This window comes from Podarcis raffonei, chromosome 6 (assembly GCF_027172205.1).
Source record: "Podarcis raffonei isolate rPodRaf1 chromosome 6, rPodRaf1.pri, whole genome shotgun sequence".
In the NCBI taxonomy this organism is placed as follows: domain Eukaryota; kingdom Metazoa; phylum Chordata; class Lepidosauria; order Squamata; family Lacertidae; genus Podarcis; species Podarcis raffonei.
The window spans coordinates 9,303,311-9,591,668 of NC_070607.1; the positions used below are offsets into that span (position 1 = coordinate 9,303,311).

General features: G+C 43.8%; 1 protein-coding gene across 5 annotated transcripts; it reads left to right on the forward strand.

Moving 5' to 3' along the window:
- Positions 1-3,101: 3,101 nt before the first annotated feature.
- Positions 3,102-223,372, forward strand: PBX1 (PBX homeobox 1). 5 transcript variants are annotated; one of them, XM_053391354.1, is made up of 9 exons: positions 3,102-3,757; positions 7,344-7,417; positions 177,353-177,597; positions 187,359-187,549; positions 188,810-188,945; positions 195,216-195,264; positions 203,435-203,547; positions 204,738-204,827; positions 219,175-223,372. In XM_053391354.1, exons 1-9 carry the CDS (start codon positions 3,567-3,569, stop codon positions 219,265-219,267), a joined length of 1,182 nt encoding a protein of 393 aa, XP_053247329.1. In that variant the 5' UTR covers positions 3,102-3,566; the 3' UTR covers positions 219,268-223,372. The 5 variants fall into 5 exon arrangements, with proteins under 5 accessions (XP_053247329.1, XP_053247328.1, XP_053247332.1 ...); XM_053391353.1 differs by having other exon boundaries at positions 3,103-3,757; positions 195,216-195,375; XM_053391357.1 differs by lacking the exon at positions 203,435-203,547 and having other exon boundaries at positions 3,103-3,757; positions 219,175-219,283.
- The last annotated feature ends 64,986 nt before the right edge of the window (positions 223,373-288,358 follow it).

Genomic DNA, 288,358 nt, shown 5'->3' on the forward strand with positions numbered 1-288,358 from the left:
ACCGAGCAACGGGAGCTCACCCCATCACGGGGATTCGAACCGCCAACCTTCTGATCAGCAAGTCGTAGGCTCTGTGGTTTAACCCACAGCACCACCCAGAAGTAGAAGATGGCAAAGCATCACTCAGCTCGTTCTTATATTTGTCTATTACAAAGCAAGTTCCCACCGTGCTGAGAGATACTTCCTGCTCAGTGAACATGCATTGGACGGCAGCTATAAACGTTCCTCTATAAAATATCAAACTCTTATTATAATGGCTAATATTAAGAGAAAATAAAACAATGCTAGTACTGAATCAATCATGCTTAAAATGCTGGAAGGAAGTTTTTTAAAAAAATTCTGGGAGCAGTGGGGAAAGTTGCAGGTGTGCTAAGCTCCCATTCTTATTTATCCATATTTATCCATTTATTCCTATTAGGTAAACAATGCATCCTAGAACCAGTGGCGGAGCTTTGTGCTCTGGCACCGGGGGGCAGAGAGCAGGCGGGGGCGTGGCAGGCATCCTGGGGGTGTGGCGTGCCGCCTGTGGGGTGTGGCACCCAGTGCGGATGGGGAGTAGCCGCGATGGCACCGCCCCTGGCAGTGCGTCCCCCTGCACTCCTCTTCCTCCGCCACTGCCTAGAACTGGAGCACCTATTTTCTACCGCCACCCAGAAACTCTGGCCTGAGGAAAAGTACTGCATGCTATCTCTTTTCCAGCTTTTTAAATACTGCACAGTATTGTTGTATACCCCTATACAACAGCAAAACCTCTCACTTTATTCACAGAGAGCCAGTGTGGTGTAGTGGTTAAGAGCGGTGGACTCGTAATCTGGTGAACCGGGTTCGCTTCCCCGCTCCTCCACATGCAGCTGCTGGGTGACTTTGGGCTAGTCATACTTCTCTGAAGTCTCTCAGCCCCACTCACCCCACAGAGTGTTTGTTATGGAGGAGGAAGGGAAAGGAGAATGTTAGCCGCTTTGAGACTCCTTAGGGTAGTGATAAAGTAGGATATCAAATCCAAACTCTTCTTCTCTTCTTCAGTGAAATTTACTGTCACGTAAATGGACGTAGGATTGTAGCCACAGATGACATGGCAGGACCAGGTCCTAATCTTGCACAATCACTTGGGAATAAACCCTGTTAGTATGTGCAGCACAATCCCCTGAATTTTTGCACAGAAGTATGTTCCACTGAGTTTAGCAGGCGTTATTTCCAACTAAGAATGCACAATATCACCGTCTAATTATTATTTTGAATAATTAACAATAGTTGTTATAGTTATAGCTTTTTTAAGATAAACAACAACACCGGCAGGCGGTAATGGTGTTCTGCTCATTCCCCTCTCTTGCCAGATGCATATGTTTTAGTCCTTTAGTCCTTTACTTACTTAAGTCCTTTAACAAAACTTATATACTGCTGGACTGAAACAAAAAAAAAACCCCAAGCGGTTTCACAAGCAGTAGTCGAATGATAATTCAGAATTCTTCGAAACAAGCAGTTTTAAACACTAAAAAAGCAGCAAAATTCAGGAGTGAAGAAGTAACAAGGGATCAGTTTGCCCAAAGATGCTCATAGCAGATGGCCTGGCACCTGCCCAGAGTCCGTGGGCAGGGATGGAGATGGAGAAGAACCTGGCAGATTTCTCCCACCCTCTCTGTGCCACGTCCAGCCACCCGAAGGTGAGCAGGTGAGCAGGAAGGTGTGGGTAAGGCAGCCCTGTGATGGGCTGCACTGATGGCAGCCAAGAGACCACTCGCAGCTGAGTAAGATTATCTTCCATGAACACGGTTTTAACACTGAGTCTGTAAGTGACTGTGGAGGCCAATTCTGGATCCACACGTCCTTCCACAATGGGGACATTGGTTTCCTGGCGGGAGTTGATCATGGTGGGGGTTTGCCAAGCGTGCCTTCCTCCTAGCAGGTTTCTCCCTTTCGTCCTGAGTTTGAGTGTCTTCAAAGCCCATGACACCTTTGGTAAAGGCTGTTCTCCAATTGGAGCGCTCGCAGGCCAGTGTTTCCCAGCTGTCGGTGTTTATACCACTTTTCTTTAGATTTGCCTCGAGAGAGTCTTTCCATTTTTAAGTTGGGAATAGAGTGGTTGCTTTGGAAGATGATAATCAGGCATCCGAACAACATGACCAATCGAACGAAGTTGATGTTGAAGAATCATTGACACTGGTGATCTTTGCTACACTGGCAGTAGTTCGCCTGTCTTGCCTGGTGATGTTTCAAATTTTCCGGAGACACCGTTGATGGAATCTTTTGAAGAGTTGGAGATGGCGTTTATAAGTGGTCCATGTTTCACAAGCATACAGTACAGTGGTACCTCGGGTTAAATACTTAATTTGTTCCAGAGGTCCGTACTTAATCTGAAACTGTTCTTAACCCGTAGCACAATTTTAGCTAATGGGGCCTCCCACTACCACTGCACGATTTCTGTTTTAATCTTGAAGCAAAGTTCTTAACCCGAGGTAATATTTCTGGGTTAGCGGAGTCTGTAACCTGAAGCGTATGCAACCTGAAGCATCCGTAACCCGAGGTACCACTGTACTGTATTTCACGCCTACTCTGATATTGACCCTTACTTTTGCAGTAACTTTTTCATCATCTTTCGAGGAGTTGGCGTTTATGAGTGGTCTGTATTTCACAAGCATACAGTAAAGTTGGTAGTACAACAGCTTTGCAAACAATAATTTCGGTTTCTCTGCGAATGTCCCGGTCCTCAAACACTCTGCACTTCAATAGTAGCAGCGTCCCCTGGAAAGGGCTGCCCCTGCATCGCCCTCTGCGCTCTGCCCCTGTCCAGGGAAGCCCCGCGCGGCAGCAGCCCAGTCCGGGCGCCCGCCTTGGCCCCGCCCACGCTCCCTCCCTCTCGCGGCGCCTTTCCCCGCTTGCTTCTTTAAGGGCCGGCGCCTCCCGCGCGCGCGCGGGGGCCCACCTCTGAGCTCGCTGAGTGACAAGCAAGCGGGTGGGCGGGGCCTGCGACGCCGAAGCGAGCGGTGGGAGGCGCCGCCGCCTTCGCCCGCCGGCCAATGAGAGCTCAGCGGGCGGGCCTTCCCCCTGTGGCTCCTCCCGTGGCTCCTCCCCCTCCCGGCTCCCTCCCTCCCTCCTTCCCTCGCTCGCCTGGCGGCGCCTTCCCCGTGTCAGTTGGCGGAGTCCGGAGCCGGAGCCTGAAACAAAAGCGGGAGGCGGCGGCGGCGTTGGCGGCGGGGCTCCTGCGAGTTCGCCCGGCTGAGGCGCGCGAGCGGCGTCGTCCGAGAGAGAGGAGCGTCCGTGAGGGAAACTTTCTCCGCGCTTCCTTTCTCCTCACGCGGAGGCTCCGTCGGCGGGAGGCGAGGGAGCCGGACCGGCCTCCGGCTCCAGGGCGCCCGGGAGGAGGGCTCGCCTCAGCCGCCGCTGCTTCCGGAAGGCGGCTCCGCGGGCACCGCCGCCGGAGAACAGCGCTCTTTCTTTCCCCCGCCCGCAAAAGAAGCGGAGAAGCCGAGCGGTTGCTCGGGGGTCCCCTTCGCCGAGAAGGGGGCGAAGGCGGGCGGGCGGGCGGGCAGGCAGGGGCCGCCGGCCGCGCCTCTCGGGAGCGGGGCGCGATGGATGACCAGCCCCGTCTGATGCACTCGCACGCCGGCGTGGGCATGGCCGGCCACCCGGGCCTGTCCCAGCACATGCAGGACGGGGCCGGGGGCGCCGAAGGCGAGGGCGGCCGCAAGCAAGACATCGGGGACATTTTGCAGCAGATCATGACCATCACCGACCAGAGTTTGGACGAGGCGCAGGCCAGGTGAGCCCTCCCTTCCTCCCCCCTCTCGTCGCCACCATTATCACTATAATCGTCATTATTATTATTATTTATGCACCACATTTCTTTTCGCGGCAGGATCCTGGTCCTCTAAAAGCCTGACTCGCAGCCGAGCTCTCTCTCTCTCTGTGCAGCAAACAAAAAGTATAGCTCTCAAGAAAAAACAACATCCCATTATCATTACGATCGTCACTATTATTATTATTATTATCGCACCACATTTCCTTCCACGGCAGGATCCTGGTCCTTTAAAAGCCTGACTCGCAGCCCAGCTCTCTGTGCAGCAAACAAAAAGTATAGCTCTCAAGGAAAAACAACATCCCGACTGGGTGTCTTCTGTGGAGCAACATGCCAGAATGGCATATTTAAGTGTACAGTATATAGGTGTGATTTCTAGTGGCGTGCGGGTACGTGCAAATGTTTAGAGAGAGAAGGCTGCTGCTCTTCTGCTCTTTCTCTCTCTCTTTTTGCTAAGTTAGGTAGGGCTGAATTGGCTCCTTTGGTTGCCTTGTGCATCTGCACCTTCCCATCTGTGTTTTGTGACACCTCAAGAGCTGAAAGGCTGGAGCAGCCACTTTCTTTGGCTAAAAGACCAAAATCTTGTCTTCCTTTTAGCTGAGCTTTGGGATATTTAGGGTCTTACATGCTGGGCTCCTCCATTCCTGTCTCCTGAGTGGGGCACTGAATGGAACATATCGGTGAACGTCACACCAAAAATTATCTGGAAGACCTTTTAAACTTTTTAAACCTTAGTTTTATAGATCCGTTTTGAAGGGATCTGGTGACCTGAACTCTGTTTTTGAATTAGGGAAAAGGAGCAGCCATAAAAGGCCTTGTTTGCTGTACTGCAAACTTGGTTACTCTGAGTTCATTGCCACTACCGTTCTTTAACCGCAATCCAAGGAAGTTAAACTCACTTAATTCCTTTTAAATGGCTGGGCTTATTTATAGTTGATGCTTCTAGGATTGTGGACCTTGTGTACGAAAAGGGCACATTTTCCTGTCCTCTTGTATTGGTGAATGTTGAGCTGCAACTGGAGCCTTGTAACCATTTGTTTGTGTGTAAAGACACAAACAGGTTTTTTGTTGCTAAAATAATGAGTTGAACATATTAGCTGAGTACAGAGGCTCGTAGAGTCTAGCCACTAAATGCCGCTTCACATATGAACATACAGATTTCATTCACAGATCGTGCTTTCCATGTTGGAAATGGCATGAAATCTATGTATGTGTGTGACAATTGCACATGAGTATATATCATTAATAACACATATTGGAACATTTGGCAATCTACACTTACCCATAACAAGTATGTTTCAATTGTTGATTTTATCACAGAAGCCAACACGCCGTTTTGTGCCTCACACAGCTGAATTTTGGGGCAGGGCGTAGTATTTTAAAATAATAATAATTATTATTGTTACACAAATTTTGAAATATATAATATTTTTTATTTGGATGATTAAATGGTCTCATTGGTCAATATTGTGTGCACATATGAAATTTTAAATACAATGATTCTTAAAAAGAAACATGCCAGATAAATAGACTGGAATGCTGCACAACACTCTTAACATAAATCTACAAAATCATTATTGAAGTTGGAAATGAATACATGGATTTCCAGAAGAGAAGAATGGACAAGAAGGAAAAATAGCAAAACAAAAGAAGAATAAGTTGCCCAGTGACCACTAGAATTTTATTACCTGAAGAAAAGCTTCTAGCACTTCACCTGCATTTTGTATCTTGTACTTACCACAGAGATTTTCATTCTCAACTGGAGTAGACAGTGTCCGTGTGTCCCTCAAAAGCTACACACATTACTAAATAGCTTTGCAGCTGCTATCTTGGTACTTAATCCAAAAGGCCTTAAAAAACAAAAAAAACCACCTAGAATGAAAAATGCCAGTTGTATAAAACGCTTTTCGTAAAACACTTGGCCTTGATGAGGAATAGCTTCTGTTGAACGATGCCTCCCAGTATTGCCATTAGACAAAGGGGAAAAAAGCTGCTTCTGAAAGTTCAAGTTTATGTTTGGTGAAATGTTTTTTGTGTGTAAAGATCTATATACTGCACTAATTAAATTGGGAATCAATACAAATGTAAGGATTCTTTTTATAGCCAGTTACTCTTTACACACTCCTTTAGCCGCTCTGCTAGCGGGTCCCTTTAGTAATGCAGCTGTAGAAAGCAGTTTGTGCATTTCAGTTTTCCCTATGATTTTTAATTATATATCTCTTTATAAGGAACTGTAGAGATGTTGCGGTGATGGCAAGGCTGTGAAAATGTGGCTGTGATCTTTTCAATGTCCTTTTACCCATCTTTGTGCTTGGCCAAAAAATATTTTGGAGGCAGAAAGAAGGTTTTGTATACCAGATGCTCATGCAGAGGGAGCCCAACTGTGAGAAGAAGAGAGGCAGGAACCTTAGGCAGTGATATGGGGTGCCATTTAAGGGGCAGGCCCCTTAAAATGACTGGAGCTGTCCAAAGTCTTCACATGCCTTGTGAAGGAGACTTTCCTAGTGAGTTGTGTCCCATATTAATCAGTGGAATGCGGGGGCTTCCTTAGATTTTTCTGCTTGAGGCAGAAAAACACTCACATACTTATGTAAGCTTCATTCAAAAACCCATTTTGCAACAGATGCTGGATGAAATTAGTCCTTTTTACATGACAACAAATCTTTACAAAGTGATTGTTTCTAATATTTAAGAAATTCTATTTCTTAGACATAAACAATCTGAGCACCTGCTAGGACATGAAACTGATCAGCCTTATAAACAACTACTTGCTGGACCTCCAAGAAAAGAGGAGACTCAGAAAGATCCATTTGCATTCTGACCACTTGTGTAAATGCTAAATTAGCAAGGTTTTTTTGTCATTCTGATTCATGTATCGGAGTGTTTATGAGATTTCTTTTGGGAAGCCGACTGATTCTAACACCTTCATATAAGCAAGTAGAGCATAAAGGTAATAAGAGCATGGAAGTAATTATTTTCCCTCCCTCCCCATTGCATGTGTGCTTTCTCCTGGCAGTGCATTACTGCATTTCTGTGCTCTTTTCAACTCAGTGGCTAAAATTTCTGTACATCGGCTTTCCGTGTTGAAGGACCTTGTTTATACTGTGGCATCTGCACAATGAATTGAACCACATGGGTGAATAAAATAACAACGTTCCCTACACTGCCAAAAGAAGGTGGTTCAGAAGGTGATTAATAAATTGAGTGTAATAATAATAACAATACTATCTGAAAAAGATCTTCATTGGACTTATGAATGGCTTATACATACTCCTATCATTCACCTACTCATAGCTTGGCCAGTAAACATGGTTTATGAAAGCTACTGAAATACTGCTATCAGACAGTTCCCTAAGCGGGTGGTATTTGTATTGCCATATGCATTGGACAATCACCAAACTGGTGTCCCGTCAATATAAAACTGTAAGCTGTTTTTCACCCTTGCATAATTTTCAGTGATGACTTAACCTTCAATATTTCTGCCTAAAACATATTTTTTTGAGGCCTCTATGGCACACTCTAAATATAAACTATTTTGATCTTGTTGCAGAAAACATGCTTTAAACTGCCACAGAATGAAGCCAGCACTTTTTAATGTTTTGTGTGAAATCAAAGAAAAAACAGGTAAGGAGAAACGTATCGTCTTGCACCTTTTTCCTCTTTTGCTGCCTTTCACATTTCATGTATTTCTAAAAAAACAAAAACAAGAAAACTTGTTTTGGTTTAAATATTTTATTTAAAGGGGAAAGCAGCTATTGTTTTATTCTTTGGAGAATGCATTCTCCTATCATATAAATCTCTAAATAGCACAATGAAGTCATTTGTGTGCCTACAATTCAGGGAATATTTTTTCCTGGGCATTATATGCCTTATTACTTTTTTAAATATTACATTAGTTGAAAACAACCCATAACTGGATTAATTCAGCTGCAATACTTAAATCTTTTTTTTTAAAGGGAATATTTGTCTTAAGATTTTAAGAGCTACTGTCAAATACATGGCTCTTAATGTGGAAAACACACGGAAAAGCCTTCATTTAGCATACATTGAGTCCAGGTAATGCACACATAGATACTCAAAGAGGGCAGTGTGGGTGTGTACACACACACATCTATAGATATGAGATTGTCGGCTGTTTAAGGATCTTGTTACTTTTATATCAAACAGTGGTTTTTTTGGTTACAAAGGTGCTAATGGCATGAGGTTGTTGATTCGGTCTGTGTTTCCCACTTCGCAGGCCTCCTGCCGTGCACTAATACACTTATAAAATGTCTCAGGGGGGCATTTAAATTTTAAAAGCAACAATTAAAAATAGCTGTCATCAATCAAGGGTGATCTTAAACAGCAGATGCTCAGAGAAGAGTGTTCAGTGACATGCAACACTTATTTATTTCAATTTTCGAATGGTCTTCGGAAGGGGAAATCCTGGCTTACACCTTAGCCCACAGGAAAAGGTAGCTGGGAAGGCCACTGCTGAGTTTCAGCTCTTGAGTCGGGCTGATGTGCATTGCAAACTATCTACTACTCCACACGCCTCCTCCCCCCCCCCCGCTTTTTTCCTAACAAGGATGTAACAGTCAGTAATTCAGATCTCAATCATATAAGTAAGGGGTATGACATGAATGAAAGTGACAACAAATATGATTGCAAACTCACTTGATATACATTGAAAAGTGATGCATAAAAGGGAAAGCAGCTTTCAGAAAATGTCTATGTGCCTTTAAACTATGGGTGACTATGTTTCATCGTGTGAACAGCTGAGTGAAATGGGATTATTTGACTCCAGCAATCTATATAAGATGACTAAGGAGGTCCTTTGTTAAATCTTGTTTGTGCAGCTTGTAACCTAGACAAAGCACCTAGCATTGGCATTCAAGCCTCTAAAGCCCTTAAGGCTGCGAAGCCGAATGCTGACCTTCTTTAGAAGCCATTCATTATGTGGCTCTTATAATATAATGTAAAGGGGTCTCTGAGGTCTTTCTATAATGCGATGTATTGCTGCTTGAATATATAAGTTTAATAACAAGAACATCTGAATCTTCTAATCTTTTTCTGTTACTCTATGTGTGTTTTCTCTCTCTCTTAAAAAAAAATACTTTACATTGTCCCCTGTTTTCATATTCTCTTATTTGGGATTTTTTGTCTCTTGTGTGGCAATCTTCTTAATTGATTTCTGCCCTGATCTGAAATTGAAGTGCTTATGAAGTGGTAGCAGATGGTTAGTGAAAACTGAACCTCTTTAGAACCCCTCTTCCCAGTCTAATATTTGGAGAGGCTGGGATTTGGAGGAAGGTGAGAAAATCCGACTTTCACTACCAGTGGGCTAATTCTGGTTGTATTACTGGCACAACCAGTGAGCAGCAGCTTGTTCAGCACAGAGGGCCACATTAGAAATATTGTCAGCTGGAGGGGTGCAACTAATTTGCATACTATTTGCATGTCATTGTTATAATCTCTGTACCATTTGAACCTTGCATAATCAGCACCTGCAGTTGAAATATCTCTTAGACTTATTCTTGCTAAGACATTTTTGCACGTACAAATGGGGAACATTTGAATGGATCGTTGCCAAATAGGGAGATGCCTGGAGTCTTTGGAATCGTAAATTTTGTGTTAAATTTCTCTCTCTGTTTCTACCTGATACTTTTGCATTTTTGTCATTACATTTTCAAAAATCATCTCTGCATACACGGGAACAGGAAGCGGGGGAGGGGGAGAGATCCTATAATTCTGAGTTTTATAATAATGCTGGCTGTTCAGTAGTGTTTGGGGAGATAGGGACGGACTGCATGTTGATTGTAGATTGTAAATTGTCCACCTGACCTGCCACTCCGATGCACAGGGTGCGAGGTTGCATACAAAAAACAAGTCATATGTAGGTTTTTCTTTTTCTTAATGCTTATTGTTGTGCTGTTAGAAATGTTTGTGTGTTTTAACCAGGCTTACTTCTGCTGGGTATACCCCGACAACCATGCATTCACACACCTATATCCATAGCATTGAGAATCCAGGTGTGAGTGGTTGCGGTTGCGCTCTTTAGCACTTTCAGCATAAAGCAATGCAGCCCAAGGGGTGGGGATTGTGGGTTCTGGCCTCAGGAATATTCCAGGCTGACATTTGCTTGCTGGATACATTCTATGCCGTTGCTTAATTCAAAGTAAACCTTCTCCTGGATTGTTTGACAGGCATCTGGGCACTTTTTAATATTTTAACAATATTTAGCTTATTGAAATTATTTTCTGTGTGAAAGGATAGTTCCCTCCTTGTGCATTCATAATGCCAGTGCCCCATGGCAAAATCTCTGGTTACGGGTTTACCATACGTTTTGTAATTTAAAACCAAACTGTCATGCTAAATAAGTAGATGCAATTATTTTGGGGGAAGAAATTCCATAAGCTGCCGGTCAGAAAGGAAAGAAGCAGTGCAGAGTAATACAACTGATTCTGTCAGAATCTTCTTCCAACAAAGATTGAAAGGGGAAATGTACTGATAGATCAAAATTTCTCTCTGCTGAAATCATTTGCAGCTTCTATTTGGTGTCTCTGTGTTTTTTGTTCACCTCTTTTCACTCCTGGTGTTCCAGTGTTCTGAAATGGGCATTCACTTTTCTACTACTTGATTTAAGTGACTCCAGAGTCTGCTGGAGACTTTACCACCATCCCTCGCAACAGTGCGGCTAATATTTCACAGTGTTAACATTGCCGGAACAAACCTAAAGTGTCTATAAACTTGTTGTAAAAAGAGGTCATCTTTACTGGCCAAAGAGATCCCCCGTGTCTGCTGATGTTTCAATTTATTTTAAAGGAAAGGATTTATGGGTGCTTTTTATGTAAGCTTGAAGTATAATACGTTGAGATGTATGAAATCTGAGCATGTTTATTTAAAAATAAGATAGAAGGCAAGATTTAATTTTGAAGTAATGGGAGGGAAACAAATTTTGTTTACATGTTTCTCTGGATTGAATATGTACTTTTTTGGCAGGAAGAGAGTACTGTTGCGTAATGAAGAATTGAATTGTGAGGCCAGCTTATAGTGATTAATTGACTATTTAATATTTTATTTGCAAAATGTGACAGATTTCAGAGTTACTGTAATTTTAACTTGGGGATTGTTTTGTAGAGCATGGTGAGTGTGAAGTTTAAAAGTCAACTATCTGCATAATCAGAATTTCCGAGAAGGAATGAGAGCTGGTCTTTTAATTGCATAGTAGGTGTTAAAAATTAGACTTCAGTCTGTCATTTAGCATAGGTTTCTTTCTCTGATGTAGAAGGGCAACACAGGATCATTACCCAGTTTTGATGCCTCATTCATTCCTTCTTGTGAACTGTCTTTATTATTTAATTTTGCTTTCCAAGATCAGTTTTGGGATATAATGATCTTCCCTAGTGTTTTTTAAAGGAAAAATCTGTTAAACTTTCCAGAAGGAAAATGGAATTGTTGCACTACAAGACTATATTAATAAAATGGAAACAAATGTACAGTTTTTAAACATGAGGATCTGAGTTCAGAGTTTAGAATTTGAGGAAACCTGAAGATAATCTTGAGTTTTGAAATCCTGATTATGTGTATTTAATTTCATTTAATTGCTTACCCCATCCATGTTTAAGTGGTTAAAATGTGTACACTTTATTCATGTTTTCAGCATTAAGATACTATTTTTTCCTATACAGTAAAACATACTAAAAATATTTATAGGCAGCCTTGACCAGTTCTTTAACTGTTAAGATATAGTTTATTGCTCTCTCACGCTCATCACCAATATACTGGTTCACACTACAAATATCTTCTGCTCTCATCCTGCTGCAAAGTTGATATTTTGAGGAGGAACAGGTTCTTCCTTTCTTTTTCTTTCTTTCTGTATCCCACCACAATACTACATTCTTTATTTTCTTTATAAATTCTTAGGTTGGATTTCACTTCTGACACCTTTGTTGTTGTTTCTCCCTGTCACTTAAAATACGTAGTGATTTTTATTTATTTTTATTTTTTTGGTTACAGATTTAGCTATATACAGAAACCAAATGCTTCCTGGCTGCACTCTTTTTTCCTCTAGTGTCCAACCTTTGTCTTATGTCCAACCTTCTCGAGCTTTGCCGTTGAGCTTTGTGTTGATGTTCTCTTTAAAATGATATGATGATCTAGCTAAAATTAAGCATCTAAGTCTCATTAAACTTTCATGGGAGCCATGGAACTAATTCTGTTAATAGCAGAAGCTTACACTGTGGTAGCCCAAGAAAGAAATGAAGATTTATTTGTGCCGGGAGCTGTACAAATGCATAGAAGGGAGAACCTTGCCTTTTATGCACCTGGTGTTTTGAACTGTACCTCTTACTTTTTTTTGCCTGGTGCCAGAAGATATGTAATGAAGGTGCCTGGGGAGCCTCTCTGGAGAGAGCATTCCACAAGTGGGGAGCCACTGCGGAAAAGGCCTATTTTCATGTTGCCACCCTCTGGACCTCTCGTGGAGGAGGCATACAAAGACGTGCCTCAGATGATGTTTGCAGGCTCCAGATTGGTTCAAATGGGGAGAATTGGTCCTTGAGGTATTGCGGTCATGAGCTGTTTAAGGCTTTATAGGTAAAAACCAGTACTTTGAATGGGGCCTGGAAACTAACTGGCAGCCAGGATCCATGTAATATGCTCAAACCATCTTTACCCAGTGAGCAACCTAGCTGCCAAATTTTGCACAGGCAATGGCAGTGCCTTCCACAGCACATGAAGGCAACTTGCTAGTTTAGTGGGTGTAGGACAGGCTTTGTAGCATAGGTTGCTCTGACGGTTCCCTTTCCCTCAGTGTCTGCTGCCTGAGGCAACCTCCTTACTCAGCCTAATGGTAGAGCCAGTCATGTTGCCAGGTGGAACATGATTAAATTAGTTGGGACTTGGCATTTTTAATGAATTGAAAGAGCCATCTCAGGCAGCAAATCCCAGCTTTCCTGTCTCCATATCTTTGTGCAGCCGTTAGGTGCAGAAAATGTCCGGTACTGAAATTAACACAGAAACAGGGCTGAGGGGAGGGGAGAAGTCAAACAGAGCTCATATACGTTGTTTTTGATGTACATTCATTGATGTGTATGGTGAAATGACTGACACACACCGCCAAATTTGTAGTGTGCAGGTGTAGCTTCAAAATATTCAGTTTGAATTTGGCAGGGGCTTACAACTTTTACCCACACCCACATTGCCACACCACAAAGTAGAACTGAAAGTATGTTAGTAAGTGTGGACCAGGGCTGTGCAATGTCTGATTTTCAACACTGTGATATATCAGCAGTTAAAACATCACAATATTATGATATATTGCCATTGGAAATTGGGTGTTTGGATGAGGGAAGGAGCAGCCACAGAGATCACACGGGTGGGGGGCATGGAGATTGAGCATGTGGGTGGGCGAAGGAGTGTGGAAATCAGGTTGGGGGGCCACACTGGAGCCCACTCCTCTTGTCCTCTGCACCTCTTCCTGGAGACCCCTCGTGTTGGGAAGGCAAAGTCTTTCCACTCCTCCCTAGACAGAAAAAGGGAGAAGGAAGAAGCAGCCCAACCGCAATTCCTGCTTGGGGTGGAGAGTTGGAAAGTGGAGGAGTGATCCGCTGAAGCAGCCCCCTCTGCTTCCCTTCCCACAGGATGGGAAGGGTGGCTGGCTGAGGGTGAGCCACAGTGAATTGGCCGGAGAGGGAAGTCAGGGAGCAGGACATTACAGTTCTGGGGAGGCGCTGAGGCTGGGAGTGGGATGGCTCTGCTATTGGAGGTGCAGTTGCGGGGTTTGAGACATGTGCTTGTGGGGAAAGGGGTGTACAGTTGCTTTATAAACCCAAGCCAAGTTGTCCTACATCCCCAATCCCATCCCTCCTGGTTGGTTGTGTGCAAAAGTGCTAATTTTGAACTGGGTGTCCATGTGCTCTCCCTCCCTCCCTTGTGGAGGGTGCTTAGGGTAAGTAAACCTAATTGTTTCATTTGGAACCGAACTCTTGCGAGGACTAAGCAGGCAGGCTTCCTGCCTCTAGGGTGTCCCAGGGAAGATACTGAACACGCTCTTCACTCTTCTTCCTTGTTCGAATGCGTTTGTTCTGCTTGTGCCATTGATTCTGCAATGACGACGAGAACAGTTTGGGAAGGAAAGAGAGACTCTTTTAAACAAATAATAATAAAAGAAACTGGGACTTTATCTAGTCCTGACGTTAAGTAAACTTGAAAGGAACAACGCTGGTTAAGGAATCCTTACCTTGGCTAACCCTCACGGCCTCCCACTTCTTTGTATCTCAAATGAATTGAATCAATGAGATCCGACTGCTTGTCTGAATAGCAGCCACCTCAGTGTCATAAGAGCTTTCCATTTGAACAGTAGCCCCCCACCCCTCACCGCTTTAGGCTTCGCTGGTTTAATACTTCAGGGGGTATTGGTGAATGAGGGAGAGCTTGGCATGTGTGACAATGTTTCTCAAGAGTGGAGCTGGACCACCAGTGGTCGCTTTCAGGTGGGCCTCAGGGCTATACCCCACCCACCCCGGCTCTGCCTCCTGGCTTGCCAGCCCAACTCACCTACCAAGCTAGAGCCTTTTGGTTAGACCAGCTCCAGAAGGAAAGGAGGGCACCCTCTTCTAAGGGAGAAGGGCCTGGAAAGAGATAAAATGTTAGCATTTCCTGTCTTTATTACAGGGAATAGAAAGGAGAGTGATAAGAAAGGAAAGCTGTTATAGGAAGAAGTAGTCAGTGTAAAAGGACCAGGGAGGAAGGGTGCATTTTTCTTACGGTTGTGTCTGTGTTCAATCGGAGTGTGAAAAAACTGGTGAAGAAATCCATAGTTCTTACATCATTTGGTTAAAAACACTTTGAGATGGTTAAAACATTTTGAGAGGCATGCAGAGCCTTCACGTAGGGCCTCTGGGCTAAACAATTTCTGAATAAAATGAGGGTGATTCATAATACAGGGAACTCTCCATTTGTGCAGGGGTTGCGTTTTGACACAGCATATGCATTGACGGGGTGAGCATTAGCCCGTCCCCTTCCAGGGCCGAAAACTGTGTGTGCATTGGTGATCATGTGCGTGCTGAACACACACAAAAGTTAGTATCCCCATAGCAAATGCCATCTTAAGGAAAGCTCAGCTATGGAACTCCTTGCCACAAGGAAAATGCTGTGGTTCATAATTTAGCAGTTTCAAAAAGTGTATTATGTATCAGTAGAAATTGCTGCCAATAATAAAAATTGCCAGCAGATTGTGCCAAAATTTGCCTGCACCCTTAGCATTTTGTGACTTGATTTGGCCTCCTTAATTTTCAGCTGTCTCAAATGAGCTCTTTTAGTAAAAGGTTTGGTAGACCTTGCTCTGTGATATTTTCTTTTTTCTTTCAATAAAATGGTAGAGTTGGAAGGGATCCCAAGGGTCATCTAGCTCAACCCCCCACATTGCAGGAATCTCAACTAAAGCATCCATGACAGATGGCCATCCAACCTCTGCTTAAAACTGTCCAAGGACAGAGAGTCCCCCACCTCTCTTGGGAGTCCGTTCCACCAGAGGCATAGCGTGGTGTGTGCTGTAGGGGCTGTGTCTCCGGGCGCAGATTTTGGAGGGGGCATGAAATAGGTGCTTCAATGAAGGCGGCCCGGCCCTCCTCCCTGGCATTGGAGGAACCAACACCCATGGAAAGCAGTGCTGGGCTACTCCAGCTGTGTGAGTGATGAAGACTGGAGCGCCATGACCAGTTCCTTCAGCCATGCACTGCCATCCCAGTGTGCATGCCCCTCCCCGTTGTGTGCCTTCCCTCCCACACTGGGCACTGGAATTCCCATTCTGCTGCTGCATACCACTGTCAAACAGCTCTTGCCATCCTAAAGTTCTTCCTGATGTTTAGACTGAATCTCCCTTCTTGTAACTTGAAGCTAGGAGAAAACAAACTTGCTCCCTCTTCTATGTGACAGCCATTTAGATAACTTGGGGGGGTGCTTTTCATTGGTGAGGTTGGAGGCAGATTCATGGAGCTTTTTAAAAATCTTTTCAGGATTGCACTAAGAGTTGACTTTTCTTGCCTGCTCAATGAACATGTGTGGATTTTGGGCAAGGGAGAGGGGTTTCCTGTTAGCCAGTTTGGAAAATAAAAATATATATCCCACCCTTTTTAGTCTTGCATGTCAGGGTTTTGTTACGTGCATTTCCATGTGTAACATGTAGTTCCACTCCTGATCTACCTTCTGTTGGACTAGTGTCTAGATAGCCTGACACTGCTTTCCACAAACTGGCATAGCTTTAGTTATAGACTTTCCGGCTGGGAGTTGGCAGCCTTTATGTCTGGCTTGCCAGAGCTCCTGCTTTCTGCCATTAGATCTATGTTGTCCTGCAACCTTTGCCTATGGATTGCACCCATCTCTGCTTGCGGTCCAGACAGCCCCCCCCCCACCTTCAACAGATGATTATTTTTAGGAAGGGAGGAGGATTTAGAGAGTCAACCAGAGCCAGGGCCAAATTGCACCAGCACCTTGAATTAATTATGATTTTAACTGACTTCACAAATTAATAAATTATCAACAAATAAACTCCAAAAATGCCCATCAGGGGGAAAATGCCTCCATTGTCTCGCTGCTTCCATGGCTCCTAATTCCTCTCCCCACCCATTACTGGCCTCACAACTGAAAGCTTTAATTTATTCAGCATACAATCTCTTTACTCCACTGCTTTCTGTAATTTATACCTTATACTGCCTGCTGTCTCGAATTATTTAACTCCGTAAGGCATTTAGTGAGAGACTGGGTACAAAATCGCTATGCAGAATAAGGCTTGGTTAGACAGTCTGCCTTTCACATTATTAGCAGGATTTTAAAATATGGCCCTAATCAGATACTCCCAAAGGAACAGACGACAAGAAGAATTACACACCAAGGGCCAGTTTGCACAGTTATTTGCTTCTCCACGCGAATAGCCTGTTCCCAGTCACGTGTGTGCAGAGGACCTCATGGAGAAACAGAAGCATAAACTTGGATTTACATGGTTATAAGGCAGATGAGTTTCTGTGACCATGGCAGTTACAAAGAATGCTGCTGTGATCGTGGAAATTGTTGCAGGACCCAAATAGTTTAGTTCACACTTATGTTTCTTCATATAATCATGAGCATGTGTATGTTCAAGCATGTTCCATGTTGTGATGCATCTGCTCACATTGACTAAGAAGTGCTCATATAGACTGAATGTGCTGACCTGGGCATACTGGTCTGTAATCCTTAGCAGTTGCCAGTCACCAATCTGCAACCACTACAAGAAGTGTGCAGGGATGTTGGGGACATTCAAATGTAGCTCCGCTGTGAAGCAAGATTACATGGCCATCTCTAGTTGGTGGTGAGTTTTGGATGCTACGAATAGCGGCAGACATGTAGACCAGGGGTCAGCAAACTTTTTCAGCAGTGGGCCGGTCCACTGTCCCTCAAACCTTGTGGGGGGCCGGACTATATTTTGGAAAATAAAATAAATGAACAAATTCCTATGCCCCGCAAATAACCCAGAGATGCATTTTAAATAAAAGCACACATTCTACTCGTGTAAAAACATGCTGCTTCCCAGACCATCCGCGGGCTGGATTCAAAAGGTGATTGGGCCGGATCTGGCCCCTGGGCCTTAGTTTGCCTACCCATAGTGTAGACTGAAGGTTTGACTCACAGAGCGCAATCCACTTGCACATTCTTGCACATTTCTCATTGAAATGAGTAGTAGCTGCAAGATAATAGGTTGTTGCAAGAAAGTTTTGGAAACAGAGTTTATTTCAGTATGATGGTTTGACCAATTAGCAGAGATAGGTTTGCTGGGAAATCTTAATTATTGGGATGGGGTGGTGCAAATTTGCAGGACCGCAGCATGTTATGAGAAATTGATTGCATGTTGACATCATTTGCACTGGTTTCATTGTGGCTACTATGTTGGCTTGATACATTTAAATGTTTAAGAAAAGAGGATGAAGGTGGGGTGGGTGGGACATGGGGAAGGAGAGACAGAAGGGTGCTTGTGTATTTGTCTTGTGCTTTTCATTCTTGCAGGGTGGTTTGGGGACCCAACCCTGGAGCTGACATTTGGCTTCTGCTAATTTCTTGCCCATACTCTTATTCTATGAATTCTTGATCAAATACCCCGCTTGAGGCATCCGGGGAGGATTAAGAATGGGTGTATCTACCAAAGCTTTCTCCTCTCCCTTCCCCAGCTGCTTCTTGCTATTTGCAGAGCCTGTTTTTCAATGTTGCTCAACATTTCCCGAGGTGTCTGGAATTTGCTTTCTGCCTATTTGGGCCTTCCTCTAACATTTGCACACCTTGAGTGCCATAAGCTTTGCACACAGGACAACATTGTGAAGCCCCACAGCTTTTCCCTACCTCCTCAGCTTAGTGACACGATGCAAGGAGCAAGCTCAGTTCCTTGTGCAAGTAGAGGACCCTCTTCGTTACCTGAAAGATTTCATAGAATAGAATGGTACCACAAGGTTAGAAGGGACCACAAGGTTCATCTAGTCCAGCCCCTTGCAATGCAGGAATCTTTCACCCAATGTGGGCTTGAACCCACAACCCTAAGATTAAGAGTCTCATTCTCTGCCAACTGAGCTATCCCAGAAGGTTTCAAAAATGGCATGAACAGGCATCCACTGGGGATGGAATTGTATGAAGAATATTCTATTTGCAGGCAGGAGGTTGACTTGATAGATTCATGCCATCTTAAGTTTAGTCTCTTATTTCCCCTCTTTAGTTCTGTGGTGCTCATCATAAGGTTTGTGTATGTGTTGTGTGGGGTGCACGTTAGAGTGGAGAACCAAAAGATTTCGTTCTGAACTTAATGTGAGATGACTTTGAACATTCAGTTGCTAACACCGTTTATTGGATTTTAATACTTGATCGTAGAATATCACCTTACCTATTTTGTGTCTTAGTATCCATGGCCACGTGACAGTTTTCTGTGGTCCCTGTTTGGTACTATAGGGTACTGTACAGAGCTGGGAGCATGAATTAGTCCCTGGACTAAGCAGGTATCATTTTCCTGGAATCTTTCTATGCTGATTAGGAAAGAAGGCTGCCAGTCAGACTGTCCAAACCACAAAGGGACTGGTCGGTCAAGCCGAAGCACATTTCCATGTGTGCAGCACAGATTTTGTCTGTTGAAGCCACCCATGAGTGTGATTTCTGCAAAACAGAGACACTTATTTCCTGGGACCAACTAGGCAACAAGAGTTTTTCTTAAGCTGTCCTTGTAGGCAGATCTAAATGTGCTGCTGACTGCCTACTGAGGCTAATTTTTAAAACAGAAAATTTAAGCAAGTGTTAGCTGTAGCTCCCCATTGAGAGTACACATGGAAACACTGAGCCAAACAGCTTTTGAATCTGCCAAGATCTATTTGTAACTTTGTACACCCTTTGCTGTAGCCAAAAGCATTGCTCTATATACAGAATAGGGACCTCCTTCTGGCCCCTGGCCTATTCTATGCTTCAGTAAGAAGATACATAAACATACGACCTGTGGGTCCCAAATTCAGAGCATGCCACAATAATGTAGGTAGTTCTAAGGCACTCAGCTCAATATTTTATTTCTGAATTTGCAGCTTTAGCTACTTTTACATATCACTAGCATCTGAGTTTGGGAGTGGGGATATTTAGAGGTTCTAGCTCTGTACCTCCTTGATCAAGGTTTGTGGTGGTGGTGAGGCATTCCTGTGGAATGTTACCAGAATTCACTGTCAGTTCTAAGAGCCTGCATTTTCCTTCTGGAAAGGAACCTGCTAGCATATTCAGAGCAAAGTTTGCTCTGGTGTATTCTGGGAAGGATATGTCATTTGCCATGTCTTGAACCCAGTGATCCAGACTTGCCAGACCATTCTGGAAGAAAGAACAAAAAAGAGCCATATTAGACAAAGAAAATTTTGACTGTAAGGGACAAATCTGGACTACTTTGTTTTAAAAAGCTAAACAATCTCATTGGAAGAAGATAGTGCATGGTTCTAGCTAATGACCTTAATTGGCCATTATCACAAATTTTGGCCTTCTCTCTTCCCTTCTTCCTTGTATTCCTGCTTCCTTTTCCTTTACTGTTTTCAAAACATCTCTGCATCCAACAGCAACAATCTACCCTCCCAGAAATGCCTGTCCCAAGATTCAGGTTACTACCTCTTCACACTTGTTCACTTTCTAAACCTCTTATTCCGTTTCTTGCTTTCTTGCCATTCCTCTTCTTTCTCCTCACTCACCAAAGCTCTCTCCTTGTTCCTCGGTGTTGGTAGGAAAGCAACAACAACAACATACTAGCTCTCCTCTCCCTGGTGTGTGTGTGTGTGTGTGTGTGTGTGTGTAGCTGAAGCAGGGGTTGTAGGGCAAGGTTAAGGCATGAGTCTGAACTGGCTATGAGTTTTTTAAAAAATGGGGATCAGGCATTGCTTCTTCGTCGCAGAATCCTAGGACTAGGCGAGTCTACTGTCCAAGGCTTCAACATCCAGCCTATGTTTTTTGCTATCCACGCTTATTGCATATCTCATCCCACTGAAAGCTCATTTGCCATTTTGCTGGTTTCTACTGTTTTCATGATTTATCCTGAAACAAGCAAAAAACAAAAACAAAACTTAACCTGCTTGCGTTATGTGGCTGGGGCTAAACAGTGTGTGAAATCTGTGAAACTGAGGAAAAGACCAATCATTTTAGTTAGTCCTAGTAAAGGTCTGGCCAGTCCAACTGTGGATTTTGTCATTTTAAAAATAAAAAGAATTCCTCTTTGGGTTTTGCAAAATGCAGTCCCTTCTGGCTGGCCCCTAGTTCTGCTGCTGGTGGATTTGTTTGAGAAAAGAGCTGTGCTGGCATCCGCCTTTACTGACCGTGCCCCCCTGGGAAGGCAGCTCTTATTGGAGCATGGTACTTCGAGGGGCTGCTGTTGTGCTGAAGGGGATGGAGAAGGACCCCTCCCCTCCTGATCTCTCTCTCTCTCTCTCTCTCTCTCTCTCTGTTTCTGGAAAGCTGCGCCTGGTGTGTTCACCCTGTTCTTTTTCCTTCCCAACAGAGTTCATTGAAAGTTCGTCTCTAACCAACGAACAAAGTGGCTCAGAACTTTTCCTGACTTCTTACCCTTTGTCCCCATCATTCCATTTAAGACAGGAATCCAACACTACCAGGGGGTGGCAGACGGGGCATGGTTTTTGCATGAAATTATACCCCCTAAAAAGACTATAGCAGCATACTTTTAAAAAATTAAAATGCTGATCGGCACACATTACCCAACACCCTCATTCTGAAACTGTAGTGTGAGGGGTCCGATGGTTTTGCACGTTTTCAAAATGTTAAGATGGAAGAGATTTTAAGGTTGGAGCAGGAACTGAATGCTACCTGGGAACTTCAGTTGGCAATGAAGTTTGTTTATATAATGATTTATCTTGAAGCAACCAAAGAAACTTAACTTGTTTATGTGGTTGGGGTTAAATAGAGGGTGAAGTCTGTTGAAACTGAGTAAGATTGCCTGGATAATTGAGAGGCTCGTGATTTTCATCTTCCGGCAAGTAGTTTGAAATTGTGTAAAGAAAACCAATCAAACACTGTATGTAACCACGATGTTGGCAGTTCATAGTAAATGCACACTTGTTAGGAGAATCTGTTGGGGTGGCTTCAGGGGTAATGGGGCAGGGGAGCAGATACTTGTTTTTATCTGTAAGCTCCCTTAATTCCAGTCAGGGAAAAGGTGGGATATAAATAAATATATAATAATATATAACAAACAAACAAACAAATAGCTATCTAGCAGTCAAACTTCTGTTACCACAGTCTGTTCAAAGCACCTGACTGCTGGAAAAAGCAGAGAGTAATCATATGAAAGACAAGCACTACTTTGAATTATTTGTATTCTACTAGAGCCCAGGTGCAGTTTAACTAGCATGGCTGCCACATTCTCCAAATTTCCAAAGTACATCCAAAATACGGATGTAGCAATTAATGTCTGCTTATACTGTATAGCCAAGTAAATACCTGCTCATATACAGCATCTGGTGCAAGGTTTCTATTGCTCACTTTTTGGAGGAAAATGGTGGTGAAATCCTTATTGATACAGAGATCTCTTTCAAGACATCCAAGCAATGACATAGGCCTCCGTTTGTTCATAAGTATGGATATCGTCTGACTCCTAAATATGCCCTTGTGTTGTATTGCTGTAACTATATCTGCAAGCCATTATTCACTTACCTAAATGTCCCTTCTCAGCCACCACTTTGCTCTTCCCCAAAAGTTTAAAAACTTCCATAAATTAGTGTCTGCAATATTGCTTCAACGTGCTTTTAATAATGTGAAAACACACACACTGATACCTTGATCCATAAGGGCTAGGGGCCACTCCTTACTGAAAAAGAGTCCCCATTTCCTTAAGTATCTTCCTACAGTTGCAGTCACCGTGGCCTGATTTACACGTGGTAGAAACCACTGAAGAGCACTTGCCTACATGGTCGGCACACTTTGAAAATCCTACTTTCAATTTGAAATATTAGGATAAAGTGGGGTGGGAAGAACCTCAGACAGTTGAGGTGTCGTGAATAAGTGGGGAGAGCTAGGTTCAGATTTCCATGTTGCTAGGGCTGAGTGTTCTTGGGCCAACCAGCATCTATCAAAAAGCCTTGGCATTGTTGGGCACCTGTCAAAATTTACACCTCTGTCGTTCGTGGTGGTGGTGGGTAGAGACTGATACCAATCCCCTGGCCTTAGTGTTTTTCATCCTTGCTACAGTTACCTGTTCATCTATGGTTTCCAAGAATTGTAGAGTTGGAAGGGATCCCTAGGATCATCTAGTCAGCCTCTTGCAATGCTGAAATCTCAACTAAAGCATCCATGATAGATGGGCATCCAACCATCATGTATGTCCTCTCCCTCACACACTCCAAATGCTGTGATAGGTTGCCTCTTCCTTAGGTGGTATATTTTGCCTTGCTTGTCTGACAGACTTGTCCATTTATATAACCCTTCTCCCTCATTTTAAATGAGGATCAAATAAGTGGCAATGTTTCTTGTTTTCCATCTGTAAATCTGCCCCTGCTTTCTTACTTTCTGCAGATTCCACACCCACCCACCCAGCACACACATGCTGCTTTCAAACGTGAGATGTACTTTCTGCCAACATTTCACCTCTAGCAGATAACTTGCTGACTGGAATACTGAGTGCCTTGGAGCTAAATATCAAACACTTTCCCACCTGCCGCAGTTGTGGGCAAGGGGATTGAGAAGTTTGGGACAGAATGATTTGATGGTTTTAAAATAACTCTCTGGGCATTTATATACAGTGTGGCTCAAGACTTAAACATTGTTTCCTGTCTCTTAATCTGTCTCTTGTACTTCTCTTTGATATTTGAGGGAGTTTTGATGTCCTCACTGTGGAAAGACGTGTGGCTCCAGAATTGGCCTCCACAGTCACTTACGGACTTATTGTTAAAACCATGTTTATGGAAGACAATCTTACTCGGCTACGAGTGATCGCCAAAGAAGAATGTCCTTTCCAATGTCCTTAATAATGGCTGCATTTTTAAAAGCTGATTTTATTCTTGTTACTTTGTTGTTGGCTTTTATTTGTGAATGGCCTTGGTTTTTCTTCTCAAAATGGTGTATATAAATTCTGATGGTGATATGATTTAGCAGAAGTGCTGTGATTCTGCTGCTGCTTCCTTCTCCAGTAACTAATAGCTGGACGCTATTCTAACATATTTAACTTCATGTGGCTTGAAACCCATGTCAGGAATATATGGTTTCCACAAATAGTTTACGGTCCAGTTGGAGCACTGGCCTGTCTTATTGAGCCACATTGTTGCTCTGAAGCAGAGGTTCTCAACCTGTGGGTCCCCAGATGTTGTTGGACTACAACTCCCATCATCCCTGAGCTCTGGCCTTGCTAGCTAGGGATGATGGGAGTTGTAGTCCAACAACCTCTGGGGACCCACAGGTTGAGAACTGCTGCAAGGAACTGGGAACATGCTCTCTTGCAGCTGCACATAGTGAAAGTCTCATAGTAGCGAGGAAGCTTCCGTTCAAGAAAGCATGTCTGCCTTTATTGATCTTCTCATTTAGAAACTCCTGACAAGCTTCCAAGGACGTTTGCTGACAAGTAATGGAACTGAAATTTGTATTTAATGTGGATTGTTGTTGAACTTGTAATGCTTAACTGTATTGTGAATTGAGCAGAATCCCCCCCCCCCCAAAGTTCTTCTCTAGCTCATAATGTTAGCTGAGATTCTGCACATGTGCAGCGAAATTTCACCCTCATTTAAACCCCTCACATACTTCTGGATATAGCGTTTGAGAGGCCATTGGATTTAGCCAAGCTATAATTCTAAGGGAACAATATGATAACATGTGCATGGTGTCAAATTGCAAACAGAAGAGAACTCTGAGAGAACAGATGTGCCCCCCACCCCAATTAATCTACCAAGAAAGCTAGTAAAAATTAAACCAATTGTGCATCAGGCCAATGGGAAGTTGGCCCATTACTATTGCAAACCTTGTGCCAAACACCCCAAATGAGAAAATGCCATATTGCAACTAGAAATATTAACTACTGCTGTTACTGCTGCTGCTATGACAGCAGCTAACAAATTCCTGGTACGGATGTACTAACTATCAGAGCTAAGGAAATTGGAATAGTAATGGTAGAATAGCTGCAGTGTGAACAGGACTGATCAAGCATTGTTCCATCTTTCCTTTAGGGAGGTTGTCAGGTGAGTCTTCTCCATTATCTGTTTTTGTTGCTTCAGAGCTCCTGAATTATTTCTTTGTGCATTGCTCCCCATTCAAGCCAGTTCATCTCCATTTTTCACTGCAACACTAGGTAAACCTTCGCCTGCTGTTTTTACAGCGTTCCCATCTACAGGCTTATGCACAAACTTTTAATTCTGACTCCTTCTTGGGGTGGGGTTAATAGTTCAAACTCATCATTTTTCTTTGGGGTTGAAGTTGTACAAAAGCAGCCCGCTGTGAGATTGTTCTGGCGTCTTGGCCCTTGGCAGTTTGGGGGAGTAGGGCAAACAGAAGAAACAGAATCTGAAACTCTCTAGGGAAACTTGGGAAGGGTCTTATAGGCAGTAGGCTGACCTGAGAAGTCAGAGGAAGCCTGGTTTTTCATCCAAATTGCATTCCAGCGCAACCCAAATAGCTTACCTTTTTGGGACCTTGTGAGTGGGAATTGTCTGTTTCTTTAGAAAGGACAGCTAGAGCCTTTGTAAAAATGTTGGTCATATCAAATGGAAAGAATGGCCAGCTTAAACCACACAATGCTTTTTTATTGTAGAAATTACATAGCAAGGAACATCTTGGATGATTCCTGTAATTAGCCTACTCTTTGCATAAAAACTATCTGTAGTGAAGAGACACTGTAATGAGAAACATCCTTACACTTCCATATTAGTATTAATGGGACATATACTTGAGCACTGATGGAACCAATACAGAACTAGGAGGATTTTATTTTTCAGTTTTGGAGACTTGCTGAATTGCACTGTAAATTTTTAATGTGAATTGTCAGGTTAATTAAAACTTTCTTAACAAGACTGATAAGAGTTGGTTTGAACAAGGAAGAAACACTGTATTAATAGATTACGGCAACTTACGCTGCAGTCCAATGTGCGTTTCTTCAGGGGAAAACAGACACTTTTTAAAAAAGCACAATGGGGACTCTTGGAAGCACCCTTATGGCTTTAAGCCAAAGTATGCCTTTCAGCTCCAGCTCTGGGGGAAATGGTTTTGTAAATGTGAAGCACTAGCTGGATCAGTGCTGATATGCTGGGCCTATATGTTGTCATCCAAAATCAACTCCATCCCCCAATTTCTGTAGCACTTTTTATAAAATTCCCCCCAAATTATTATTAAAATGAATAAATTATTATTTATTATTAAAATGAGAAAGGGATAAACAAATGCATTAACATTATTTTGGAACTTAGCTTAATAAAAGCACAGCCTGAAGCATGGGGGGAGGCTATTGGCTGGGCCAAAATTTGATTTTTTGGTATGCATGTAATTTCATTTGTGAAACTGGGAAGAAGTTGGGCCAATCTTGCAGCCAAGGGACTCGCTGTTAGCTTTCTTTTTATGTTACGCCTATCTTCACTCTTCAGTACTGAGCTGACATAGAGGCTAAGGTTATGCTGATGGGTAAGTTGGTGCATCTTTATTTTTAAGTTTTGCATAGTGTATTTTTAGAAGGGCATCTCCTTTTAAAAAATCAATTCCTTAAGAATACTAGATGACTGCAATCTTCCCAGTTTGTTTCACCATCTTGCTTGTTTGAACTTTTAACAGTGGATTGAAAAACATACTGCCCTGCACATCCTTTGCCCTTCATTGTCAGCTGTTCCTCAGCCTCCACATCTGTCTGCTTCTCCTTCTGCTTTTAGGAGTGCTACCCAAAGGAGAGTGCACTCACTTGGCCCTCAGGCCAGGCCCCAGGCCTCCCACCAGCCTTGATCCTCCTTTGTACTCTCCTCCTTGCTCAGTGCTTGGGTAATTGTCGCCTCTTGTCGGCTAATGATTATAAATTAGTAGCTGAGTGTATAAAAAGTTAATGAAGTTCTTGTGAGTGGAACCGTTATGAGTTCCCAGGACGGCACGTAAAGGTTGGCTGCTCCAGTAAAAGAAGCCAGTTGAAGTTTGGCCTTTCAAGGTATAGAGTTTCAGCTTCGCTTGTTCTGGATTTCCTGGAGGAAGCCAAGCCTGCAGAACTCCAGCGAGTTTGGAGCAATGTGATGCCTGCTAGTTTTGCTGCTGAAAGAGATGCCTGAAACGAGACCTGTGCCTTGCCCCTCCTCAGTGAAATTAAATTAAGTTAACAAAGCAATGAATAATAAGAAAATGGGCTTTGTTTCTAAAGTATTGAAATAACAAAATGAATGACAGTGGAAAACTACACACTTTGTTAAGTCAGTTACTACAGAGAAGGCATGGATATTATAGCATTTTTCTTTTGCTTTTGTGAATTGCTTGTAAGTTTTTACAGGGCTGACTCTGTCTCCTCCTCCCTCTCCCCCCTCCCCTCCCCATGCATGTGTGCACACCGACTGGTTCATCAGGGTAAGGCCTGGAATGTTTCAGTACCAGGGTGCCATGTGAAGGTGCCAATCTGTATAGAGTTTGCATTATCCCATGGACTTGGTACATGTTTCTGTAAAAAATAATACATACACAATATACTTGTACATGGTTTTTGGTCTCTGAATTCATAAAGGTATTAGAAAGAACACAGATTAAAACTATCAAATGGAAGAATGAAAGCTCAGTTTCTTTAATTCCAATTTCCTTCTCCTTGCTGTATCCCAACAAGGAGCCATTTCCTCTCCCTCAAGAAATTTTTGATGCATTACTTTCATAACTTCTTACCTCCCTGCTTTTGGTGCAGTGTTCTTCGTACCTCTCTCTCCTCCTGCAGCACCAGTGAGCATGTGTGAAGTATCTTTCTCTCGCCATTTTGTGGTGGTGACACCCATCCTCATATATGGATTTCTGCATGTTGAAATGGCTCTTCCAGGTGGCGTCAAAAAGCTAAGCACTGCTCTCATCTGTTTCAGCCTCAAGGCTCCACTTTACTCTCTTAGTGATTCTGTAAAATGTGCACAGACACACTGTGGCCTGGTTCACACATCACAATAAAATAAGCTATGGTTTTGATGTGAGCAAGCAAGCATGCTAGTGCAGTTTTGGGAACTTCTCCTCTCCTGCTTCTGCTGGGAAACCAGCTATGGTTTGGTTTAGTGTTTTCTGATCTGCAATTCATGATTTGCTTCTCCAAACAAACAATGAGGGATAACTGAGGTTTGTTCTTGTCTTACTGTTCATGGTTTGTTTGGGGAAAACAAACCATGAGTCTGGCATCGGACACAACACTAAGCCAAACCATGGCGTCTTTGCTGGCAGCATGGCAGTAACTGGAGCAGGATTGGGAGCAAAGTGCCAACTGTTTCAGCAGCACGCACTGACATGTTCACATCAAACTATTCTTTATTTTAACTATGTTTTAATATGATGGGCAAACTATCATAGTTGAGCTTCTTAAACCATTGTGGATTGAAATAAAAGTCTTTTCTTTTACCAATATAGGTTTTCCAGGACCTTACTTGAGAGATGATGCTTGCACCTTTAAATTACATGAGCTGTTGAGCAAAACTGCAGCAGGTCACAGAGCCTTCCTTCACTTCTGCTCATCCTTCTACCTCACTTGCTGTGCTTAACAATATTCTAATTTTGCCCCACAGCAGCCGAGATGATGGGGGAAGCCATAGCAGTCTCCATCCTGCCTCAGTGTTTTGGAGTATTTAAAGCTTAGAGGGAACCGACTGCTAAGTGAAGTGACTGTAAAGGTTGCTTCCTTTTAATCTGTGTGTATTGCATAAACTTATATTTCTTATTTTTAAGCAAGGTACCAGTCCTTATGGATTCTTGTTAACATATGGAAAATGCCATGGAGACTTGGGAAGGGCTTCTCTCATTCAGTGGCCACAGTGTTTTACTTGGTCACTTCCTTGTTTACCTTGATGTAGAAAAATAGCTAAAGAAGCTGAAAACCAAGACCAAATAAACCAAATGAAGACAACCTTACACACACACACACACACACACACACACACACACCTTTTCATCAATTTTGCGTTCAGTCTGCTCTCTTTTTAATTCGCTACTCCCATTATTCCCCTTCTTCAAATCCTTTCTTTCCTTTCTTTCAAATACAACATTTTTCTTTCCTCCCTGCACTGCCCATTACCCTATTTCCTCAATTTACTTGATTTTTGTAATTGTATCCATGTATTCTTTGCAATTGTAACCAAGTGTGTGTTTTTTTTATAATCGTATCCAGGTAATTTTAAATTGTATCCAGTTTTGTTTTTGTTTTTTTCCTCTTGTAATTGTGTCTTTACTCTTTGTAAATGTGAATCCTTACTGTGACCCTCATGCAATTGCTACATTTGGCACTTTTGCAAATGGCATTGACCCCTTTGTATCCTTGTGCCTTAACAGTGTTTGTTCAACTTCTCAATGATTGTAACTACTTTTAGGAAAATAAGAAATGGAACCCATGTATTCAAATTGCATCACTTTATTGGAACGATGAAAGTATAAAAGCAGCCTGGCTGCTTCCTGTGTAGTTTAGGGAGATTTTGCTGAAAGTGGGCTTTCCATTTTTATTAAAACTCATATACCAGGGGTAGGGAACTGCTGGCCTTTAGACTGGAATTGGCCCGCTCCAACCAACTACCAAATTTTCCTGTGGTGGAATTGTTTGTGACACTATCAATGGCAGAGATGACTTTTTGCTAAAGGAAAACACAAGACTGGGGCGGGGGGTTAGTACTGGGGTGGTTTTTTCTATATTGATGCTGGAGAAAAATAAACTAAGTCTAGTTGCACAGAGTACCGGTTTGGTTTTTTTGCAGAAACATGTCCAACAACCCTTACAATTACAAATACTAAATACCATTCAAAATACTACACACACACACACACACAAATACTATACTAAATATTGGTGAGCAATTTCATTTGTGTTGGGGCAGGAATGATGAGAGTGTCTGAGGGCATAGTTATGAATTCATTTGATTTTACATTAGTTTCTTGTCCAGTTAACGTAAGTGTATTTTGATCATCAAAAAAGCAAGCAAAAGCTCAGTTAATGGGTGTGGTGTAAGTTTGTGTGTGGAGTGGATATTGGATCTCCTAATAATGAATATAATATTGAACTTGCTTATGAATGTGATTTTTCAAAATTGCTAGCTGATTAGTTTTTAATGCAACCGCACTGGTTTCTGATAGGCATAGCTTGAAAAATGCAGCTGTTGGCTTTGGCCCCACCTACTTTTGGCATGTAACCACCAGAGGGTCTGCCAGAAAAGGCTTCTCCACCTCTGACATGAATTCCTCCATCAGTTAGCAGTGCCAACATTTTAATCTGGCCATTCCACACTGGGACGGTGTGAGTGTACAGCCTTGCCTCTGAGATATTAACCAGAGCAGTGGCACTTCTGCAAAACCAATACCTTGGCCAAATGCCAACTCCAATCTCCCCAATTTACTCTGTCAGTTTCCCACTGTTGCTTTCAGGTGGTTCTCCTACAGTTGTTCTGGCAGCATTGCACATAGTTACACACAGCTGTCTTGCTTCTTCCCAGAGGTGGCTACAGTTGGACTCATTTTAGGTGGTTGTGTGGCTGAAGAGCCCATGGACTTAATAAGAATATGAGTTCAATCCCACAGTTACAAAGGATGTTCTCACAATGTTTGTTCTTTGCTCTAGTAAATACAATGCAAGGATGATGGATAGAGAATCTGCCTTATATAGTTCCTGGCATCTCCAGGTAGCTTGGAGGAAAACTCCTGCCTGAAACCCTGGAGAGTCACTGCCAGCCAGTGTAGACAGTGCTGAGCTAGGTGGGCCAATAGTCTTACTTCCTTTGTTCCTATGGGGAGGCCTTGCTCCCTGTTTTTCCATAGTTTCTGACAACAGTGGTATGTTTAGTTTGCAGGACTCATTTACTAGGGGAAGTGAAAGGGCAAATTAGAAGCAATATGACATGAACTCACCTGAGTTGTTCTGAACTCTGAAGACACACTCTCAGGGCTAGACCAAGACATTTTGTCACCTGAGGCAAACCACAAAATGGTACCCCCCCTCCCCACCAGGGAAGAAGGGGTGAGTGAAGATCTACATCAGGAACAAGGGAGTGGAGTGAAGATCTACATGAAGAACAAAGGAGGGGGAAATCAAATCAGCCTTATCCAAAGGTTGAAGTGGAACTCAGAGGCCATCACAGTGGGGGTGGGGGGAGAAGGGGCCTGCTCTGAATCATGATTGGTGGATGCAGAGCCCAGGAGTCCACCATATCCTTCTAGGGGTGGGAGGAGACCAGGAGTGCCTCCTGTTCACTGTGAAGCCACTGTGGAGGCAGCCTGGGAGGGCTTCCGAGGAGGCAGCAGATCCGGCCTCCAAAGAGTGCACCACGGCTGTCGCTGCAGCAGGGGAAGCAGCAGCAGGTGCTGCATTCCTTGGAGGCTGGATCTGGTGCCCCTGTGGATCCTGTTGCTGAAGGAGGTTGCTTACCTTGCCTCATGGATGGGCCGGCCCTGAGCACTATTTTACAGTTCAGAAAGAGAGTGCAGGTGAACGCTTCCCCTGCACATTGTTTTCTCCTCAACCCACTCGTTAAAGCTGTTTTTCTCCTAGCAGGAGTTGCTTTTGGTTGCAGAGCCCCATCAAGGGGGGGGGATTAAAAAAGCATTTTCAGGAAGAAAAGAATGGGTAAGCTTGGCAAGGGATGGCTTCAGTTCCTTGCCACCAACTCTGCTTTAAATCTCCACTCTGCCATGTTAGGATTTGGTGGCATCCTGCTCCTCATTCCAGGGTCTTTTATTTTGCATAGGACTTCATTGGAAAGAAGGTGGTTCCTGACCTCAGGCCTGCACCTTTGTAATAGGGGCTGTTCGTTTTATTGCACTGCAAGCCTACCAGTGTGTCTCTCATGTCTGTGGATAATCTTGTTTCATGCTATATGAAAGGATATCTCCAGTTACCCGTGGTAGGAAGTGGGGGAGTGCAGTTTAGGTACCATAGGCCCACTTAGCACAGTCCTGTAGCCACATGGTGTTACTTCCCTGTGATGCAACCCTACACAGCTGTGGTTTACTTGGAAATAATGCAACCAGGTGGGCAGACCTGCTTGCAAAGACCTTCCCCACTCTTTTGTACTTGTCTCTTGCTAGGTAGCAAAAGCTCTTGCAATTGGTTCCACCCAAGAGTTTGCACAATGTCACTCTAGTTGGCTCTAAAAGTGCTAAGTAGTCTTATCAAACTGCTGTAGAAGTAGCAAAAAATGAGAACTTGAAGGGTTACAGTTAGATCCTTGAAACCCACATTCTCTCCACTATCAATTCATTCCTTTTTCCCTGCGCCTAATTTTCTGTTAAGTGCAAGTATTTCAGGAATTTGTAAGGAATTATGATGGGGGTGGGGTGGAGGGAGTGATGTTGATGGAGAATGGGAGGTAGGGAAGACTCATCCAATACAAACCATCTGTTCTCCAGCTTCCAGAGCTGCAGCGTCTGGGATGAAGGCACTGATCTAAACCAGACGTTGTTTCAGACAATAAAACCATATTACATGTTAATGAGAGTGTGCATCTCAGAAGAAAAGGTGTGAGGCTCACTGGGTGTTCTCACCCACTTGGGCCAGGTGTGGCTCCAAAGCCAATGCATTGTCACTTGTTGTCATCAGAGGGCTTTTACGGCCAGTTAATGGGACCGACTGCTTTCTCTCTGGCCCTTATGTAGAAGAGATGTCCACAAGTTTTGTTTTAGTCTTAAAAAAGAAATCACAAATGACCACCGCTCAGCGGCTTTTAGCCTGAGGCTTCCTTTGAACTTTATGTAGGAATCTCTTACTCCCCAATAATTCATGGATTTGAAGACTAGGTGAGGTCGCCTTGACTTTTAGCATGAGAAATATTTTACTCCTGCTCTCCCAACATGTCTTAGGTTTGATCCATGATTTCTAAATGAACACGTTAAAAAAATACAAAAGCTTGAATGTTAGACCCATCGTTTGTAGTCATTCAGGAATAACCTGAGCTGAAAACAGACCACTTGCTCAGCAGTTTTGTGAACTCTCTTCTGCCATGAATTTTCTGTGTAACTTTAGTCAATGCTACGTGTGGCCTGGTCCACGTCATGCTAAGCCAAATCATAGCTAAACATGAACAGCCAGCATGTGGGGACATGGAGCAAAAATCATGATTGCTCCGCTCCTCCCCCAGTCCTGCTGCTGTTTTGTTACCCAGAGCTAAGCCAGGATTTGGCTTAGCATTATTTGACCATGACTTTTGCTCTGTGCTTGCTCATTCATGCTTAGCACTACATGTGAACTGAGTCATTATCACTCAGTCACCATGCCATCTGCAATATGAAATGATACTACTAACTTATATGACAGGGTTCTTGTAAGGATTTCATCAGGACAATGTATGTGAAACACTTTGGACACTGTACAGTGCAATATGAATAATAAGTAGCAGCATTAGATATTAGGTTGGGATTTGCAAGGGCCATGTGTGCTTCCATGTGGGATACAAGAAACAGGTTTAATAGGGACCTCACTGGGCCACTTAGCTATTCTCCCTCCCCTGTACTTTTCCATTTAACATTTTGAACATAACTCTGCCCATTTTAGTACAAAGAAACAAATTGCTTGCCTTTATAGAAGTTTAAACCTCTTTGCTACTCCCAACACCTGCCTTCTCTTTTAATGGCACTCTGGTAATTGCTGCTAAGCAGAGCTATCTATCTCCAAAGCCTTTGGCATGACCTTCCTCCTACTTCTTCCTCTGTGTTCTCCTGAAGAAGAGGGGCTTATGCCCCAGACATGCCACAACTGGCATGAATAAGATACTTTCCTTGGAGGGGAGGCTGCAAGAGATTGAGCTTGCGGATAAATTTGAAGTAGTGAGGCTTTGAGAGATGTGGGCTGAAGGCACAGTTCAGTGAAGGACCCATCTCTGGAGGCAAATGGCGTGCCCCCAGAACCACCTTTCTTTGCAAGAAGGTTTAAAAGGCTACAACAGCAGACACAGGAATAACTCACCAAATGCTCACTTTAGTCTTGTGTGGATGTTTGCGGACTTGAGGTTTTGGCCAGTTCACATAATACGACTCTGTGAGGTCTGGGCTGTACATTACTGGTAGAGCACATGCTTTGTATGCAGTAACCCCCAAGTTCATGTTTTGCATCTGCAGTTAGAAAAGATCTGGGATGCGGATCCTGCCTCTGAGACCTTAGAGAGCTGCTCCCAGTTGGAATGCTGAATACTAGGTAGACCCAGTAGTCTGACTTTGTAGAAGGCAGCTTCATGCATCATTTTCTCCATGGCAAGGGGGTTATGTACACAATTTAGAACTATACAGACGGCTGTTAAGAATTAAGGAGGTTTAAATGAAGAGTCTAAAATTGTGGTTTGTGCTTAAATTAAATGATTCAGATATCCCCCCCCTTTCAAGTATGGTGCAATTCATTGTGCTTCATTTCAATGAGCGGTTTTGTGTGTGTGTGTGTGTGTGTGTGTGTGTGTGTGTGTGAACTTGTGGATTGTGCCCCATGACTCAGATCTGTCTCCCATTCTTCTGTCTATAATTGCACCCATAATCTGCCTCACCTTGATTCATGGTAGGGCCACTTCTGGCTTTTCCTGGGATTCCTGGGTTCATGGTGGGTACCATCCAAGTACTTGGCACATGCCTGAATTGTTCTAGTGCCAGCAGTGCCCTGGCTTTCTTTGTTGTACTGTATTTAACTGGAGTTGCAGCCTGCCTGTCGCTGCTCAGTTGGGCTCTCATTTGTGTTTCATTTCTTCCCTGAATCTTCTCTGGCAATAAATTTGGAACCCTTTCCTCCTCCGCCTTCTTGTCCTGCCAGCATTCTACTTCTTTGGTGATTTTGTGCTTTGTGTATTTCTGGAGCACTGCCTCCAAAATACAGTATTGCCTTTCTCCTATTGCCTTTCAAAACTCAAAAGTCTTAGTTTGTTTGGTTTCTTTTTGTTTGCCTTTCTATTGATTGTTGCCTTTGTTTAGGCTTTTTACCAGTTGCTGCCTTATATTCTCATTTTAATTTTCTTTCCTGCTAAGCCAGTCTCCACCATTCCTGAAGTCTATTTCTGATGCCGATTTTAAAACTGTTGTCCCATTGTGCCACAGAGAGCATCAGAATGTTTTATTCACAAAACATTTTTTCCTCTCAAGATCCTGAACTGATTAATAAACAAATAATTTCAAGACTGATAGATCTATAAGATTATTCTGTGGGGCATCAGAATATAAGTGGCTCTAACATATATCCCAGGAGGCTCTGCCTCTTAAAGTACATAAGACGCTTCCCCCCAAACATCACCAGATCCCTATCAATTGCTTTGACGGTGTCATGTTTTTCTTAGACTGTTTTGGGTTTGCTGGAATTTTGCAGCTGAATAGCAGCAAAGGAGTGGAATTATTTTTCATTTCTTCTGTTTATTATGCATCGAGGGCCCTGAACTGGGTATGGAAAGGAAAGAGGTGTGAATTAGTTTGGGGAAGCTTGAAAAGCCGCACTGGGGGATCAGGCAGCATAGATCCAAGGCAAGTTTCTGTCTCCAGTCTTGCCTCCCCCTCTCTGCCCCGAAACCTCTCTACTTAAAACAAGCAGAGAGAGCTGACAACCCACAACAATGGCTCCCTTTCTTCTCTGTTGCTGGTGTTTTGATAGTTTTATGTTACACCCCCCCACCCACCCTCCGTTGTGGGTTGGAGCTATGGAGGGGGGCATGTAGAGAATCTGACATGAGCGACATGATGTAATGTTTTTTTTCCAGCCTAGAAACGAGGCAATTTTTCACCCAAGGTCAGCAAAATTTATGTCAAGCCCCCAGACTCCTCGCTGGCTGGGCCTTGAGGTGGAGTGGGGGGAGAAGGAAAGAGCATTTGGAAAGGCAGGCACCTAGCCTGCCCTGGCTGCACTTTTGTAGTTGGAGGGGCCAGCCTCACTCCACAGCTTCAACTAAAAAGCATTGCATCTGCAGCCTATGAGTGGGGAAGACCATTTTATACCCCGCGTTTTGTTGATCAGCCATCACATCTGTTTCCTATTGAAAGCCTATTTGGAGGAGACAGACAGAGAGAGCGCCTTTTTATAGTTTAATAATCTTGGAGGCAATACGCCAGTCCCTTGCGGATTGTCCACTAATCGCTCCCCTCCCCCATCCCTTGTGGTTTTCATTTTAACTTCCACTAAAACAAAATAATCATAATAAACCAACTTGAATGTTAAAGTTCCACCGAAATTATCCTTTTCAGCACCACCTCTGCTCTTTCTTGGGGTTCTAGAATATACAACGCACTTCTATTCAATCCCTTCCCTTTACGCTTTCCATTTTGGAGGGTTTTTTTGTGTTGGCAATTAAAAGTTACATATGATAAGCTATGAGTTGTCAGCTCTTTTTGCTTGCTTGGGGTAGAGGAAAAATGAGGAAAAATACTAGAGGGAGAAAGGATCCACCCGCCTGATTTCCCCCTGCCCCTATACAGTGGTACCTCTGGTTACGTACTTAATTCGTTCCGGAGTTCCGTTCTTAACCTGAAACTGTTCTTAACCTGAAGTACCACTTTAGCTAATGGGGCCTCCTGCTGCTGCTGTGCCGCCAGAGCACGATTTCTGTTCTCATCCTGAAGCAAAGTTAGCGGAGTCTGTAACCTGAAGCGTATGTAACCCAAGGTACCACTGTACCAGCTTTTCAAGCCTCTCTCAAACTAACTTACACCTCTCCTTCCTTCCTAGTCGAAGCATCACAACTGGATAAGATCCCCACCACCACTGAGGACAGACTAGCGTTTCTGAAAGATGACCTGGCTTTGCTGACTCTCCACATAAGCGATGCTCAGGGCTGGGCATGTGCTTGGGGAGTGTTAATGCGGCTTGCAAAGGAGAAACCTGGGTGGATCTGAGGGGTGAAAATGGGGTGGAGGAAGTACGTTCACCCCAAACCACTTACGACTTCCTTGAATTGTGCTGGGGAGATTATCTAATTATGTGGGGACCAGAAGAGGCTTGGCCCGCTCTTTTGTGATGGCTTCCTTAGCTTCTGGTTTTAGAAGGCTCCAGAGGAGCTAATGTCAGAGGAGGGCTTCTGGCTGAGTTTCATTACACATGCTGAATTTCCTCTCTCATCAGCACTGCACTGGAACATTTTTCAGGTGTGTAACCTCCCAATTTTTTTTAAAGTGGGTTTCTGGAATGTGGTTGGTTGGGGGAGTGATACAGTTTTTAATAAACATGCATCCAATATGACAGAGTAGCACTACAACAAATGAAACCTCTTGAAAAGCCTCACCTCACTACAGATGGTGCAGGATTTCACAAAAGAGTACCCGGTGATCTTAATAGCCTCGTTCTGGGGGGTAGGCAAACTGACAAGGAGCAGGAGAAGGTAAGTCTCTTCAGATTCCCCTTTCTGTTCTTGTCAGGGTTTCTTGCTTGGGCACAGGACAGATACAGTGGTACCTCGGGTTACATACACTTCAGGTTACATACGCTTCAGGTTACAGACTCCGCTAACCCAGAAATAGTGCTTCAGGTTAAGAACTTTGCTTCAGGATGAGAACAGAAATAGTGCTCCGGCGGCGGGGCTGCAGCAGGAGGCCCCATTAGCTAAAGTGGTGCTTCAGGTTAAGAGCAGTTTCAGGTTAAGTACGGACCTCTGGAACGAATTAAGTCCTTAACCCGAGGTACCACTGTATATCCAAATCTCTGGTTTGGGGAGCCCTTTGCCTCTTTTCTTGGGTCCCAATCAAACTCCCCTGTATTTTTTGCAGGCTGTTTTATTTTACTGATTCAAACATGCCAGCTGCTTCTGTAATGAGGATGCTAATACCTTGACTCCTAGCGCTGCAGACAAATAATTGAAATTCCTAACTATGCAAATTTATTGCAACCTTTTTATAGCCCCATGTAAACTTTGATTCTGTAAATGGCTGCATCAACAACTTCGTTTGTCAGAATATTCTTTCTTTACTGTTCCTGCTCTGCTCAAATCCATGAATGTTGGCATTTAGTGTAGGTCTTGCAATTAAAACTGCAGCCCTAATTTCCCAATTTCCCTAGGAGCATGCATGAGCAAGTCCCACGGAAGAGAATGGGAGCTGCGGAAGAGCTTTTAATGTTCAACTTTTGCTCATTTCAGTAGGACTTCTTCATGAGAAGTTCCTCCTGGTTTGTGCCTTAGACTTACAGGGCTGGAAGGTGGAATTGGTGGGATTCTTCTGGAGCAAATGGCCAGTAAAAGACAACATGATTCTTTGGTCACATATGTCATTTCCCTCTGCTTCCCCAAACTGGATGCACCCCAATCCTGAAGCTGTTCACTGCTGCTTCACTTCTTTTTCCAAGTGTATTCTTTTATCTCTACCCCCCTTTCCATTTTTGTTTAGCTTCATTGCTTTTGATGTTCCGAACCTCCTATCAGCACAGCTCCCATAATGCCAGCCCTGTGCCTTTCATTATCACGTTAACAAACTTGAGTCGTGCCTAACGAGGACGCCTCATACGTTATGCTAATGATCAAGAGACATGTTAATGATATTTTAGAAGCCTAATTAGTGGAATATATAACTATATGCAATTTGGTAATGGACTGTGACAACAAGTTGTTAAGAGGGGGCTTGACAAATCCGGTTGGATGTGGCCTCAGATAAACATTTGCTGAAAATGGATGAACAGGAACTGGTTGTGGGTGAGGGAAGAGAGATTTGTTGTGCATGTGTACATGCATGCATGCATGTTAACTGCATATGAATGCTATTCCAGCAAACCAGTTAGCTTTCCTCTTTCCCTTTTGACACTCAGATGCTGTTTCATAAGGAAGTAAGTCCCCAGTGATTTCAGTGAAATTTGCTTTGCCACAACTGCATTATGATGCAATCTCTGATTGGGTTTTTTGCACACATACAACTAATTTCCAGTCTTTATTCCACAAACTAGTGTAAATCTACATAGAGTTTGGACTTGATATCCCACCCTTCACTCCCCTTAAGGCAAGCATGTCCAAAGTCCGTTTCCGGGGCCTAATCTGGCCCACTGGTTGATTTAATGCAGCCCCTGTGGCAGTATATGTCCTGGGGTAAAATCCTAAAAAGCTCAACAACTTCAATCCTAAAAAAAGCTCAAAAACTTTGGTAGGCCCTCACGCATTTTCACTTCATCAAATCTGGCCCTCTTTGAAAAAAGTTTGGGCACCCCTGCCTTAAGAAGTCTCAAAGTGGCTAACAATTTCCTTTCCCTTCCTCCCCTACAACAAACACTCTGTGAGGTGAGTGAGGCTGAGAGACTTCAGAGAAGTGTGACTAACCCAAGGTCACCCAGCAGCTGCATGTGGAGGAGTGGGGAAGCGAACCCAGTTCACCAGATTATGAGTCCACCGCTCTTAACCACTTCACCTCTCTCTCTCTCTATATATATATTTAAAATAGCATAGAGACAGTGTTAGACAATGCCAGTAATGTACCAGTTTCACCATGTGTAAAATGGGCATCAGATGGACTTGCCTTAAAGGTTGTGTGGTATAACAGAGAAAATTGCTCTTGCTGCATCTCTAGCAAACTTGATCTTAAAGATAGGGTTGAATCAGTCTAAATAAATATTGACCTTCTTGTGAAGCAAGAATTGTTCAGATTGCAGGTACTTCTAAATCCATCAAGTTCCCTGAATATGCTAGTATTGACAGGGTATTCTTTTTGCCACCTTTGCCAGCTGTGGCCTTTCTTGGAGAAGGTATATCTGGCACAAGTTTTCCAGGCCCTGGCTATTAGACTAGACTACTAGACTAGATTACTACAGTGCTTGCTATCTGGACTTGCTTTTTATAAAACAATCTGGAAACTTTGGTGGAAAATGCTTGTTTTCTGGCACTGGAGGGTCAGGTCACATTCTGATCTTATATAAATATGCAGTGGTTGTCCATTTGTATCTGGATTTAAAAAGCTGGTGATTCTCAGAAATTGTCTGTTCCCATATGAACTTGCCCAGCCTCTGCAATTAGTCTCAGAGACCAGCAGTGCTGCCCCCAGCTGCTCCTGAGTGTTTTAATGCTTTAACTTACCCTAGGACCTTAGGGTAAAGGGTGGGTGATAAAGAAATAAACAAGTAAATAAATCATGTCACATTAACTGGTCTTCTCCAATTATGGCTCTGTTTAGATTTAACACACAGGGCTGGTTTAGACATCTGTGTGCATCATTTGACTGGTAGATCAGTTGCTGACATGTAGAAAGAACTTGCCTCACACCTCAAACACAATACTTTTTGTTGGAGTTGAGTTCATGCGTTCAGCAGCTGCCAGTCATCAAGTGTAAAATGAGCAAGTTTAGAGAAATAAAGTGATGGGCATGCATGTATGGGCCAACTCACGCCCTTCCAGAGGCCCTAATGGGATGGATACTCTCATCCTGGGGCTTAAACTTGCCTTGCTTGCCAGGCTTTCACCTCCCCTGGAGAGAGTTCACACTTTGTCTTGTATCACTGTTCTGGGAAGTACTATCACTGCTGTAGAGTGGCCTTGATAATGAATTATTAACTATATTTGGTTCTATTTGGTTAAAAAAAACCCCAAAGTTTTTTGCATTTCTCCAGTGGTGGCATTGACACCAGCTTCTTGGCAAACTACAAAACTGGATGACATCTCTTCATCTCATAGAGTGATTGGTGTTTTGACAGGAGCACACTAGCTATGCCAACTGGAAACTCAGTAAGGATTCTCACTAAGGACTGACTGACCCTGCAGAGGAGTAGAGGTTACTGTGATCCTACATATTTTATTAGGGAAACTGAGGGTGAGGGACAAACTTACTTAGGGACACCTAGTGGATTCATGGTTGAGATGGGATTTGGAATGCCGTTCAAAAATGAAGTGGCACTGAACTTTAGATGTGATGTTGATGTCAAGTGTAGAATTTGGTGCATGCTGGGTTGTGAGCAAGTGGGAGACGATCACTGTAAGAAAGTACATAGAGAAAGAGGTACCTGCATTGGCAGGAGGTTGGATTGGGTGATGCAGGAGGGATCTCAAACTTCAAGATTCCATGAATGTGTGAACACCTCTTTTGTGATCCAAGATGGTATTGTGGCTTATATGTTCTGTAGTTTTGTGGCTATCTTACAAATGGCTATGTTTGCTTTTGTTCAAGTATGAATTCTTTGGTTTCTGCAAAACGTGTACATTGCAAGCTGTTAGTTGCTATAAATTGCAAATGTGTACAAAATGAAAACGGAAATTGGTCCTATTGCTTTGTGTTGCTTGAAGTTACACCATACCCATTTGTTCCCTTTCCCTACGTGTGACATGAGTGAGATGCACAAAATGAGTGGGGCTTGCACTATCATATTTGACATAAACCATGTCACGATGTGGCATGAGTGAAGTTTGAAGGAAAATGGGTCGGAGTTATAACCCGCTTGGTAAAGCACCAAATTAAAGAAATCTTTGGGACCTGACCATCTGTGTGCTTCTGATGCCTGTTGTGAAGGGGCCTCAGAAAAAAAAAAAACATCTGGAAGCATTGCCCAGATGCTGTGTTCTCATTACCTGTAGCTGCTTGCAGCTTTTCAGCAGCAGCAGGTCCTAGGAGAACGGTGACCATGTCCCCCCTTCAACCTCAACATCTCTCCCCCCACTCCACCCCAGCATGTCTGTCCTCCCCATCATTAAACAAGAACAGTAAAGCAGAAGAATCTTTACACACTGTGATTTTATACCATGGATCAAAGATCAAAGCAGAGCACAGTGACCATAAAAATAACTGCTTTTTCAATTTTACAATGCTTTCAGTGGTAAAGAATCAAATAAATTTAATATTAATTAAACACTTAGCTTTTAACCTCCTTCTGCATCCACATTTGGCTGCCTGTTGGAGAAAAATTAATTGGGCATCTTAAATCTTGCGTTACTAAATGCTTTGACAGAGGTTTCAGAAGCACTTATAACTTAAAGCTAAAGGCAATGGGACCATTTGTCCTTGCACTCACTTAATTGAAAAGTCTGAGATTGGAAGGTGGGGGGAGGGAGGGAAGTGCCATTTTATGGTTGAGTTTCATTCTTTCTTTTTTCCTTAAAAAAAAGCATAACTTACAGTTCCAGTATTACAACCTCCGTTTTAATTCCATCTCTGTAAGTGACACCTTGCAGAATGGAAACGATTGATCTTCTGTTACATGCGCCCTATTGATCCTGCACCATGCTGGAATTTGGAAGAAATTTGATATTTGTAGTTTTATGAGATGATAACATTTAATACCTTTTTCTAGTATTCTTCTCTCTGCTTCACAGACTTGGATATGGAAAACAAAATCAGAACAAAAACATAAACAATTAAGTATTAAGAATTTGCATTACTTTGTGAAATATTGAGCATTCATTTGAAAATGTAGCTGTTTTTGGAGCAAGATGCATCATGCCTCTAGTTGCATCAGCACACACTGGATTAAGAATACCAGTTGCTGGGGAGGCCAAGTGCTGAGAGCATTGTTGCGCTCATGTCCAGCTTTCGGACTTCCTGTTGGCATATGTTTAGCCACTGTGAGCACAGGATGCTACACTAGATGGTTCATTGGCCTGATCTAGCATGACTCTCCTTATGTTTAAGGCAGAAAGTAAAGAGGAATGGAGTGTTATACAACAGAATACTAGATAGTAACTTTTTAAAGTAGGAGAAAGCATGGGAAAGCAGAAGGAGCTACAAACCTATTTGGAGAAGTGACAGGAGCTGGAAATCAGTTGGAGTGCTGGCTTGGATTGGCTCCTTCAGTGACCTGCACCAACCTTCCTGTCACCTTGCCTCTTCCTGTCTTCTTCTCAGTAAGTGACAGCGACACACCTACCAGGAACTGAATTTAACATGGGAGAATATGAGAAACTGAGAGAAATGGAACTTGACACTTTTGTCCATCCTTACCATATGTTCACCAGCCTTTGTGAAGGAAATTGTTGGGAGAGTCCTCATACCAGTTGCATCCCATATCCAGGTCATCCAGCATGCTGTGGTTTTGTTTCCGTTTACCTGTATATTGATAGGTAGAAAAGTCACAGTGACAATCTTCTATGATTAACTATATATATATATATATATATATATATATATATATATATATATATATATATTAAATGTTTGTCCATGGTTTTTCTTGCAGCAAAAGCAGAAACGTGTGTGTGTGTGTGTGTGTGTGTGTGTGAGAGAGAGAGAGAGAGAGAGAGAGAGAGAGAGAGAGAGAGAGAGAGAAATCCTTACCGGACATCATAGAACATTGTAGGCACAGCTGACAGTTAAGGGGAGTCAGGGGAAGGGGAGACATCTCCAGAACCAGAGATGCCCCCATCTTCACAGACACGACAGGCTCTGAGGTCTCATGAACAGCGGAAAGTGCACTTGGGGCATGCAAGAGAACACAGTCCAGCTTAGTAGTTGATCAGGTGAAGACTGAGTGGAATAAAAAGAGAAGCAAGGAGTGTCTGTGTCTGTTCAACTTCCACCATTGATGGACCATGGCTTGACTGTTTCAGGAGCTCCACTGGACTGCAGTTTTGGAACTGACCCTATGATTCCAACGGGATCTTCTTCAGAGATGGGAAAGTGGCCTTATGGTTTGACTTTGAAGCTATATTTGATCATTGGACTCTAGCATTGCCCTTGGGACTCTTGTCCCAATAGCACTTTCTTCTTAGACTATGCTGCTCGCTGTGTGCACTATTGGGACTTAACTCAGAGTATGCTGGGGTTCAGAACAGGTATAAGGAGCACCCTAAGCTGCATTGGCCCTGCCTCTTCTCCCATAGTCTGGCCTCAATGGTTCCATTGCATGGACCACCATCTCCTCATCCCGAATCTACCTTCTCCAAGATCACGGGTGTCAAACACAAGGCCCGCGGGCCGAATCCGGCCCGCCAGACCTCGTCATGTGGCGCGTGTAGCCGCCGCCGGCCTTCACCTTTTATTCTCGCTTTTTTTTTTGACACAAGAAAGCCGCCTCTTCAGCGCATGCGCGGCAGCCTACAAGCCAGAGAACGTCTGCCCTCTAGCGGTGCCGGCCATTCTACACAGGAAACCTCCACTTTACATGCATTCAGGAAACCTCCACTTGTTTTTATATTGAGCGCATGCCATCCTGTGATGTGACAGATCCAACGGCTGCCTGAACAACCGGCCCTTTGAGGGTGACCAAACTGCTGATGCGGCCCCCCGATGAATTTGAGTTTGACCCCTCTGTCCAAGATGCTTATTATACGTGATTAAGGGCTTGAGTAGGTGAATATCTTCATCTTACTCCTTCTGTCTCTCTCTGCCCTCTTCCATGTCTTGATACTTTATATATCCTGGAAGCTCACAGGTACTCACATTAAGGTGGTGGTGGGATGTTAAAATATTTTTCTTTTAATTTACAAATGTATGTACTTCTGAGTGGAATCTCCCAAGTATGTAGGAACTACTACTTTATTATTATTATTTGCATGGACACTTTGCTTGAAACTGACAAGCACTCAACCACCTGAGTTTGCTGTTCGAAAGAATGAGGATGATAACGCCTGCGATATCTTTTGTTCTGGCATTGTCAAACCGATCTTCCTCCTCTACCTCTACCCGCCCTCCCCTCCTATGTCTTGTCTTTTCAACTGTAAGCATGAGGGACGGTGTCTCATTTCCATTCATTCATACACTCCCCAGCAGCATTTTTGCACTGAATGTTAATTGCTGTAAGCCACTCTGGAACGTATTTCCACCAAATGTTTGTTCAGACCACTTTCCGCCATGCTTGTTACCTCTGCCTTCACCCCAAACTGGCAATTGTTTTAATTCAGCAGAGCTGCTTTCTTATAGAACTCTAAAGTGAGACCTTAGAGAGACACCTGCTCTGGTTGTAAGCTTGCAGCTTGCCACCTTTTTCCTGACATAGGCTCTTTTAGCCGGTTTCCTTTTAACAGGTGCCTGCTTACAAGACATTAAACATATATGTCCTTTCTGATCATGGGCATGTGCTGTGGTGAGAAGATGGCACCCATGGAATGTTTGGTTTGCAGGCAGCTGTTGTAGAGGGAAGAAGGGCTACTGTAGTTCAGATGGGCGAATCGAAGTGAAGTGAGATAAAATAACCTCTGGCAGGACTCTTTTGACCTGAAGGTTTTGCAGTCTGGATGGTTGTTCTTCAGACAATAGCAGGGCTGTTAGCTCAGGAGAGGAAGTGCTAGAGTTGTTAACCAGCATTGTTTGCTCAGATTATACATTGCCTAGACTTAAAAGAATTTCCCCATTGGTTAACCTACCGTATTTACTTCTGAGTCCAGTTTAAAATGCTGGTGCTTCCCTTTAAAGCCTTAGACAGCTTGAAAGGCAAGTACCTTCTCTCATACCAAGTGGATGCTCTTCTCCAAAGGGGAGTAGTGGAGGTATACCTCCTGATATCAGCATCCTTGCTGGGGTTTTTTTTAGGCATCGTGCAAAAACTTTTCTTTATTCACCCAGGCAATTTAAAACATTTTTACTTTCTTGGGTCTTTATTTGTGCTTTTTTTCTGCTGGTTGTTTTGAGTGAATTTATTATTTTCTATTTTTGTATATCTTCTTGAAATCTTTGATAAAAAGCAGAATACACATGGTTTAAATTATTAAATGGAGCTGCCAGCTTCTTAGACAACTGTCATGACTTGTGACTCTTGAATATAATCTTTCTTATGCGGCATAACACAATTGGATTAATTGTTCATGTATACAAAGGCTGTTATTTTCAACAAACTTTGCCTTAACCAGCAGTGAAAGTGAATTTTGATGTTGCGTATGGAGTACTACATCCTTTAGCAGTGACATAATATACTTCTTAACGTAACCCTTTCTGACAATTTTTATGGACTGTGTTCAAAGAGTGGCCGGGTTTGCACATAATGAGAGGCCAGAGTTAAACCAAACTATGACTTAACAGGGAACAAACAAATGGGTCTGGTGCATGCTGCTCAAATCCTGCTTCTCCCCATCCCTGTCTTCACCATGCTGGGTGGAAACAAGCAAGAATAACCCAAGGATGAACCATGGTTTTTCTCCTGGGGTGGTACTAGGGGTGTAGAGGCATGATTACACCAAGCAGCTTATACCAGCATATTTGTAAATTCCTGGTTAAGCCATTATTTAAGTCTGGCATACGTTTATGTGCGAGCCAGGACAACATGTAAAGGAAGAAAGTTCACTGCTGCATTGCTTATAGGACATGGGCCCGGTCCATCATTGTGTTAGGATATGCTGCAGTTGTTCAGTTTGGGGAGGAGGAGGGGAGAGTCAGAGACTCTCTGTACATGGGCAGAGATGCTTCTCTTTATTATGTGCTATTACTTGGTGGGGGGGGGGTATAGCCAGGGGCAGGCCTTGGTAATATGCCACCCTGTGGAAAAGTGGCAGAAGGACTCCATGGCCACACCAGTGCCCCCAGACCCTCACTTCCCGAAGCAGGGCAAGTGCTTACGGGACTTTGAGAAGGCTCCCTTCTTGGCTGCACACCTGGTACGACTGCACTGCTAACCCTGCCCCCTACAGAGCCAAAGATCAGCACAGTAAGGCTGTTTGCACCACAAGGGCTAAGACCCTGAGATATTCATGAAGCAGACCATTATGTTCAGAAGCAATTGCTTGTTCACCCTCTTGGTTTATCTGCTCATATTTTCAGATTTGTGGTAGTTTCGGTTAAATGTACGGCTCAGATATGTTGTAATGTTTGGATGGAATCCTTTAGGAGGGAAATGCTCCTCCCATCTCAGGTGGGTTTTTTTGGGGTTTTTTGGTAACATGTGAACTTGCAGGGGAATATAGTTTGATACATCCCAGCACATATGCCTCTTGGTACCCAGTCACGGACTTCATCCATCAGGAAATCCTTTGCTCAATGTGATTTTAAGCAGCCCCACCTCCTGCAAGCCCACTCCATCACCCTGGCAGATAAGGCTAACTGCAGTCTTTCTGTGTACCCCTTTTCGCCCCAATCCATTTTTCCCCAACCTTTGCAAGCATGCTTTCTTTTCCTGTTATCCAAGGGAGGGGAAGCAAAAAAGAGAGAAGAACAACTGTATAAAAATGTTAATTTATTAATCATTGCCTATATAGCAGTTCATCTGAAATGCTGTTGCTATGCCAACACCCTGGGAGTTTATTTTCTTAATCCAAGTGAGGAGCTCCGGGTCTCTTGGCCCCCTGCTGTGTCATTTGAATATGGTGCTGCTGCTGCCTCTGCCGCCACCACTGCTTTAAGGGGGGGGGGGAAGGAGGAAGAGAGGGAGAGGGAGGGAAAGAGATGGGGGGGGGAGAGAGGAGGAAAAGGAGGCTAAACCACCAAAGCAGTCAAATGCAAAGCAGTAAGAGGCCTTTCTCAGTACGACTTAGTAAAAATGACACAAATTAATATACTCTACTTAAACCAGACCAAGATTAATGGTTCTCTATCAGAGCTGCTTAGTCCAACTGTCACTCGGCAAGCACGCGTCGGACAAAATCAACACTAATCAACATTTATTCCTCTCTTGCCCTTGGGTCCGAGGAGGGAGAGAGGGCTGCGGCGTTCTCCCGCTTGTCTCGCCACGCTTTTCACCCTCTATCCAGCTTTGCCATATATCACCCTTCCTTGCTGTGCCTCTCCTTGTACAGATCCACACACTCAGCTATCAGACAACATTAGAGGCATGATAGATTTTCTGTTTTAATTTACATCTATTATATTACAACATAACAGTTCTTGATTCAGGGGAGGCTAGTGTCTCCTATAGATGGCCTCAACGGGAGGATTTCTGCATTAACTTATTAGGGCTGGTTAGAATGGGCTTTCAAATAGACTCCCCGCCCCCCACCCCTGCCTCTCTCATGCTCTTCCTTGCATGGTGAGTGAAGACACTTTGCTGCTGCCGCCCGTCCAGGAGTACTTGGACTGGTGTGCATTGCTTTTCTTCACGAAGCTGGATGTTGTGCTTCGGTTGCCTTTTTAAAGGAGCACAGTGCCGAAGTGGAATTTGACACACGCAAAAGCGCATATTAATATCAGGGGAAATAATTTCAGAGGGTTGTGTGCAGGTCCTGGGGAAGTTCCTGGTGCCGTGTGCCCTGAGGCTTACTTTTTACTTCATCGCTGTGTTTATCTAGATTGATAGCCCACCAATTTTAGCGTTTTTAACCCCTCCCCCTGGATCATTCCAGCACCCCCCAGGGGGCGGTATCACCCACTTCGGGAAACACTGATCTAAATCATATCTGTGGTTTTATTGATACTTTCATCCTTTTTACAGTGAATTGTTTTTTGTTTTGACTGTAAGTTACCTGAAATATATATATTGTAGAAACACAGTGTATAAATTTAAAAACTAAATAATAAACCAGCAACTAATAAATCAAACACAGAACGCTCCCCAGCTGAGTAAGCAAGGCCCTGCTAGGAGCAGACTATTTTTCTAAATGCCAAATGGGGTTTTTCTGGCTTTCTGAAATTTCATTGACGGCCTTACTGGTATTTGCCCAAAATGGAATACAAACCTAAAAGTACCTTAAGATAACCAGAATTTTGCACACCGTAATAAGAATTCATGCTGGCAGCAAAGCATAATCAGAAGCAGCAATGGAAAAAAAAACAATTTAGAAGATTTGAGAAAAGATGGATTTTTATTTTGTTTATTTTTACTAGATTGGCATGCAGGAATTTGCCTTTCCCATTTTGCCCCCTCCCCTCTGGTTTGGGTAGGAGATTTTGGCTATTTTGCAGGTTCTGGGTGGAGGGGTGCTGGCTAATCAAACTTGATACCCATTTTGGCCTAGGGCTAGTATATATACAAAAGATGCAGGTTGGGTGCTTCTGTGTGTAGGGTTCTACAAAATGGATACCACAACAGACAAGACCATGCCTTACCTATTAGATGCTCTCAGCTCATGTGTGTTGGTGCCACACGCAGCAGACTTTTCGTGTGAAGGTTAAGTCTGTTGGATTTAGTGGACTCCTGGGAAACAAACCTGTTCAAGAAGTCTCCAGCACGCACCACACTGAAATGAGTTAGACCTGTGGAAGATCCCAACAGTGATCTTGCGCAGCTCCCATTTGTTTCAACAGGACTCCCATTGAATCCTGCCTTTTATCTCTCTCCCCGCCATCCACCCCTGACGGAGTGCAATGATAGAGCCACACTGTATGCCCAAGTGAACATGTTAGGTAATTTATAGCATGTTTGGAGGGAAGCTGGTAACTTGCATGTAAATTTTGAATTCAGCATTAAAGTAAGTGATGCTTACTCAAACTTTGAGCTTAATATGATCACACTTTTAAAAAAGAAGGAAGGAAGGTAATTCCAGTAGTAGGAGGTGCTTGTGTTAACCATGTCTCAAAAGCTGGCCTCAATAATTTTAATGATGGGGAAGAGACTCTCGACTATGGAGGTTGGGGGAGGGAGGGAGACATGGAAAACACGGACATCCCTGCCCCTCTGATGAGCTAGCTGTGTTTATCCCTTTGTTGAAGCCATCGCATCCCACTGGGTGCAGGAGAGATGTTCAGCATTGCTGCATTTGCAAACCACTCTTTTGTACACTAATAAAATGGGAAACACTGCTTTACAAGGTGGTTACTTAGGATAACTTCACTTCCATAAAATCTGGTAACCAGATCCAAAATATTCCTGATTGACTTTCGGATGGCTTCCATTTTTAAAAGAACACTTTTCTAGTGTCTTGAGACACCCGAAATGTTGGAACAATTGGATGATTCATTTGAAACTAAAAAGCCAGTGGTTACTTTTTATAGATATTTATTATCAACAAATAAGTTTGATATGCAGAGTTTAATAAATGATTGGAATGTTCACTATTACCTAGACAGTGGGAAAATGTCTTGGCGTTGGTATCAGACGTATTGATGGATCCTAAACTAAGACTTCTACAACAGAAAATACTACTGGGAATCCATTGGACTCCCTTACGTTTGTATAGGAAAGGACTATGTAATGTAGCTCTTTTTTGGAGATGTAATATGAACAATGCTTCTTTGAAACACATGCTTCTACTGTGTCCCACGCTTTCTAGGTTTGGAGAGAAAGTGCTGGACTATATAAACAAGAAACTACAGAAAAATTTAAGATTTTCAGAGGTGAATATGTTCTTGAACTAGATACCCATTGTATGGAAATTGACAGCAGAACAGTGAAAATGGATTCAATGCACCCTAATGATATTGAAGAATTGGAAGAATGAGAGATAATATTCCCCTTAATCAATAACTTGACAACATTGGCAACATATGAATGGACAACTTATAGACACAGACTTTTTTGGATAAATACAATGATATTTGGAATGAGGTTACACAGAATATATTTGATTCTTGATGATTATGTGTATACTGTATTAGGATAATAAGAATATACATATATGCATGGTAATGTAGGAGTATTTTTTCTTTTTTTATTCTCTCACTTTTTTCTTGCCTTTTTTCTCACTCTATCTTTTCATAAATGAAATTCTTCTAATAATTTTTTTTTTTAAAACCCACTTTTCTAGATCTCATGACTGGCTTTGCTGAATTTCAGTAGATCGGTAGTTTATGCTAGAAAGGGTTAGATAACAGAACCATTGCCTTCACCTGAACAAGGTAGACTTGCAACTGCAAAAGTATTGGGTAGGATTCCACTAATCAGCCTCATCAGCAGAAGCCCTGCAGAAAGACTTCTTTTTGCACAATGGGGCTTTCTGCACTCTCCTCCCCCCATGTGCCCCCATGCCCACCCCTCCAAAAACCCCTCAGAGCAGTGGGGTAGAAAAAGAAAGGGGTAATAATTTCACCTGGTAATGTTCGCACAGACAGAATGTTTGGAAGTTAGCAATGATAGGTTCTACTCTTTGGGATTAGTTAACAAGATGTCTGCCCAGCCACCTCTGCTCAGGTATCAAAAGAAACAACTGGAATAATCATAAAGATTTAGAGCTCTATGAGTTGATCAACTAAACATTGCCTTCTGGTTTATTAATGTGAGGCATTGGCTGCATTTAGACACAGCAGTAAACTATGGTTCTATCTATCTTGTCTGTCTATCCCCCTGACAGGACTCAAGACAGCTTGCTGATCTTTACTTGAATGGCTTATCTTTACTGGAAGGAGCCTAGGCAAATCTTAAGTTTGGGTGCTCCCACTTTCCACTGGCACAGCCACGAGGAGACTGGAAGCATTCATTTCAATTAACTACAGTTTACTGTTAAAGGTAAAGGGACCCCTGACCATTAGGTCCAGTCGTGGGCGACTCTGGGGTTGCGGTGCTCATCTTGCTTTATTGGCCGAGGGAGCCGGCGTACAGCTTCCGGGTCATGTGGCCAGCATGACTAAGCCGCTTCTGGCGAACCAGAGCAGCACACGGAAACGCCATTTACCTTCCCACAGGAGCGGTACCTATTTATCTACTTGCACTTTGACGTGCTTTCGAACTGCTAAGTTGGCGGGAGCAGGAGCTCACCCCGTCTGGGGGATTCGAACCACTGATCTTCTGATCGGCAAGTCCTAGGCTCTGTGGTTTAAACTACAGCGCCACCCGCGTCCCAGATACAGTTTACTGTTATGCAAGGCCAAACCCTTAACTGAATGAATGAATGAATGAATAAATGGAGTTACTTTTAACGATGGCTTACAATAGTTAACTACAGAGAAGGGAGTGTGCAAGCCCAAGGCTTGCTGTGGATCATTTTGTAACAATAAACCATAACTTATTGTTGTCTCCAATTTCAAGCACTGTTTGCAGTTCTCCATATGGAAATACTAAAGGAAATGAGTTTTGATTTAGAAGGGATACCTCTACTGGTAGTACCCCTTGCATGCAGTACATGTCATAGTAGGCCACAAACTGAACCTGAGTTGACAGTGATGCAGCAACAAAAATGGGATAATACTCTTCTGGGCTGCATCAACAGAGTTCTAGTGACCAAATCAAGGGACGTAATAGCACCACTCTTGGTCAGACCACACATAGAGTACTGTGCACCGGTTCTGGGCACCACAATTTAAGAAGGATATTGACAAGCTGGAACATGTGCAGAGGAGGGTGAGCAAGATGATCAAGCATCTGAAAACCAAGCCTTTTGAGGAACGGTTGAGGGAGTTGGGTATGTTTAGCCTGGGAAAGAAGAAACCGAGGAGATAGGATGTTCAAATATCTAAAGGGCTGTCACATGGCAAATGGACAGAAGCATATTAATGTCTCTTCTTAGTTGTGACCCCTGAATTCACCAGCAGAGGTGGGGGTCCGAGAGGCATAATTGGTGGGTTATGTGTGACAAACAGCAGTTATTGGAAAGAAGAGAGGTTGTGCTGAGAGCACCTTTAGGTGTGCAGAGGTGCCTCTTTCTGGAAATCTGTCACTGGGTAGTGAATCTATGCCTTGTAGGAACACATGCTGTTTACTTACAATCTGCCTGTATTTGTAAAGAAGGCAAATATTACAAAGATGTCCTAAGTATCATTTTCTCTCTTCTCCAAAGAAACATAAACCTGGGAAGTGCTTTGCTGGTTTGCCCTTGGGCATATTATAGAGAAAGGTGGAAGGCACTGCTAGGTTCAGCCCAGTTAAGAGAAGATTCAGGGGAGGGTTGGAAAGTGTTTTTCAGATATTTAGAAGAGTCTTGTGAGGATGTTTACCACTAAAGATGGAATAAAAAGAGATGGATTTAAACTACAGGAAATCTGGTTCAGGCAAAATGTCTGAACTTCCAAACTACATGGACAGTCTGGCAATGGGATAAGTTGCCCTGGGAAGCGGAGAAAAGTGTTTTCTTGGAGGTTCTCAAGTGAGGCTGGGCCAGGAGGAGGGGGAGAGAGAATAGTTCTTGGCTGTGGGCCACCTGGAATTTGGCACCATGGCACCAGATTTAAAAACAGTTCCCCCTTCTCTTGGGTTATATGTGACACAGTCTAGAGTAAGGTGCCTACTTTTAAGTGTTAGTCTCATTTTAGTATGCCTGCACAAAAAGCATTTTGGAGCATGCGGTGGCTTCAGTTTGGGAAGAGAAATACTCTCTGGGACATAGGAGCCAACTTCTAGGGGCTGAGGAGTCTTCGCCCCCCACCAATAAAATATTTGAGCATCCCCCCCCCCCCAGTTGATGGGCATTGCCATTCAAATGGTGTGCATGCGCTGCATCATGTGATTGATTATGTGGGGTGGGGCTTACCTGGACCTCTCAATATTTTATTCAAGTTGGCATCCCTGCTCTGGCACAAGCTCCCATATTCACCTGAACGGCAGGGTTTTCCATCCCTCATCTGGAGACAGCTGATGGTGGCAGTTATCAGAGCTAGGCTATTGAACAGGATGTTCCCTTTGCCCCTAGGCTGATGTGGTCTGACAGTTTCTAAATGTTGCTATTAGAAATACAAACCAGAAATCATCAAAGAGGCCCAACAAAGAAGTATAATTCTAACACACTGGTCCCTTCCAATGCTCTTTGCGCCTTACGGTTGCCAGGCTCGAAAAAAGTACTCCTCTCTCTTCTGATTTGGCTTTCTTCCCAGCTGAGGACTGGATGACATCATGAGCAGCACATATCACAACAGGATTCAATAAGCGACCTTCTCCCTGGGTCAATAGTTGCCAGGGTCAGTTGGCTGCTAAGCTGCATATCAGCGATGCTTTTCTGTGCTGGTAAAGAAAAAAAAGAGAGAGCAAAAGGAAGAGACTGCAGGAAGAGTCCAAGAAGGGAGGAGGGGCAAAATTATGTGCAAGTGTTTCTCTGTGCAAGGGCTGCTTTGAATGTCAGGGATGTGGTGCTCCAGAGCGGTGTTTTAACCCTTTTTTCTCCATACTCTGCCTGCTGCAAATCTCCATTGCTCATCACAAAGCTCTGCAGTAGTAGTGGGTGGGGGGTGATGAGTGTAGGCAGTGTTAGAAACTCAAATATATAAGCTAGGCTCCAAATGGCTACTTAAACCAGGGTTACAGATGCCAAAACAGAATGCCTAGTTGCCATTTTTGTGGCCAGACTGCTCAAAGCTCGTATTTTTAATAGGACTTTTGGTTCCTGAAATTCATTCTGCTTGTGCAGATAAAATATAATGGATAGAATTCTACAGGATGTGTTGCTAGTGTTAAACGGTCAAGATCCAAGGATCTCCAGACGTGCACCTCCGGGTGGTGGAGACATCACTGGCGCCTGGGCATCTTCACTTGGTCACAGGTGGCCAATAGCCAGATGCAAAATGTGCCTGGTGCCTAGTGAATTTCAGGCGCTGAGTGTAGGAGAGAAAACAGAAACCCTCACTTTCCCTGTTGTTTTCTCTTGAGGGACTGATAGCAACTTTTTGGAAGGAGGGAGATTTACATTGGGAGAAGGGCATGGAAGGAAAAGATTAAGCACCACCTCCCAGAGCTTCACATTCCTGGTGTTCAGACCAACCCTATGGACAAAATCATGGATGTTTGTTGTTATGTTTGTTGGCTTTCAGTCTAGGAACATATTTTTAAAAGCCACAAAGGACTCTTTGTGCATGTACAGAACACTCTTGTGCATGTACAGAATGCTTTCTATCACCACTTGTGTACATGCACTTTTGCTGCAATTAGACAGTTTACATTGGCTTCAAAGTCTAAGATCAGATGTGCTCTAACCAAAGTTTAGTGTACTTAAAAAGGCAAAGGACCCCTGACAGTTAAGTCCAGTTGCGAACGACTCTCGGGTTGTGGTGCTCACCTCGCTTTACTGGCCGAGGGAGCCAACGTTTGTCTGCAGACAGTTTTTCCGGGTCATATGGCCAGCATGACTAAGCCGCTTCTGGCAAAACCAGAGCAGCGCCGTTTACCTTCCCGCCAGAGTGTTACCTATTTATCTACTTGCACTTTGATGTGCTTTCGAACTGCTAGGTTGGCAGGAGCTGGGACCGAGCAACGGGAGCTCACCCCATCGCGGGGATTCGAACCGCTGACCTTCCGATTGGCAAGCCCTAGGCCCTAGTGTACTTAAGACCTGTTAAATGAACAAGCACATGCTTTAAGCTGTCCTTTTATGATTAACATTGGATGGTCATGCTCCTGATTTCTAAGAAAAGAATACCAAAACATTGCTGATCTTGCTTCTCCTGTATTTTTCATGTCCACATTTTCTTTTCTGAGCTCATTATGTATTAATTAATGAACCTTAGGGAAGTTGTTTGGCTGGGATTTGGATTTTTTTCTTGCGGAGACTGTATGCTGAAGAGCCAAATATGGCAAGAAATCTTACATAGTACATAATCATAATAATAAAAAATTAGAATTTATAAAATATGTAATAAAAAGCTAGTGTGTAATTACAGCATTTATATCTCACTAATCCTTGATGCAGCCTTGTGTGGTTTGCCAGTGTGCTTATTGCAAGCAATAAGAGGAATCCAAACAAATCTTACAAATGTACAGCAAAATGTGCCCCCAAAATATCTGCATAGGAAAAAACTATCCTTCCACCAAATGACAATGTATTTACTTATAATTTAAAATAAGTCGGTTGAATTAACTCGCTTCCATCCTGATGTACAAGAAATATTCCCCATAGATTTGTTTCAGAACTCATTACACTAGAGCTGTTCAAAACCACATCAAACTGATGACAAAAAGATGCCATTTTTTTTTGTCTGAGGCAGAGCTGAGGACCCTCTGACCTTCTACACCTTGATGGACTCACAACTCCCACCAGACCCAGCCAGCATGGCCAATGGTTAGGGATGATGGAAATTATAAATCCAGCAATAGCTGAAGGGCTGCAGGTTTCCCACCCTGGTCGAAGGAGAAATATTAGACACCCCCACAGTTCTGAAATGGTTCTCCAAGTGCATCCCACCACTAGCAAACCACCTGTTTCTTCACCGCCCCTTCAGCCTGGTTTAAGGTCTGGTGTGATGCAGTAGAGTGACTAATAACAGACCAAATCTTGAATTGAGAATTGAGTGATTGGAATCCAGCCTCTCCTTTGACAGCCTTATGGGGTTGTTTTTATGGTGCCCATTCTCCCCCGGACACATGTGCACACCCCGGGCTTCCCCCCATCCCAGGCACCTCCCATGCATGCCGGCACCACTGCTCACTCTTGAAGGTAGTTGCTTGTGCATCCTTTTCTCAGAGTGATGAACTGAATCCAGGCAGAATCTGAAAGCATAATAGAACAATAAAGTTAGAAGGGACCTCAGAGATCATCACCCCTTGCTGATGCACTGGCTTCAGCCTCCTTGAGAAGGGGCCATTTGACCTCGGCTTAAAAACATCTAATGATTTGCATGTGTACATTCTGGCTGCAGCGCTGCTATTTCCTAACGCCTAAATGGGTACCTCCTTCCCGCCTGCACCTTGCCCTACAGCTGATCAGTACTAACAGGGCAAGATAATCAATGGTCAGAGGTGCTACTTGCCACATATGACTCCTCACTTATCCAGCAAATAACTCTTTTTAAGCTGGACAAGCGGCAAATGCGCGCTAAGTCTGTGGCCAGAAATGAACACATACAAGGAGATTGCATCCACGATGATGATTTAACCTTGATAAAACAGTGTTTTCACCAAGGATGATGTTCCCCCATCTATCTTCATCCATCATGTTGCGGTTGAAATATGCTAATAAGGCCCATGGCCAGGAGCGCAATGCAGTTAAATGGGCCGTTGCAGCCATTCTCTGTACCCCATGACAAGGTGATGCTAATTACTGTCCCAGTTTGGTGTGGGAATCAGTGTATGCGTATGTGGGGGGGGGGGGCAGTTTCAGAATAGGTAGTGGGTCAGGGGAGTGGATCATCAGCGAAACAGTTTGTGTTGAAGTTGCTCAGAAAGAGTCTGAAATGTGGATTCAGTGATAATTTTCTGTGGTACTTAGTAGTCCTGACTCCTTGGAGTTTGTGCATGAGAAATTGCAGCATCTATAGAAAGGCATCCATGAATCTTGGACCCTCCTCCTTCCGGAGTCATTTGCTAGAAGTGATATACTAGCGTGATTCCAGTTCATTTCAGTGAACATTGTCCAGGAGAATTTCTCTGTGGATTGGGTCTATTGGCTACCATAATAGATGTTTGTACATTATTCAATCTGTCACGCTTTCAAGTAAGGACAGAATAATCAACTAGGTAAGGGTTTCCATCGATATTTCACCAGATGTGAAACTGACAGTGAGTTCCTCAGGTGAAATTGTGGTGAAATCTGAAAGGAACAAGCAAGTTTCCATATACCTAGTGAAATTTAAGGGGTCAGGTTTCAACATATTTTCTAGTCTACACATAGTTATCTGACTCTTGACAGCAAAGTATTAATGGAAAATTGGGAAGAGGTAGCAGGACAGTTAGGTACTAAATTTTCTACTCCGCTCTGAACTTGCTGGGCACATTGGTAATCAACGAAGACCCACATTTTAATTCTCAGCCCATATTTTCTAGTCACTGGTGACAAAGTATGGCTAGAACTTGATTGGGTCCTCAATATGTTAGTTTCTGCCAGAACTGAACCGTGTGTGTGTGTTGAAATTTGCCTCTTCGTTGCGGAAGAACTGTTAATTAAGCAACTGCTCCAATCACACTGCCCCTCCAACATCAGAAGTGTTTCTCTGCTTTATTGTGGAAGTCTTAAAAACTAATTATAGCTCAATAAAAGTGGTAAAAAGCTTCCATAGCTGGTTTTAAGGCTTCCGGGATCTGTACAGTCTCCTGAGTGCAGGGCTAAGCTGAAATAGTCCTCTTAACTTCACAGCTTTGCTTGCAGACTGTAAGGAAACCTTTGCCCATTGTATATAGCAGGAGCTGCTGAGGTCAGCAAAGCTCAAACTATCCCCAGCCCACTTGAAAATTGCTGGTAGACGACGAAATATTTTTTTACTGCTTTCAAATACTTTAATGACATCTGTCTTGCCTTTCAAATGCAATGGATATGTCAGTTTTTGAGAGAAAAAGTTATGTGTGAAGTCATTAAGGGGGGAAATAATCAGATGCAGAGCCAAGTACAGATATACTAAATACTATTTAAATAGTAATAATTCTTAAAAACCTATGACCCAATTGCTAGTAACATGTAGTTTCAGCTTCAGATCCAGCAGCACTGCATAATATCCTTTTTAACCCATAATGGATGTAGGGCAGCCTCATAGCAGACAGGCAGGATCTCTGTGCTGGGGAGGGGCACTCTGTATCAGCTATGTCACCAGCTGTGCTCAACTAGCTTTTTTATGTGGGGCTGGGAAGCACTGCTTTCCCAAGAACAATATAGTATAGTCTGAGCATTAGTAAAATGGGAAGCTGGGGAACTATGTTCAGATCCTGCACAGCAAATGAGCAACAGCTCTGGGTTTGTTGCTTGATAAGCTTATTGTCTATGCTTGGTCTCTACTGAAATATCACACATATTTTTATTATTAAACTTTGAGCATGATCTTGACAGTCTGGAAGGATTTCAGAGGAAAACCTCAAAGATGAAGTGCTTAGAACATCAGGCCAAAGAGAAAGGTTTTGAGTAAGGAGCTGGGTGTGTGTTCAGTTCTACAGAAGAGAAGAAAGCTGGAACAGAGGAAAGCAGATAGTGATCAGACTGTTTGAACATGTAAAATGCTGCCAGAATAGATGAAAGACGATTGTTCGATGTGCAAGAGAAACTGGATTTGAACTGCAGAAAGGGAAGGATTTGGTTCATATCATAAATGGTTTTCTAGCCCCAAGAATGGAGACTGTAGATATCTTAGGAGGGAAGTTTTCAAACAGGTGAGATAAGCCTTTGTCACATCAGGAAGCACCTGATGGCTAGCTCCCCATTTTAATCTTTATTGCTCTGGCAAGCTCACTTGGTTGTCTTCGTGACTGGTCTGTTCTTGGGAAGAGAGCATGTTGATACCTCCCCCTAGTTTCTCAGTAATTCAATTTCAGCTACATAGCCATCCATCAGCACTTGAGTTTCGGGTCCCCCCCCCCATAGACATACGTACATGGAATCTCCCAACAAAATGTTGCCACGTGGAGTGATCCTGTTTCCAACCACTCATTATACACGTACACACAGTTTTTGTTTTTCTCTATCAACACACCATATGCTTGCTGTGGCCTCTGATTAGTTCTCATTGGACTGTTTTTGTTCCTCCATTTGGATTCCCCCCCCCTTAAGGTTTTATTTATTCTTCTTTTGCAGACTTTTCTCAGACCTGCAGGTGCCTCTTTCTGGTGCATGGGTTGTGCTGGTTTGGCTACATAAGGATCAACTATCATACAATGAGTTTGATCCTCCTATATATAATATCTCCTGTAACAATTTTGCAAAGTTTTTTTTTTTTATTATTTTTTGCTGATAAAATTGCTCAGATTCAGAAAGAGGTAGACTCCACTGTGGTAGCCGGGCCAGGGCAGGAGAGTGCCAGAGCTCTGTCTAGTCAAGTTGTATGGGATCAGTTTAAACCTGTTACAGTGGTACCTCTGTGTTCGTTTGTGTGTGTGCGAGAGAGAGAGTGAGAGAGAGTGTCTGTCTGTGGATAAAGGAGCCATAAAAACTAAACTTTGTTTCACTGACAGAAGCTGCTATGCTGACTTTGGTTTTACTATATGTGCAAACTCCCCTCCCCCCCCATTTTATTTTGTGAACCTTTAAAATTGCACCCAGTCTGCATGCAAGTCAATGGAGCATGAGACTTATGCTAGCAATTGATGGATGGATTTGGCCTGAGAGGAGGTCCAAGGAGGTGATATAAGTAGATTGACCTTTGCGGCAACCTGAGAAGTGTGAGGAATTTTTCACTGAGAATCCAAACCAGCTTCCAAACCCACTTCTAACCTGCCATGTTAGCAGCGGACTGCAGTTTCAGGGCTGCCATGAACTGCTTTCGTAGTGCAGCCCTTCCAGTCTGTAATAGGGGTACAACAATAAGGTTGTTGTATACTACTCTGTCAACTCAACATGTAACATGAAGATTAAAGCAACGGTGAACAGTTCAGGGTTGTTGTATACTTCTTTCTCAGCTTCTGCTCAACCCCAACAAGCAGTTGAGGTTTCATACCTCCAGACAATACCTGCAGGGGTATTGTAAGCCACCTAGAGCCTATCCTATGGGACACGGGTGGTGCTGTGTTCTAAACCACTGAGCCTCTTGGGCTTGCCGATCAGAAGGTTGGCGGTTCGAATTCCTGCAACGGGGTGAGCTCCCGTTGCTCGGTCCCAGCTCCTACCAACCAATCAGTTCGAAAGCACATCAAAGTGCAAGTAGATTAATAGGTACCGCTCCGGCGGGAAGGTAAACGGTGTTTCCATGTGCTGTTCTGGTTTTGCCAGAAGCGGCTTAGTCATGCTGGTCACATGACCCGGAAAAATTGTCTGTGGACAAATGTTGGCTCCCTTGGGAGTAAAGCAAGATGAGCGTCGCAACCCCAGAGTCATTTGTGACTGGACGTAACTGTCAGGGGTCCTTTACCTTTACCTTTTTTTAGAGCCTATCCTGCAGTATTCAGAGTGAATGACACTGTATTTGCTTTGGAATCTGCATTAGCGGTGCTAATTTTCAGTAAATAAGGTATCAGTTAAGAAACAGCAAGATCACTCTGCTGCTATCTCATGGGAGTTTGTTTGTTTGTTTGTTTTTGTTTTAGCAGTAGGATGGACAACACTGGGGATTCCCAATCTTGGCTACATCAACATTTGTTTCATTGATTACTATGGTCATTTCTCCCTTTCATCTCTGGGGATATTTAAAAATAGTTTCTCAATCCAGTCCAGGAAATGATCTGTCCAGGCATTGATAAAGTTCTGTCTCTGTTCTGCTGCTAGTTTCTCTCAGTGAAGGAAAGAGAAAGAGAACAATGGCTTCTCAAAATTCTCCATGATATTTATGGGTTGCAAGAGGGGCGCATTTTGCAGAACATTTTTTGGAGGGTTGGGGGGTGTAATTATTTGAAGAAAATTCTTTCTTGAGAAATCTTGGCTCACTTAATGTTGAATAACACTCTGTTACTAGTTGTAGTTGCTATTATAATTATTTATAGCCTGCCTTTTCCCCAGATCAGGACTCTAGGTGGTTCATATTGGTGGATGAAAGAAGTAGTGGGTTAAGGGAGGACGAATAGAACATGGAAGCCCATGACTTCCGTAAAATATCATTAAACAATATTAAAACTGGAGCTACAGTTGCACCAAAAAAATCATGGATGGTGAAACCAGAGAGGTTATATCACCAAATATTTTCCGGGGGATGGGATTTTCCAACCATTCAGGTGGAGCTCAAAAAAGAAAATGGTACCAAGTTTCCTATCCCTTCTTTAAAAAAAAAAATGGCCAGAAAATTATTCTCTGATAAATTTTTGTTTGTCCCTAGATTCTTGGCCTCATTTTTCCTAGAAAAGTCCCCACACACTTGTGCTGGGGCATAGATCAGAGGGCTTTCTCGGAGGCTGCTCCCAGTCTCTGGAATTCTTTCCCTAGAGCAGGGGTGGCCAACTCTCAAGAGACTGCGATCTACAGTGGTACCTCGGGTTACATATGCTTCAGGTTACAGACTCTGCTAACCCAGAAATAGTACCTCGGGTTAAGAACTTTGCTTCAGGATGAGAACAGAAATCGTGCTCCAGCGGTGCAGCAGCAGGAGGCCCCATTAGCTAAAGTGGTGCTTCAGGTTAAGAAGAGTTTCAGGTTAAGAATGGACCTCCAGAATGAATTAAGTACTTAACCCGAGGTACCACTGTACTTTCAGAATTAAAAACTGGCAGTGATCTACTGTGAAGTCATTCACAAAAAGATCGCTATGGATCAAGACAGCATTACAGAGAAAACTCCATCTTCCCTTCCAGAGATCATGCGACAATGGAGGGCGGGGTGGGGGGGTGGGTCAGGAGTCAGTTTTAGCGACACTAAGGAAAGGGAGCCAGAGATAGACCGCGAACTACCAAAACCTTGCGGGGATCTACCAGTAGATCCCAATCGACCTGTTGGACATCCCTGCCCTAGAGAAGCTAGCCTGGCTCCCTCCCTGTTGTCCTTCTGCCACCAGGCTTTTGGAAACTGACTGCTTTTAATGAAAGGACTAGTGCCTCCCTGTTGTTATAGTGATCATCTGTATGTTTTTTAATATAACTTTTATATTTCTATGCAACTTTAATTTTCTCAATGTTTTGCCTTGTTTTTTAATTATACTTTTCTATATTTTTAGCTGTTCCGATTTTATCTGTAAGCCACCATCAGTCCCTGTCAGGGCAGAAGGCGGGGTTTAAATAAGTGTATGGTATTTAGTCATCATCAGTGGCAGAGCATATGCTTTGTGTTCATAAGATCACAGGTTCAATCCCTAAGATCTGCAGCTGAAAGGAACTACTTGGCAGGGGTGAGGAAGACTATGGAGAGCCACTACCAAGTCAGAGCAACACTCAGTTAGAATGGCAAGCTCAGAAGAAACAGCTTCAGGCATTCGGACTATTCAGCACTGTTAAAGGTCATTGTCCCTGCATGCCGATGTGCCGATGTGTCCATCCCGTGGCTGTTTGCAACACACACAGCCCAGCCAGTGGTCGGTCCACTGTCCCTCAGACCTTGTGGGGGGTTGGACTATATTTTTTGGGGGGGGGGGAATGAACGAATTCCTATGCCCCACAAATAATCCAGAGATGCATTTTAAATAAAAGCACACATTCTCCTCATGTAAAAACACCAGGCAGGCCCCACAAATAACCCAGAGATGCATTTTAAATGAAACGACACATTCTACTCATGTAAAAACACGCTGATTCCTGGACCATCCGCAGGCCGGATTTAGAAGACGATTGGGCTGGATCTGGCCCCCGGGCCTTAGTTTGCCTACCCATGGCCTATGCAATGCCTTCCCCAACAAGGCCCACCCTGGCACCAGGGCCGCCCAATACATTTGGGCACCTGAGTCAAACTACAAAATGCCATCATCGGGGAAGAAGGGGTGAGTGAAGATCTACATCAGGAGCAAATGGGGAATAAAGATCTGCATCGGGAGGAGACAAGCGCACCTCCTATTTGCTCAGAGGCTGATGTAGAGGGGGCATTGAGGGACGCGCGTGCATGGGGGGGGGAGCTGCTGAGGAAATCCAGCCTCCAACATGGCAGCTGTTGCCTCCGCTGTGGCAGCAGTGGCGGGCGATACGTTCCTTGGAGGCTGGATCTGCTGTCTCTGTGGATCCTGCCACCTGAGGTGGTTAGCTTACTTTGCCTCATGGGTGGGCCAGCCGTGCCAGGCACAGACATTATCTTCCGACCAGGTTAAGGCATCCCTCTTCTCCCAGCCAGGGAATATGATTATCATGCTTATCTGTGCAAAGGACCACTCCTTCCTCACCAACGCTTGCTCTGTTGTGAAGGAGAATGGAACAGGGCTTATGGAGTATCCCTTCACCTTTCCTGTCATAACCCTCCTCTCTCTTCTCTTCTCTTCTCTCTCTCTCTCTCTCTCTCTCTCTCTCTCTCTCTCTGCCTCCTGCAGCTCATTCCTTGCTGCTGGCCTGGGTGAGGAAGGAGATGTTTTGTTTGTTTGCTGGCTCCTTCCTGAGATGCCTTTGCCATTCTGTTGGATTTTTAAAGCTAATCCCAAGAGAAGCTACACTGTTATTTGCAAAAGAACTCCTGTTTTCCTCTCAAATAATGTTTCCCTAAGGGAGGAGAATGGGCCTGGTTCCCGCTGACATTTAAACTGATAAATGTAATTTGTATGGTAAGATGCTGCTAATTTAATTGCATTTCCTTTCCTTCATCTCCTCTGCCCCGCACCCCCACCCCTTTCTCCCCAAGAAGAGAGGATCGCAGTGAAAGGCCTTGGCAAGGTGTCGCTTTGCATTGTGCAGAATGGGAAAGGTCTCTACCTGACTTATTTTGTCCCCTTTGCTTCAGCTGTCACTGCTGACAGCCCTCATGTTTATTTCATCTCGCGCGGTGGCTGTCTCGTTTCCCTATCCTCCGATGTCATTAACGCACAGAGAGTGGGGCCTGCAGTGCCGAGCCTAATGAAATCCACTGTGGCTCTTCATGCTCCCCACCTCGTTACCAAGGCTCAAGGTGTCAAATTAAATGCAGCCTGGAAAAGGAGAGAGAAAGTGAGGGGGAGCCTGGGGGTGGGGTGAGGGGAGAGAGAGAGAGAGAGAGAGAGAGAGAGAGAGAGTCATTAGAAGAGAAGAACTCATGAAATGCCTGCCCCTCATCTGGGATAGTGGGGTCTAACCCAATACCTGACCGTCTTTGCTTTGTGCTTCCCTTTCTGACGTTCACATTGGGGACATCTCTGCACTTACACTGAACAAGTGGAGCCTGCCTGCTCCCACACATTTACAGAACGATGGCACGGCTCCCCAGTAGATGCAACCCTCGTGTCATCTCGGTTTAGAAATTAATAGTGAGCTCCATTGCCAGCAGAGCACATTAGTAACTTTACTGCGACTATTTTCTGTTTCCCCCTGACAAGACTCAAGGCAGCTTAAATATAAAATTAAGAAACGCTAAAAGCATAGGGGGGAAAACACGATTAAAAATTGTTAAACTATACATACATACATACATACATACATACATATATACAATTTATTAAAATACATTCTGCTCCATGCAAATTTACAATTCATTTCTCATCTTTCTTTTCCCCTTTCTAACCACTCTTCTCAAAAAGGGCTTCTTTTTCACACACACACACCCTTTCTTCCTGCAGACCAATTTAATTTGTGTTCAGAACCCACTGAGAATATTCCTTTGCATTCAGTTCCTAGGTGGAATCCTGGAATATGGGAATAAAAATGCCTCTGAGCACACGCAAAGTGTATTTTAGCCATCATTTAATAGCTGCCTTCTCATGCTAGAATTCAGGAGCATCATATGCTTACACAGGATTTTCGGTATAAGTGCTGAGTTGACAATCTCCCCCCCCCCACTCTCAAAAAATCACATCTATTTTTCATCCCCCACTCCTGTCTTCCAGTGGTAAGTTCTTAAAAAGACATCCCCAACACTGGAAGAAGGCACTTTACATTTTTAGTAATATTCATGTTGATGTCCGACCAATAAGTTAAACAAGGAGGTAGAAGCCAAAAGTGTTTCCAAAGCTCAAATTCCTGTCCTTGGTCCCCAGCATTGGAAACTTCCATTGGAGCTCCAGCAAATTCAGGGGGCTGATGAAAGCAGAAAGACAGCTCACCAGTAGCAATGGAAGCATCTAATGTTCATTTAACTCTGAAGGCTTGGGGGAGGAAAGTTCAGGGGCAGGAAAGCCAGGAAATGCAATGCAGCAGAGCCAATTTCATGCCCATTTCTTGGCTTGCCTCAGATAATAATAATAATAATAATAATAATAATAATAATAATAATAATTTTATTTATATCCCGCCCTCCCCAGCCGAAGCCGGGCTCAGAGTGGCTAACATCAAATGCATAATACATTAACATAAAATAAGATATTGCAAGTTTAAATCTGGCATCATACATAAAGAGGTATCTATGCAGTTTGTTTGTGATACATATAATGGGCTTCAGTTCCTATTGTCAGAACCATACAAATTGCCCAAAAGTTGTGGGTGGGGAATGGGAATGTACTTGATTCCTGAAATATTAGATGATTTGAGAGGTCTTCAGGATAGAGCTCTGAAAAAACATGGCGGCCTCAGCTGATAAAGGCTAGTTGGAGAATATAATGTAAAGGAGGGGATGTAATGAAGGGGAGACAAATAAGAGCAGGAGTTTATTAAATAGTTTTTTAAAGTCATAATGCAGATTTTGTTCCGTCATACTGTTTTTTTTAACTCTTGTGATAAGTTATCAAATTCTGAGATTTCTATTTTTTTAATTGCAACAATTCCCTAAGCCATGGAATGGGTACTAATACCTTAAGCGGTGGCACAAACCTGTTGCAAGATGTGTTGTTGAAATGTCTGGGAGCAATAGATATGTAAGTGGGTAGTTGTTAAGAAAGCGCAACACAGTCACATATAACTTTTGGAGTGTGTAAACCATTTAAGGTTTTACAATCAAGTGTATATAAATTTTATGAAATACCGTAATAAAAAAGAAAACTAACGAATGAGGGAACTGGTAAAAAGGAAGTTCAAAGGAAAGTAGAGAGGGTCAAATCTCTCCAGATAGGTTTGGCTTTTGTTTGTTTTAATCTCATTAATATAAGCTCCATGATATACTGCAGAACAGGAAAGGAACCATCAGAGCCAATAAGATGCCAGTAGGGTTAATGAATCAAGGAAGCTAATTAGAGGTTAGAAGACATCTAAAAGGGATGCAGGTGACATTGTGGTCTAAACCACTGAGCCTCTTGGGCTTGCCGATCACAAGGTGGGTGGTTCAAATCTGCACAACGGGGTGAGCTCCTGTTGCTCTGTCCTAGCTCCTGCCAACCTAGCAGTTAAAAAGCACACCAGTGCAAGTAGATATAAAGGTACCACTGCAGTGGGAAAGTGAACGGTGTTTCCGTGCACTCTGCCACTCGTCACGGTGTCCCATTGTGCCAGAAGCGGTTTAGTCCTGCTGGCCACATGACTTAGAAAGCTGTCTGTGTACGAACACCAGCTCCCTTGGCTTGAAAAACGAGATGAGCGCCAAAACCCCATAGTCCCCTTTGACTGGACTTAACTATCCAGGGGTCCTTTACCTTTTACATTAGAAGATGTATTTCAGGAAATGAAAGTCTTGTCCAAATGAGGAGTACAAAAAAGTACAAATTTTGGCAAAGAAGTACAAGTAGACAATAAGGAATGCGAAAGGGAAAAAATAATAATTTGCCATTAACATCATTAACAAAAATTCCACACCATGAGATGCAATAATGGGCTCTAACTTGGAGGCTGCCAAAAGCGGTTAGAGAAAACTAACAATGGCTATGTGCTTCCTCCACTGTCAGGGGCAGTATTCCAGATGGTTGTTATATTTAGTCTTCTAGTCAAACTCAGTGCTGAATTGCTGGCTAATAATGATCATTTTTTTTATATATAATATTTTTTATTAAACAATTTTTATATTCATACAAACAAAACATACATAAACAGACAAAAAACAAAAACAAAACAAGAAACAAGTACCATTTCATGTCCTAATTTCTTAAACCTTTCTTCTTCGACTTCCTCATGCCTCCCATTTCTGTATTCCAAATTCTAATCAATTGCTCAGCAAATCTTCCCTTATTTTACTGTAAATTTAAGCTAATCGTCCTTATTCTCCTTGTCTTAACCATTACTAATAGTAACCATTTACTTTAGTCCAACATCATTCTAACTGTCATTAATTTTATAGTATTTCTTTAAATAGTCCTTGAACTTTTTCCATTCTTCTTCCGCCGCTTCTCTTCCCTGGTTTCGGATTCTGCTCGTCATTTCTGCCAAGCCCATGTAGTCCATCACCTTCATCTGCCATTCTTCCAGTGTGGGTAGATCTTGTGTCTTCCAGTACTTCGCAATGAGTATTCTAGCTGCTGTTGTAGCATACATAAAAAAAGTTATATCTGTCTTTAACACCCCTTGGCCGACAATGCCCAAGAGAAAGGCCTCTGGTTTCTTGGGAAAGGTATATTTAAATACCTTTTTCAGTTCATTATAGATCATTTCCCAGAATGCCTTAATCTTCGGGCACGTCCACCAGAGGTGAAAGAATGTGCCTTCCTTTTCCTTACATTTCCAACATTTATTGTCAGGCAAATGGTAAATCTTTGCAAGCTTGACTGGGGTTATGTACCACCTGTAAATCATTTTCATTATATTTTCTCTTAAGGCATTACATGCCGTAAATTTCATCCCGGTGGTCCACAACTTTTCCCAGTCAGCGAACAGAATATTATGACCAATGTCCTGAGCCCATTTAATCATAGTTGATTTAACCGTTTCATCCTGTGTATTCCATTTCAGCAGCAAATTGTACATTTTTGACAAGTTCTTAGTACTGGATTCTAACAGTTCAGTCTCTAATTTTGATTTTTCCACCTGGAAGCCAATTTTACTGTCCAATTTAAACACTTCATTTATTTGATGATAATGCAACCAATCTCTCACCTTCCCTTTTAATTTCTCAAAACTCTGCAATCTCAATTTGTCCCCTTCACTGGCTAATAATGATCAAAAGCAATGCAAGGAGCAGGATTAGGGATAAAAACCTAAAGTAGGTTCTTAAAACTCCCCCCCCCAATTGACAAATGCAGTCAGAAATATTGCCACACAATTTGTTATATTCATTTTATTTTTATATATTAGTAGATCAGCAGATTAAATTTGGATTGTGATTAACTATTATCACAATCCAATTATTAATGATTACCAATGCAGTGTCCTTAGTGCGCATTAGATTATACAACGACAAAAATGGGTTCCCCCCCTGAGGAACTTGAAGAATAATACCCATATGCAACAGAAGAATGAGTGGAAGAATGATTGGCAGCAGGGCAGTGTGATGGAATGGTGAGTGAGTTGAGTGACTGACAGGTGGGGGGAGCTGGTTGAGATGGCGAGTAAGAGGAGTTAGTGAGATTAGAGAGAGATGGGAGGCCAAGGAAATAGAATAGATGGAAAAGTCAGGTATGCTGTTTAGAACAGGGAAACTCCTTTTTTTATTACCGTATTGGCTTGAATATAAGCCTCACTTTCCCCCCAAATTCCAAATGTGAAAAGTTAAAAGTGCGGCTTATATTTGCGACCTTATGGCATGCAGCCAGGAGCGCGGAGCGAACAGCGCCAGGAGCGCGGAGAAGCGGTGCCTGCCTCGTGCGGCTTATATTCAGGCCAATACGGTATTATTAAACAACTATGAGTGCTATTTTCCATAAATATATATAGATACTGATTCTTAGGCTGAAGAATTCACAGTCTGGGTGAATTCTAGGAATAATATGCCTCACTCTACATGCCACCTTTGCTATTCTACATGATTAAGCTTATAAAAGGAGAATCCTGTTGTTCTTCATAATACAGCGGATGATGGAAGCAGGTTCTTTGTGGGGAAGGCTGGACTCGGCTGGGTGACTGAACCTTGTGTCCTCCAGGGGCCACGGCCTTTTGGGGACCCCTGAAACAGCACACCATACACTAGAAATGATTTTGAATTGAATACGTAGCTGTAGGGACAGCTCAAAAGTTCATCTCCTCCTTTGCCGCTGTGTTTTTGAGATTGGTCAGTGTGTCAGTTTTTGATCTTGTGGTTTTAAGAAGTTTATTACACCTGAATTCCATGCAGTGCATGCTGCGAATCAAAAGTGGCAGATGATAAATCCAAGCCAAGGGAACCAGTGTCTTATTTCATTTCATTTCACTTTTAATTTGTATACCACCTTTCCATATTGCTATGCACAAGGCGGCTTACAAGCTGGAGAAACAACAACATGCACAACAAAACTATAACCATCTTATAACAGTCCAGTCCAGTCCAATCCAATCCAATCCAATCCAATCCAATCCAATCCACTTTACCACCTGCCATTTTATCTAACTTGATAGATTACTTGAACAGGGTTTGTTTGTGTGGGTTGTTGTTTTATTAATATTGGCTGCAATAAATGAAATTTTGGGCTCCTAAATCGTAGTTGCTAACATATTTTTTTCCACCATTCTTTTATATTACTGATATATTTCTCTTTGCGATTGCCTGCGATGCCACCTGTTCTGTGTCAAGTCACTCAGGAGTTTCTAGAGTTGCTAAAGATTTACATTTCTGAGAGTTCCTCAACTGAGTTGTCTGGATGTGAAATGTGGGTGAAATGGGTTGAGTTTTTGGTTTTGGTTTTTTCTGCAGGCTCTGCTGTACCATGCCTTAGCTGGGAGAGATGGGAGTGCTCTCTTTCTTTTTTCCTGTTGCTGCATCTCTCCATTAATGTTGTAAAACAGATGTGTTGGAAGGTGCTTTAAAAATGACTTAAGACTAAAGGTGACAGCCCTTCGTTTTCATTCCCTGACAGTTCCCAAGCCCCCCCCCCCAAATAAAAGTGTACTGGAGGGCTGGGGACCCTCTGAAGCAGATTTTGAGGGTGCATGCGGATACTATAGGGAAGAGGCGAGGAAGATGAAGTGCCATCACAAATGTGGAAATGGGTTGTGCAGTCAGGTGGATGGAATTGGATATTGTCCTTAAGGTGAAGCCTTTGTTAGCAGATATTTTGAAATCCAACAGATTTTCCTGTTGCACCATTCCACTTTTGAATACGAATTTGCATTTTGAATATATTTTAACCTCTCCATTTTATTGGCATTTCTTGGTATTGGTATTGATTTGGCAGATTCCATATATGAAACACCGTAATAAACTCTCAGCTGTCAAATACCAACCACCATTGCATGTTATCTCTCAGATGTTGTAAGTTTTTAAAATACCTTTACATTTCAACTGTCAAATATTGTTATTAAAAGCTATCATGCCAATCACCCAATACTATCAAATGTGGTATGCCAGCAGTCTCGAAACTGTTCTCCAGGGAACTCTTGAGTTCTTTGGAAGCTTGTTGTAATTTACTCAATGAGAAGATCAGTGATCGTGGTCAGGTTTCTTTTTTAAAAAAAAGTCCTCTGCAATGTGCAACCTCAGAAAGCTGAATAGCTGTGGAGAAGGAACATGGGAGTGCAGGTCTCAGAGAAGGGGTGATAGTATCAACCACCAGGGAGCAGAGTGTCAGGAGGCATAATTAACAGACCTTCCTCGCCCTGGGGAGTGAATGAGATGATAACAAAGTCTTCAAGTTTTACTGTTGTTTGTGCTGACTTAGCATAGAGGAAGTCAGAGTCGGAAGAAAATAATCAAGCAAAGGATAGATTATACTTCTTTCCTTTATTCATGGTAGCAATTGCAGTTGTATTATTAATTAAAAGCTAAAGGTTGGATTTCAGCTGGCTGAAGATCTTTTCTTAAAAGCTCCATGTGTTTTTATAAGTTAAACTTATGTGGCCCAAAGCAAGCACTGCTGTGTGTTCAATGGAACTTCATTCCAGGGAAGTATACATACAGGATTATTTCCCATGTACCGCTCTTCTGCGGGTGCTTTGTGTGTTTAATAATGGAGCAACACTGTCACCTGTATTTTTGGATTTTTCCATGGCCGTAGGAGCTCTCCTGAAAATATCGTCTGAACTTCAAATTTTAACCACACCACCACGAATGGTGAAGTCTAAAGTTGCTCACATTAGCCTAGAGAAGTGGTTCTCAGCTAAGAACTGTGCACCCCAAGTTTTTCAAAAGTCAAGCCATGAACCCCCAACCTTTGAAAATTTTAATATCTCTATGGCAGTTTTTGTTATGTGAATGGTGTCACGGACCCCCTGGGTGGGTTTTGCAGACCCTCTATAGTTCATGAACCACCGATTGGGAACCATTGCCCTAGAGCATTGTGGGGCTGGAAACAGGCAGAGTCACTCATCCCCTTTGAACAGCTGTCTTTCTTACACACTCCTTTCATCACCTGGAGAAAACTTGGAATGTCTCCAGCATTGCCTGCCTAGTAACAGAAGCAGGAGGATAGCGCGAATAATAGTACTACCAGTCTCCTGTTTCAGACAATATGTTTAAAGAAGAGTAAATGTTAGAGCAGCAAACATTGTTTGATTAATCAGTGTCATTAATGGGGTAGAAAGAGAAAAGGTTTATTCATAGTTTATAATTTTGTTTCTCGTTTAAATAGGTAAGCAAAAAATTCTGGTTTAAGGAGCTATAATAGGTTGCACAGGCGTGCCAGTTGCCTGCTCAAGGATCAAATTGGATGACCACTTCTCCAAACCCCACAGTTAAAAGATATTTTTTCCTTCCTGTTTGTGTCCAAAGCTAGCCGACAGTTTGCCTTTCAGGATAGAACTGCTGTGCCTTTTCCTTCAGCTATATAAGACCCACAGGCAACTGAAGCTGACAGTTCTCAAATGAAATCAGTGTCAATACATCTTTTAGAACTGGATCTTACACAACACTGATGGGCCTTTTACTGGAATGTTTTTTGAAGCCATTTAGGCTCTCCTGTGTTAACTGCTAATAGGAAAAGAAGAGAAGCTGACCACTTTTTTCCAAGACACCTCAAAACGTACATTCATTGTGGTATTGTGATATGTTCATTTTAATAAAAAGTGTAAATTTAAATTAATTCATTAAATTCAAATATTTTAATGTGTGTGTGTGTGTCTCAGTGTGTGTGTGTGTATGTGTGTGTGTGTGTGTGTGGTTGACCAGTAAAGATTGGATAAGGGTTTAGGTCCCCTCACTCTAACAGGCAGGAATATGGGAGAGAAGGACAAGAGAGATGTTTTCAAATTATAAATGGTTGCAATAAGGGAAGACCCACAAGTAAGGACAAGAAACAACAGGGTTAAGTTTGCAGCAAAGAAAAGTAAGAGATTGGAAATGTTTCCTAAATGGGCAGTGGAACAACTTGCCTAGGGAAGATGTAAAATCTTCCTCTCTGGTGGTTGTAAAGAAGAAATTGTTTCAGCACTGAGCATTGATGGGAAATGCTTTGAGCTGTCTAGGAAATCTGGTTGTTTCAGGACTATGTGACACTAACGGGGACTATTCTGATTCTCTCTATTATTGGTAAGTTGTAGGTCATTGATGACACTTCATATCTTTTATTTATTCATCTTTACTTAGTTTATTTTCAGTACAATTAGTGTTTCCTGATTAAATAACGAGTGGCCAGTGAGGAACAATTATGCATGTGGCCTTGCCTTGCTTTTCCATCCTTTGGACTTCCTGCATCATTTGTACTGTCCTTTTTGCTCCTAGACTTGCATTTTGCTCGGTACTTTTCTTCTATAAAAAAAGGTGAAGTTGTTGCACTGACAGTGCCTTGCGAGTATCATCATGACTGAGAGACCATGAGTTGAACAATCCTCCAGTTGGGTTTTCAGTTGACACTTGTTTCTGAATAGAATCCTCAGACTTGTACACTTCCGGTGTTCCTTCTGTCCAGTTTCATGGCTGTTTTTGTCCTTGCTGGACTTCCCTCCATTACCTACTGCCCTTTCATGAGAAGGCGAGGAAAAGAGGTGATGGATGGCTTTGTCCTGTAGGTCATGCTCAGCCCTCGGGCGCCTGCCATTCCATGGCACCACTACCCTGTGATGAGTCCCTGTCTCTGTCCGGTGGCAGAAGGACACAGCTGTGAGGCTCTGTATGAGACGCTTCCCTGTACATTTTCTGCAGCACCGGTGTCTGGGCTGCCAAGGCATAATCCGTCAAAGCGCCCTCCATGAGGAGAAAGCAGAGCAGGGGGCCTCGTGTTAAAGTCAAAGGAAGAGCTGCCTGACTTTAGCCTCCAGCTGCGTATGGGGCTCTGCTCTGGGCTTGGCAGTAAATAAATAAAAGATGGGAATTGGGAGGGGTGAGGAGAGCTGCCATGTGTAACCCACCTTTCTTGCTTGTCAGACCTCTTTGCCCATTGTTTCTGACTGAGAAAATGGTCTTAGGATCAGGCAGAGAGGCAGTGATTTGTCCAAGGCTATCCAGCAAGGCTATGGTGATGGAGCTAGGCTTTGAGTTAAGGTTCTCTCAAAGTCTATATCTTAAGCCAATGCCACTGATTAGTGTTTATAGTTGTTTTTCATTACTCCATAATAGCTAAAATCTGCTTTTATGTCAGCATAACTGATTTTTTTGGTCTGCCATCATAAACCTTTTTTTGAGATGCGTATCTGTATGCAAAAATTCTAATTGATGAAGACTATGCTAATAAAAATATTCATTCATATTTACAACTAGCTGAATCTGCAGTCCTAAGCACTTGCCAGGGAGTAAGTCTCATTGAACTCAGTGAGGCTTACTTCTAAGTAAAGATTTAAAGATTAACACTATAGGGTTCTAAATCCCAAAACAGTCAGATGATTTTTTTTCTTTTTAGACAGCTTTGAGCTGAGTTTATGCATAAGAAAGCTTAGCTTCTACCATAGAATCTTCCTTTCAAGTCTCGTTTTAAAGACCCTTACCAAAACACTAGTATTGCAATGAAAATTTTGCAACTCATGTGCATGGCATCAGTAAATTTGTTTCATCTCTGCTACCAGTTATTTGTTTTAATGCAATTTCCAACAGAGTTGGTTCCATGTTTCACCATTTTGAGGTGAGAAGTTTTGGTAGCTGGACATTGGACCATTTCACACATTCTCTCCCCACACCAAGAGTTCCTCTCAATTGCTTGTAGCTACATTAGCAAAAATCAAACATATTAACCAGATGGTCATAGATATCATTCTCATGATTACAGCTGATAGAAAAATGGTGCTGTGATCCTGGGAATTGTTACTGGCCATATTTGTTTGGAGACACAGCTCCCCTTATCAGAAGATGTAAGATGGGTGTAACTAACTGCTGAACAAATTCCCCTGATGAACATCAGCAAAATGAATCAGGAATTTTTGATTTTTCTATTTATATTTAAGGAAGCAAGAACATATAACTCAATAACATACAAGAATAAAGAATGACTATATGGCTCAATTAAAATTAAATGAACACACACAAACAGAAAATACAAATGAATGAATGAAAAAAAAATCTGGGCCATTTACTTCATGTTGCGGGGGGGGTGTTATTGGTGTTGGGGAGGGGATAACATTTTTAAATAATAATTTTATATATAAACATCAGGATGTTGTCTCCAGGTTTACTTACTTACTTACTTACTTACTAGTGCACCTTATTGTATTTGCATGTTTCATACTTTCATATTTTGCAGTTAGCAATCATTTTGCATTCGTAACCAGGATTGCTAGAAAATGTAGTGTGTGACCTAGCCCAAGGAATCTCACACAGCTGGCACCAGAAAGCATTTTTTCTGCAGGTCAGATTGGTTCTCAAATATGTGTTTTCTCCTTCTCTTCTAGTATGTAGTTTGATTCACTTGCCTGAGCCATCTATTTTGCCTTTCTGTTCCATCACTCATACCTTTATCCCCAGCAATGGAGCATATTGAGAAGGAGTGATCTCTATCATGACTGATGTGTGATGCACTGTAGTGGGGTTTTCCCCACTAATGGGAAAGGCGTCACAGTTACCATTAGTGGAATAATTTGCTTGTTGCTGTTACATTGTTAAAACTGGTCAGGTTTCTGCGTGGTTGGTTCCTGGATAGTCAACTGGCCAGAAGCCCCACAGGAGCTATTCTGCGATTTCCAAAGAGGTGGGGGGGGGTATGATAAATATGACAGATTTATTGTGTGAGAATATTTTTGACAATCCATTGAATGATAAAATAGCATCATCCAGAAATTGCACTGCAATCAGAGATATGCCCAGTTAGAAACGTGATACTATATGTGCGTGGAAATATGCCCACATAGGGTATTTCATGTGCCTGGCCTTACTTGCAAAAAGGACATTCATTCAGTTATTCTGGATGTGGGATTATAAATGCACACTTGTTTCATGAATCTCTGGCATGCTGAACACTATACATGAAGCAAGGTGTTGTTTAAGGCTGCGCATGAATTGCTGCATAGATAAAGGGTGTGAGATGTTGTTGTTTTTGGTCCCATTTAAATCAGACCTGGGAATGGACAAAGCTCAAGACTCCAGAGAGGAGTCTCTGTGGTATTACTTGTTGATAGCAATAAGCTAATTACCTGATTAATTAGATAGTGAAAAATTCAGAAACCCCCATGGAAATCTATATCCCTTTCTTTTTCTTTAACCTCTTTACTCAATGTAGGTCACAAAACATGGAAACCCGCCAAGCTGCAAAGGGTTATTTGGGTTTATAGGCCGTCCTATAACCTTTTATTTTCCTCACATCCCTTTTTAAAATAGCTTCCTCCCTACTCATTCTGTTTTAGAACTGAGACTGAACTAGGGTTGATTCTAGCTGTTTTTATTTCCTGTATAGCACAGTTCTGGTTGGCGCTGATACTTTAAGAGTAGTGGGGCTCTGGTTTTAGAATTCAGCGCCCTGTAATTTCTTTAGCAGGACAAGGGTGGCACTGTTGTCTAAACCACCGAACCTCTTGGGCTTGCCAATTGGAAGGTTGGTGGTTCAAATCCCTGCAACGGTGGTGAGCTCCTGTTGCTCTGTCCCAGATTCTGCCAACCTAGCAGTTCAAAAGCAGGCCAGTGCAAGTAGATAAATAGGTACCACTGCAATGGGAAGGTAAGCGGGATTTCTGTGTTCTCTGTTTCTGTCATGGTGTCCTGTTGCACCAGAAGCGTTTTTGTCCTGCTGGCCACATGACCCAGAAAGCTGTCTGTGGACAAACGCCGGCTCCCTTATCCTGAAGTGAAATGAGCGCTGCACCCCAAGGTTGTCTTTGACTGGACTTAACTATCCAGGCGTCCTTTACCTTTACCTTTACCTATCTTTGGCATTGCTGCTTTTGAATCCTCTGTGGAAGATTGCTGCTCAGCTTTTCTGTTTTGGAAACTGGGGCAGAGAATGAGTGATATGCATAAGACCACACAACGAGGCAATGAGAGAATTAGGCCTTGAACCCTTTGCTTCCAATTTCCAAGCCAGATACCATTAGCCATGTGTATGTGGTCTCTGCTTATGTTTCCAATTCTGGATGTAGCTAGCATTTGCATTTGCCCCTCCTGGTGTGCATGGCATGGATAAGAGCTATCCAGGGGAATTCAGTGCAGTGACTTGTCAGTAATACTTTGCTGCGGGCAGCAGGAGCACATATGGTCCGAAAGAGACGATTAAAGGAAGCTCCAAGCCCTGTGTTGCTGACAAGTGATAACTGGCTTCTTTAGCTCAGATCTGGAGGGTGCTCATGATTAGACTGGACACTATCTAAGGTTCCTAGCTTCCCAAGTCATCCCCTTTGCATTCAGTTGCCCTGCAGGGCTTCACTCTTGGGAATCACATTGGGTTCTTTTGTGTTTCCTCGTTCCCTGCTAGTTTGTATTGGCCTGACCCACTTCTCTGGAAGTGCATCTTTTATTTCCAGTTGGAGGCTGGGCCCCTGGGGCTAAAACTGTAATTGCCTGGATTTCAACCTCCAGATTTTCCATATCCACCTTGATGAATGCCAGGAAGAGTTCTAGCAGTGCACATCTGACAGATCTTTAACTCCAGAACCCACTAGAAAAAATTTGATCATGGAACCCATTTTTCAAGAGGTGAGAATTTTCTTTCAAAGTTGCATTTTCATAGTTTTTCAAAAACCAAGTATTAGAAAATTGCATTTGTCCTTCTAGCATCCAGGTGAGTGACATTACCCCTGCTATACTGGGGAAGGATTTTGGTATATAACAAGCCACAGTATAGGACTAGAAAAATCTGAGGCTCTTGGACATTTTGAGCAAGCATGCTGGAATCTAAAATACTTTTCCATTTATATCCAGAGCTGGCCTTAAAAAGGTCTGTTGCTGCATTTTAGGATCATGAAATATTTTTTTCGATTCCTATTACAGCAAGCCTGCCTGCCAGCAAGGGTCTTTCAACTAAGACTACTTTATCAGCTTGCAGGTTGTAAATGTCAAGCCATATTGCAGGGTACTTTCTGTTTTGCCTAGCTGACTAAGTTCAGTGGAGAAGGGTTGCCTCTGAAAACCAGTTCCTGGGAATTGCAGCTAGACAGAGTGCTGCTGCGTTTATGTCCTGTTTTAGCTTCCAGGCTTCCCACAGACATCTGGTTGGCCATTGATAACAGGATGCTGGACTAGATCGGCCATGAGCCTGATCCAGCAGGCTCATCTTACATTCTTAAGGGTTGTAGTTTCCTGGAAAAGTACATTCTATGTTTGCAGATGGTTCCAGACTGAATCACCAACATCACCAGTAACTGAGAATGAGACAGACCTCAGATCTGATATTTTAGCAAATTTCTCCTGCCGGTCACAATTAACAATATTGGGCTAGATGAACCTATGATCTGATCCAGGATGAGTGTCAGGAGCTGGAGTCTGGGGAAGATCAGCAATAAAACACCTGGTGTCAGTGAAGTTAAACCAAAACATGGCAGGCCTAGCGATCACAGCAGCTCTTCCCAGTAGTTCTTGCCCCAATGAGGAAGTTGCGAGAGCTGAAGGTCTCCACCTTCCAGTGCTCTTTAAGTCTCCTTCCCCGGTCCCTGGTCATCTTGTCTCTCTTTGCTCTGACCTCTTCCTTTCTCTGCATGGAGAGAGAGCAGGGGGGAGGAGAGCTGGTCACAGCAGGAGCGGGAGGTTCCCTGGCTTCTTCAGCAGCCTGCATCATATCTGTCCCTTGACCCACCTCTGCTTCTGCCTATGATTCTTGACTGCTCTCTGCCACAGCCTCTTCCTGCTCACTAAACCCTGTTGCCACTTTAGCTTTCGACACCTCCTGCTCCCTCTTCTCCCTCTGGCCACTTATCGTTGTCCCACCACCAACCCCCTGGCTCTGAGCCTTCTTCCTCTGGGGGTTTCCTGGGGATTTCTCAGCTGGTGCCTCCCACCACTCTGCTGCATCCGGCCAGTCCATGATAATAAGGCAGTTTTGACTGTTCAGTGGGGCAAAATGTTCCCCATCAGGATTTTACCTGGACCTAAGTGTGCAATGTTTTTCCAAGTCTAGATGATGATGGTACAATGTAAGCTGAACCAAGACTCAGCTCCAGAATCCTTGAGCATGTCTCTGAGCATGAGCAGTTAATTTTTCTCACTAATGACCCAACTAATGACAGGGAGCAGCCACCAGTACGTTTCTGAGCAAAATTCAAAGTGTTGGTGCTGACTTTTAATGCCCTAAGCTGAGAGAAGTGAGGCTACAGGGATTCAAGGCAGAGGGCCTTCTTGATAGTTGTGCCTGCCCCATGGAACGCCCTCCCATCAGGTGTCAGGAAATAAACAACTACAGTGGTACCTCGGGTTAAGTACTTAATTCATTCTGGAGGTCCGTTCTTACCCTGAAACTGTTCTTAACCTGAAGCACCACTTTAGCTAATGGGGCCTCCTGCTGCTGCCGCGCCACCGGAGCACGATTTCTGTTCTTATCCTGAAGCAAAGTTCTTAACCTGAAGAATCTGTAACCTGAAGCCTATGTAACCCGAGGTACCACTGTATCTGGTCAGGAAAGTTTTTTAATATTTGATGTCTTACTGTGTTTTAATTTGTTAGAAGCCACACAGATTGGCTGGGGGAATCCAGTCATATGGGTGGCATATTGTTGTTGTTGTTGTTGTTGTTGTTGTTGTTGTTGTTGTTGTTGTTGTTGTTGTTGTTGCTGCTGCTGTTGTTGTTACACAGCTCTTTTTGACAACAGGCCAATGGCGGCCATGCATTTGACATACATGTGGCATTAGTGCAAGGACGGGGAGCTTGTGGCCCTCCAGATGCTGCTGGACTCCATTCTTGTGTCTTAGCTCCCATGTACCACTCAGTGGTTAGGGCCTCTCCCCCACCCATGGAAAGTGGCCGAGTGTAATTATGCAGAAAGCTCCATTGGAGCTATATCAATAAGACAGACGTCTGTTGTATCATTCTCTCTCAGTAAGGCATTTCTTCTCCCCAATTGCTCATATAGAATCATAGCCTAATAGCATCCCATTAACATAATTGCCAACACAACTAGTGTTCCGTGTCTCAGAGCCATTTACTTACTTTACGATAAAAAAAAAAACCCCACGTACCAAAACCAGCCTGGAAATCACACCAAGGAGGTGCACAGGGAGGATACTTTGGCTGCTTGCCCCCCTTTTGGTGCCATTTTGTTGTTTGAGACCCGGGTGTTGAAGGATAAACACGGGAGAGGTGGGCTCAGCTGCAGGACGTGGGATGCCGAGTAGTCGGACCAGACTCGTGAGCAGACGTGTGCTAAGATCTAAACGGATTCTGCCAGGCGAAATGAAATTCCCATTATTTTTAATTAATCCTTAATTAAAATATATTACTCCGCAGATTCCGCAAATCTCTCTTAATATGCAAATGCAGCCCATTCAAGGATATTTACATATCATTAATTAAAACGGCACATTCTTTCAGTCTAACAAGCTGAGGGCCTTGGCTGCTGCCATGCTGGCACACGGCAACTGGCCCTGGCAGTGCCAAGGCCAAACAGCAGAAAGATGTTCAGTGTCAGCCACTCCACAAGGGGTTACAGCACTGCCCGTTCACCTCTAGAACCCTGGTTGCATGCCCTGCCTTGGTTCAAGTGCGGTCTTCCCCCATCATGAGGCCAAGTGTGCCCTTCACAACATGCAGCAACTGCAGGGTGCCCAATTCATTATCTGTGGCAGCCTTCCTGTGACCTTGTACAAACAGCAGTTGCTATGTTTGTCCATGGTCTTTTTGGGGAGGAGATCTCCGCGAGCATAAATTATAGGCTGTTTTATGAAGTTACAGCTAACCCTGAACTGAGCACCCTAAAGTGACCCTCCACATTATAGAAGTGACCCAGATTAAGGAAGTGGCTGACTTGGATTTCAAAAGATTATCGTGCTTCACCTTTCCCTCGAGTAGTTTACCTGGGGCATTTTTTTCTTGAGCCAGAGACTCAGGAGGAACATCATTTCTGAGAGCTGTCCTACAGGTGGAAAGTTGTGGCTGGTGGTTTCATTTCCTAGTTTCACCCACCTGTTGCAGCTTGTCTCAGTGTGGTAATGTCCAAGCAGACTCCAGATAGATTGGGGAGCAGAAGAGCCTGAGGGAGAGAGACATGATGGGGATGGAGGGGCACAGCCTGATGTACATCATTAACTTTGGTGAAGCGGAAAATGAGTGGATTTCCTCCCGTCCCCAAGCACCATATCTGAAAGTGTACAGAGGGGAAGGGAAGAGGCACTTGGTGTCTTCTCAGAAGTGACAAAATATAATCTGCACTTCCGACTTTCATAGTTTTGGGCAGCATGAAAAATGTGAATTTGAAAAATTCCTTACTAGCTTTTCAGCGAGCAGGTTAATTTCAGAGAGCGTTTATTTGAAGTTGATGGAAATTTAAATCTGGATATTAATTCTTGACTCTCATTCTTGCCTTCGGTGATGTGGGTATGAAAAGAGTTGCTTTTTATATTTGCTTGCAGCTTACTATTATTCAGTTTTGCATTTTGTGAATTGCTCAAAAGTGTTGCTATGGAACAGTATAAAACCTAATAACAGAACTGATAAATAACAGCACTCCATAATGCATGACAAGCTGGATGAAGACTAGAGTGCAATAAGTGGCAGAAGCATTGCACCAAAACTGACCAAACGCTGGCCAGCGCTTATCATAGAGCCTTCTAGGTGGCAGTGTGGGCTGCAAAGAAAGCTCATTTTGCACTGCATCCTTGAGTAGCCGGTGGGCAGAACTATTTTGGATGGCCTGGAGGTTACGAACTGTCATTGTAAGGGAAGGATCTCTAGAACAAACTATATTGATTGTCCCATTGATTGGGCTAAGTGGAAACAGGACCCCCTTTTAATGAAAGAGAGAAAAAAATGCTGGCAACACACACACACACACACACACACACACACACACACAGCAGTCTTTGGGTGAGCATGGCAGAAATGCCGACCTTCTTAAAGGTAACTTAATGGGGGAAGTTTGCTCATGGAGAACCTCAGTCTTCTCAGTTTTTGTTCAGCATAGATGCACATACTTTGCTGGAACGGACTGAGAATATGTGTGTGTGTGTGTATGAGAGAAACAGAGAGAGGTTCAACCCCTTGCAATGCAGGAATCTCAACTAAAGCATTCAGCACAGATGGCTACCCAACCTCTGCTTAAAAACCTCAAGGAAGGAGAGTCCACCACCTTCCAAGGCAGTATGTTCCACTGTCAAACAGCTCCTATCATCAGAAAGCTATTCTTGATCTTTAATCAGAATCTCCTTTCTTGTACCTTGAAGCCATTAATTTGAGTCCTACCCTCCAGAGCAGGAGAAAACAATCTTGTTCTATCTTCCATGTGACAGCCCTTTAGCTATTTGAAGATGGCTATCATATCTCCCCTTGGTCTCCTCTTTTCCAGGGTAAACATCCCCAGCTCCCTCAACCATTCCTCATCAGGGTTGGTTTCCAGATCCTTGATCATCTTGGTTGCCCTCCTCTACATACATTCCGGTTTGTCAATATCCTTTTTAAATTGTGGTGCCCAGAACTGGCCACAGTACTCCAGGTGTGGTTATGACCAAGGCAGAATAGAGTGGTACTATTTGAATCAAACAAAATACAATTTATTGTGTACCAGCAGCTTTGCTCCTGGTGTTGCTTCAGAATTCTAGCAAACCAAAAAATCTGTGGTTAAAATGAGTGCAGTTCAGTCTGCCATCTTTATTCTCAGTGGCATCCAAAGATGAAAAACTGCTTCTCCATCTCAGGAACCATAATGCAAAATTTGGTTACGATATCTTAAGAGGTTTCCAAATGCAAAACAAACATACAAACAACTTTCCAAAATACATAGTAAGTTGAATGGATGCAGAGATACGTTCATATTAAACAGTGTCTTTGAGCCAAGGAGTCCCTGGTTGAAATGTTGCCTCAGCCATGAACTCATTTAGATAAGGTTCAAGGGTTTAGTGACATAAGCAAATTGCAAAGGGGAACCTTCGCTCATCACTGGAATGTTTCACTCGCCTGTCTCAGTTATACACTGCAGTTGCCAGACACTCCCACAACTCACATTGCCAGGCTTCCCTGGGCTCTCTCCCACCCCATCTGATCCCCTCCTGATCAATGAGGCACCACTCTTTAGCTCCCGGGCTCTGATGCTGTGCCTCAAGGTCTGAGCCTTAGGGGATCTAGCAAGCTTCCCTCCAGTTCCCCCCTAGAAGTAGGATGGAGAGAGAGAGAGAGGTTGAAGTAAGCAAGCCTACTGGTAAAATATGGCGATGGGACAGTATGAGAGAAGAGAGGATCATGCAAAAGTATGCAGGAAAGGATTTGAATTATTGCACAGGTATGAGGAACTCTATACATCTGATAAGCAAAGGATTCCCAGCTTGCATCTGCCAAAATTCATTTGCTTCTATTTAACATTTAATGTTAAATTGTACTATTCAATGGCCCCTTATCCTGGAAAGAAGTGAGGTGTCACAGGTTTCTGTCCTGGGCCCGTTGTTTGTCAACATGTTTATAATGACTTGAATGAAGGAATTGAGGGGATCCTCGTCAAATTTGCAGATGACACCAAACCAGGAGGTGTACCTAATGCCACAGAAGGCAGAATTGGGATTCAAGATGACCTTAGCAGATTAGAGAACTGGGTCCCAAATGAACAAAATGAATTTTAATAGTGACAAATGTAAGGCTCTACACTTGGGCAGGAAGAACCGGCTACATAAATGTAAGATGGGGGACACATGGCTTGGGTCACAGTAGACCACAAGCTTCAAACGAGTCAACAGTGTGACGCAGCAAAAATAAATAAATAAATAAATAAATAAATAAATAAATAAATAAATAGAAATAATAGAAATAATGCTATTCTAGGCTGCATCAACAGAAGTATAGTATCCAGGTCAAGGGAAATAATAGTGCTGTACTCTTCTGTCGTGGTCAGACCACACCTGGAATACTGTGTCCAGTTGTGGGCACCACATTTCTATTTTAAGAAACAATTCTATTTTATTTTTCATATTAATAAAGTTATAAAATGAAGAAAACACCCCTAGAGCAGTGTTGCACTTTAAGGAAGCATAACCAATCTCACTTTTGGTCTTGCCATCTTTCTTTTTAATGCCATGTCGGTGCTACGATTTAATCCTAGATCAGTGTGCTAATCTGGTTTGCATCCCTGAGATCTGGAAGGATAAAGGGCAGTGGGGAGTGGGTATCTGTTTTCTACAGAATGAAGTAGGTATGCACCTCTAGTGATGATGGAGGAAAACTTGTAATGGACGGGACAAACACAGCTAAGAGATGGTAGTTGTTCCTGGTCTGTGAAGGTGAGGGTGGCCACCATTGCCTCTTCCTGAGTGAAGTTGTTCTAGGTTATGAAGGACCTGTTTCAAGTGCAATGTCAGAAAGAAATGGAGGAATGCTCAGAAGCCCTCTGTGACCAATTTCCTCAGCATTTTTCATATAAAAGTCTCTGGAATCCCCATGGACTTTCTCAGCAGTGATTTTGGAGGACTCTGAGGCTTCCTGTTGCCACGTTTTATGGGATAACTTTCAACTTGTTTGCCCTGAGTTTGTGGGCAGAATCCTTGGAGATGTTCGGCCAACTGCTTGTGTTTTGGATCCTCTTGATAAAGGTATTTTTGGACCCCCTCAGTTTTGAACAATGAACTGACCAATGCCAGATGAGAGTGAAGAGAGTGTGGATCAGTGCAAAAGCTGAAAATAACTGGTGTTGCAAGTGTGGTTGGCTAGAGCCATCTTTTAAAAAATAAACAAATCTATATGTAATCCAGAATGGGATGTTAAAAAATCACAAGAACATAAACACAATGCTGATGGATCAGATCAGAGACCCATCTAGTATAGCATACACCTCTCACAGTGGCCTAACAGATGGCAATAATTCTGGTCATTTGGAAATTTTGGAAATTCTGGTTTTGTATTAGTGTGTTAAATGTTGGAAGTATGGTTGAGTGGATATGTGGAATGCAGAGTCTCCCAAGATGCCAAACTTGGCAGGAAGGGTCAGAGGAGCTACTGAATCAAAGGGTAATAGTGCCAAGGAAGGGTTTGTACGTATTGTGGGGGTGGCATTCAGGGCTGCAGTTATACGAGCCGGACAGAGCTGAATTGCTGGAGTATTTCTGCCATTATGGTTTCACTAGGGCTAAGCAGGCAAGCAGAATAGCTAATGCAAACAGCAAAAATGCTATTTCTGGATGAAGTATCCTCTAATAAATAACCTCAGAGTATTCTCCCCTATCAGTTGGTGACATCCTGCATTCTTCTTCCCCGCTGCACCAGCCCAAGACATTTAATGATGTGGTGCATCTTATGAGATGTGATGTTCATGCTAAGTATTTCCAGCTTCACAAAATAAGAGAGGGGGATGGAAAGGCCTGTTTCATCTGTCCCCCCTCCCCCCCGGTTCTTTTTTCCTCTTCCAAAAAAAGGTAGTGCACATAGCTATATTGCTAACATAATTATTGTCCACCACTGGTTTTCTTCACACCCTTACACAAATGCATCCACCACTAATTTTCTGCTGCCTTAACTGACAGAATAATCCTATTTTTACTCTATGCCAGGGATGCTGTTGTTGTGCCGAGGAAATGGCTGACACATGCAAGGCATGCTCAGCCTGGGGAAAACACACAGGTAGAAAATGCAAGAATGGCACAAAAGTCACAAATACACCCATGGTTTGGGGAAGCAAAGGAACAGATTTTTAAATCCCACCCAGGGGAAATAGGATACAAGCCTACAGTCAGAGACCTCATGGAGCATTTTGCTCCCCCCACTCATACACCCCATACTCCGACCCAGCCTTAAGTGACTCAGTCATGGACACCATGAGCACAGCGGCTGCAGAGGACCCCTATTGTATGTTTTCAGTGCTGGGGGCCCCCAGTTTCAATCCAGAGTACACCCCTAATCCGGGAAAGGGAAAAGGTCCTTCCATCCAAGGAAACCTGAGTCAATCAGGATAACTACTGCATGGATCAATGTTCTGTTTGTTCTGCTCCATAAACCTGGGATGTGATCCCGCAAGGCTAAGTTGCTTAGCGCTGGTTGGAATGAGGGCCCCACCTTTGCCAGCAGAGATCTTGCTTGCATGTGGGGCTAAGTGACTCCCCTTGCGTGTGGGGAAAGCACCACTGTTGTCAGGGCGGGTGGGGAGGGAAGAGTGTTAACACGATAGAGTTCAGACTCAGGCCGGTTGAGTATATTTCCCCTCCTCACTTTCGCGCAGGATCAGTCGTTCTTTACAAAAATGTGTGTGTGTGAATAAGTGAATATTAAGTGAATTTTAAGATGAGATCAGGGTTTCCTCCCCCTCTCCACCCCCTTTTATTTACCTCTTCACTCCCCAAAAGCCTTCCTGTCCCCATTCAAGTAATGGCCTGGCCTTATTATTATTATTATTATTATTATTATTATTATTATTATTATTATTCCTGGGGTCCCCTGGAAGCATGGCTATTGCGCCAGGAGTGTTCTGTCCCTGGAAAAGTGCCTGTGGCTGCTGAGAGCAGATCCAGCCCTTTTGCAGGTGGGCCAGCTCTGCTGGTGGCGTGTCTCACTGGTGCACCCGAGGCCTTCTGCCATGGGGATCTGTCATGGCAGCTGTGCGCCCGGCGATCCTACAGCATTTCAGGCCTTCTGCCAAATCCTATGTAGCCCCTCAGCCAGCAGCTCTTGCAATCTCGTAAGAAAAAGAACAATCAATTTCTGATATTCCCAGAGTTTGTGTTAATGGTCTCTCTAACCACTCTGATTAGCTGAGTGAGATTGAATTTTTCTTTTAAATTGCAGTGTGTGTTGACATTCAATATATGGGGAAACTTTGATGGAAGGGAGGTAGAGGGGGTGGGTGGGTGGGCCCAAGTCTCGCATTTATCCAAATGTCTTATTCATGTCCTCTTCATCATTTGCTTCATCTTTCCTGCCCTCCCTCTCCTGCCCCATCTCGGGGGGGGGGGGGCAGGCTGTATGTGTGCGTCCGTGTGACACTGGTTTCTGTGTTGGTACTGAGCAGTCTTTGCATTCCAAGCCTGCGTGTTTCTTCGTGGAGGACAGTTCTGTGAATTCACTAGGGAGAATCTGATCCTACCAATTGGCAAGTGGTGTGTGTGTATCTGTGTGTGTGCCTGCCTGTCTACATTGTGCTAAGGTTTGTGAGGTCTGAATTCACAGTCGTGTGGGCAATTCAGTCCGTTTGCTTTTTGTCCCATCCCCCCCCCATCCGCGAGTTCCCTTGCATTTCTAAAGGATGAATAAATTAGACTCAAAGGAGTACATGATGGATTTTCCATTATTAATTTCCTTTTTATTTATTTTTAGTCCCTTTCCCTCGCATTCCCTCTCTCTCTCTTTGTCTCTTTCCCACTCTGTGCGACTATATTTAGGTGTGAATTCAGCAATAGCTTTCTGTCCGTTTGTACTTTTCGTTTTGATAAACTGACATCTCCACCCCCCGCCCCCCCCACCCCAGAGCCCTGTGCGGGGATTTGATCTGAGCAATCCCTCGACCCTGTTGGAACACATTAAACACTCGCCCAGACCCCTTACTCTGTCTCCATCTCTGAACCTTTCACTCTCCTTTAATGAGAATTTCTCCTAATTATTTCAGTGGCTGCAGCACAGGGACCGCAGTGTACTTAGATCTCGATTCCGGGGACGTGACTGTTATGCTGATCAAGGCAAGGGATCAATAATTTAGGCTCCAGCTTTAATGGCAGAGCCGAGAGCTTAAGTGTCTGCAGTCAGGCTCGCTTCTGGAGATTCCTGGAGTATTAATGCTTTCCACCAGATTTTTGCTTGCCTGCTGCAACTGCACCCTATATATTTAAACATGTAAGCTCTATGTGTATCATACTTTTCAATTCCTCTTTCTGTTGCACTGGCTAATTTCAGTTTTTCCCGATTTACCCTTAAAACCTATATCTAGTTATTTTCAGGCACATCAAAAAGTGAGAAAAAAATCTCTCTCTCTTTCTCTCTCTTTTTCTGACACACACACACACACACACACACACACACACACACACAGAGGGAGGGAGGGAGGGAGGGAGGGAGGGAGGGAAGAAGGCAGAGTCTGCATATGCCTCAGCTGACCTGCTTTACTTGATAGGTACATATGAAAATGCATCTCTTCTTTACATTTATATGTCATGTAGAATGTGAAATATAAACAGGTGCTCTGCATTAAGGAAACCTGTCTTTGGCACTCAAGATAAATCATGCAGATATAAACCCACATCTATTTACTTTGCATAATTTCATCAGCTTTCAAGACTCCGGGTTTTTTTTTTAAAGAAAAGAAAAGAAACTGATTTATTAATTTATTTGCATTGTCTAGGGACTGAAGATGGGAATAAAAGGAAAGGAATTTGCGGGAGGGAACGCCAGATGGAACTTGGGGGCATAAAAATAATAATGGGCACACATGACCACATATGCTTTGAATGTAATCCAAAGTAATTAGATTATTTTCCTGGCAGGGCAGCTATATGTCCAGGTCCTAATCTGAAGGAGGTGGGGACTGTGCAGCAGCCTTCAGGGTGCAAATTAGGCTCCCCACTCCCCGACCTTGATGCTATTTCTGGAGGCAGTAGGGGCTGGTAGGTTCATTGGCTGAAGGGCATTACAGGTTTTCAGGCCCCAGTGGCTCTCTTATATTCATATGCCCAGTTGGGAAAATTGGAATTGTAGTTCCCATGGTTCACAACTACCCTGGATAGAGCATACTTGCATGCAGGGCAGGGGTCTATGGTCCTGGTAAAGCCTGCAATCTCTAAATCATGCCATAATTTGAAATGAAGGAGTTTTGCATATATATGCAAGCAGAGTTCATTTCTACCACCCCCCTTAATAGTCAGTTACTTTTTGTGATTGCCGGGACTCTACAACTCACGAGTCTTGTCCCTGACATCACCTTGGGCTTCTGAAGTACACTGTGAGAGCAAGGATGATCTTGAAGCTTGCCCATGTTGCATCATTCTTCCAAGGTGCTTGGAGCACTTTCAGAGCATAGTGTAACTGAGGCCATCTCTTTTCTCCAACTCCCAAGTTCAGGAGGTATGCTGGGGTTTGATCATTCTTCCCAAGGAGAAGATTGGTGCTCACTTTGACAAGTCTGGTGAGTGAATAATTTTTGGACCATCACCTAGGTAGTACTTGTGCACTTGAGACTCTGCCATTTAGCAGAGCATTTCTGAAGGCTGATAATTTTTGGGGGGGGGGATAGAAATGCATGTCTGCAGTGGTGGAAAAAGGGAATTGGGATATTGGAGCAATCTTTTATGATCTGGGCCTGAAGCTTGGTAGGATCTTGACACAATGCATAAAAAGGCCAGGGTAGTTCACTTCTAAGTGCATGGTTACAACCTCCTTCCAGTTCCAGAGTTCAGTGCTATCAATCCCCAAGGATTCTTCATTTTAAAATAAAATTGTGTGCTGGATAAAGGACTGCTTCTATTTCCTGTCATTCTTTTGTGGAAGCACTTGAACATGCTTTGGATGTTCTGTGAATACATAATTTGCACATTGTGATCCACTTCTAGATTCTCTTTGCCACTACTAAAACTTAGCTGGGGTATCATCACATCAAAATCTATGGATACCATTATGTCCCCAATCCCAGAGAGTCTATTAAATAGGGTGGTGGAGGTCTAGTTGTGATTCAAGAACAACCTCTCAAATAATTAGTGATGATCTTAATGTGGAATTTATTTTCCAGTGGGCTTTTTGTAGGTATACAGCAAGGCACTTTCAATATTTGCAGGCAAATCCTATTGATTACAGTGGGCCTTGGCTTGCCAGGCTTTCCTACCTACTTATTTGTCCTGGCCTTTGGCTTAGAATTACATATCCCCTCAGTATTTTTTAATATTCTGTTCATACTGTATTAGAATATGGAAAACAACTGGTTCTTTTTTGTCTTCTTCGACTCTTCTTTCTCTTTGACCTAGGGACGACTTATCTCTTGTCCTCTGCTCAGTCTGAATGGCAAAAGCCTTCCCAGGTTGGAATAATGTGACGCTGGCAGGGGGAGGGGGCAGCCCTGGAGTCTCCTGGGGGCTTTGGAGGCTAAGCCAAGAATGAGTGATTGGCCTCGCCAAAGTGTTTAAACACCAGAATTGAAATTAATGTCCCCTCATTGCTGGCTGGGCTGATGATATGTTATAGCAAAGCACCTCACTAAAGTGAAATGAATGTTTGTTTATCCTCATGAAATATATATCAAAACATGTTGGGGTGGAAGCCTTAATGAGAGGAAGCACTGGGTTGTGTTTGTTTCAGACCTGGGGGTGCTGTCCCACAACTTCATTTTGGAACTTTCCCGCACGCTAACCTGTCCGCAGCTGTGTTTCCTGCGCATTAATAGGACTTTAATGGAAATGCCGGCTCATCTGTCCAAAGAAATTGATGAGCATTTCACAATCATATTAATCATCTCATTGCAGAAAGAAATGAAGGGGAGGAGCCACTGGCTTAATGTCAGCTGCCACTCTTAAATGCAGCACTGCCAAGTGGAACTGGCTGGATTGTGTAAGGAAAAGGGTGAAACCTCCACTTCAGGATGACCCTATGGACTGACCGGATGAGGAAAATTCTGGGCTTCTATTTAACATGAAAATCATTAAGATCCTGCCAATAAATCCATTACTGTTAATTATATTGAGAGGGCTAACGATTTGTCAACAATATTCTCCCATTGATTTTCATTCATGCCAGATCAGGTCCTTGGCTTTAATCTCTGCTGGGTGTTTTTAGCTCTTTTCAGTGATGCGATTCTCCCTTTTCTGGTGATACAGTTTCCCCCTTAGTGCTGAATGTTTCTTGATAGGGAACAAGCTACATTTCTTTATGGCTTATGGCAAACTGCCTTGATTACTTCTACTGTTGTACCCATTATGTGAATTAAATATGTATTCAGTTGCACACTGCTTGCGATGTTATTGCAGGGTGACATATGGTACCAACTCAATTAGAATGAAGCTAGCATTAGATAACCCTTCTGACTGCTTGCCTCCCGACCCATTCTTTGGGCTGGCTGCTATGGTGTCGGCTGATTTCGCATTAATGGCAGGTCACAGTTCTTCTTTGATGCTAGCATCTTGGCTGTGTTTGCAAGGGGCTGTGAGTGAGTGTGACAAGGGATCACCCCCCTGCTTGTGCAGCCTTCTTGTTCCATCACTTGCTCCCTATTTTACACATGACATAACTATGACTCCAAGCGTTGCTATTTCCCTGCAAGATGCTCTTTACTAGGAGCAGGGGTGGCAGCACGCGAGGGCAATTTGGGGGCCAATGTTGTGGTGTCACGAGGAGCCGGGGGTGGAGCCAAATGTGGCGGCCGTGCAGCTTCAATGGCCAGCAGCTCCTTCTCTGCCTCCTGGCACTGCCACCAGCAGGAAGCTGCTTTGACCATCCTTCCCCTCTGCGGCTGGAGGAAGAGGAGAAGGAGCTGGCCACTGGAGCCGTGTTGTGCTTGGCTCTGCGCTTCACGGACATAGGAGAGGCCTGGCCCTGACCCCCAAAGTATTGAAGGGGCCCAAAAGGGCCCTGACTGGGAGTAGCATTTCCAGAGGAGAATAGCGGCTGAGATATTTTGGGTGGGAATATGGCATGGGACTGAAAGAGTTAAACCAAATATGCCATGTTCCCAATCTGGTTTGGTACCAGATTGGGAGATGGTATTCATGATACCGAAAGGAAATATTTGGTATCATGAATATCAACCCATGGCAAGACGAGCTTTTATTTCCCAGCACACACACACACACACATACACACACACTCCCCCCCCCACTTTGTGTGTGTGTCAACTATAGAACAAGAGAATGAATGTGTATTTTTACAATTTTTTGCACTGCATCTCCTCTTCCAAACATGAATTATGAAATGAATTACTTGGGGTGCAAATGTTTGAAAATGCACATTAATTCATACTGTGCGCACACACAAATACTCATAGCCATGGAAAATGAAAGCTGATTTTGTTAAATATTCATAATTCTTTTTCATCCTACTTCATCCTTTGAACATGTTGAAAATCAGAGGTTGAGGTGAGTTTAGAAGTTGTTTCTTTCAGATAGCAGACCCTGCAGGACGACTTGCTGCTGCTGCTGCTTCTGAATTAATATTGCCACCTATTGGCGTGTGCTCTTCTGGTGGTTCACAGAAGGAAAAATTAAAATATAATATTTAAAAAGATACAGTTATTAAAATGCAAAAGAGGCAATAACCATACCAATGCATGGCGTTTAAAAAACACCTTTGTGCTAAACCTTGTCTTTGGGCCTATGCAAAGCAGGCACTACACAGGGCAGTATGTAAGGAAGGAAGTCCTGCCTTCCACTGCCTGGGGCCAACTATGGAGCAGAAAGATGCCTCCTTGACAACTCAGTGTCCTCTCACAATCATTTCAACCCTTGGCAGATGGATGATTTAATGGTAGTACTGGTGATGGTCATGATGATGACGATACACTATTAGAATCCACACAACCCAAAAAACAACCACCCTAAGTGCTTTATTAAAAGTGTATCTGAAGGAAGTGTGCATGCACACGAAAGCTCATACCAATAACAAACTTAGTTGGTCTCTAAGGTGCTACTGGAAGGATTTTTTTTTATTTTGATTTATTAAAAGTAAAATGAAGCCCAGGCCCTGCCAGTAGGCACACCTTCTTCCAAAAGATACACGGTACTTAAGGGAGTGTGACCAGTGGCGTAGCGTGGGTTGTCAGCACCCGGGGCAAGGCAAGTAATTTGCGCCCCCTAACCCGTGGATTTGTCCTAACCCCCAGATGTTGCGCCTGGTGCGGCCGGCCCCCCCTGCACCCCCCACGCTACGCCACTGAGTGTGACACATCAAAGGGTAAGGAAATGAACCCAGAATTGCAGAAGCTGCCATTGTTGTTTGACTTGGTTCCTAGGAGGAAACGGGGCACCCTGAGTTGCCTGCGAGTCCACCATACTGGCTGCAAAAGCAAAGAGAGCACAGCAGAGTGGGAAAGGGAGTATGTTGTGCAGGGAAAATGCTCTTCTTTTATCTCCCCTTGAAGTGCTTTCCAAATTCCTTTGCGTCTGTCAGGTGGTTAGGATCCTGCTCCTCCCATGCATGTAGCTTTTCCCCTTTCCTCCTTTGTGAAAAAATAAAATAAAAATATATTGAAAGCCCCAGCAGAAAGCAGGCTGTGGTGCTGTCCTCCACAGCGTTGATGTTATTTATTTTCCTCAGTTGCTGCTCTGGAAGCCCGGAGTTGACAGAGCGGTTTTGTAGAATAGAAACATTATAGACTGTTACTGTCAGAGTGTTAAATGTGATGGATAGAGAAATAGAGAAGAGGGAGGGGACTTTATACTAGCCATGTCTGAGCGCCAGGGTGCTCATGGGAAAATAAACCATCCGCATATAAGAAATGAATGAGGTAATGTGGCGGGAGCTAATGGGCTCTTGCAACGCGCCAGAACAGAAATGCTTATTACAGGATGGGCTTAACCCTTGCCGTGCTCCTCGTTCCCTCGACACATTTTTATATTGCCACTAGCAAAATGCCCGTCGTTGTCATGGGCAGTCCGTGTGTGCGTGTGTTCCTGGATATTTAAGGCAGTGGGGTGGGGACAGGGACAGTGTGCATTTCTCACCCCTTGAATGTATGTTGTCAGCCACCTAATGTGCAACACACAGTTGTCCCAAAGTGCGGCGTTGCATCTCAAGGGAGCAAATGGCAGCTGTCCACTTATAAGGAAGAAAATGAAGGAGAAGCAGTCAGGATTGCCAGTGGGTTCTAAGCATTCCCTTTGCTCCTGGTGACACGTCTTTGGAGCAAGTAATAAATTGATCCTCCTCCCAGTTATGGCCTGGTCAAATCCAGGTCAGCCACCAGGGGGTGCCCTCCATATATTTTGACCTGCAGTTTCCATAACCCCTGACCATGCACCATGTTGGCTGGGTCTGATAGGAGTTGTAGCCCATAGCATCTGGACAACATTGGCTATCCCGGTGTGACTTATGCCTGTGATCACATGAGTGTGATGAAAGATGTGTGCTCCCTCCCAATGGCATGGTTCCAGTCTAGATTCCCGCAAGGCTTCTATTCACACGTGTACTTGTTTACATTATTTGAACAAGTTCACATCTGTCTTGGCCCTCAGATGGATTTTTCTGAGTTTCTTAATAATTGATCCAAAGTTTGAAGATGCTTCCAGGTGTCAATGTGTCTGGAGGTTTTTAATGTTTGATGTTTTATTATGTTGTTGTATGTGTTGGAAGCCACCCAAAGTGGCTGGGGCAACCCAGCCAGATGGGTGGGGTATAAATAAGAAAAATATTCTTATTCTTATTAAGGTGCACATTCCAAAGCTGTGCGTATTTTAAAGCATCTTCCTCTACCTGGTGCCATCTCAATGATTTGGAGCGTGACTCCCTTCTGCTCTAACCAGTAAGATCATAGGACTGTAGAGTTGGAAGAGACCCAAAAAGTAATCAGTCCAACTCACGTCAATGCAGGAATCTCAGCTAAAGCATCCATGACACATGACCATCTCAAAGAAGGTGAGTCCACTGTTGAACAGCTCTTACTGCCAGAAAGTTCTTCCAGATGTTTAGCTGGAATTTATTTCTTCTTCTTTTTTTGTTACTTGAAGCCATTGGCTTGAGTCCTAGCCTCCAGAGCAGGAGAAAACAATCTTGCTCCATCTTCCATGTGAAAGCTGAGAAGCATTGAACTCTCAAATCAGCTATGATCTTACTAGGTAGACTTAGACAAGTGGCCGTATCTTGGATTTTTGTGTTCTCTGCATGATTTACTTGATTCTGAACTATATGCATGGCCTAATGTCCTTGAGTGATCTACTTAAGCATTTTGAATCCTCTCCATGGCTTTACTGATCATCCTGCAAGTGTGTTCACTCATCTTTATTTTAGTTATGGACTTTTAATTCTTGCTTTCTATGCTTCTGTCACAATTGTGTTTGTCGATTTGTATTGTCCTGTTGCTGGAATGGATGTAAAGCTTTTTGACAGGAGATGGGCATTTTTTAAAATAATATCTTATTCAATAATATATATATTTAAAAAAAACAAAAACCCAAACACGCAACAATGTGCAATGGTGTGTTTTGGTTTGGGGTAGATAGGAAGGAGAGCTGGACAGTGATGCGAACCTTGGTTTTGGAACTGGGGAGTTATATACATGTCTCTAAGCATGTCTCTAGGGACGCGGGTGGCGCTGTGGGTAAAAGCCTCAGCGCCTAGGGCTTGCCGATCGAAAGGTCGGCGGTTCGAATCCCTGCGGCGGGGTGCGCTCCCGTTGTTCGGTCCCAGCGCCTGCCAACCTAGCAGTTCGAAAGCACCCTCAGGTGCAAGTAGATAAATAGGGACCGCTTACTAGCGGGAAGGTAAACGGCGTTCCGTGTGCTGCGCTGGCTCGCCAGATGCAGCTTGTCACACTGGCCACGTGACCTGGAAGTGTCTGCGGACAGCGCTGGCCCCCGGCCTCTTGAGTGAGATGGGCGCACAACCCTAGAGTCTGTCAAGACTGGCCCGTATGGGCAGGGGTACCTTTACCTTTACCTTTAAGCATGTCTCTGTGAAATGTTAGGAGAATACAGTTTAGTAATCCGGACAAGCTCAGTAACAATGCTTACTTATTTATTGCATTTCTATCCCACTTCCCCCCCCCCCAAGGAACTCAATGTGCCATATATGGTTCTCCCCCTCCTCATTTCATCCCCCCAACAATCCTGTGATGTAGGTTAGGCTGAGAGGCAGTGACTGGCCCAAGGTCACCCAGTGAGTTTCATGGCTGAGTGGGGATTCGAACCCTTGTCTCCCAGGTCCTAGGCCAACACTCTACTCACTAAACCACACTCATTCAATGTTATCATCACTATCATTTTTCAACACTATTATTATTGCCTTTGAAGTTTTTTGGAGTTTTAACAGCATTACAATCCGCTGTAACAATGTTACATTAACACACTACAGTCAAATTATTTTATTTATCATTCTGAAAAAGGGAAAAGAAAAGTGTGGCTTTTTTTAGTCTCACCTGCAAATTTGTATTTACTTTTCAGTCCCCCTGGTCTCTGCCCTTTTCCTGCAGGGCTCAACTCTGGAACCAGATTTTATTTTTATTTTTTAAAAAATTGTCTTGAAAGGCAAGTTGGTAACCATGTGGCACTGCCAGGCCCCACCAAATTTGGGGTGCTGCTGACATTGCAAATTTGCCAGCATACCAGTGTCAGTTCTCTGGGCAAATTTAAAAGTGTACATATAATCTGAAATCTTTCATAGGCCCAGTGATTAGATGTTCTGAACTCCAGATCAACATTCTCCTGTGCAAACATTTTGTGCCTTTTCTCTATAGTCATAATGGCTAAATGAAAGCTAAGAATTTCAGGCCAACAATAGGTACTTTGGATAGCACACAAGAAGCCCAACTTTATGAGCTACAGCCATGCTGTAAAGGAATGTGTCCAATATAACAAGGTATCCTTGCGTAATCCAGACTGGGACTTGCATTAAGAAGACTTGGGTTCAAGTGCCAGCCCAATCAAGAATTTAATAAGTGGGCCTGTCCTTGTCGCCGCCAATTATCCTCAGTTGCTGTCTGAAAAACGAGAATAACTATGATAAATCTCATAAAGCTGCTATGAGAAATCAGTTTCTTAGTCCTCCTGGCCCTTTGACACAGCCTTAGAAACCTGGGACCAAGGTAGAAAGCTGTTTAGTGTGCATAGCAGGAATTCAAAACTATGGCTTGTTAGCATTTATTTATTTTCTTTTATTGCTTTGAAAGGGTTCTTACACATCTCCAAAGATTCCAGAGTCAGCTCAACTCTGTTGTCTAATCAGATGCAACTTTAACGTTTCCTGTGGCATCTCGCAGTTATGCTTTTGTGTGCTCGAGAGAGGGCTAAGTTTCAGGGGGGTATGAAAGGAAGACCTGCCCCCACATTTGTGGCTGCTGCCCGAAAGAATTAACTTGTCTCCCCACCAACCCACTTGCAGCCTTGGGAAACATTCTTGCAAATTCGTTTTTATGACTGTCCCTGAATCACTTTTGGATCAAATGACGAGTAAATGTAATCATTTATTAATTTTTCCCCCCAAGAAAAGGCAGCTCAGACTTAGCGTTATTTGGTAAAACGTGCAATTGAAGCTTGTCACAAGTAATTTATTCTTGCTTGCTGTAATCTGAAGGAATACAGACACAAGACCTATAGGATAAAAAACAAAACAAAAAGGAGAGTAAAGTATTCTAGCTTTCGCTGACAGTACAAAGGTGTCATATACAAGAAGGATTGACACAGACCAAGGGGTCTTGTGGGAAATATGATAATAACTATAAAGAAGACAGATTATTCCCCAGTTGCCAACATTCAAACCTTTTTACAGTCAGTTCAAACATATAAAACTTTATTGCTCTAGCAGAAAGGGGAACAATTTCTAGTTGCACAGCTTTCCCTGGGCTGGCTTTATACCGTCTGTGTTATTGCTCTATAGTGGCATTTTAAAGTTTATTGAACAAGACTTTTACAATTGAAGGAAGTATATAAAACTGTAAATTTATTAGATTTTTCAGGATAAGTGCCCTTTCTAGTTGTGCTCAAGAATTCGGAGCTACGAGAAACCACTAGTTACAAGACTTATTAATATTAAAGACTGAAGGTGCGCACATTTTATACCTTAACTGATCTCAAAAATAATATTATTACATTACTGAAAGCCAGAGCTGTCACAGCACAGAGGTGTGAGGATAGTGAGTAGAAGAATGCTGTGGATTTCTATGTGGCACTCAGCTTGAGCCACAAATCAGTTGAGCTAGATGACTTAAACCAGGTGGGCTTGCACGCCAGTGTAACCCAGTCTGCAGTCCAGTCAAACTGGCATTCCTGCATTTAAGCTGATAGCAGTCAATGGGTTTAAATTTAGCTCTGATCCATGTTTTAGCTGATTTGTATATGGGAACTAAACATCCCATAAAACTCTTTAAGATGCTAATGTGCGGCAGACTCATCCATAATCTATGCATATGAATGGGGCTAGATAGACATAAATCCAAGCAATTTTGCTAAAGTGGATTGTGGATTGCAACCACAGTGTCTCTTATTGTATTAAAGTTGTATCTGAGCAGAGCACAACACAGTCAAAGTCAAAGGAACTTATCTTGCTCTGATTTCAATGGCAGTGTTTGGCTGCATCATAAATACTCTTTTTGTAAAGGTTTGTAATTTCGATGGGAGGTGGCTGTTAGGGATCTGTATCTGGGAGTAAATCTCATCAAACTACAGTAATCAGGGCTGATTTCCAAGTAGATATGCAGAGGATTGGGCTATTTGATCCCTGACCTCAAGCTGTGCCATTGCAGGAACTCTGAGATGATACCCTGGTTAGTTGGGGGGGTTGGAAGCCCAGCACAACTGTGAGAACAATCCTTTCCCTTTCCATTTCCATTTCCAAACCTGCCAGAGTGGGTGGTGGAGGCACTCTAAAGCAGCTTTCTCATCAGATGCCAAAGGCAAACCCTGGTCTTGGTTGGAAACTTGGGTTGCATAATTGTCACATGACGGAGACAGACAGACAAGCTACAGAACGGGGTGGTTGGGGTTTTTTTTGGGGGGGGGGGTAAGCAGAAGGCGTGGGAACATGGGTGGTGCTGTGGGCTAAACCAAAGAGCCTAGGACTTGCCAATCAGAAGGTTGGCGGTTCGAATCCCCGCAATGGGGTGAGCTCCCGTTGCTCGGTCCCTGCTCCTGCAAACCTAGCAGTTCGAAAGCACATCAAAGTGCAAGTAGATAAATAGGTACCGCTCCGGCAGGAAGGTAAACTGCGTTTCCGTGCGCTGCTCTGGTTCGCCAGAAGCGGCTTAGTCATGCTGGCCACATGACCCGGAAACTGTACGCCGGCTCCCTCGGCCAATAAAGCGAGATGAGCACCGCAACCCCAGAGTCGGTTATGACTGGACCTAATGGTCAAGGGTCCCTTTACCTTTAAGCAGAAGGCAGCTATGAGGTGTTTGTCTCCCTAGGGGTGAAAACCGGGCCAAGTGACAGCCAGTTTCCTACTACTGATGTGACAATCTGCTCATTTCCTTTGAGCAGTGTGTGTATTTTTTGTTATAATCCGGAGTCTCTGTGAATTCTGTGCTGTTAAATGGTCTTTTCTCACTGTTGTATAAAATATATTGGGGTCCCAGGGTATGGTCTGAAAGCGCAAGGGGTCACTATCTTGCTGCAGCTAAACAGGCCTATGGGTACTCAGTGCCTGGGAACCATGTACCTGCATTGGGTTCCCACAACAGAAGAAGAGTAGAATATAAATGTAATGAATATTCATATGAGCTGTGTATAGAATATCAGAGATACATGTGGATGGCGCTGTGATCTAAACCACTGAGCCTCTTGGGCTTGCCGATCGGAAGGTCAGCAGTTCGAATCCTTCTGATGGGGTGAGCTCCCGTTGCTCTGTCCCAGCTTCTGCTAACCTAGCAGTTTGAAAGCACACCTGTCCAAGTAGATAAATAGGTACTGCTGTCGCAGGAAGGTAAATGGTGTTTCCATGCACTCTGGCACTCATCACAATGTCCTGTTGTGCCAGAAGCGGTTTAGTCATGTTGGCCACATGACCCAGAAAGCTGTCTGTGAACAAACACCGGCTCCCTTGGCCTGAAAAGTGAGATGAGAGGCGCACCCCATAGTCACCTTTGACTGAACTTAACCGTCCAGGGGTCCTTTACCTTTAAATTTACCTTTTATCAGATAAAGAAGTGTCATATACTTCGTGAATATCTTCTGGATTTTCTGAGTAGGATGTTTTTCAATGGGATTTATGGAGGAGAACTTCCAGGTGTGCTGTGACCTGGCTCATTCCTCTGTGTCATGGGCTTTTCTGGACACTGGTTCATCATTTGCCCAGATTAAACCACCCCACCCACTGCTTCAATTTCCAGCCAAGTGCTTTTTGCTGTGCCAAGCACAAACTGCCATACAGACATCTATCTACCCATATGACAAGAATGGTGATTGTGCTAGGAGTTATTTATTTATTCAATTTGGGTGTTTATTGGATAGCACCCATAGCACAATTGCAATTCAAGTTTCAAATTCAGAATGGCCAGAGGAGAAGAGTTATTGACCTTACACTCCCTATAATCGCTCAGATTTTGCTTGATGCATCCAGCAGCTCATCCATAAGAATAAAGCCAGCTAGCTATCCTACCTAAATGAAATCCACTCCAGCTGAGAAGAGGGTTAGCTGACCTTGCATCCCTTCGGTCCCAATATGGCAGACGCAGAATGGGAAGGCAGGAATTCCTTCTGGGTAGCTACATTTCCTCAGTGTGAAGCAAGCGTGGGTTCTTTTCTTTGAGGCTTTTGAGCAACATGAAACAGCAGCAAATGCAAGGGAGTCAATAAGGACTGAATTTTTGATGAGACCTTGGTTATTCTGATCACAGCTCTGCCGATGCTGAGATCAGAATACAGATTATGGAAAGAGAGCATTGGTGAATCAAAAACCCAGGCCTAAATCTTCCCAAGGATTTTAACTCTGCTCACTGTATGAATATCGGTTGCTGTTTCATCTAGCACTTTCCCTGCAGGGTGGTGAGCACTCGGGCTGGGTGCTCTCCAGGAGCTGGGTGCATTTGCAGACAGAAGTGGCAGGACCATTACTGCAGCTAATGGAGCTAAGAACATTATCTTGCTGTATTTTTAATAGCAAAACAAGGCAGAGCTGCTGAACACTGTGAGCGAAAGAAAAGGAAAGCTTCCCAATCCCTTGTAATCCTACGTGGCGCAGCGCTGCAGCATTGAAAGAGCAAACTGTTCTTGCTGAATTCATTTTGGGTCTCTTGAAGAAGGGAAAATAGACGAAAGGAGACCCTTGTGCTGAGATGAATTAATGCCAAAGTGCTTGTCTCAGGAATGCAAATGTGGTTAAGAATCTCTCAACTAACCTCCCCTTTTGGGAGGGGGGGGGGAGGAGGAAGCTTGACATAAAAAGGGACACTGAGGGAATGTGAATGAAGGTTTACACCTCAATGAACCATCCTTCATTACAGCTGAACTGGTGCTCCTACAGAGATAACTAGCAGATCTGGGTAGTGCAGAGGGAGGGGGAGCTTCATGGATTGTGAGACAGACGGCAAATACCTTGCCATCAATAGACTTGAAAAGGAGACCCAGAGCCCTAGCCCTAGATTGTTGTGTGTGATATAGCTATTTGTTCAATTTGGGTGTTATTCTTGAGATAACAAGCAGCAGCCTCTCATCAGTTCATACAATTACTGGATTAATCAGGGTGAGCTGAAAGCTAGAGAAAGAGCCCCTTGATAGGTAGGTTCTCTCGCATTGGTTTCATCAGTGGATTGCTGTCAGCACGAGCATGGCCATGCCATACTCGGTTTCACTTTTAAATAGGCTATTAAAATACATAGAGCTTGGTGATCACAACAACGACAACCACAAAAATCCAGATGCATGTTTGCAGAGATGAATCTACATCTCAGAAGGAGGAAGTGGTGATTTGTAGCTGTAAAACTATGAATGGAGAACAGCTAAGTACTTTCTCCTACAGTTATTTGTGTCAGTTCAGAGCCACAGCTTCACACTCTTTTCTTCATAAAAAGTACACCTCTCAAGGTACCTGTTCCATGAGTTTGCATGGAACGTGTAGTTTCTTGCCCATGCCCCAAGAGGCAGAACAAAGGCTTGGGTCTTACAATTTTTTGGGTTCCCACCACTACCTTTTCATATCGCTATCTGCATGAAATAATTAGTTCACAGAACAATGATCTTCTGCTAGTTCATTTGAGAATGTATATCAACATTAAATAAACAATATAGCACTTCACACACATGCAGTGCATTTCAGGAGTTCAAAATGCTTCACGTATATTATTTTAGGGAGTCTTACAATATCTCTTTAAAGCTCTGATGAAATCAACAGTAGACCATCAAACCTTATGCCATAATAGATTTGTTAATGCTTAAAGTACCACAAGACTCTTTTGTCCTTTCCCCCCCTGTAAGAAATTAGCACTGCTACCCCTCTGGAAACAATTTTTCTCATCTTGCAGATGGAAGGCTGAGGAGGATGTCTAAGCCCACCTAGTAGTGAATGATTTTGACTGGGGACTTCCTGACTCATCCTATTAGCCACTACATAATGCGAGCTCTCATACCCCTTCCTACATAAATCCATATTTTTAGAGGCTTACATGTGAAAATCATTCCCAGTAGGGATTTGAAAAAGAGGAGACAGCTTGGATAACAGTAGTGGGGGTGGGGTGGGGAGGTGCTATAAACCTCATTGACTGGAGTTGATGGGTTTTGGTGGGCAGATATGACCCTGATCCATTGAGTCTGGTGTAACTGTATTTTTATTTAAAGATATATTGTATTCTGTCCTTCACCTGAACGCCATAGTGTGGAAATATGCACAGTTCAAACCAAATATTTAACAATGAGATAGGGTTGTCATGCACCCGGGATTTCCCAAACACGTGTGGTTTTGGGGGCCCAGCACCCCCATTCAGGCATATTTTTTTACATTTTGGATTAAATATCTGGGTTTGGGGTTTTATTTTTATTTTTTTGTGGGGCACACGGATGCTCAGAAGGCGCTGTGCCCTGGAACAGGAAACGGGTCATGCTAGGCCTGGTGTTCCCAGCTGCCACCAGGTCTTCTGCAGCCTTCCTGGGGCCCCGCCAGGCCCCGCTGTGGTCCTGATGGCTGCCAGGCCTTGCGTGGCTTTCCCGGGGCTGCCCCGCCTCCCATCGTGAGCAGGAGGCTGAAGACAGCAAAGGTAAAAGAGGGGAGGGAAGAAGGGGGGAGCAGGCAGGCAAGAAGGGAAGCAGGGAGGGGGCGAGCGAGGGAGATGCGGGATGGGGGTGCCCCAATGATGGGGGGGGGGGTCTCTGGGTTTTTGAGCCCTGGAATATGGCAATCCTACAATAAGATCAAAACATCATAAAACAAAAAAAGAATTCAATTATTAAAAGCCCCCAGCAGCAGCAACAAAAAATCAAATCTCCTAAGCTAATGGCTGTCCATTTATTTCTATGGGAGAAACAGAACATAGCACTTAGGAATGACATGACTCTGTGAGCCCCTCCAGATACCTGAAATATTTGATCCCCTGTCTGCTCTAATGATAAACATTTCACTAATAGAACTTAAGCAGTTTTTGTTATTTTTGCACATTATTTCGATATGATGGAACAGATGGTCGTTTTTAAAAGCTCATAATCAAAATGTTCTCTTATTCTGAAATGCTAATCTTCCCATTTTGCTTTTAACTTTAGATACTATAAACAGTTCTGCCGTGACCTCTGACTCTGCCTGGAAAGGCACAAATGTAGCGGAACACATCTTGCGTCTCCTACAGCTACCTTGACTTGGTCCTGAGTTGTTCTAGAACGCACCCAGAACTTACAGAACCAGGAGCAAAATGGGTCCCCTTCAGAACTGTGCCCCCTAACCTTAGGAGCCCACTGTGAAACTGATGAGACATATACTCACCCTGGAATGCAGAAAAAGGCTGCTTCTGATAATACTTGCCATCTTTGCAATGGTGTTGGCCAATACAATTGCCCTGCTGTACATCAAGAGTAGATTGCTATGCATTTCTCACATATGTAAAATGCCACAAGAGAGAAATTTCCCAACCTTCCTTCCAGAAAGACACACTTGTTTCAAGGTATCATTAGTACCTGTGAATGGATTGTTATGGTTTTCTGGACGGTGGCACAGTGACACTTGTTTGTAAAAATAACTGCTGGCTCTAAATACATTTTAATTATGATTACTACAATGTTGAATAATAAAACAAATACAAATTTAAAATTCATAAGCATTTCACAAATGCTTTTATTAGGTGTCTGTTAGTAATAATAACTGTTATTATTATTTCCGAAAGGTCAGCAATCTGGTATATAAACACAATCTGTTTCCATAACATCAAAGCCCCTGTGCAAACCTTACTAAAATGTAGGATGGTGTCTCAGAATAACTTCCTTTAGGATTAGGCCCCTCCAAACAGGTCTGCCTACATTCCCCCCCTCTTGTCCTCATTCTGTCCACTCCCTTTAATAGTGGCTCAGATCCACCACCTGCTTTTTTTTTGGGGGGGGGGTCCTTTCGCTCACCTCCTAGCAGGAGACTAGGTGACAAAGAGACTTTGCTTCACTGATGTTTCGTTGAGCCCCTTTGGCTTATGGCCTTATTATCTGGGTGTACGTATGTGCCTCTTCCTTTGTAGAATGTGGTTTGGCTCATTTGCTTGTGTCATCAGAGGTCATTATATTTGATTCCACATATTTTGGGTCCACCTGCTTTCTCTAAAAGGGTATGAGAATGATGAATGGAGAATGCACTGGATTGTGTTAATTAATAGGGAGTGTACAGGCGGGGGGGGGGTCGGTGCATGAAAGTATTCTGCCTTTTGGGGTGGAAGAGTCCATGTGACCATCGTGATTCCTTTGAAATTTGGGATTGGACTATTCATTGAGTAGGTGAATAAGGAAGAGGAAGAAAGATTAAGAGTACCTGTCTTTTGTCTGTGAATGTTTGGGAGTTGTGATAGATTTCTCAGTCTGCAATGTGGAAATGGGAACTTGCATTTTCCTGTTGGGAGAGAGGTATGTCTTGCTATTAGAGTTGTATTAGGTAGAGCCAATATGTGTATTTTAGCATCCAAAGACAGAAAGAGAGAGAGAGAGAAGGAGAATAGCTGCCAACTGGGCAGTTGTGTCTGTTGTCTGCCGGCTGCTGCTACCCACTCGTTACAATTAAAATGAAGTGTCCGTCAGCGGCTATCTTCGCTGTGTGGCCCATATGTTTCTGAGCTGATACTGTCCGGATTATTCTGTTCGGGAAAACGATAACGGCTGTTTATAACCTTGGCAAAGACTGAGGCCTAATCAGGCTGGAGCACATTTTCGCAGACTGCCTGATAACAGGCTGTTAGCAGCCTTATCACTGGGGAGAGATAGGCCAAAATAAGCAGATCTGTGAGCACAGGAGCCCAACCTAGCCATGCATACTCTGGCCTGGCCTTTCTTTTGAGATGCCTTTTCCCTGGCTGATTTCAGAGAGAATTGAAGGCACACAGGGGAGGATTAATCAACAAAGGGGATGATGTATGTCTGGGTGTTTCATTCACATGTAGCTTAAATAGAAAAGAAGGGAGATGGAACGGTAGAACAGAATCAAAGGAGAGGAAGCCTTAGAGATTTCTGAAGCTGCCATCTTTCCAACATCGCTGCCAGGCTAATTCCAGTACTATGCAGCCTGATGTTCCCTCTAGAAAGTCAGTTCTTGCCCTTCTCTGCTGCTGTCTCTCAGAGACCTACCCCCTTTATGGTCCTTCTTATACAAGTGGATGCTAAAAGTATAACAGTCCATTTTTTAAAAAATGTGCCAGCTACCAAGCTGAAAATTATGTAAAGGTAAAGGTAAATAAACATTATTTCTGATTCACTCCTGTTGCAGATATATATTGTATGGACTTTCCCCCCTTAGCTCACCAAAAAAATGTAATTTATTTTAAACATTAACAAATCTTCCTCTTCTCTTGTTGTCCCTATTGACACCAGACATGCAGGTACCTGGAGAACATAGTATGTGTGACCCACGCTGTCCATAGTTATACCTGTAGCTGCCTGGAAACAATTATTAGGACAATGGTGGCTAAACAATGACAAAAATAGGGGAAATTACCGTATTTTTTGCTCTATAAGACTCACTTTTTCCCTCCTAAAAAGTAAGGGGAAATGTGTGTGCGTCTTATGGAGCGAATGCAGGCTGCGCAGCTATCCCAGAAGCCAGAACAGCAAGAGGGATTGCTGCTTTCACTGCGCAGCGATCCCTCTTGCTGTTCTGGCTTCTGAGATTCAGAATATTTTTTCCCTTGTTTTCCTCCTCCAAAAACTAGGTGCGCCTTGTGGTCTGGTGCGTCTTATAGAGCGAAAAATACGGTATACTGGATAAGCACATATTCTGTTCAGTGGGTGCATCACATGGATAACAGCCTGTAGCCAAACACCATCCCAGTGAATTTACAACTATCAGCCCTCTTGAAAAACAGCAGGACTACATGCCTTGGGCAATTTTTTCTGGATTTAAGCTTCACCAGGAGAACAGTGCTGGCAGTCTAGGAAAATAAACTACTTCTGGGTGGAGGAAGGCAAGCTGGAATCATCTCTTGCCTTCATGGCTGTCTCTTTGCTTCCTTTGCTACATTGGGCAAATTGCAGGAACAAAAGGGCAGGTGCCTCATGTACCGTGCCTGGATTTGCACAATTGAATCCATGGAAAAGGTCCAGATTTCCCTACACAGGCCCTCCATGCTCTGTCTCTGAGTAGCAGGCAGGTGTTCAAATAAATAATGCAGCTAAAAATACCTTCTGGCAGCAACTGGGAGTTGTTCTCAGCAGCACTGGAGTGGCGAAAATGCCTCATCCGGTTTCTATGGGCAGGTGTGTGTATGTATGTGTGAGAGAGAGTGTGTTTAGAAAGGTAGAACAAACACACTGCAGGCACAAGACCGGCACTGCCTTGCAGGCTTCTCTCTGAACAAGGAACAAATCAGTGTTTATTCCATCCGCTCGAGCTGGGAAAAGATGCGTCGCTTCTTTATATGCTCTTTGCTTTACAATCAACCCTGCGCGCGCGCGCGCGCTCTCTCTCTCTCTCTCTCTCTCTCTCTCTCTCTGTGTGTGTGTGTGTGTGTGTTTAAAGGAAGTAACGTGGTGAAGCCTCTCTGCTTACTGGTCATCTGCAGACATCTTTTGATGAGACCTCCCTGTTTGCATCCAGAGTTACTCCAGTGGATGCATTCTTGACAGTGGGACTGTCCCTTGGGCATTTCCATACAGTCTGCACAACAAATGTATGTTTGCAGCAAATTTGGGCTCTAGCACATTGGGGAGTTCTCTTCTGCAAGCTCCATTGAAATTAATGGAATTAGCACAGAAAACTCCCAAATACTTCTACAGTTTCCAATCATTTCGATGAGGCGTGTACTACTTGAGCTGCTTGCCAACTTGTAAACAAGCTTGTTCCAAGTGTTGGAGACCTTTGCCATCGGGGAACTGTTACCGGTGCAGGATTGTTGCATTTTGCCACCACCCAAGCCGGAATCTATCGCTGCTATGAAATTTGGATCGTTTTTCTCCCCTTCCCACCTCACCTCTGCCTCAAAATTAGCAAATTCGTGCTGATCTGAGGTCAGTGTGGAATCTGGCTGCAAGTGATGAGCAATGATTTGATCCTGGGAGCTGTCACCACTTCTCCCTATCCATGCTCCAGGGTGGTTATGAGACCCAACCACCAGCAGGAAAGGTGCCAGGTTCCCTGAGAGAACCCGCCACTGCCACAGCCCCCTATACCTATTCCACTGTAATTTCTGGGCCCTGGCTGAGTGGAAGAAAATGGAGACACCAGATTCTTTGTGAATGCCCTTGGGCCTTGTGGGTCTATGCATCTCAAATTTCTTGAGCTTTTGCAAGCATTCAGTATGAAGGTCCACAGAGGCTTAGCCCCCTTTTGGAGTGAGCAGTGTGGTGCTCATGTATCCATAAGACTAGTGACACACCTACCTACCTACCTACCTACCTACCTACCTACCTGTGTCTGTGCCTTTCTTGTGAGTGCAGCCCCGACAATTAGCTGGGAATTGGCTGCCCAAGTGGGCTGGATGAAGCGACTTGGTTTCAAAGTGCTTCCCCCGGCACTTTGAATCCACGTTTTTTCTCTGGAGAGGGGGCAGGGGACGGGACAACAACCTCAATTTAATAAAAACAGAGAGAAATTCAACCATACCTCACTCAGTTTCCCCCAAGCTAGACTTTTGTGAACTTTTTGTTTGTCTTTCATTCTTATTAAATTTGTATAACCCGCTTCATCCGATCTATCAGATGAAAAAGTTTTCATCTTTTCAATCCAGAGGTCCATTCCTGGACATCTTGACTGGCCTTAAAACATTTTTAGTATATCTGCATTGTTTTAGTAGTGGGTCTTTTATACATAATCTATAATATGTATATATATATTCTGTTTTTTTGTGTTTTGTTGCCTTTGTAAATCACTCCAGAGCTCCCTTTGCTGTGTGGTGTGGTGTATAAATTGTCTGAACTAAAGTGTATTGAACCAGAAGTGGAATGCAGATTTATATTAAATGCACATACTGCATCTAAAATGGGTAAAATTATTGGTGGTTCTGCAGCTTACATGTTTGCTGGCTGGAATCCTACTCTGGGATACATGCATATAGGCGTGCTTGGATACATCCAGTCTGCTTGAGATTCCTGCATTGCAGAGGGTTGGACTAGATAACTGAGAGAGTCCCTTCACAGTCTACAATTCTATGGCTCTGTGATATGATTCTGTTCTGTGTGTTACTTTAATGAACCTTGTGGCCCACTGTTGGCCCCAGAAGTGTGAGAGTAATGTGGGTGCTGCAAGCAGGGGGTAAACTGACTTTTTCTGTCTCGCCCAGCAAGAAGAATGAACATCCCCAAGGTAAGCTTGCAGTCTCTCAATGACCTTTTCGTAAAGCATTATAATCAAATCGAACATTTCCAGTTGCACCATTAATGTATGCCCCCTGGAGAAATGCGCCCTGTTATTTATTATCATTACTACTATTATTATTACATATTTCTGAGACACCCTTTGAGCTGAATACAAAGTGACCACTCCAAGAACTAGCTCCAGGGTCTCTGTTGGCAAGGAGAAGAGAGGCTGGATGCCGTTCAGCTCTGTGCGATCTGTGCTGACCTCTCCCAGGACATGCTAAGTGGGGCATTTGGGTTTATCTTTTCTCCTCAGCTGCTATTCCTGTGGAAGCTTCTAGGCTAACAATGTCTTTTTTTTTTTATCTTCCCACTATAATGACTCCCCCTGTAATTGCTTCCAGATTTGTACCAGATTTGTCCTTCTAGCAGTTTCTCTAGTGAAGTAACTATGGTCTAATTCTCTCTAAGATGGTAAACCTGTGTCTGGGCTGTACCGCTTTCAGATTTGCAAGGCGGAATGGGGGCTCACATGGTTGAATGTGATCATCATGATCATCATCCTCATCATCAACATCTACACAATGAAAACTAGTAGGGCTGCAACATGTAATTGGTTAGATAATAAATTATAAACTTTAAATTGACTAAAAGAACATAGGAAGTGCTCTAGTGCTGATCTAAATGATTCTCTGGGACCTTTGATAGTGAAGTGGGGGTGCTTCCTGGTTGTGTGTGTGTGTGAAAGGACAGGAGAAAGCAGGTGCTGAACGTAATAAGAGCCTGCTTCATCAGGCCAATGGTCCACTTAGTCCAGTATCCTGTTCTCACAGTGGCCACCCAAATGCCTGCAGGAAACCCACAAGCAGGATTTGAGCACAACAACATTCTCCAGCAACTGGTCTTTGGCAGCATTTCTGCCTTGGCTATTGGTGGGTGGTAGCAAGGAGAAAATGGGACGCGGCTGGCACTGTGGGTTAAACCACAGAGCCTAGGACTTGCTGATCAGAAGGTCGGCAGTTCGAATCCCCATGACAGGGTGAGCTCCCGTTGCTTAGTCCCTGCTCCTGCCACCCTAGCAGTTCAAAAGCACATCAAAGTGCAAGCAGATAAATAGGTACCACTCCAGCGGGAAGGAAAACGGCGTTTCCGTGCGCTGCTCTGGTTCGCCAGAAGTGGCTTAGTCATGTTGGCCACATGACCTGGAAGCTGTACGCCAGCTCCCTCGGCCAATAAAGCGAGATGAGCGCCGAAACCCCAGAGTTGGCCACGACTGGACCTAATGGTCAGGGGTCCCTTTACCTTTACCTTTAGCAAGGAGAAAATCGTGGACTTTGGGGTGGGGTGGCTTATCCATGTGCACAATTACTCCTCTCCCTGCCCCCAGGAAATCCCACAATTTAAAGCTCTACGTCCGAGCACCCCCCCTTTTTTGGCTCTGGAGCTTTTGTCTCAAAACCCCTCTCTTTAAAGCTCAAGCCGAGCAAATGGCAATCTGCGGGAAACCCAAATTGACATTTGCTGTGATTCAGCTTTAAAGAGCAAGTTCTCGCAGGGAAAGCTCGGGGCCAAGAAATAAAAACAAGCTTGGACACGGAGCGTTAAAACGGACCTAGGCCTAGAAAGAGTGAGGTGAGAGTTAAGTGCTGATAAGCCATTACTAGTAAAAGCAACAGTGGCTACCTCTCCCCTCCCTCAACTTAAAAATGAAGCTTTTTTCACTGGTTTGTACAGAAAATCCTCCCAGCTGTGGGCAGGGGGCCATCATGCCCCAATCGGAATGACACTATGGCATGACATACTGTTCCAGAAACATTGTGGGGAGACATGGTTGCCTGTCTGGTTCCACTTGATGTGGCAGGAAAGCTTTGTTTTTAAGAAGAAATGCTGTGTGTGGCCAGGGGAAGAGAAAGAAGGTGCTGCTACTTTCATTTTGCCAGCAAGTCTTTTTTTTTACCAGGCCTTAGCTGGATCTGGCAAAAGGTCCATGTGGTCGGCATCCTGTTTCCCACTGCGGTCAACCAGAGGCCTCTGGGGAGTCCAGAACAAGGCATGAGGGATGTTGTTACCCAGCAACTGGTATTTGTGGCATACCAACCCTAGCCCTGGAGGTTTCATCTCCTGTCTTGTTGTGAAGCTGCTAACCATGGTTTCCCAGTTCAGATGAAATGGCAAGGGGCTTATCCTGGTTTCCCAAGGCATCCTTCAAAAGGAGGAGTGTTGGTGCCACAGGCATTAGCAGAAGACTTGTTCATTATCCAACTGGAACAGTAATGAAATATGAAATGGAAACTAAAGACTATTACAGCTCAAATTATGGTGCACACAGAGTAGATCCCTGTACAGAAATATTATAATGTGTGAAGTAGCCCTCAGGCAGATGTGTTAACAACACACATGCTTGTCATTGGTTATGTGAAACTATGTGTCAGAAGAGGACACTTAAAAGGTGGATATTTAGTATTGGCTACAAGTATTTGCTGTTGTTGTTTGTTGATAAGCATTTACACCAGACTTTTAAAGGGTTTTATCTATACCTTGTGTTTCTCAATCTAAAGTTGTGATGTGAGTTTACAATCCTATTTTACAAATGAAAACTAAATCACAATATGTCAGCGATCCTTTGACTGTGTTGTGTTGCAGATAACTTATTTGCTTTTTGTTGCATTATGGCTGAAGGTTGTGCAGGCTAAGCACTTGAAACGCTCAACGTTTTGATTGAGTTGATTACTCATTTTTAGTAGAATGCTGCCATTATTAAAATGAGCCCCTCTTAGCATTACTTATGGATTTATTAATCATATTTGTATCCTATCCTTCCTCCCAAGAACTTGAGATGACATGAATGGGGTCAACCTGACTTATTTGCAACTTCAGCTCTGTTCAGTAGGTTGCGTTGAGTAAAAGAGATTTGCCCACAGCTGCCCTTTAAGCTTTATGCGTGAGCAGGTTTTGTCCCTACATCTCTGCACTGCCAAGTCTCAAATAAGATAGGGAAAGTAAGGCATAGGGAGTTCATAAATCCCATAGACAATTCATGTTGGGGCCCAGTACTGGCTTCAACCTATAAACCCTTAAATGGATCAGGACTGCAATACCTCAAGGACCACCTCTCCTCACATAAACCATCCCGGACCTTGCCATCATCCGAGGCACTTCTTTGTGTGCCTTCTCTATAAGAGGTTCAGAGGGTGGCAGCACGAGAACGGGGCCTTCTCTGCAGTGGCTCCCCATTTGTGAGATGCTCTCCCCAGGGAGGCTTCCTTGGCACCATCATTGCATATCTTTAGGCACCAGGCAAAAACATTCCTCTTTACCCAGACCTTTGGCTGATTAAACAATTGGTGGCCTTTTAAATGTGTCCGAGGGTTATTGTTCTCCTCCTCCTCCTCCTCCTCCTCCTCCTCCTCCTCCTCCTCCTCCTCCTCCTCTTCTTCTTCTTCTTCTGTGTATTTTGTGTTTTTATACTGTAAACCACCTTGTGATCGTCAGAGGAAGGACAGTATATAAATTTAAGAAATAAATATTTAGAAAAATGGGCAGGTGAGTGGTTATTGACTGACCTCAGGAGCCCAGGCTATCCATCCCTTGGTTGTAGGCTACTTCCGGTGGTTCTTCTTTCAAGATCTAGGAGCGCTATATCACAATGAGTCACAAATCATGCAGCGCCTTACAGGTTGGTCCCTGAGGATCTGACTGAGTGGCACATAATCAGCAAAGGTTTTATAACTCTAGCTTCTTGAACTGCCCGACATGGTATCCCTCAGGGGAAGGGGAACAGTTTTTCCATACAGCATTTCTGAGTGGTGGGGAAAGAGAGGATCTGCTTGTGAACAGTGGTTGGTGTGGAGACAGAAACTATGGTGTGGAAAAGCCCTAAGGTGCATGCTTATGTAATTGCTTGCAGTATGGATTGCTAATGGGAAAATAAGGAAAGGGATGGGGTGGGTGAATGGGCAACATGTAGAATTCGCTATCTGCTAGCGCTAAAGTGCCTTTGTCATTTGAAGTGAAGTGAATGTCCACTCAAATCTACGTGGAGACATTATCTCTGGAGTGTGTGTCTGCTTAAAAGCCCTTCTGGCACAGCTGACATTTTGCCTGCAATGACTTGGAACGTTGCATATTTATGAAGAATTGGAGGCTCGCTGGGGATTCACTGGACTCGGACCTGTGACCTCCTGAGACACGGAACAGGGGATGTGGCTGGCTTATGAGGAACAGAGGCTTCCTGCTGAAACACTCTAGCCATTGCAGTTTCATCCTGTCAGCAAGGAGAGGTGAAACAGCATGTTCCCAAGGCATTATGGGAAGGGCTTTTTTTTTTTTTTATTCAGCTAATATAGCTAACTCTGACTTGCAAAAAGCTGGGAGTACACCCACAGAATTGCCTGTGCAATTGATCCCCCGCTTCCCTCAGTTTAGGGGGAGGCTACGTGATCACCCATCCCTCCCCAGTCTTCTTTTATTGCTGCAACGTGTTAAGACTGCTACATTTGACTGCAATTCTTGCAAATCTAGGTGTCAGTTTTAAATTGCCAGTATATTCTGGTAAGCTTTTCTTTCTTCCTTTTTTTGCAAACAACTTGACAAACTACTCATTGTTTACAGAGAGAATAGCAGGAGGCTTTGACCACCTAGCTGGTTCTTAACTGGTATGACCAGGTCTCTTTTTGAATTGGCCTTTTCCTTCGAATATCTTATATTATTTGTTGTTTTTGGTTTTAAAAATGAAACCGAGATGGTTGTCCCCCTAAGCAGCAGCTCATCTGGTGATAGTGCAAAGCTCTGAGGGTTGAGAACAGTGGCCACATGTTTCCAGGTGCAGAAAACTTCACACTTGTTGATTGGTTTGTGCACATGCATTTTTGCTCTGAAGTGGTTAAAACAAGCTGAACAAACCTGAAGGGGACACATTTGTGTGGTCCTGTTTATGTTGAAAATTGCCAGAGGCTTCTTCTTTTGGAACTTTGTCAATTGTCTTACCATAAATAACCCCAAATTTCCCCATCAAGGTACAAAAGGTCCTTATGTGCAACTGTCTACTGGAGCCCGTTCTGTCAAAAGGTTTTCACCTCAACTCCCCATGATCGTAAAATAGAAATCTTTAAAGCTCACCACCGTTTGTTTCAGTAGATCCCAAGGCAGGGTGCAAAATATAGAGTACATAAACCCCATAAAACAAAATGCATCTCTTAAAATATAATTAAACAGTAAGAGCAGCTGAACCTATAGAGTAGGTTGATGATTCCACCATCAAATTAATACACCAACTGACACATTGAAAATGCCTGGGCAAACAAAGAGGCCTATATTTGCCTTTATTTGCCTGTGAAATAACAGAAGTGTCCTCTTCTGAGGAGAGGGCATTCCACAAGCAGAGCACCATGACAGAGAAGACTCTTTGTCGTGCCACTTCATGCAGCAGCACCCCCAATAGTGATAGCTGTCCGGGCTGGAGTCAAACTCAGGTCAGCAAGCAATAAGTAGAGTTTGTCAGAGAAGTTAACTCTCGATTCAAACAAACGTCTTGCAACTCAGCAATGCTTCCCAGTAAGTCTTGCCCCTATGAAGCAGTTGCCAGGAGTGACCATCTCCACCTTCAACCCCCTGTAAGGCTCTTCTTCTGCCGAATGTTTCCCAAGCAGTCTCAAACTGCGCCTGGGCATCTCTAATCTCTGTTCGGCTCTATGCCCCACTCTTTGTTTCCTTGGACAGAAGGGGGAAGGGGAGCCTGTCACAGTAGGAGAGGCAGGCTCCGTGGATTCTTCTGCATTCTCTTGGCCCTCCTCCTCTGCTTTTGGAATTGCCCCCTGTCTAAGGCTCTTCCTTTTCACTAAATACTGTTGCCCCTTCAGCATCCAGCAACTCCTCCCTCTGTTCTCCCACTGACCTTTCCTCAATGTCCCACCACCAGTCCCCGGGCTCTGAGCCTTCTTCCTTTGGGGGTTCCCTTGGAGGTTTCCCAGCAGGTGCCTCCCACCACTCCTCATCACCCAGCCAGTCCCTGACATCATGCAGAGAAGAGCTCCGCCAGAGATACTAAGACACGGAGGTCCACCGTCTCAGTTCAAATAAGCTGCAAGAGTCCCTGTTCAGGGAAGTTTTTAATATGTGACATTTTAGTGTATCTTTCATCTTTGTTGGAAGCCGCTCAGAGTGGCTGGGGAAACCCAGCCAGATGGACGGGGTACAAATAATAAATAATTATTATTATTATTATTATTATTATTATTATTATTATTATTATTTTGGCACAGAACCTAAGAGCCACACACTGAATTAAATTTCCATACCATTGATTAAAGTGCTTGCAATGTAGTTAATATTTTTTAATATACACAATTTACATATTTAATTCAATATATGTAGAATTAAAAAGGTAAAGGTACCCCTGCCCATACGGGCCAGTCTTGACAGACTCTAGGGTTGTGCGCTCATCTCACTCTATAGGCCGGGAGCCAGCGCTGTCCGCAGACACTTCCGGGTCACGTGGCCAGCGTGACAAGCTGCATCTGGCGAGCCAGCACAGCAAAAGGAACGCCGTTTACCTTCCCGCTAGTAAGCGGTCCCTATTTATCTACTTGCACCCGAAGGTGCTTTCGAACTGCTAGGTTGGCAGGCGCTGGGACCGAGTGACGGGAGCGCACCCCGCCGCGGGGATTCGAACTGCCAACCTTTCGATCGGCAAGTCCTAGGCGCTGAGGCTTTTACCCACAGCGCCACCCGCGTCCCTATGTAGAATTAAATAACAATAAATAGATTTAATATACTTATTTATTAAACAAATTCAATACAGTGGTACCTCGGGTTACATACGCTTCAGGTTACATACGTTTCAGTTACAGACTCCGCTAGCCCAGAAATATTACCTCGGGTTAAGAACTTTGCTTCAGGATGAGAACAGAAATCATGCAGTGGCGGCACAGTGGCAGCAGGAGGCCCTATTAGCTAAAGTGGTGCTTCAGGTTAAGAACGGTTTCAGGTTAAGAACGGACCTCTGGAATGAATTAAGTTCTTAACCTGATGTACCACTGTACACAAACAGATGAGTGTGCTTTCATTAACATTGCAGACATCAGTGGAGTGTCTGAGCTAGAAAATTCTTCGCAAGTTGCTCTCAGCCTAACCTGCCTCACAGGGTTGTTGAGGGGATTAAGTGAAGAAGGGAGAGAATCAGATATGCTACCTTGTGCTCCTTGTTTCAATGTGAACTCCCTTTAGGTATGGGAAAGAAAGCCAAGAAAAAGGTAAAAGCTCTTAAAAGCACACATAAAAAGCATGGGGCTTTTGTGACCTGAAAGTTGCTTCAATCCACGTCCATCTTTAACTCTCAGTGGCTATGAAACGGCTGTTTCCTTCTGAAAATGGTGGAGAAGCCTATGCTTTTAAAGCTGTCCCTCCGATTGGCTGAAAAGCGATGACTTCTGTCCAGTACACATCTGGGAGTAGGCTTAATGTTGGAGATATTTGGTTTTCTTGTTGTCCAGAGAGCTAGCAAGTCAATGTGCCATTTTGTGTTACCAAGAGGCGTTACCTCGCAGAGGCTGTTGTGGTGGTGATAATCTGATAGGCTTTCTGGCACATCATTCAGCGCTACCGTTGGTATTGGGCGTTGGAACTCCTACCTACCCTGTGCTCGACCATCCTTTGATTGGCTCACATCCATTTCGGTCATGCAAAGGGGTGGGCACATTGTATTGGGCCCAGCTCTTTGATAGGTGGTAGGAGGAGTCACAGCATGGAGCACCCTTTTGGGATGGGTGGTGGCTGATGGCGGGCAGGATGAAGATGACCGTAGGGCCATTAAACAATGTGTGGCTCAGGTAAATGGACAGGGATGAAGGAGGGGGTAAGCGGAGGGCCACCAAAAAAGGTCTCTTGGGCCACATGTTGGATCACACTGTTTAAGTGGGCAGGGGAATACAGTGGTACCTTGGTTTATGAATTTAATCCATTCCAGAAGTCTGTTCTTAAACCAAAGCATTCTTAAACCAAGGCGTGCTTTCCCATAGCAGCGGGGGACTCAATTTATAAATGGAACACACTCAGGAAGCAGAACATGTTCTGCTTCCAAGGCAAAGTTCACAAACCAAAACACCTGCCTCCTGGTTTGCAGCGTTCCTAATCCAGGTTGTTCATAAACTAAGCTGTTCTTAAACCAAGGTACCACTGTATAGGGAGAAGTACTCTGTCAGGTACTTGAGACCCAAGCCATTGAAGTTTTTATTGGTAAGCACCAGCATCTTGAATTTGTTTTATTAAATTTTATTTAGTTTTTTCAGATTTTGAAATTCACAAACAATTATCAAACAACCAAAATAGAAATAGAATTCTGAAGAATCTTCTGGACTTCCCTCCTCCCCTTTGTGGGTCCATATATTAACCTTTTCCTCCTTCATTGTGTCTATTAATCCAAATCTATCAAATCTCCATTATAACCAAAATTTAACGTTAAACTACAAGTGTTAGTCAAACCTACTAATAATTTTAATTGTTTACAATGGTTTTTAATGTAATTTATATATTTTCCCCATTACTTATAAAAATATTGGTCTTTCTGATTTCTGATTCTTCTGGTCATTTTTGCCATTTTGGCATAGTCCATCAACTTAATCTGTCATTCTTCTCTGGTAGGAACTCTGTCTTCTTTCCATCGCCGGGCTAGTAACATCCAAGCAGCAGTGGTCACATACATAAATAGTCTTTTCTGATCTGTTGGAATTTCGGCACCTAGAATGCCTAAAAGAAAATCTTCAGGGTTTTTTGTTGTTGTTTTTTAAAGAAAAAGTTATTTTAAACACACACACCCAGTTCATTATATTTCATTATATTCACGATACATAATGAAATAATGATCAGCATCTTGAATTTGACCTGGAAGCAAAAATGAAGCCAATTTTACTCCTCCAGTATTAGCATCTATCTGGCCGCACTGGTCACATTCTGAAATAATTGACACGTCTGGATTATCTTCAAGGGCAGCCCCATATGCAACACATTACAGCCGTCCAAATGGGAGGTTACCAGAGCAGGGTCACCATGGCAAATCAGGTGTCTGTTGATGGCCTTCTCTCTCTACTGGAATTTATAATCACTTCTCTTTCACACAAAAAGGAAATTGTTTTTGAGCCATTCTGATTACCGTCCATCAGTTTTTCAGGCATCCCTTCAGCAACTTGATACTAGGCTGTGGATATTTCTATGCCAGCAGCAGGAGCCACTCGTGCGCTGGTTTGAGTAGGCAGGGGAAAGAACTGTGAGCATTTAAGTCTCGGGTTAAATGGGATCAGAAGAAGAAGAAGAAGAAGAAGAAGAAGAAGAAGAAGAAGAAGAAGAAGAAGAAGAAGAAGAAGAAGAAGAAGCAGCAGCAGCAGCAGCAGCGGAGTTTGGATTTGATATCCCGCTTTATCACTACCCGAAGGAGTCTCAAAGCGGCTAGCATTCTCCTTCCTCCCCCACAACAAACACTCTGTGAGGTCAGTGAGGCTGAGAGACTTCAGAGAAGTGTGACTAGCCCAAGGTCACCCAGCAGCTGCATGTGGAGGAGCGGGGAATCAAACCTGGTTCACCATATTACAAGTCCACTGTTCTTAACCACTACACCACACTGGCCAACCTTCTGATCGGCAAGCCCAAGAGTCTCAGTGGTTTAGACCACAGCTCTACCTACGTCCCATGCCTCAGCGGTTGCTGTGTGGAGAGAGTCTTTTCCTTTAAATTCCTAGGAGTTTATCTCAGTGAAGACCTTACTTGGAAAATCAATACATCCCAGGTGAAGAAGGAAGAAGAAGAAGAGTTTGGATTTGATATCCCGCCTTTCACTCCCTTTAAGGAGTCTCAAAGCGGCTAGCATTCTCCTTCCTCCCCCACAACAAACACTCTGTGAGGTGAATGAGGCTGAGAGACTTCAGAGAAATGTGACTAGCCCAAGGTCACCCAGCAGCTGCATGTGGAGGAGCGGGGAAGCGAACCCGGTTCCCCAGATTACGAGTCTATCGCTCTTAACCACTACACCACACAGTGTTATTTGCTTGCTTGCTTGCTTGCTTGAAGTATTTTTGCAACAGGCAGGGTGGTGGTGGTGTGCAAAAGGAAGAGAACAATTGAAATGTAAAACTGATTAAAAACTGGCCAGGCAAACTTGACTGCTAGTTATAGGGGCTGATATCAATCATTCAAGCCAAGTATGGTTAGAGATAACTGGCAAAACCGACCATTTGCAAATCCACTTCAACTCATAATTTCAGGGTAATCCTGGTGGGAATGAATGAATCAACCACAGTGGGGCTGTAGCAATAAACTAAATAAACAATGGTTTGCAGCAAACCATGACTACCTCACAAGAGAGAAACTTCATGGTGAGTACCGGCACCTATTTTTCCAGAGAGAGAAAAAGCACTGGCACAGCATATTAAGAAGCGGGAGGGCATTTGGTTGGGCTGCTGGTGGGTCTGATGCGATGTCTTGCCTTCACAGGGAGGCTCCTTGGAATTCTTCACAAGAGCACAGGCACGGGGAGTTGTTTTGTCAGGATGTCCATGTAGCTTTCTCAAAAGAAGATCTGATGGGTGACACAATCCGACAAAAGATTTCTAGGTGCTTCTAACTGATGGGTGGGAATATTTCTTGTAGCCATTCCATGGAGGTAGAACTTTGTTTGGAGTTGGCTCTTGGCAGTATGGAATACATGCAGATCCCACCCTATGAAAATTCGTTATCCAAATACGAGGAATTAGTACCCAAACCTCGCTACACACCCCGCAGGTTCAGATATCCAAACAGCTAGACCTGTGTACAGTACTATAAACAAATAAGCAGGCATAAACTTTTAGGGAAGCTTTTAATGTTTGATGTATTACAGTATTTTAATATTTTTTTAGAAGCCGCCCAGAGTGGCTGGGGAAGCCCAGCCAGATGGGTGGGGTATAAATAATAAATAATTATTATTATTATTATTATTATTATTATTATTATTATTATTATTATTATTATTATTTTATTAAACAAGCCTGACTTTTTGTGTTTCGCTGGTCTGCGACAGTTGTTTATCCAGAAACCACAGTGGGAAGAAGGGGGAGAGATTGGACAATTAGAAGAACTTTTTTTCTTCTTTGTTTGCATTTTGCAAGATTTCAGAGGGTTTTCCTATTTTATTATTATTATTTTTTGTCATTTTGGGGTCAAAATTCTGTGTTTGGGAACACATTAGAATTTCCCCCATAGAAATCAATGAGAATCATCAACTCATTATTTGAATGCTCACCTAACAAATGATTTCCTGAGAATGTATTGTGTTCGGATAGCAGGACTTGCACGTGTATATAAGAGAATTTAGCTATACAATCTAGCCAGACCATAATGGCCTGTGTGTGTGCAGGCGCGCGCGCGCGCACACACACACACTTTTCTCCAAGGTTCACTAGAGAGCTGTCCTCTGTCTCAGTCGTGCTTGGCTGTCAGAGGTTATATATCTCTGCTGTGCTCATGCTCATCCTCTGTAACCATTTTCTGCTACAGAATCTTCTGACTGCTCGGTGAAGCCTTAATCCCTAATGCAGCGATCAATGGATGTGCGCCTTTACCACTCGGATGCTCATTTTTTAATCCCCACTGCCTCCCTCAATGTCATCTCTTTCCATTTTTCTTTATAGAATTTCAGGTCTGCTGTACCTGCTGATTACTTAGTGGACATCTCCCTTAGTTAATTCCATCGATTTTCAAATCCCGCCAGGTTTGAGGTCCTTAGATTTTTGAAGCAGCTTAAATAGAATGTCTAAATTCCAGCATTTTCATTCCATAAATTATATGGCCAGCGAGATGCTTGGGCGGCAACACTTTGCTGTTCCTTTTTTTTTTGGAGAGTGCATTATGGTGAAAAGGGCTGATTTTGTGTGATTACACAAATACATGCAGGATAAGTCTATCAGCGGTTATAATAATGGCTGTAATGTCTCCAGTATACAGTGGTACCTCGCAAGACGAATGCCTCGCAAGACGGAAAACTCGCAAGACGAAAGGGTTTTTGGTTTTTTGAGTTGCTTCGCAAGACGATTTTCCCTATGGGCTTGCTTCGCAAGACGGAAACGTCTTGCAAGTTTGTTTCCTTTTTCTTAAAACCGTTCAGGGAAGTTTTTAACGTGTGATATTTTACTGTATTTTTGGTTTTTATGGAAGCCGCCCAGAGTGGCTGGGGAGGCCCAGCCAGATGGGCGGGGTATAAATAATAAATTATTATTATTATTATTAATACAGTTGCGACTTGACTTCGAGGAGCAACTCCTAGCACGCGGTGTGGTAGCCTTTTCTGAGGTTTTTGAAGACTTTGGTGATTTTTGAAGCTTTTCCAAAACTTTCCCGAAACCGTGCTTCGCAAGACGAAAAAATCGCAAGACGACAAAACTCGCGGAACGAATTAATTTCGTCTTGCGAGGCACCACTGTAAGTGTGCTATGCTTCTGGATACCGGTTCCTAGAAATCATGACTGGGAGAGTGCTATTGCACCCATTTCATGATTCCTGGCTTCCCATATCCATCTGCTCAGCCACTGTTAGAACAGGAAGCAGGACTAGATGAGGCTTGGGCCTGATCCAGCACTGTCCTAGCCAGGCAAAAGACTGGCTTATCTCTCGGGCAGGGCAAGCAGAAATAGTCTTTTGAATCTGTGTTAACTGAAGAACAGCAAAGAGGTAAAATAAGGCCAGTGTTTATGTGGCCCTTCCCGATTTCCCCTCCCCCTCCATCTTTAGCAAACCCCCATCACTCCCCCTTTGTTGTGCCCACGTGACGTATTCTGCGCTCCTTGGTCTCTGAGGTGGATCTGATCCACATATCTCCTGCATCATCTGCACTGGGCGCAACTACAGTAAGCCTCTGCATATCCCCAGAGCTGCCACACTTAACAATGGTTAGTGTGGTTAGCAGCTTTAGGAGTGTTTAAATTGCACTGCCTCCCTTAATGGCATATAGGCAAATGCCTTCACACAGAGGTCCCTCCCTCGGGGATCAGCTGTTGTGGTTAAGTAGGCAGAAATCCAAATATTGTAAGTAACGCAAGCAAAAGCACACAAAACATAGGCAGGAGACTCTGCTATCTTCATGCTTAAGAATAAAACCTTACTAAGAGTGGAGGGGTTTTCTTTCAATAATGCATGCAGATGATTGCATCTTTTGATTGCAAGGCTACCAAATAGACACCCCGTCACCAGCCCACAGCTTGCAGCAAACGATTAGCATTCAATATACCAATCATCTCCAATCTTTCCACAGTGCGTGGAGCACAATGTCTGGGCTTACCCTTCTGCGTGCTGGATTCTTAGCGCTCCTGAGGCTGTGTATTTTGAGAATATCCCATGCAGGCTTGGAATGGGAGGATCAAGATCTTTGACAAAGTGTGCTGGAATGCTTTATCTGATTGAACAGAGGCCAGGACTCTGGAAAGAGGGCAAACCATCCCTTCCCAAGCAAGGCAACTGCCCTGAGAAAAACAAGGTGTTGGAAATGTGCTAATCTCCATCACCATCATCTGAATGGGCCTGATGAGAGACTGAAGTGCAGCTGAGGAAGACTCTGTTGCTATGCACAGAGAGCTTAATTTTTTTATTACCCTCTCCTATTTAATGTCTGTCTCCCAGGCAGCTGGTGATGTTTTAATGAAGCTGGAATTGTATAGTCTGTAGCCCTGGATAATGCTAAGCTGCCGAGTCAGAATCAAATTAATAATTCATGAAATTAAAGTGTATAATTAATTCGAGCTGTGCAGATGAGGAGAGGGCTCGAGCCTTCAGCTCGAAAGAAGCTTATGTTATGGAGAGAGAGAGAGAGAGAGAGAGAGAGAGAGAATGTGAGTGTGGTTTAATATCAGGTGCCGCCGCAGAGTGGCTAGAAGTTTAAGCTGCCGTAAGCATTTCTTACCTCGCCCCCTAATTTTCAGTTGTGTATCTTTGAGCCTCAAAGGGTCCACATTTATGAGAAATGTTTGCAGGCAGCTGTTTTTAGAAGGCTTCAGGGAAGCCATGATTTCACTCAACCGGGGGGGGGGGCGTTTTTCAGGAGATGGGGCTTCTGGATTTCATCAGCGGGCACACGCACACACAGCATTAATCAGACCCTTGGTCCATCTAGCCCTGCACTATGTGTTCTGACTGGCAGCAGCCTTCTAAGCTCTCAGGCTGCCAGCCCAGCTACCTGAGGTATTTTTTCAGTTATGATGCCAGTCGTTGAAGCTTTAGAATGCAAAGAATCTATGCTGCCACCAGGCCTGCTGCTTTTTCTGTCTGATTCTTTGGCTGACACTTCCCATTCTGATATAGCTTTTAAAATATTAACTACAGTCTGTGTTTTCCTTTGCTGCATTAAAAAAAAAATTGCTTGTTCATACATTTAGATTTCACAAATCTGTTTTTCTAGTTTTTCAATTTATTAGAGCACAGAAGCTGGCATTTTAAAGGGAAAACTGGCTGATTTGGAGGTTATCCTTTACTAGTAAAACAACAACAATTCAGTACATGCCAGGAAGTGGGACACTTAGGGAAAAATTGTGAACTTCCCACACATAGCTGATATTCGGCCCTCGTAAGCATTGTCCGGGCTGAAATTGTTGAAATGTCCTGGAAAATCTCGACATATGGCAGCCCATGTAGGAAGTGTAGATTTTGGCAAATTTCATTTAAAAACTCCTCTCTCTCTCTTTGAGATTTTGCCCCCCCCCCAAAAAAAAACCCCACAACCACTTTTGTGTCTGGATTTTCACTTTTTGAAATATTTTTTAAATATGGCAACCATTTATTAAATATAGGCAATGTTGTGCGGAGGTGCAAGTCAGCTTCTTTCACCTGGCTCCCAATGATGGCTTTTCCTCCATTTCTGTACAAAGGTAGCAGATAGTTTGCCTTTTAGGATGACAACACCAAAGGCAATTCAAAGTGGTGATGCTCAGTGGAAAATCAGTGTAAACTGCACTTATTAAACCTGGGTTGCATTCAGTACTTTGGGCTGTATCATGTTACTATAATACTCTCTATTTCTGGATTTGGTGAGAGGGCAGAGCTATCCATTCCTTCTAGGACCTTCTTTAATAAACTAAAAAATTATTAAAATGAGTTTCAAAATCCTGGGTCCGGAGAGCATCTTCACAAGTTTGCAATATGTAGATTTATTTAATTGTCATTTACATACTTTTATTTAATCTGCTAATCTGTTGAAGGTATGTTTGATCCAGAGTTGACTTTGACTTTGCTTGCATGATATTTTTTTTTTGAGTACATGAGATGCTTGTAATGAGCATCAAGTCTGTGTTGTCTACACTAAACTGATGATCTAAGCATGTGTACAAGTGTATATGAGCAGGATGCCCCTCTGCTTGAATGGTAACATTTTTAACTTCAACTTTTATTTTTATTTAATGTTTCTTTTGACAATTTATATACTGCTTAATTACATTTGTCTCTAAGCAGTGTCCAAGTGACTCGGTACAAGAAAGATAAAACAGTTAAACTGTAATATAAGAATTCAGTTTAAATGACTGCTGAAATAAAAAAAGAAAAGTCTTCAGTAGGCACAGCAAGTTCAACAGACAAGGGTCCAGTCTGGCCTCAACTGGAAGACAATTCCATAAAATAGTAGACAGCATACCCTGCCTTTCTTCCATCAAAGAACTCAAGGCAGCATGCATAAGGTTCTCAAAGTCCACCCCTAAAAACAAACAGTTTGACTGAGGCAGCACATGTTTCTCCCAGTTAATATTGGCAGGAGAAAGCAGGGCACAGGGCACAGGTACGAGCCTGCAGCTGGTAGAGGTTGGCACTTAGTTTGAAAGGGACGCGAGCAGCCTCCCATTTTCTTCCTTTCAGCTCCTGAACCAAATGCAGCAGGGACTGGTCATTGGCCATGGAGGATGAGAGCCTGTCAGTGCATCTCCTTTGGCCCAGTACCCCCAGCAGGATCCTTTAAACTGCAGAGGCTCTGCTCCCTCATGGTTTAAGGTATGGGAAGGTGGGTTGCTGACTGAGCTCCATCTCAGCCCTCAAGTTCCTTAGGGTCCTTTGGCCTACTAGCTCCACAGAGGCAAGAGGAGTTTGTGCCAGCTGCCAGCTAGCCTAGAGGAGAGCCCCCTGCAGCAACTGACCTTTAAAGTTGCAACAGGGGCTACCGTTTTGCAATTTACATACCACTTTTCACCCGAGGATCACAGGCCAGCTTACAGTATAAAAACACAAAAATACAAAATGTAGTAACAAACACAAGTAAAAACCCTCCACACAAAGTTTAAAAGGCGGATTAATTGTTTAATTCTCCTGCCAACCTAGCAGTTTGAAAGCACCTCCAAGTGCAAGTAGATAAATAGGTACCGCTTCGGCGGGAAGGTAAACGGCGTTTCCGTGCGCTGCTCTGGTTCGCCAGAAGAGGCTTAGTCATGCTGGCCACATGACACGGAAGCAGTACGCCGGCTCCCTTGCTCAATAAAGCGAGATGAGCGCCACAACCCCAGAGTCGGCCATGCCTGCACCTAATGGTCAGGGGTCATTTTAATTGTTTAATTAGCCAAACACCTGAAAGAAGAAGAATATTTTTGTGTAACAAAGGCACCAGGCAAGTCTCCTTGCGGAGCGCACCCCACAGAACAGGTCCATTCTTGCATTGCCACCCTCTGGACCTCTTATGGAGGAGGCACTCAAAGAAAGGCCTCAGATGATGATCACGGGGTCTGGGTCAGTTCATATGGGGAGAAATGGTCCTTGAGGTTCTGCAGCTCTGTCTAAGGCTTTATAGGTCAAAACCAGCACTTTGAATGGGGCCCGGAACCTAATTGGCAGCCAGTGTAGTCAGGCCAGGATCGGTGTAATATGCTCAAACCACCTTGCGCCAGTGAGCAACTTGGCTGCCAAATTCTGCACCAGATGAAGTTTCTGGCCTTCTTTGAAGGCAGACCCACATTTAACACATTGCAGAGATTACCAGAGCATAGATAACAGAAGTTAGGCTATCCTTGTCCAGATAGGGGCACAGCTGCGTCACCAAGCTAATTCAAGGCACTAGTGGATTAGGGTGGGGTCGGGCTGAAATGAGCCCCACAGAATGCATGCCCTTAGATCTTCATTTTCTGTGTTCAGCTCTGTTCCCCTACAGCAGGGATGTCCAACAGGTCAATCACGATCTACTGGTAGATCCCCACAAGGTTTTGGTAAATCACAGTCGATTTCTGGCTCCCTCTCCTTAGCGTTGCTAAAACTGACTCCTGCCATGCCCCCTCGCCCCGCTCTCCATTGTTGTTTTATCTCTGGAAGGGAAGATGGAGCTTTCTCTGTGGTGCTGTTTTCATCCATAGCGACCTTTTTGTAAGTGACTTTACCTCTTTGTCCCTTGCCTTTAATCCCCCCCAAAACTGAAGTCCCCCCGAAAGCTTCTTTTAAACCCCTAAAAAGGGGGCTTTTCTCTTCCCTAAAAGAAGAAGAAAAGTTCAACAACTCTGAGCTGAACCCTCCAAATTCTGAAAGTAGATTGCAGTCTCTTGAGAGTTGGCCACCCCTCCCTACAGCATTTAATCCAGTGTAAATGGCATGTGCCTCCAAATGCATGTCGAAGTACAAATGTTCTGTCTGCACTCAGCATTGAGTGCTGAGACAATCTGTACTGAAATTATTATGTGGCTGCCTCTTCAGATATGCAATGCGAAACCTGTCTGCATGCACTACATTCCTTTCAAGATCACAATTAATGGCTTAGCTACTCTTCATCTTGTCCTGCTGCTTTGAACCGCGGAAAACCACTCTTTAGTGCTCAACTGGAGCAAATGGTAATTTGGGTTTCCCTTGGACTGCAATCTGTTCCAATCTATCGTTAAAAAGTGTGCTTTCCCTGGGAAAGCAGTGGGGCAAGGAGGGAACTGCTTGGACCTGGGCCTACATAGCGTGGACCAAGCAGAAAACTGCTTGGTTCCATGGTTCCTAGGCATGGCACAAGCAGAATTGTGGCCAAGCCCTAAGGTCAGCTTTCATGGGATGCCGGTTAAGATTTGCATCCCCACATAAACTGTGAACCATGGCCTCAATACAGGTGCTTTTTTGACACAATATAGAAAAAAGTGCAATATAATGTAAAAACTAAATAAACAAGCACTGCCGCTTCTTGTTAGAAGAAACGACAATCACTATTTTTCTCTCTTTTGGTTCCTATTCAAATAATCCAACAAGGGCAAAATGCTTTCAAAAATGAACAAGGGTGCCCCTCACCATTTAAAATTTGCTCCATCAATTGATAATCAATGTATTGATTACATTTGCATGCTTACTTGGGAATAAGCTGCATTGAAGCCAGAGGGATTTGCGGAGTTTAGGATTGGGTGTGTTGTATAGATTATATTGTAAGCACACATTTTTGGAAGAAGAAGAAGAAGAAGAGTTTGGGTTTGATATCCCGCCTTTCACTCCCTTTAAGGAGTCTCAAAGCGGCTAACATTCTCCTTTCCCTTCCTCCCCCACAACAAACACTCTGTGGGGTGAGTGGGGCTGAGAGAAGTGTGACTGGCCCAAGGTCACCCAGCAGCTGCATGTGGAGGAGCGGAGACACGAACCCGGTTCCCCAGATTACTAGACTACCGCTCTTAACCACTACACCATACTGGCATGGAAACCAATGTGACTTTCTATGTGTGGATAAACATACTTTGGACTTGGATGTGAAGCTTGCAGTCCTAAATAAAAATGTAAGTTACGTATACCTTGAAACATCTATTAAAACTGCAAGCCATGGGCAATAATTTTTTTGCAAGAGTTCCTCGTAATTGAAGTCCGTTTCCATTCACTTTGATAGATCAGAGTTCTCAGTATGTGTGGTGAAGATTCTGATGTGGAGGCGCTTTGACATCTTCCCCATATGTAGTTGGAGAACTCTTACAAGAAAAGAGATTCCAGCTAAACATCAATAAGAACTTTCTGACAGTAAGAGCTGTTTGATAATGGAATGTTCTCCCTTGGGAGGTTGTGGACTCCCCTTCCTTGCAAATTTTTAAGTAGAGGTTGGATGGACATCTGTCATGGATGCTTTAGCTGAGATTCCTGCATTGCAGGGGGTTGGACTAGATGTTCCTTCCAACTCTACAATTCTAGGAATCTATGGTATTTTGAAAGTGCTGCAAAACCCTTTTCCTTCTCAGGAAAACCCAAAAACCCCTTTTCTAGCCCTAATCTCCGCTCCCTTTCCTTATCTAGTGACACTTGTGGCTCCTTTTGCTGGCATCCCAGGGCAATTTCGTTTTCTCTTTAAAGGCAAGGGAGAGGGGTCTGCAGTACAAATGCAGTTAAAAGGGTTACCAAGAAAAGCAAACAAAAACAACATGCAAATGAGGCTGCAGGCAACAGGTAGTCTTAATCAGACGCTGTCAGATGAATTCAGCATCTCCCCGATTGTCGCCTGCGTTAGGCTCCCTTTCGGAAGCCCTCATCTGCTCCAGATGTGGTTTAATTTACTGCGACTTGGCTAATTACTGTAATTAAGGATTAATTACTGTTAATTACTTTCACATAAACTCAACGCCAGTCAAAGAGCGGAGCCTTATGAAGCCTGCCACATAAGTGAACACAAGCGCACCAGGCTGGGTGGGCCTGGCAGGTCGCTCTTTATTTGCCTGGATGGCTGCGGCAACGCAGCATACCACTGCCAGCCTGCCATCACCTTGCTTATCAGGGAGAAGGAGCCCCTCAGTCCTGCGACCTCAGCATTTAAGCACAGCCCCCTCCCCTTCCCCAGCCCCACAAGCCGTGTGGCCGCAGGAGAAGAGCCATGGAAACAGTCCAAACAGCAGAAGAAGTGGCAGGCATTTAGAACCCAGTCCCAGATATACTCCCCCCCCCCCAAACGATGCAAGGCAAATAGAAACATGTCTTGGCCAACACCGCAGACTCTTAAACACGCTGCCAAGGATCTGAGTAAGGGACACTTGGGCCTCGGGCTTTCTTCTTTTGCGTAGCAATGAACTTGGGGCTGTGCCTTTAACAGGGATCCAAAGCCAGCTCTTTGTAATAAGGGTAGCTGTAGGATACATTTGTTTTCAAACATGTTTTTGTTATGTTTGCATATCCACAAATGTATACCTGAAATAGCGTATAGAGCCTTTAAGCAAATTTTTCCCCCCGCAGGAGGGCAGTAGCCCTATTCAGGAATTATGAAAAAACAACACATGGGGTGGGGGTGGGGCTACAGGGATGGGCACACTGGTGCCACCCTAACCCATCACCTCTCCGCAAGTTGGAGAGTGACTGCCATAAGTGGGGAGCCTGCTTCTACTCATGAAGGCTCCTAACTAAGGGATGTAAGGTGGAGAGCTGGTGTGGTCAGATCTTCAGTGCCCTCGCCCCCAGCAATATACAGTGGTACCTCAGGATGCGAACGGGATGCGCATGCATGTGACGTCATTTTGACCGTCTGCACATGCGCGAGCGGCGGAACCCGGAAATAACGCATTTCGTTACTTCCAGGTCGCTGCGGAGTGCAACCCAAAAATACTTATCCTGAAGCATATTTATCCCGAGGTATGACTGTACAGTGGTACCTCTGGTTACAAACTTCATTAGTTCCAGAGGTCCATTCTTAACCCGAAACCGTTCTTATCCTGCTAATGGCACCTCCCACTGCACGAGTGTCTCCTGCACGCAATTTCCGTTCACATCCTGGGGCAAAGTTCGCTACCAGTAGCACCTACTTCTGGGTTAGCAGAGTTCGCTACCCGAAGCGCTTGTAACCAGAAACGTTTGTAACCAGAGCTGCATGTCTTTTGTCTGATTTCCAGACTGCCTGCAAAAGGCAAGTGTCTCTCTGTCATCACAAGGATACATTTTAACATTCTAACAAATGAACCAGTTCCGGCCTCTTGTTTATTTCTCCAGGCCTCTCTCTCTCTTGCTTCCACATTTGTTCTTCATTGCTGTGGATTTTTCTTCTTCTTGCAAATGATTCTCTGTAGCGAAGAGGAAGCAAGCTGCTGAGCAGTGAAATGTGTGAGATCGCCTGCAAATGCATTCTTTCCTTCCAAAGTGACACATCCACAGCCTGCTTTCCTCAGTAAGCAACAACACCAGGAAAAAAACACACACAAAAAACAAGGAGGGCATATAAAGGGACAGTTAAACTGTGCATGCCAGAAAAAGCATGGAACAGTCTCTTGTAGTAATTAATATATCTCATAATGTGCATCATCCCCATAGTTACATTCAGTAAAGGGAGTTCCAAATATGTCACTTGGGATATACCCTTTCAGTGGGGCTAGGCCTATTTTCTACTTCCCTTAGCCATACCCTTCTCACACTCTCACTCCTCCTTTGGCCAGAGGTCAAAACTAATCACTTACAAAGGGCTTTCTTTCAAAATTAGGCCAACGGCCACACATTCCCCACCCCTGCTTTTTTTTGGGGGGGGGGTTGTTTCTCATTTCAAATTGGCATGTTAGGTTTGCACCCTGTATTCTTCCATTCAGAATCAGCTAGACTTAACTCAGCCTAGGGTCATTTACTCCCCCTGAGGAAAACATGCAAATGCAACGCAGATTCCTTTTCTGGTACCTCAGGGTAATTGCCGCTTCAAAATAGACTGGAGAGCACCTGTAATAAATATGCATTAGTCAGAACATGAGCTGTGCTGTTTGAACTGTAGAGGCTACCCTAGGAGTCGGCTTGAGTAAGATCCAGTTGTTTCTGTCTGCGAAAGAGCGAGTCAGGACATGTGGTGGGTGCATCCTCTGTTTCCACTCCTTTCTTCCTTGTAGAATGATGACAATGGGAGGAGGATGACAGCAGAGCAACCCAGGTGCTTTTTAATAACTTAAGAGAGAGAGAGAGAGAAAAGGATCTCTCTAGTTTCTGATGAGGTGCTTGCTCTTGGCAACAGCTTTCTGTTCTGCTGACACAACAACACTGGCATGAAGTTGCCTGTTGTCTGGGCATAATGCGTGAGATGGAATTGCTTCTTCTATAAATGCGTTAAAACAATTTGTATATGCAGTGTTTTCTGTGTAGACATGCATAGCTGTACGAGAGGCACAGATTCAATGTTGTCTCTTCCTGGCGGATGAGGGATATCTGTCTGCCTTAGCTGGGGGAGAATCAGGGTGTACAAAGAGGGTGGGGGAGGAAAAGACATGATTAAATTAGGATTGTTCTATCTGGCCTCTGTTTTCCTTGCAAGTGTTCTCCAGCATTTGAAAATGAAACATATTCATTTAGCTTTCAGAATGAATGGCTTTAATAAGGGCAGTGAGCTGGGGAAGGGAAAGCAGGACGAAGGGGGGAGGGCAAGAAAGATGCTGATGGCTTGAGAGACCCATCAAGTCTTCCCCTAAGGCCATTTCCGCAGTGACATGGACCACACAACCATTAACACACTGAGAGCAGTGCATGTTTGCTACACTGCCTGTCTATCCCTCAGCCAGGTTTGGAACTGGAGAGATGTCTATCAGTAGTAATGAGATTGTTCCCAGGGACCCATGATGTAAGCAAGAAGACAAAGAGTGTTGTGCACTTTTGTGCCTGATTTATTGCACCATAAATTTCCACAAGGAAGCCTTCACAATATACATATGTCCCTTAGATATCAGTACTCGGGTACGCGACTGGACTTAACGGGGTCTTAAGGGACTTAAGGGGTCCCTTTACCTTTAGGACTGTGAGAGCTCTGCATCAGCCTGGGGTTGGGGAGGGGGCACTTTCAGTGGCAGTCAGGAAAACAAGTCAGAAAATGTGATAATCTGCATGAGGAGAGACTGTAGCTCAGAAGAAGATGTTTAGAAATTATTTTATTATTTTTGCTTGAGAGCTTGGAATGCTACTTGCCAGTCAGACAATACTGAAGCTAGATGGACTGACTCATTTCGAGGAAGATTCATATGTGCGGGACTATTTTGAATGCCCAAACCATGTAGGTTCTTTCCTCCCCTTTTTGAATGACAGAGACCGTCCTGTTTGGTTCCACATATGCTCAGCTACCACATTTGAACTACATCAGAACTATATAAATCAGAGAGAGAGAGAGAGAGAGAGAGAGAGAGAGAGAGAGAGAGAGAGAGAGAGAGAGATCTATGGTGTTTTGTTTTTTTAGTATTTGTGCTTATTCTAAATAGCTCTGGACTAACATTTGAAAATAAAAACGAGATTAAAATTCGAAGGCAGATAAGTAGTTAGGGAGATACTGCTTGAGAGAGAGGAGTAGTGGTCTAGTCATCCATGACACTTCTCATATTCAACAGAACAGCAGCAACACCCTGCCATCTCACAGAAGCTGCTTCATGTACCGCTGGACTGATGTTCTGTTGGTTGTACCATAGTGCCCACTGGTGATCCACTTCCTTCAGAACGTAGCCCACTTTCTCAGCTTCGTGGTCTCTTTGCTGGTCCCTTGGTGAGAGGCAAAGCAGGCTGTAGCTTCATGAGACACAACCCCCCCCCCCCCCGTATCCTGACTGCTTCATTACAATCTGCCTCCAGGCTCAATTTGGACTTCTTAAGCCTCAAATCATTATAATTACCATTATTAGACATAGCTGCAGGGGAACCACTGCAACACCAAATGAAACGTGCGAGGGTCCGCTCAAGCCATGGTCGCAGGTTTCCAGCTCAGGGGACCATGAGAGACGAAGGAGCCACCAAAGCTGGCTGATGCAATGGCTGTCAGCTCAGCTCACCCCAACTGTCAGGCGCCGAATGCAGTGGGCTTCATTTTTTTAATTGACACTTTCCTCTTGCGCTCTTGTGCTTATATACGCCTCAGCCCCCTTTGCTTTCAGCTGCTTTCTTTTCTTTGGTAGAAAATCCTTCTTCTAGCCCCTCAAATAAAGAAGCATTGAAGGGTGGGAGACTTAAAAGGAGAATCTGTGCCCCTGAAGGATCAGGAAGGGCACACACATTGTTTGCTGCAAAAATAAAGCACAGCAGCAAAGGCGAGAACCAGGAAATGCACTCCTTCCTTTATAAAAGGGCAGAGGAACCCAAGAAAGACTTTGGCCTATGTATGCTTATGTCAGATCTGGGTCTGCAGTTCTTTCTGGGTTTCCGCTGAGGAGTGAATTGACTCAGATTCTTCAGTTGGTCCATAATGCGGCAGCCAGATTGCTGGCTGGGGTTCTGTTTTGAACCCGCATAGCCCCTATTTTAAAACAGCTGGACTGGTTGGCAGTTCTTTTCTGGGTTCAATTCAAGTGTTAGTGTTTAAAGCCTTAAATGGCATATGCCCCAAATACCCAAAGGACAACCTGTATCCCTACAGGCCTCTTTAAGTGTTAATATCAGCAGAGGGTCCCCTCTTGGTGGTTTTGCCACCCTTGGAAGCAAACACAGTGGGGATGGGGGCTAGGAGAAAGCCTTCTTTGCTGTAGTCCATGGGTAGGCAAACTAAGGCCCGGGGGCCGGATTCGGGCCAATCGCCTTCTAAATCTGGTCCGCGGACGGTCCGGGAATCAGCGTGTTTTTACATGAGTAGAATGTGTGCTTTTATTTAAAATGCATCTCTGGGTTATTTGTGGGGCCTGCCTGGTGTTTTTACATGAGTAGAATGTGTGCTTTTATTTAAAATGCTTCTCTGGGTTATTTTTGGGGCATAGGAATTTGTTCATTTTTCTTTTAAAAATATAGTCCGGCCCCCCACAAGGTCTGAGTGTAGCCCCTAAGTTATGGAATTCCCACAGAGGTATCTGGCACCTTCATTGCACAGCTTTTGACAGATGCTAAAGATGTACCACTTTATCCTGATCCTTGACACCTGAGATATATATTCCAAGAGGCTAGAGGCCATCTTGGTTGTGAGTCTTGGAAACCACCTCCCTGCTTTACGGGCCTTTTCCCAGCTGGCCTAGGAGGGCAGGACCCTGACTGACTCCAGCTACAGAAGCTGAGGCTGCTGAACAGACTCCTCGCCTGGGATATTGTAGGGTTTTGTTTTGTTTTCGCTGTTGCTGACCTTATTTTTTTGTATAATTATTTTAGATCTTACTATGTTTTATGTGGAAATTGTTCAATTTGGTTGTGTGTGTTTTGATGATCCGAACCAATGGCTACAAATTACAACAAAGGAAATTCCGAGTAAGCTTCAGGAAAAGCTTTCTGACGGGAAGAAAGAGTGGAACAGGCTCCCTTGGGAGGTTATGGACTCCCCTTCCTTGGAGATTTTTAAGCAGAAGTTGGTTGGTCATCTGTCATGGATGCTTTAGCTGAGATTCCTGCATTACAGGGGGTTGGACTAGATGATCCTTGAGATATCTTCCAATTCTATGATTCTGTGCTTTTAATTTATTGTTTATGACAATTTTATAATTATGCCCATCTTTTCATGCTGTATTGAGCATGGTTTTAACTATCGAAATACAGTATACAAATAAAATGATGATGATTATATTTATAGACCCCACTACCCTCCTTTGGAATTGAAATTTGTTTTAAACCATTTGTAATGTATTATTTTAAGTGTGTATCCCATCCAACTTTTCAGTTCCACATCTTGCGAGTTCAGGCAGGCCTCTTGTTTGTTAAAAAACAAAATAGTATATGTTAGTCACTATGGAATACCCAGGCACAATAAATAAATAACACACCAAAGTTGGAGTGCTTTTTAAATTGATAGACAATTGTTGATATGTTAGATCCAGAGAACAAAAGATACAGATAAATGAATGATTTATTTCTTGGATCAACTTCTGCCAATGCAGTATATCAGGTTTCACAGAACACTAAATTTGGCAGAATGGAAATATGACTTACCCTCATATTTCTTATCAGTATTAACATCTATTTTTACAACAATTTGTTGACCAGGTGACCAGTTCATTGGATAATAAATGTCTGAACATAATGAAGCTCTAACTGCTTTGTGAATGAGTTGATCATTATCTACCTGGAGTATCTAACCTTTTACTCAGGCTATCTGGAACCCCATACTTGAAAATTGATCCCTGATTTTCAACCAAAATATCAAAATTCTCTGCAATAAAAACATATAAAAGATTACTAATGGATTATTTAATTTGTTTATTTTACACATTGCAGAATTCAGTTGTCTTTTTGTCTGAATTTGTAATATGTGGTTTGATTGTTTTATCCTGACCATGTATAATATCCATAAGGCCTAGAATCTTGCTGATTAAAAATGGTGAAATTCTTGCTCGGGTGGCAGGGTTCCATTTAAAAGGCCATAATACTTCATGGTGCAAATATAATTCTGCTGCTTTCTGGAGCCCTTGATCATGTGTAGTTAACTAGAAGCAGTTATTGGTAGTCTGAGGCCCTAGGTTTTTAAAACCAGAGAGTAAAACAGACAACCCAGTTTGGAGATTTTAAGCTAAGCAAGTGAACATTGCAAATCAAATCAAGCACATTTGTAATCATCTTGTAGTTGGTTTTTATTTCTGCTGTTTTGGTAGCAAACAGGTAAAATGCATGCCTTTTTGTAAATAAGCGTGTGGAATTGCTTGGTTTTTGTCTGGGTTTTTTTTCTACCGAAGCTGAGATGTGTTACCTGGCAGGCCACATAGCTTGGTTCTCTCAGCACAGCTTGGGGTAAGTGCAATTACTCTGAGATTCAATGAATAGCCACTATTCCCTAACCACCAAAACTGGTCTTTTGTTAGTGGTTATTGAGAGAATAGTCACAGCCATTGACCTACTCAATTCTCCCTCAAAAGAAAGTAGTGTTCTCCCTTCCCCTCTCATTTCTATAAGCAGATACAGCAATTTGTTTCAATTGCTGCTGTTAATAGTTTCAATGAGCATTTAAAAAATAGAATGTTCTCTTCTCCCCAAGGTTAGTATGGTATTTGCAAATTGTAGGGAACTGTGGACTCTTAAAGATTTGGATTAAAGAGCTGGCAAGGAGCATTAGATATTATGTATGGTCTCTTCAGGTGTCCTTAGCCCAGTAGCTGAAACCCAAGTCAAGCTGATCTGTGCTATGGCACAACCAGCAGGTGTCAGAGGAAGAAGGAAGGGCTGTTGTATAGATCAGCCCTAACAATTTTCTGTCCCATTCTTTTGGGCACTGCTGAACTTTGCCTTTTTGAACAGAAGGCAACACAATTATAGTACACGAGCCAAGCCTAAAATTGGTACCAAGTGTTCTGAATAAGGTTGAATGCAATTATTATTACTATTTTACAAGATCTATATCTCTGTAGTTGGAAATTGAGTTATCCCTGTCATGTGTGTTTTTTATGAGGCTGAAGTTGCTTCCCAGTTCCTTATTCAACAAAGAAGCTGTGTGAATAGCCTGTACCTCAAAATATGAATTATAATGCCCCATATCACACATCTCCATCACCAAGAAACACTCTCATTCAAGTCTTCTGCAAAATGCCCCACTTCCTTGAACAGTTTATGAATATAAAATTCTCTCATGGAATGGAGAGATGGCCTTTTAAGGGTCTGTGTCATAGGCATTCTATGCCAATTATGATTATTTATTATATTTAATAACTACTCTGTGTGATCTTCCAGAATAAGGGAATGTGGCACATTGTTGTTACCCTGGCTTGGCCATTTTGGTGCCAACTGCCAGATTTGCCTCTCTAAGAGATAAGGCCGTGCTTCCTTCTGACCACGTGGCTGATGCCCTTTGCCTCACGGCATTGTGCAATTTTTAGTCCTTGGTAAACGGAGGCCATCAGTGCTGCTGCTAGCAAGTTTAGGCACCATTTGATGGACATGAAAGATATAAGGGATGTTGGACGCTCCATAGAAAAGGAGAGCAGGGATCACTCCTGGGTCAGCACTAACTTCACATGGATCCTAGTAAATTGGCAAAGGTATGTCTTGTCTATATTCGTAAGTTTAGGAAACTGGAGGGGGGTAGTGGGTGGTGACTGAGATTATGTAATGCTTTGTCAACATGTTACAGATTTCTCCACCAACACCTACCTCTGCTTGCCTGGTGCTGTATTGACAATCCATACCCTGCATTGTCAACCCAAATTGTTTGTGTGTTTTTTTGGTCCATTGTCTTTTTCCTTGTATGGATTAGTTGTTGCCATATATTTTTAACAAAACTGACCCAACTGTTCTCCAGATTAATTTTTTTAATCTCGGCAGTAGTAATTCAGAAACGGGCAGACTTGTCTTCTGAAAAGATCTTTGGTGTTCACCTTTTCCTGGCAGTTTGCAGTGGGTTTGCAGTCACTGTATTGCTCTGCCTGCTTCTGCAGCAGCAGCTCCTCCCCCTCTACCCTTTCAGTCCCTTCTAAATCATCCCAGCCAATGACAATGTCATGCTGCTGGACAGGATGACATAAACCACATCAAATAGCCAATCGGATCTAGCCGTGTGCAGATACCAAATTAACTGCAATTGAAGCCCAATAGAATGAGGGCAGCACTTCCTGTACGCTCCTAAAGGCCAGGTGATTTGAGTCTTTTTTGCCCAAGAATCTATGATCTCATTTTCTAAATGTCAAAAATCTTATCATGAATTTTAAAAGAGCAAATATTCTAAGAAACATGTTGCTTAAAAAAACCCAAAAACTTTAGAGATGACGTTTGCTAAAGGATCAAAGGGCAATTTTGCCTAGGACTTGTCCACACTTCCACTTGTGCTGCACCTAGACTGCATGGGTCCAAGCAGGCCTGCTTCTTGCCAAGGGAAAACCTGCCGTTTAGCAATAGATCAGAACAAATGGCAATCTGGGGAAACCCAAATTGCTGTTTGCTCTGACTGAGCGCTAAAAAACAGTTGTCCCCAGAGAAAAGAAGGAAGATTGTGTATAAGCCCTGAGTTGGGAGATAGGGTTTCTTAAACTCTGTACACTTCTCTGCTCCACTTGATAGACTAATCCCACTTCCTGATGCCTTACTAACAGCCCTTCAATTCCATGTCTTCTTCCTTTCCACTGTCCCAACTTCTTCAACAGCACGACATGATTAGATGTCATAATATTCCATAGTAATCCTGTGAGGGCCACTCATGCCACCAAATAAGACCAATTGCAAGGCAATGCCGTTCAATCCTTTCCTAGCGAATGGCTCAGGGCCAGGTTGGGCAAAGCCAAGTCTCACCTTGAAGGGCTGTTTTCCAGCTCAACATCCCTGCAGGTACTGTTTGAACTGGAAGCTGCTACCTGAATATCAGACAGAAGGCATTGCTCTGTTGGCCAGGCAAAGACAGAAGCTCGGGCTGTAAGCATTTATAGCAGACCGGGCAGTCTAGAGGTTTTTCTCATATTCATTGTCAGTGCCAGGGGCTGGGGTGGATCTGTAGCCTTTTCGGTGCCTGAAGAAAACTCCTTAGGACCGGTCAGGCCCCTGCCTCAGATCCGGAAGTGCCTGGTTTAACTCAATTTATACTGTAACTCAGAGCTTTCCACACTTATGTGTCGCAGCACGTTAGTGTGTCGGCTGCATTGTGTAGGTGGGTCTTGTGAACTCTCCCTGCGCTCTTCCCAGGGCTGGAAAGGAGTTAGTTTAACCCAGGGGTCAGCAATTTTTTTCAGCAGGGGGCCGGTCCACTGTCCCTCAGACCTTGGGGGGGGGGCTGGACTATATTTTTTTGGGGGGGGATGAACGAATTCCTGTCCCACAAATAACCCAGAGATGCATTTTAAATAAAAGGACGCATTCTACGCACTGATTCCCAGAACATCTGCAGGCCGGATTTAGAAGTCAATTGGGCCAGATCCAGCCCCCGGGCCTTAGTTTTGCCTACCCATGGTTTAACCTCCGGTTTGCGAATAAAACTAAATTACCATGTCCCAAAATGATGCATGTCTCAAAAGTGTGTCACCAACATGAAAAGTTTGGAAAGCTCTGCTGTAACTTAAAACATGAGGCTGTTCAAGGACGCATGGTGATGGAAAACAGGAGGACAAATAGTACAGGAAAGGGGGGATGTCACCAGAGAACTTGCCAATAAAAACAACTGTTTCAGGTAGAAGCCTGTGTGGGTTTCCTAGGCCCCTGGAAGTATCACAGATCACCTCAGGGCAGTGCTGCTATCTGGGCTCTTGCTACTTGCTTTGGTTGCTGGTCCTAGACTTCCTGCTTGACAGCACAATAGCATTTGAATAGCTTTTCAAATAGCATTATTCACAGTGATTTTTTTCCCCAGCTCCATTGTGTGAAAGGGCCTGCTTGCCATGCCAGGTTGGTTACAAGAGAATGTTGTTTGCATTTTCTGGATGGTGAGGAAATAAACAGAGGCCTGGATGTGCCAGAGACAGGTCATGGCGCATGGAGGGAAGGGAACCGTCACTCTTTGTATTAGTGTTCCTAAACCAGGCATGGCTTTTCCACGCCGTTGCTCCAGAAGCTCAGTGCTTTGGAGAAGTGGAGGGGCCTGTCTCTCTCTGCTCACAGGGCACTTCCCAAGACTCCCGAGGTTTTCTGAATAAGTAGGTTCTACTCACACAGATCACATGCCTGTTTGCTTCCTTGGCTGCTTTGTGTGCATTTTGCTGTCATTGTTGCCATCTATACTGGAGCAAAACAGAAGTTCAGCCATCCTCGTCATAGTACTCCTCTAAGACATGTAAGCAAGTTGAGAGACATGAACTTTTGGGAGTAAGGAGATGGACTGTGTGCACCTTGTATAAACCTCTAGGATATGCAAACTGGATGAGACGGGGGGAAATCTCCTGTGTTTATTTTTTACAAGTCTGTGTTGCAGAACTGGGTCAGAGCTGTGACACTAATGAATAGTTTTTTTAACGCTTTGTGGCATTTTCCATGTTAAAATGCCCCACTGAAGCTGCTAATTGCTGCATGAAGGGAAAATATAGAGGTACCACTTATGTACATAGCAGCCAGCTCCTAGGGGCCAATGGGTCTTCAGACCCACCCACCCCATAATATATTTGAGGCAGCCAGCCAGCCAGCGCCCCCTCCCCCCCTGTTTACAGGCATTGCCATTCAAATGGTGTACATGCACCACGTCCTGTGATAGATTAGGCAGGGCGGGGCTTACCCCCAATATTTTATTCAAGATAGCACCCTCGCCTGTGTACCTGCATCACATGGCAAATAGCAGCAGTGGGGGAACTATTTGGATCAGAAAAAGGCATGGGTGAAGGAGTTCATCACCATGACCCATGCACATCCAAGTGCCACAGCACCTTTCCAGCTGAGGCCCCACTGAGGCTTTCAACTTCTTTGGAAAATGTAGGCAGTTCAGGATCAGATCTCCCACCCACACCTCTAGCTCTGCTCTGAGATCCACAGCAGAAACAGAGCACAAGCAGGAAGTTGTGGTTCCTTTGCATACTTGTGTTGAACTAGTAAGCTTAATTTTGCATATCCTCACAGTTGACGGACTCCACTTATTTATACAAGTCTGATTTAAACTGCTGTTTGCATTCAGTGTTGAAATCAATATATCAAGAAGTTAACTGAATTATTTTGCTCTTAGTGGAATATGTGGGAATCCACAAGTCATAGCTGTGCATGAGCATATAGCGGAATAATTGCACAAGTTAACGTTAATTTCAATAGGATGTGCAGGAAAATGTCCTGGTTTGATTGTTCTCATAAATTGCTGCACTCACTTTTTTGCATTGTGTTCGAACATTTTGCATGTTTGCATTTTGCTGCAAAATGCATAACATGTAGAACAATCAGGCATGATGTTTATTAACACAAAATGTTTGCCAAAAAGTCACATTTTAAGTAGCCCTGAACTAGCTACTTTGATACAGGTTTGTTGTTTTCCTATCCCTGGGTTTTATACAGAACAAATTTTACAACTGCCTGTGGTGCAAGAACCTCCGAAAGCGATGTAGCAGGAAAAAGACTGGAAATAGGAGGAGTGGGATGGTTATGAATGTATCCCTTTCTCTGATTTTTTTAACTGTCTTCCTCTATTAAAGGCAACCTGTGGATTTCAAATTCCTAAGAGATAATAGTTTCACTTTGTGTTCCTCTCTCTCTCTCTCTCTTTCGTTCTATTGCTTCTCTAGCTACCTTGTGTGTATATTTAAGGAGTGCACATTGTATAGCTGCTATGTGTATATATTTGTATATATGTCATAGGCATCGATATGGTATTTAAACCACATTAGCAAATGTTAAAAAAGGGAGATCCAGAAATACTGTATCATTTTATGATTATGTTACGGCTATTGTCAAAATAGCATGTTACTTTGACAGTCTCTTTGTCTTCCCGCTTGGAGCCTACAAAGAGAAACTAGTTTCTTAGCAACTAAAATGTATCCTCAAACAAGGCCATTGAAGAACAACCTTTTTATATAAAAAAGCATCAACAGCATGAAAAGGATGAAAAGCAGCTTGCGGTAACTGGCCAGCATACCCTCCTTGGAATAGATTGCAGGAAGAATGACTGGTGGTAGCATTAACCTCCTGGGCAAAGATGATTTAACTCTTGGTAAGCCTTACAAGTTTAGCGTGGAGCTTTGGAGGCTGGGTCTTTAAGGCATGCCCACTTCCCTTGGTGTGTTTATCTACATTAAGTATCCTCTTAAATGCACACTGCTCATGTTCTCTCACTCTTCTCCACCCAGCCTGCCTGAAGGAGAAACAAACTATGAGGGAGGGCTTAGCGCCGTGTTTAACCAGTGTTTGTGATTTGTTTCTCTCCAAACCATGAGCAGCACCCAAGGTTTGTTGTTGGCTTACCACTTGTGATTTGTTTGGCAGACACGAAACACAAACCACAAACACTGGTTTGCATATAACACAAACCCACATCTCATGCTTTGTTTCTCCCAGAGGTAGACAAGGTGGAGTGGAAGTGATTGAGCAGGGCGCACTGTGACCCTGCTCCTTCATAGCCCTGGTTTGCTTACAGTTACATGTGAACAAGGCCAGTGTCCGCCAGGCCATTGCTCTTCTAATTTAACTGAAGGTGGGCATAAGTTAAACAGACCAGGACTTGCCCAAGGCTGTTCCTCAAGTTCATGGGAGAAATGTTTCCTAGATCCAACCCTGCCTCCATTCTATTTGAGGAAACTTGAATCTAGATGCACTTTTAAAACCTAGAAAGAATGAAGTGCACAGACTTCTGGTTTTAGACATTAGTGGTGCCAGCAGCAGCTGATGTGGGGCCGAACTGCAGAGCCCACCTCTTGACAAGAGCATTGCTAGAGCTTACCTGATTGGGGCTGGCGTGGGCCAAGATGCTGTTGAGCTTGAGGCTGTGATCAGCGGTGTAGGAGGAGGAGTTTGGATTTGATATCCCGCTTTATCACTACCCTAGGGAGTCTCAAAGCAGCTAACATTCTCCTTTCCCTTCCTCCCCCACAACAAACACTCTGTGAGGTGAGTGGGGCTGAGAGACTTCAGAGAAGTGTGACTAGCCCAAGGTCACCCAGCAGCTGCATGTGGAGGAGCGGAGACGCGAACCCGGTTCCCCAGATTACAAGACTACCGCTCTTAACTACACTACACAACACTGGTAGTGTAGCATGTGCAACCACTGCCCAGGGTGGGTGGGGCACATGGGGGCCTCTGCTGTGGCCATGCCAGCCCTTGCCACCAACGCTGCTACTTCCCGGCTGGTTGCCCAGGAAAGCATAAAGACAAGGAGAAGTTTCTTACCATCCTTTTTTATTTCAGTATTTACAGAGAGAGGCTATAGAACCCAGCCTCTTGGATAATGGCGTCGTCCGGAGTGAATCTCTCCCCCCCCCCATCTCTCCCACTTCCTCATTTGTCATTCTCATCGTCTCCCCTACAGGTGCTGCTACGTGCCCTCTGTCTTTGAGCTTTTTGCTCTCCTACTTTTAAGGCTCACTGGGTTCTAGGAGATGTAGGGTCTGGAATACTTTCTAATGACAATGTGTCAGCCAGCTGCCCCTCCGGTTCTACCACCACCACCTCCTCCTCCTCCCATTATTTCCCAACTTTCCCCCTCATCTGCCTCTTAGCTGTGACCTCCCGCAAACCACTGTTGTAAATTTATACTGTCTTTCTCTTCCTCCACCCTGGAAGGGTCAGGATTTGGAGGCGGTCTCCTCCATTCCTCCTCTGCGCAGACCCTGACACCAATGATTCCACCCCAAGTCATGTCCTCTTCCTCCCTCCTTGTTGAGGGGGGGTCTGTGCCCTTCAGCTACCTCTCGGCCAGCCCAGGGAAAGGGCACACATGGGAATCCCTTCACGGCCATAAGTAGAAGGAGGCGCCGCTGCTTCTCCAGCCCCAAAGGCCCAGTCCAGGTGCATCTTCCCTCCCCAAGGCTCCGGCCTCAACGAGGGAGCCGTCATGGGGATGCCTGATTGTGCCCCCTCAAAAAACACCACCACCTGGGGCCATGACTGCACCACTGACTGTATGTGCTGCCCAGCTCTCTTCTGGTAAGGTGTAGCATGCAAGTGTTGGGAGAGCAACACTGCAGGTCTGCTCTGCCACACCAGATGCTACTGAGCCCAGTATTGCCTTTCCTGCCTTACTCTGGTTGTAAGAGTTTCTCAATCATACTAGTTCAGTGGGATCTGGAAAGCTAGATCTGCTTAATTCCTACTGCTATAAAATTCACAGGAGCAGGACATGAGGACAAGTTTTCCTTAGATGTGGGAAGTCTCGATAATCGGAGGGTGTGTCAAACGATCCTTGGAGTGTTGCAACAATATTTTGAAATTTTGTCCTGCCAAAGGGTCAAGTGTTAGAGCCAATTGTTGGGAAAGTTGGAAATTGTGTGTGTTGGAAATAACTCTAATCCAGTTCTTATTTGTTTTTCTTCTTTCTGGTCACAGCAGTTTGGGCCATCTGAACTGTTGCTTGTAGGTTATTTGTTAAAAACGCAACAGCAGGTGGTGCTGTAGTTATGCGAGAATAATTAAGGTTTCATTATTTTTATTACTTCAATCCATCTCAAAACATTTATTTTAAGATTTTGCATTGTATTTTGGTTTTGTTTCATTTTTTTACGTGTATTGTGATTTACTACATATTATTTGTCGTTTGATTAGTTTGTCAAATTCTTTTATGCTTTTGTATGTAACTGCCTAGGGGTCCTTTACCTTCACTCTTTTTTTTACCTTATGTTATATTGGCTTAATGCCACCTCCGTTATTGTGTATGTCACTATGGAAATTTTGATTTAGGTGTTTTGCAGCTCTTATTTTGCAAATTTGGTGTTTATTCTTCTTATTGTTTTAAAAAAAAGGGAAAACCTTCCTTGGAGGTTATTAAACATCATCTCCTGGCAAAAAGAAGGGGAAGAAATGGAGGCAGTGAGAGATTTTACTTTCTTGGGTTCCATGATCACTGCAGATAGTGACAGCGGCCACGAAATTAAAAGACGCCTGCTTCTTGGGAGAAAAGCAGTGACAAACCTAGACAGCATCTTAAAAAGCAGAGACATCACCTTGCCAACAAAGGTCCATATAGTTAAAGCTATGGTTTTCCCAGTAGTGATGTATGAAAGTGAGAGCTGGACCATAAAGAAGGCTGATTGCCAAAGAATTGATGCTTTTGAATTATGGTGCTGGAGGAGACTCTTGAGAGTCCCATGGACTGCAAGAAAATCAAACCTATCCATTCTTAAGGAAATCAGCCCTGAGTGCTCACTGGAAGGACAGATCGTGAAGCTGAGGCTCCAATACTTTGGCCACCTCATGAGAAGAGAAGACTCCCTGGAAAAGACCCTGATGCTGGGAAAGATGGAGGGCACAAGGAGAAGGGGACAACAGAGGACGAGATGGTTGGACAGTGTTCTCGAAGCTACCAGCATGAGTTTTACCAAACTGCGGGAGGCAGTGGAAGACAGGAGAGCCTGGCGTGCTCTGGCCCATGTGGTCACGAAGAGTCGGACACGACTAAAAAACTAAACAACAAAACAGATGTTGGATGCCCACCTGTCAGGGATACTTTAGCTGTGATTCCTGCACTGCAGGGGATTGGATCAGATGACCCTTGGGGCTCCCTTCCAACACTACTGTTCTATCATTCTATGATTTTAATTATTCCTTTAAAAAAGAAGCATCAATTGCAGGCGCAATACAAATACTATGTTCATATTATGCAACTACCGGTAATCTGTTTTGTTGGCATCGGTCTGTCTCAAAAGACCATGGAGTGTCTCCCCGGAGGTAAAGTCAAACCACGGGAGAATCAGAGCCCCTGCTGTGGCTGCAGAGACTGCAAACTCATAACTGCATTGTTTTTGCTGTGTTAGCAGCACCAAAGTGGCCTCTCTAGGACGCAAGCCTGGGCAGTGTGTATGGAGGTCCTGAGCTGCCCAGACAACAAGACCACCCTCCCTCTCTGCCTCGCTGATGTGGCCCAAAGGAAAGCAGAGCAATACGTTTGGCAGCAGCTTGGCTGCAGGAATTGTTGGAAGGAGGAATACAAGGCGCTATCCAACTGTCTTAGGGACCAGTCCAGATTTGTGTAGGGTTTATTCCTTAGCCTTCTCTTCTCCTGAAGATATCCTGCAAGGCAGCAGAGGTTTAGAATCAGAGTTTTCTTTCTCCTGGATGGGCTGCCTTCCCAGGTGAGCAAGCCCCATCTGCCACTCACTTCCCTCTACAGCACATGCAGAAGCCACCTTCTTGACCAGGCTTCCTCAACCTTGGCCCTCCAGATGTTTTGAGACTACAATTCCCATCATCCCTGACCACTGGTCCTGCTAGCTAGGGATCATGGGAGTTGTAGGCCAAAAACATCTGGTGGGCCGAGGTTGAGGAAGCCTGTTCTTGACCATTGGACCCCCTATGGGTCACATCTGCTCAGTCCACCAGAGCCTGTCTTCACATGCAGGGGAAGTCCCTAACTTGCCTTGGGTTTGAGACTCACTGGCTCCCCTCACCTGGTTTAGCCAGCCAGTCAATGCCATTTCCCAGGGTGTAGCTGCTGTCACATGCTGACAGCTTCTAGGAACCACAAGTGAGAGCTGAGTGCAGGGTGAGGACCAAAGGTGAACAAAGTACCCTAGAAGGAGCACAAAGTGTCCCCCACCAGAGATAGTACCCCTCCCCTAACACCCCATAAGCCCAAACCTGTAAGCAGGCTGTGCAAAAAAAAGACATTTATCCATGCCTGCCCTGAAATGATATGAACATTGCAGGCCGAGGCCCTAATTTTGAGATAATGGCCTGTGATATGTAATGCATCTTACATTTGTGGATAGAACAACCATCTTTTAAAAACCTCCAGAGGCCAGAACTCATCACAAAGTGTTTGTTTGTTTGTTGGTTTGTTTATGCCCCGCCTTTTCCCCTGATGGGTCCCTATAAAAATGAAAACCACTAAAACAGACAAAAACAACAAAGAATTAAACATTGTTAGAAGTACTTCCTAGAGTACTTTTGCTATGGGGCAGCTATACAAATTAAGTAGGTAAATAAATAAATATGGGGAAAGCAAAATGTCAGAGAAGGATCTGAAATATTTTCATTGAAGCATGAATAATGATGATGATGATAATAAACCCTAGTGGGGGCAAACATACTGTTGTGGCAATTGCAACCTAAGTTTAAGGTGCCATTTGGCAATTCGCTTAATATATCTAAGTTTCTAACACTGGGTTTAAATCCCCAGTCACTGGGGGACCATGGGCCAGTCACAGCCTTTCAGCCTAACTTACCTCACAGGGTTGTTGTGAGGATAAAATGGGGAGGAAGAGAATGGTGTGCACCATATTGAGCTCCTTGGAGGGAAGATGGGATATAAATGCAATCAATCAATCAATCAATCAGGACTAAAAACTATGAATGCTGCCTAGGACTGTGCTGCTGTAATGGGTGAAGAAGTCCCTTCCCAGCAAGAGTATGACAACTGGCACAGGGCTGATGCTCAGCAATCGTTTCTGATATTTTTGATCACTGTGAGTTTGTATTTATTGTTTGCTGGTTTTGTCGCTGTGATTGTCGTGAGCCAGTTTGAGCTCAACATTGCTGTTGGAAAAGTGGAATGCAAATATTAAATCGCATCATATTCATGGTTTTCTGAAATAGGCAGCTCAAGCCCTAATGTGCATGTGTGTCTGCTTGTCTGTGCATGTATGTTGCAGCATGACAAAATCAGTTACAAATGGACATTTCTCTTTAAATGAATTGCTCTGCATAGCTGCAAAGCTACCAATGTTTGTATATCAGTTCAAGGAAGGGAATCTCTGGATCAGATAGCTCATTTTCCTTTTTTAAAAAAAGTTTGTGTGATCAAAGGTTTGTTTGTTTTTAAATTTTTGTATATGAGAGATTCCAGTCGGGTACTGTGGCATGTATTTGAAGTTGTAAGCAGTTGTAGGTTGTTTTGCTCTTTGATAATGAATCTCATCAACATACCACAGTCAGGTTTAAAACAACAACAAGCAAACCTATAATTAAAGAATAAAAATGGAAAATGAGAGAGAGATTGGAGCTCAAGTCAACCAGGAAGCCCTTAGTTTCTCATTCTAGATTCACATGTTTGGTTTATGATGACTCTGTGAGGAAAGAAAGCAGGCACATGCCCAGAGACAATAGCTGCATTCAGGTGTCTTGCATTGCCCAAACTTGAGAAGGAGAAAATAGAAGCTTTTATTTCTGGTTTGTAGCAAACCATTGTTTGCCGTTGGGTCAGTTCGTTTACCCAAACCTGCCTAGGTTGCTGATGTCACTGGCTTCTCCTCATTATTGCTTTGCAGCTGAGCCTGACAGTCAGGACTGGCCCACCCATGAGACAATGTAAGGCAACTGCCTCAGGAGCCAGGAGCCACAAAGGCAACAAATACTGCCTCCAAGAGATTAGCTGAAACCCTACCTGCCCGCTGACTGTCTTGCCAGAGTGGTGCATGCTCTAGTTATCTCTCGCTTTGACTACTGCAATGCGCTCTATGTGGGGCTACCTTTGAAGGTGACCCAGAAACTACAACTAATCCAGAATGTGGCAGCTAGACTAGTGACTGGGAGTGGGCCCCGAGACCACATAACACCGGTCTTGAAAGACCTGCATTGGCTCCCAGTACGTTTCCGAGCACAATTCAAAGTGTTGGTGCTGACCTTTAAAGCCCTAAACGGCCTCGGCCCAGTATACCTGAAGGAGCGTCTCCACCCACATTGTTCTGTTCGGACACTGAGATCTAGCACCGAGGGCCTTCTGGCGGTTCCCTCGCTGTAAGAAGCCAAGTTACAGGGAACTGAAGGCAGAGGGCCTTCTCAGTAGTGGCACCCGCCCTGTGGAACACCCTCCCACCAGATGTCAGAGAGGGAAAAATCTACCAGACTTTTAGAAGGCAGCTGAAGGCAGCCCTGTTTAGGGAAGCTTTTAATGTTTAATAGACTACTGTATTTTAATATTTTGTTGGAAGCCACCCAGAGTGGCTGGGGAAACCCAGTCAGATGGGCAGTATAAATAATAAGTTGTTGCTGCTGCTGCTGCTGCTGCTGCAGTGTCAGTGATGACTGTGGTATGTTCCTTGGAGGCTGGATCTGTTGCCTCCTTGGCATCCCCCCAGTGCAGTCTCTACAGCAGCCTCTTGGCAAATAGGACACCCTGCTGGTCCGCGTCCCCCACCCTGCCTGGACACCCTTGTTCATGATGTAGATATTTATTCCTCCCATATTCCTGATGTAGATCTTCACTCACCTCTTCTCTCATGGTGGGAGGCACCATGTTATGGTTCACTTCAGGCACCAAAATGTATTGGATTGGCCCTGGATATAAATTGCAAGGCCCATAATCAGCCCAATCAACAAAGATGTTGTCCTATGTGAGCCCCACTGAGATGGGACAGATGCGATACACAGGTTCATCATATCTGCTTCTGCACATCTCTAGAATTTGAATGAGGCTTGCGCAAGAGAACTTTCTGGTGCATTAGACTTTGTGACCACAGAAGATTTTACTAGATTCCGGCGTATAAGACAACTTTTTAACCCGGGAAAAGAGGTTTAAAAGTCGGGGGTCGTCTTATACGCCGGGTACTCCCTCCAAGGCAGCAGTGGCACCTGGCGGCTTCCTCCCGGCACAGAGACCGTCGTCCGCTGCTGCTTCGGAGGCTGCCGAAGCTGCCGCTGCCGCAGCAGTGCACGGCGGGCTCCACGCCGCACCGGAGCGGCTTCCTCCTGCCCAGCGTATAAGACTGGGGTTGTCTTATTCGCCCAGTTGCCTAATACGCCGGAATCTAGGGTACTCTTCCTGTTAATATTTTAATGGATCTTCTGAAACGAGCAAGCGTGATTGTGCTGGTACGTTGTAGGAATACATCTGCTCATTTGCCGTCTTGCGCAGGAGTGGCGTGTGCGCTTGCAAGTAGTCTGTGTACATTGAAATGGCTCCCAGAAGGTTGCGGGGAGGAGCTGCCTTCAAATTCCTTGGCAAAGGTTCCGCTGTTCTCTTTGGAGCCCTTCTTCTTTGAAGCCAGGCCTGGATCTTGTGTCTGCGCTGACGTTTGAGAACATGAAGAGGGAGCCGCAGCAGGAGCCAAGTATCTGCCAGGCTGTGTCGGGAGAACTTTTATCATTTCTGTCAGAGACATCACAACTCGCTTGTCTTACCATACATCTTCCTAAATGTGACAGAATATTCAGCTGTTATTAATTGAATACTCTCTAATTTAATGGCTTAGCAGGAGAAAGAGTGGCTGGTTTGTTTCAACATGTATTGCCATTACAATGGTGTATGTTGTGCTAGTGGAAGCCATTAGGAAGTGAAGTAACTCAATTAGGGTTAGTCATCTCAAATGGAGGAAACGCATGCACTGGCCCCAATCCTGCCTTCCTGTGTTCAGCTGTTTATGATAAGATCAAACCGGTTCTGCAGTTGCAGAAATCTCCGAAATAAATCCATCCAGCACAGAGGGGAGAGTTCAGTATTTCAAGAAACATTTACCCGTATTTTTCGCTCTATAAGACGCACCACACCACAAGACGCACCTGGTTTTTGGAGGAGGAAAACAAGAAAAAAAAATATTCTGGATCTCAGAAGCCAGAACAGCAAGAGGGATCGCTGCGCAGTGAAAGCAGCAATCCCTCTTGCTGTTCTGGCTTCTGGGATAGCTGCGCAGCCTGCATTCGCTCCATAAGATGCACACACATTTCCCCTTACTTTTTAGGAGGGAAAAAGTGAGTCTTATAGAGCAAAAAATACGGTAATTGAAGCCATGCTCTATGAGATAGTCTAACAGAAATATATATATATTCATTCTAATTTTCTGGTCACACTACTGTTTTGGCAATAAGAAGTGGTAAGACCATAGTATCTTTATAACTGAACATGAAAACCTTGTTTTACCTTAAATACATCATCATCATTTTTTATCATAATAAAAAAACTGTTTCAGAGTTGATACTTCAGACAAGGAATTTCAGGGCCTTCCAATTAAGTGCTAATCCTATGCTTACTCTCTGCTATGAAATTAAAGATAAAGGAAATGTCTCTTCCAAGGTCTGTTAAGGCAGGATCAAGTTCGTGGTGTGAAATTCAACAAAATCAGGCACATCAAAGACAGTATTGGAGAATTAGTCAAGAAGGGTCTGCTCTGAGGTATAAGTTATAGAACACAGTATGTTAAAACATAACAGTGTTCCAAATGTCTGGAAGTGTTGTATGTCTGTGAGTCTGCTCACCTCTTACTGAACAGCATGGGCAGGAGAGGTCTTATCTGAAAGGTGAGAGGGAAAAGAAGACTGTGTTAGGAGAATGACCATAGCTCAATGACAGGCCATATGTTTTGCATGTACAGTGGTACCTCGGGTTACATACGCTTCAGGTTACACACTCCGCTAACACAGAAATAGTACCTCGGGTTAAGAACTTTGCTTCAGGATGAGAACAGAAATCGTGCTCTGGTGGCGCAGCAGGAGGCCCCATTAGCTAAAGTGGTGCTTCAGGTTAAGAACAGTTTCAGGTTAAGAACGGACCTCCGGAACGAATTAAGTACTTAACCCGAGGTACCACTGTACCAGAATCCAGGTTCAGACCCTGGCTTCTCCAGATAAAGGATTTCAGGAAGGAGGATTGGGTAAGGCCTGAGACCTAGGAGAGGTGCTGTCTGTCAAAGTACTATCAGGGCAGTTAAATGTGATCCCAGTACTCAGTACTGTTTGCCCCTGCAAAAATTTCAGGGCAAGTATACTGCTTGATTTCCAATCAGGGCATGTTACACAACTTTCTGTCAAAATCCTGCAACTTTTTATACCGCAAATAGCCTAAGGTTTTTGTCTTGCTTTTGTCATGCTGTAGTGCAAGAGTAGCCCTCCAGATTGAAATGGCATACAGGCAGTGACCATATTCCTTGTGATCATAGCTGCTGACCCCAAAGTGCCCCAGAATGGGGTGGGACAGGCTTATATGCACTCTGCCAACACGCACAGGGGTCAGGAATGGAACTCCCACACAAAATGATTGCGCCCTGTAATAATAAAAATGGGAAAGAATCACAGAACAACTAATAAAGCAGAATGATGTGTGGACAGACCAGTATGAATCCACGCGGGTGGCGCTGTGGTCTAAACCACTGAGCCTCTTGGGCTTGCCAATCAGAATGTCGGCGGTTCGAATCCCCGCAACGGAGTGAGCTCCCGTTGCTCTGTCCCAGCTCCTGCCAACCTAGCAGTTCGAAAGCACACCAGTGCAAGTAGATAAATAGGTACTGCTGTGGCAGGAAGGTAAACAGTGTTTCTGTGCACTCTGGTTTCCGTCATGGTGTTCCTTTACTCCAGAAGTGGTTTAGTCATGCTGGCCACATGACCCTCCGCTGCACATTACCAAATGTGGCAATTCACTAATGAATGTATGTACTGGCTCAATGGGAAAACTTTTAGAAATTTATAAAGAAAACACATTGTTGTAGCAATCTTCTCAGTTCCAATGGCATTTAGGACCCAGAGAAGTGAGGTATAAGGGGAGCAGTGAGTGAGCCCACCATAATCCCTGAGACGTACAGTCAGGGCTGCAGGACCTTCCCAAGGAGTCATGACCCGTGATATGCATTTGACTTGACTTGGGGACCAGGAAACTGTAAATGCTTTCCTTTGTACATGTGAAAGACTGTATTTGAGTGATGGGCATGCCTGAATCTTAGGTTCTACCTAAGACCACACCTTTTCTGTGACATATCTATGATGTCTTGATGATGCTTCTGGAAATGTATTATGGGAAACTTTGGGAAACTTTAAAATACTGATGTAACCATTGCTCGGGGTTTCTGGCTGCTTCGTCTTTGTGGTAGTGGGAAGTTTTGTTGCAACAATAAAGATCAGGCCTACAGGCTGCTGTTTTGCCTCTATCTCCTCTCTTGCTTGTGACCTCCAACCTGAACCTATGGGGGCCAAGGTTAGGCAACTGTGGGGTGCTCCAATGGCTCACTTATACAGGGTCTACATTCTCTATTTAACACATATATTTTACAGCACACATATACATGTGAAAGAAGGTGTGAAAAAAGCAAGTTCTGTGCTAGGGATAGTTTGGAAACAATGAAAATAAAAAATTGCTAGTATCATAATGCATCTATAGAAACAAAACTATGGGACTGCAACATTTAGAACATTGTGTACAATTTTTCCTCACCTCTAAAAGGATATTATAGAGTAGGAAATGTTACAATATTTAGGGGCTTTTTAGTTTAGAAAGGGGGGGACACGATAGAGTTAAGAACAGCATGGAGTAAGTAGACAGGGAGCTTATCTCATAATCTGGAACTTGGGGACATGCAGTGAAGCTGATTTGGAAGATTCAGGATGGATAAAGGAGAGTACAGTGGTACCTCGGGTTAAGAACTTAATTCATTCTGGAGGTCCATTCTTAACCTGAAACTGGTCTTAACCTGAGGTACTACTTTAGCTAATGGGGCCTCCAGCTGCCACCGCCACACGATTTCTGTTCTCATCCTGAAGCAAAGTTCTTAACCCGAGGTACTATTTCTGTGTTAGCGGAGTCTGTAACTTGAAGCGTCTGTAACTTGAAGTGTATGTAACCCGAGGTACCACTGTACTTATTCACACAGCAAATAATTAAACTATGGAATTTGCTTTCCGCCAGAGACAGCGATGGCCACCAACTTGGATGGCTTTAAAAAAGGATTTGAGACATTTATGGGGGATAAGACTATTAATGGCTACTAGCCGCAATGGGCCATGGGTCTGATGAAGCAAGCTGTGGTAGCCTCACCCCTGTCAAAAATATCCTAGGGCGATTTTTCCTTGAGTGACTTCTGTGTCCGGGAGGGACTTTGGCTCTGAAGGGTAGGGTTTGCTGCTAGTGGTTGGGTGCTCTCTCCCTTCCCCCTCATCCCCATTCAGGCCTGCTTTACAAATAGATAGATCTTATGCACAATGCTTTTTTGACTATATCTGCTTCATCGGTTTAGGTCTGAGAGAAAATAATTTGAGGAACACTGATGAAGAATCTAAACATACTATAAATGCCAAGTTAACATATATAACATATATGACGTGTGCCGAAGTAGCAGCCAGAATACAGACCTGTGGAGATGATTGTGATCTTTTTTCTGTGGTATGCGAATCACTCCATCGCTCTCTAGGATGCTTGTTAGCAAGCCACATGTTTTTGTTGTGTTGGTTGCCTTGGGGCAATCCACTCTTTGTTTCACCCGTTTAAATTGGAGCCTGAGGCTGGAGCATGGAAGGGCAAGGCCAGTGCCATTGAAAGCTGGGCAGAGGATTTCTCTTGGTTGTGTTTACCCCCGTTCTGCAGCAATACTTTAAACACAGACACTGCTGGCTTGCTGATCATTATTGCTTAAATATATCATTGCACTGTGTCATGGCTGAGGGCTAATGAAACTCCTGCACTGAGTGACTACAACCCGACTTGGTGAAAAGCAACATTGAAGACTGCAGGCGCTCCCTAAAGAGCCAGATTTTAGCTCTGTCAGATGCTGTGGATTGACCCGTATTCCACTGAGTGGAGGGTATTAGAGAGCATATGAAGTAGGGGTCATTGCCTAATGGTGTCTGCCAGAGACCAAGGGAAGGTGACTTTTTGGTGCTTGTGGCTCAGGAACAGCTTCCTCCCTCTGTAACAGACACCATTAACACAGATTCCAGCAGCCAGGCAGCAGACAATAAGTAATGAAAAACAGGCTTAGAAATTACACCATTCTGCAGGTCTCTCTCCACTCTCCTCCCCTCTTTTTCTTTTCTCAGAACATTGCCTTCCCCTGGTGAGCTGCACCATTTGCAAGTTTAAATCTGTCTCTCTTCTTTCATGCAACATGTTCTAAATCCTTATTTGTTCTTAGTTTGATCCTCTGTGGCAAAAGAAACTAGCAGCAGCAGTTCACCTGAGGCCTAAACCACGCTGAATAGAGTGCTAGCATTTCTAACTTCTGTATGTTGCATACCATTTGCATTTGTTAATGCAAGAGTCTCAGAAGGAAGAGACCTCATTCCAATGTGCCACAGGTCAGAGTAAAGCAACCTTGTATGCACATGATTTTTGCATATCGCTCCTGTCTTGTTGAAATAATGCATATCTTGCGCTGGGTGGTTCAGACACAAGCCAGCAATCGGCAACATGGGTGGATGATGCCATGAATGTGACGATGCTGAACTGCACATTGGGTGGCAGCAGACATGGCAATCCTATTTAAATGAGAAAGGAGTGGCCTGAATAGTTTATATGCCTAAAATGGACATTTTAGAAATACGAAACGTATTTGTAGTTTAGTAAATAAGAAGAAAGGTTGCATCTTCTGCCAAAAATGCTCCTCAGCTCCTAGAGAAATTGTGATTGAATAACCCTGTAAATTTACATGGTGCTGCCAACATTTAAAATAGTAATTTTTAAAAGACATTGAAGTAATAATGTCTTTCAGTTTTGGACCACAATAAAATAGGGGGCATTTGGGGGTGGGGCAACTCTCAGTCACTTCTCCTTTCTTTTTCTTTTTGTATATTGTTATTTATTTTCAAAAACAATATCCAGACACATAATAATAAAAATATTATCACTTCTCCTTTCTAATATGGGTCTTGCATTCACCTCCCGCATTTACGTCTCTAAACGTGTTCAAGCATTCATAGTCCTGTTTTTTCCCACAGGATTCTCCATGAGATTTTATGCTTTAACGTTTTATTTAGACTGTGTTGCATCTTAAACCGAGTCTTCCCATTTGTCTTCGTTCAAGGTAATGTTCATTAGGGCTTAGAGTGCCATCCTATGTATGTTTACTCATAAGTAGGCCCCCCTGTGTTAGTTCTTATTGGACTGCAGCTCTAGATTTAAACACAGAAATAAAACACTCTGCCTTTGAGCATGGGCAAAGTGCTACCCTCACCACAAATAAACTTTAATCAGCCCTAGATATTTGGTCAGCTACAGCCTAAACAACCTTCTAGAAATAATTAACCTCTTTATCTTCCCTGTTGCTGTAGCTGAAGCTTCTTGTAGTATTGATTATATCAGCAGCTTGATATGATGGAGAAAGGCTGAGCACAGTGCCAAAAAGTCACATTTATCTTTACATAGTCAAGTAAGGTAAAACACTTAAGCGACAGTAGTATTGCCTCCATAAACAAAGTAAGGTATGGAATTGCCTCTTTTGGTTAAAACCTCTCCAAGGACTGCTGATCAATTAAAAGAGCTAAGTGGAGCAATTCTTTTGTCTTGTACACCATTCTGGATATGTTGCAAAACCACACATCCATGCACTGAAAGTGCCTTTTTGTTTCGTTAATTCATGCACTAGAAAACCCAACTTTCTTTTCTTCCAGTGCAATCGTCACTTACAAGTCAGTTTTTTGTAACCCTGTCATTAAAATGCGAGGTAGCCTACAGTAATTTGAATATTTCATTCCGCCGGCTGCTAGCGCGCTCTGCCTTACAGATGGTGCTTGCTCCATCCTTCTGGACTGGGTTCAATTATAAATGAAAGTGGGGAGCTTAGATTTGTCTTTTTGTCTCTGCTTAGTTGGAATAACACAATAAAGCTTGATGGGTAGGATCTCCTCACACACCCCTCCCCTCTTGCCAAGATCTTTCCCCGCTTAACTCTCTACTTGCCAGGGCTAAACTCACTTATCTCCAAATACTGACAAATGAACCCTTTGGTACTTCTTTTTTATTTTGTTTGATTTGGTTTTCAGTGTGCATCGTATGCTTGATCAGCGAAGTAGGGAAGACATGCATACTCCCTTCCCCAGTTGGGGCTCAATATTCTCCCATTCTCCAGTCTAGAAAACGTTGCTTTTCTCCTCTCTTGTTACTCTACGGGAGAATTTTGTGCTGAGTTCTGGAGGTTGAGTAGGGTGTTCCTTTAAATAAATGCATGAATAAATTCTTCCTACAGGCTACATCTAGGGAGCCCAGTTCTGGCAAGTGGACTTTCTAGTGCATGTTAGGTTTACTTAATATGCTGCATTGGTTTGTTCCACAATTTGTTAGGTTTTTTTAAAAAAAATTCTATTAAAACAAATGGATCTCCCCCCCCCCCTTAAGAACTAAGTTGTGACAGGGAATTGTGCTGGGAATGGCAAATGGATAACATTTGGGTGTAATTTCAGAGCACAGCTCCATCTGTGGGATTGTGTTAAAGGCATAGAAGAAGGCAATAAGCGCTTTTTTGCGGGGGGGGGGGATACATATTTGAGGAGCTTTCGTTTTGGTGAGTTTGGAATAGGTAAGCTCATACACATATGAATTCACTTATTTATTAACACACAGACAGGGCAACTTCTAATGCATCCCAGGCACACAGAACATTTTGCCAGGAATACTAAGGGGAGGGCTGTTAGCAACAGATTCACACTGCAGCAGAAATGATACCAATTGGATATCAGGACACAAGCACCCATACGCAACTAAATAATACCAATGTCATTTAACACTACAGGTGTTAATATCATTTGGCCATGCATGTACCCTGATCATAATTATTCTCATTGGTATACTGACAGTAATAACTATGATCTAATGAGAGGTGTTAATTATATTGTTGTAGTTAACTCCTCCTTGGTGGTAGACATGTACAAATGGTTATTCACCTGTTTTAAGAAAATGATGTGTCTATCAGTGGTCATTTTTGAAATGCAATAGCCCATCATAGCTTATTTTGACATCAGTAAGGCCCTGGTCCCTGCAAGCTCAGCATTGCTTTTTGAGCAGCACTGCTTGCAAGGAGGACACTGGGAGCTGTTGTGTCTTTCTCGCATCCTTCTGGGTGCAGGCGGGGGGTGCTCTGCTGCTGGTTAGACTGTAAAGACTGCACTTTATGTGGAAAGACTGCAGTCTTCTGCATAGTTACCTTGGGGTAAACTCCACTGAGCTCAGTAGTGTTCACTTCTGACTGCATCTGTTCAGCTTGCAAAACACGTGGAGCTTTAATAATAATAATAAAAATAAATTTTATTTATATCCCGCCCTCCCCAGCTGAAGCCGGGCTCAGGGCGGCTAACAACAATAAAACAGTACAAAAGTACAGCATAAACAACATTCTAAAATCATTCATTATAAAATTAATTAATTCAAGCCACTGGCAACCATTGGGCCAGAGCTCCGCGAAGATTGCCGAGGGAGGGAGTCAGGCTGTGCCCTGGCCAAAGGCCTGGTGGAACAGCTCTGTCTTGCAGGCCCTGCGGAAAGATGTCAAGTCCCGCAGGGCCCTGGTCTCTTGTGACAGAGTGTTCCACCAGGTCGGAGCCACAGCCGAAAAAGCCCTGGCTCTAGTTGAGGCCAGCCTAACTTCTCTGTGGCCTGGGACCTTCAAAATGTTTTTATTTGAAGACTGTAAGTTTCTCTGTGGGGCATACCAGGAGAGGCGGTCCCGTAGGTACGAGGGTCCTAGGCCGTATAGGGCTTTAAAGGTTAAAACCAGCACCTTAAACCTGATCCTGTACTCCACCGGGAGCCAGTGCAGCTGGTATAGCACCGGGTGAATGTGATCTCGCAGCGAAGACCTCGTAAGGAGTCTCACTGCAGCATTCTGCACCCGCTGGAGTTTCTGGGTCAGTCTCAAGGGCAGCCCCACGTAGAGCGAGTTACAATAATCCAGTCTGGAGGTGACCGTCGCGTGGATCACAGTGGCTAGGTCAGGGCGAGAGAGGTAAGGAGCCAACTGCTTTAAGCAGAAGATCTTCAGCAAGCTGAAATACAACAACTTTTTTTTTTAAAAAAAGTTGCCATTTAAACTGCTCACAGGGAGTAGGAACACCATCCAACAAAATGAAAGAAGTACCCAGCCTTTGCTGGACCTCGTTGCTTCTGAGAACCAGTTGCTGGAAACCACAGAAGGGGAGAAGGTTCAGGCATCTGGTTGGCCACTGTAAGAACAGGATGCTGGACTAGATGGGACATTGGTCTGATTGTAATATTGTAATATCTATTTAAATAGTCCCAAAAAAGGCTTCCATTCTTCCATAAAACAGTTACAGAAAGGTAGCCGTGTTGGTCTGCCATAGTCAAAACAAAAAAAAATTTTTCTTTCCAGTAGCACCTTAAAGACCAACTAAGTTAGTTCTTGGTATGAGCTTTCGTGTGCATGCACACTTCTTCAGATACCATAAAACAGTCCATAAAACAGTCGTCGTTAAGTTCTCTTATTTTAGCTGTTTGTTTTGCTGATTCAGCATAGTCCATCACTTTGCTTATCCATTCTTCTTTGGTAGGAACTTCTTTGTCTTTCCACAGTGGAAATATTTTAAATCTCCTTTTGGTCTGCAATTGCCAAGTGGTCCCCTGTCCTTTCTGAGTCACTCACTGCCCAACCACCCTCTTGTTCCTTGCACAACATCCCTGCTTTGTGCAGAATCCTATGAATTAGACTGGCCCATCACTGGATGGGAGGTCCTTTGGGAATCCTGTTTTGTTTTGTTTTTAGCTCACTGAGCTCTCTGAAGGAAAGGTGGGAGAAAATTATAATTGTATATTATATCATTATTACCTGTAGCACCATGATAATAATGATATAAGTTATGTTTTATAACGAGTGCCGAACAGAGAGTTATTGGTAACACTACAACTCAACTGTTGCAGACTCATGCAATGAAGGGAGAAGGAGGCTGCCTGCTGCAGAAGGGTGAACAAGGATCCCACGCAGTGCACAAAAAGCAAACTGATTGCATGCGCTGCATTTCCTTTTCCCTCTGAGAAGCAAACATAATTTCACCTGAAGGAAGGACAAGGCTCTGGTGTACTTTTAATCTTATTTTACGTTTACAAGGACCAGATGGTTTGCTGGGGTATGATTTTGATCTGGTGCGCAGCAGGAGTTTTCTGCTCCCTTTTTTTCGGCCGCTGCCTGCTGATGTTGTAGGCTTTGCTCAACATAAGGTTGTCATCGTAAAAGAGGTAAAGCATATAAGAACGACCATCCGGCCGGGGACTGCCACATAGTAGGGTCTCTGGTACCAGAGGCTGTTGGCTGTGACTACACTGCCAGGTAACAGCTCATAAGCTTGCCCCTTGAGCTGTTAAAAAACACAACTCAGAGGTTACTCAGAGATGGGTGTCCGTTGAAAGAAAATGGGGGAGGGGGACACACGACACACGCACACCGACCATTAGGATCTCCTCGCTTCATGCATTTCATCTTTGTTTAAATGACAAAACCAATCAAAGCAGATTTGCTCAGGTACTTACAGATGTGGAAATCATCCTAACCTTAAACCTAACCCTAGGTATCTCTAGCTGTGTAAAGGCCACAAGCCCTCAGAGAGCACCAGTTTAAGCCAGGTGACTGTTTTTGTTTCAGTTGGTTGGTTAAACCTTACTTTGCATGGGACTGCACACATCCAGCATTGTTTGTATACCATGCCATTGATACCTCAGGAGCAAGCTTAGCATGCCAGCACAATGTAATCCACCCAGTCCACAGATGCTAATAATGCAAGCAGAAGTACATGGTGGTGCACAGGAAACAAACACTTGCGAAGTGTTCCCTCCAGCATTTAGAATTCAGATCTTTAGCGGCACAGATGAGACAGAGGTTGCATCTATAGATTATGTTAGCTAATAAACAATAATGGATTTATTCTCTATCAGTGTGCCTAAACATTTTTAAAACTCATTTACACAATTAGCCTTCACCATCTGCAGTCAGTTCTTAAAGTGAATCAGTGCCTCTCTGAAAAGAAAAATTTTCTTTAGGCGAGTCTCCCTAGGGAGAGAATTCCACAAACAGCGGAAATCTCCCATGCCAGCTGAGGGCAAGCAGATGTGTATACACAACGAGGGCTATCTTTTCTAGTCTCAGATGGTCGAAAGGAAAGTTGGTAGAATGGCTAATCTTGACATATCCCTTCAAATCTGCATGTTGTTATAGCTTGCCACAAAATTATGCAATTGGTGTTCAGATGGCAGATTTGGAGCTTTTGAGGACCCACAGATGCCAGCACCTTGTTTAATAGTATTCCTCTTATTGAAGAAAAACATCGTGACTTTGGTTTACTCCTGCTCCCACATCCACCTCCTTGAGGTACAGTTACAGTCACAAGCATTTAATGCTTATTCAGGTGCGGTGAACCAAGCCGGCAAGTAACGGTTCAGCTAAAATACACTCAACAGTCAGACTCTGGTGCTCGGGGGGGGGGGGGCTCCTTCATGGGGAAGCTACCAGTTCCTGTGAGGTTGTTCTTCCTTTTTTCTGCCCACCTGAGGATGTGTGTGCTGGCCTGTTGAAGGCTTGCACATTAGTGGGATGAAGCAGCCTGCAAACGGGAGATGCTTTCTAGCTCAGGGTGGCCTTAGGTACAGAGACAGGATGGATTGCATTTCACTGCTGCAGCTGCAGCCTGCTAATCCCTCTCTGGTTAGGAAAGGGGAACTGCTTCATTAGACAAAGCCTCTTGCAACCTGGTGTGGGCTCCATGCTGAGCAAGGGCTCTGTTTGCATTTGGAATTAGTCTGCTTAGAGTCCATCCTCCCCTACCTTGAGCAAACTCGCCAAGAGGTCAGGGGTGTCAAAACAACCCTAAGGCTTCAAGCAAAGATATCTGAGGTCAGGTCAGGGACACCTAAAGGAGAACCTCCCCTGCAAGCACAGGAGGAGGCCCTTAAATATTTGTTTTAGTTTCTTCAAGGGGAAAAGAAGTTGACAAGATAATAGGATCCTGACAGTTTCGACCTCCTGGCTCCCAGGAGTTTGGCAGCTGGGTCAGAGATCAGCAACAAAGTAATATTGTAGGGTAATTAAGTTTCCAAGGTTTACTTGCTTGTTTAATTATACTGAGAGTTGGAAGACAGCGAGGGAGGTCTCTCGCACCCGCTGGTGGGATCTGCCGCTGTGCAATTTTCCTTTCCTACTTGCCTGTGGGTTTGGGTTTGTTTGTTTTTTCTAAAAGGTTGTGGAGTTGGGCATTTTAAAATCTGAATATCTAGGAATGAAATCTATACTAATAAGTGGCTGCCATTTTTATTGTCTTATTCCTCCCTAGATATGGCAATCCTTCCTAGCCACAGTGAATTGGAAATATATTTTTTCATGTATAAGGTAGGTTTGCAGTCATTTGCAGCTGCTTGACTCTGCACTATCAGTTGCCTCCAGAACATTTTTTCCCAACCTGGTTCCCTGCAGTTCTTGTTGGACCACAACTCTCATTATCCCTGACCGCTGGCAATGCTATTAAGGGAGAAAGGCCTCAAGTGGGCTTTCCTACATGTCGCTTGTGGTGATATCAGTGCAGCAGGGGAAGGAATTGTCCTAGGCAGGCGACAGTCTAAGGGTTCTCTGGCTGGAGTACTCTCTGCTTATGGGGCATGGAGAGGACCTGAAATGAAGCAGTGCATTCTGTATTTACATATTCATAAGCAAAGCAGCACCTTCATCTCGTTCTCTCTGTTCCTCTGTTGTGAGTGATAGCAAGGAAACGACTAGAGGGACAGGGTGCTAGATGCAGCCTTGCTCCAAGTTTTCCAATATGCTGGCACTCTAACTGGGTTACCATTGGATGAAATGTCCAAGTTTTGTCTTATAATTCTGTAGTTGACAACAAACATATTTGCATTTGATGCAGCATAAGAACATCAGAAGAGCCCTGCTGGGTCAGGCTGAGGCACATTTGGTCCAGTATCCTGTTCCCACAGTGCCCCGCCGGATGCCTATGGGACCCACACAAGCAGAACCTAAGTACAACACCGCTGTCCCAACTTGCACAGTCATACCTCATGTTACATTTGCTTCAGGTTGCGTCCTGCGACGACCCGGAAGTAACGGAACGGGTTACTTCCGGGTTTCGCTGCTCGCCCATGCACAGATGCACAAAATGACGTCACACGCATGCACAGAAGCAGCGAATCGCAACCTGCGCATGCGGGTTGCGTTCTTTTCAGGTTTCAAACGGGCCTCTGGAACGGATCCAGTTCGCAACCAGAGGTACCACTGTAATTCCCAACAACTGGTATTCAGAGGCACGCTGCCTCCAACAATGGAGTAGCTTGATAGAATCATAGAATTATAGAGATGGAAGGAACCCAAGGATCATCTAATCCAAACCCCTGCCACGCAGGAATCTCAACTAAAACATCCCTGACACATGACCACCCAACCTCTGCTTAAAACTCTCCAAGGAAGGAGAGTCCTCCATCTTCTAAGGGAGTTTGTTCCACTGTCAGAAAGTTCTTCCTGATGTTTAGTCAGAATCTCATTTCTTGTAATTTGAATCCATTGCTTCAGGTCCTATTCTCCAAACAAGAAAATCTTCCATGTTGCAGCCCTTCAGATATTTAAAGATGGCTGTCATATATCCTCCCTGTTTCCTCTTTTCCAGGCTAACCATACCCAACTTCTTAAATCTTGGTTTCCAGACCCTTGATCATCTTGGTTGCCTTCGTCTGCACACGTTCCATCTTCTCAATCTCCTTCTTAAATTGTAACGCCCAGAAATGGACACAGTACTCCAGGAGTGGTCTAACCAAGTCAGGATAGAGAAGTATTATTACTTCCCTTGATCAGGCACTATGTTGTTGTTGTTTAGTCGTTTAGTCATGCCTGACTCTTCGTGACCCCATGGACCAGAGCACACCAGGCACTCCTGTCTTCCACTGCCTCCTGCAGTTTGGTCAAACTCATGCTGGTAGCTTCGAGAACACTGTCCAACCATCTCGTCCTCTGTCGTCCCCTTCTCCTTGTGCCCTCAATCTTTCCCAACATCAGGGTCTTTTCCAGGGAGTCTTCCCTCCTCATGAGGTGGCCAAAGTATTGGAGCCTCAGCTTCAGGATCTGTCCCTCCAGTGAGCACTCATGGTTGATTTCCTTAAGGCACTATACTTCTCTTTTATTTTAGACTGTTGATGCAGCCTAGAGCAACATTAGGTTGTTGGGTTTTTGTTGCTGCTGTGACTCATAAAATCATAGAATCATACCCCGAGGATCATCTAGTCCAACCTCTTGTAATTCAGGGTCTTATTTGCAGGGTCTCATTTGCATGCACTTTGCAGGGTGCCCAGCTGCTCTGTAAGCAAAGTATTCAAGTTTTTTAAAGGGAATAATGGGAAGAGATCTGGGACCTAGTACAAAAAAACTCAGGGTTCAGGGGCCCTAGGCTACCTCCTAGCTACACCCCTAATTCTGAGGCATTTGTTTTCACACTGCAACTGTGTGCAAACCACCTTCACCACACTTAAGACTGTGTCCGGGTCTTCCACAGGGGTGAAAATGCCCTGCGGCCACGGTGATATTCTATTCCCTCCCAGCCCTAGGAAAGTCTCATGCCAACCACCCTTCTGAATGAGAAATCCCTGATTCCTTTTGGATTATGGTTGCAGGAAGCAGAGCAGTGCCACTATGGATGCAATGTTAGCGCCTCTTCCTCCTCTGGGGTGCCTTGATTTTCCCAGCACATTTTAAGCACAGTGGAGGCAGGAAAAAGCCCTTTTGAAAATCACAGACTAATCACTCCATCTGCTCCCGTGCTGCTTCTTGGAGCTGCCTGCCAGGATTCTCTCCTCAGAAACTAAGTAGCACATTATTTTCGATAAGTTGCAATCATTTACTTGAAAAACTCCTACCTGTTTAAATATCCCTCTTGGGGTGGGGGTGGGGGGAGGAAAGCTATATGGCAAGTTGAGAAGAGAACCCTCTCAGCGTAGATTGCAATTAGAATTCTGGCATCGTGTTTGTTCTGTGTGCAAATTCATTTCATTTGAGTGGAATGGTTGCCGGGGAGGGGAGGGGCAGCTTGAGCCAAGTTCCTGTTCAAGATTTCTGTGCTTCTCTCAACAAATATTTCCAGGAGCTAGAAATAGTAAAAAAAGAAATCCTGCCAAGTAACAGAATCCTCACTTGGAGACATCGATTAAATCTCCTGTCCTGAATTTCAAGATCAAAACCACACATTTAATTAAAACAAGTTCCTCATTTTATTTCCTGTACTTCTGGATATACAAAGACATAGGGTGTTGGAAGGGAAAGTGAGGGTCATCTAATCTAAAGCCCTGCAATGCAGGAATCTCGACTAAAGTATCCATGACGCATGGCCGTCTAACCCTCTGCTTGAGAGTCCACCACCTTTCAAAGGAGTCTGTTACACTGTCAAACAGCTTACTATCAAAATGTTCTTCCTGGTGTTTCTTGAATCTCCTTTCTTGTAACTTGAAGCCACTGGTTTGAGTCATACCCTCCAGAGCAGCACTTGAGATATTTGAAGATGGCTATCCTATCTCCTCTCAGTCTCCTCTTTTCCAGGCTAAATATATCCTGCTCCTTCAGCCATTCCTCATAAGGCCTGGTTTCCAGACCCTTGACCATCTTGTTTGCCCTCCTCTGCACACATTCCAGCTCGTCAATCTCCTTCTTCAGTTGTGGCACCCAGAACTGGTCACAGTTCCCCAGGTGTGGCCTGACCAAGGCACAATAGAGCAGTACTGTGACTTCCTTTGATTGGCCACTATATTTCTGTTGATGCAGCCTAGAATAACATTAGCTTTTTTTTGCTGGTGCATCACACTATTGTCTCATTTGAAGCTTGTGGTCTACTGTGACCCAAGCCAGGTGTCCCCCATCTTATATTTGTGCAACCGGTTCTTCCTACCTAAGAAGAGAACCTTACATTTGTCCCTATTGAAATTCATTAGTTTGGGCCCTGTTCTCCAATCTGCTAAGGTCATCTTGAATCCTGTTTCTGTCTGCGGAATTGGCTACCCCCTCCCAGTTTAGTGTCATCTGCAAATTTGATGAGCATCCCCTCAATTGCTTCATCCAAGTCGCTTATAAAGAAGTTGAATAACAACAGTCCCAGGACAGAACCCTTCTGCACCCTACTTGTCACTTTTTTCCAGGATGATGAGAAACCATTAATGAGCACTCTTTGGATTTGGTCAGTCAACCAGCTACAAATCTACCTAGTAGTGACTCACATTTTATTACCTCTGCGGGAATATCATGAGGGGTTTTGTCAAAACCCTTACTGAGATCAAGATACACAATGTCCACTACATTCCCCTGATCCACCATGTGTGTAAGAAATGAGATTTGTCTGGCATGACTTGTTTTTGAGAAATCCATACTGGGTCTTGGTAATCACAGCATCCTTTTCTAAGTGCTCACAGGCTGCCTGTTTATTATCTGTTCAAGGACTTTTCCTGGTATTGATGTCAAGCTCACTGGTCGGTCACCTGGATCTTCTTTTTCTCCCTTTTTGAAAATGGGGACAACATTTCCCCACCTCTGGTCCACAGGGATCTCTTCTGTTCTCCAAGAATTCTCAAAGATACAGGCTCTGAGATTACATTCAAAAGGTCCTTGAGTGCCCTTGAGTGCAGCTCATCAGGCCCTGGAGATCTGAATTCATTTAAGGTAGTTAAATGTCCCCTTACCACCACTTTTCCTATTTGGGGCTGCCACTCCCTCCTTCCACCCTTATTTCTGTTATCACCAGGTTGGGCATTGCTTTCCTTTTGGGTAAAGACAGAGCAAAGTAGGTGTTGAACAGTTCCACCGCCTCTCCTTCACCCAATATCATTTCTCCCTCTTCTCCACACAGAGGACCAATTACTTGCGTTTTCTCCCTCCTGCTTCAAACATAGCCAAAGAAAGCTTTTAAATTGTTTTGGACCTCTCTTGACCCACCTGACCTCCCCACAACTGTTGGCTACTCTTTCTTCATGGTTTCCCCTTTCTTATACATACCCTTCTTAAATTTCAGCTCGTCTGTAAACTCCTTAAGCAGCCACACTGGTTTCTTTAGATGCCTCCCACTTTTCTTTCTTGTTGGAATTGTCTGCATTTGTGTCATCAGTATCTCACCTTTAAGAAACTCCATCCATCTTGGACTCCCTTCTCGTTGAGTATTTCTGACCATGGGATTTCACCCCCATAGTTCCTTACGCTTTTTGAAATTAGCCTTCTTATAGTCCAGTGTGCATGTCTGACTACATTCAGTTTTCCGTTGCCTGTATATAATGAAACCCAAGAAAACATGATAACTTTCTCCCAAGGTTCCCAGTACTTCCAGTCACATCAATCAGTTCCTCCATGTTGATGAGGTCCAGGTACAAGAGAGATGATCCCACTGTTACTTTTTCCACGTACTGGGAAATGAAATTGCCAAAGAGGCAAGGGGCACAGCCTCCCACTGGCCCATGGCCTCACTTGATCTCTGCAGTCTTGGATCAAATAGGAATGGTGGAAAAGAAATTGCATCATGGGATTTACAAAAGGAGGGCATACCCACATTCATGAAATATTCACACATTGCAGCTCGATTAGGACTTTCCCAAGAACCCTGGAAACTGTAGTCTTGTGAGGAGGGCAAATAATCTCTAAGTGAGACTACACAACACACTCACCAAACTGCAGGTCCCAGGATTCTTTAGAGTTAAACCAGGTTTAAGCTAGGTTTGTAGGGTAGGTGTAACCTCACATATTCAGAAATCTGAGCAAGAAGCCAAAAGTAAATGCATGTATAATGAAGGGGCAACTGAACAATCAACTGCACAGCTGTAGCAGATCTTTACTGCACTTACAATGGATGCCTTGCTGTTCTGTCACCTTGATTTCATAGCACTTCTGTTCCCAAGCACCCAGGAACAGTCCCAACACATAACAAATTGTCTGTAGTTATCATTATTTTTATTATGGGGTTTGTTGGTTGTTAGGCAATTGGTTAGGTATGAGATGAAGATGTAATGGCTTCAGGTGTTACAAAGCCCTCAAGCAAGGATGTCTAGAAGAGCAGTCATTTCCCATTGTGGTTTCTTGGGAGAAGGGGCATCTCTTGGGAGAAGGGGAGAGCCGTAGAGGTTAAGAGCAATAGACTCGTAATCTAGGGAACCGGGTTCGCATCTCCGCTCCTCCACATGCAGCTGCTGGGTGACCTTGGGCCAGTCACACTTCTTTGAAGTCTCTCAGCCCCACTCACCTCACAGAGTGTTTGTTGTGGGGGAGGAAGGGAAAGGAGAATGTTAGCCGCTTTGAGACTCCCTAGGGTAGTGATAAAGCGGGATATCAAATCCAAACTCTTCTTCTTCTTCTTCCTGACTCTCAGAAAGGCAAATGAGGTCGAGAGGCTGGACATATAGACTATCAAGGGATGTGATGTTACCCTGAATAATTATGTAGTCAGTTATTAGTTATTGTTTATCATTTTTGTCACACATCTCAGTAAATAACTACTTTGCCATTCTCTTCTTTTGCTTTGGTTTGTCTTCCTAGTAAGTGCTCAACTGCTCAAACTCAGCAGCCCTTTTCCTTTCTCTGACCTGTCTTGGGACAGGTAGATTATGTCCCGGTTGCTCATTCCGCAGATTGACAGAAAACAGCTCTTTGAGCCAGCTGGCAGGTGGGATGCTAATGCACTCAGCGGCTGACTCCATCCGCTCTGGAGACCTGCCCATGCCCTCCTATCAGGGATTCTAGTTCACTGGGTCAGGGCTGGATTCTTTGCTAATGAATTCCAAATGATGTATTTCGTTTCCTTGCTTTTGTCGGTAAGCAGGAAAACATCTAGATTCTTTCATTGGATTTTTATTCTTTTTATCTGAGTCCTGTAGTGATCCTACAAAATTCAACATTGTCAAACCACTAAAATGCTGGAACCTTTTGAGAGGGAACTAGCTGTTCAGTTAAACTTTGTACTATTTAGAATTTCCACTCATAGAATCCTAGAATTGTAGAGTTGGAAGGGACCCTGAGGGTCAGCTAGTCCAACTGCCTACAATGCAGAAATCTTAACTAAAGCATTCATGACAGATGGCCATCCAACCTCTGCCTAAAAACCTCCAAGGAAGCAGAGTCCACCACCTTCCAAGGAATCCGTTCCACTGTCAAACAGCTCTTACCACCAGAAAGTTATTCCTGATATTTATTTTTATTTATTTATTTATTTATTTATTTATTTATTTATATACCGCCCATCATCTGAGGATCTCAGAGTGGTTCACAAGATAGCCGGAATCCCCTTTCTTGTAATTTAAACAGGTCCTACCCTGTGGAGCAGGAGAAAGCAAGCTTGCTCCATCTTCCATATGACAGCTCTTAGTCTCCTCTTTTCCAGGCTAAACATACCCAACCCGCTCACCTTTCCAGACCCTTGATCATCTTGGTCGCTTCCCTCTGCACATGTTCCAGCTTCTCAGCCTTTTAAAATTGTGGTACCTATAACTGAAGACAGTTGTCCAAGGCAGTATTGTGGTCAGACCAAGGCAGAATATTGCACTATGATCTCCCTTGATCAGGCACTGTATTTCTGTTCATGCAGTCTAGAATAGCATTAGCTTTTTTTGCTGCTGCACCATACTGTTGACTCATGTGAAGCTTGTGGTCTACTAAGACTCCAGGATCCTTTCCACATGTACTACAGTGGTACCTTGGGTTACAGACGCTTCAGGTTACAGACTCCGCTAACCCAGAAATAGTACCTCGGGTTAAGAACTTTGCTTCAGGATGAGAACAGAAATTGTGCGGTGGCAGCGCAGCGGCAGTGGGAGGCCCCATTAGCTAAAGTGGTGCCTCAGGTTAAGAACAGTTTCAGGTTAAGAACGGGCCTCCAGAATGAATTAAGTTCTTAACCCGAGCTACCACTGTACTGGCAAGCCATGTGTTCCCCATCTTTTATTTGTGCAGCAGGTTCTTCCTGCCAGAGTGTCAAACCTTACATGTACCACTATTGAAATTCATTTTGTTAGTTTTGGCCCTGTTCTCCAATCTGTCAGTCATCTTGAATCCTGATTCTGTCTGCGGAATTGGCTACCCCTCCCAGTTTAGTGTCATCTGCGAATCTGATGAGCATCCCCTGAATTCCTTCATCCAAGTTGTTTATAAAGACACTGAACAACAACAGGCCCAGGACAGAACCTTGCGGCAGCCTAATTGTCACTTTTTTCCAGGATGATGAGAAACCATTAGTGAGCACTTTTGGGATTTGGTCAGTCAACCAGCTACAAATCCATTTAACAAGTAACCTAATCCAGCCCACATTTTACTAGTTTCTCTGCAGGAATATCCTGAGGGACTTTGTCAAAATCCTTACTGAGATCAAGATACACAATTTCCACTGCATTCCCCTGATCCACCAAGCTTGTAACACCATCAAAAAAAGAAATGGAATTTGTCTGGTATGACTTATTTTTGAGAAACCCATGCTTGGTCTTGGTAATCACAGCATCCTATTATAAGTGCTCGCAGACTGACTATTTAAGAACCTTTCCTGGTATTGATGTCAAGCTGACCAGTTGGTAGCCACCTGGATCTCCTCCCCCTTTTTTTTTTAAGATGGGGACAACATTTGCCTGCCTTCAGCCCATAGGGACCTCACTTGTTCACTCACATGATTCCTTGGAGGCAAAGGGATGAGACTTGCAAAATGTTTATCATGAATATAAAGGCAGGAACACAGCCATGCAGGTCTCCTTTGCTATTCACTATAAGCAATGTCTTTCCTTAGCAGGCTTCCCAGGAGTAGGTCCCACCCATTGGACATGCTGAATACTACTCCAGCACTCGGGGCTTCTACGTGTCAGCGTCCAGTAATGGTGGGGAGAAGTCCCCCAGTGAGCTTGTTAAAGGCCATACTATTTTCCAGCTTGCAGAAAAAGCTTGATTATTTCTGTGCCCAATTTCAATAAGGTCATCAGGAGTAAATCGGGATCCATTCCCTCCCTCCCTTTTCGGTAGGAGAGTGTCAGATGTAGGAGAGGAGAAGACTGTAGAGAGATTGCCCTCTCTTCTTTTTTACCTTTGCTTCTGTTGGGGCAACAGCAGCCATGGAAAGTAGAGGGCGAGGGATGAAGACTTGGAGGGATAGCTTAAATTAATCAGTAGCTCAAATTTTAATTCAGGATGAAGAAAAACTTTCAGTATATACATCCATACAATGTGTGTGTGAGAGAGAGAGAGTGAGAGAGAGAGAGAGTGAGGGTGTATGTGAACACAAAGACACACATATAAATACATGCAAACAGACACATATACCAATGGCTTGTAGGAAGGAATCTTGGGCTTATGCATGCACGCCATTTTATGCTTGTAAAAAGTCCTGGACGACCCAGGTGCTTGTCCCACCACTGCGCACCCCATTTTGCCTAGAGCGAGGGGCAATGTAAGCCTGAGAGTTGCTCCAGTATTTCACAGTAGGTGAACCCTGTTCACTAGAGGACAGCATCTGCAGGCTAAAAATTGCACATGGATGTTATCCCCCAACAGATAAGGGCTTGAGGTCAAGGCAAAATACAGACCTGGAGTGGAGAGACAGGGGAATTCAGAGAGATCCATACTTCTACGTGGACCCATAGCTCTTTTGAATAGGGTTAAAAGAGGCAGCTCTTTGTCCCTGGATAGAACGAGTGAGCTAATTCTGACTTTGCCCAAGAAGACTGACTCCGGTTCCTCTATGTTTCCATGACACAGTTGGATAAGAAGCAGTTGGATATTGTGTCTGGGAACAAGGAGTGTGCTCTCTTCGTTTTGTTTTTTATTATTACAATTATTTGTTCTTGAAGGTGTGCCGCTCCTTTGTGAAGAAAGAGTACCCTCTAGTGGATGTCTGAACGGCCAGCAGTTTTTCAGAGCTATCTATGCCTGTCTTCCTGATTCTTTAATTTGTGTCCTTTTCTCTCTTCGCCCCCTGCCCCCCCACCTTAAATATTGAGTAATAAACGGGCACTCTGTAGAGTTAGCTTTAGGCAAGAAGAGACAGTGTGAAATGTTAAGTATTTACAGCACCTCTCTTGCAATGCTGCGTACAGGCTGAAAATAACATGAAATTGTGCTATTATTTCTAATATCTTTTAAATTTTAACTCTTTCTGGAACTTGCCAAACAGACACTTTGGGGTGCTGTAAACCAGAAGAAGCAAGATAGAGGGAAATCTGTTACCGGGCAGGTTGCTTGTGTGTTGCTTATGTAGTGCGTTGCTGTGCGAAAGAAAGGCGTGTTGTACTCTGATCAGGATGCTGAGCTCTGTGTGAAGAAATTACTCATAGGTCGCCATCAGCATAACAGCTTTCTGGACTGTCACATCAGTGCTGTGCTAACCCAGAAGCACAGGAAGAACCCCCCACCAGTAAACAAGAATATCTTTCTTACATTGAGGTTTTTTGCTTGTTACTATGTTATGTGGTTTTGCGTTTTCGTATTGTAAACCGTCCTGCGATCCTCGGATGAAAAGCGGTATAGAAATTGAATAAATAAACAACTAAGTTGGAAAGCTGACCTTTGGTGGATTCCCTTCTGTTAGGTGGACTGTCACATTCAGAAAGAAGATCTTGGGACTTGGAAGCCACGGACTTTGTCCTGCACACATCACTTATCTGCCTTTTCCAAGATTGCACCACAAGACAGAATCACTGTTGTATTTGCAAGCACTTTTTCTAGAGGGCCAGATTGGACCCTTTCTCTTAAGCAGGTGCCTATAAATGGGGAAAGCACTTTAAAAAAAAAAAAAGCTTTCAGCATTTTGGAGCTAAAAGGCATGCTTAGGTAAATTCAAATTAGTTCTGTGAACAAAAAAAGAAGCGACAACTCAAGTCAGAAGCACACACATAGTAGGAATCTGTTGTTTTGCTAAATTTACACCACTTTGTGCTAGCTGCGGTTCCAGCTATGTAAATGAAACATCCTCCAAACTGTCAGTTCACCAGCACTGTGCTTTGCTAAATGGCTTCCTGTTTCTACAAAATGTGTGTTATTATGCCCTACTATTATATATGTATAAAACTATATATTAGCAAACCCAAACTAGATTATCATAATGCTGTTCCATCTGAATGCGTACCTAATAGCATGGCATAATAGCATTTTCTCTATGTGAGTGTGTAAAGATTCATGTTATTTTCACAACTGTCATTTCCATCATTCTACTCCTTCCTGAAGTTCCAGGCTGGAGTTTTGCTGTCTCTGGAGGCTGCCAGCTGTGTGTTCGTGCCTTACCCTTTTAACTAACATTGTACATTTCAGGCAGAGTGGGGAAAGGACTGGGCAAGGGAGGCAGATGTCAGTGAAACAGGGGCCTGATGATACGCAGTTGATGTGGCTGTTGCATTAGGAAATGGATTGTCTAAGATGAGTGTTAGATCTGTGGTGTTGTAGGTGGGGCTAATTATATCAAAGAGAGGTAAAGAAGACCTTTAAAATATTCCCTTTGTCCTCAGTCCCCATGTAGGACTTTCAGAAATAAATGCTTGGGCACATTGGCCTTCCCAACACCTTTCCAACTGCATTATTACCCATAGAATGTGTGTAATCATAATGAAAAGGATAATGTAGGATATGCAGGATTTACTTATGCAGAGAGTGGCTGGGGAAACCCAGTCGGATGGGCAGAGTATAAATAATAAATTATCATCATCATCATCATCATCATCATCATCATCATCATCTATAAAGAGGCATGTCATATGTGTCCAATAAGTGTTTGTTTTGCATGGGTCAAAAATATATTGCTCAGTAATAATACTTAGTTTCCCCATCTTGAACTGTTTTGCAAAGATAAATTCATCGTGTGTTTGTATAGACACATGGTAGTTCAGACACTGATTACTTAGATTTTTTTATATGGGCAGTATCTCCCTTCTGAAGCCTACTCCCACTTTAGTGTGATTTTTCGGCAAATGATCTTTATGAGACAAGCAGGCATCCGATCTCTTTCACGTTTTAATCCTTAGTCTCTCTCCTGTTTTCTTTCTCCATTTCTTCAAAAGGTTTGTAACAGGGTTCACAGGCTGCGTGGTGGACAGGAAAGAATAATCTTTCCCATTGTTATTGCTCCTTTACATCCTATTTAGAGTGTGCACAGGGTGAGCTTTCATTCTAGTACCCTGATCCCAAATATTGGTCATCATCATTTGCATCAGTATTTGCATGCCAGATCCATTCAAGACTAAGCCTGGGAGCAAGAATGGGCCAGAGACAAGAGTCCGGGTTAAATATGGCTACCACCTTATTGGTAAATCCCTGTTTTGGTCTGGCCTTGGGCAAGTATCCATCTATCAAACAGCCTAGCTGGGGAAGTATCATGGATTGGCTGGGTGCAGAGGGTGTTGGGAGGCACCAGTTGGAGAACCCCCAAGGGAGAACCCTGGGAAGACGGCTCAGAGCCAGGGAATGCGTGGTGGAAAGGTCACATGCAGGGGAAGTTACAGGGCTTAGTGAGCAGGACGAGTCGGGGGCAGAGGGCAGTTCAGACTCTGAGGCAGGTCATTGTACCGGTTTTATAAATAGGAGTCAAAATCCAAAGAAGTGCTTGAGACAGTTCACACCAAGGCCTTAGGCATTTCCCTCCCTTTGAACAGATGGAGTTCATGTCGAATTCAATATTGCTTTTGAAATCCCCCTGAGTTTCAATAGTAGCTTTCTGTATGAAAGAGGGTAAGGGGAGGACAACCGCTCCAGTGAAACAAATATAAAGCCTCTTGTCCCCAATATATTATGAATTCATTAGCATTATACATTTGACTAGGGTGCTCTTCTGGTTTTTTGCATTGTCATTCATTGATTTTGCTTTGTTTGCTGCCGGGCTTCACAAACTGCAGTGCACAATCACACACACTAAAAAGGCATAAAGTTGATCCTAGATTGCAGCAGCTCTGATTCATCAGATTTCTCACATTTATCTTTGAATCTCAATGTGGTCATCTAACTAATATCTTCTATATGCCTGGCAGCATTGCTTTATTGTTGCTTTTTGCTTTATTGTCATTGCTTTTTATTTTTATTTCACGTTACCTTTCCTGTGTCGGTTTGGAGTGAAATTTAATCGCACAAAAAATGCTCAAATCTTTGAAAGGATTTGTGGCTTGACCACTATCACTTTGAAGCAATTTAAGGTATTTAATTTTTGAGTTCTGGAATGCTTCCCCACACACACACCTTTAAATGTGCTTTCTGCCAAAAGTAATGTAATTATTCAGATTTTCGCACAGGACCAGGGGAAATAGTTCTTTGAAGCAATCTCATGATTGTGAAAGTGCTGCATTGAAATCAGTTGTCTCCATTGCTTTTCTGAGAGTGATCGGTGAGCCAGGGGTATTGAGGTTTAAACCAGAGTGCTTAGCCTTGATAGACTGGCATGTGGGCCGCTGCTGCCACTGCTCTACCTTGGCGGCTGGCTTGGTCTTTGTGCCTCTGCTGTGCATTGCTCTTTCCTTCCTATACACCAGCTGTTAGCTTCTTGTAACCCCTGTGAGACTGAAGTTGTACTGGACCAGCCTGAACTACTTTTATGCTGAAAGTTTCTGTTGTGTCTTTTCAACAATTCTGCACCAGTTCAATGCCCCCTCCCCAAGGAGAGGATTAATCTTTCAGGAATTGGCAAAAGCTGATAATTTTATTTTATTTTTTAATCAATAAGTGTTTGCTCTTACTTTAACCAAATGAGCATCTGACTCGAAGCTGGAATCAGCTGTGCATTTTCATTTGGCTCATAGAACCTCTGTTGACAATAAATAAGAGAGCCGGCTGAGATGAAAATCTCTCCCCCCCCCCACACACAGAATTTTGCTGGACCATTATATAGGGTGGAGAGTATTCAACAGCACTCAAGAAATGGGCAAAGTCTAAGAATTTTCAGAGTTAAAATTTTACCTTTAAATTTGATGTGGCCAGAGATCTTTCTTTCCTTTGCCTTCTTTCTTACACTGAAAAAAAGAAAGGCTTACCACAGCTTCAAGCAGTTTTATGAAACAGCATTGATGTAGTGGCCAATGGGGACAGCCGTCTTTCCACTTGCCCAAGAATGTCCCTGGGAATTATTCTACGTCATGATGACATAGGCTCATTCTCAGGGGCATTCTGCTGAAAGCAGCCAAGCTGAAACATGGCTTATTTGGGGGGAAGAAAGAATGTGGGTGTCGTCACCAACAGTGTCTCTGATAGTTGGTCTTTGGCTGAAGGTATTGTGTGTGTGCGTGTTTTCTGATGGTATAGCATACAGAGTTGGCATTCTGACAGCACAGCAACACACCACCACAAAGTATAAAATTGCTCTGATAAAGCAGTGAAACTCGGTTACTGTTTATCCTGCTCTGCTGGGGAGGTGGTAGCAATTCCCAGAGCCTCTTCAGGCCAGACCCTGCACATCTCCCAGCTGGGGCTGCCAGCTGAGCTTTGGAAGATGTTGTCTCAGCAAATGACCAGGGATATTTGAAGGCTTAAGAAGACTGGTAAGGCCTTCTCTTCTGGTGGCTCCATCCTCTTGGGAGAGCTGCCTTCAAGAGCTCATAACTTATTCTGCAGTCGCATGCTCCAGCACAGCCATGGAACAGGGGTAGCTACATGGGAGTCACCCCCAAAATCTGAGCATGACAAAAGAACTGCATCTGCTGGTTGAGATGGAAGTAGAATGGCGAGGGTGTCCCATCAGAGGGGTGACTACGAGTCATCTGATTCTGCATCCTTCTCAGAGTTGCTGCTGCTGTTGATAATTTTATTATTTGTACCCCGCCCATCTGGCTGTGTTTTCCGAGCCACTCTGGGTTGCTTACAGCACAATTTTTTAAAAAACATTAAGCATTAAAAATCCCCCGATACAGGGCTGCCTTCAGATGTCTTCTAAAAGTCAGGTAGTTGTTTATTTCCTTGACATGTGATGGGAGGGCGTTCCACAGGGCAGGCGCCACTACCAAGAAGGCCCAATTCCCTGTGACCTCACTTCTCGCAGGGAGGAAACCACCAGAAGGCCCTCAGAGCTGGACCTCAGAGAGATATTAGGACCCAGCTGCAGGGGACTTGACACAACTTTAATTCAATTAATTTACCAGCTGTAGTTCCTTTGTGTTTATCTTTGATGTCTACTTGGAGAGGTATGAAAGAAAGGTATTTAAAACAGAAACTGTAAAAAACAAAACCCAAAAAACCCACCCACAATCTCAATTGACTGTATTGATCAGAGGTCAAAATTCTGCTTAGTGCTAATTTTCTGTTTTTATGACAGTAGAAGACAACCACTCAATGGTCAGATATGTTAGGGATGGTCAGAATGCATGACACTCTTCCAAAACTGAACAACCAACAAGAAGTAGATTACAAAAAATTGGGAATGGTTTTCATAATTCACTCCGCAGCACTTCGCTGCCTGCACCTCAGGCTGTCTGAAGTTGTATCAGATGCAGGGAAGAGAGTGGTGGGTTGCTGTTTTACAAAAACAAAGATGCCACTTCAAGGCAGAGTGTGCATCAAGCAATTGTCCTGATTTTTCACAAAAGTTATGCGGAGGTTACATGACGTTGTTGTCAAGTAAGTACCGGTAGTTGCTGTTCTGCACCTTCTGCTGTAGATTTCCATCGCTTTTCATACCTCAAAAAGTCTGCCTTTTAAAAAAATATAAAATAAAAAGTGCATTAGCTATTACCATTTATCAGTGGGTTGTGAAAGTGTACTTTTATGGTTGTGCAGCAGTTCCAGCATCTAAACAAATGTGTGAGAGAGCAACAGTGCACAACAGTGTGACAGTCTGCACTTGTGGGCACTAGGAGAGAGAGAGAGAGAGAGAGAGAGAGAGAGAGAGAGAGGATGCAGAGCTGTGCTGATTCAGATCTAGTTACTGACTGTTCTCACCTTGATCACCATACGTTTGTGCAACTCTTGGAAATCTGAACATAAACTACTGCTGCATAATTATTTTATAACTGGGCTGCCTGCTTTGAAAATACAGCACTGAGCCTTCTTTGCCATAAATGCAGAGCATGTGTAAACAGTCTTCTTGTCTGGTCTTATCATGTGAAGAACATGATGCCCCCAATAACTAAGTGTCCCCTCGAATTGGCCTCACATCCACCTTCCCTGTCACAGCCTCATGTGGCTGACCTGCAAAAGCTGCATATGTGACCGGAATTGGCAACAGCCTACAGGGTCTGGCCAGCCGCACACACAAGGGCAGGGCATTTTACTTATTTACTATTTGAATGCACTGGCTGTAGCTTAACTCTTGTTGTGCCAATTGTAGATGGTTTTGCTTGCGCCAAAGTGGTGGTTGCTGACCGAATCTTGCCATTTATCTGTAGTGCAGGCATGTCTAGCTGTGGGTCACTGTGAGGGGAGCAGCCATCCCCTTCCCCACCCTGTAAATTGCTTTACCCCTTTTAGGTCTCCATTTCTTGCACCCTCCCCAAAATAGCTTCCTTCTCCCAAAAACTCTTCTAAAGTGAAGTACAGTGGTACCTCGCAAGACGAATGCCTCGCAAGACAAAAAACTCGTAAGACGAAAGAGTTTTCCGTTTCGTGAGTCGCTTCGCAAGACGAATTTCCCTATGGGCTTGCTTCACAAGACGAAAACGTCTTGCGAGTTCTTGCGAGTTTGTTTCCTTTTTCTTAAAGCCGCTAAGTACCGTTAACAGCCGTGCTTCACAAGACAAAAAAACGCAAGACGAAGAGACTCGCAGAACGAATTACTTTCGTCTTGCGAGGCACCACTGTAAAGAGTTTCATTTTAAAGTACCGTATTTTTCGCCCCATAGGACGCACCGGCCCATAGGACGCACCTAGTTTTGGAGGGGGGGGCTGGGGTGGGAGAAGCCCGAGCTTGCCCCGACCCCAGCCCCCAGAACAGGCAGCTCTCCACAAGCCTTGGGAAACCGGCGCGACTTCCTGCCGGGCTCCCGTGCCTTGCGGATATCTGCAAGCCTCCAAACCAGGTCGGGGGACAGCGGGAAGGCGCGCTGCGTCTCCCCGCTGTCCCCCAGTTTGTGGGGCTGGCGGCTGGGAGAAGTGCGCTTCTCCTGCCGCCAGCCTCCAAACCGCGGCGGGGGAACCGAAGCATGGTCCTATGGATAAGGTGCTGAGCGCCCCTGGCTTCAAGATGCAGGCTGCTATCCGCAAGCCTAAGGAGCCCGACGGGAACTCCCGCGGGCTCCCAAGGCTTGCGGAAAGCTTCCTGAAGCCTGGAGAGCGAGAGGGGTCGGTGCACACCGACCCCTCTTACTCTCCAGGCTTCAGCGAAAGCCTGCATTCGCCCCATAGGACGCACACACATTTCCCCTTCATTTTTGGAGGGGAAAAAGTGCGTCCTATAGGGCAAAAAATACGGTAAATGCCTTTTAAAGACAATATTATGTTTGGTTGGTTGGTCGTTTGGTTTGGTCAGTAGACAGAACTATTGGCCTCCTTCAGATGGCCCGGCTTTGTCTAGACACTTTCAGTTGCTGACCGTTTTCAGATGGTTTCCCTGCATCAGAGAACTGCAAAATAATATAATTTATCATTTTGTGCCTAAATATTAAGCCATATTCATAAAGGAAGATATTTTATTAAAATTATTTGGTACCCTGATCTTCAGCCTTTTATAACAATTTATGAAAAACAACAGCAGAAAACAATAAAATACATAAATATTGTTAAGGCAGACAAAGCAGCAGTTTACATCATTTTAAAAAGTATATAGTGCAATAAAAGGAAAACACCTTGAAATATGAGAAAAACAACCATGAGAAGAAACACTTTAGAAACCAGCAGTAATTTAAAAGTGGGCAGCAAATTGGAAGAGTAAAATAAATACTAAAAACAACCAGAAACAACAAAAAGTCTTCAGCAAGTGTCTGAAGGCTAAAGGAGATGGGGAGAAAATTTAACAAAAGTTCATTACTTGGTGCTGAATGACATCAGCTCAATGCCAGTTGAATCTCCCTGAGAAGAAAACTCCAAAGCTGGGGTTGCCACCATCAAAACAGCCCTTTCTGCGGTCGCCACCCACCTTTCGGTCAAAGTTGGGGATACACAGAGAAGCATCTCTGATGATGATGATACTCAGAAGGGTCCCCAGAGGAAAGGGCGGGTCCTTTGTAGGACTGTAGAGGTTTATATCTTCATATGCAGACACTCATTGGAACCTACTCCTAGATACTTAGGAAGCGGTTGCTATCATTCCGTGTTTTAATCTATGCATTTCACTTTTGTGCTTTCTCACAGTGTTGAGTATTCGAGGGGCTCAGGAGGAGGAACCAACAGACCCACAGCTAATGCGACTGGACAACATGCTTTTAGCAGAAGGGGTAGCAGGCCCTGAAAAAGGAGGGGGTTCAGCCGCTGCGGCTGCCGCAGCCGCAGCATCTGGGGGTGCCGGCTCGGACAATTCTGTGGAGCATTCGGACTACAGAGCAAAACTATCTCAAATTCGACAGATCTACCACACCGAGTTGGAGAAATACGAGCAGGTACTAATCTTGTGCGTGGCAGTTTCCCGTACCACAGTAGAAGCCAACATATAATGTTGGACTGCACACAAAAAAATCCATGGTCCTATGGATAAGGTGCTGGATCTGGGTTCGAATTCCACCTTATCCTTGTTCTCAGAGTTTATGCACTCAGCAGAATAAAGCAGCAAAGCCATTTTTAGAACAGTACCACTTCATGACGCAGGTGGACGAGTTTCATACATGGGTAGGCAAACTAAGACCTGGGGGGCCAGATCCGGCCCAATCGCCTTCTAAATCCAGCCCGCAGATGGTCCAGGAATAAGCGTGTTTTTACATGAGTAGAATGTCTCCTTTTATTTAAAATGAATCTCTGGGTTATTTGTGGGGCATAGGAATTCATTCATTATTATTTTTTTCAAAATATAGTCCGGCCCCCCACAAGGTCTGAGGAACATTGGACCGGCCCTCTGCTGAAAAAGTTTGCTGACCCCTGGTTTCATAGATCCAAATCGGGATGCTCTCTATAAACAAAGCTTAATATAGAAAAATAACGATTTGGGGAGGACTGGTTTGTTTATTTTTTTATTTATCAAATTTCTATCCTGCCCTTCCTCTCCAAGGACTTAGCTGAATCCTTTTTCCGGAAATGCTGGTTTTGAACATGCAGGGGGATTTGTTTGTGGAGAGCGTTCCTACAGGCTGCCTCCTCAACTAGGTCCTAAAATGATGCAGTCCAGGAAAAGCTTTGCGGCTAATCATGATAACACATCATCTCACAGGACTTCTCTGATGTTGGATTTGATGGTGAAGGATTCTTAAGACAAGCTGTATATGCAAATAATGTTTAGAGAGTTCACATCCCATTGACATTACTTAGTTTCTCCAATGCCGGAATCTCAACTAAAGCATCCATGACAGATGGACATCCAATCTCTGCTTAAAAACCTCCAAGGATGCTTCATATGAGATTTCGGCAATGCAGAGAATTGGACTAGATGACTTCCTTTCAGTCTCCTCCTTCCCTGACTAAACATACCCAACTCCCTCAACTGGTCTTCATAAGGCTTGGCTTACAAACCCTTGATCATCCTAGTTGCCCTCCTCTGCACACGTTCCAGCTTGTCAACATCCTTCTTAAATTGTGGCTCCCAGAATTGGACCCAATATTCCAGGTGTGGTCTGACCAAGGCAGAATAGAGTGGGGCTATGACTTCCATTGATCAGGACACTAGACTTTTGCTGATGCAGCCTAGAATACTTAACATATGACAGAGGCCATATCCACTCAGTACATTTAAAGCACATGACTTTCCCCAAAGAATGCTGGTTACTGTTGTTTGTTAAGCATGCTGGGAATTGTAGCTCTGTGAGTGGTAAACTACAGTTCCCATGATTCTTTGGGGGAAGCCATGAAAATGCTATGAATGTACTCTAAATGTATGGTATAGATGTGGCCATCAGAGTAATATACACAATTCTTTTCTACAATGAACCTCTAGGAAATTTTTGTGGAACTTCTTACTCCAACATGTGAACTCCTTGCAGCCTTTTGTGAATTAATCTTAATACATTGTGATGTACAGAACTGTTAAATCCTGAACTGCAGCTGGAAGGGGCAGCATCAGCATGAGTTCTTCCCCGCTCCCTTAGCCTCCAGATCTCAGAGAAGCATGTTATCAAAATACTGTAATATCTGAATAGTACCTGAACATTCCCTCTGCAGTTTTGTCTAATATGTAATAGGTGATAAACTCATAGTTCCTGAAAGATTGATTTAATGGTTTAAAGTACTAAATAATACATTTCTGTATTAGAAGCTAGAAAAGTTGTGCAGTGATTCTAGTACAACACAACCTGATCTAGTGGGTTGGTGTTTTTTTACAGACAAGGATATTCAATGCACACACCTACTCTCCATACCACAGAAATCCATGTGTGCAAGGGATTTCAATAAATGCTTTTGTGCATAAGACACTGAACAGGGGCAACATTCCTGAATTTTCTCTTGCAAAGATCACCTTCAAGATGGTTTCATCTTTTTCCATCTCAGCTGATTTTTTAAAGGATTCCCAAGATGAATTGTAGCATTTACAAGACCTATTCACTGCACCAAAGATATGCCCCAAAGCCACTGTTGTCACTTTATATTTTTAAAATGCTAATGAATTGACTAGACAGGAAAAACTCCCTCCTCTATTGAGAGTGGGGTTTTTTTTAGATTTCCCTCCTTTTTCTGGAAATTACAGGATATTCACTAAAAATGCCCTCTAAGGGTGGAATTCAGTGTTGTGCTATGATGAACATTCCATTTGCACAAGCATTTCATCTTGCCAGCTGGAGCGATCACCACTAGAGCCATCTTCCCCAACACACCAGGGCCAGCTCACCTATGATGCAAGGAGAGGTGACTGCCTCAGGCAGCAGCGTTCACCAGGGCATCAGATCCGGACATCACTATTTCTTCCACCCTTGTTCCTGATGTAGAGGGAGATCTTCCCTCACCCCTTCTTCCCTGGCAGGGAGGGGCTGTGCCATTTTGGGTCCACTTCAGGTGCTTTAAAATCTTCCCAGGTTTGGCCTCTGGGCTTGGCAAATTTGGGAAAAGAGCTTCATTTGGGAGCAATAGGGACAAGAAACGCTTGTCATTCCCCTAGCGATAGTGAGGAAGAAATAAATATATGGAAACTAGCTTTCTCTGTAGATCACCTCCATGGTTTGCCTCTTTCTCATAAGAAAGAGTGGTGAGTAAACTTCGGTCCTATTCCAACTATACCCAGGATGGCACCCAGTTTCCTTTCTAACAAAGGGCAGGAATGTAAATAAAAGAGATCAGCAGTAATCCTACCTTTGTCTCTCGACAGGACTTACCCAGACAGACACCCTCACCCAGCTGGGGGTTCTTGTTACTCCTACTATGCTGCCCCATAGAGCCCAGGGGTCGGCAAGGTTTTCCTTGCCTGGGCCGGTTCACTCCAGCTGAGATCCCTCTGTGGGCCGGATTGTGTGCACAGCTGCGTTTTCCGGCGTCTGAGCATGTGCAGACATGATTTCCGGCACCACAGAAGCGAGTCCCTGCACCACGCTGCACCGGTTTAGTGCAGCACGCAGGGACTCGCCACACGGGTGGCTCAGTTCAGGGGGCAGCTCGGGGGCCGGTTAAACAACCCCCATGAGCCACTTGTGGCCCATGGGCCTTAGACTGCCTACTCCTGATAGAGCCCTCATATTGTGTGAACCTGGTTGTGGGGGTGCCCGACCAGCAACTGAATGGAAAACCATTCTCTTCCAGGTGTGGTGAGCTCTCTCCTTCAGTCTCACAGCCCTAGAAATGCAGGGGGAGAGCAGTTCAGATAGGTTGGCTTGTGCAAGGAGCCAATCTGCCTGGAGCCTTTGTAGGACTTGGGGAATAAGAATCTCTTCACTGCCCATTTGTTAGTCTTTGCCTTAAGGCCATATATGTTTGCATCACTTTCCTCCTCGTATCGTATCCCCGCCTGGCTGAGGGAAGGGAAGACTCCTTGATACGGCCGGCGAAGAAACTGACATTAAGAACCCTCTGTCAAATTAAGATTGTGGTCAGTCATCAAGAACAGAGCCCTCCAGAAACTGGGTGTATGAGCTTCTGGCAGCAAGATGCCTTTGGCACGTCTAATTTCAGTTATTACCTGTTTGCCCTTTCATGTCAGGGATCCTGATGTGCTCTACAACCCTGCCGCTTTGGCTCTAATTATTATCCTTGTTAACACACAGGCGGGAAACTTGCTGAAAGTAAGTGTCATGTTTTGTATTTGCAATGAGTTGATTCGTGTCATCCCCAAACCTGTGATAACTCACCCGCTCTTATCACCGGCTGCCAAAGTTTGGGCTGGCGTTAGTGATTGTCAGAGATTCCGTTTCTAGCAGAGGTGACCAGTGGGATTGTCAAGCAATAAATGGGCAAAGCTGCTCAGCAGCAAACCCATCCATGCATGTTTGTCGGAGGCAAATGAGGTGCTAATGGGGGTTGGGGGCTGTCCTCCTCCCAATTGTTGTCTCATAAGCCACCACTGTTTGCTGCGTGCCACCTGTCAGCTCCAGTTCTTGCCCTGGAAGGTGCATCCCTGAACCTGGCATCACACCCAGTGCCCATGGCTACCAGGGTGGCAGAACAATTACCGTATTTTCTGCTCTATAAGACGCACCAGACCACAAGACGCACCTAGTTTTTGGAGGAGGAAAACAAGAAAAAAAATATTCTGAATCTCAGAAGCCAGAACAGCAAGAGGGATCGCTGCGCAGTGAAAGTAGCAATCCCTCTTGCTGTTCTGGCTTCTGTGATAGCTGCGCAGCCTGCATTCGCTCCATAAGACGCACACACATTTCCCCTTACTTTTTAGAAGGGAAAAAGTGAGTCTTACAGAGCAAAAAATACTGTACTTTCTTTGGCCTGATCTGTGACTCACTTCTAGGCCAGTTCTACACATGAAACAGAATACAGCGATAAGAATCATAGGTGACATTTTTTGAATTCTGGTCCATGTAAAAAGTTTCCTGCAGATATAATAATAATAATAATAATAATAATAATAATAATAATAATAATAATAATAATTATTATTTATACCCCACCCATCTGGCTGAGTTTCCCCAGCCACTCTGGGCGGCTTCCAATCAAGTGTTAAAAACAATACAGCATTAAATATTAAAAACTTCCCTAAACAGGGCTGCCTTCAGATGTCTTTTAAAGATAGGATAGCTGCTTATTTCCTTCACATTTGAAGGGAGGGCGTTCCACAGGGCGGGTGCCACTACCGAGAAGGCCCTCTGTCTGTTTCCCTGTAACCTCACTTCTCGTAATGAGGGAATTGCCAGAAGGCCCTCGGTGCTGGATCTCAGTGTCTGGGCTGAGCGATGGGAGTGGAGACGCTCCTTCAGGTATACAGGACCGAGGCCGTTTAGGGCTTTAAAGGTCAGCACCAAAACTTTGAATTGTGCTCGGAAACGTACTGGGAGATAAATAAATAAATACCCTACACACATCACAAAGAAATGCTCTGGCCCAGCCTATCTATTTTCCAGTTTTGACACAAATACGTTCACTGAGCTTACCCTGTAGCCAGAAGATACAAATCACAATTTTTGCTCACAGACAGACGTATTAAAACTTTTATTTACAAATTTGTTTGTTGGTTGTGTAAGAATTGCATACTCGTCGAGGGCCCTGATCTGTGTTTCTGCATGAGTTGATGATATGGGAGCATGTCCTGATCTGAAGGGGATTTGTAGAGAGATTCAGGGGACAAGTGCCTGTTCCAGTCAGGAGGAATGCCCAAAATAAGTGACTCATGCAGAGACACAACAGGCATTTTCCCAGGCAGAAGGCAGGTAATCCCACTGTATCTCTGCACTGGGAGTGACTAAGTGATACAATCACACCCAGTCCAGAAGCACAGCACGGTTACCAGAATCCCGCCTGGAAGATTGCCTGTTGCATCTCTGCATGAGTCAATGATTGAGAGGAGGCAAGCCCAGTGATCTGTGGAGAGACACAACAGGAAGTTTTCTCTGAATGTGAACTCATGAGATCCTTTCATTATATAATTAATCCATCTGGAATTATATATTAGCTGTTTTCTCATGACCCTGGCACATTCTGAGAACCTCCTTACTATTGAGAGGGAAGGATGAATCTGCCAATTTCAGTTTCTCACAGTTTTTATTTTTTCTCAATCTGAAGTTCAGTTCTCCACACCTGTTTTGATTTTTGTTAAGTCTTCATGAAAAATAATCAACATTTTAATGTGATTTTCTCCTGATATGCACCTGCCTGTATGCAGTTTTGCCCAGTATGCCATTTTTACAAATCAATTTCCCCTTAAATAATGCATTTTATGTGCTGTTTTCATTAATATGTTGTTGTTGTTCTCACCATCATCATTTCATTTCTATACCGCTTTATATTTTTAAGGGAAAAATCTGGAAGCGGTTTACAACCTACATTAAAACATCAAATAAAACCATCCAGAGTTAAACTACTGAAGAAAGTCACATATAAAGTATACATTCCAAGCAACATAATGAGCAGGAAACGAAAATACTGTCTTGAACATTTAAAAAGAAAACATTATTAAGGGAAATCAAATATAAAGCACACATATAAAAGAGCAGAATTATCAAGATAAAAGAACATTGTCATTGGCATGGACCATGGCTGCCAGTCCTTCCAAGGTAGCTGTGGAAGTTGAGGCTCCATGACCCAGGCCCTCTTCTACAGCCTCAGCTTTTGTAGATGGAGTCCGTCAGGGCGCTGCCTTCCCAGTCCAGGTGGGAAAAGGCCCGTAAGGCACCGAGAAGGTCTTCCAGGCTGAGTCACAGCCAAGATGAATCTATCCATAGTACTGCAGAATCGTAGAGTTGGAAGGGACCCCAGTGGTCATCTAGTCCAACCCCTTGCAATATAGGAATCTCAGCTAAAGCATCCAAGGCAGGTGGCTATCCGTAGAGTAGGTATTCATATGGACACTTAACCTCAGTATTTGCATTTTTTTCACATGTTAACAACAACAACATTAATAATACTATTTGTATCTCACCCCTCTGACTTCTTGCCCCAGTTTTATATGTACAATTATTATTTTTGCATTTGTGTGTACATATGCATACACACTTTTGTGCTTATTACCTGGCTGGAGAACTGCATTGCAAAATTCAGTGTGGATTTTGAAGGATGGCTGTGTTTCAGGCTGAATATTGTTTCAGAATATACAAATTAGATAGGTAAAGGTAAAGGGACTCCTGACAGTTAAGTCCAGTCGCGAACGACTCTGGGGTTGCGGCGCTCATTTCGCTTTACTGGCCGAGAGAGCTGACAGTTTTTCCGAGTCATGTGGCCAGCATGACTAAGCTGCTTCTGGCAAAACCAGAGCAGCGCATGGAAATGCCGTTTACCTTCCTGCCGGAACGGTACCTATTTATCTATTTGCACTTTGACGTGCTTTCGAACTGCTAGGCTGGCAGGAGCTGGGACCGAGCAACGGGAGCTCACCCCATCACGGGGATTTGAACCGCCAACCTTCTGATCAGCAATCTCTAGGCTCAGTGGTTTAGACCACAGCACCACCCACGTCCCCAAATTAGATAGGCTTGCCTTTAAATGTGAGCTGATTTTTTTCAATTCAACACCCACCCACTCTGTAGCTTTTGTGCTGTTCATTTCCACCCTCAGTCTTTGGCCTAGTTCTCCCTGAGGTTTTCAACCTGTTTCTGAGCTTGGGCCACTTTAGACTTCAGACAGGGATCCCACTCCTCTGCACAAAACAATTCCCTTCAAACTAGCATGGTAGGGAGAAGGGTTCTAGCATAACTTGTTCTCCCTGATGCTCAGCTCACAGGAATCTTTCCCACTGTCCCATTGGAGAAAATCCCACTGTGTGTGTCTCTTCCCCCACCTGGTCTTGACATAGGATTGTCCCTTCCATAGGGTGTAATCTTCACAGCATTCTGGAGGCCCTGCACCAACTCTCCATCAGCAAAATAAAGCCAGTTTCTTTCAAGCGCTATCTGACCCTGTGCCAAACAAGTGTGGCCTATTAATGTTTCCATGATGTACGGTGTCCCATATATATTTCTGCTTCTGATATCTTGTGTGTGAATGTTTTTTTTCTGTAATGTTGATTCCCTGTGTTATTGAAGAATATTAGCTAGCCAGAGAGTTTGTTAGCCTGACTGAAACTGAACTTGTATGAGCTGGAGGTGGAATGTTAGTTTGGAACTGGATTGGTTTTCTGCAGTGCAACGGACAGCAGAAAAATGTCTGATCATGTGTTCAAATAGTGTATTTTATGTCTTCTAATGGCAGGTCCATTCCAGAATCACATGGGCAGTACTTCTTATAGCCATATCAACAGAGCAAAGGCTCATCTCATCTCTGAGAGCATCTCATTAAGTAACAAAAACACTTTGCCTTCCCTAGACGATTTCTTTTCCTGTCTGCAAATAGACTCTCTCAAACATCTGTGGCTCTGTAGTCGATACTTACACTGAGTTCTGGACATATATTTCAATTGCGCATTTGGGGAAATGATCATTCATGCACAGGAAAAAAGCTGCCTGAGGTTTTTGTTTTTTGTTTTTTTTTAAGGTAGGGGTATACATTTTTAAATAAATGCAAACAAAATAAATCAGACCATTGGTTCAGCTCTGTCACAGATAAGAATAGGTGAACCTGTCAAATTGAGTTTTTCATTTGTCCAATCTTAAATTCGGTTCTCCTTATTTCTGCATAAATTTGAGATTATTATTTTTTTAAAAAGCATGAGAATCCATCAGCATTTTAGTTTGCATTTTTCCTAATATGGAAATTTTATATTTAATTTTACCTAATATACACATCGTTGCAATCAGTTTTTCCTAATACAATGCATTTTCAAGTTATGTTCACTAATATATGCATTTATGCACACTTTTTCCTAATATATATATTTTGTATGCATTGTCTGGCTGGAGAACTGCATGGCCAAATTTGTAGAAGTGCAAATTTTGAAGGATAGCTCTGTATTGGTAAGTGCAAATTAGGTAGGTTCACAATAAAATGTGAACCAAAGTGAATTTCTCCCCCTAGTCACAAATTTGCGCCTTTATCAGTCCATGTGTGCATGCTCATGCTCTTTTGCATTTGCTCATGTACTGTCATAAACTGGTGTTGGATCTTTTATTCCATAAGGGTATTAGATAGAGGTGTCACAGTAATCCGAAAGGTTCAATTTCTGACCTGCGTGAAATGGCTCCATAATCAGCATATGCCTGCTTATAAAGAGGCGGATTTAGGGGAGTGTGACCGGTTCTCTTGCATTGGGCACCGAGCCAAGAGAGCGCCTCAGGGGGCATCGCAACAGTGACAAAGAGTGGAAGGTGAGAGGCGGGGATGGTGAATTTTGGCCTTCCACAGGGTACCACTGAAATTTTAAAACCCAAAGACTGCTACTGGGTTATATCCAATTACTTTCTACTAAGAGATTAAACCACAGAGCCTAGGACTTGCCGATCAGAAGGTCAGCGGTTCGAATCCCCGCAATGGGGTGAGCTCCCGTTGCTCGGTCCCTGCTCCTGCCAACCTAGCAGTTCGAAAGCCCATCAAAGTGCAAGTAGATAAATAGGTACCGCTCCGGCGGGAAGGTAAACGGCATTTCCATGCGCTGCTCTGGTTCACCAGAAGCGGCTTAGTCATGCTGGCCACATGACCTGGAAGCTGTACGCTGGCTCCCTCTGCCAAGTAAAGCGAGATGAGCGCCGCAACCCCAGAGTCGGACACAACTGGACTTAACTGTCAGGGGTCCCTTTACCTTTAAGGGAGAGATTATCAGTACACACAAATTCTTGTGGAAGTAATGGAGGCAAAAAAATGGTGGCTGGATACAGAAACTTCTACAGAAGCTCATTGGAGGTTGAAGAATCTTTATGCACATCCAACTATGCATTCACTTGAAAGCAAAGAAGTAGGAAACGATTGAATTTAGCTGCACACCTAAATAAGGATCTGAGTGCACATCTTATGAAAAGCAAGATGTGTATTTGGATACATATTCCTACCTGCATCTTATTTTCATTGGTGGTTTCTCTAAATGAGACATTGTGTAGAGTTGCTCAGCAGATGTTCAAGACCATGGGTCAGAAAACCAGACAACGTTTGAAGGAATAAAGGGGCAGGATTCCTACATCCCTGCTGCAGCCGCCTCTTGCACAGCATGCAGTGACTCCTCCGGTCCTAAGGGATCTTCTCGCTCTTTCTCTTGTTGTCCCAGGCATGCAACGAGTTCACCACTCACGTGATGAATCTGCTGCGAGAGCAGAGCAGGACCCGGCCCATCTCACCCAAGGAGATAGAGCGGATGGTCAGCATCATCCATCGCAAGTTCAGTTCCATCCAGATGCAACTCAAACAGAGCACATGCGAAGCTGTCATGATCCTGCGCTCCCGATTTCTCGATGCACGGTGAGTTTACCCCAGGCATATCAAGAACCACTCACTGAATCACTTCTGTGTGACTAGGAAGGAAGACTTGTAAATTGGAAGAGCGACTGTTCCTCTTCTCCTTTCTTCAACTTCTTCCAGTATGTTGCGGCCACAAATGACTCACATATGTGGGAGCATGAGCTAGTAAAAATTTTTTTTGTGGATCAGTAACTTTTGTAGACTGTTCTACCTGTTCCTTCAGGGTAGATTTTCAAGGCTGTTCTACACCCCCCCCCAAACAAACAAACAAACAAATGAAAGCTACTATTGAACCATTTAAAGGAAATAGTTGCTTAAGCTTGCTGGGGAATAAGATAGATGAGCTACAGGGTTATTTCTGTACAAACTGAGATCAAACTAAATGTATAACAAATTCAATTGTCGAAGCTAGAATTGAAAAGCAAAATAAACATAACATGGACTGTACAAGTTCAGACTACAGGGAGGAGATGCCCTCTTTGAATGCTCTCCCATGAAAAAGTTTTCTGCAGGTAGAAAATTAGCACACTGGGGAGAAAAGTTATTGGCCAGGCCTCTCACTATTATGCTGATTTTTCTACTTGTTTGCCCCCCACCCCCTTACAGAGCAGAGCACAAGCTAGTTTCCCCATAGTTTGCCCATCTTTCAAGTATGTGGCCAGTGCCACATGAATTTCTTCCAACTTGCTTCACTGCCTGTTTTCCAGTAAACTGGAATTATAAAGGCTACTTGGAAGTGGGTCGATGGAAGGTGCTCTGTTTAAAAGGCAGCGAGTGATGTTCGCAGTGTAACCGACAACGTGCTCCAAACTCCCACAAAAGATTCAGGGATCTCCCCTAATATCTAATTTGACACAGAGCTAAACGTTACACACAAATGCAAGTTTCTCACATTTTATTTTTTTATTAAAGAATCTTTGGAGGTGGACATAGGGAGTGACAGCACAGCAGTTGGGGTGATGGCACTTAGCCCATCTCTTGGGTGGGTCAAAATCACCTTCCACGTTTGTGAAGAGCAGTCGATGGAAGGTAATTTTCATCAGAAAACTGTCACATGAGGAAAGGGTTAAATGATTCGCTTCTTTGCCAGTCAGATTTGCGTCCTCCCAAGGCTGCTGTTACTTTTATGGAACATCTAGTTTGACCATTTGAAATTCGCATAACAGGATGTGAGGACTGATATGTGGTGACTGTGGGCTCTTCCTTAAATACATTGCTTTTAGGTCATTGAGTACTGACCATCCGTTTCTTTTTGACCAGGCGGAAAAGAAGAAATTTCAACAAGCAGGCTACAGAAATCCTCAATGAGTATTTCTATTCCCACCTCAGCAACCCATACCCCAGTGAGGAAGCCAAAGAGGAGCTAGCCAAGAAATGTGGCATCACAGTCTCACAGGTAAGAAACCCAGGTGCCTGTTCTATGCCGAGAGCACCTGTCTTGTCTGTCTGGTTATCCATCCATTTATGTAATCTGGGAGAGGTGGAAAGAGCCCGCACCAAAAAAAGTGCATAGAAAGGGAGTACCATTGGGAATGAAGAATGAGCAAACAGGGGGATGAGGGACTGGGGAGCAGCAGAATTCTGAGGACATAAGAAAGGAGAAATCTGCTAAGCAAGAAATGTAGAAGTTGTTTAAGGAAGGGATTGTATTTGGGGGGGAAACGACTCTTAAAACTCATGGCTCAGAGGGTAGAGCATGGGACTCTTAATCTCAGGGTCTTGGGTTTGAGCCCCATCTTGGGCAAAAGATTCCTACATTACAGGGGATTGTTCTATGATCCTGCTGAATTGTGTACAAGGATTGTATGCGGCAATTGGGTATTCAGGATCGTTTTTAAGCCCTTGAGTATTTTAATCCAAAGAAGAGCACAGCCTGTGTTGCTTGCACTAGAATCATGGGCAACTATTCTGGGCAGCCTCGCGACGTTTATCTGGAGTTGCTCAATGAGAAAATCTGTAGCAGCGGGAAAAGATCGTGAAAGACAACTTGTTGGATGTCTGCTCAGATAGTACCCTCATCACCTGGGTCAACAATGAGGCTTCTTGGCCAGAGCTGCATGTGAACTAAGAGCTCATCCTAGAATGTGCCCAGGATTCATCTGTAGTGCTGATAGTGGTTTCCAAGGCTGACAAAGCCACGTGGAAAGGATTCACTGAAAGCAGAACATTTGAAAACCACCACATTTAGGAAACTTTTGTGAAGACTATATTGTCATGGATGGACTAGGGGGGAGGGGGGAGTTTCCAGGATAATTTCCATCTTGTCAAGCGGTGTACATAGTAATTACTCTCCCATTTGCTACTGAACATAACACCTCCTTAATGTTCTTCTTTGTGCTATTTTATGTGTTCCCACATGGTTTGAGATTTCTTATTAAGGTGACAAAGAAGCTGGGTGCTCCTAGAATAGAAAGCTCAGCTATTGGCCACCAGTTATTGGCTACCCTCAAGGCTGGGATTATGAATGGTGGAATTATTGCTCCTGGCAACCTTCCCAAACTCTCAGTGAAGCCTTCCTTGATAAGGAAGTTGCTGAAACAGATTGAAGCTGAGCAGATTTGTGTCACCAAGAACTGCATGAATTTATTACACAGGTTGAAACATAGAATAATAGAATTGTAGAGTTGGAACGTATCCTGAGGGTCATCTCGTCTGACCCCCTGCAATGCAGGAATCTCAGCTAAAGCACCCATGACAGATGACCACCCAACCTCTGCTTTAAAACCTTGAAGGAAGGAGAGTCCATCACCTTTCATGGGATTCTTTCCCACTGCCAAACACCTCTTACTGTCAGAGAGTTCTTCCTGATGTTTAGTCTGCTTTCTTGTAACTTGAAGCCATTGGTTCAGCTCCTACCTTCTGGAGGTACCCGGTTGATAACAAGACCACTCTGGCTGATTAGAAGAATCAAAACCAGCAGACCAGAGTCCCTCGGAAGGTAGTGGACTCCTTCATTTGAGGTTTTTAAGCAGAGTTTGGATGACCATCTGTTATGGGTGCTTTAGTTAAGATTTCTGCATTGCAGGGGGGTCGGACCAGATGACCCTTAGGGTCCCTTCCAATTCTACCATTCTAGGATTCTTTGATTCTGTAATTCTATGGATGATGTAGAAATTTGATTTTGCCCCCTTATGCTATTGCCTCTCAAATTTTTATAATGCTGTGGCTTTTGTAAAGGCTTTTGCCATTCAGCCAATGGGCATTCCATGATCCAGGGAGCCACCTAAAATTAAGAAGGTAGCAATGCCTAAGAGCTGTTTCCCAGTATATGCAGTTGGAGACAGCAGCAACCTTCTGAAGATTGCTTCCAACTGGGAAGTCAGGCCATACCAGTCTTTATTGAATTTCATGTTACTTTTTTGTTGACCATTTTTCCAGTTCACATATTTTTGATTCAAACTTTTTGTCATTGAAAGTGTTAACAATTCCTCCTTCTTGGTTTCACCTGCAGCTTCAAAGGTATTCTCTTCCATCACCCAAATCACTGATGAGATTATTGTGTTCCAGTAGACTCAGAGCAGAGATTATTGTGTTTCAATAGACTCAGCAAAAACTACTCTTGTTTTCTCTTGCCATTTGCATCTTGCAATGTGCATTTTTATCCAGATGTGTTCACCAGATAGAAGTTTTGTGTACTCAACCTTTCTATCTGTCTTTTGTTTGTTTCTCATGTGGGCTAGCAAATGTTTAAGTAACGACAGCTGTCAGGGTTCTCTTGTACTAGCCCCTTTGAAATGAATGAGACTTGTGCAGGAGAACTTCCTGACAGGTTGTATATCTGCATGTTTTTTATTTGCTAAATATTTTTTTTAAGTAACGAAAGTTTACTTAGGTATGAGTTGCTCTTGACTAATTCATATAGACTATTACACAACATTCTGTCTCTGACATTTAGATTCATTTATGTTTTAGTAACTTAACCAGATACTAAATTGAATTAATTAGCATTTATGCCCCACTGCTCTTTCAAGTTATTTATTAACTAATTAATGACCTTTTGGACACATGAACACACACATGCTCCTATTGTGTTTCTCTGTGAGGATTGTTCACCCCCAAGTTTTGAGATGTTGCATGCAATCTGATGCTAGATTCCACAACTAGAGGAGCTACTGCTTTCTTTTGGCTTGTTAAGGTAGAAACTGCCACAGCATGCAGAAGCAACTCTGAACTTTTAGTAGAATTGTTGGGTGATCTTGAGAACTCTCTTTCATATTTCAAATTTGAATCTCCTGTTACTCTAAATTTGTATTCTCAGATTATGGCAACCTTGACTTTGCTAATTTCTTGAGCTGACAAATTGCATCACATTGTGAGCTTGTCCCTTGCCACCTGTCCAATATGGTTTGAGGTTTAGAGGTTCTGCATGCTGACATTTTCTATCATTGTTTAGTGGCAGATAAGCTCCCAAATGCAAACTTTCAGCTATTCAGCACCAAGGAACTGATATGTCATCCATACCAATCAAAGGGCAGTAGATGTCAATTACTATATTTAACAGGTCTACTTCATTTCTCACTTTCCCTGTATGTATTGAGAATGCTTTGGTCAAACCTGAATTGTTGTCCAAGTATACAATACTTCCTCCGATATGACTTCCACTGATGCATAAAATATAGGATTTCCCATTTATTTGTCTGTTTGCTTACTCATAAAACTTCTATAGCATCTTTTGTTCTGGAAAAGATATTGTGTTAATATCTACAGGACTATGTGGCAACCAGTTTTACAGTTTTACTTTCACAGTTCTAATAAGACTTTGAAGCCATGCTGTCCATTGGAACCAGTCAGTAGTCCACCAGCTGTACTGTAAATTCCTGGTGAAAGATACTTTTTTACAACCAGAACTTGCCAGAACTCAGTTCCGGCACCTCTCAGGTGGCCACCGTTGCCATTATAAGAGAACAAGGGAGGTGTTCATGGTGAGTTTCTCCACCTCTTTTCCTAGAAAAATAGCACTGGTCACTGGCCTCACTAAACTTTCACAACGGAAAGCCATATCAAGAAGCTCATGTGAGATGGGGCTTCAGTTAAGGATGGATAGATGGATCAGCCAATTCTCAGGTCTGTGTCACTTTTGAATGTGTTTAGTTATAAGCCAGCTGTGTCCCATTTCCACATTAAGCTGAGAATTACTTTTTTTAAAAAAAAAGATCCTCATGAAAACGGGCACTTAAATTTGTATTTAAATACAAACTTGTCTTCTCAAGAACGTGTTTTGTCTCCAAAAGAAATTATTTTGATACTTGTTTTGAGCCAATAACTGCACCACACAATTTTGAGAAGTGCAAAATCTAAAGGATAGCTACATCCTCGTCTGCACATTGATCCTGGTGGTATGGATCAGGTCAACTCATATCAGAATTCACAGGAATCATGTTCCTCAAGCATCTCATGCTGCAGCGACCCAGAAGTTGGTGGAAGATTATGATCTTCCTTCTAAATCTCGGGGAAAACATCCCACTGATGCAGTAATGTCACCTGTTTCATAGAAGTTCATTTCCACAGCAGGAAAGATGTTATCAGGCAGATTTTTGACTCTCCAAATAAACTGTATGCATGAAACATACATGATTCTATTTCAAACTTTAAACTGATTTGCCACCCGCTTCATTTCAAAAGATCCAGTGTTAGCAATGCCCTTAAATATGTGCCAAAAAAGCTTCGCTATTTCCAACTTTATTCATGAATGGAAGCTTTTATGTATCTTGCTTTCAGACAGAAGAGAATGGTGCTCAACTCAGAAAGCAAACATAGCATTACTGAAAAAAGTTCAGAAACTGCACTGAGAAGGTTAAGCTTATCCTTCTAGCGTGGGGTGGGTGAAACATTTTTGGCCAGAAGGCCACAACACACACACACACACACACCAACCAACCACGGGGAGCCCAGTGTTGTGTTGTGTTGTGTTGTGCAATGCGATGCGATGCAATGCAATGGAGCCAACCTGCCACTCTTGTTCTTACTCACTTGTGCAATGCCAAGCTATAAAAAAAGAGAAGCCGCTATGATGGACAGCGACGGAAGTTCTCATCTGTAAGCCATCAGTTCCAAGTGAGAAGCAAAAGCTGGCCAGCTATAGAAAGAATAAATGAGGCTGTCATCTGACTATATGTGGAATCCACACAGATATTTCAAAATCCAGAGCGTTATGCATTCATGTCTCGCATTTCAGGGAAGCTGTCCGGGCAGACATACAAGGGTCAGACCAAGATGGATTTAGTTCCGCCTTCTGCTTCCAGCAGCAGCAAGTTCACATGGCTCTGGGTGCTCGCAAGCATGGCATGAAGGTTTTTGCCTCTATTATCTTGTATCCAAAGGCAGACAACCTCTGAATAAGGAGGTTTCCTTCGTAGCTAGACTGTTCTCCAGGAATTTGTCTGTTCCCTTTTAAAAGCTATCTAAGCCCTGTGCTGAGGGGGTTTCACCTGCTAGCCTGGTCCCAGATTCCACAGATACAGAGTCTCATTTGCAGGCATACAGACATATACACCAATAGGCTCTGATTATCCTTTTGCAGCGTATGGATTGTACAATAAGATCCTATGCAGGTTGCAGGATACGCAGGATTGGCAGACAGGAGCTCCAGCTCATGGAGGCTTGGGGAAAGGCCCTCGGGTGCAATTCCACCCCAAAATGTTCATCTGTATGTTTAACAAAAACCTGCCCAGGGCTTTCTTGCATTGCCACGTGTTGCAGTGAATTCTGTCAAGTGAGAAATGCATCTATTTTACCCTGCCTCCTTAGAAAGTAAACTGCAACGATCATCTTCTATTCTTTGAGGATCTTCACACTAAAAGATTTGTCCAAGTTAGCATTTCTGTGATTAGTTTGAAGTAATTTCATTCCAAAGTCTTGGCTACATTTTATCTACACAAATTTTAAGCATTGTATATGACAGGATAATAATATCAAATTTATAAAAGAATGAATGGGTTAGGGCATTTTTCACATATATTCATATATCGGGTGAGTTTTTTCTCTACAAATGTCTGTGCCTTTTTATTTTTATTTTCTTCTGTTTTGCTTTGTATCACTTTATTTCTTTATAACTGAAAACTTTTCAATAAAAAAGAGCACTGTATATGACAGTTCCGTTTACGGTTGTTTATGCATTATAGCAACTGCAAGGGAGCTGTGCATGGATAGGGATGCAAAGTTTTACAGCAGTTTCAGAGTCTTGACATACCTTGTTCGTTCTCCTCTGTTTGTAGTAACAATTACATAAGTTAACTTCTTGAGGTGTGGGGCCGATTTGTGGAAGAAATGATCCCTTGGCACAGAAGATGCTCCTGATGGCTCTCTTTGTCTCTTCTATGATTCTGAGATTCCATAAATCACATCAGGAAAACATGGATTTCTATTTTAAATGGAAATGTATGGAAGCACAGTTTTAGCATGTGGCCCAAGGCCTAGCCTCTCACACCAGAAAACATAAACAAAAATCCACAGTGTGCGCTGTATATAAGCACAAAATCATATAGTTTTATGGGTCTGTCTTGTAAGTTCAGAGAGAGATTTATTCTAAACTATTAATCAGCCTACTTAAACAGCATTCCCATTCTTTCCTCCCTTTCCCCTGGCTTCCCACCCTGGTCATATATTTGACTTCTTATTAACAGGCTTTTTCCCCTCTCTCTCTCTCTCTTTTTCAAACTTGCTCTAGGTATCAAACTGGTTTGGAAATAAGCGAATCCGGTACAAGAAGAACATAGGTAAATTTCAAGAGGAAGCCAATATTTATGCTGCCAAAACGGCTGTCACTGCTACAAATGTGTCAGCCCATGGAAGCCAAGCTAACTCACCCTCAACTCCCAATTCAGCTGGTTAGTTTTTTTTTTCTTTTGGGTTGTTATTGTTCTTTTCTTTCCGTGGGGTTTTATTTTCTTTTAGTATCAATGTGTGTTTCTCGTTTGCTTTTTAATTTGGTTTCCTCTTTGGTTCGTTCACTTTTGGGGCAATGTATTCATTTAGGATATTTTGTTCCTGTCTGTTTTTTCTGTTTCTGAAGGCAATGTAGTCATGCTGTGTGATTAAAAGTAATGTGTTGGGAATTTTGGCACGGAGAACGCTTTGCCTGAGTTGCTGGTTCTCCCAGGAGAAAGGTCGTCCGTGCACATTTGTATGTTTCAACAGGGGAGAGACGTTTATCACTGGGTGACCCTGATAAATAACCCAACACATTCAGGGGCCACAATCCACCAGGAAGTTCTCCTGTACAAGCCACATTGAAATGAATGGGAGCTGCACACGAGCACACAATGTTTCCATGGGACTTTTGCTCAGAGCATCACCCAGTCATGTTATCTGGTGTCTGTATTACGTGAATGTTTCTCTCTGGAGTATTGCTTATTTATTCCCATTACCTGTAGCTCACCTGTTTTGTGTAATTTTATTTTTCTTTGGTATCAGAATTGCTAGTGGGCTTTTTACTCCATGAAAATTTAAACATGGCTTGTCCCTCTACCTTTCCAGGATGTGATCTTGTGTTTTTTGTATTAGTTATGCAAGGGACAAATTCATTTTAGGTTCCTTGAGTACTATTGCAGAGAAAGGCAGAGTGGAAATTTGGGAAATAAATTAGCCCAATAAATAGTTTATTTGATCTTGATATTTGAGATGCATGTGGTAAAGAGCTTGGATCAGGCTTGCTGTTTCATGTTTGCATCGTGTTAGACAATTGTTTATGACAAATTGTTCATTGTAAAATGGATTGTAATTTCCTGGGCCATAGAAAACTTGGGACAATCTTTTTGGGGAAAGGTCAGCTTAAGGACCAGTTTGTGAACAAATGTGTACTGTATGGCCTTTTTGTTTTAAAAGAGGGAAATGCCAAATACATTGGGTTGATACACTTTTTCTACGTTATGAAATTATATGGGTACATATAAATTCGAGGCATTTATGTAAAGCTGCCAACAAGCTGTGCCGAAGACGGTGTAATTTGGATGTCTTCCAAGAGAGCCTAGATATTGTTAGAAAACATGCTATGTCTCCTGCTCTGAATTTTTTAAGCTCTGAAATAATAAAGCATTAAAGTAGAGTATCTTTCTTTCAGAGGAGTGTGTGCCTAAGGTGAGCCCTTGTTCTGAGTCACTTCAGTCTTTATTCTAGTCCCCAGTTGAGGTCAGTGTGACCAAGTGGCTAAAGCAATGGGAATTAGAACTCTGTGATCTGGAATCTCCTACCCAAGTTGCTTTGGCGATGGGAGAAACATCTTAGATAGTAACCCATAGCTGAGCAGCACCGGCAGAGCTGGCATTGTACTTTGGTCTTCTTTTGGGGGCAGGAGAGCTGGCCCTCCTCAGAACCCTTAACCAGAATGGACCCCATTGTCTGAGGAGTGCCATTTCTGTGCAGTGGGGAAGAGACTAGAACTCCTGGTAACACCATTCATCATGCCTGGAGATGGTTCTTCCCTCCATCTCTTCTGATTGAAGCTTGTTTAGTAGTGCTGGCTCTGCAGCTGACATGGGCCAGAGGCCTTGTTCCACAGGTAGGCCCTCCTCGCTCAAATGAGGGAGCGATTGACAATGTGGCTGTGTGTGAAGCAGGTTGTCCTGGCAGTTGCAGCCCCAGGGCTGAAGCCATTGCTGTTGGTCATCTTGCCCCCATTAAGGCAAAGTGGAGGAGTACCAGAAATCAATTCTCACAAGTAACACTATGCAGGTCACACATCACAAATTACAATCTGTTTCTCACTACTTTTGAAAATTGAGGTGGTGTGTTTTGCCTTATTGGTTTATCATTGACTGTCTTGCTCAAGGCCTGTGAGTTACAAGAAGTAGCTTGGTAATATAGCTGTTATACAAGAGAATTGACCTTTTTATGAGCTCCGCTCCCTGGCCTGTGAACAGCAGCTATAAAAAAACCCCCCAAAATCTAGACTTGCCCTTTTGCAGTGGCAAGGAACCAAATCCGTAGTAAACTTCCGCAAGACAACATTTCGTGTTGGTTTCCCCAAGACCTCCTTGTAATAGGAGGAATGGCTCTTTAAAGCAGTGTCTTGCTAGATAAGTGAAGTGATTTTGTCTGGCCAAATTTCATAATAGCCCAGAATGGCAAAAAACATTTAGGGCTGCTTCACATGTTACATTTTATATATATATACCTGACACATTTTAACTGTGCAAGGAAAAACAAAAGTACAGTACAATATGAATGCAGAAAACACGCGTTTGCCAAGATATATATCTTGCAGGTTCTCTCGTCAGAGAGCCCAAAGTTGCTTTGTCTCCCTGTTTGAAGTGTACATTTGGAAGCAGAGCTGGAGTTGTCGCTGCGTTGTGCGTGAAATGACACTCCACTGAGTGAAAGGAAGGCAGGGGACAATAAGGGGTGTGCGGAAGCATTTTAGGAAAGATAATAAGAAATGGACATTCTGTTTGGAGGATGAGTCTAACAGTAGAGGCTTGTATTGGGGCCATGCAGTCGGGCGTTCACCAACTCGCAGGTTCAGATCAGAAGAATCTTTATTTGCATCAGCCACTAGCCATAGCAATAAAATAAAATTACTGAAGACAGAGGTAAAAACTTAACTATACAAAATACACTTTGGAGGTGTACATCAATAATCAAATAATAGATCTTATTCTAATTGCCCCTGCTAAAAACCTTGCAGTTTTTGCTGTCACCAGATTATTATTATTATTATTATTATTATTACTACTACTATTACTATTGTTATTATTTATTGAATTTATATACCGCCCCATACCCAGAGGTCCTGATCGTCTTGATCTGCTAAAAGAAAGGACACAGTAGCAATGGTTGAGCGACCTGACATGGACAATAATAGAGGGGTAATAACCTCACTCCTCAAGTCTTTATAAAGATTGCACACCAGAAGCACATGAGCCACTGACTCAGTACTGCCATCTCCACAGGAACATAACCGTTTTTCCAGTGTAATCTTTTGAAATTGACCCTCAAGTATAGCTGAAGGCAGTAGTATATTCAATCTTGCGAAAGTGAGAGCCTGTCTGTACTTTGGAATTGTTAAATTTTGCAAATAGGGTGTCAAAATAGCTAGGTGGAAAATAACCATACCTGGACAAAATTTCCTTATTGTGGCCAAATTATTAGTTGGTGGTTTCTTAGTTTGATTCGTGTTGAAAAGCAGCTTCTAATTATCTTGGAGTTTGACACCATGTGTGACACGCTCTACTTCAGGGGTCCGCAAACTTTTTCAGCAGGGGGCCGGTCCACTGTCCCTCAGACCTTGTGGGGGGCTGGACTATATTTTTTTTGGGGGGGGGGAATGAACGAATTCCTGTGCCCCACAAATAACCCAGAGATGCATTTTAAATAAAAGCACACATTCTACTCATGTAAAAACACCAGGCAGGCCCCACAAATAACCCAGAGATGCATTTTAAATAAAAGAACACATTCTGCTCATGTAAAAACATGCTGATTCCCAGACCGCCTGTGGACCAGTTTTAGAAGGCGATTGGGCCAGATCTGGCCCCTGGGCCTTAGTTTCCCTACCCATGCTCTACTTCCTCGGGAGTCATTGATTGAGCCTCTTAGCTGACTGCTCTCTCCCCTTACTCCTATCCACTTGCCTACCACTTGCCCATGTAAGTCAACCCTTGCTCATCTGGCTAGAGTCCCTTCCTTTCAACTGCTGTAATGCACCATTTTCTTTTCCCTCTGCACATTGCAGATTCTCCTTTCCTCATTTCCACAAAAAAAAAACACCTCTTTGTCTCTCCAGCTCTGACACCACCTCAGACTTTCATCCTGCTGCTGTGAATCTCCTCTGATCTTCTCCTTCTCCCCTGTGGTGTAAATCAATCACTCTTGGCAAACTGCTGCTTTCTCTTCATGCAGGTGCAGTTAAGACAGCATCTTCCGTCTAGGCCTGAAAACAAATAATTGTTAATTTCTCAGTAATTTCAGCAAGAGTTAGCTAGACAGAACTAGGTCTCTCCCTTCAACTTGCTCTAAATTTAACTAGATTTGTATTAATCACATGAAATGGGAGGGGGTCCTCTTTTCTTCCTATAAACAGTTTTTAGTTGTTGTTTTTAACTTCCACAACATTTCCTTTAAGGAGCTTACAGTTACCACCAATGTGAATTATTGTAAAAGAATGCAATGGGGATATAAATGTTTCCATATTGGTTAAAAAATCATCAAAACATTTCCTTTCTATTTGATCCCTTTGTTATAAAAGTCCACATTCTAAAACAGGATAAGAATTAAATATTGAACTTCGCTTTCAATAAAATCTAAAGATCAGTGTGATTCAGAAGATCAGAGGCTAAGGAACTTTTGTAAATAAAGATGGAAGTCAGGCCTTCTTACCTGTAAATGCTGGTCCCTTTTCCCAGATAAATCAGGGGTTGGCTTTAGTGACTCATTGGATAAGAGAAAATCATTTTGCGCATGTTCAAAATGTTGCTAATTAATGCTTTATTGAGATCTCCCTCAAACAAGCCACTGGTACTCAGGCGGGTATCATGGAAAAGTTCACAAGCCAAGCAACTGAAAGTCAGGAGCACATTGTCACTCAGCAGGTTGGCAGTTGTGACCAGTAGCCATTGACAGGTTTACCTTCCATTTGGGGATATAATATTTTATGAAATTGCCAACAGAATACTTCTGGAGCAAATGAGGTCCTCTTGCTTCTGGCTCCAGAGAGGGAAGCAGGGAGACTGCAGCTCACAAGCCAGTCAGGGAACCTTAGTTAGTGTTTGACCATTTCAGCATGGCAAAACATCCTTTTTCTTCATTCTACTTCTCCTACACATTGCTCAGAAATGTAAGTAATGGAAAAAATAATGTCAAACTCTGCTGAAGGGGAAATGGAATATTGTTGGGAGGAATGTATTTCTGCTTTCAAAGCTCAGTTGAATGAACTATCATCCCGAAATTCTGGAGGTGCTGTTCATTGAGGGTGGTGTGTGTCTTTGTTTTGATGTCATTCCTTTTCCCGCACCATTGTATTATCCCTTGGGGATGCCTGGCCATGGTAACTCTCCTTCCTGAAGATTTTGCATTGATGCCAAGAATGCTGAAGCAGCATCACGGATGACACTAAAGGTCATCTCAGCAATTACTGTCCTGACTCTATCTGTACGGTGTAAATTCCATTGGTGTGCACATTTGCTACTTACATATGTGCATTAATCTTTGGAAGACTTTGGACACAATCCACTGGGACATTCTCATGCACAAACCTCATAGAGATGAATGAGAGCTGTGGAAGAACACAAGTACTCTTGGGGCCCACCCATTCATTTCCATAGGGCTTTCACAGGAGACCAACCTGATGAATTGTTCCATCTGCATCAATATCAACATATATTCAGTAAATGGCATCTATCAATACCATTGTTGCTTTGAATGTAATTTTTTGACTGTTCCCTCTGCCCTGCCGATTCACCATCTGTCAAGTAAATGCCATTTCTACTTTTTCGGAGGGATATTTTAAAAAGATAGTGTGGTGTAAAATACCCACACTTTTCAAGCAAACTAACTTAAAAAGCAACCTGTGCTGTCTGCAGAAAAGGGATGGAGGCACACAGGCTTCCTAGGGCCTCTTTGTGGTGATATCATTGGCTTGCTGCACGACCTTGAAAATCCAGATCATTTATTGAGGCCATCTGTTAAGGAGAGAAAACCATACTTTTACCCAAATCCCATGGCATTCCTGTGAGACTTAAATAATTTCAGTAGGCACATGTTGTATGCTCAGAAGGCAGGAGTCACAGAAAGGAAAATATTGGTATAATCATGGCATTTTTTGAATCCCAAAAAGTTGGTACTCTTAGTGCTGCACAGTAATGGGAGTTCTTGAAAAGTAATCGGAACCATTTCCAGTAGATTATCTATTGTCAAAGTGTGATTAGATAGATAGATGATAGATAGATAGATAGATAGATATACAGATAGATTTATTCCCTGTCCTTTTAGTGACTATGTGCCATGCAGAGCAGCTTACAGCAATTTAGAATCACAATATCATAAAATACAATAAAAACACAGCATTAAGAATTCATTGAAATACAACAGAGGTAAAGATCACAGCCAAAACATGACCTTTACAGCAGATACTTAGCAGGTAAAAGCATTCTGGAATTAAAATGTTTTCCCCAACCAGTGGGAAACAGCCAGAGAGGGGGTCACCTACGCTTCATAGGACAAAGTGCTTCATGATATTGGTGCAGTCACTGAGAAGGCCCTATCTCTTGATCTCATCAAACACTTCTCCATCCTAAGTAGAACGCAGAAAAGTCTTCTGATCTTACGGAGTAGGCAGGGTGGTATGTAAGGAGGCAATCCTTCAGTTACAGGGTTTTTTCCAAAGCCTGATGAAGTCAATTGGGATGTTTCCACCATACGCTAAAGGAGAATTTGAAGAACTTCCTAGCCCTTGCTAATTATTGTGACATTTTAAAATCTCTCCTTCAAGATGCGTTTACATAGGAGCAAAAAAAGACTTCATGGGCAGGGGAGATGTTTGCAGGGGAACTCACCGTTGGACTGTTTCTTGTCTTCTGATGGTTGTACTCTTCAGATAACTACACCCTCCCTCCATTTGTTAAGTGTTTAGCATAGATGTTGGAAACCTCTGGCCCTCCAGATGTTGGTGAACTGCAGTGCCCGTCATCTCTTGCCATTGGCCATGCTTGCTGGCACAGATGGGAGTTTTAGCAACACCTGGAGGACCAAAGGTTTTCCACACCTGGTTTAACCAAAATATTTGCAAAGAGAAAGTATAGTTCAAAGGTTCACAGAGCTTTTATCTGTATTTCACTGTTGGGCAGTTGCAAAAAACCAAGCAAACCAACCAACCAACCCTAGACATAGTAGTTATATATCTTCCATGTGGGAAATATTGAACAGCTTAGCATTGCAAAAGTGCAATGGAATTGACCTGGGCCCCTGAAGTCTCTCCCTTCAAGCCTAATGTCATGCTTAAAACTAAACCTTGCACGTTCAGCTTTCTCATTCTTAACATCAGTTGCACGAGAGTTTCAAAATAATCCTTTCCTTCCAGTCTATCTCATGCAGTTAGGTTGCTGTGTCATAAAGTATATTTTTTTGCGGGGGACATAGGGGGGAAACTGAAAGGGAGTTACGTCTGGAATTACACTTTTCAACCCTGTGTGTGGTTGAGATTATTGAGATAACGTGTTCTAGCAAGTTCCAGATTTTGCCATGAGACAAAGACAACTTGGATGAGATCAAGAGAACCTTACCACATTCTTGTGGCCCATTTTTCCTACACCCCAAAGTTGGCACATTATGTGCTCCTCTAGATGTGTGGGGCGTGAGGGACTAGTGGAAATCCCTGGCCTTTGTTTCTATTCTACATTTTGCTATCCTGCCAAATTGGCCAAGATAGATTCATTGCGGGCTGTGACTGGAACCCCTCACGAAACTGGCGGTGTCTTAGCATGGCATGCTCCACAAACATTTTCTATTCATCTATATTTATGGGAGTCATCTTCTAAAAACAAGATAAGACTGCTGTCCAGGCATCACAGCTGAAAATATCAAAGCTTGCTAAGACATCAGTGTGCTGTCCACAGCAACAAAGCAACCTCCCACCCACAAAACAGGGGCTATGTGCCCCACCCTCCATCAGGAAGCACTGAATTCTGAAGGACTCATTTCTGTTGAGAAGTTGGTTGGAGGGCGAGCTTTTTTGAGATGTGATATTTATAGCTCTTACAGTGCATCCTCTCTCTCTCTTTTAATTTTTATTTTTTTATTTTTTTATTTTTTGCTTGCTCTGTCCTTTGTGCTACTAACCTGTTTTGTCTCCTGTTTGGGGTTGCTTTGCATGTCATTTCCTTCTTCTTGGCTGACAGGCGTGTGGTTGATCCTCTTCCTTTCTATGATTCAGGTGCCTCACTCTTTCCTTTCCAGGTTCTTCCAGTTCTTTTAACATGTCAAACTCTGGAGATTTATTCATGAGCGTGCAGTCACTCAATGGGGATTCTTACCAAGGGGCCCAGGTTGGAGCCAACGTGCAGTCACAGGTAGGGATCCATCGGATGTACTGCCAGTGAATGCATCAATATCAGAACGAAGAGCCTTTGATCCTATTGGCGTTCCCCATTCCTGTCCCAAGAGAGGAATCGAAACTCTGTAACCAACCTAAACCAGTCAAAACAAAAACCCCAAACCAAACAATTTCATTTATTTGTTACCAAAAATTGTCTTTGGGGATGTTGCCCACGCTTTGTGAATGCATTTGGCTCTGGCTTCCTAGTTACAGTAAGAAGAAACCAGTATTTGAACGGAAAGAGTATTTCGCAAGATGCAACTTGCTTAGTGGATTTTCTAGGAGAAATGACCAGATATTTGTACCTCGGGCTTATTTTTCAAGATGTCCATATTGTCATATTCTGCTTGGTTTAATGACAAGAGAGTGGTGCTGAACTACAGAAGTTTCCCTTTCCCCCATTTCAGTGTCAAACTTCATTTAGCCATCCTATCCTAGAAGCCAGTTTGACAGGGAAGAGTGCAGGAAATAATCACTGGGGTGTAAGCCACTTCTTCCTGATGCAATGGTTGCAACAGCTTCTTAGGTATTTGCTTACCCCTTCGGGAGTCTCCTTTTACCCTTAGATAATGGTGCCAACCACTCAAACATTTCCATCTCATGTCAAGGTGCATTAAAAGCAAAGCTAGGTTGCATTGCTATCCTGAATGCAGAAAAGAAGGCATGCTAGATGGCAGGCGGCCTCGCGCGGTCAAGAAGGATGAATGGTCTCAAGAGGCAAGGCGTGAACCCTCGTAACGCTCATTTGTATTAAGTCAACTCTCTTCAGTTGCAAGTGGCACTGAGAAACCTTGGGTTGAATAACTGGTGTGGATAGCAGGGGTGACAGATTTGGACGGAGCAGATTTCTTACCCCCATATAGGAATTGCTAACTCAACCAAGGACCTCCAACCAACTTGCCTCCTTGTATATTTTTCTCCCCACCATTTGCTGCACTACTCAGAATCCAGCATGGGCTGCTGCTGCTGCTGCCACTGTTGCTATCAGGGATTATAGTGGGATGTTTGGAGGGAGGGAGGCATCTTCACTTATTGCTGCTTGGAGAGAACACTGGGAAATCTTGATTATAGTCATATCATCCTATTTTAGTCACCCCCAAAATTAGTCTTGCCTTTTAATATCTGTGTTCCTAATTCTCTCTTTGTTGTTGTTGGTCTGTTTAGGTGGATACCCTTCGCCATGTTATCAGCCAGACAGGAGGATACAGTGACGGACTCGCAGCGAGTCAGATGTATAGTCCGCAGGGCATCAGTGTAAGAAAAATAGGCTTCCTTTTTTCTTTTTTCTTTTTTCCCCTTTCTTGTTGGTTCTCTCTTTCCCAATTATTTCAAAGCCATAGGGCTCAGAATGCCACTTAGTAGGACTTGTCTTAGCTTTACGGTCACCTAGTTTATTGCTTCTGTATCGGTCGTGCCAACGGCAGAGTTCTCTCTGCGAAAAAAGTGGCGATGGGGCAGGCCTTGTGCAGGCAGCTGGCGTCTAGGACTGTCAGACGCAATCAATATTCACATGGCACCTGCGGCCACTTGCGTTCTGCTGAGAGAGCTGCTAAACAGGTGACACCTAGTACAGTGGCAGGAGGGGACCCAGACATCTCCAACGAGAAGGCCAAGGGCTGGAGTCCATTGCAGCTGAGTGTGCCATCTAAAATAGTGGGTGGGCCCTCTCCCATTCTAAAAGCCAAAAATGGATTATTAACAGATTGATGATAATGACGACAACAACGATGATGCTAATACAAAAATTAGAGTAAGAAAAAGCGAGGGGAGAGGTGGAGAGGGGGTGGAGAGGAGAGGAACATCTTCTACTTGTTCTGGGTTGCGCTGGCGGCTCCTCACTAGCATGAAAATTCATAGCGACAAGCTGTGTCGTACAGAGTGAAATCGATCAGACAGACACAAGGAGAACCGAGTGTAGATTCGGGACAGCAATCCAACTTCATTTCTCAGATCAATCATCCGCCATCTCAGTGGCGGTGACAGCAAGCTGGGAGAAGAGGGGAGCCTGGAAAAGGAGGCTGCCGTGCACTGTGTCGGGGGCTTCTCTTTGCCCCTTTAGAGGTCAGGGGAAGAGTTGCGCTCGAGGATTAACCTGAAAATACTGGGAGGGTGAAGCATGGTCCTGATGTTTTGACTTTCCACTGCATGCGTGCCTCAGACGCGAGGAGCGCCCGTTGAGGGTGGTGGCAAAGGGCAGTAGAAGGTTTAGAGGCTTCTCTCCCACCCTCTTTAGATAACCTTCAGGATTTCTACTGTCTGCATTGCTCACAACAGTGCTAGGCAAAGCAAGTCTTTTCTCAGTGGGGAATCGTACAGCATGCTGCCGCTGGACCTGCTAGGCATTCTCCATGAGCTCATGTCAAGTTGAAATGAAAGGAAGTGCCAAGGATAGGATGTGATGGAAGGGAAAGTCTTAAAACGGCTTGCCAAGACCCTCTCTCTCTCTCTCTCTCTCTCTCTCTCTCTCTCTCTCTCTTTCTCTCTCTCTCTCGTCCTTTCTGTTCAAGTACAAAATTTGAGGCCTTAAAAGGCAAGTGCTTAGATACCCAAAGTAAGTCGAAGCTCACGGGTTGGCAGGTTGGGTCATATGGGAGTGCATGTTGTTTTTCTCTCTGGGGGTGTGTGTTAGAGGAATCACGTGCTAGACAGAGCAACTCCAAGCCAATGTACATTGTGCAGGATGGGGCAGTAGCCAAGTTAGCTGAGAACAGTCACGTGTGTTGTTCACATTTCTGTCTGATTCGTATATAAAGTGAGGTGGAGGAACTAATTTAATATAAAAAGCCATACAGTTGAGGGGAACTGTATTCTCTTCCACTTTTGTAAGTGTCCAATTACAATATTAGGGGGAACCTGATGTGACAGATTGTAAGGAGAATGAGGGCTTATTGTTTTTTATTTGACATTAAAATTAAATGCCCCTTCGAGGACATCAAATATGGCTGTGCCTGCCATTTCCAGTTTGACCTAGGGTGGTAGAATTCTGATCTGTATTCACTTCAGACACGTGAAAGGTCCCATTTTTAATGCTCTCCTGTATACTTTCAAAGCCCTTCATGGAGTAAATCACAGAGAATAACTTTGCCTGGTATGTTAGTTTACTACAGGCATGGAAGCGTTCAAAAATATGCATTTTCCTGCATTCTAAAGTGATACAATCCATAATTCTGTTACCTTGTTCTGCCAAATGTATACAAGCGCTCTAGAAACCCAAGGGGGTAATATAATAGAAGGGCTTAATCCTTACTACCCTCTGAGCTATATAGTCCAACAACTATATTGCTTCAGCATCTTTTCAATATTTATGTGTCCTTTTTCCAAAGCCGTAAGAAGAAACTTGGATTATTGGCAGGCTTCTCATCATTAGCAGGAAGGAGGATGCTCCCTTGAAACCATTGGTGGGCATGGAGGAGGGGCAGAAATGCTATAAAGCATGGCGTGTGACTTTGTTGTTGGAATTCTGAGCTGACTTCTTCTGAATTTAGCACAGGCATCCAAGCGCCCACGTTTGCACCGAGCCCTGACGTCACCAGGCAAGGACAGTAAAGCATTCTGAAGTAAATGCAACTGAACATGTGCAGACAATTATGTCTGATTATATAAACCCATTGCAAAAACCGGGCTTGAAAATGCCACATGAAAGAGCCTATCGTTCCACATTAATCTCTGTTAGCCGAATTCATTTCTATTCTGGCTCTTTAATACTGAGGAATAAATGAATCGGAGACTGATCATGATAAGATATGATACTTCTGTACAAATTAACCCTGCCCCCACCCCCCAAGGAGAAGCCCAGCTCACTGCAACTGAATATATATCTGAACACAGTAGTTTTCTAGGCTAAGCCAAATCACCAGGGGATGCTCTGCTGAAGAAAAGAGCTAGGGAAAGGGCATGCGAGAGGAGATGAAAGCCAGCATGGATTCAGGTGCAGAACTGAAGCTAATTTGGTAGTCATTAATAAAGGGAAGCTGCAGAATGGGAATCAGCACTAAGACCAGAAGGGACATGGTGCAGTTGCCTTTATCTTCAGGCCAGTTATTTTGGAAGAGGGGAAAAAGGCCTCTCTTGAAAGGAATGGCTTGCAGAAGAGGGAGAACAATGTATTATCATGCCATTAGAAGCACTGAGTTTAAACTGCTTGAATATGCTTTTACGTTGAATAAATGTAACCTAACATGAAGGACACTGACAAACTGGAACGTGTCCAGAGGAGGGCAACCAAAATGGTCAAAGGCCTGGAAACGATGCCTTATGAGGAACGGCTAAGGGAGCTGGGCATGTTTAGCCTGGAGAAGAGGAGGCTAAGGGGTGATATGATAGCCATGTTCAAATATATAAAAGGATGTCACATAGAGGAGGGAGAAAGGTTGTTTTCTGCTGCTCCAGAGAAGCGGACACGGAGCAATGGATCCAAACTACAAGAAAGAAGATTCCACCTAAACATTAGGAAGAACTTCCTGACAGTAAGAGCTGTTCGACAGTGGAATTTGCTGCCAAGGAGTGTGGTGGAGTCTCCTTCTTTGGAGGTCTTTAAGCAAAGGCTTGACAACCATATGTCAGGAGTGCTCTGATGGTGTTTCCTGCTTGGCAGGGGGTTGGACTCGATGGCCCTTGTGGTCTCTTCCAACTCTATGATTCTATGATTCTATGATTCTATGAGCAGTGGGTAGCAGGAGGATGAGTTGCCAAAGTAAGCTGTGGAATCTTCTTGCTTCTGGGTTTCCAAGAGGACACGGAGAAGGCATCAATCATAGTAGATGCTCTCCTTGGTAACCTGAGAGCTTCCTTGCAATGATATGGTCCTTTCCTGCCCTGCCCTGCCCTGTCCTTTTCTATATTTAAGAATAGAAGCTGAAATGGAATTGAATTGGGGGAGGAGTTAGCAGCTAGTAGTTCTGTTAAGCTGTTTGCAGCCTGTGGGAGCTTGTGACCAGGACTTGTAAACAGGGACATTTGCCAAGCGAGGCCTGGAATGCTACTTCACGGTGTCCGTAGGACCAAGAGACATGGATGGCGAGGGAGCAGCTGCAGTGACCTGCAACACCATGTCTGTCTTTCTGCCTAAGAATGTGCAAAACTACACCTGCAGCAAGTGCAAGCTGGTTGCCTTTGTGGAACAGAAGCTACAGCAACATGAGGCCCACCTCTTCCAACTTTGAGCTATCTGGGAAAGATGAGGACTTTCTCAATAAAGAAGAGTGGACCGTCTTGGAACAGCAACATGGGTGGGGTGCCCCTAAAGAGGAAAAAGATCCCATTGCAGGAGATTAACCCCTAGAAGGAACATGACACACAGAAAGAAACAGGACTGTCAGGAGCCATGCTGTATCAATGGAGCTGCAAATTTGATTCCAGGCCCACTATATCCCTATGTTTTTACAGGCCCACTATATCCCTATGTTCTTCATTCTTGACTTGGAGGCTTCTGGCATCCGCTTGCAAATACAAGTTATTATATCCCACCACCACCCCTCAAATGCATTTTGCATGTGCATTTTCTCCATCAGATCTTTGTTCTCTTGAAATAACGGTCTGTTCTTCTATATGCTTGCTGTCACATTCTGTCCTATCCCATATTTAAATGACTTAGCACATTTACACTGGAAATGGCGCACATACTCAAATCAGGGAGATTAGATATGCAAACCCTGTGTGTGCGCGCCCTTCAATGGGCTAACCCAAACCCATGTCTAGATCAATCCTCAGAATTGGTCACAAGTAGCCGCCTCTCAGTAGGGACACGGGTGGCGCTGTGGGTAAAACCTCTGCGCCTAGGACTTGCTGATTGCATGGTCGGTGGTTCGAATCCCCACGGTGGGGTGCGCTCCCGTCCTTCGGTCCCAGCGCCCGCCAACCTAGCAGTTCGAAAGCACCCCTGGGTGCAAGTAGATAAATAGGGACTGCTTACCAGCGGGAAGGTAAATGGCGTTCCGTGTGCTGCGCTGGCTCACCAGATGCAGCTTGTCACGCTGGCCACGTGACCCGGAAGTGTCTGCGGACAGCGCTGGCTCCCGGCCTATAGAGTGAGATGAGCGCACAACCCTAGAGTCTGGCAAGACTGGCCCGTACTGGCAGGGGTACCTTTACCTTTACCTAGCCGCCTCTCAACTGCTTGTTTACATCCCCATCTTTAGTGAGGAAACATGGGTCAAGCTCTAGGTGCCACACAGATACAGTAAGCATGCTGGCTCCCCTTAAGCATTTTGTTAGTGCTCAGAATGAATGATTGCAAAGTCCAGATTTCTTTCCTTTTGAAACAAACAGGAATGTTTGCCTTCATCATCCCTGGATCCCCTTCATTGCCTCCATCATCCCGTGCAGATGAGCCATTTTTAATAAGAGCCAGCTCTCACTGGCTTCCCCCAGAAATCAGTTTAAATACTGCTATGAGGCACCAGCAACCTCTCTTGTACAGAATCGGCTTTTCCCAATTGTCCCCTAGTGCCTAGCCAAAACTGAACCCTTCCTCCCAACAGCACCTTCCTCATCCCTTCCTTGAGACCTCTCAGCTCCACCTGTCAGTCTTGTGCATGCAAAAAGTAGCATTTCTGACCATACTACCCTAATGGTAATGGACATAATATTCTGCCCAACAAACGAAATTTGGCCTCCAGGAACTTGCAGCATTGGTGCTGATGTGTGCTGGTCACTGAACTCTCCTCTGTGCAGCCTATCAGCCTATCTGTGCAACGCATCATGTGCTCCATGTTCCCATGAGGCATGCAAGTCACATGTGTGTGGCTGAGGCAACCCATTCAGATGGGGGTATAAGAAATAAATTGCTGCTGCTGTTGCTGTTTGATGGGCAGGGTATAAGAAATAGATGGTTGTTGTTATACAGCTCAACCCATCTCTCAATGTTTCTAATGATCATGTCACACGCCCCTTCCAGGAAGTCTCAAACATGGACATCTAGAGGCATATTGATGCAAGAAGACTATTGTTCCTTACCATGAATCATTTACCTCTTCCTCAGTGTGACACCCTCCTATCCTAACCCTCATCCTCTGTGGTTGCAGACAAACTGGATGCTTCTACCATGTCCCTGAAACTAGTATGCAGGAATGAGTGAAATAAATGAAACAGTGTGCTATGTTTTTACATAAGTCTTCCTTCCTTCCTTCCTTCCTTCCTTCCTTCCTTCCTTCCTTCCTTCCTTCCACTTTTTTTGGGGGGGTGGGGTAAACAATTCTAAAGCCAGATCAAGCTGAGGAAATTGCAGCAGCACTTAATTTACCTGCTTCCACGTTCATAACATTATCCCCTACTTTAAATAAATAAAGTCTGGAGAAATAAGATCTCTGAATAAATAAGGTACACCTGCCAAAAGGACCCCTTTGAGTCTTTTTGGTCAGTGTATGTACTTACAGGGACCACTTTTTGCACTGATCTGCTTTTTAGGAACAAAATTTAAAAAGTCCTTCCAGTAGCACCTTAGAGACCAACTAAGTTTGTGATTGGGATGAGTTTTCGTGTGCATGCACACTTCTTCAAATATCTGAAGAAATGTGCATGCATATGAAAACTCATACCAATAACAAACTTAGTTGGTCTCTAAGGTGCTACTGGAAATAATTTTTTTATTTTGTTTCGACTACGGCAGACCAACACGGCTACCTACCTATATCTGATTATTAGGGTCAAGGCTCCGGAGAGTAGAGTCTGAAGCAATGGATTCAAGTGACAATAAAGGAGATTCTGACGAAACATCACGAAGAAGACAATGGAACAGGTTCTATCGGAAGGTGGTGGACTCTGCAGGTTTTTAAGCAGAGATTGGACGGCCACCTGTCAGGGATGCTTGAGATCCCTTCATTGTAGGGGGTTGGATTAGATGACCCTGAGGATCTCTTCCAACTCTACAGTCCTATGACTCTATGAATCCGGTATTGAGGATATAAGATGCAGAACAAACAGAAAAATAGGTATGATTAAAAAATATATATTACAAGTTACGGAAGAACACCAGTTTCTCCCTTCATATTCTATTGCAGTGATATTGTAAAGAAAAACAAGTTTCTTTGGGGGGGGACCTTTAAATTTATTTGATTTTTCAAATTAACGTTTACACTAACATATACAACATAAATGGGACGCGGGTGGCGCTGTGGGTAAAACCTCAGCGCCTAGGACTTGCCGATCGCATGGCCGGCGGTTCGAATCCCCGCGGCGGGGTGCGCTCCCATCGTTCGGTCCCAGCGCCTGCCAACCTAGCAGTTCAAAAGCACCCTCGGGTGCAAGTAGATAAATAGGGACCGCTTACCAGCGGGAAGGTAAACGGCGTTCCGTGTGCTGCGCTGGCTCGCCAGATGCAGCTTGTCACGCTGGCCACGTGACCCGGAAGTGTCTGCGGACAGCGCTGGCTCCCGGCCTCTAGAGTGAGATGAGCGCACAACCCTAGAGTCTGTCAAGACTGGCCCGTATGGGCAGGGGTACCTTTACCTTTATACAACATAAATCATAAAACTGAGATTCCAAAGAATCTCCTGGACTTCCCTCCTCCCCTTTGTGGGTCCTATTGATAGTCATTTACTCCCGCACCTTTTATAATAATCCAAATCTTTTACATCTCCATTATATCCAGAATTCACCATTAAACCACAAGTGCTTCATTAGTTTGGTGAGACATAAATTTCATGCTCTGTGGTTTCTAGAAGAAAAGAAAAAAAAGATTTCACCTCTGCATTTTAATGCATCACGTTTGTGAAGTACTTCCACATGATTTCTTGTGATTGTCCATGATTGATATTAATTGTGAGGAAATTTTGATATCATAAAATCTAATGAAATCACCTATAAAATATCATGAACCAGACGCATAGTGGGTAGAGCTACAACTATATGACCTGTTTTTGGCCATCCGAGGACCAGGGTGGGTGTGAAGTTGCCCCAACACTTCTCAAGCTGTTCCTGTTTCATAAAAGAGCAGGTGGTTCTGTGCTCCTTAGCCTGGACTCCCTGACTTCCATTTCTCTTCTCCAGTTACAGAGGCAGAGCTAGGAAGTGGGAGAAGCAGAAACTCCTCTCCCGCCAGCCTTCCCTTCCACTCTAGGAACTGGCAGCTCTGTTGCTACTGTTTACCTTTGCGGAGCTAAGCAGCAGTAACCTCTTGGTTGCTCCAAGCAGAGAGCAAGGAGAGGTTTACGTGGGGCATTAGTGCCAACTGTAGAGAGCCCTGGGTGCCCAGGCACCCACAAAAATTTCAACACAACCTCCAAGGCCCTGCAAAGCCTCCGACACAACTTCCGCAAGGCTCCTCTGCTGCAACAACAGCTGCCTTTTGAGCGCAGGTGTGCCCCCTTCTCCCTTCAGGTCTTTCGGATGAACTTGTGGCTCCCTCCCAGCCATTGTCCGCCTGTTGGTTGCTGCCGGTGGCCACTGCTTTTGGCACCATGTTCAGTCACAGGGGCGTCCTAAGTGAAGCGTCCCAGGGCAGTTGCCCTAGTTAAGGGTGGCTCTGAGCAGAAGCCACGTGGAACAGAATAATAATAATAATAATAATAATAATAATAATAATAATAATAATAATAATTTATTTATTTATATCCCAGCCAAAGCCGGGCTCAGAGCAGCTAACAACAGTAAAAATAACACAGTTTACATAAAATCACAATTAATTGAAATACATTCTAAAATCAGTTCATTCTAAAATCAATCCAGAGTCAAATTAATGGCAACCATTGGGCTAGAGTTCTATGAGGATTACAGAAGGAGGGGGTCAGAATGTGCCTTGGCCAAACAGAGACAGCAGTCATATGCATATGTGGGCACAAGCACAATGTGGACACTGTATGGTGCAGGTATGTGTGAGAGAGAGAGAGCATTTGCCCGCCACACTGCCAGCTTTGGGCATGCCCTCTTTGACCACACAACTTTTTGTTTTGACTACATCTGCCACTGGCTTGCAGCCCCCTAGAAGATTGACCATAAGGGAATGAGGCCCTTAAGCTGACAAAACATCCTCACTCCTTGGACCAGGATATCTAGGGAAGTACAAGGGCAGGAGCCAAGACAAAGCAAATTAGCTCCTGGCTGTTGTAGCAAATTAGCTCCCGGTCTTGTAGCAGGTTGTTGAGCAGGAACCTGCCTATGCACTTCTAATTTGAGGGCTGCTTTGGTATTGTTGTGTCCTTTGTAGATATAACTCTCTTTGTATTTTCAAGAGCTCCAAATCAGGTACTGTACTATAACGTGGTAAATTATTGCAGCAGTGTGTTTTGGGCTTTTTCGTGCCATCATAGATCTCCCATCTGCTTTTCAGCATATGCATGCGCACACAAGCTGTATTTCACAGCCGTTCCCACATTACAAAGTCGCCACACTTGTGGGCCTGCCTTTCCAAAAATGCAACGTAAGAATCAAGCCCTGGATTTTTGGAATTGCTCTTGAGTAGAGGACTCAAGCTCTGAGATCCATATTTCATGATGTGCAGCTGCAGCCATAAGAAATCCTAGAACCTCTCAGTGTTGGTCTAGCTCTCCTTTTAAGGCTTCAGGGCTATTCTGTACAGTGGTACCTCGGGTTAAGAACTTAATTCGTTCCAGAGGTCCGTTCTTAACCTGAAACGGTTCTTAACCTGAGGCGTGCTTTCGCTAATGGGGCCTCCTGCTGCCACTGCGCCGCTAGCGCATGATTTCCGTTCTTATCCTGGGGCAAAGTTCTTAACCTGGAGCAACCACTTCCTGGTTAGCGGAGTCTGTAACCCGAAGCGTCTGTAACCCGAGGTACCACTGTATTAGGAAGGAAGCTTTTGGATGGAATCCTGCAGACACTGATACAATTTACAGAGGATGGGGTCCTTTTCTTGCTTTGGAAATAAATCATGTTGCCAAGTATGAGTGAAGTGGGGGGTTTACTGGGTTCCAGAGTATTTCTGGGCTGAGAATGGGAGAGTAAGATTCAAATAGTAAGGATCTCTGTGTTGTATAAAGATTATCTCTTTCTCTATCTCGTTTAATTGGGTGTCTGCAATAAAGCCCCTTCTAAAAATAAGTTGAGTACACAATAGGAGCCCTCCCCCTTCCCCCCCCCTTACATTTTCCGTTCCCTATAATGACCCGGCAAACACTAAATGTCATTTGAGTGCATTAAGCAGCAAACTCTCCAGTGACATAGCAATTACAGTTCTGAAATAGATTTGGTGTGTCACCGAAGATAAGGGTTTTGAAAGTTTCTGTTGTGATTATAGCTTGTAACTCCCACAAATAACAGGCTTCAAAATAAGAGGCTGCCAACAGGGCCATTGTGGCTTTCCCTCAGTGATGGCACGTAAATTGCTATTAATGTCCTGAGTGTACTTGAATATGCCAGTCTCCGGGCGGCAGAGTTGGCTCAGTGTCTCTCTTTACCCGGCTTGTCACTGTCGGGCTGATAATCTGTGGTAATTGCTGCCTCTTGCAGTGGTCAGGACGTGGAAGTGTATGAGCTGGCTGCATCTTCTGCAGTAAACAATAAGCCTGTCTGTAGCAAAGTAGGAGGATATGCAATGCAACCTCTTTAGGATGTAGGAGTAGATTAAAACCTAATGCGAAAAGACTGGATCTCCCAGGAATCTTTGCTTAGTTGTGTGTGTGTGACTTAGAAAGGTGAAGTAAGCCCAGCCATGCATGCAAATAGGTTGACTATGAACTGAGATTTACAATTTCTAACTGCCTAAACTTTAAACTGAAAATTAAAATGTGTGCTCAGTGTAGCTGGCAGCAAACCAGGGCTCTGGATTTTTGCAGACATTCCGGCCACCTAGTTGATTTAATGTGATTTTTTTAAAAGAAAGATTTTAAACTGGTGTTTATTTCCAGTTTGCATCCAGTTTGCATTTTTTAAAAAATAATATTTTATTAAGTTTAACAATAGAAAAATAAGACAATAAAAACACAAAGAAACAATATAAAACACAACAGTACAAATTTTCACAATACATAAAATACAAACATTTAACAGGGGAAAAAAACAATCAACACACAAAAAATAAAATAGGAAAAAACACAAATCACTCTTTTCTAATTATTTATCTTCAATTAACTTATTTTCCTGACTTCCTCACGCCTCCCTTTTTTATATCCCTTTTTATCAATTAATTCAGCAAATTCATATCCTACTACTTTGTCCTTATATATTTTACCTCCCAAATTTCAAATTTTTATCTCTTATAACTAGAACCCCTTCATTTTATTTCAATGTCATCAGCATTCATACATTTTACAATACTTCTGTAAATAAATTTTAAATTTCCTCCAATCTTCTTCCACCAACTCTTCTCCCTGGTCTCAGATTCTGCCAGTCATCTCGGCCATTTCCATATAGTCGATCTGAAATTGGCTTTTTAGCATCAAATGACTATGGGCTTCCTTTCAGCAAGTGATTCCCAAACCTTTATTGCCACGGACTACTTGAAAATTGCTGAGGGTCTTAGCTGACCACATTTAACGCAAAGGATGTACTGTCTCCAGTCTTCAATCACAAATCCACAGACCACCTGGATGAAAATCATGGACCACTGGTGGTCAGTAGACTACAGGTGGAAACAATTGCTTTAAGCAGTAAGAACTCAGTTGTATGTTTAACTGCCGTGTGGTTGGGAAATGGTCAGTGTCAAACCTTGGAATAACTTCCGGAACCTTAGCATGTTTTTGTCTTGATACTGGTCATTGACTGTAATAAAATGACTACTGCTGCTACAATGGTATGTTATCATGGGACGCGGGTGGCGCTGTGATCTAAACCACTGAGCCTCTTGGGTTTGCCGATCAGAAGGTTGGCGGTTTGAATCCCTGCGACAGTTTGAGCTTCCGTTGTTCTGTCCCAGCTCCTGCCAACCTAGCAGTTTGAAAGCACGCCAGTGCAAGTAGATAAGTGGCAGGAAGTTAAACAGTGTTTCCATGTGCTCTGGCACTCGTTGCGGTGTCCCATTGCACCAGAAGTGGTTTAGTCATGCTGGCCACATGACCCAGAAAACTGCAGACAAACGCTGGCTCCCTTGGTCTGAAAGCGAGATGAGCGCCGCAACCCCATAGTCGCCTTTGACTTGACTTAACTGTCCAGGGATCCTTTACCTTTTTACCTATATTATCACTGTGAACCCTCTTGCACCTTCAGTTGCTCACATAACTCATGTTCACATGAGTAGCATTAGACCAGAGGAAAGAACTCACAGAAAATCACAGTCACCATCTTCTCCCAACTATCTTGTGCATTTAATATGTGAACAGGTCTAAGTCTTGTAAGCTGAGATCCATACACAACACTTTTTCTTGCTGTAGTTGGACGTTTGGATGAATGAGGACTTGAGAATAAGAGCAGTTTATATGTGAATTCTCTGCATGCCAACCTTGGTTTGCCACCAGTCCCCTACAATTCAGCTCATTAGGAACATGTGGTTCACATTTTTGTGTTTCTAATATGGTATGCGTTATACTGCACAAAAATTCTGGAAATACAGTTTCCTTACTTTTTTAACAGGAACTTGAGTCAATGTATCTTATTCTATATTTATACCTCATATCTCCCTACCTTTAAGCACGTAAATGTTCCTCCTGGAAATTTGCATTTAAGGGCAGGCAGGATATTCTAGTTCCAAAAATGTCTGGGGGAGGGGAGGCTGAATTGTCAAATGACAGCATAGGAGCTAATTCCTGGGGGCCAAGGGGTCTCTCCCCCAATAAAATATTTGAGGGGGCCGCCCCCCAAAAAAGTTGATGGCCATTGCCATTCCAATGGTGTGTGTGCACAGCATCATGTGATCAGTTATGTGGGCGGGGCTTACCTGCAAGCCCCGCCCCATATTTTATTCAAGCTGGCCCCCCTGACACACCTGCCTGATATGTATCTCCAAAATGGAAGATATATTTGGAATCTGCAACTTTAATTTGAAATCTTAAAATTGTATATTTTTAAGACAAAAATGGAAAGCATGGATTTCAATATATGAAAGCCCCTGTGTATATGTGTGTGTGAGAGAGAGAGAGGGAGAGAGAGAAATGAATGGCTATTTTAGTGAGTTTTTCTAGATGGAAAATGAATTTGTGCCCTAGCTTATAGTGCAGGCTGCTTAACCATTTGAAAATTCTCGTGTTACAGATTTAGCATCCTTGGTTGGTTAGATATGGCTGTCATAAGCCTTTGGACCACTTTTTGACACACTGAAATAATATACTTGTACACTACAATGGGGAATGAAGATGAGGCACAGATTTTGAGATCGCAAAGTCCAGAGCTTTAGCATATAACACCTCTCACTTCCCCCATGATTTCTAATTCTTACAAAGCCCTAAACCACTAGGGCCACATGTACCTTAAGGATCATCTGATACTTCACACCCCTGAGATTTGGTTGGACTTCTGTAGTCGCTAGAGAGATGCTGGGCTCTTCCCCATGCGTTCTCTTGGGGATACTCTCGCTCTGGATTTCCGGGGGGCGGGGGCTGCATTTCAATAATTTATGAACTAGCATTCATGGAACAGGTATATAAGATCTGAATCAAGGAGCACCAGGCTCCTAGCCGCTCCTAGCCCCAGTTGGTCAAGCTATGGGGCAGGGCCAAGACCTATTACCTTTTCTTCAATCCATCTCCCATATAGCAGCAGCAGCAGGCTTTAAGCTTTCCAGCCAGGGCTCTATTATTGCACACATTAGTGCAAGGGCCCTTCTGAACTGCCCTAGCCACCCATTGGAATCTAAGAGAATGAGGGAGGCTGGGGCCCATTTATTTGACCTGCACCAGAACCAGGGGAGACGCCCAAACCAGCTAGGGAGACAGCTTGCTGTAGATTTTGGCACCTCCATGGGCAGTCAGCACAGCTGTTGTCAAACCGGCATCTGTTCAGGGCTTCCCTGAGTTGCCCGGTGACTTACTGTAACCATGGTGAGTTCCGACACCTATTTTTCCCGGAAAAAATCACTGCTTATTATGTATATTACGCTGTCACGTGCAATATGTGCTACACTCCCTCCAAAAATGAGCATTACTGAGAACCAACATTTTGTTAATGGGCTTATATTGCTTTGCCGTTCCATTTCTAGCATCTGACAAAGTAGACTAACAACGGAAGCTTATGCTCCATGAAAATGAGTTATTCTTACTTGGATCAACCTTTAAATACCGTATTTTTCGCTCTATTAGACACACTGGACCGTAAGACAAACTTCCTGCAAAAGCCAGGGATAGCTGCGCGAAGCCTCCGCAGGGCAGCAGGATGAAGGCTCCCCGCTGCCCTGCGGAGGCTTCGCGCCACTAAGGCAGGAGCTAGAACAGCTAGAGGGAGCGCTGCACAGCTTGTCGGGGCTGGCGGGGGAAGCCTGGGTTTCCCCCGCCAGCCCCAAAGATCAGCTCAGGAGCGTGCCACACTCGGCAATTTAGCTCCAGGGACCACACATTCGCTCCATAAGATGCACAGACATTTCCCCTTAGTTTTTAAGAGGAAAAAAGTGTGTCTTATGGAGCAAAAAATACGGTAACTGTAATCCCAGCGTAGGCATTGTGGACCTTAACAACAGCCGTCGTCCCCTTAGTGAGAGGGGAGCTCCTGCTGGGAAAGCTTTTGCGGGGCTTGAGCCTCTTGTTGTGAAAGTGACTGACAGCTCTCTCTCTGTTCCTTCTAGGCTAATGGAGGCTGGCAGGATGCTACAACTCCTTCGTCAGTGACCTCCCCCACAGAAGGCCCTGGCAGCGTTCACTCTGATACCTCCAACTGATCTCCCAGCAATCCGGCATCCCTGGCTGCCCCCACCTCCCTGCACCTGGCAGAAGTGGGGGCCGAGAAGGGAGGGGTTTTCTCTCCTAATGTTGACGCCATCAGGCTGGATCCAGAGCTGATCGGCAGACACAGCAAGAGTCTCCTTCTCTTCTCTCGGTTGGGATGCTTTTTTTCAGCCAATCTGGACACTACTTTATACTCTCTTCCCTTTCTTTTCTGGGTAGAAGCCACCTCTCCTTTTACTCCTTTTTACATCGCCCATTCTCTCACACCAGAATATTTTTTCAACCTGAAGGAAACAAACAGCCTCTAGAAGTATTTGTGCATTTTCATGATATTTTCTTTTTTTTCTTTTGAGGAGTCAGCCTTTACCTCCCTCCGGCCTATCTGGCATCCACCTCCTTCTGTTTCTCTGATGTTCGCACTACCTCTTTGCAGGAGCCACCTAAGCCCTTCCCCCTGGCCTTTTGGGCGCCATTCCTCCTCCTCCTCCTCCTCTTCCATGTAAGGACAATTGTCTGTTCTTCTTAAGACCCTGAACCCTTGGTGAAATTGCCTTCCAGGATATTCCCCGTTACAGGTTGGATAAATGCAATTCGGGTACTGCAAAGGTATGTCCACAACATGCCACAACATGTAACCAAGATGACCAGGAGAATGCGGGCAGATCTACTTCTTACCATCCCGTTGTGCCTTGAATCAAGCCCCAGTCACGTCTCCTGCCATTGGTCACTGCCGCTGTTTCCCATTCTGCACCCCCACCCCAGAACTGTAAAATTAGGGCCACGCATGCTTTCGCACCAAGGAAATTCACGTTTGGGTGCTTGGAATAAAGCAATGCAAATGAAGTCAATTTGCATAATTTATTCCAGCTCCAATATTTGTGTTTCAAAGATTTGCAGGGGGAAATGCTTAGGCGTTTTGTAGGAAAGCTTAGAATAATTAGGGGAAAGTAGGGGAAACTGGATAAGGGCAGAGCGATGGGAGCCATGCACAGCACAGAGGCATTCAGCATTTTACCCTCATATTTCTGAGCCTTATCCAGCTATTGCCTACATCCTTCCTAGTGTTTGTGCACAGCCATGCTGTTTAGAATCTTGCTTTTTAAAAAATGACATCTGAACTTCTCAAGATGCCACATTCTAAGCAAGGTATCCAACTCTGGACTTGCACAGTGAAGCTGCAGAAATCGCAACATACCCACAGCCCTGAATACACTCTTACCATTTAACTGCTTAGAGGCCATTTTGGCATCTAAGCAGTATTCAAATTATATATTTAAAAAAATCTGTTAATAGGGAGAGGAAAGTGAGAGCCCAGCTCCTGATGTTAAGGTCCTAGGGTGCACATTGTATTTTACTTGTGCACATAGTCAACAGGGATTGCGCTTGTGTAGCTTCACACCTTACTTATAGGTTTGTGAATGGATCCTTGCTAAAATGGTTACGGTTGTCTTGATCTTGAAAAAGAGAATTATAGTTTGGCTCTCCATTTTCCTAGTGGAAAAATAAACAATAATAAGGAAATAGGCAGACTAGTTTGGCCTTCATATTGGACCCACAAAAACCCTTAAAACAGATACCTCTTTGACTAGCAAATTATGAAAAAGATATTTGCATGCCAGATTTAAATTATTACCTGTTCTCAGGCAAAGCCCTCCTCCCACAGGGCAAAAAGAGGTAGTTGGCCCAGATGGCAGAGAGGGAGACAGACAGACAGACAGACAATTTCAATGTGGCTTGCTCACAAGCATTTCCCAGTGGATTGTATGCCAGTCAGCAAGAGAGGACACCATTGGCATCTACTGCCTGAAGTATGCAAGTGTTTTGGGGCTTCCCTACCTTTGATGGTACAGAGGCTGTGAAAATATGTCTCAAGTGCTCTTTCACACCTTTAGAGGGACGAAGAGATACAAAACAATCTCAGCTATGGGCCATGGCATGTTAGTGGCAAGTCAAAGAAGTAGGAAGCAACTGAGAGCCTCAAGAATTGCATCCTCTGGCCCAACATCTGTTGCCTTATGATGGCACTTCTTCTCAACAGGGTGGGTTGAAGCTGTGGTTTTGATGTTTTCTAGAGCGGCACACTCACAATCACTCCATGAAGATCAAAGCTCCTTAGCACTCCCAAGTCTCCTTGCCCCTTGTAATTGGGATGGTTAATGTGCGTGTGAAGTTAGGGGGCTTCTGTCTATGTTGTGATCATCTGAGAAAAGAAGACTGAGGTGGCAAATAGCCAAGATTGATCAATGCAAATTGAAAAAAGCCAAGTCTGAGATGCTCCAAAGAGCTCTGGTCCACCCACCTCAGTGCTTTGTAGCTGCTAAGGAGGGGCAAAGCTGATTTTGTTGGTGCAATCCTGTGCATGCATCCTCAGGTGCAAGTCCCACTGAATTCCATAGGACTTACTCCCATGTAAGTGTGTATAGGATTGCAGGCTGTGTCAGCATTAGAACCCTACCCTTCCCTTGTGAACATTCTATGAAGCTTCCGTATATCGAGTCAGAACATTATTCCATCGTGTCCTTATTTCCCTGACCCACTGGACGCACCTGAGATTAAAGCCAATTGAGCACTACAATTTGTTGACCCGAGGTGGTTGGTACCTCTTAGGAAGTGCGAATGCCTGTATTCAGTTTCCTGATGTAATTAGCATAGTTTTGATTAACTGCGTTTCTTGTATGCTCTTTACTCCGTATCTCTCCTTGCAATGTTCACGTGGACCATTGTATCATCGGCTGTAATGTGTGAACAAGAGGCATAATTCACTGGAAAGCAAATCTTATTCAAGACCCATTTAAATGTGTAGGTGGATAGTCTTGTGCAGTAACATTCACTACTTTAACCTCGTACTGGACAAGGATCTGAATTTTATCATTTCACTTGCGTGGCAGTAGAGACACGGGAGATAAATGGATCTGCATTTATCTGCCTGTAACAACATATCTTCCTCCTTCTGGTCTGTCATGGTATACGGTACTAACTCCTTAATGGTACATACACTGGTAGTGGTTCTCTGCATATCCAGATTTACTATTTTTATTTTTATTATTATATTGATTATTATTAATATTGGTTATTTTGATTACCTGTGAGCTGCCTTTTTCTCATACACTTTTGCTTCATTATTTTCTGCCCAGAAAACCCCGACTTCGATACCAAAAACAAAAAAAATTAAAAACTGCAGAAACTAAAAAAAAACTTAAAAATTTTAAAAAAATTAAAAAATTCAAATCTTTCAGCTTTATTAACATTTTCCATTGTTTCTTGCGATTTGTGTCTCGTTCTTTGTAGTATTGATGATAATGAACATTTGATAATGAATGTTCTTGTATATTCAGATAAAGGGAAAAAAACCAAAAAAGCAGTCTGAATTTAATAGTGTTTATAATAAAAATAAAATAAAAAGTTACCCTCATAGCACGCATCAAAGGACAGGCCCCCCCATCCTGTCTTTACTGTGGCAAACAAGCTCTTCATACCTGTATAGTTTTTAACACCAAACTACCTACATTCACCCTTCCTTTGTTTCCATTTTTTATTATTATTATTTCCATGCATTTGTGAATTAGTTCAAGAATGCTAGAAAAGTGTAGAGTTGTGCACATTCATTTCCTGTTACACAATGTTTTTTAAAAAAGTGACAGTAATTCATTTTGTAAAACTTTTAAAAATGGTTGGAATAGTGAGCATAATAGGTACACCTGATACTTTATGTTTACTAACTTTGAAAGCCAGAATTTATTTTTCTTTTCCATTCTCTGTTTTGCATTATTTGAAGGAGCTTTTATTTTAGGGCCCAATCCTCTGGGAAGTTATTCAGGGCAAGCCCCACGGACATGAAGGGGAGCTGCACCACAAAATCTCCTGCACAGCTCCAGTTCATTTCAACAGGGCATGACCCACGGTTCAGTTTTGTTTTTTGTCAGACTACGGCCTTGAAAAAAAACATCTTCCCTGCTTCCTCACTCCTTAAACCTTTTTTACTATATTCAAAGTGATGTGAAAAGCTTCATTAGCAAAACGCAAAACAAAAAAACCATCTAATTATTTCCCCCCTGTATTTGCATGATTTGTTCTTTTAATAAAAATATTATTATTATACATCAGTTCGTTGCTTAAGCTGAAGGTGGAAGTACAAAAATGAGCATGAATTTGAAATGTGGGACACTAGCAAAACATTTGAGTACATGCCTGAAGTTCACTTAAAACTCAGTCTGTGATTGCTGAAATGATTTGTTTAATATGATTATGAAGCAAGTTCCTTGAGGACTGCTGCATGGAACTCCCTAATGAGGACGAAATTCAGCAGTCCTGGGAAATCTAAACCCCTACCCAACAACTGGCTTTCTTCGACAGCCTTTTTGAAAAGCAAAGGTGGGCCAGTGTCTCAATCCACTGCCTGTTGGGTAAAAATGCAAATCCTTTCTTATCCATACCAGTGTTCAAAACTCCCATTGTTCTAGGCGCATTTTGCGACAGGGAATTTCATTAGCGCAAGCAGTTTCTGAGCTCCGGGTGCAGTACTGCACCTAAGATTTCAGATTAAAACTGCAGAGTGGAAGGAAAGGAGGACCTTTTTCTGCCTCCAGCTACTCTCTGAAGACTGGAGAAAAGACCCTCTCACGAATATTAGGAGGGTGGGCAGGGGAAGGACTAGACCATGTGAAAAAAGAACATAATATTTTAGCTGCGGTTCATTCATTTCCAGCTTTCTATTCTTGTTTTTAAAAAAGAAAGCGCCTAGACATTCCGTTGTTGTGCCCATAATAACCAAGGTTTAAGGTGCCATTTAGCTCCTAGCTTTCATATCTCAGTTTCTAACACAGATCCATACCTGACAATTTTGAACATTCCATGGATTTAAGATCCTTCTATTGCCACGTTCCATCATCTTGGCCACCGTGAGCCTCGGTCATCTCAAGTGAGCCCTTGAAAACCTGTTTAATCCAGGGACTTAGTTCCGGAATAAACAAGTAATAATAACACAGATTACAATGTGCCTTGCCCTCATCTCTAAGTAACCTCATCTGGGATTAGTGGGCAGCACACTCGATTGAGAACCGGGCTACCCAGGCTTCTCCTTGAGCTGTCATGTCCCTGTGGCAATCCATGCGGTTGGGAGGAGGTCTGTATCGGGGCAGGTTGCTGAGTGCTCAGGGTTCCAGCTCATAGGGCCAACCAATGCACGTTGGCAGGCTGCCCTCTTCTAGACATCCTCCCAAACCTACAGATAGCATTGGGGTGAGGACTTGATCGTGGAGGGCATGGCAAATGTGTGCAGCCCCCATTCTGCATCATAGAATCATAAAATTGCAGAGTCGGAAGTGACCACTAGATTCATCTCGTCCAACCCCCTGCAGTGCTGAATTTCTTTTAGCCCAACATGGGGCTCAAACCCCCAGCCCTGAGATTAAGAGTCCCGTACTCTACCGACTGAGCTATCATGTGCCGTTAATTGCATGTAATTGCATACCTGAACAGGGTTTCAAGGTCAGAGGTTTCTGAGATATGTGAACCCCAGTATCTCCTTTAAGCATCACTTAGCCATATTGCTTATATTAACTCATTGAGGGTCAGGAGTGATAGGCAAGCAGGTATAGAAATTTCATTAATACTACTACTAATAATAATAAGCCACCCAAAGTTCCTCACTTTGATCTCCTAGGGTTCACTTGAGCCTTCAAAATCCTGACTCCAGGCCACACCAACTACCCAAGGCTCATGAAACAAGAAAATATATTTTAAAATACAATCTAGCAGAAATCCAGTTTTCAAATGCTCAAAGAAGCACCGAGGCTCGACATTTCTCAAGTGTTTAAGATTAATATGTGACATTTTAGTGTATTTTTCATCTTTGTTGGAAGCCGCCCAGAGTGGCTGGGGAAACCCAGCCAGATGGGCGGGGTACAAATAATAAATTATTATTATTATTAAACAGCAGATTTTACATTTAGTTTCATCCTGCCTTTCTTGTAGGAACTGATCTTAATGGCTTGGCTGCAGGTCCTAGTCAGTCTTAATTCACAGCCAAGCTTTTTCCAGCAGCAGAAATAAGTAAATGTGTTCTTCAGTGTGACCCGGCAGTAAAACACTTGCAAGTTTACCTTGCGTAGCTTAATTGCCAGGAACATAGTTTTGGGATCACAGATGAAGAAATAAACACTTTGCCGAACACGCATGACAGCCGCCATTATAATTACAATGCAGCAGATAAGGTTAAAAGCAATGTTTTATTCAGGGGGTGCTCAAGGACACACAGTACCAACACCATTTTTTCTAGAAGAAAAGCACTGATTAAAACTAAGTAGAGCTGAGCTGGGAAGGGCGGGGGCCTCTCAAAAAGTGGAGCCCCTCCTTCAGCGCTTTTACATAAATATATCACCAGATATGTCCCATTGCTAAAGACAACCAGGTTGATGCTCCCTCTTATGCCATTTAAATCCCCACAGTACAAAACACAAACAAGAAACAGAAAGTATTGGCCCAAGTGCCTTAGCAACAAGAGCATACACAAACACACACAAACACCATTCAGAATTAAAACAAAGCAGTGGCCTTTACTTGTGCTGATTGGCATTGCAATGTAGCCAACTCTTCTGTCGACGTAGCACCACGACATCATTACACTATATTTCTTGTGATGAGTTGAGATCAAAGGCGGGTCTACCTCCCCTTGTGCATAGAATTGTTGAGTTTGAAGGGGCCCCAAGTTTCATCTAGTCCAACTCCTCAATGCAGGAATCTCAACTCAAGCATCCATGCCAACCCTCTCTTTAAAAACTAACAAGGAAGGAGAGTCTGCCGCCTTCCAAGGGCGTCTGTTCGACTGTCAAATAGCTCTTACCATCATAAAGTTCTTCCCGATGTTTAGTTGGAATCTCCTTTCTTGCAGTTTGAAGCTGTTGATTTGGGTCCTACCCTCCAGAGCAGGAGAAAACAAGCTTGCTTTATCCTCCATGTGACAGCCCTCGAGATACTTTTAGATGGCTATCATATCTCCTCCCAGTGTCCTCTTTTCTAGCCTAAACATACCTAACTACCTCAGCGGTTCCTCAAAAGTCTTGGTTTTCAGATGCTTGATCATCTTGCTCACCCTCCTCTGCACATGTTCCAGCTTGTCAATATCCTTCTTAAATTGTGGTGCCCAGAACGGGACACAGGACTCCAGATGGGTCTGATCAAGGCAGAATTGAGTCATAATATGATCAGATCCCTGTTCTTCTGTTGATGTAGCCAAGAACAGCATTGGGGGTTTTTTGCTGCTGCATCACACTGTTGACTCATGTGAAGTGTGTGGTCTACTAAGACCCCTAGATCTTTTTTGCATGTCTTAAGTGTATGATCTTAACATTTGTCCCTGTTGAAATTCATTGTTCATGATCCCATTCTCATTCTGGAAGAGTAAGAGAGGGGATTTCAGCCATTTTCTCATGGGGCAGGAGAAATTCTAGGGATCTTCAGGTGATGAAAGTATTTTCCATTAAAAAATGCAATCTGAAACAATTTGCAGTCAGGGCTGCCATTTTCTCTCACAGTCTCTCATTGGAGTGATGCTACGTCATGACATTGTGGGGAGAAATGGTGCCCTGTTGGAGGTGAATAGTTGCAGAGCTGAGCAAGTATATTTAAGAGAGAACTTTTTTTCTGCTTTCTTTGTAAGCCCTTGCCCCTCAAAAGTTTGGATTTTCTTCTTAACTTTCTCATCACCCAATTCTTTTTTGGAGCAAACCCTCAGCCTTCACAGGATCACATTGTTAAATGGATCCAAAATCAGTCCAGTTCAGGCACAGTATTTGCCCTATATCTGCCCGTGTGTAAACACAAGTAATTCATTCTGCTTCTCTGTCATCTTATCTTCCTCCAGCTCACCTTTGATGCCCTTGCCATTCAAAGGTGCAACAGCCTCCTTAGCCAGTCCCTTGCTACTAATTATTTACTTTTTTGGTTGGTCTTAATGTTTTAGCAATGTGCTCCTCAGATTGTTATATTTAGCATTCCTTTTTGTCTGCTTGCATTTCTTTCGCCACAGTTTTTGCTCCTTCTTATTCCCCTCACTTGGAGAAGACTTCCGTTTTCTAAAGAAAGCTGTCTTGTCTCTAATTACTAGAGTTTAATAGCTTGTTTGACTCTGTTCGCTAACCATACATTAACCACACTGACATTATCTTTGCTCTGGTGGTACCTTTCTTAATCTGTGGTATGCAGTATAGCTGAGCTTCTAATACTGTGGTTTTAACAACTCCCAAGCATTTTGGAGTGATTTGACCCTCTTGGCAGCCAAGTTCCTTCATCCAAATTTTTGCGAAGCTTCCTATGTTGAAGTCAAATGTGACTGTGTTAGATTTTCTTGGCAGTCACACATTTGTATTGAATTCAGGGCATAGTGTGGGGGCTGTGACCCTGGGTGCAGAATCTGGGAGGGGAGCACAAGTCCCTGGGTGAATGCAGAGGGTTTTCTTCACCCTCCATGTCCCCCTGCTCCCACCCATCAGCTGACAGGCAAATGCCATGCGCTAGGTGGGGGTGGGACATGGAGGGTTAATAGCACTCTCTGCACACCTCCCTCATCCCATGTGACACCACTGCATGAAGGACCAGTAGCATTTCAGAGAAATCTACCTTGAAGGTCCTGGCTATCAACATTGTCACCACAACCTAAATTTCACTTCCAGGTCCTCATGACAACATTTCCCCATGTCATTCATGCCAGCCTGAATCATGAGCATTCACATTCATCAATCTATGTTCCTAATGGTTAAATCGCCCACTGACAAGATCCCTTCACCCCACGCAGAGGAATATCCTCAGCCTGAGAGGATAACTGCTCATCTCCCAAGGAAATGGTCCCTTCTAAGGGATCGTTTCTGTCTTCCTCAGAGTGGTGGCCTTCTTTCCAGAGACGCTCATTCTTCATGACAGCAGGGATGCCGTCATCCTGGGAGAGCGACACAGGTATCATGTCCCTGAAGGCCTTGCCACCAACTGCTCTGCCCCTCTTTCTGCTCCTCCAGCTCAGCCATCTTGGCGTCAAGGGAACAAATCTAAAGGCTAGGGTTTGCTTCACCCACAACCTTTGTCCAGCAGGCAGACAGCCGTACATATGACAGACAGTGCAATCTGCTGGCGGGAAAACCACAGCACAGTTTCTGGGTTTCTAACGGCATATCTGTTGTGTTGTTTACCAATGAGTTTACTTGGGAGCTTGAGATCTGTTAGATCAAAGGGCAGTCTGCCCTAGTCTCCTTGCCCTGCTACCAAACTATCTTAGCTGCTTAACTCACCTGTTAGCTTAACAGTTTGTCGCTGGGGAAAAGAACGAGGTGAACTTTACAAATCCCAACGCCAGCCTGCGGCCCTCCAGATGTTTTGGCCTACAACTCCAATGATCCCTAGCTAACAGGACCAGTGGTTAGGGATGATGGGAATTGCAGTCCAAAACATCTGGAGGGCCGAAGGTTGGGGATTAAAATCAACGCCATTTCTGGCTTCCCCACTCCCATAACACCCTCTCTCAACTTTCCCTTTAGACTTATGGGCCACTGATGGTGGCTTCAGCACCAAGGAGAGCGAAAGCAGAGCATCTGTTTCCCCTCTCCCCCTCTAGTCACTTGGTGTTCTTTTGGTGTGCTTGCTGTGCAGAAGAGGGCAACCAAGATGATCTAGTGTCTGGAAACAAAGCTATATGAGGAGCACTTGGAGGCGCTGGTTATGTTTAGCCCGAAAAAGAGGAGACTGAGAGGAGATACGATAGCCATCTTCAAATATCTTAAGGGCTGTCACATGGAAGAGGGAACATGCTTGTTTTCTCCTCTGGAGGGTAGGATTTGAACCGATGGCTTCAACTTACAAGAAAGGAGATTCCAACTAAACATCAGGAAGAACTTTCTGACAGTAAGGGCTGTTCAGTGGTGGAACAGTCTCCCTCAGGAGGTTGTGGACTCTCCTTCCTTGGAGGTTTTTAAGCATGGCCATCTGTCATGGATGCTTTAGCTGAGATTCCTTCATTGCAGGGGGTTGGACTCGATGACCCTTGGGCCCCTTCCAACTCTGATTCTATGATTCTATTCAGTGGGTCACAGAACCAATGGCCCTCCATAGCCTCTGTGAGAATTGCATTTTCCATGGACCACTGTGCTGTTCATCCTGATGCAACAACACCAAAGTATTGGGGGGGGGGTAGGAAACAGACTTCCTCGCCTACTCTCCCCTCCCACTTGCACTGCCACAGCTCCTGTTGCCCACTGCTGGTAATTCTTCTAAGAGTGGGGAGGATATTTGGGAGACCAAAGGGACTAGCAAGGAAGGGTCAGATTGAAGTTTTTCTTTTTCTTTGAAATAGCTTCCACGGTATTTGACTTTGTAACTAAAAGCAAGCATAGCTAGGCATGCACCCACTCTGTTAGGTGAGCAAATACTGCCCCCCTTGTAACTAGCCCTAACGGTGCTGATCCAGCAGATTTGCAGAATCTGGGCCCGCATTTAGAAGGCAAATTCATTGAATGTATGGTAGCCTAAGCCTCACTTATCTCCAGATTTAAGGCAACCCCAAATCACTGTTACTCTACATGTGGGATGACTCTCTATATAGTCTGTCAGGATGAAATCTCAATCTGGCAAGAGTCTATGTCATCTATCTCACATGGCACAGAGAAAGTGGTGTTCAACCCATCTAAACTTTATTTGGTCAATTATGGTATCTCTCTCAAATTAGCACTGAAGCTGCCATTTATTCTTGGGGTGGGATCATGGAGTTATAGAGTCAAATGTGTTTTAGGCAGGATCAGACATTACTTTTTCTTCCAATAAGGAAGAGCCCATAACTTGTCCTTTATGATACTGTGTTTTAAAGGATTTGCAGAACTAAGCTAATTTTGCAAAGGCAGTTTGAGCTACAATTTAGCACCTCAAAAATTGGCACTGTAAAATTGGCCTCCTTATTTGCCATTTATTGTGAACTTTTCACATCACACTTTGTATCAGTCCCTTATTTTCCCCATGCAACTTTACCTAAAGCTTCTTGAAAATATTATTACCCTTGCTATTATCAAAAATGTATTATAGCATACATTGTTTTTGCTTATCACGAGCCCTTTTGTTGAGTGTAAAGACACCCTGCTTTGTTCTGAATTGCTTTGTCTTCATTCTTTTGTTTCCAGTAGGTTCCCCATAGAAACCCTAGGAAGTGTTTCCTTTGATTTACATCAAGCTTTTCTGCTCCTTTAAAAACAAAGGCCTCTGTCTTCTTAATTCCCACTGAAACTCTTCTGTTCTATAATAATACTAACAAGGTGTAGGTTTTACAGTCTCCTGATTTGTACTGGTAATGCATATTCCAAATAAATAGTTTCTTTTGTTGCAAAAGTGGTGTATTTCTTGCACACAAAATCATTTTTTCACCCTAAATTCTTAACACAATTTAATAACTGGATGCTAGACAGGGACCGTATGGTTCTCCATTCCACCCGGCGCTGCAGAATAAGGGTCCGAACCAAATCAGGGGCAGCCCATCTTAACCCCAGGAGGATGGCAGCTGTTTCTAACAATATGGAAGTTGGCTTAGTATGAGCAGTAAATTAGAAAAGGAAAACATCTAAGCAAACATTAATTATAAAACACATGATTATCACAGGGTCTAGTTTAATTTTCAGTTACCACCTGGAGAACTCCACTTCTACGTGCAAAGCACAGCCATTTGGTATTTTACAGGAAACCACAATCAGTTCTTACAGGAGGACCCAGAAGCCATTTTAAAACAGGCACAATTTAAAATTTGATTACAGTTGTTGAAATGCTCTGAACCTACAGGAAAGGGTGAGCTAAAAATAAAAATAAATAATCTATTTCATCACCCGAGCAAGCCAGTGTTCCAGTTTCTTCTCCAATAGTGACAATTTCTGGGAACCTTTTCAGGAGCTATTTCCATTGAAATGAAAGGACATTGCACAGAGTCCTAAGACTTTTTCAGAACGCTTTAACATCACCACTCTTGAAGAACTAAGTCGCAGAACACCCAGGAAATAATGCAGTCGCAGAATTAGGGATGGGCTAAACTTTGGGTCCTCAGCTTCAAAAGTCCGGATGTTTTATGGAGACTTGCATAGCCAGGATAAATGAATGAACCCAAGAAGAAATATGACAACTGTTCCATACCTCTGGACTCACGAACTAAACAAAAAAACCAGCCTTCAAAATTGAGGACAATGTGGAGTCCAGGTCTCTGGAGAATGGATTGCTACAAAGGCACACAGATTTTCAATTCAACTTATCTCTCACATTACCCTAAGAAGCATTTTTGCAAATAAATAAATAAATCACAAAGGTTCCAGAAATATGTGTTTTGAATCTAGGATTCCCAAGCCAGTATTTCTCCCCTGCTTACTTCAGTGCCAACTTCTTTTTCTGTCAAAGAAAGGCTCTGTGCCTGGAGCCATTTCATGATAGCCAGGGATTTAAGAGGTGTGGTTTCTCCAAGATCTGGAGATGCAAAATAAGCAATACCTGTTGAATGGCTGTCTTTTAGGCTACAGTTAAGGGTACAGAGCCTGAGGGGAAACGGCTCAGCTATAGCAACCTTACACCAAGCTCATTATGGCAGCAGATTTGCTCTCCAATTCTTCCCTGTTTGCAAGGCCAGTTTCCATTTGCTTAGGTAAAGGGACCCCTGACCATTAGGTCCAGTCACGGCCGACTCTGGGGTTGCGGTGCTCATTTCGCTTTATTGGCCAAGGGAGCCGGCGTACAGCTTCTGGGTCATGTGGCCAGCATGACTAAGCCGCTTCTGGCGATCCAGAGCAGCGCATGGAAACACCATTTACCTTCCCGCCGGAGCGGTACCTATTTATCTACTTGCACTTTGACGTGCTTTTGAACTGCTAGGTTGGCAGGAGCAGGGACCGAGCAACAGCAGCTCACCCCGTGGTGGGGATTCGAACCGCCAACCTTCTGATCGGCAAGTCCATTTGTTTAGCAGTGCCTTGTTTCATTCTGCACTCAATAAACATGCACCTGGGTAGTATTCCTGTCCCCAGCCCTTCCAGTGTCTCTCTTTCGACACCCCTCCCACTAGCTGTTCCTGATACACAGCCTGCCCTTCTTGAAGCAGCAAACACAGGGTTAACTCGGGTAATTTGCTGGAAGCACCAGCAAAGAAATGGTTGGTCTGGCTTTCATTGTCAGACCGAAATGCCTGATTATGGACCTTAAGAGCAAAGTGCCATTGCTGGAAGTGGAAAAGGTCAGGGCTGCTGCAAATACTTTCAGAATGCACAAGAATGTATGCATCTTAAAAGAAAGGCTTTACAGTGCAAAAGGGGAAGATGGGGTCTTCTCAATCTCTGATCTCTGAAGTAATCATCAGGTGCTAGAAGGATTAAAGCCTACAGGTAACATACCGTATTTTTCGCTCCATAAGATGCACCTGACCATAAGATGCCCCTAGTTTTTAGAGGAGGAAAACAAGGAAAAATATATTCTGAATGAAACAGTGGATGTATGATTTTTGTGGTTCATGCTGTGGCCACAGACATGTGATCTGATGGTGAATTTGAGGTGACCCAATGCAAAAATCCTGAGGATCCATGTGGATCCGTGCTTTGTAACCACATTTTTGCGCCATTGCAGCCCCACGTAACAGTGGGTGGGTGATTTTTTTGGTGCAGGCTGTAGCCATGGACATGCTATGTGATCTGATGGTGAATTTGGGGGTGAATTTGGGGTGACCCAATCCAAAAATCCTGAGGATCCATGGGCTTTTACCTCCCCCCTCCCAGGCAGCCTCGCTAGCGTCCCTTATCTCTCTTCCAATCCCACTGGTCAACTGTTTCCTTTCAACACTCCCTTCCCTCTTGTTTGTCTTAGTGTCTTTTCCTTAGCTGGAGCAGAATTTTTGCTCCTCCTTTTCTTCTAATTTCTCTCCTTATTGCTTTAGTCTCTCCCCCCTTTGCAAGTTTGCTGTCTTTACCTCCCCCCTCCCAGGCAGCCTCCTTTATCTCTAGCATCCCTTATCTCTCTCCCCAATCGGCAAAGGATCAGTGGCTTTGTTTCAACACCCACTTCCCTCTTTAAAAAAAAAAAAAAGCACGATCTGCTTTTTGTCCCTGGGCAATTCGGCTCCAGGGACCACACATTCACTCCATAAAACACACAGACATTTCCCCTTACTTTTTAGGAAGAAAAAAGTGTGTCTTATGGAGCGAAAAATACAGTAATTAATTTCTCACTTTGCAGTAGTGTGCATTTTCCTAATAATCTGCTACATTTGTTATATCGTTTGTTAATTTATTTATCTATGTATTGCATATATATACCACATTTTATCTTCCAAGGATCTCAATGTGGTGTATATGGTTGTCCTCCCCATTTCACCCTCACAACAGCCATGTGAGGCAGGTTAAGCTAAGAGGCAGTGAATGGCCTACGGTCATCCCATGAGCTTCGTGGCTTATTGGGGATTCGAACCCTGCTCTCCCAGATCCTAGTCCAACACTGGATAACCATTATGCCCCACCAGCTCTCTTGTATAATTTGTTTGGTTTGCCCAGTCATGTCACCAGCTGAAAATTCAGGAATGCCCCTGCAACTTTAAATTCACAGCTGAACTAGAAGATGAGTAAACAAACAAACCCCTGTGTTGCAAAACACGACTCAGCAATGTCGAAAGTTCTTCATCAGCCAATTAGTTCAAAAAGCACTCATAAATAGAAAAATGTGTAATTTCTTCATTAACCAATCTTTTTTTGAGTTGATATATATGAGAATGAAAAATACTCTGGAACTGAAGAACTGAACGAAACAGTGGTTGCTATCCGGAAACACTGTTCAGCAGAGTTCAGAGTTGGGCATCAGAATTGGATATTTGCTGATTATGCAAACCTTTACAAGCTTGATCTCCGCTGAGTAAAGTCTGGCACCATGACTTATTCAAGGACTTTTGGAGACTTCAGTTTGATAGTTTTGATGTTTTGCATTATTCCACAAAGTTTTCTATACTGCAATTGTTTCTGGCCATCATGTTGCTTTTGATATTGTTGAGAACTAGAAAATGAGACAAGCACAATGAGCCGGTTTGCTCCAAAGATAAGAGCAAAGCATGACTCAGAATGAATGCCTGAGCATGAGTTTTCCTGGAGAGAAAAACTGTGCAGCTAAGGCACAGTTTGACTTGGTGTGTTGTCTGAAACGGAGCTTCTGGTTTGTCTCCTCCTGGTGGCAGACCTTGGGGTCTCAAATTTCGGGGTCAGCCCCACCTCTCGCCTTCCATTCTTCATCATAGTTGTGATCGTGCCCCCGAGGCTCCGTGTGACCGAACTGGTCAATCTCCCTTAAATCAGCCCCTGCTCCTCCATATGTCCCACAAACTGCAAACCTTGGTTACGATTCGTGGTTTGTCTGCAGTTATAAATTGTGGGTTGCCATCTGATTTATTCTGATTTTAATCTGATTTTAATCTGTATTTCAGTCGATTGCTGGATTTTAGGTAAAGGTAAAGGGACCCCTGACCATTAGGTCCAGTCGTGACCGACTGAGGTTGCTGCGCTCATCTCGCTTTATTGGCCAAGGGAGCCGGCGTACAGCTTCCGGGTCATGTTGCCAGCATGACTAAACCGCTTCTGGCAAACCAGAGCAGCGCACGGAAACGCCGTTTACCTTCCCGCCAGAGTGGTACCTATTTATCTACTTGCACTTTGGTGTGCTTTTGAACTGCTAGGTTGGCAGGAGCAGGGACCGAGCAACAGGAGCTCACCCCGTCGTGGGGATTCAAACCGCCGGCCTTCTGATCGGCAAGTCCTAGGCTCTGTGGTTTAGCCCACAGCACCACCCACGTCCCTGCTGGATTTTATGTTTTAATTAATGTATTATATACTTCGATGTTAGCCGCCCTGAGCCCGGTTTGGCTGGGGAGGGCAGGATATAAATAAATAAATTTTATTATTATATTATTATTATTATAAACCATGATCCTGGGCTTGGACAACACATCAAACCATGCCTCTCCCTGCAGCAGTGTAGCTGCAACAAGGTGACTGGAGGAGGAGCCAAGCAGCCACCATCTCCTTTCGTGGCATCAACAAACTCACACATTAAGGCTAACTAAGCCATAGACCTGCTGTTAGGTGCAAAACCACCAGGGCTGGTGCAAGACATTTTGGCACCTGAGGCAAACCACGAAATAGTGCTCCCCCTCCCCACCAGGGAAGAAGAGGTGGCTGAAGATCTACATCAGGAACGGGGTGGGAATAAAGATCTACAGCGGGATCTTCTGCCCCTGTGGATCCTGCTGCTCAAGGCAGTCCCCTCTCCTTCCCTCATGCATGGGCTGGCTCTGCAAACCACTTCATTCTCTTGCCCTGCCCATTTTTATTTTTATTTTTTGCCTCGTCCTTTCCCTGACCCCCTCTTGTGTTCGAGTGTGCGGCCTACCAGGTGTGTTGCTCAGCAGAAGGAAAACAACAGTTGGGTGGAAAGATCAGGGACAAACTGGCAGGAAAACACTATGGCTGTCTCATCTCTTGATTCAAAACCCAGCAGGAATATTAAGCTTGCTAGCCTAGAGCTCTAGATTAAAATGCTAATAATTGAGATTTTTCAACTGGAGAGTCTTTCTTTGGGCAGGATCTCGGTAATTTTATTTACTTAAAAACCTTTATCTATAGACCACTCATAATTCAAGAATATACAAGAAGTTCACACCAACTAAAATACAAATTAATTAAAAGCAGCAGTAACTGATTAATATCAATCTACCTTTCATTTATCCCTTTCAGATCATTATCACTTCCCTTAATGCCTGGATTGAACAAAGAAAGAGTCTTATTCTTGCCATGCTGCTTGCTTCCTGATCTCTTGACATTTTCTTGGCAAACGGTCTTCCACATCTCGTTTGCCCAGGGCAATTTCAGGTTAAAAGTTCAGCTCCTATTCTCCCCTATCTTTCCATCTCACATAGCTTCCTTCCCAGTCAAGATGAAGCAAATGAGGGGATTATCTGGAGAACTTCATGTCAAGAAACCTCTAGCTATGCAAGCTTTCAGGTGGCATCTCAAAAACTTGTAAGAACTCATGTCTAAGGTAAGTCTAAGGTATTTCTAAGAACCAGTTTGGTTTGAAAACTCTTTGTTTTTCATTGCAACCTGAGATAAGTCTAGCCTTCAACTGCCTGACCCTTCGCCCATCCATAAGCCGTGCAAAGAATCCCTTCTTGTCCCCTCAAAGGTGGTTAGTTTTCCTCAGCAGAAAAGGACAGAGCAAATGTCTCGGCTTCAGAGTGGATGCCACCCATTAATCCAGAGATGCTGTGGTGAAATCCTGGCACCTCAGTTTTGGAACGAAAATGAAGCCTGTGCGAAACCGTGGTCAATGGCCCAGTGCTGTAGGCAAGAACAAATACTTAGCTTTGGCTCCAGTTTAAATGGTACGATACTAAAACGAAGTCATGACCTTTGGCAAAAGCCATGCAACAAGGCAAGTTGTCGTCATTTTAACTGGATCTTGAATAGCAGCTTTTCAGCATGGCATGTTTTAAGCAACTTGTCCAAACACATGCAAAATCTACTGGGCCTGCAATGAATTGCTTCCAAAGTGAGTACAGAGAAAACAAGAAACAGCTCAGGACTGCAATACCTCAAGGACCGTCTCTTCCCATATGAAGCTACCCAGACCCTGAGATCATATTCTGAGGCCCTCCTTCGTGTGCCTCCTTCTCGAGAGGTCCGGAGGGTGGCAACACGAGAACGGGGCCTTCTCTGCAGTGGCTCCCCGTCTGTGAAATGCTCTCCCCAGGGAAGTTCACCTGACACCTTCATTATACACCTTTAGGCGCCAGGCACAAACATTCCTTTTTAACCAGGTCTTTGGTCAACCTGATTGACATCCTATACCCTTTTAAAATGTGGCTCTTTTTGGGGGGGTGTTATTGGGTTATTGTTCTGATTTTGATTTTATATATTGTGATCTTTTCTGTGAATCACCCAGAGACCTCTGGGTATAGGGTGGTATATTAATTCCATAAATAAATAAATATTTGAAAAAAGACTGTCATCATCATCATCAAACTTTTTGTTGGCATCACATACAAACATCCAAAACAAATCAACACAGAATCACCACTTCCCCAGTGGCACAAAACATTTGCTAAAAGGAAGGAGGCAGAGCAGTCTATCGTCACATCTCTAGGTCTCCAGGGAGATCAGACGTCTGTAGTGTATTTTGACGACAAAAAACCAAATAGAGATATTTAGCCACTAACTTAATGAGCTCCTGATCATTCCCCAGTAATAGAAAATGTATGACCTCCAACTCTGGTTTCCATTTGGGGATACAGAGTTGATCTAGAAATTGCTGATGGAGATCAGCATATAGTTTACAATTAAGAACCATATGTGTAAGGGTCTCCACCAGGTGGTCTTCACATGGCCAAGTTCTTTCTCCTTCCACCCTGCCTGAGAACCTTCCCCAAGGGAGGTTTGATGGATTTGAATTAAACCTGGCCAGCGAAAATGCCCTTCTTTCTTGAGGGTTAAGCAGAAATTCAAGGTAATTGTGGTTAGTTTCATGTGCCCAAGAAAGTTGAAAATGAAGAGGGGAACATGTTTTCTCTGCTGCTACTGTTAGTTCTTGGCATTCAACATCCCTTCGGTCAAGGGAAAAGACTATTAGGAGTGTAGGTTTGCAATCCAGAGAAGATGCTTCGAATAGTGCTCACACCTACCTTCTCCCAAGCTTTGTTGTTGTTTAGTCATTTAGTCGTGTCCGACTCTTCGTGACCCCATGGACCAGAGCACACCAGGCACTCCTGTCTTCCACTGCCTCCCACAGTTTGGTCAAACTCATGTTGGCAGCTTCAAGAACACTGTCCAACCATCTTGTCCTCTGTCGTCCCCTTCTCCTTGTGCCCTCCATCTTTCCCAACATCAGGGTCTTTTCCAGGGAGTCTTCTCTTCTCATGAGGTGGCCAAAGTATTGGAGCCTCAGCTTCAGGATCTGTCCTTCCAGTGAGCACTCAGGGCTGATTTCCTTGAGAATGGATAGGTTTGACCTTCTTGCAGTCCATGGGACTCTCAAGAGTCTCCTCCAGCACCATAATTCAAAAGCATCAATTCTTCGGCGATCAGCCTTCCTTATGGTCCAGCCAACATTTCCACAACGAAGGTGGGAAGAGGGTACATGAAAGAGCATCCCCCACAAGCATTCTATGCTGCCGCCGCCATCTTGCAAAAACACCAGCAGCAACTCCAGGCTCAGGCTGCCATCTAAAAAGTATTCTTGGTGCCGGCAGAATTAAATTACCCATTTTATTCCGAAACAGAATTATGCTCCAGGCTTCTTGCTGCTTCTATCTCTCAAGAAGATGACAAGAGTCTCCATAAGGCTTTGAGATACTGTAACTAGAAGATCTTTTAAATCCACCACAGGTCCTTTGCTTTTGGTTGGAGAGAGATGTCCCCCGTCCCCCTCACTTTAATCTGTATAGCCTTGCCTCAAAGTCTGGAAAATGTAGGAGAAAGAAGGACACATCCCTGCAGCTGAAACCTGCAATATTTTCCAGGCGAAAGGGAGTTTTGTGTTTCAAGTTTCTTGTTGCCTCCTAATACAAGAGAAACATGTGGAGGAGCAAGTTATTTGTTCTCCGCTTCAAGCGCTGCAGTTTTAAGAGTCCCCTGAGTTTTGTGGACTAGACTGACTGCCAAGAGTGTATCAAACCCCACTGCCTAAAGCTTGAAATCGTATTACTTTAATGGTTATTTAAAATTGATTCTCTGCTTGTTAATATGAAATTTACTTTGCAAGGCGATTTGGATGTCTGAATGCTATTTCGAGGGAACGCAAGGGGCTTTGGGACTTTGACTTCTGTCAAAATGATCCTCATTTGAAATTAAAGCTCCCCTTAATTCTCTTTGCCTTGTTAGCCCTTTGCAGGATTGCCTCTCCCCATCCACTGCATAAATCCCAAAAGGTCGCCTGCCAGAGAAAGTGGTCTCTTCCTCTGCAGGTCCACTTAACTCTACCCAAAAAAGCTCCTGCAGATTCATGTTTTTCGTACACGGATTTTCATGTTTATAGGGGTAGACTGGGTAGTTTTTAATGGAATGTGAAATGCAGAAGATTTTCAAAATTCGATACTGGAGACAATCCAAAACAGAATTAAGCATGTTTAGGCTCACTTAGTTAAATCAGTTTAAATGCACAACTCTGTATTAGATTATGTCTGTGGATTCTAGGATGCATAGTAAACAGAGATTTAAGGATGTTTACATATTACTTAATCATACACACACACACACTTGCAAATCACTTCCGGATTGGTCAACATCTCCTGGCCCCATGAGCAAGAAAGACCATGAATCCCACACTTTCAGAGAACTAGTAAATGTGGTACTTTTTAAAAAAGATAAAGCTACAGTGCATTCATGTAGGGCATTTGAAAATCTGATATCACCAGCCAAAGTTACTGCTGTTAGAACTGATGGAATTTTCTGACTATGGAATTGGTGGTTATTAAATCCCCTCTCTTCTCCTCCTCAACCCGCACTCCCTAAATCTTTTCTGGGGTTTCCTCCAGTTCTGCAGAACAGATTTGGAGGGGGGGCTTCTGTTTCACAATCAGAAATTATTATGCTTATGGGATGAACTATTAAATATAAAGCATTGGTCAGATCTGCCCTGCGTCTGCTTAAAAGCAATCTTCTAAACAGGGGTAGCCAATGTAGAGCCTTCCAGACTTTGTGACTACAACTCCCATCATCCCAAAATATTGGATATGCTGGTTGGGGCTGATGGGAGTTGTAGTTCATAACAGCCGAAAGTCACCATGTTGGTTTTTGGTGCTCTACAACAAAGAAGCAATAAACAGAGATATACTACAATAACTGCAAGATGTGAAGAATGATCTGAGAGAATGTATTGCAAAACACATAATATGTTCTTACGGAGAATTTTCAGAAAAAGTTTATTATTGTTTCATTCTATAATGTATATAAAACAGAGAGAACAATGATAATAGGCAAAAAATTCAGACAAGAGAAACAAAACTGCAAAATGGGTACATAGAATGTGTAGTTGCGCATGAGTTAAAATAACCAAGTCCAAGTAAAGACTATCAACTTTTATCAGATCATCAAGCAGAGTTCTAGGTTTGCCAGGCTTGTGACAATGGCTTTCTTGAAAGTGATAGTTTTGTTACATATTTCATAAAGGAATACTAAATCATATAGAAAGCGTCTGGAGGTTCTAGACCTTGTCAAAATATCAAATTATCTGTAATTTTCTCCGTTATAGCTATATTTCAGTAAGTATCCAGTGTACAAATTTGGGCTGTTTTCCATTGTGTTGCAATTACAGTGGAACCTTGGAAGCCAAACACCTTTGAACTCGAACTTTTCAGCTCCAGAACGATTGAAACCAGGAAGTGATTGCTCTGGTTTTCAAATGATTTTTGGAAGCTGAACGTCCAGCACGGCTTCTATGGCTTCTGATTGGCAGCAGGAAGCTCCTGCAGCCAATCAGAAGCCATGCTTTGGTGGTCAAACGGACTTCTGGACTTCTGTACTGTTTGTGCTGACAAAATCATATATAAGACCAATTCTTCTGATAATATTTTTACATTGGTATCATGAAAAATATTCAGTAACATAAATTTAGTAATATTTATCATTTCTGTAAAAAATAAATTCACCAAACCTTGCACCAACCAACATTCCCACCATAAATGATAACATGTACCAAGTTTATTGCAATCTCTCCAACAATGAGGTGATGTAGAAGAAAACATTTTGATATTTGCAAAAGAGTGTGATGCCATCTGTGTAATAATTTTTCCCTAAGAAAACTAGAAAGAGGTTTTAAAAAATCAATTCTTATTAAAAGTTTTCTGCATAAAGTACAATAAAGGCCAAACTAATCTAGAGAAGAGAAATAAGAAAAAAGCAAGAATAAGAAAGAATAAGAAAAGGAAGAAAATAAAGGTGAAAGAAAAGAAGAGAAAGTGAATAATCACAATTCTTCTTCTTTGGCAATCACTCGTAGCCGAGTAAGATTGTCTTCCATGAACATGGCTTTAACAGTGACTGTGGAGGCCAATTCCTGATCTACATGTCCTTCCACAGTGGGGACATAGGTTTCCAGGCGGGAGTTGATCATGGTGAGTGTTTGCCAAGCGTGCCTTCCTCTTAGCACATTTCTCCATTTTGTCCTGAGTTTGAGCGTCTTCAAAGCTCATGACACCTTTGGCAAAGGCTGTTCTCCAGTTGGAGCACTCGCAGGCCAGTGTTCCCCAGTTGTCGGTGTTTATACTTCATTTTTTTAGATTTGCCTTGGGAGAGTCTTTCAACCTCTTTTGTTGACCACCAGCATTACGCTTTCCATTTTTAAGTTTGGAATAGAGCAGTTGCCTTGGAAGACGATCATCAGGCATCCACACAACATGACCAGTCCAACGAAGTGGATGTTGAAGAATCATTGCTTCGACACTGGGGATCTTTGCTTCTTCCAGTACACTGGCATTAGTGCTGCCTATACAATGCCCCCTGCTCTTGCTGTGTGTGTGTGTGTGTGTGTGTGTGTGTGTGTGTGTGTGTGCCTGCGGAAACTTGACGCTTTGGCCAACTGGTGTAATGGAGCCAATGGCTGCCTGAGCCTCAATATTCTTCAGCCAGGCTCCTCCATCAGCCTTTGACACGGTCTGAGCTGCTGCTTGCTGTGCTCTTAGCATCCCTGATGGATTCCTTGTCAATGATTATTCAATTTCCAGCTTGACCTTTCGATTCTAAATAACATGGCAATATCAGTGTGGCCCAGCCTGCAGCTCCAGCGCGAAATTAACTGTATCAGCCGCACACAGGAGACCTGTGAAATCCCGGCGGAAACGGAGCTCAGCCAGCTTTTCTAAGCCGCTCCAGGAATTATCTTCTCCTCCTGCAGCCCCTCTAATGTTCGTCTAAATATCACTGCGCTCCCAGCTGTTTAATTCTAATAAATACTCATCTATTCTCCAAACAGACAAATGTTAGGTCTCAGGTGGGGCTTGAGCTAGTCTGTAGGCAGAAGGGGGAAATAAAATGAAAGGCAACAGCTGCTGCCAGGAAACACCAGGGAAACTGTGTGTGTGTGTGTGTGTGTGTGAGAGAGAGAGAGAGAGAGAGAGAACGCACAATGCAAGGAATTAGATATAGCAAAGAGGTTGTTCCTTTATTTGGAATTTTCAAGGTTCAACACAGATATGTTGAGCATGGTGGCAATTATCCTGGCCTCCAGGCACCAGCAATTGCAGAATATGGCCTCCACTGCAATTGTGGCTGGATGGTTACGTGGGAGCCGGTTGAAGCTAAATCCTTCGAAGACAGAGGTCCTGTGGCTGGGACGGGACGATATGGGATTGGGGGGGCAACTCCCATCTCTTGCGGGGACGCAGTTAGTGCCAGCACCGTCCGTTAAGAGTTTGGGTGTAATCTTCGACACCTCCCTTTCCATGGAGGCGCAGATTGCAGCTATAACAAAGGCGGCATTTTTCCATCTCTGCCAAGCTAAGCAGTTGGCTCCTTACCTCTCTCGCCCTGACCTAGCCACTGTGATCCACGCGACGGTCACCTCCAGGCTGGATTATTGTAACTCGCTCTACGTGGGGCTGCCCTTAAGACTGACCCAGAAACTCCAGCGGGTGCAGAATGCTGCAGCGAGACTCCTTACGGGGTCTTCGCTGCGAGATCACATTCATCCGGTGCTATATCAACTGCACTGGCTCCCGGTGGAGTACAGGATCAGGTTTAAGGTGCTGGTTTTAACCTTTAAAGCCCTATACGGCCTAGGACCCTCGTACCTACGGGACCGCCTCTCCTGGTTGCCCCACAGAGAAACTTACGGTCTTCAAATAAAAGCATCTTGAAGGTCCCAGGCCACAGAGAAGTTAGGCTGGCCTCAACTAGAGCCAGGGCTTTTTCGGCTGTGGCTCTGACCTGGTGGAACACTCTGTCACAAGAGACCAGGGCCCTGCGGGACTTGACATCTTTCCGCAGGGCCTGCAAGACAGAGCTGTTCCGCCATGTTTCCCCCTTATATGAGATCCTATGAATACCCATCTATTCCCACCATGTAGTGAAAATCCCATTTCAAAATAACTTAGGGACAAAAAGGGACACCTTGGCATCCCAGATGTCGTACAATAAGGCCAGTCCTCTATGTGACTCCCGGCAGTATGCAGAATTGCTCGTGTTGTGACTCAAAAAGTACCGCATTTTTCGCTCTGTAAGACGCACCAGACCACAAGACGCGCCTAGTTTTTGGAGGAGGAAAACAAGAAAAAAATATTCTGAATCTCAGAAGCCAGAACAACAAGAGGGATCGCTGCGCAGCGAAAGCAGCAATCCCTCTTGCTGTTCTGGCTTCTGGGATAGCTGCGCAGCCTGCATTCACTCCATAAGACGCACACACATTTCCCCTTACTTTTTAGGAGGGGAAAAGTGAGTCTTATAGAGCAAAAAATACGGTATTACAGTGGTACCTCGGGTTACATATGCTTCAGGTTACATATGCTTCAGGTTACAGACTCCACTAACCCAGAAACAGTGCTTCAGGTTAAGAACGTTGCTTCAGGTTGAGAACAGAAATCGTGCTGTGGCGACGTGGCAGCAGCAGGAGGCCTCCTTAGCTAAAGTGGTGCTTCAGGTTAAGAACCTCCGGAACAAATTAAGTACTTAACCTGAGGTACCACTGTACATATCTGCTTTTTGTTGGCAAGTCCCAAACCTGCAGCACCAGAGTTCACGAAGATAAAAAACAAACCACAAAAACAAGAACCTTTCACATGCTTCTGTCTATATGATTTTGGAGAAAGCCGAAAACACACGTGATGCCACTTGGAACTTAGATTTTTATCCGAGCGGGAGGAGAATTTGCAGCTCCCCCCCCCCGACATCTCCTTGTCTCCAGTTCTTGCCACACAGCTTTCCCTCACAATGGCTGTGTAGGTCCAGTGGCAGCAACTGGACAAGCCAAAAGGGACCCCTCTCGCTTCCAAATTTATTTGCTGACCACAAAACCCCCAGAGAGCGGCTTGGTTTTGCAGCTCATGCTCTACCAAATTGTGATGAACATGATGTAAGGTAAAAAAAAAGGTAAAGGACCCCTGGATGGGTAAGTCCAGTCCAAGGCGACTAGGGGGTTGCAGCACTCATCTCACTTTCAGGGAGAGGGAGCTGACATTTGTCCACAGACAGCTTTCCGGGTTATGTGGCCAGCATGGCTAAACCGCTTCTGACACAACGGGACACCGTGATGAAAACCAGAGTGCACGGAAACAACGTTTACCTTCCTGCCAGAGCGGTACCTATTTATCTACTTGCACTGGCGTGCTTTCGAACTGCTAGGTTGGCAGGAGCAGGGACCGAGCAACAGGAGCTCACTCCGTCTCGGGGATTTGAACTGCTGACTTTCTGATTGGCAAGCCCAAGAGGCTCAGTGGTTTAGACCACAGCGCCACCTGCGCCTCCATTTATCTTACAGGGGAATGTCTTATGGGGCAGCGGGGAACATGCCAGGAAGCTCTATTCATAGTAACTGAACCTGAGGCATAGGACACAAAGCCCTATTGGACAGGCTTGTTGGACATAGTGGTCAGTAAACAGTAAGGGAGTAAACCAGACTGATGTTAAGCCAGAAAGAGAAGTTTGCATGATATTCTGCAGCTGTCTAAGTCCCTGCGGCAATTGATGTTTTAAAAATTAGAGGGGATTCTTTATTAAAACACTTATATCCCCCTTTCCACTGCAGAACAATGCCCAAGGGGACTTACAATTTTTAAAAAATATATATATATAGGGCAATACACATAAATAAATAATCTGATACGTCATCATGAAAAATATGAGTGATCATGCCTAAGCAACAGAAATCAATTGAACCCAAAGGCTCATTTAAATAAAATATTATTCATATGTATTCATTATGTTTCTTCATTTTCAGATATTAAAGCAAGCAATAAAAGATAAAATCCAGAAACAGAAAATAAAATTATAACTATAGGGTCAAGATATTATCATGATTACAGCCCTCCCAATGTTTGAACAAAAAAATAAAAACACCTACTGGAAGTTGCTTGCTTCAGTAGTTTGATGCAGGTCATTTCAATGTTTTTCCACGCTTTTCTATAACAGACCATGTGTACTTTGTGACTGCCAATCATGTTCCTTTTTAGAAATATAGCCAACAAAACTTAACCAAGTAATATGGAAGCTGTCTTTCGTTTGGCCTTTTCTGAATGCTTGTACTTGTCTTCGCCACTTAACACAAAAGAAAAAAGTTTCTAAGCAACTTACAAAAATGTCTTCATTGTTGTTTACCCCTTTAGATCACAGTCATTCATATTTGCCAGATGGCGACATGAAATAGCTTTCACTTGGTGATGAAACATCACTAGAAAGGTGTTAATGTAGATCTTCCAGGATAAGGAGGTTCCAAGTTTGAGGACCACGACAGAGAAGGCTGTCTTTGACTATGGGAGAGTACCAAGTGCGTCCTCCAATGACCTGAAACAAGGCTCACGCAGGAGATTGCACTTGTCATCTTCACCTAAGGCCCACCTCAAAGATGAGGTCAGAAAACCCAGGTTGTGTACTTATGAATATGCCTCTTCCAGATTCCTCTTATCCCATGCCTGCTAAGCTTACTCAGGAGTTATTTTGTCAGGAGCATTTTGAAAGTCCAAGTGCACTATGGGCTCATCCCCATTTCTTCTTTTCCTGCTGCTTTCCCCCAAGGGAAACTACTCTTTAGCGCTCAATTGGAGCAAACAGCAATTTGGGTTTCCCCCAGATTGCCATTTGTTCCAATTGATTGTTAAAGAGTGGGTTTTCCCTTGGAAAGGAGCTCAGACTGGTGCTTTCTAGGCACAGCAAAAGCAGAAGTGTGGACAAGCCCTAGGTCAAACAAATCACTTCCATATGCTTGCTAAAAAGACTCCAACAGCTTAAAGAGACAGTCATCTTTAACAATACTTTCCACTAGCTTTCCTGGGACAGATCCCTTTAAAAAAGTAGTATGAAGGCTGATCTTAAGAGGCAAGTTACATACTTTTGTTAGAAGATCAGCAATTTCACATTTGAGTTCTCTGAGAACTCTTAGGCAGATGCCATCCGGACACAGAGATTTATAAGTTTTTGTTTTGTCTCGTAGGCTTAGAACTTTGTCTCTCATCACCACTGTCTGCCTCAGTTCTTTGGACTCCTGCCCTGCAAAAGTTAGTTAAGGCACTGGGAACTGCCCTGTATCATCCACTGTGAGGACAGATGCAAAGAATTCCTCCAGCTTCTCGGAAGCCTCCTTTAGTGCACCTTTGACTCCCTCATCATCCAAGGGTCCAACCAAATCCAATAATAATAATAATTTTTATACCCTGCCCATCTGGCTGGGTTTCCCCAGCTACTCTGGGCAGCTCCCAACAGAATATTAAAAGCACAATAAAACATCATACCTTAAAAACTTCCCTAAACAGGTCTGCCTTCAGATGTCTTCTAAAAGCCAGATAGTTGTTTATTTCTTTGACATCTGGTGGGAGGGTGTTCCACAGGGTGGGTGCCACAACCGAGAAGGCCCTCTGCCTGGTTTCCTGTAACCTCACTTTTCGCAGGGAGGGAACTGCCAGAAGGCCCTCGGCGCTGGACCTCGGTGTCCAGGCAGAACGATGGGGGTGGAGACCTTCCTTCAGGTATACCGGGCCAAGGCCGTTTAGGACTTTCAAGGTCAGCACTTTGAATTGTGCTCGGAAACGTACTGGGAGCCAATGTAGGTCTTCCAGGACCAGTGTTATATGGTCTCAGTGGCCACTCCCAGTCACCAGTCTAGCTGCCGCATTCTGGATTAGTTGTAGTTTCTGGGTCACCTTCAAAGGTAGGTCCACATAGAGCACATTGGAGGGGACTTCCGGTCAGCGCCAGCGCTTAATGGCGGATTTCTCCCGGAGCTCCCGAGAGAGATCTGCTTCGTGGGTTCGGGTCCTGCAGCTACGGCGGAGCGGGGACCCTCAAAAATCACAGGCGCGAAGCCTGTGAACCGGAGACTCGGCGGGCACCTTTGCGCCCCCCCGACGCTGTGAAGGAGCCTTTTTAAAGGCTACGGAACAGCTGAGGGTGTGTGGAGCGGTGCTGAGAGTCGCTTTCACCCAGCCTGCGAAGTGAAGCCGCGTCGCCATTAGCGGAGAGCGCTGATTTCTTCCTGAGAATTGGACTAATAAGAAACAACTTTCCGTGAGTAGGATTAAACTTTAAAGATTAATTGGACGCTAAAATCAAAGAAATTGGGCACCGAGACGGATAAGCACTAAAAAGGAAGTCTGCTTTCCGTTCTGCAGTAAGATCAAAGCAAAAGACATTCAAGCTGTAACTCTTGAAAGGAGATTCGTGGGAATTAAGGAATCCATCACCAAAGTAAAGAGAGCTCCCTCCCCGAAGGCAGGAGGGGGGGGAAGAAAATCTTACAGTATCTTCCTGCCTGTTTAAAAAAGAATTTGGACTGTTTACCGCTGCTCTTAAACCTGGGATCGGACTGCCGGAGAAAAGAAAACCGGCTAAGGACTGTTGCTACATGAAGGTAAAAAAAGTAACTGAGATATTGACTTTGGTTACTCTCAACTTAGAAACATTTTACTTTGTTGCACTGTAAAGTTATATGCAGGACACTATCGTTTTGGATCTTTTAAAAATATTTGAAAGGGACTTTGAAGACTCGGAGGGCTTTTGTTTTTTTTTTTCTTTTGGAAAGTGTGGGATTGATTTGAAGGCAAAGAATTTGTTCTGCGCCCTCTAGAGGACTTGTGAATAGTTTCAACAACAAGTGGACTTTAAAACTTGAGAACTTTTGTTTGACAGCTTAAGAGTGTGGGAATGACCTTGAGTGAAAGATTTTGTTATGGCAGATGGTAAAGAGAAAGAGGATTCACAAGAAACAACTCTGAGATCTGGCAGACAATACAAAGTTGATCTTTCTATGCAAAGAAGGGCTTCTGTATCAGGAGCTTCTGGAACTGCAGCTGTCCCAAAGACAAAAGTGAAAACTATGTTTTCAGAAGAAGCACTTGCTAAAGTACTGGGGAAAATAAATGACTCTTTGGAGGAACTAAAAAAGCAAGGAGCAGAAACTAAAGTACAAGTTGCTGAAACAAATAAGAAAATTGAAGAAATCTCTGGGAAAATTGATTTAAATACAAAAAGTATAACTGACCTTGGAAATAAAGTGAACTCTAATGCAGAAGCAATTGGGAAATTATTGGAGGAATCATCTACTACACGACAGATAGCTGAGGAAGCTAAAGAAATTGCAACGGCTGCTGAGGAAAAGTTCCCACCGGTGTTTAAGAAACTAGATGAGCATGATTTGGCACTTTCTATGCAGGATATGCAACGGAAGGAGAGGAACTTAAGGATCAGACTTGTGCCGGAAAAGGAAGGAGATAACTTGGTGGACTTTTTGACAAAAGAATTTTCTGACTTTTGGAAGCAGGAGCTGGACAAGGAAGAATTTAAGATAGAGAGCGCATTCAGACTGGGAACAAGGCAGAGGAAGAACAGACCCAGAGACTGTTTAATAACTTTGAGATCAAAGGAGGAGAGAGATAAAATACTGAACCTGCACTACCAAACAACCCTTCAAATTGAAGACTTTCACATTGAGATTTTTAAAGATATTCCCAAAAACATTTTAGATGCAAGAGGCCTTTACAAGGACTTGGTGATACTGCTGAAAAGGAACTACATACCATTCAGGTGGGAGTTTCCTCAAGGCTTGTCTTTTAAATACAAGGGGAAGAAAAGAAGAATAAAGACAGTGAGTGATAAAGACAAGTTTTTAGGAGAACACAAAGAAGACCTACAGAAGGAGGTGTTTCCGGGACAAGGGCATCCTTCAAGCAAGGGACCACTAGATACGGATACGGAATCACCGACAAAAGAGGAACAACAATTAGGAGCTGTAGGAGGAAAGAGCAAATAGCCCCATCATGGCTCTGCAACTTCTAACCTGGAATTGTAATGGACTAAATATCCCCAGAAAAAGGAAAAATATATTTCATGCCTTAAGGAAAGACCAACTGGACTTGATTTGTTTACAAGAGACGCACGTGACAAGAGCACATAGAAAATTATTGATAAATAAAAGATTGGGACAAGAATTTATATCTTCAGATAGAGTAAAAAAGAGAGGAGTGGTGATCTATGCAAAGGAAAGATTGCAACCGAAACAAATTTTTAAAGATGATCAAGGAAGATATTTGGCAATTGAAATTCAATCTCAAGGAGAAAAGTTTTTGATAGTGGGAATCTATGCACCAAATGAGGGGAAAGCTGAATTTTTTAAGAAGTTGCATGAGACTTTGATGGACTACATGGATTACAACTTAATTATGATGGGAGACATGAATGGAGTAGTTTCAACAAATATGGACAAATCACAAAGACAGGTAGTTACAAAAGACGGAAGACTACCAAAAACTTTTTTTGAAATGACTGACAATATGGACTTGATTGACATTTGGAGAACAAAACACCCATTAGAAAGAGAGGGAACCTTCTTTTCTGAAGCCAAAATGACATGGACAAGGATTGACCAAATTTGGGTGACTAGCGGTATGGCATCGAGTATAAAGAAAGTGGAAATCTGCCCAAAAACCTTCTCCGACCATAACGCAGTAAAGATGGTGATGAAGCAAACAACAACTGGTTCCTTCAGATGGAGAATGAATGACACCTTACTTGGAGATGAAGAGATCTGTAAGAGGGCCCAAAAAACTTTGAAAGATTACTTTGAAATCAATTTGAGGACTAAAGTAGAAAAAAGAATAATATGGGACGCAAGTAAAGCCGTGATGAGAGGATTTTTGATACAACAAAATACACTAAAGAAAAGAAGTCAAAATGAGAGGAAAGAGAAAATCTTGGAAAAGATAAAAGAAGGGGAAAGGAAACTAAGATCGAAACCAAAATCGCAAGAGATTTTAAGAGAAATTAAATTACACCAAACACAATTTATGGAATTGATGAATCAAGAAATAGAATGGAAAATTAAACAAATGAGACAAAAGACTTTTGAATCTGCAGATAAATGCGGCAAGTTATTGGCTTGGCAAATAAAGAAGAGACAAAAACTCAACACGGTAACAAACTTAGAAGTGAATGGAAAGAACATATTCAACCCAGCAGAGATTAGGAACTGTTTTCAGAGCTACTTTAGACAATTGTATACACAAGGGCCGCAGAAAGAAATGGATATACAACATTTCCTCGACAAAAATGGGCTGAAAAAGATCTCTCAGGAAAGTATGACAATTTTGAATCAGGAAATATCAGCACAAGAAATAGAAGGTGCCATCCAAAGTATGACGTTGGGCAAATCTCCAGGACCGGACGGATTGACTTCCAAATATTATAAAGTTTTGAAGGAAGGGTTATTACAACCCCTGAAGGAAGTCTGTAATGAGATTATGGAGGGGAGAAGGGCACCCGACACGTGGAGGGAGGCCTACATCACACTTATACCAAAGACAGAGACTGAAAAGACTCAACTTAAGAACTACCAACCCATCTCGCTACTAAATGTGGATTATAAAATATCTTTGCTGATATTTTAGCAAAGAGACTGAAAAGAGTTTTGATGGAGGAGATTCACGGAGACCAAGCGGGCTTTCTCCCGAAAAGGCACTTGTCGGACAACGTAAGGAATATAATTGACATTTTGGAAAAGTTGGAAGTGAATATAAATACTAAGGCAGTTTTGATATTTGTGGACGCCGAGAAAGCCTTTGACAATATATCTTGGAGTTTTATGCTGAAGAACCTCCGGGGGATGGGGGTAGGCCAAGGGTTTGAAAATGGTATAGGTGCAATATATTCTGATCAGAAAGCAAAATTAATTGTAAATAATGTGGTTACAGAAGAGTTCAAGATTGAAAAAGGGACACGTCAGGGGTGCCCTATCTCCCCACTACTCTTTATATCGGTCCTGGAGGTTTTGCTAAATATGATTAGGAAGGACCAGTTGGTTAAAGGGGTTCAGGTCGGAGCTAAACAATATAAACTGAGAGCATTTGCAGATGACCTGGTACTTACATTACAAGAGCCAGAAGCTAGCACGAAAAGAGTTTTGGAAATAATTCAAGAGTTTGGTCAAGTGGCAGGATTTAAATTGAATAAGTCAAAGACTAAGGTATTGGAGAAAAATCTAACACAGTTTGAAAAAGAAAGGTTTCAGAATGTGACAGGGTTGACTGTGGTTAAAAAAGTGAAATATTTGGGGATAAATATGACAGCTAAGAATGTGAATTTATTCAAAGATAACTATGAAAAAACTTGGATAGAAGTGAAAAAAGATTTGGAGATTTGGTCAAATTTGAAGCTTTCCTTGTTAGGTCGAATTGCAGTTATAAAAATGAATGTATTGCCAAGAATGTTGTTTTTGTTCCAAGCATTGCAAATAATGGATAAGACGGATTATTTCAAGAAGTGGCAAAAAGATATATCTAAATTTGTCTGGCAGGGCAAGAAGCCCAGAATAAAATTTAAGATATTAACGGATGCAAAGGAAAGAGGGGGATTCGCCCTGCCAGACTTTAAACTGTACTATGAAGCGGCAGCTTTCTGCTGGTTAAGAGATTGGCTACTTCTTGAAAATACAGATATTTTGGATTTAGAAGGTTTTAATAACATCTTTGGATGGCATGCATATTTGTGGTATGACAAGGTTAAAGCACACAAAGGCTTTAAAAACCATATTGTCAGAAAAGCATTACTAAATGTCTGGACTAGATATAAAGATTTGTTGGAAAACAAAACCCCAAGGTGGCTGTCGCCAATGGAAGCTAAGGCAATTAAAAAGTTAAATATGGAGTCTAAATGGCCAAGATATTGGGAAATTCTGGAAAAGGAAGGGGGCAGATTGAGATTGCAGAGTTTTGAGAAACTAAAAGGGAAAGTGAGAGATTGGTTGCATTATCATCAAATAAATGAAGTGTTTAAAATGGACAGTAAAATAGGCTTCCAGGTGGAAAAATCAAAATTGGAGACTGAATTGTTAGAATCCAGCACTAGAAATTTGTCAAAAATGTATAATTTGCTGCTGAAATGGAATACACAGGATGAAACGGTTAAATCAAGTATGATTAAATGGGCTCAGGACATTGGTCATAACATTATGTTTGCTGACTGGGAGAAGTTGTGGACCACCGGGATGAAATTTACGGCATGTAATGCCTTAAGAGAAAATATTATGAAAATGATCTATAGGTGGTACATAACCCCAGTCAAGCTTGCAAAGATTTACCATTTGCCTGACAATAAATGTTGGAAATGTAAGGAAAAGGAAGGCACATTCTTTCACCTCTGGTGGACGTGCCCAAAGATTAAGGCATTCTGGGAAATGATCTATAATGAACTGAAAAAGGTATTTAAATATACCTTCCCTAAGAAACCAGAGGCCTTTCTCTTGGGTATTGTCGGCCAAGGGGTGTTAAAGACAGATATAACTTTTTTTATGTATGCTACAACAGCAGCAAGAATACTCATTGCGAAGTACTGGAAGACACAAGAGCTACCCACTCTGGAAGAATGGCAGATGAAGGTGATTGACTATATGGGCCTGGCAGAAATGACGAGCAGAATCCGAAACCAGGGAAGAGAAGCAGCGGAAGAAGAATGGAAAAAATTTAAGGACTATTTAAAGAAATATTACAAAATTAATGAAAGTTAGAATGATGTTGGACTAGAAAATAAATGGTTACTATTAGTAATGGTTAAGATAAGGAGAATAAGGAAGATTAAACTAAATTAAAATAAGGGAAGATTTGCTGAATAATTGATTAGAAATTGGAATACAGAAAAGGGAGGCATGAGGAAGTCGGAGAAGAAAGGTATAAGAAATTAAGATCTGAAATTGTACTTGTTTTTGTTTTTGTTTTTGTTTGTATGTTTGTTGTGTTTATTGTACTGTATTGTTATGTTTTTGTGGTTATAAAAAATTCTTTAATAAAAATTATATTAAAAAAAAACACATAGAGCACATTGGAGTAGTCCAAGCGAGAGATAACCAGAACATGTACCACTCTGGCAAGACAGTCTGCGGGCAGATAGGGTCTCAGCCTGCGTAGCAGATGGAGCTGGTAGACAGCTGCCCTGGGCACAGAATAATAACCATGTTTATTGTTTTAACCATTGTTCCTTCTGAGCATTATTCCTCCACCAGGAGACTCTCTTGTGAGTTATGCTCAGCATGAAAACCCCATTCAAATGAACAAGAACCAGTGCAGTTCCCACTTGTACAGGAGAACGTTGTGGTGGGTCGCACCTTCTGCGTCTGGGGGTGTGAGATCCAAGGCTTCAGAAGTTTTGCTGAGCCATACTGGCAGTCAGGCTTCCTTGGCTGTCACCCTGATGAGTGTCCCTGTTTTCATGCGGTGTGCGTAGATTCCTTCACGCATCGTGACCTTTCAAACCTGTTCCGTTTTGGAATCACTGAGTGATTATTTGCATTCCGGATGATCAGCATTCAGGTGGTGACATCTCCCCTTCCCTATCCATGAGCCAATTGCCACAGAAGTTGTCAAAGAAGGGGATGCTAAGATCAGGGGACTCCAGCTGGCTTGCTGCCTCTTCTCTTGCCATCCTAGCTATCAGGTCCTATGTCAACAAGACCCTGCCTTTCGGAGCCAGGGATGCGTCAGGAGCAAAACCCTGCCTAATGATCTGGTGTCAGACTTGGACCTGGAGCTGATCTGCATCAACGCAACGCAACTAAAGTCCAATGACATCGTTTCCCTGGCAAGAAATTATCTGACAAGACCTGCTTTCCTCTCTCTCAGACAGCTGGCTGGAGTGACATCTCCAGTTCCTGATGCAGGGGGCTTCCATCACTAATGAAAAATGCCTTGCTTTTCTTCACATTTTTGTCTTCTTTCGTGTGATGCAAGGCAGAGAGCAGAACACAACTGCCGATTATGAAATGTAATAATAAAAATAATTTTATTATTGGTACCCTACCCATCTGACAGTGTTGCCCCCGTCACTCTGGGCGGCTTCCAACATGAATAAAAACACAACAAAGCATTAAACATTTGAAAACTTCCCTGTACAGGGCTGCCTTCAGATGTCTTCTAAAGGTGGTTTAGTTACTCATCAGCAATGAGAGCTAGTGCAGCGTTCTAGTGCCTGAGACAATGAGCTGGAATCGAGGAAGCTCCCTGCTCCCAATTTAGCCATGAGTTCAGTAAGGCTATAGAGGCAAACCAGTGATTCTCAGCCTTCCGAGCTGTAAAATGAAATTAAAAGCAGTAGTCTACCTTGCAGGAGTGTTTATACGGTTACTGAGGTAATTATATAAAATGCTCTGGCCGTACAGAAAAAATGCCAATCCCACACACATTTTGGGTTGTTTTTGTTTTTGTATTTCTTTTATTTAAATTGCTATTAATTTTTTACCTATGTCATTTTAAACTGTGATAAAGGTAAAGGGACCCCTGACCATTAGGTCCAGTCGCAGGCAACTCTGGGGTTGCGGCGCTCATCTCGCTTTATTGGCCAAGGGAGCCGGCGTACAGCTTCCGGATCATGTGGCCAGCATGACTAAGCCGCTTCTGGCGAACCAGAGCAGCGCATGGAAACGCCATTTACCTTCCCGCCGGAGCAGTACCTATTTATCTACTTGCACTTTGACATGCTTTCGAACTGCTAGGTTGGCAGGAGCAGGGACCAAGCAACGGGAGCTCACCCCGTCGCGGGGATTCGAACCGCTGACCTTCTGATCGGCAAGTCCTAGGCTCTGTGGTTTAACCCACGACGCCACCCGCGTCCCTCTTAAACTGTGATATTCATGCTGTATTCTTAGTTTTAGATTTTGATTTATGTGGAAATTGTTTTCCATTTGGTTTTGTGTGTGTGTTTTTTTTAATGTGGTTTATTTATTGTTTATGACTTTTGTAATTATGTAAATCTTGTCATGCTGTAAGCCGCCTTGAGCATTGTTTTTAACTGTGGAAAGGCGGCATACAAATAAAATGGTCATGATGACGTGGGAGTTGTAGGGAAAGCCTTTTTTGACACCTGGGAATTTCCCTCTGAATTATCCCCAGCAAAAGGAACTCTTGTTTTTTTTGGAAAGGTACTTTTAAACATTTTTTTCAATTCATTAAATATCATTTCCCAATATTCTTTTCCCCTTTTACAAGCCCACCACATATGATAAAACGTACACTCAACCTCGTTACATCTCCAGCAGACCTATTGCTTCTTCAGGAACGCTTTCCCAACTCTACCAATACTCACTCGGAAATGTGCCACGTATTGGATGTGCAATGATATTACAGCCACACAATGCGGCAAACCAGATTTAACTCTGTGCTGGTGGACCAAGAGACTGAGGACCGCGGAAACTGCAAAGCAAGATGCTTCCTCTGTTGATTTTTGTAAAAATAATAATAATAATTGTGGGAGTTCTATCCTGTAAGCAATATATGGTTCAGGCAGTTTTTTATGGTTGAGGGTTGCTTTAGCAAAAGGTTGCTCTATTTAACTGCTTTCTGTGGAATATGTTAGGGAAATAACATGTAAACTGTATGGAGAAGATTGCAGTTGCATGAAATCTAAGTCACTGTTGAGGCAGCAAAGAGGAGCCTCTTGACACTGCGATCTTGTCTCATTCTTGGGGCATTCACATTGGAGAGGGCATCACGCATTGGAGCCGAGGGGTTTGTCATCTCCATCAGCTGGCTGCGGACTTTTCCTCCCCGAAGGGCCCTTGCTGCTGTCAGCTGCATCCACTCACATCCAGGTGTTGGCAGCTTCCATTGTGTCAGGACGGAGAAGAGAGCGACGTAATTGCTCATGAGTTGCCAATATGCGGTTCAGAGCTGCTTAGTGCCACAAGTGAAGGACCCGGAAGAAAGCGCCAGCCAGAACTTCAAATAGAGCCCCTGCCTCTCTTTTTTTCATGGAAGTTCACACTGTTGGGCAACTTCAAACAGGAAATAAAAATGCACCAAGCATTCAGCTCCACAAACAATATTCACCCAGCACTTGGGTTCCTTTTCCCAGCCAGTTGCAAAGCTCAGATCTGTTGTGAATGCTGGAGTTGAGATTCCTGGGGGTTGGGCTAGATCATGAGTAGGCAAACTAAGGCCTGAGGGCTGGATCTGGCCCAGTCACCTTCTAAATCCGGCCTGCAGACGGTCCGGGAATCAGCATGTTTTTACATGAGTAGAAGGTGTTCTTTTCTTTAAAATGCATCTCTGGGTTATTTGTGGGGCATAGGAATTTGTTCACCCCCCAAAAAAAAATAGTCCGGCCCCCCACAAGGTCTGAGGGACAGTGGACCGGCCCCCTGCTGAAAAAGTTTGCTGACCCCTGGGCTAGATGTCAGGGACTGGACTGAAGAGGAATGGTGGGAACTGCCCCCTTTCTCTTGAACCTTCCTGAGAACAGGAGGACAGTATAGATTGAGAACAGTGGTTTGCAGAAGGTCGTAGTACAGAGGCTGCAGAGGGGAGAAGCTGGGAAATATTGGGAAAGGAGCTGCAGGGAGAAGATGCACAGGGGGAGAGATTGCTGACAGTCTCAATATCTTTAGAAAGCATTCCTGACCCCCCTCCCAGGACCAGGCGGGTATTGAGAGTAGGAGAACAGAAAGCTCAGAGTCAGAAAGCACAGATCAGCCGTCGCATGGATGACGTATAATAGGGGAGATGGTGGGGGTAGGACTTTACTCAGAGCAACGCCATTATCTGAGAGGTGGCATCATCCGTCTCTCTCTGTGAATAGTGAATAAAATACCATGGTAAGAACTTCTTGTTTTCCCATTTATGGGTGCCAGCCATGGGGGAGGGGGATTGGATTCCCCTGACAGATGACCCTGCTGCTTCCTCCCAACTCTACAATTCTGCATTTCTACGATTCTGTGATTCCCCAAGTAAAATATGTGAGAATTACCCACCCCATGCCATTCCCTGCACTGCAAAAGTGTACAAGCAGTTTTTGCAATGTGGAATTGTAGCGATGTTGTTCTTTATCTCATTCATGCTTGCCTTAGTTTAATTGTGCAACATGCTGTCCATTCAGAAGCTTCAAACTATCAATGGAGAATGACTGTGGCATGCTTTCTGCTCGGTTGACCCCCTCAGGTGTTCTTGCGCACTCACTCTGTTGTGCATGTAGATCCACGGATCATCTTTAAGGTGTTTCTTTAGCTGTGATTCCCACATTGCGCACAGTTGAACTAGATAACTCTTGCTGCCCCTTCCAAGCCTACGATTCCATGATTGAACACTGCATCCCTTTTGGGCAGGGGTCAGCAAATGTTTTCAGCAGGGGGCCGGTCCACTCTCCCCCAGACCTTGTGGGGGGCTGGACTATATTTTGGAGGGAAAAAATGAATGAATTCCTGTGCCCCACAAATAACTCAGAGATGCATTTTAAATAAAAAGACACATTCTACTCATGTAAAAACACAGATTCCCAGACCGTCCGTGGGCCAGATTTAGAAGGTGATTGGGCCGGATCCAGCCCCCAGGCCTCAGTTTGCCCACCCATGCCTTTTGGGTTACTCTCAATCTCCTTTCCCTTGGATTGCTACACCCAAAGAAGAAGAGCATAGGGTCTACCTCTAGCTCATCGCTGTATTTCCTTCAGGCAGAAGCCAATCTTCCTCCTAAATTCCTTCAATCTTCCAAATTGCCAATCTCATGGCCGTTTCTCTGTTTTTAAATCCCCACCCCACCCCTGCTAAACTTATACAGTGGTACCTCTGGTTACAAACTTAATTCATTCTGGAGGTCCGTTCTTAACCTGAAACCGTTCTTAGCCTGTGGCACCACTTTAGCTAATGGGGCCTCCTGCTGCCGCCGCACAATTTCTTCTCTCATCCTGGGGCAAAGTTCTTAATCCGAGCTACTGGGTTAGCGGAGTTTGTAACCCAAAGCATCTGTAAACGGAGGTGTTTGTAACCCGAGGTACCACTGTATTGTCTTCTGGGACCTCATGGCTGCATACCAACTACCTTTTTGATGGTTGTGTGTTGGGAGAATTATTGCTGTGCGTTCTGCCATTGCATGGGGAGGGGGCAGAGAAATCCATGGATCAGGCTGAATGTCCAGACATTACACATTCTTTTAGGGCAAGTCTCACACACCCATTTCCCCCTCCCTCCCGCCTCCCCAGTCTCTTGTCCGGCAACAAGCCTTACTTGGCTATGCTGGGCATTGACCCAAAGGATGCCTTGGCACCATTATAGCTCTTTCCCCTCCAGTTCCTGCCTGCAGATTTCTTAGGCACTGAGCATCTAGGGGAGGAAAAGAGAGGGACCCCCCCCCCAACCCCAGGTGCATGTCTTCACTCTCCCAGTAGCTCTGGATAATCTCAGCTGCCTCTCCTGTATCTCCCCATAAGGTCATGATCCACACTCTGAGAGCATCAAGACAAACGGCTAACACTCTTAAGTACAAGCTGCAGACAGAATATTTCATTGGAACAAGCACAAGGAAGTATTTGAAACCCAACCTGTTACTCATAATCCTTCTGAAAATAATGCGGTGGTTTAGAAGTGTTAAAGTTATAGTTTGCTGTAAACCCTCGTCTGTTCCCAGGTGAGTTTAATATATTGCATGAAGTTTTACCCATAAAAGGCAATTGTTATGTTTCCTCTAGTTCACCGGGAGTGTATAACTTACGACCTCCATAAATGCAAGTGGGTCTCGCGAGTGAATCCATCAGTCTTCAGAGTAATTCTGCTTTGTAGTAAAATATTTTATGCTGTCCTCCACCTCAGACAGGATTCCCAACCACCCCTTTCCTGGAAGATGCTTTTCGGTATCTGAATCGGTGGGAAGAATGGTGCAAACGTGCCAACTTTTCCTTCTGCCTCTTTAGAAAATAAAACCGTTACCCCTTTGCCAGAAGCTTACAAATTATTTACAGAACAATAGGGAGGTGTGTTGCTCCATAGGCAGCAGGGCTGCTGCAATATCAAGGGCATGCTCAGAGAATACCAAAAAGGGAGTTTAAAAAAAGGCATCTTTGGAAACTGCCAGTGCCCAGCATTCAGGGACTATGCCAGCAATGACTCTCCTGTGCCACTCACACATGGAGCAAGCCAAGGGGCTCACATCAGGGACACGTTCCCCATCACGGAGCCCTCCATCAGTGACTTCCTTTCTTCTCCTTCCATGGTTCATTTTGCATGTCATAAATCCCTGCATAGTTTACATAAACCAAACCATCAGAGCAGGGACGCGGGTGGCGCTGTGGGTTAAACCACAGAGCCTAGGGCTTGCCAATCAGAACGTTAGCTGTTCGAATCCCCACAACGGGGTGAGCTCCCATCGTTCGGTCCCAGCTCCTTCCTACCTAGCAGTTCAAAAGCACCTCAAAGTGCAAGTAGATAAATAGGTACCGCTCTGGCGGGAAGGTAAATGGTGTTTCCATGCGCTGCTCTGGTTTGCCAGAAGCGGCTTAGTCATGCTGGCCATATGATCCGGAAGCTGTACGCCGGCTCCCTCGGCCAATAAAGTGAGATGAGCGCCGTAACCCCGGAGTCGGCCACGACTGGACCTGATGGTCAGGGATCCCTTTACCTTTATACATGGGTAGTTCAGAGTGGGGAAAGGTGATTGGTTGCTGCTGCGAGTATGAGATTGTCAGTGGCATTTTTTCTGGTGATTGGTGGCTGCGGCGAGGGCTGCTGTTGATTGGCTGTTGTGGGCAATTGGGCGGGTGATTGGCGGCTGCTGGCACTGAGCAGGCAGCCAATTTTTTGCTTCTGTGACGTGTGCTATTGGCAGCGTTGACCAGGCAGGTAAGTGAGTCCACCCCCAAAAGTTCAACAAGTCAGGGCAACCCCCCCAAAAGCACAACAACTCAGGGCAATCCTCCCTAAATTTTGAGTCCCCAAATATAGGGGGTGTCTTATACACGGGGGCGTCTTATACACAGAAAAGTACAGTAACTTTTAGAAGCAATGGTGGCGCCCTGTGCAGGAGAACCACCCCAAATCCAGCACTACTGAATGTGACTAGAATGTATTGAGTTCCAGAGCAGTGATTTGGGGTTTTCTGCATCAGTTCCCCAACTGCCCATTTCCCTCCTCCAGCAGGCAGAATTCAGGCTGCACCACATTGCAGCTGGGGAGCGAGTGGGTTGATTGAAGATGGCATTGCCCTACATTCCAGTGAAGTGTGCATAATGCTCTGCTCAAAAACATTGGGTCACCTGTATTTTAAAGATAACACCCTCTATACTCCATATCCAAGATATATGTATACTATTTTTACTATGTCCTGATCTTTTTTCTACATAAAGATACTTACAGGGATAGTAAATAGTAATAGTAATTCAAGAACTTGTAACTGAATGTATTTGTGATATATATATATATATATATATATATATATATATATATATATATATAATTAATATGAATATTGTGGGGAGGGGGGCGTCTTTCTCCCACTTTGTGCAGTAGGTAGGCCTCAAACCAATTTGGCACCTTCAATGGCGAAACTTACCGGAAGAGTAAGGAATCAATATAACAAGCTTTTTATAAAAGAACGGGAATGGTTTATTGAATATTTATGGATAAATTGTAAACAGATAAAAACATTGGCAGGGTTATTGTAATAACCTGCAGTTTCATAAGAGTATATATTTAAAGAAGATGAATTAATGAGCAAATTACATGAATTAGGATATGCAGAAGATATTAAAAATAAATTTAAGGAACCGCAGAAAGAGGGGGAAGAAAGTCAAGTTTTGAAATGTCAAAATGATTGTGAAATCAGTGAAATGTATAAATCTGAACAACAACAACCTATTTGGTACTTCTGATGTTTGGCGGTCTAGCATCTGGATTTTAAAATTTGATCTTACTATTTTTGCAAGCCTGAAAAAATGGTTTCCTGTATGGAGAAAGGAAGCCTTTTTCCTTTTGCTTGTGGACGTTGAAAGTACCGTGACCCTTCCACCTGTCTTACCGGTTTGCTTTGCACATAATCTAAAGTGCCAAGCAGGATATATCTTTTCGGCGACCCTACCTTGCAGTGTGATCTATGGAGAGTACAGGCTGCACCTTTTAATTATGGCTAATGAGAAAGAACTTTAATGGCTTTCTATGAAAATTGATGGGCCCTTCTGCGCCTTTGCTGCCTCTGAGAGAGCAAGACATCTTGTTAAAATAATAATCTGAATAATGAGGCAATGGATTCTCAGGTCCTAGACACCGCGTGGAATAAAGAGAAAGCAGGGGCACTGGGCCTCCCAAGGGAGGGGAAATAAGGATTTTGCAAAGGCCCCTCCTGGTGAAGACGGAAAGGAGAAGGAATCTTGGATATCTGCAGCCTGTTTAGGATGAATTGCCTATCCTGAGCTCATTTGCAGCGTGAAAATGTAAAGGTATAATATATATATCTCAGGGTGGTTTACAACATAAACCCACAATATAAAAGCAGAAAATGCATAATAAAAATAAAATAAAGAACAATTCAATAATCCCCCAACACATTTTAAAAGGGCATCGGATGTCAATCAGACAAAGGCCTGGTTAAAGAGGAATGTCTTCACCCATCCAAACCACCAGAGCCAAAACCAAGCCCATCAGGGTTCCATGCAGATGGAATCCATACTGACCTTGCAGGATGACATTGAAAGGGGTGATTAGCTCTTTGCTTTTCATATCTCCACGTTGAGAAGATTGTTTGCTAATCCACCCTTCAAACCAGAGAGGGGAGGCTTTGCCATTTGCCAGGTCTCCTAGGACTCAGGCCACAGGTGGGAAAGAAATCCGATTCAGTTTGCATTTAAAGGCAAAAACTCCCTAAATTGCCCTTTCCAAAACAATAAGTGAATTGAAACACAGACATCCTTTCAAAGTCACACTTCTCCGAATTATGCAGCGCAGTTCAGCAGCCAAGTATTTTGTACCGATATGCATATACCAGGATAAGGTGTGCATAAAGATGCACATATTAGCAAAAAAAAACCCAACATAATAATAATAATAATAATAATAATAATAATAATAATTTATTATTTATACCCCGCCCATCTGGCTGGGCCTCCCCAGCCACTCTGGGCGGCTTCCATAAAAACCAAAAATACAGTAAAATATCACACGTTAAAAACTTCCCTGAACAGGGCTGCCTTAAGATGTCTTCTGAATGTCAGGTAGTTGTTTATCTCTTTGACATCTGCTGGAAGGGCGTTCCACAGGGCGGGCGCCACTACCGAGAAGGCCCTCTGCCTGGTTCCCTGTAGCTTTGCTTCTCGCAATGAGGGAACCGCCAGAAGGCCCTCGGCGCTAGACCTCAGCGTCCGGGCAGAATGATGGGGGTGGAGACGCTCCTTCAGGTATACTGGACCGAGGCCGTTTAGGGCTTTAAAGGTCAGCACCAACACTTTGAATTGTGCTCGGAAACGTACTGGGAGCCAATGTAGGTCTTTCAAGACCGGTGTTATATGGTCTCGGCGGCCGCCCCCAGTCACCAGTCTAGCTGCTGCATTCTGGATTAGTTGTAGTTTCCGAGTCACCTTCAAAGGTAGCCCCACGTAGAGCGCATTGCAGTAATCCAAGCGGGAGATAACCAGAGCATGCACCACTCTGGCGAGACAGTCCGCAGGCAGATAGGGTCTCAGCCTACGTACCAGATGGAGCTGGTAGACAGCTGCCGTAGACACAGATTTGACCTGTGCCTCCATGGACAGCTGTGAGTCCAAAATGACTCCCAGGCTGCGCACCTGGTCCTTCAGGGGCACAGTTACCCCATTCAGGACCAGGGAATCCTCCACACCTGCCCGCCTCCTGTCCCCCAAAAACAGTACTTCTGTCTTGTCAGGATTCAACCTCAATCTGTTAGCCGCCATCCATCCTCCAACCGCCTCCAGACACTCACACAGGACCTTCACCGCCCTCACTGGTTCTGATTTAAAAGAGAGGTAGAGCTGGGTATCATCCGCATACTGATGAACACCCAGCCCAAACCTCCTGATGATCTCTCCCAGCGGCTGCATGTAAATGTTGAAAAGCATGGGGGAGAGGACAGAACCCTGAGGCACCCCACAAGTGAGAGCCCAGGGGTCTGAACACTCATCCCCCACCACCACTTTCTGAACACGGCCCAGGAGGAAGGAGCGGAACCACTGTATGACAGTGCCCCCAGCTCCCAGCCCCTCAAGACGGTCCAGAAGGATGTTATGGTCGATGGTATCAAACGCCACTGAGAGATCCAGCAGAACTAAGAAACAGCTCTCACCTTTGTCTCTAGCCCGCCGGAGATCATCAACCAGTGCGACCAAGGCAGTTTCAGTCCCATGATGAGGCCTGAATCCCGACTGGAAGGGATCCAAATGGTCCGCTTCTTCCAGGCGTGCCTGGAGTTGTTCGGCAACCGCTCGCTCAATCACCTTGCCCAAGAATGGAAGATTTGAGACTGGGCGATAGTTGGCCATCGTGGCCGCATCTAAAGATGGTTTTTTAAGAAGCGGTTTAATAACCGCCTCTTTCAGCGGGTCTGGGAAGGCTCCCTCACGGAGGGAAGCATTCACCACCCCACGAAGCCCATCGCCCAGTCCTTCCCGGCTAGCTTTTATAAGCCAGGATGGGCAAGGATCCAGGAGACAGGTGGTTGGTCTCACTCGTCCAAGCAGCCTGTCCACATCCTCGGAGGTAACAGATTGGAATTGATCCCACTCAACTTGACTAGACAGAACTCTAGCACTCTCCCGCCCCGGCCCTGCTCCCACGGTGGAGTCTACTTCTTCCCGAATCTGAGCGATTTTATCTGCAAAAAACTTTGCAAAATCATTGCAGGAGAACATGTGGCCCATACTGGTACCATACAGTGGTACTTTTGCTTACGTCCTTAATTCGTTCCGGGGGTCCGTTCTTAACCTGAAACGGTTCTTAACCTGAAGCACCACTTTAGCTAATGGGGCCTCCTGCTGCTGCCACGCCGCCACTGCACGATTTCTGTTCTCATCCTGAAGCAAAGTTCTTAACCCGAGGTAACATTTCTGGGTTAGTGGGGTCTGTAACCTGAAGCGTCTGTAACCTGTGCTGGAAAAATGCCTGGGAAGGTCGCCACCTTCCCAAGACACCGAGGCGTCTCTCCGGTGGTCACCCTCTGGCTGTAAATCTTCTTCAGTCCAGAGAGACCGGTAATAAGCGACCCCTCCCTCCTTAGAGGAGCACACTCGCCTTCTGACATCCCATTGCAGAAGAAAGAGACAATCAGTAGCTACACACTACTTTATTTACATTGTCAATACACAGAACTTCCATCCAGCGTGTCTGCTGTCTCTGAGCAGCAGTAGGGAAGAGAACACTTCACTCAGAAGGGAAAGTAACTTCTTACATTACTGAGACTGAGCTGAGACTTCCTGTCTCACGCTCTCAGACACTCACATGATGCCAACAACCATTGTGCTGCTCTCTGCGCGGCTGATGAGATAAAAATCCAAACAACCTGAAGTGTATGTAACCCGAGGTACCACTGTACATGTATACATACATATTAGGGAAATTACACACAAAAATGTGTAGATTGGGCAAACCTGCCTACAATAAAGTGTAGATTAGAGATACTAAAATGCTGACGGATTTTCGTGAGGATTTTTTCAAAAAATTGCGAATGGATGTGGAAATGCAGAGAACTGAACTTAAGAAGGAAAAATGAGAAATGGTGAGAACTGAGATGGATGGGTTAACTCATCCCTAGTCTAGACCATAAAGCAGGCATAGGCAAACTCGGCCCTCCAGATGTTTTGGGACTACAACTCCCATCATCCCTAGCTAACAGGACCAGTGGTCTGGGATGATGGGAGTTGTAGTCCCAAAACATCTGGAGGGCCGAATTTGCCTATGCCTACCATAAAGCTAGGAGTGAAGGGGTAGTGTATGGCAGATCACAAAGCAGAGTTGAGGAGGAGGAGAAGGAGCCCAATGGAAGTCCATCATAAATCACCTGGTAAAAGCAGAGGACCAGTCAGGAGAAGAGTTTGGTGGACCTGGGGCCTCGGGATTTATCCTGAGGGGAATGAATGGGCAGAGCTAATATCAGAACTTCTCAGAGGAAATGGAAAATAGCAGCCTGCTCTTTCGTGTTTTCAGGATGAGATCTGGGCTGGATCTACACACATTAAAAAAGCGATTCAGTTAAAAATGTTGTAAAACTTCACAAAGAGAAATCCCGTTGGCGAAAGACGGGACTCCATGGCGCCATCTGGTGTCATCGTGTTATAACTCATATAAAGCGTTTTTTCTTTACTAGTGTAGCCAAGTCCCTGGGCGAGGAATGCTGCAAGAAGCAAAAGCACAGAAGAAGGGCAATTAAGTGAAGAGGACCAAAAATTCACGGCAAGCTTGTAGACAAGCACCTGAAAGAGCGTCTCCACCCCCATCATTCAGCCCAGACACTGAGGTCCAGCGCTGATGGCCTTCTGGCAGTTCCCTCACTGCAAGAAGTGAAGTTACAGGGAACCAGGCAGAGGGCCTTCTCGGTAGTGGCACCCGCCCTGTGGAACGCCCTACCTTCAGATGTCACAGACATAACCAATGTTTATGACGTTTAGAAGATATCTGAAGGCAGCCCTGTTTAGGGAAGTTTTTAATGACTGATATTTTAATGTATTTTTAATCTTTGTTGGAAGCTGCCCAGAGTGGCTGGAGAAACCCAGCCAGATGGGTGGGGTATAAATAATAAAATTATTATTATTATTATTATTATTATTATTATTATTATTATTATGGCTTGGCCCTCAAGGCAGGCAGAATAGCCAGCCGGCATGTAGAAGAAGCAAGACCAGCACCACAGGACAGGCTCAGGTCTAAAGGCACAAATATCAAGATCAGGACCAGAAAGGGCTTGCAAAGCATCATACAACCTGGCTTTGACAATAGAGATGATATAAGGATTTGGGAGTAAACAGAATGAAGCAGACAATTGCAGATGAGAAACGAAAGGGTCCTCTTCTGATCACCTACCATTGCCAGACAACAGAGAGGAAACATTTTGGCATGGCTTCGAATGTACCGTATCTCCTGTTTGCCAAGTTCTAGGCTCAGGAGCTCCCTTCTGAGAGATGATAGTCTTAACGCCCTCATTAATAAATAGCTTTTTTTCAGCCGGAACTCGCCAGTACCTTTCATTATAAGAGAACAAGGGAGGCTTTCATGGTGAGTTCTGGCACCTCTTTTTCTAGAAAAATAGCACCAGCCTTTCACATGGCTAAAAACTTGTTGTTTAGGGTGCCCTTAAAGCAGGGGTCAGAAGGGGGCTGGCCCAACTGTCCCTCAGACCTGGTGGGGGCCGGACTATATCTTGAAGAAAAAAATCAACAAATTCCTATTCCCCACAATTAACCCAGGGATGCATTTTAAATAAAAGCACACATTCTACTCATGTAAAAACACGCTGATTCCCAGACCATCCGCGGGCCGGATTTATAAGGCGATTGGGCCAGATCCGGCCCCCGGGCCTTAGTTTGCCTACTCATGCCTTAAAACATATGAGTGGTTTTAAGGTACTACATTGCTTTTTGTTTTAACCTGCTTAATTTAACTGCTTTTATTGTTGGAGAATAGCTACATGCTTTCATGATTATCTCTTCTGTATTCTGCTGCTTTAGGTACTTTTGGTTCCACGCGTTTCTCACTTGACATTAGCCACCTTGAGACCTTAAAGGTAGGCAGCAATGTTTTCAAATGAACCAAGAAGTTTGGAACCAGTGATGATAATTCTCCATAGTAAGGCTGCTATCCTAATCCCGCTTAATAGGGCATGCAATAGGACTTACTCCTCCATAGACATGGTGATTGTTGCACTGTGTGAGAGCAGTTAAGGAAGGAAGCAAGCCAGAATTTCCATCCCATAGCAGTGCAAATCCAGGGGACTTGGGACCAGAATCTGCACAAAGGCTTCATGCAACGCTTGTGTGTTCATCCGCTCAATTCTGCGCTTACCTGTTTGCTCTTTCAATGCAGATCTGGCAAGTTTAATGCTTTTATGCAAACAAGCTATTTATTTCCAAAATGTACGCAGTGCTTTTTCTATAAATTTCAAAGCCACTAATGACCAAGTAATAAACAAAACCTACAAAAAATATCCAATCAAAATGAAAACGCAAAGCCACAGGAGAAACCAATATATTAAGAGCGAAACCCAGCTTCTAATAACAGCAGAAATACAACCCTGTCAGCTAACCCTCCCTAAACAGCCATGCTTTAACCTGATGGTAGAATTGAGCTTAAGTGGGACTAGGCAAGGATCTCCAAGGAGGACATTCAGCAAGTAAACTGGTTCTGTCCTTTGAATCCCTTGTTCCTGATACACTTTTACTACTCGGATATGAAGCTAATTATGTCTCTTAACCTTGGATTGGGACTGAAAGATTACTCCAGTTCTAGCCGATGTGTTCACTCGCTACATCACTGAGAAGCACACACCTAATTTAAATTTTTAATAATAATTTTATTATTTATACCCCGCCCATCTGGCTGGGCTTCCCCAGCCACTCTGGGCAGCTTCCAACAATTAAAGAATTAAAGAGGAAGATCTGGGGAAGCTGGTGGCGCCAGGGGCGGAGAAGGGGGTTGCGGTAGGGGCGGGTCGCCCGGGGGGTCACCACTGAGGGGGGTGACAAAATGTCAGGCGGCACTCATGGCGGGGCCTGCAGTGCACCTGCGCTGCCCCAAACAGTCCACTTGCCGCTCCCCCCTCAGCTTTAGGGCGGCTGAGAGGGAGGAGGCAGGCAGACTCCTTGGAACGTCCTGCGGAGAGTCCTGCCCTGGCTCTCCCCGCCCCATGGGCGGCTGGCCCCGCCCCTGGGCACAAGGCACGTGCGCCGCCCCAGGCACCCGATTGGCTTGCTCCACCGCTGGGTGGTGCTAACTATAGGCTTGAGCCACAGCACCCACTGGGGAACTTTTGAAGTTCTTTGCATAGGACTAACTTTCCCCACTGGTCTCTGTGCTGTGAGGCCCACCGCTCCCTTGCTATCCAAAACCAGCAAAATATGGTAACTTCAAGTTCCACTGCGGTCAGGCATCCCAGGAGGAGATTTGGGAAGGAGGATGTAAAAGAAGGTGGCATTCTGGTAAACTCATCTATGTCCTTTAAACTTTGTTGTTGTTTAGTCGTGTCCGACTCATCATGACTCCATGGACCAGAGCACGCCAGGCACTCCTGTCTTCTACTGCCTCCCGCAGTTTGGTCAAACTCATGCTGGTAGCTTTGAGAACACTGTCCCACCATCTCGTCCTCTGTCGTCCCCTTCTCCTTGTGCCCTCCATCTTTCCCAACATCAGGGTCTTTTCCAGGGAGTCTTCTCTTCTCATGAGGTGGCCAAAGTATTGGAGCCTCAGCTTCAGGATCTGTCCTTCCAGTGAGCACTCAGGGCTGATTTCCTTCAGAATGGATCGGTTTGATCTTCCTGAAGTCCATGGGACTCTCAAGAGTCTCCTCCAGCACCGTAATTCAAAAGCATCAATTATTTGGCGATCAGCCTTCTTTATGGTCCAGCTCTCACTTCCATATATCACTACTGGGAAAACCATAGCTTTAACTATATGGACCTTTGTTGGCAAGGTGATGTCTCTGCTTTTTAAGATGCTGTCTAGGTTTGTCATTGCTTTTCTCCCAAGAAGCAGGCGTCTTTTAATTTCATGGCTGCTGTCACCATCTGCAGTGATCATGGAGCCCAAGAAAGTAAAATCTCTCGCTGCCTCCATTTCTCCCCCTTCTATTTGCCAGGAGGTGATGGGACCAGTGGCCATGATCTTCATTTTTTAAAAGTCCTTTAAACTAGCGCATTTTAATTCCTCTCCCTTTTTATCACCTGTGTCTCATCTCAACTGAAAGCATATGGCTAGACATTCGGATCTGTGGGCCTCAAGAAGCAAGTGGTTAGTGACTGGGGCTGTAGGTTTTGCTGAATGGAGGGCAGAATGATTAACATTTCCCAGCCCACAATAAGGAACGATCGGTGTAAAGATTGTAATGAATGAGTACAGGGTGCTCAATTAATAAAGGCCTTTGATGCTGCCAAAGGCCAATTAGCCAGTTAGTTTGCTGACGAGGCTAAATCAAACTGTCCCTGCCTCCCCTTCTTTTCTAATTAAGCTTCAGCCTCTCACCTTGTTAATGAGCTTCCTATGTATTTGCATAAAGAGAGAGCGAGAGTGAGAGAGGAGCTCATATCCGTATCACTATGTGGCTAATCCATATTAAAATATTTAGCCTTTGGTTATTGTTTAGACACATCTGTTCGTTCTTCGCAAGGAACAGGCAGATGTGATGCGTTTTGCTGCTAACAGGGTGAGAACCAAGAAGTGTGTCACGTGCACCAGCTCCATTGGCATGCATAGAAAACGGAACAAGACCACAGTTCTTGCACCTAGAATCATAGCCAATAAGCACATGAGACATAACCGGCTGTGTTCTTAGATAAATAAGATATACTATTCGTAGTATCAAATTGTAAACGCTCAACAGAAGTAACTCATAAAGTTCAACAAATGAATAAAGCAGAAGACCCAGTGGATCAGATCAGTCTATAGTCAGTTCATGCATAAGGTCCATCCATGTAATGGTGTCCATTCCACCTGTCTGTTCATAAAGTCCAAACCACCCACATGGAAGGTTGTTACAGTTCCACAAAATCCTTTCACAAAGTCTATGACAAGGATTTCCGGAATATTGGCCTTGTTTCGCCGTCCCGGGCTTCATCAATAGTTAAGCTCATATGTGATATTACAGGACAGTGGACCTTATGGCATAGTAGTAGCAGCTGTAATATGTCCTGTAGACAAAGTCTGTCAGGAGCGCATGCAGGAGCCAGGCCCTGTGACCAGTAGGGCTTCGCAGGACGGGGGCCTTCCTAAGTTTGTTCTGAAGAGGCAAGGTGCGGCCTCACAGGTGAGGTCGCTTGGTAACTCACTGCCCCTGGTGGCAAGAGCCGGGAAGGGATATAAGGTCAGCATTTCCCTTCGGCTCTTTGCCACAGCAATGTCTTTCCTGCCTTGCTGCATTTGGCTTCTTGCTTCCTGATCCTCGGACCTTGGCCTCGGTTCCTTCTTGATTCCCTGCTTCTTGATCCTCAGACCCTTGACTTAGTGCCTCCTGGCTTCTGGACTCTCGTTTCTGCTCCCACCCCGCCATCTTGCTCCCATTCCCGACATCCTCAGCCTTTGATCGCCTGTAGACCGGACCATGACAAAGTCCTCGTCTTAGACTTTGTGAAAGGATTTTGTGGAACTGTAACAACCTTTCATGTGGATGGTTTGGACTTTATGAACAGACCGGTGGAATGGACACCATTGCATGAAGGGACCTTATGCATGAACTGACTGTAGAATGATCTGATCCACTGGGTCTTCTGCTTTGTTCGTTTGTTGAACTTTATGAGTTACTTCTGTTGAAATTTACAATTTGATACTATGAATAGTACGGTCTATCTTAGGGTCTATCCAACTCCTTGCAAACGCAGGAATCTCAACTAAAGAAAGCAAAGCTCTGCTTAAAAATTCTCCAATGACGGAGAGTCCGCCACCTTCCGAAGGAGTCCATTCCACTGTCAAACAGCTCTTACCAGTATAGCATTCCCCATTCATTCCTTCATTCCAATGGGACTGGTTCAAGTGAGATTCCTAATGGATTGCACCAAATGGAGTCTGTGAAGATGACGAAACAGATTGACAGCCATGTTTAGCAGTACAATGCAAAATGTTTCTTTTTCCACATACCAAATCCCATGACTTCATGGCTCCACTGATACATCTTGAGGAGTTCAATGCGTGTCTGTAATTACGGTGTTTTATTAATATTAATACTCAGAATGCTACCTAATTGTTAGCTGCCAAATCTGAGCTCTCTTCTGAGATCCTTGATCTTCTGCTGAGGTTGGCTAAATACAAAGGAGAGGGCTTTTCCAGCACCTTGAAGAGTTGTGCAGAAGAGGGAATGCTTGGTTAGTAAGAAAAATTGCGATTTGTTTTTTAGTGCAAAAAAAAGTCTGCATATTTTCACGTGTTGTTCTCACAGTATTTCAATTTCAATGTGCAAAGTAGACTGACTCGAAATAGACCTTGATGTGTCAATAAGGTAAGATCTAAAAAGTGAGATAAAATTGGACTCTGTGAAGGTCAAGGGCAGGTGAGCCAGCGAATTAATGTGGCAGCTGCTCCTTGCCACTGTTGCTCATGCTGCAGTAGCGTGCAAGATTTTTGGACATTTTGAAGCCATGGGAAAATATCTCTCTTCCACCATAACATTCCTTCCTTCCTTCCTTCCTTCCTTCCTTCCTTCCTTCCTTCCTTCCTTCCTTAGATTTAACTTCCTTTACTAATTTCGTATTATAATATACAAATAAAATTGTACTGTTTTGTATTGTTATGTACCGTATTTTTCGCTCTATAAGACGCACCAGACCACAAGACGCACCTAGCTTTTGGAGGAGGAAAACAAGAAAAAAAATATTCTGAATCTCAGAAGCCAGAACAGCAAGAGGGATCACTGCGCAGTGAAAGCAGCAATCCCTCTTGCTGTTCTGGTTTCTGGGATAGCTGCACAGCCTGCATTCGCTCCATAAGACGCACACACATTTCCCCTTACTTTTTAGGAGGGAAAAAGCGAGTCTTATAGAGCAAAAAATACGGTAAGTTAATTCCTTAATTTTGGTGCAGCAATAATTACCAATACACTTGGTATAAAAGACAAAACAGTGAGTCTGAAGATGGCAAAGGATAGCCCTTCCCTGAATGTCCCCCCCCCAATTTTTTTATTGGTTTTCACATTTATCACATAAAAAGAAACAAGAAAAAAGAACATTACAATACACAAAAACAACGAAAAACACATAAAAAAGAATTTTTACTTCCAAATCTTAATTTCATTACATTGATAACTGATTTCCTCGAATCGCCTCTAAATGAATTTCATTATATCACCTGTTTAGCAGTTCTCCAAATTCATATTTCTAATAATATTAACTTTCATTTACTAACTTCTTCTCCTTTATTAATATTCTAATCTTTAATATTAACAACATATTCTTATTCTACCCCTATGCCTAATTATTTCTTCCAAGAAATTTCTCATTATCTTATGTTACAATATTTGGCCAAATATTCTTTAAACCCTGAATGTTTTCTTAAAAATAATAATATAAAAGTCTTAGGAGAAAAATGATAATTAAGGAGGAAGGTAAAGGTAAAGGGACCCCTGACCATTAGGTCCAGTCGTGACCGACTCTGGGGTTGCGGCGCTCATCTCGCTTTATTGGCCGAGGGAGACGGCATACAGCTTCCGAGTCATGTGGCCAGCATGACTAAGCCGCTTCTGACAAACCAGAGCAGCGCACGGAAACGCCCTTTACCTTCCCGCCGGCGCGGTACCTATTTATCTACTTGCACTTTGACGTGCTTTCGAACTGCTAGGTTGGCAGGAGCAGGGACTGAGCAGCGGGAGCTCACCCCGTCGTGGGGATTCGAACCGCCGGCCTTCTGATCGGCAAGTCCTAGGCTCTGTGGTTTAACCCATAGTGCCACCCACGTCCCCCTAGGGTGAAAGTAGATTTTGGCAAATCTCCTTCAAAATAGCTCAAGAACTTCTAGCTCAAGAACCCCCTCACCATCTCATCTCGCAAAGCCAAAGAAAAAAAGGGGGGGGAGAGAAAGTTAATTAGACTCTTTTTGGCATATTAGTGTAGACAGGCTTATTAGAGGCATTTACAAGCTAATGATATGCATATACTCAGCCATCAAAGGGGGAAAAAGGCATTTAAATAAGTTGATTTACAGTTCAGCTGTTAACATGCCCTTAACCAGCACTCTCCCTCTCATATTATACCAACTTAATTGGCTTCAAAGCTGAGCTTTTATTTATTTATTTATATTCCCCACCCACCTCCGTTCAGATGACAACCCGCCACTAATTTAGCCTTGTCCATGAGCCCAAGATATTCCACTGTCTGAGACAACACATCCAACAGCCCTCAATTCCTACCCCGGCTAATCTAAATACAATCCATTAAAATATTCCTCTGTACAAGGTTCACAGAAAAGGATTGGAGAGATCTCTGCCACAATTAATGGCAACAAAAGCAGCCTTTTAAAGCATACCGTACTTTTCTGTGTATAAGACGAGGATTTTTTAAAAAAAAAATCATGCTAAAAAGTGGGAGTCGTCTTATAGCTGGATAGTGCATAGGGTGGACGTTTGATTGGTTGCTGCCGTGGCTGTCAGCGGCTATTGTGCATGTTATTGGTTGCTGCGTCAATGGTGGTGTTGATTGGCCGACACTGCGGCAATTGCACGGGTGATTGGCAGCCTCTGCCGGCGAGGGGACAGATGGGAGGTGGATTTTGTGACCTGTGCGGGTGAGCGGTTTTTGGCATTCCCCCCCCAAAAAGCTCAACAACTCTGGGCAATCCTCCCCTTAGAAAGTGCAACAACTTTGTGCCATCTCCCTCCATTTTCTTAAATTTGAGTAGGGGGCGTCTTATACATGGGGGCGTCTTATACACATTAAAGTATGGCAAGCACATTCAGTTCAGCCCAGCTTCCCCTGTTCTTCTATCAATAGTGAAATATTTAGGGGTGGTGCGTATTTTTCTTGGAGTATCGGTGGGATGGTGAAGCCTACAATATTCTCAAATGCCTGTATGTCACAACATACAATTTGAGGACTGGAGAAGACTGTGGAAGAGGGCCCCAGTCCTGCGAAGCCCTACTGGTCCCAGGGCCCGGCTCCTGCACGCACTCCTGACAGAAAGAGCTCTGCACCCTCTTCTCCCGCTGGCTGCTTCTCTGACCCCATCCCAAACAAACTCAATGATAGCCATGTTCAAATATATAAAAGGATGTCATATAGAGGAGGGAGAAAGGTTGTTTTCTGCTGCTCCAGAGAAGCGGACACGGAGCAATGGATCCAAACTGCAGGAAAGAAGATTCCACCTAAACATTAGGAAGAACTTCCTGACAGTAAGAGCTGTTCGACAGTGGAATTTGCTGCCAAGACGTGTGGTGGAGTCTCCTTCTTTGGAGGTCTTTAAGCAGAGGCTTGACAACCATATGTCAGGAGTGCTCTGATGGTGTTTCCTGCTTCGCAGGGGGTTGGACTCGATGGCCCTTGTGGTCTATTCCAACTCTATGATTCTATGATGATGATGATTATACCTGCAGAGCAGTTTCATTTGTCGTCAGACCCTGAGTTGTTCAATCTGGTATTCAGCCATGCAGACTAAATGAGACTTTTGTGCCCTTTAAAAACAAAAAAGGAGTATAGAATTTACTCTACTTTTCACGTGAAGGACTGCTTGCCAATTAGCATGATCTGGAGCAAACCCTCCCTTGAGCGGCAAACAGTTTGCGAGAGGCTTTCCTTTCCATGGAATTAATGCATATTTCCATTGCCCCATGCTTGCTGCAGGTCAAAGAGACTTTGCAGGTTTCTGGCACCCTACGAAAATATCTGTCTGCTTGGCAGGGGGTTGGACTCGATGGCCCTTGTGGTCTATTCCAACTCTATGATTCTATGTGTTGGGTGCATGTAGTTCTGCCCAGGGTGCTTACTGGGAGATGAATTGTTGGAAATGGGTGCTCCGGACAGAATTGAACGCAGCGAGGACAGTATATGGAGCCTCTGTTCATCGCGTCAGCTGCTGTATTGCATTTGCATTACCATGTTCACTAAAAGGACACATTGATGTTTTGGTGCCCTTGTCCACTCTGCTGTAGAAAGCTCTGAGGCTCTGCCCTTTGCCCCCTTTGCCATCCTCCATTTACAGCCTGCCTTGGGATGTTTTGATGTTCAGCCTTGGTCTCCACATCGTTGCTGATGACTCCAACGCCTTTGCTTTTATATTTATACTTCCATAAATGTCTTGCCAGACCATCCCCCAAAGCATTAAATGCTCTCTTTGTCCTAGCTACGTCTATTCTCCCTCAAAGAATTCCCAAAGTTTTCTATATTCAGGAAAAAGCACGCTTCAGAGCTGGAATTCATAATGCAAATAAAGAATATAATTATTTGGCCAAGAGTCAGACATCCATTTGGGGGTGATGGATCTAGGACGGAGAGGTCAACCTAAAACCCTCCCATCTCCCACCATCCCTGACTGTTGGCCATGCTGTCTGGGGCCAATGGGAGTTGGGACTCCAATAACATCTATGAAGCACCACGAAGGGTGGATTTTGGTAATATGGTGCCCTGAGCAAGGACAAAATCCCCACCCCCACCCGCCACAATATTTCAGATTTTCACAATAATTCATTCTGGTACAGTACAGTTGTTTTTTATAATAATAATAATAATAATAATAATAATAATAATAATAATAATAATAATTATTTTTATTTATACCCCTCCCTCCCGAGCCAAGGCCGGGCTCAGGGCGGCTAACAAGCAATAATAAAAAGAAGTTGAATGAATACAACTTAAAAACAAGATTAAAATACAACATTAAAATATTGAAACATTAAAATATTAAAATGCAGCCTCATCACAAGAGGAGAAAGGAAAAAGAAAAAAGAAAGAGGGGGAAGGGAATCAAATTGGCTCCAAGCCAAAGGCCAGGTGGATCAACTCTGTTTTATAGGCCCTGTGGAAATAAATCATTAAATTAAATCATTAAATTAAATGGATCTTTTCAGTAGGCACCTGTATAAATATAGGATATTATTATTATTATTATTATTATTATTATTATTATTATTATTATTATTATTATTATTTTATTTTGCATTCCCTCGGCTTGGTGTCCTGCACGGGGGAACCATCCACGCCACCCTAAATCCAGTGCTGGCATCGCAATGGCTCCCCCGATCCTGGCAAACCCGATGAGGTTCGTTTGTGTCTTCCTCCGAGAGGTTCATCAGATGTGAAGAGCCCCCAGATGTTCTTGGACTACAACTCCCAGAATTCCTTGCTATTGGCCATGCTGGCTGAGTGTTGGAGCAAAACAGCATGTGAAGCTTCTCACTGGCCTGGCTCAGAGGCTTCTGGGGGTGCACAGTCCTGTGGCAAGAATGTTGGTGGGGACGGACCATTGCCAGCACACAGCCCCAGGGCTCAAAGGCTGGCTGTCCTCATGCTGCCAGGCCAAGTTCAAGGTTCTTGTATTAATTTGCAAGGTCCTTAACAACTTGGGACCAGAGTACATAATCCCTGATGTCTCTGCCTCATCACTGAGGTCTTTGGGGGGGGAGTCACTACTAATCCGTTGAATGGAGACAAAGAAATGAGCTTGGAAAATCCAGCTCATGAGAGATGTAAACAATTGGAGACCATCGACATAATTTGTGTGGCTAGCCATTTTGTTGATTTGTTTGATTATCTTGACTTTTCAGAATTCTTGGAAAGTCTTATGTGGCCTTTTGCTAGTGAAAATTTACCTCTTGCTTTGGAAAAGGGGAGATGGTGACATTTCCCAGAGCCTGGGAGGGCTATTTCATGTCGATACTCCACTCCCGAGTCCCAGCATCTCAGATTTGCTGAAACCAAGAGAAGGCATACGATAGATGATTCATGTTTAGTTGTTTAGTCGTGTCCGACTCTTCGTGACCCCATGGACCAGAGCACGCCAGGCACTCCTGTCTTCCACTGCCTCCCACAGTTTGGTCAAACTCATGCTGGTAGCTTTGAGAACACTGTCTAACCATCTTGTCCTCTGTTGTCCCCTTCTCCTTGTGCCCTCAATCTTTCCCAGCATCAGTGTCTTCTCCAGGGAGTCTTCTCTTCTCATGAGGTGGCCAAAGTATTGGAGCCTCAGCTTCACGATCTGTCCTTCCAGTGAGCACTCAGGGCTGATTTCCTTCAGAGTGGATAGGTTTGATCTTCTTTCCCAGTAGTGATGTATGGAAGTGAGAGCTGGACCATAAAGAAGGCTGATCGCCGAAGAATTGATGCTTTTGAATTATGGTGTTGGAGGAGACTCTTGAGAGTCCCATGGACTGCAAGAAGATTCAAGATGATTCATAAATGCCCAATTTAAACTTAATCTTTGTTGCCCTCCTGGAAGCAGCTCCCCCGGCAAATAAATCGTTCATTATTCTAATACTTGATATGTGGGGTTTCTGCAGTGCCAGACAGACAGACGACAACAGCAGATATGCAGGGCTGCCTGTGGTTACTTGACGATGAGGGGAAGTCACTCTGGACATGCTCAGGGGTACTCTTTTCAGTATTGCCGTTTTGCATGTTCGGGGGGGGGGTTGAAAAATGGGAGCTGATTTCTCCTAAGAACTGTCTGAAATTAGAGCCTTTGCAAGGGGAGGTGGGGTTAAGAAGTTAAATCATGGCCCTGAATCTGTGAGGTGGGGCTTCTTGGCTCCTGCCAGAGCAGACTGAGGGCTCCCCTCTCTGTCACCGTACAGCTTCCTCGCAGGCTGTCAGCCTTTATCCGACGTCTCCCCACTCCGTGCTCACGTCCAGTCATTATTTCGAGGGCTGGCATGAGAATGCAATGGATTTTATGCGATTAGCTGCAGAGATAAACCTTAATTAGTTTTCAATTTCCATAAAGTACCCACTGACAGAAAGATTTGTGAAATCTGCTAGTGGCTGGCTGGGATGGTTCTGAGGCTGGGGAAAATGTGTAGGAAGGAGCAGAGAGAAGATTCTGTCACAGTGAGGCTAAACTACATGCTAAATGGAGTTCTGTGATCCCCCCCCCTTTTCCTCCACGAGTTTTATTTTTAAACCCAAAGCAGCTTGTGCAGGTTGCAGCTGAGCGAGGGAAGACTGCTTGCAAAAGGTCCCAGGTTCAGTGTCTGCCAGCATCTCCAGGGGTGCCTGCGAAAGACACCCCTCCCCCCCAAAACCCCCAACTCTGGGGAGCTGCTGGCAGCCGCCTAGGAGTGAATGGGCCAGTGATCTGACTTGGTATTTGGCAGCTTCCAGTGTCCCTAAAAAAGGCGAGCAGGGAGATGCTGCTTCTGGTTTTGATGCTTAGAGCCACTTCCGATGTAGAAAGGGTTGTGGGCTTCACCCTCCCACCATGAGCGGCAGGGACTGGCTCTCAGCCTCTGCGGGATTGAGGGAATCCCAGATCGCGTCATCCTCTGGCCAGCCCTGTGGGGCTTGGCCTGCTCCATTTAACGCAGGGGCGGCCTGGGTGCACTGGGCGGAATTTATGCCTGCAGTGAAAGCCAGAGCCACTTTGGGAGGTCCCCTCATGCTCTGGTTATTCAGCTGAGGGGAAATGACTTGGCTTATCGGAAAGGCATGGACTTGATGTGGGACATTTACAATGACTTCAATGAGCTGATTGCCTTGTTGCCAGATCCAACCCTAATTTGGTCACCACTGTTGGAGAGGCGTGTATGGAGGACTGTCGGTGCCCTATTGCAATAAACAAAGCCAGGAAGCTTTTGAAACATTTGGTGGCGCGTAGAGTGGCAGCTCTGGGGGGGTTGGGTGATTGACCACCCCAACATCCAGTTCAGCTAAGTGGCCCTCTACTGAGAGGGTGGTGTACATCTTTCCAATGTAGGAAAGGATGTGTGGTTGGCTGATATGATGGCTGGGATTAGGGATTGGTTGCAGGTTTAAGGTATTGGCGGTGAGCTTTTGCTCGAGTGGCGGTTAGGCATTGGTATTGTTATGTAGATGAAGGGGGGAGGAAGCGCCATCACCTCCCCCGGATTTTGAAGGGTAGTCCGATAAAGGATTCCGTGGGGCGTGGCCCTGTCCAAAGCCTATGGAGGTGAGGGCCTAAGGCACGTCCCCAATCGGTGACCCCGGGGGAGTTCCTAGTTGATGTGCATCAGCAGGGCTCCCTCTACTGGTGGTTAACCCTTCCCGGACTTCAAGTGGACGGGCTGAAGCCGGATAGTCGGTTAGGACCAATGCCTAAGCCAATACCGCTCATCACCTGTAACCAATAAAGTTGTGGCCATATTTAGCCTATTAACCTTAAATATCTGTGTCATGTGTCTTTATTTCCACTGGGGAGAGGCGGGAACTCACCATGCAACTCAGAATCACTCTCCCACAACTGCTTTTTCATTGGTAGGTGGAGAGGCATGCACACAAAAGCTTATACCAAGAACAAACTTGGTCTCGAAGATGCTACGGGACAATTTTTTTAATTTTTTTATAGATTTCAACTGTGTCAGACCAACACGGCTACCTACCTGAATCTAGAACTTTTCCCTGACCTGCCTTCTGCTTTTAAGAACGGCTTCGATTTAAGAACAGACTTCTGGGATGGAATTAGTTCGTAAACCGAGGTACCACTGTAGAATAAATCATTAAGGGAGGGATTTCTTCAGGAATTGTGGGCAGAACAATTTCCTCCATGTGATAGGAAAACACAATGCTCCCAATCCCATTCTTTTCTTTGGAAACGCAAGGGGGTGGCTGGCAGGGAAGCCTTGGTGGGGCAGGAGTTTTTCAGCCTTCTCCCACCTGACAAATGCAGATGACCCCAGACCACCTAAAATATTTTTATCCCTAGAGAGGCTCTGAAACTAAGCCAAGTTTTACTGCCTCTGCAGCTTTTTCTGAATAATGTATGGACAAGCACATGAATCTGCCCTTTGCAGAGTTTGTAAGTAAATTGTTTTTTAACTTACCTAATGTGTGTGTTTTTTTTCTATGCTGGGGGAAGTGGGAAACTTTGTTAGGAACCTGGAGGGGCATATTTCAAAGGTTTATCCACCAACATTTCCATGCTTTACTTTGCTGCATGTTTTGTGATTTTAACTCTGCTGGAATTCTCTCACCAAAGAGTACTTGCCCCAAACTTAGATTTTGGCACCCAGGAATTCTCCATTTATAGCTACCGTATTTTTCGCTCCATAAGATGCACCTAGTTTTTAGAGGAGGAAAACAAGAAAAAAAAATCTGAAAGAAACAGTGGATGTATGATTTTTGTGGTTCATGCTGTGGCCACAGACATGATATGTGATTTGACGGTGAGTTTGGGGTATCCCAATGCAAAAATCCTGAGGATCCATCTGGATCTGTGCTTTGTAACCATGTTTTTGTGCCATTGCGGCCCTAGGCAACAGTGGGTGCATGATTTTTTTGGTGCAGGCTATAACCATGGACATGCTATGTGATCTGATGGTGAATTTGGCATGACCCAATGCAAAAATCCTGAAGATCCATGGGCTTTTACCTCCCCCCTCCCAGGCAGCCTCCTTTATCGCTAGCCTCCCTTATCTCCCTCCCGGTCGCTTGCCGATCAGCTGCTTCCTTTCAACACACCCTTCCCTCTTGTTTGTCTTTGTGTCTTTTCTTAGCTGGAGCAGTTTTTTGCTCCTCCTTTTCTTCTAATTTCTCTCCTCATTGCTTGTTTTTAGTATTTCTATCTCCTCTCCTTGCAAGTTCGCTGTCTTTACCTCCCCCCCTCCTCTGGCAGCCTCCTTTACCAGCAGCCTTATCTCCCTCCTGATCACTTGCCAATCAGCGACTTTGTATCAACACACCCTTCCCTTTTTCTAAAAGAAGAAGAAGCATGATCTGCTTTTTGCCCCTCGGCACTTCGGCTCCATGGACCACGCATTCGCTCCATAAGATGCACAGACATTTCCCCTTACTTTTTAGGAGGAAAAAAGTGCATCTTATGGAGCGAAAAATACAGTATATCTTTTCCTGAACCAACCAACAATCAAAGTATCTTAAGTATTTTAGGCAGGTCTAACAACATGTAGCCTTGTCATATATATTTATAGAAAATGCCTCATACGGAATCAGACCAATGGTCCATCTTCATTTATTTAAAATATTTCTCTCTTGCAGTGCAATCTTTGGACCACTTTCTCTAATGAAAGCAAACATGTTCATTTGTAAGTATCTGTTAAAATATTGCATGGTGTCCTCCACTTTCAAAACTTTCAGGGTGGCTCGCAGCATCATAAGCAAAATCTAAATAATAATAAAAAAAATCAAAGAGTAATAAAATGTCACAGCAAAGAATTAAAATAATCCAGTGCGATAAAAAGCCAGCAGAGGACAGTAAAAATTTCCAGATAAATTCCAGCTACAGCCACTTTTTCACAGAGAGGAGATTCTGTATTTCTGTGCGGCTTTTGTATATTAGATACACTGCAGTTGATTTTCTCCTCCCTTCTTATATTTTTGCTGTTATGTGAATCTGCATCCTTTGAGAATCTGCATTTTATTATGTATTTCTTCTTCTTATGATTGCATTCATATAACTGTTTTGCTTTTTATATTGTATAGATATTATGTTACGTACTGATACCTACCGTATTTTTTGCTCCATAACACTCATTTTTTTCCTCCTAGAAAGTAAGGGGAAATGTCTGTGCGTGTTATGGAGCGAATGCCTACGGATGGCGGGGGGATCTGCTGCAGTCGTGAGCAGAGGATCCATGGTTCCCCTTCCTTCCCTCCTCCGTGGCTCGCTTTGAAACAGCAAAGCGGGAGAAGAGCCGCTGAGTGGGGAGGAGAGAGGGACAGAGAGCCTGCTTGTTTTAAAGGAGCAAAGCGGGAGAGGAGAGGAGCCTTCTCCCCTTATACCCCTCTTCTGCATTATTAGCAGCATCCTTCTCCACCCACCCCACGCGTGCTCCTTGTCCCTTGAGTGCTTTTCCTTCCCTCCCCACTTAAAACATGGTTACAAAGCACGGATCCACATGGATCCTCAGGATTTTTGCACTGGGTCACCCCAAATTCACCATCAGATCACATAGCATGTCCATGGCTACATCTTGCACCCAAAAAATCACGCACCCACTGTTGCCTGGGGCCGCAGTGGTGCAAAAACGTGGTTACAAAGCATGGATCCACATGGATCCTCAGGATTTTTGCATTGGGCTACCCCAAACTCACCGTCAGATCACATGTCTGTGGCCACAGCATGAACCACAAAAATTATATATCCACTGTTTCGTTTAGAATATTTTTTCCCTTGTTTTCCTCCTCTAAAAACTATGTGCGTGTTATGATCGGGTGCGTGTTATAGAGCGAAAAATATGGTATTTAAATTATGATGATGTTTGCGGTATGTCTTCCAATGTGCATAAAAATAAAAGGCTGTTCTCGCTTTGCAGTTTGCTTGGCTGCCATTAGGCATGACACCAACTCCAGGGTGCCCAGAGGGAATTTCCGGAAGGCGGCAGTTTGTCCTGGATCTTTGTCAAGTAAACAAACAAAAAAAACCCCACATTGTTTTGGCGTTTTCATTTCAAAAAAGCTCAGCAACTTTGGGGTGCCCTGGTTTTTACTTTTTGAGATATGGTAACCCTGAAACCTTTTCAGCGGCTCAAACTATCTGGAAAAATCAGAAAGTCAGCCCACCCAAATTGTTGGCCACCTTCATTAGACATTGGCTCACCAATATCATCTTCCCAATGTTTCTTAGCCCATCGTTGGTAAGGTAAGGTATACTAAAGAATCTCATTTAGCTTAGAGATAAGGCCGAGTTCTAGGACCTCCTGGTTTTGAATTACCGTATTTTTCGCTCCATAAGACGTACTTTTCCCCTCCTAAATAGTAAGGCGAAAGGTGACTGGCTGATTAGATTATCTGTCTGGAAACTGTAGAAACAGCTCCCTTTCCTTTCCGAAAGAAGCTGCAGAACTGAACCCCATAAAAACAGGATTTTTCCCCTTTGCAAAATAATATCAACAACTTGGAGCTGATCCTCAAAAAAAGGAGCTTTCCCCCTTTGCAAAAGAAGCTGCACAACTGTGAGCTGATCCCAAAAAAACCGGTGCTTTCCCCCTTTCCTCCTCTAAAAACTAGGTGCGTCTTATGGTGCGACAAATATTATAGTTATTGAGAAGAGGATAAAACTCTACTAGCTTGTTTCTTTATCTTGGTACGGTGATTAGATGGAGGAATTGATGGCTATGTATCCAGTTAAACATAATCTCTGTTAATTTAGCTGAAAGTGCTTCACCTGTCAAAGGTACCATTCCTTTATATAAGTAAAGTAATGGTGCCTATTTGGGTCTTGAAGAAAAGGGTCTCAGTGATAGGAGTCAAAGGGGAGAGATATGAGCTTAGGTATACCTTTTTCCAGATTTGGAGACAGTGGGGTAGGAACAGGTTGGTTGCACTGGAGAAGAGCCTTTTTGACCCCATTTTAAAAAGGTAAAGCTCTCAGTACCTCCAGCCCCTTTCCTTTAGGCTCCACGATCAGCCATGATGTTTGATGGGTTCCATGAATCATGAGCAAAATATGCTTAAGGTGTGAAGCGCTGTGATATGTTGTGAAGTGCCACTGGATGTGGCAAATAGCTTAGTGCCCTTTAGAAGTGTCCATTTACCTTGGCGAATTCATTTTAATGTAATAATAATAATAATAATAATAATAATAATAATAATAATAATAATTTATTTGTACCCCGCCCTCCCCAGTCAAAGCCAACATCTTATAAATAACATGGTATGCATAAAAACAGGCATAAATTAATTAAAATACATCTTAAATGTAATTCAGACAAATTACAGTAAAATCTGGACAAATGGCAGTTCTTGGTTAAGACTGAGAGTGGTTAATACTTGCCAGGCCAACTGTTTTCACTGATCATATAAGGACCTGTGAACAGGCTGGGAGGCCTCCTTCATGCTTGTTCTTATACAAAGCAAAATAGGTCAGACTGTGCCTTGGCCAAAGGCCTGGCAGAACAGCTCCATCTTGCAGGCCCTGCGGAAAGATGTCAAATCCTACAGGGCCCTAGTCTCTTGTGGGAGAGTGTTCCACCAGGCCGGGGCCACGGCCGAAAAGGCCCTGGCTCTGGTCGAGGCCAGTCTAATTTCCCTTCAGAGTGTTGTTGTTTGCAGACTGTAAGGTCCTCCATGGGGCATACCAGAGGAGGCAGTCCCATAGGTACAAGGGTCCTAGGCCATATAGGGCATTGAAGATTAAAACCAGAACCTTAAACCTGACCCTGTACTCCACCGGGAACCAGTGCAGCTGGTATAGCACTGGCTGAATGTGATCCCACGGCAAGGACCCCGTAAGGAGTCTCGGTGCGGCATTCTGCACCTGCTGGAGATTCTGGGTCAGTTTCAAGGGCAGCCCCATGTAGAGTGAGTTACAATAGTCAAGCTGGGAGGTGATCGTCGCACGGATCACAGTGGCGAGGTCAGGGCGAGAGAGGTAAGGAGCTAGCTGCTTAGCTTAGCGGAGTTGGAAAAATGCCGCCTTTGTCGTAGCTGTAACCTGCGCCTCCATGGAAAGGGAGGCATCGAAGATTACACCCAAACTCTTGACGGAAGGCGCTGGCACTGATTGTGCCCCCGCAAGGGATGGGAGTTGGCCCCTCAACCCCATATCATCCCAACCCAGCCAAAGGACCTCTGTCTTCCAAGGATTTAGCTTCAACCGTTCTGCCCGGACACTGAGGTCCAGCGCCGAGGGCCTTCTGGCGGTTCCCTCGCTGCGAGAAGCCAAGTTACAGAGAACCAGGGAGAGGGTCTTCTCGGTAGTGGCGCCCGCCCTGTAGAATGCCCTCCCACCAGATGTCAAAGAGAAAAATAACTACCAAACTTTTGGAAGACATCTAAAGGCAGCCCTGTTTAGGGAAGCTTTTAATGTTTAATAGGTTATTGTATTTTAGTGTTTTGTTGGAAGCCGTCCAGAGTGGCTGGGCGGACCCAGCCAGATGGGCGGGGTATAAATAAATTATTATTATTATTATTATTATTATTATTATTATTATTATTAATTATTATTATTTTTTCAACCGCCTCCTGTGTAACCATCCAGCCACAGCTTCCAAACATCTGATCAGTGTATCTGGGGCCGAGTCAGGGTGGCCGTCCATCAACAGATAAAGTCACACGAAACATTCCTGTTCTTCTCATATTCAGCCACCCCTACACAAAAAAAAGCATGTTGAGTAGCTGCGAAGGCCCAGGCTGCTGAGGCTCTTTGGCTTGTGCTGAGGCTATTCAGAAGGACACGGCAGGGAAGGGGGTGTGGGAAGGAAAGGTTTGCAATTTCTGGCCGGCTGTCAGACTGAACTTTCCCGTCCCCCTTAATGACTTTGATGTTATGAGGCTGGACATCCTCACGTCTGTGTGAATCATTTTCAATGCTATTACATATTCATAATGGCCTAAATATAGTCAGAGGAATGGCGCTGGCGGGCAGAATTCTCTGGATGGTCATAGCGGCTGACTTCTCCACCGAGATGAAATGGCACAGCTCACCCCCCTCACGCTTCCCGCAGGGTGAATGAAACCATACCCTTCTCCCCCAGAAAAAAGCATGAAACTCAGCCGTTGTAGTAGTTGTTAGGTTTTTAGCCCTTTCTCCCGGTGGCTATATTCAAATGACATTCCATGAAGCCCAGGCAGTTTTGCTCTGACTTGTAGGATTTTACTGTATCTGCAGCTCCAGGCCTCGGCAGCCTTTGTCAACCTGCCCCTTTCTCTCCAATGCCCTTGTGGCTGCTCTGCAGTGCCAAAGCCCCGAAGTCATGTTTTTCATTAAATGAGAAGGTTAATGATTTCAATTATGTAAAGGGAAGCAACTAAATGATTATAAATAAACCCCTTTTCTCTCAGCTCACGAGGGGTTGGGGGGAAGAAGGGAGGGAAGCCGAGGAGAACTAAAAAAATAAAATAATAATCCTTAATATTTTTTGAATCTGGAATAGCTGGTTGGGGATCAAAATGGGGGCACGGCGAGACTGGAACGAGCTTTCTGGTAGATGGCAAACCTGCCTCTCTACACATGCACATAATTATAATGAACGCATCATCTTGCAAGAAAGATTCAGCCAAGGCATAGCTGGGAGCGTGTATGAAATCTGAGAACGGTGAGCTAGTGAAAGCATTTAACTTCCGTCTGCAGTTATAGTCCCCATTGTCCAGTCAAACTCGTGCCGCACACTGTGAACATCCCAGTAGCTTCTGCCTGCTTCTTCGCTCCCCAGCAGATTCCAAGAGGGACGTTTAATGGAGCCGGGCCTGTCATGCTGTCCCTGCCAGCACCATATGCTCTGCTGAGAACTCGTCCCCTGATGCAGGGCTGGAGGGGCTGGCGCAAGGAGAGATTAACAAGACTAGCAGAGCTAAACGTCGTCCGGGGATGCTCGGTAGGAACAATGCGTCACAAAGCTTACAGCTGGCCACAACCCAAAGGGCAGAGGGACCACGCCACTCGCTCCATCGGTCAAAGGTTGCCCATCTACCCGCCCACCTCTTTGACAAGCCATTTTTTTTCAAAGGTTCGTCCTGCAGAAGTTAAACTCAGCTCCACCCCTAGAAGATATCGTCAGTGAAGGTCATTTGCATTCTTTTTATTTTTTAAATTTATGATTTTCAATTTTATACATTTCAATCATTTTGCAGTCATTTTTACATTCCAAAACTGGACTTTCTTCCCCCTCTTTCTGCGGTTCCTTAAATTTTTATATTTTCTGCGTATAGTGATACCTCGGGTTAAGTACTTAATTTGTTCCGGAGAGCCGTTCTTAACCTCAAACTGTTCTTAACCTGAAGCCCCACTTTAGCAAATGGGGCTTCCTGCTGTCGCCGCGCCGCCGGAGCACGATTTCTGTTCTTATCCTGAAGCAAATTTCTTAACCCGAGGTACTATTTCTGGGTTAGCGGAGTGTGTAACCTGAAGCATATGTAACTTGAAGCGTATGTAACCCGAGGTACCAATGTATTCCAAATTAACTTAATTTGCTCATTTATACATCTACTTTAAATATATACAGCGGACCCTCTAGTTACGTACCGCTCTGGATATGTAACTTTCGGGTTACAAACGTGTCAAACCTGGAAGTGTATATTTCCTGTTTCCGCCACACGCGCATGCACAGAAGCGGCACCTCTGCCTATGGACTTTTCGGGTTGTGGATGCCATCCCTGGAATGGATTTAATTCATATCTGGAGGGTCCACTGTACTCTTATAAAACTGTAGGTTGTTACAACAATCCTGCCAATGTTCTTCTCTATTTACAGTTTGTTTGTAAATATTCCATAAACCTTTTCCATTCTTTTATAAAAAGTTTGTTATCTTGATTTCTTATTTTTCTGGTAAGTTTCTCCATTTCTGCATATTCCATAAGTTTTTGTATCCATTCTTCTTTTGCTGGGATGTTTTCTTCTTTCCATTTTTGGGCATGCAACATTCTTCCCACTAGGTCATTTGCATTTTGCGTTTGCACTGCCTGTCGCATCTCTCTAGTTTTTCAGCAGATTTGGGGTGCTGCAGGAATCAAGGCCCCCTGAAGCCTCTCCAGTATGCCCTCATACCATCTTCCCCACACCGGGATTCCCAAAGCCCTGTCTGTCTTGCCAGCTGCACCAGCTTTCCCCCCTGGGAGATTTTAAACATAATATCAAAACATTAAAAGTAGACCCATAGTTGCATGCAAATTCCTCAAACTGTGTGTGTGTGTGTGTGTGTGTGTGTGTGTGTGTGAGAGAGAGAGAGAGAGAGAGAGAGAGAGAGAGAGAGAGAGAGAGAGAGAGAGATGGACGTTTTAGTCTTACATACCCTCGGACATTTCTCCAATGAAAATAGGGACGTCCTGTTCCATAATAATAATAATGTTAATAATGTTGTTGTTGATGATGATAGTAGTAGTAGTAGTACAGTGGTACCTCGGATTACATACGCTTCAGGTTACATACGCTTCAGGTTACAGACTCCGCTAACCCAGAAATAGTACCTCGGGTTAAGAACTTTACCTCAGGATAAGAATAGAAATTGCACGGTGGCAGAGGGAGGCCCCATTAGCTAAAGTGGTGCTTCAGGTTAAGAACAGCTTCAGGTTAAGAACAGACCTCCGGAACAAATTAAGTACTTAACCCGAGGTACCACTGTAGTAGTAATGTCCCATCTGACTGGATTGCCCCAGCCACTCTGGGTGGCTTCCAACATGTATATGTAAAAACATTAAACATTTTTAAAAAACACCCTTCCCCATACAGTGTGGTGTAGTGATTAAGAGCAGTTGGCTTGTAATCTGGTGAACCGGATTCGATTCCCCGCTCCTCCACATGCAGCTGCTGGGTGACCTTGGGCTAGTCACAGTTCTCTGAAGACTCAGCTTCACTCACCTCACAGAGTGTTTGTGGTGGGGAAGGAAGGGAAAGGAGAATGTTAGCCGCTTTGAGATTCCTTAGGGTAGTGATGAAGCGGGATAT

Coding starts and splice junctions, on each gene's coding strand:
- PBX1 (XM_053391353.1), top strand. CDS start 3,567: ATGGATGACCAGCCCCGTCTGATGCACTCGCACGCCGGCGTGGGCATG. Junction 3,758..7,343: donor TTGGACGAGGCGCAGGCCAG/GTGAGCCCTCCC, acceptor ATCTTGTTGCAG/AAAACATGCTTTAAACTGCC. Junction 177,598..187,358: donor AGTTGGAGAAATACGAGCAG/GTACTAATCTTG, acceptor TTGTTGTCCCAG/GCATGCAACGAGTTCACCAC.